The sequence below is a fragment of the Callorhinus ursinus genome, unplaced genomic scaffold (genome assembly GCF_003265705.2).
Source record: "Callorhinus ursinus isolate GAN/ISIS: 27379988/994484 unplaced genomic scaffold, GSC_fseal_2.0 scaffold67, whole genome shotgun sequence".
NCBI classification, from domain to species: domain Eukaryota; kingdom Metazoa; phylum Chordata; class Mammalia; order Carnivora; family Otariidae; genus Callorhinus; species Callorhinus ursinus.
The window spans coordinates 6,401,246-6,689,603 of NW_027397129.1; the positions used below are offsets into that span (position 1 = coordinate 6,401,246).

Sequence of the window (288,358 nt, forward strand, 5' to 3'; positions counted from 1 at the left end):
ACACACAGACAGATGCACACACACACGCGTGGTATAGAAAGCTCCATGTCATATTTTAGGGCTAAGAGTTCCTCTTCATATTATTTAATTAAGGAAGCATTTCTTCATCAAGTGAGAGACCTCAACCTGCACATAGCTTCACATTGGGAAAGTGTGATCCCCCTTAATGAGGCAGACCGTGAGTTCAAAAGAAAATACAAGGGACATCCTTAAAGAACCATTCAAATCATCTCATGTTTAGAAAGAAACAAGCCAGGGGCACCTGGGTGGCTCAGTTAAGTGATTGCTTTTGGCTGATCGTGGAGTCCCAGGATCCAGTCCCACATTAGGCTCCCCGCTCAGCAGGGAGTCTGCTTCTCCCTCTGACCCTCCCCCTGCCATGCTCTCTCTCTCTCATTCTCTCTCTCTCTCAAATAAATAAATAAAATCTTAAAAAAAAGAAAGAATGAAACAAGCCAAAATGACAAACAAACAAAACCAACCACATTAGTCTGTCATCTCATACAGGCCCAAGCCAGGCTGAAAGAGAGAAGGTGTAGTATCTGTCTCCTGCTGTAGATTTTTGCCCCTCCCCGAGTACTGGGCAGACTCCTTACATCATGCCTTGTACTGCCCTCAGATCAGCCCCACTGAAGCTAGCCCTGCCTCTTTTCTTATTACCACCCCTTCCTAAGCCCAGTCTCCCCAGCATAAGAAGTGACACCAAAGTTACTCTGACCTCCCAAGCCAGAGACCTTGCAGTAATTCTAATGTTCCCTGTCCTCCACTACAGTCTCTCACCAAATACTGCCAGTTTGTCCTCCTAAACCACCCCTCACTTATGCTTGTGATCTAAGCCCCAGCTGTCACAACGTCCTCCCTACTGAAGTCCCCAGGCTGTAGGCTGAAACTAAAGCAAATCCTTTTAGATACAGTTGACTTTTCACTTAAAGATTTTATGAACTCCATTCCCTTTGTAAGTCTGTAATAGCTACTTACTACATTAAGGATTAGGCCTACCTTGTGTTCAGATAGTCCTTCCTCAAAGCACCCTTAGCACCACCTCATATCATTTTTCTGCTCCCACTACGCTACCCACTCCTTTGCTTGTCTCAGTCGCATTAGCTTCATGCTCTATTTGTGCAGTCATCCCATCTCATTTACAGTTTTCTCTCACTAATTTGATGAAATTGTAAAAACCCACTTTTTTCTTACCTAAACATGAAACCTAAATCCTCTCTGCTTCAATATGTGCCTGTGTAAGTTAATATATAATTCAATGAACACATCATTTACATAAGAGTTTAACTTGCAAATTTTAGAAGAGGGCCCATACTCTTTCCCATTTTGCTCTGTCCAGAACCTAGCACAGTATCAAAAACATATAGGTGGTCTTCCAATTTTTTAATTTATTTATTTTTATTTAAATTCAATTAATTAACATATAATGTATTATTTGTTTCAGGGGTACAGGTCTGTGATTCATCAGTCTTACATAATACGCAGTGCTCATTACAACACATACCCTCCCCAATGTCCATCACCTAGTTACCCCATCCCCCCATCCCTCCAGCAACCCTCCGTTTGTTTTCTAAGATTAAGAGTCTCTTATGATTTGTCCCCCTCTCTGGTTTCGTCTTGTTTCATTTTTGGGGCCTCTTCCAATTTTTTTTATTTTTTTTTTATTGAAAGCAATGAGAAAGAAGGCCTTGAGTTCTAGCGAACTTTAGGGTGAAAGTTCCTATCTTACTTAAATCCATTTTTGTATTCTGTATCTTTTGACACAGTCCATTTCTACAAGTATGAAGAATTCTTCTAATCCCAGAATGATCAAAAGCATCAATGATTGCCCACAGCTCGATTATCTATTTCCATTATAATGCAGGCTTTTTGCATTTTCTTCTCAATTTTCAACGATTCCATGTATAAAAAAGAAAAAAAAGGCAAAAAGCCCATCTGCCGTGAAATCACAAGAAATATCATATTACCTTTCAGATTCTTTGGGGATCTAAATTCCAATCAAGAAAAGTCAGGTGAGGCAAAGCCATCCATTGCTCCCACTCAGCATAAGGGCACTATGCATTAGTGTGCTCAGCGCCTTCCTGCACACCTAAAATGGCTCTTTGGCAGGACTAGGGGCAAAGGAAATCTATTTTGAGTCTTTATATATAAGGCTCACTGTCTGGCTGAGTCCAAAACTGTCACTTTGGCTCCTCAAGTCTAACGCTGAAAGCTTACTGAGATAAATATGGACCTTCTCATTCAGGCTGTCAGGAAATGCGTGGATCTATTTTATTTATACCCTTAAAAAATGATTTCATTTTGGCTTTCCTTTTTTGAAGAAGTTTCATTCTGGGGCTTAATTTTGCTGACAACATGCTGTTCCCTAACAAGAAAGAAAAGTGGCTCCATATTAAAAACCAGGTATTACTGTACACACAAAAAAAATATGGTCTGTGGTTCGTTCCAAAGTCCTGCTCCTAAGTCTCCTCTGGTATCTTTAATTAATTCCCATGAAAGCTGCTTACCCAAGGACTGCATTGATCATTTATTTAGATTAATAGGCAACTCTGGCATTGTGTAACTTAATGAGTGAAGAGTCACTTGTACGCTTACTGTTTTGATATTTGAGTTCCATTTGCCTACCTTTTCTTCCATTCACTTATTTGAATCTCAGACCTATTGTCCTTGCTAAAAGGGCTCAGAAAGAGGCCGATTGAACCAAAGGAAATAGACTAAGCCACAATAAATCCTTCAACCAAAACAAACAAACAAACAAAAAAAAGAGCAATTCCACAGTGCTGAGATGATGTTAGCCTAACAAGTGATATGAATATACTGTCTATATTTATCCTTCCTTGCTGATGCTATCATTTGCCATTCTGAATTTTCCACTGACAGCAATATTTCTCCTGGTCTTACTTACAGAGATGTTGGCTACTAAAACACAATTCAGGCTCATACCCGTATCAGTCATCAGTGAGTGAGCCAAGAACAAGAAACTTGCCAAAGGTAGGAGATTTAGGGTACAGGCCCTAGCTATGGTTAAGTTGCTGAAGTAGAGAGGAGAAAGCAACAATGTGACTAGCTACAAATAGAACACTGGGATTTGAGCTTATTTATTTTGCAAAGGGGTCCATATGGCATGCCAGCTCACAAATTTACTGTGTCCACTAAAATCCATTCCTTGTGGCGGGGGTTGCCGCTCACAGCCATGTCGCTCTAGCCATGTGTATCTATCTGGTGCACCACTGTGATGTAAATCCCCGTGTTCCCAATAATAGCTTTTGATGTTTTGGTTATGCTAAATCATATCACGTTTAGATCAGAATGGTTTGTGGTTGACCTTTTACATTTCCTGTTCCTCCAAACTACTTATCTCTTTGAGAGTATCTTTCTACTAATACATGTCAATCTAGGGTAATTGTTTCACTAACATGATCTACAAGATATGAAGAACCCAACATTCTACTCTGCTAGACACGGTGGCATGGCAGGGAGAAAATAAGTTATTTTCTTTATTGTCTAGTCATTTACAATACATTTGGCCTGATAAGATCTATACCTTCTAAACAGTTAAGAAAGTATGAGACAGAGCTTTTCAGAAGAATTTAAGAAGGAGAGCAAGAATTCTACGTATGCTCTCAGAGAACTTCTCTCTTTCAAAAGCCAACAGTGAATCAGAATCAACCTACCAATTTTGCTGAGAGATACCACAAATCCCTGATTTCCCAAAGATATTTGTTTTCTGTCTCCTTAAGATCAAGTTCAGCGACATATAACAGAAAATCCCAAAATGACATGATTTAAACAAAGTAGAAGTAGGCAGTCCAGGCAGTCCAGTCAATTGACCCTTGCACCTATCTTTCTTTTATTAATTGGACAGAAAGAGACACAGCGAGAGAGGGAACACAAGCAGGGGGAGTGGGAGAGGGAGAAGCAGGCTTCCCGCAGAGCAGGGAGCCTGATGCGGGTCTCGACCCCAGGACCCTGAGATCACGACCCGAGCCGAAGGCAGACGCCTAACGACTGAGCCACCCAGGAGCCCCTGCACCTATCTTTCTGCTCCACCATCCTCAGTATGCAGTTTCCATTCTCAAGGTCATTTCATGATCTGAGCTAACTCCAGTTCTAGCCATCATGTTCATATTCCAGACTGGCATCACAGAGAAGCTGAGCAGGACAAAAGGCCACCCTCTATCTTTAGGGAGACTTTAACTTACATGTTATAAGCCAGAACTTAGCCACATGGCCAAACGTAGCTTCAAAGGAGATTGGTAATCGTCTTTGATCTGGGCGCCTTACCACACCAAATGAAATCATGATTCTGTTACTGAGAAAGAGAAGTTATGCTGGGGGAGGCAACTGCCAATGCTGGCCACACCTAGTTATTTGTTATAGGTTCTAGAATCTATATTATTTTAAAGTCATCCCTTTTGTATTCAGTTGCTGTCTTTCAAAATCTCTGAATGTAAATATACTACTTGAAAAGTGGTAAAACTTTAACAAATTAAGACCCATTTTTATATGATCACAAACCAGTTTATATGATGAACTTTTTTCTCTGAAGAAGGTGACCATAAGTAAAGAAAATAAAAAACACTAATGAGAAAACAAATAAAAGATATGTTAAGGGAAAGTAACCACAGGACTCTGTGAAGTCAAGGCACTACAGGTTGAAAGGCTGAGGGTAGGAAGAGCCAAAACCAATTTTGCTCACTTCACAGTTTTGCTGAGGACTAACCCCACATGTCTAGGTTGATACAATGGTATGAAATTGCTATAGTCTGTAGATCATGCCCAAAGATAGTGGGTCACAAAGCAAATAATTTCATTAACTACTATCTTTTGTAAGGCTTTTATTCGTTTTTCATTTCTGTCAGCAAAGAGGGGAGGTGGTCCTAAAAGATTTAGAATTGGTTGGAAAAAGGACAGAAGAAAAACTTTCAAATAACTATAGCTCTTCTACTGGAATCAAAGTAGAGCACCATTTTGAAGAAAAGTATGGGGACAGTTTTTTCTTTTCAAAAACCATTATGAGTTTTTGGAGTAAGACCTTTACAAAATGAATATTATTCATCAAAGAGGTTTTGTCTTGACAGACTTAAATTGACTAGAGAAAGTTCATCTTCTACATTAGGGGGAATCAAAATGTGTCTAGTAGAGCAAATTTCATGACACATCATACACAGAGCAGATGTGAGAATCCGAGGCCAGAGAAAACAAGTTTTATTTTACTGTCACCCAGGGAAATTTCCCTTTTCTTTCAAGTAGCCAATAATCCACACTTATTTTTCTAAATCTTCATTTTGTGCACTATTAATGGATCCCATCCATCATCCTTAGGAATAGAGCTTTGGAGATATAAAAGGCTGTAACCAATTTATAGACCAATCCCAGGAGTATAAACCTTTATATTCAGAGAAACTTGGATGACTATTTAAGCCACCAGAGGAAAAAAAAATTTATTAGTTTGAAACTTATTTACAGTCTTTGGGCCAACCAACACAAACTGATTCCCTACAGCACATTCATTGTGGGTATTCAATAAATATTAACCAACATTCCCCAGCGTTTTGATTCAGTATTATATTTAGGCATCTTAAGAATGAAGCCCACTTCAAATACTGAGAGATTTCTTCACAGAAATTCCACTTGTCTTGATACTGGGTTCAATTTTTTTCTAAAACTTGTTTTTCTAGTGTCTACGTTTTATTAATGAACTAATCCTTCCCTCTGAGTTTATAAAAGGTTTTACAGAAAACACTGAGAAATGTTTTCATCTGAGAGTATTGCTACCATAGTCTCAGATATTTTGACTTTGGGGGATTGAGAGAAGGGGAGGGAAAGTTGATTTGTTTTAGCTTTTCCTCAAAGCCCTCAAATGCTTGCCCTTCCAGTTTCTGTTTAGATAATAATTAAATGGTCTATAGGAACTGAGAATAAAAAACACCTTGAAACATAGAAAATTGAAATTTATCTTTCATCAAGCATTCAGGTATTTCCCTCCAGGTGTCTAATTTCACATGCCAAAGCATGTTGTTTTAAAAACTAGAATGATTCAACATCTCATAACTTTTTGTACATATTTCTCTACATTTCACACCTTATTCCAAAATGCTCAATGGGAATACATGTTACTCACAAAAGAAGGGCTATTTTTCATTTTATAGAGTAGGAAGTCTAGGAGACCATATTTTTCAGACATAAAGTTTATAGAATTAAAAGTTTCATTCTGTGTCATCTGAAAAATGAGCAATCCTACTCCGAAGGTCACATTCCTACCCCATGCAGAAGTAGCCCTTGTCTCCTATTATCCAACCCCCAGGAGAAGATTTCTATACTAAAATAGAGAAAAAGACCTCAGACTTCTTTGTTATACAAAGCCTGAGATCAATAGACTTACTGTGCTCCCTACTGGCAAAATTGAGAGCTACAGCCAGCATCAAAAATTTATTCGACAAAAGCCTTACAGAACTAGGAATTTTAAATTTGTTTATGATGCCCAGAAACAGGATATCTTGCCATTTGAGTTCAAAAATTACCAAAAAAAGACTATTCATTAGCCTGAGAGCAGAAGTAAAGTGAAGTCAGAGCACCTCCTGGTTAAGCTGAATATGAATTCATATGCTAATGCCATTTCACATTATTGTCAGTGTTACTAGCTATTCACTAGGCTTTGATCAAACCATATCTAAACATAGCCTGATCCAGTGGTTCTCAAACTTTAGTCTGCATCAGAAGCTCCCAGGGTGCCTATTTAAAAATGTACAGTCTTAGATCCAAGGCCCAGAAATTCTGATTCTGCAGGTTTGTGATGAAACTCTGGGATGTGCATTTTATCAGTTTTTCCCTTCCCTGGTGATTCTGCTGTAAATAGCTCAAGGAATACATTTTTAATAACATTGACATATTCTTTGCAAAACACCTTAATAGTGTGGTCAGAATAATTAGTGAGTTACATGTCAACAACACCACCATCCAAAATATGATCTCCCTGATGGGACTGAAGGAATGCCACCCCATTCCTTGCTCTCACACATACTAGCTCCTGAGAACATTTTTAATTAATAATAACAACAATAATAATGGACATTTATTGTTTTCTTCTTCCCCACCACAAAATGCTTTTCTTTTACAGGTTTTCCCTGCTATCCAAAAGTAGAGGATTCCTATGAAATCCTTCATAAGCCCAAATGACATAAAGAAAAGAAATTTGTTTATATGGAAAAATTTTTGAGTATTCCCAGACCCCAAAAAGTAACTTTTTATAGGCTTTTCTGATACCTTAAGACACATCTTGCTAATGGATGCACAGCATAAATGGAGATAAAACACCGATGCTCACAGACACAGTTTGACGCTATGGCAACTTGATGCTGAGATGCTAAGTGAATTTCTTTCAGTTAGTGAAAACAAGTAGCAATATAGCTCTTTCTTAAAAGCAAAGGGGCATAATGTGAACTTTTTAAAAGCAGGGGAGGGACGCCTGGGTGGCTCAGTTGGTTGAGCATCAGACTCTTGGTTTCTGCTCAGGTCATGATCTTGGGGTCTTGAGATCAAGTCCTATGTCAGACTCACCCTCAGTGCAAATCTGCTTGGGATTCTTTCCCTCTTCCTCTCCCTCCCTTTCTTCCTCTCCCTCCCCCTCTACCCTTCTCCACCCTCTGGTGCACATAAACATGCGCAAGCGCTCTCTCTCTCTCTCTCTCTCTCTCTCTCTCTCTTTAAAATAAATAAATATTTTTTAAAAAGCAGGAGATACCTGTATTAACTAACTTAATCTTCATTAATCCTATGGATGAGTTAGGAACAATTATCATTCTTATTTTACAAATGAAGAAACTGAGACATTGCCCAAGGTCACACACTTTGTAAGTGACAGAGCCAAGATATGAAGGCAGGCAGTTTGGCTCCAAAGCCAATGCATTTAATTGCTATGTTATACTAACCGTCTACATTTAAAAGGGAAAATACTAGCTTTTTTTTCTTTGTTATGATATGACTTTTAGTTTGCTCATTAAGATACAAAATTAAAAAATTATTGTAAGGGGAAAAAAGATTTGGTATAGCCCTTTATCAGAAGCTTACTTGATCAAGTTCAATTTAGTATGTGGTCATGATAATACCCACTATAATGCTTTTATAATCTTACCGTGTTCCCAGCTAATTCACTGCCTCACTTAAGAGATTTGAAAACTGAAACATTAAGCAAAATTTCCAAGGTCACCACAGAGCTGATGGTGATACATAATAAAACCTGCTCACCTTCCTCTGTACCCCCAGTTCCTGCATGCTCCCCTCTCAGCTCCTCTACACACTGGCCTGATTTGAATAGTACGGTATCTATAGCCTGGGAATGGTCATGTGTAGAAGATGTAAAAGAACAAATTGTGTATTAAGCAGACTTGGTTGGCATGGCTTTTGGAAAGCATGCTAACGCCTAAAAGACAATAAACAGAATTGAAGACATCAGCCTAGACAAGAGATATGTTTTCTTTAGAGTTGTCATAATAAATCTCTCTCTGAACTTTACCTGACATTTAGGTGTAGCAGGTCTTCAAATGCAGACCTTTGATTTTTTTCCCTTTCTTAACCTCACTTGAAACATCACTATTTCCTTCTCTATACCCCTCTTATAAAATACTTTTAAAGGATCCTGGACATAATAGTATTCTGCTCATGCCCTGTAAAAACAATTTGTGAGATTAAAGCATGTGCAATTCTTTCTAGTTGCAACTGTAAAGAGAAAGAAGTCACCAGTAGCTGGTTATATTCATGGGCAACTGTAAGTTCCACTTAGAGCTTACCAGGGCCTGAGAGCAACTTATAAGAAGAAGCTGCATTCACCATCCTAAGTCATCATCATACTAAATTCCAGGGTGTAGGACTCCATTTTTTCCAGCAGTCACCATGAGTCTTAATAGTATGAAGTTATCAAAATTCATGAAATAATGGTAACAGCGGATTTTGATTGATGGCTTTATCCCCAGACCGCTTTTGTGAACCACTGGAAAAGTCATTTCAATAATAAGACATGCTCTGTGATGCCACTCCATCTGCAACTGCTTTTTCCTCTCCTCTTCCTTTACTATAAATAACAAAGGACCTTTCAAACTGTATGTGTGAGGTAAGCAAATAGTCAGCCTTATGCTAAGCTGCTTAATCATATTCATAGCATTAAAACCAAGTAAAAAAATAAATAAATGAATCAATGGAATGAAATACCATTCCTTAACTACTGAATTAGCAAAAATGAAGAAGATTCTCAGTGTTGAGATGTATATGTGAAAAAAAGGCACTCTGATAGAGTAGTAAAGACAGTGTAATTGATGCAGCTATTTTGAGGGCAATTTGGCAATATCAATCAAGATTAGAGCTGCACATACTCTTTGAATAGCTATACTTCAGATGGAAATCTAACCTAAAGATATATACTTGCAATATATAAAAAGATAATTCAAATGGTATTATTGTATTGATTGTGCTGAAAAAAACCTCAATGATTCAGTGATAGGGCATGGTTAAATAAATTATGTCATATCCCCACTCCGGAACAATAAAAAAAAAAAAATCTCCATGACCGGATTTAGAAAACTCTCCAAGAGGCATTGTTAAATTGGATAAAAGTAGGCTAAGAAGCAGCTTGTATAATAAAAATAATAGCTAACCAGGCAGAACTTCTGGAATGGCAGGGTAAGGACTTCTGTAAATCCACTCCTCCACTAAAGCAATGCAAATTCTGGCAAAATATTAAAAACCAATTTTTGCAGAAATATGGAAATTCATCAAAGCCTGAAACAATCTGAGGAGCATTTAGTCAAGAAAAACTACTTAATCTCCATTAAGAACACTTTACGGCATTTTTAACTTGGTCTACTCCCATGTCCCTCTCCCCAGTTCCATAACTGCCTTGAAAAACAGTAGCCCCATGATGGGTATTAAGGAGGGCACGTATTGCATGGAGAACTGGGTGTTATATGCAAACAATGAATCATGGAACACTACATCAAAAACTAATGAAGTAATGTATGGTGACATAACATAATAAAATTAAATTAAATTAAAAAAAAAAAGAAAAACAGCATACTCACAACCATAGTAGCTGTAAAGAAAACAACAACAGCATTACAACCACCAGAGGGAACAGACTGAGTTTAGAGCTCCTCAAAAAGTCCCATCTCCAGAACACTGTCATTATTTAACCTGTCTCATACCTCCCTAGAATGCCCCATTCATAGAGTGTTTTCATTATTGGACCTGACTTGGAGCTTGCTCTATGAGAAATACCTTATCTGTAAAGCATTTATTGAAAACAATAAGCAGCATGTGATGCAGAGTTGCCAAATTATACTATCATCTAAAATGCCCTGTTTTCAACAAAAATTATAAGACTCAAAGAAATAGGAAAATGTGGCCCATATCCGGGGTGGGGGGTAAGATATTCAGTAGAAACTGTTCCTAAAGAAAGCTCAGACATTGGACTTACTAGACAAAGACTTCTAAGGAGCTTTCATAAATATGTTTAAAGAACTAAGGAAAACCATGTCTAAAAAATTAAAGAAAAAGTATGACAATGATACCTCACCACATACAGAATATCAATGAAAAGAAAGATGTTTTTTAGAACATCCAAATAGAAATTCTGGAGTTGAAAAATACAATAACTGAAATGAAAAATTTACTATAGAAGTGTTCAACAGAAGATTTGAGCTGACAGAAGAAAGAATCAGAGAACCCAAAATAGGTCAATTAAAATTAGCTTGTCTGAGTAACAGAAAGTAAAAAGAATAAAGAAAAATAAACAGAGCCTCACAGACCTATGAGACACCATCAAGCATACTCACATACATATAATGGAAGTTCCAGAAAGGTGAGGGGGCAAAGAAGGGGGCAGAAAGAACATTTAAAGAAATAATGACCCAAAACTCCCCACATTCCAGGAAAAGCTTTAATCTACACATCCAAAAAACTCCAAGTTAGGAAAAGCTAAGGATATATACAACCAGACACATTGTAGTCAAACTGTTGAAGGACAAAGACAAAAGATTTTTGAAAGCAGCAGGAAAGAAACAACTCATCATGTACAGGGATCATCTATAAGATTAATAGTGGATTTCTGAACAGAAATTGTGGAAGCCAGAATGCAGTGGAAGCACATATTGAAAATATTGTCAACCAAGAACTCTGTATTTGACAAAACTATTTCTCAAAAATGAAGGAAAGATGAAGACATTTCCAATGAACAAAAAAATGAGTTTTTACTAGCAGACCTGCCATATAAGAAATACTCATGGGTGTCCTTCAGTCTGAAATAAAAGGCCTAGGCACAAGGAAATAAAAAGCACCAATGAAAGTAACTATGTAGGTTAATATAAAAGATAATATACATGAAACTAATGTAACATTGTATGTCAACTATGCTTCAATAAAAAAATATAGTATAAATGTATTGTTTGTAATTTTTGTCCTCTCCTACCTTATTTAAAATATAATTTCATAGAGAAATAATTATAAAACTGTGTCGGTGGAACTAAAGATGTATGAAAGAATAATTTCTATAACAATAATAGCTCAAAGGAATGGAAACAGAATGGAGGTATATTGGAACAAAGAGTCTGTATAGAATTGAATTTAAATTAATATTACTCTGAACTAGATTGCTTTAAAATGATCGTTGTAATCCCCAGGGCTACCACTAAGACAATAACTTGAAAAATACATGGTAAAAGAAACAACAATATAATTTAAATGATACACTTGAAAATACCTATTTATCACAAAAGAAGGAAGTAATGGCAGAGAAGTACAAAAAGACATGAGACATACAGAAAACAAATAACAAAATGGCAGAAGTCAGTCCTTCCTTATCAGAAATTAAATTAAATGTAAATGAAATAAATTCCCCAATTAAAAGACAGAAATTGACAGAATGGATAAAATCAAACGTGATTCATCTATAGTCTATCTACAGGAGACACACCTTTTATTTAAAGATCCACATAGGTTAAACATAAAAGGATGGGGAAAGATATATAAATAGTATATGCAAAATATATGCAAACCAAAAGAAGACTGGAATAGCTATTATCAATAGCACAAAAAAAATAACCTTCAAGACAAAATTATTAGAATCAAAGAGGGAGGGATGCCTGGATGGCTCAGTCAGTTAAGCGTCCGCCTTCGGCTCAGGTCATGATCCCAGGGTCCTGGGATCGAGTCCCGCATCGGGCTCCCTGCTCAGCAGGAAGCCTGCTTCTCCCTCTGCCTGCTGCTCTCCCTGCTTGTGCTCTCCCTCTCTCTCTCTCACAAGTAAATAAATAAAATCTTTTTAAAAAAGAATCAAAGAGGGAGATTCTATAATGATAAAAGGGTTGAAACAGTGGAAAGAGATAATTTTTAAATTACACACAACTAAGAAAAGAGCCTCAAAACACATAAATGTAAAATTGACATAATTGAAGGGAGAAACAGGCAATGCAATAATAATAGTTGGATACTTTAATATCCCACATTCAAAAATGGATAGAAAAACTAGGCAGAAGATCAACAAGAATGTAGAAGACATGAACAACACTACCAACCAAATCAGCATAACAGAAATCCATGGAACACTGTACTTAACAGCAGTAGAGTACATATTTCTTTTCAAGTGTACATTATTAAAATCAAGAATGAAAGAGCAGACATCACTACCAACCTTAGAGAAATAAAAGTATTTAAGGGAATACCATGAACAATTGTATGCATCAAAGTAGATAACCTACAAGAAACAGACAAATTTCTAGAAAGACACAAGGTACCAAAACTAATTCAAAAAGAAATAGAAATCTAAACAGTTTATAAAAAAGTAAAGAGATTGAATTAGTAATCAATACACCTTCCACAAAGAAAAACCCAGGTTCAGATGGTTTCACTGGTTAATTCTATCAAACATTTGAAGAATTAAAACCAATCCTTCACAAACTCATAGGATGGAGTACTTCACAACTAATTCTAGCCAGTATTATCCAAATTAGACAAAGACATCACAAGAAAGCTACAGACCAGTATTCCTTATGAATATAAGCATAAAAATCAACAAAACCCAGCAAACCTAATTGAGCAATATATAGGAAAGTTTATATACCATGACCACTTGGGATTTAAGGTTGGTTCAATTTATAAAAATCAATCAATGTAAGATACCATTCCAGTTGAAAAAAAGACAAAAACCACATTATAATCTCAATAAACACAGAAAAAGCATTTGACAAAATACAATACCCTTTCATGATAAAAACATTCAACAAACTAGAAATAGAAGGTAATTTCTTAACCTGATAAAAGGCATTTACAGGGCGCCTGGGTGGCTCAGTTGGTTAAGCGACTGCCTTCAGCTCAGGTCATGGTCCTGGAGTCCTGGGATCGAGTCCCGCATCGGGCTCCCTGCTCAGCAGGGAGTCTGCTTCTCCCTCTGACCCTCTTCCCTCTCGTGCTCTCTATCTCTCATTTTCTCTCTCTCTCAAATAAATAAATAAAATCTTTAAAAAAAAAGGCATTCACAAAAACCCACAGGTAACATCATTCTCAATTGTAAAAGATTGAAAGCTCTCCACTAAGACAAGAATATCTGTCCTCATCATTTTTATTCAACATTGGATTAGACATTCTAGACAGGGAAATTAGGCAAGAAAATGAAATAAAAGATATTCAGACCAGAAAGGCTTAGGTACAACTATCTCTATTTGCATATGACACAATCTTGTATATAGAAAATCTTAAGAAATCCACAAAACAAAACAAAAAGTAGTACACAAAAGCCACAGGATATAAGCTCAATATAGAAAATCAATTGCATTTCTGTACAAAAGCAGTAAACAATCCAAAACTCAAATTAAGGATGCAATTTCATTTACAATAGCATCAAAAGAACGAAATACTTAGAAATAACTTTAACAAACAAAGCAAAAAGCCTGTACACTAATAATTACAAAACTTTACTGAGGGAAGTTAAAGGAGATATAAATAAATGGACAAGCATTCCATGTTATTGGATCGGAAGACTCAGTATTGTTAAGATAGTAATTCTCCCCAAATTGATCTATAGATTCAACACAATCCCTGATGAAATTCCAGCAGGCCGTTTGCAGAAACTGATAGAGAGATCTCAAAGTTCTATGGAAATGCAAGAAATCCAGGATAGTTAAAACAATCTTGAAAAAAAGAAAAAAGTTGGAGGACCCTCCCTTCCCAATTTCAAAAATGACCATAAAGCTATATTTATCAAGAAAGATAATGCAGTACTGGCATAGGGAGAGTCATAATGATCAAGGGGACAGAATTAGCAGTTCAGAAACAAATCCTAATACTTAAAGTCAACTAATTTTTGACAAAGGTATCCAGGCGATTCACTGGGGGAAAAGAATGTTCACTAAATGGTGCTGGGATAACTGGATACGCACATGTAAAAAGATGATCTTAGATCCTTACCTCACACCATACACAAAAATTTACTATAATTTTTCACACTTGCATATAAGAGCTAAAAACATATAACACTTTTGGAAGAAAATAGAGGATCTATGGGACCTTAGGTTAGGCTAAGATATGACACCAAAAGCATGGTCCATAAAAGAAAAAAAAATGGATAAATTAGACTTCATCAAAATTCAATTGTTTTTTTACTTTGGAAGATACCATTAAGATAATGAAAGACAGGGGCGCCTGGGTGGCTCAGTCGTTGGGTGTCTGCCTTCGGCTCAGGTCATGATCCCGGGGTCTTGGGTTCGAGGCCCACATCGGGCTCCCTGCTCTGCAGGAAGCCTGCTTCTCCCTCTCCCACTGCCCCCTGCTTGTGTTCCCTCTCTCGCTGTGTCTCTCTCTGTTAAATAAATAAAAATCTTTAAAAAAAAAAACAAAAACAAACAAAAAAACCTTACCTTAAAAAAAAAAGATAATGAAAGACAAACAAAATTAGGAGAAAATATTAACTAAGCACATACCTCATAAAGGTCTTGTATCCAGAATACACAAAGAACTCATATAAGTTAATAAAAAATAACCAAGCTTCTTTTTTTTTTATTTATTTATTTGAGAGAGAATGAGAGAGAGAGAGCATGAGAGGAGGGAGGGTCAGAGGGAGAAGCAGACTCCCTGCTGAGCAGGGAGCCCGATGTGGGACTCGATCCCGGGACTCCAGGATCATGACCTGAGCCGAAGGCAGTCGCTTAACCAACTGAGCCACCCAGGCGCCCTAACCAAGCTTCTTGAATGGACAAAAGACATGAGCAGACTTTCCACCAAAGATTTACAAATGGCTAATAAGCACATGAAAATATGTTTAATATCATCAGTCATTAGGGAAATATGAATTAAAACCACAATGAGATACCATTTTGTGCTCAACAGAGTGAGTGCAAGTAAGACAGACAATTCCAAATGTCAGTGGGAATATAAAGAAATGGGGAGCACCTGAGTGGCTCAGTCGTTAAGTCATGATCTTCTGCTCAGGTCATGATCCCAGATCCTGGGATCGAGCCCCGCATGGGGCTCCCTGTTCCGCGGGAAGCCTGCTTCTCCCTCTCCCACTCCCCCTGCTTGTGTTCCCTCTCTCGCTGTCTCTCTGTCAAATAAACAAATAAAATCTTAAAAAAAAATTAAAGAATATAGAGAAACGGAAACCTTTATCAGATGCTGTTGGGAATGTAAATGGGCACTTTGAAAACAGTTTGGCAGTTCATCAAAATGTTAAACATAAAATTACCATACATCCCAGCAACTCCACTCCTAGGTACCTATTCAAGAGAAATGAAACCCATGTCCACATAATGACTTGCATAGAAATACTCACTGAAGCATTATTCAGAATTGGAAACAACCAAAATGTCCACAAACTGGCAAATAGGGAGATAAATATGGTATATTCATAAAATGGAATGCTATGCAGCAATAAAAAGAAATGAACTACTGATATCATGGATGAACCTCCAAAACATTTCATAAAGTGAAAGAAGACGGGTCGCCTGGGTGGCTCTGTCGGTTAAGCGTCTGCCTTTGGCTCAGGTCATGATCTCTGGGTCCTGGGATAGAGCCCCACATCAGGCCCCACATCAGGCTCCCGGCTCAGCGGGGGGTCTGCTTCTCCCTCTCCCTCTCCCCCCTGCTCAAGCTCTCTCTGTCTCTGAATAAATAAAATCTTTTTTTAAAAAAAAGTAAAAGAAGCCAAGCACAAGAGCCCACATATTATATGATTCCATTTATATTAGCTGCCTGGGGTTAGGGGTGGGAACAGGGATTAACTATAAATAAGCATGAGGGACCTCATTGTGGGGATGAAATGTTCTAAAATAGATTCAAATCATTGAATTGTATACTTGAAATGGAGGGACTTTCTGATAGCCAAAATATATCGCAATAATGTTATTTTTAAAATTATAGCTAACATATATATAGCACTTAGTATGTACCATGCATTCTGTTGTGTTTAGCATGTAGCACCTCATTTAATCTTTATAACACCCCTATAAAGTAGGCAATATTTATCCCTCTTTCATGAATTAAGAAAGCGAGGCACAGAGAGATGAGGTAACTTGCTGAAGAGCACACAGCCCATAATTAGTAGAGATGGGATCCAAGCCCAGATGGTCTGGCTCCACAATCTATGATCTTAACTAAGGCTTCCACTTGTGGGAGAGAAAAAAAAAAGACGCAGATATGCTTGTGTACGGCAATACGTGGAAAGATTCACAAGGAACTTTTACCAGTAATTCCCTCTGGGAACTAGGAATGAGGGTGGGCAGGAGAGGGAGACAAATTTATTACTTTATACCACTTTGAACTCTGAATTTTTTAAGCATTTTATAATTCATGCATTCATTTTGTAGATAAGACACATCATTTTTAAATAAAAACATTGGTTATCTTTGATGTGTCAGATTTTTACATTTTTAATTTTTCCTAAACTTTTTGCTATTTTCTAAGTTCTTCAGGCTGTATCTTCAGGCCAAGTTCTCAAATAATTACCATGACATATTTTCTGTTACATTTCGTTCTGCCAGTGTCAGAGCCCCAGGATGGGGTTGAGGCCAAGAAGGGTAGGGATGGGGGCTGAGGAAGACTTGATGCCAGCAGGGCCTGTGTTGCTTGCTCCCCTGCCGGGGCCACGCTGTGACTGGGCTGGATTCAAGACTGTGCTGAGCTGTGGTGGGCAGCTCTGAAATACACAGATGCCCTGGCCACACCCTGGGGTCTGGCCGCCTCAGAAATCGCTGCTATCCTGTAGGGGATCGATCATCTACATGCACGTACACGTGTGCACACGAACTCATTGAAAAGCAGGGGTTTGGACTTGTGCCTCCAGGATGAGAGTGATTCTGCTTCAAGCATATGTGTGTGTCTGTGTGGCAGAGGTTGGGGTTTTTGGGTGGTTTTCCACGCGGGATTTAAAGATATTCACAAGGGAATACAGTATGACAACAGCTAAGTGTTGAGGAGTATCTTTCCTAACATAGCAAGTATTTGCTTGTAAACTTGAGGAAGCATTCACTGCGTGACAAGATGCTTAAAAGAAAATGGACAGGGTTGGGGCACTTGGGTGGGTCCTGGGTCCAGGTCCTGGGATTGAGCCCTGCATGGGGGGGCTCTGATCTCAGCGGGGAGTCTACGTCTCCCTCTGCCTGCCGCTTCCCACCCCCCCCCAACTCATGCTCTCTGTCTCATAAAGAAATAAAATCTTAAAAAAAAAAAAGAAAGAAAGAAAACGGATAGGGTTAATGTTTACACTGTGATTAACTCTTTGTAAGCATTTCTTTTGTTTAGTAATGTTGTGGGGGCAGGGAGTAACAGCAGGATATGTTTTAAGATTGTATTTATTTCTTTGAGAGAAAGAGAGGGAGCAGAGTAGCAGGGAAGGACAAGAGGGAGAGGGAGAAGCAGGTTTCCCCGCTGAGCAGGGAGCCAGGATGGGACTGGATCCCAGGACCCCGAGATCATGACCTGAGCCAAAGGCAGAGGCTTAACTGACTGAGTCACCCAGGTGCCCCACAACAGGGTTGTTGTTGTTTTTTTTTAATATGTACTTGTAATTGAATACTAACACTTTACAAAAGCATATTGTGAGAAAATGGGATACTCTTTTTCATGAAAGCTTCCTTTTTAAAAATTTCGTACTCAGTAAAGACTAATTAAAAGATATTTGAAGAAGAATCTTCTTTTTTTTCATACTTTTCTTCTCTGGCTGTGGGCTAGCATGACATAATTCCCCAGAGCCTTTTTGCTATTGAGACACAGAAAAATCCAATGAAAGAAGCATGGGGCTTCAGAGTCCAACAGATTGAAGTTCAAATCCCAGATCTACTACTAGCTATGTGATCTTGGGCAGGTTATTCAACCTAATCTTCAGCTTTTTTGTGGGGTTTTTTTTTCTGAAAAGATGGGATAGCACCACCTCCCCACACAGCTTCATTAACTGCCGCACCTCACACAGTGTCTGGCAATTAGTAAGTGTTCAACAAACATTAGTTCTCTTACCTCCCCTGAGTAGGAGGGAAAAAAGCCTTGGCGCAAACAGTCTACTTTCTCTTATATGTTAATTTTCCTGCTACCGCAGTACATGACAGAGTGATGATGTGGGGATGCCGTCCCTCATCTCTCCAAATCTCTTATACTATACCCCAGGTGTGTTTCCCTATGTACACAATGTAGCTACTCTGCCTTTCCAGCAATGATTCTGAGAAGTTGTATCACCCACTTAGATGCTATAGCCTCTCATTTGTGAACTGATCATCCATATCCAGGCAAGCACCAGAACAGTTTGGTTTGTTTTGAGGATGTCGCTACTAGGCACCTTTCCCAGAAGAGGTGGTGAGAAACTTGTGGGAAAAGTCTTTACAAGTTACTACTTCAGTTGTCTTTATTTTTAAAAGAAAAATCTTGAGCATATGGTAATGAGACCACCGCCAGATCCCATATGACAGTCTTACCTAAAGAATTTACATTCACAGGATAAATGTAGGGGATGAAGCCAGTGATAAGGAACTCTTAGAGCAACTGACCTATTTCCCCCAAGTTCCACAAACTGTGTTATTCCTGAGGAAGGAGCCAGTTCAGATGAGGGCCTACTATGCACGGACTAGATGTTATAGGAGAAATTTTTGACTTTGAAAAGTGTTCAGCATGCTAAGCTTTTGGGCATTGGAGCAGGGAGGAGGATACAAGCAACCCCCTATGACCAACACACAACTAAAGTGTACAACCAGAGAGCAAGAGGTTAGGCCTTGATGATCATCTACATTTCATTCCTCCAAGGTCAGGGGCACCTGAGTGGCTCAGTCGGTTAAGTGTCTGCCTTCGGCTCAGGTCATGATCCCGGGGCCCTGGGATCCAGCCCTACATCAGGCTCCCTGCTCAGCGGGAAGTCTGCTTCTCCCTCTCCCTCTGCTCCTTCTCTCTCTCTCTCAAATACACAAATAAAATCTTAAAAAAAATAATTCCTCCAAGGTCAGCATAATCTAAGTGCAGAAAAAGCCAAGTGCAAGCCTTTGGGGGAAGCCACACTTGAAAAGTAGGAGGAAATTAAAACAGTAAATTAAACTAGAAAGAGCCATAAAAGGGAAAGAAAGCAGGATATCACAAGGTCAAAACAAAAAACAAAACAAGAATCTTCAGTGGCATCAAAAGTAACAATGAATTCAAAAAAGAGAAGCAGCAAAAAGTGATTTGACCAGGAGGAAGTTAGCTGCGGTTTCTGAGGTTAAGTGGTTTCTGACTGAGCAGGTGGTTTCTATTACATAAACGATGGTTTATATGGAATGAGCTATTTAGATCAACAGCTTATTTCTCACAGAACATTAAAGAGCCATTATAGTTAGATTCACTCACTCATTCATTTATTTCATTAGCATTTGCTGTGCTTTTACAGTGCCTAATTCTGCTAAGCTCCGTGGGGTAAGGGGACCTAATAGAAAAGCCATAATTAAATCATAATGGCTTCTCTCTCACAAGGAATCTGGGTGAAGTTTTAGACCTACGACTTCAAAATGAGAGTCTCAGTAACTGTTTCATTGTATGTATTCTTTTCTGATATATTAGTCTTTTGTTTCCCTTTTTGAATTAAAAAGGTTTGGTTTGCCACATCACAGGCCAAGTGTCAACGTCGGACAGCAAGCTTAAAGAAAACCGAAATCTCAATGTATCTTATGTATGCAGTGAGGAAAGGCAGGAATGGTATTTATACGTTGTGTTAGGCTTTCCTTTTTTTTTCGTTTTTTCTTTTTTTTTTTACAAATACAAAAGCCCACACAGAATAGTCCAAAGGAACCAAAGTTTCCACAGTTTCACAAAAAAAAGCATCCATTGCTTTCCCTCTCATAATTTAATCAGTTTGGTTGGCCGCATCACGGGCAAAGTACCAACTTGGATTCTCACAGGAGGTTAAAAACATCAAGTCTCAAAGACGCCTGTGTGAGCTCTGAGGGAACACAGAAATGGCATTTATACCTTGTATTAGGTATTTGTTTCCATAAGTTTGATGCCTACCACATAAACCACCCCCCCACACACACAGGAATAGGCCAAAGCTGCCAAGCTTTCCACACGTTCAGAAAATATACCTGTGGAGTCTGCTTCTCAAGGTGGAGTTCAGAGCCTCTTTGCAGTAAGTAACATGGTGCCTGGAAGTGAGACAACCCACAGGATGCCTTTGGCACATCGAAAGTGGAGGTGAATTTTACAGTCCGGTGTGCACATGCACACATTAGCTATAAGGGACTTTTGTAACTGGCCAGCCAAAATAACGAACCTTAAAAATAAATATGCCAACCCACCCACAGCGTGATGTGTGGTGTTTTTTTCTTCCTACATTCCATATTTTCTGGGTTTTTTTTTTCCTTTTAACAATGGGGAAAAATTGGGGCGCCTGGGTGGCTCAGTGTGTTAAGCATCTGCCTTCGGCTCAGGTCATGATCCCAGGATCCTGGGATTGAGCCCCGCATCGCGCTGCCTGCTCAGCGGGGAGTCTGCTTCTCCCTCTCCCCTGCTCGTGCTCTCTCTCTCACTCTCTCTCAAATAAATAAAAATAAAATCTAAAAAAAAAAAAAAAAACCTACTTAATGACAACTTTATCAGGCTCTTCTAGTCCATCCTAGTGAAATGTACCTACTTAACACTGCTTGGATTATCCTTTAGTTTATCCTTTAAATTAGCTTCACTAATTCCAATAGCCAAAATATGATCTATATATTTGGAAAGCCACTATTTTCCAACTGTTTTATCACTCTATCTTAAGAGTCAGACCTGTCAAATGTTTTAATGTAGAATATTCTTTCTGCAGTAACCCAAGGCATATATATATATAGACATGTACCCACAAGTCACTATGAATCCTAACTTGTATATTTTGCCCACTTTATAACTGTGATTGACTCCCCCTTACCATCAGATTCAAGGACTGTGTGGATGTGTGGCAGAGAAGAGTTAGGTTCTACTGATGGATGTGTAAAGAAACCCAAAACCAAGGAAAAAATTCCCCCATCCCAGCTCAAATTTTAATTATTCATTTCCTTATTACCCCAAAGGTACAGGTTATATCTCTCCCCATCCAACTTCTAATGTAAACTAGACAATCAAAATAGTCCCAGTTCCAGGAGAATGCTAAGCATATGCTATTTCATAATATGGAATGAAATCCTTTCACAGGGAATAGTTTTTATAAACAAAGACTTTTTAAAAAATGAAACCAAGTCAAGACCTCAGTTTTACATTTCCTATCTAAAACTGCACCTTCAAGTAGAAATGTGGGGCTTAGCTTTCTCAGTGGAAAACAACCATCCCGGCAGATTTTCTACAAGTTAAACATGATGATTTTAGAGGAAAACAACATTTATTGTGTGAAAGATTTATATTTAATCAAAGGCACAAACCAAAACTAAGATTATTATAGTTGACCATGATATTGACAATTAAGTCACATCAACCTGATAAACAAATAGCAGCTAACACTAATGAAGATGAATTGCTTTCAATTCCTAAGGAAAATACAGTAATTCTGACACCATTAAGTAATAATCAGAACCTTTCAAATATAAATTTGAGAGCAAAACAGAGACTAATGAAAATATCTTAACTTGATGCAAATTACACAATAATTTTAACTCGTCTGGGAAGAGGCCAGTTCGGAAGGGTCAATTTTCTATCACACTACATCATGAGTCAGCAAATTCACAGCAGTCACTTTGTAACACTACATCAAAATAGCAGATTCACAATGCGATTTTGAAAAATAAAAGTCAAGAGGAACACGGTATTGCATCATTTACAATTTACTAGCTTTTCCAGTGTTTCACAGTGATACAGGGGTTTCAATGATCTAACATCAATGGGACAAAAGGTGGACTTAAACTGAACACGTCTTGATTGAATCAGACTACTGCTGTAAGTTTTTGGTCTATTGTAAGCGGTAGTAGGAAGTCTTCCAACCAGGCAATTTCATAGCTCACAGGGGGGGAATGTAAATGTCCTAAAAGTAAAGAAAAAAAAAAGTTAATCGACTTGTAACCCAAATTTCCATATCTGTTTGCGCTCGCACACATGAGCATCTACTCCTGTGTTCCCCTTCAGCGGCCCAATTAAACCGTGAAGGGCACCCTAGGGGATTAATTCAGCCAGCCATAGTTCTCATGGTTCGCCATTCAAATACTGAAGTTATTGAAACACTTATCTTCCCCAAATCTGTCTCCAGGTTAAGCTAGATGTGTTTACCGCTCTACGCAGAGTTCACCAGAGGAGTGTGGTAAATGAAGACTAGGGAAAATGCCAGTATTGGGAGCGGAGTGTACGTGCCAGGGAACCTCACTTGTAAGGTCACTATAGGGATTCTCTATTTCTCTTCAGTCTAGGTCCAAGTTTGTTAGAAAGGGGACCACTTAGGATCTTCAGATTGATGTGTAGGTAAACCCCCAAAGGCTCTTTTTTTTTTTTTACAAATACAAAAACCCACACAGAATAGTCCAAAGGAACCAAAGTTTCCACAGTTTCACAAAAAAAGCATCCATTGCTTTTGCCTCTCATAATTTAATCAGTTTGGTTGGCCACATCACTGGCAAAGTACCAACTTGGATTCTCGCAGGAGGTTAAAACGCCTTGCATTGAGAGAACTGATCTAGCTGTGCAGGGCTAACACAGTACCAACCGGATCTGAATGCACCACTCGACAAGACCTTGGCAAACTCAGTCCATCCATCACATGAACAGGCTGAAGTAAACACCGATAGAGAGCTGAGGATTAAAATGAACATACCTTAAACTTGAAGAGGAATAGGCCCGTGGTTTGCTGTTTACACTATCTCATACTGGTTATTTGTTATGGCGCGAGAGAGACAATAGGCTAGAAAGATTCCAATCAGCTAGAAATAAAATACAAACAAAAATTAAACACACACACACAAGAGCTTAAAGTACTCAGGATACAGGTTTATTTTCCTTTCACTTCGAATTCACTAATAATTTCCTTAAGTTTCTCTCGGCAGTTATGTTTGATACTCTGCAGCTCCTGGATCACATTCAAAGAATATAAGGGAAGTTTTACTGCTACTATGACCTGGAGTTTCACAACTGTCACTGACAAAATTATCACTCAAGAAAAATTCTAAATAAGTTTGGGGGAAACTTATCAGTTAACCTGTCAGCTATCAGAACAAAAAGGACATGGCTGAGGCTATGCATCTCATCACGTACAATCTCCATCTATGAAGGCAGAGATTTTCTTGGAAGATCTAGGGCAGTGCTGCAACGATAGATTTGTTCTGTACTCCCCAGGCTGTCCAGTAAGCTAGCCACTAGCCACATGTGGCTTTTGAGCACTTCAAATGCGGCTTGAATTTTTTATTTTATTTAATAATTAGAACCTTCCGAAGGTGCTAGTGGCCATTTTATTAGACAGTGCAGACTCAGACATAGCTAGGCCTGCTGCTTGAGAAATATGTTAAGATTAGACTTCCAAAACCAATTGCATAGGTCAAAATGAAGTATGTCCCTTCTTTTAGTTTTATCGCCACGATGTTCAATATAGGACAAACCCCCATTACCTAAGAAAAATTGTTTAGAGCCACAGTTCAAACTTTTCATGCTACGGTGAGAGGCAGCACAACTCAGAAAATAGAATTTGACCCACAACGTAGCACGTCCCCAACATGACAGGCACATATTGAATGTGGGGTCGTATGATCTAAGTTTTTGTAGGTCAGAACTTATATGGATCTCACCAGGCAGCTGCAGCCCAGGAAAGAAAAAATCTGGACAATGTTTTAGAATCTTGACTGCACAGTAAAACAAGGTTCCCATCTATGTCGTGTTTTAATTAATGAACTAGGATGCTGGAGAGTTGCCGTACCCTAGGGCACCAGGTTTGTACTACTACGAGTTAATTCTAAGCTTTGCTTTCTGTAGTTTCAAGGCATGCTAGGCCATGGTAGAAAAAGAGCAGGTAAACAGGGAATAAAAATCTGGAGAAGTCTAATTGTGAAAATAGTGTGGGAAAACATAAGATCCAAGACATCAAAGAATTGGAATGAAAATAGCAGAACATCCCCTCCCAAATAAAACAAAGCTAAATAGACCCAACACAAATGACTGACTACATATGTTTCACATACAAAATAAAAACAGCCGGGAATTTGTGAAAATGTGACTTCTCTGGAAATGCCCTGAGGCCTTCAGATTGGAAATTTTCTAGCTTACCACTGAACAAGAGCGAGGAGACATTCCTAACAACAAGGACTTACCTGGAAGCAAGCAACTCCAAAAGAAATTCCGGCAACCACTCCCATTTCTGACTCTATAATGGTCATCACCTTTATAAAACAACCCTAATGGGAGAGGAAAAACAATTTTAAGTACAACACAAGCAATAATGAACACTTGGATCATCCATCTCTGCCAAAAGATGAGCTTTAGCTACCTCAGCCTCTGATTATCATTTTATTCAAATTCACTCTTTCATATAACATATCCTATCTCCTTTCAAGCACAATGCTCTAACAGGAGTTTGAAGAACAGAAGTTCCACCTTTTAGATTATGCATTTAAAAGTGTTATTTGCTAGTTGTGTGAACTCAAGTCACAAACTGTCTGAGCTTCAGTTTCTTCATGTATTCAATGAGAATAATACCTGCCCCACCTATTTTAGATTATAGCTATTGTGAGGAAAAATTAAAAACTGAGTCAACTCTGTATTCAGTTAATATTTTCAAATAAAAAAAAATTTAAAGGCTCCTTACTTCATTGTTTACTTTATCTGCATCTCTCTGTGGAGAACAATTTTCAAGTTTGCAGCAACTCTTGGGAAATCCTTTTTCTGAGTAATAATTAGTATCCTTCCAATCTCTATAGTCGGTGACACCACAACAATGCAACTGAAAAAAAATCCAACAAAACCATTTATAGTTCACATCACAGCTCTGTAGTCAAACACTTAGCCTATTATTTTAGATTGCAATTTGTGTTCAAAACACAAGCATTATACTCAACGATCTCTATCCTAATATTTTAATGTGGCTGTTCTCAATTGGCCTTATAATTCAAGAGATAAGCACTCTTTTTCGAAATACCAAGTGTAAGCCTTTTGGACTGGCCTTATTTTCCTGCTACAGCTGGTACTAACAGTACTTGGTCCGTGATGTATGTGAGGAGTGAAGAGGTGTACATGTGAGGAGAATGATTAGGAAAAAATGGAGATATGTCACTTAGTATCATCTCACACTTCTTTTCCAGGGACATATCTTTCCAGGGACATATTTTCTCCTGATCTAAGATTGTAATGAGAATATCATACAAGTGGACAACATCTAGTAGCCAGAGGCCTATCCTCTTCTCTAAAGGGATAAGGATGTGTTCCCCTCTTGAATAGCCACCACCCCATGACCATTTACCTTATTTTGAATCTTGTCTACTGCATCGCTTCTATAATCTCCCGTAGAGTTATACTGCTTTAAAATTTTCTCATAATTATTCTTAAAACTGTTCTTAATCTACAGCAGAGAAACACAATGCTAGTAAATAAAGATTCTAGAAAGTTCTTTGGGTTTCTAGGCCAAATAAAAAAATCCCCCACATCTGACTAAAGGTCATTATCTTTGACAGCAGCAACACGTATGGTAATTAACTTCTATGGTCCAATCCCGTCTTCTCTGAGCTACAGTTTAGCTGAGAGGATTACTAAGCAAAACATTACAATAAAAGATGATAACTGCTCAAGTTCAAAGTGCTATGGGACCTTTCATTCAAGTGGCAGCTCTGTACTGCTGTATCCCTCCCCCAATTTTTCTCTATTTTAAATTAAGTACAAATTTGATGCCTACAGGATTCTTAAGCTACAAAACCTTACTTTGGGAGACTGCACTACCACTTTGTAAAACACTCTCATTGAGGAGCCTTCACTACTCACTGAAGGATTTCCCAACTCCAGTTTTAACAGTGGAACCCCAATTTCTCTTTCAATAAAGTTTTGATGATTTGCCTTAAGTATATCCAATTTTTTTAAACACGTGGCATAAGGAAGAACACAGTTGTGTTATCAATTTTGTGCCTTAAATATTTTCCTCTATCAGTAAGGTTATAAATTGTACTATCTCCACTTTAACAGGTACTTGTACACAGAAAAAGAACTGGAAATACATGTAATTATGGGTACCTGTAATTTTCTTCTGGTAACAGTCTACAATTTTCTAAATTTTTTTTTATATTAAACGTGGGCTAGAATTTTTACAAGAAAGCCACTATTGTCAGCTACAGTTTGAAAAGAAAGTTTTAGAAGTGATTTCTGAACTATTAACTGTTTTTATCTCTGGGAGGATAAATTTTAACATATTAAGGTTCCCAAATTCAGGCTTACCTCATGTCTGAAAACAAATCCTACGATGGCAGCGACCAGTTCAACCAAAAAAATGAGAGTCAGAAACATTGCATACTGTGGGATAGAAAGAAAGTCCAAGTCAGCATAAATAAGATACAATGCAGCTGCAAGGGGAGTCAAAAAAAATAGTCTGCTCAATCAGTTCAGCATGCTTTTATTAAAAAGGACAGGAAAAACAACAAAAGTGGGAATTGGTAGCAGAAATGTTACTCTGGGAAGAAAGAGGAGAAATCATAAAGGGCCGTGGCCGGTTTCAAGAAACAAAGCCAACAACATATAAGACTTTTCTAAAATCAAGAATCAATTCTAAGGAAAACAAGGACTCACCAGTTTTAACATCCATGCAGAAGCTCGGCAGGTAGCAAAACAGCCAAAGGTGCCCAACAGAATAATGACAGTACCAGTACCAATGAGCACGAAGGGGACATTGGTGGCCTTCTCATTCAAAAGGGAAAAATAATTCTCCAGGCTCACCTTGCCCCAAATACCAACGGCAAGAAGGATAACACCAGTGATCTATGTGGGAAGCCAGAGAACAGAACGTTATAGGCTGTATACTACAGCACCTTCAAACCACAAACCTATTGTTTAATAGGTGTGAGAATTGATTTAGCAGTCTGTGGCCAGAGCGCGGTGGCTGGGATATGGGAGACAAGGGGCAGGAAGGAGATCTGCACATAAGGACAGGCCTTAATAAATCCACCCTGGATCACTAGGTAGCCCAGGTAGCCAGGGCAAAACCAGGGGGTAGCTAGGGAAGGCATCCTAACAAAATTCTTAAATTTCATCTGTTTCTTTTTGTTGGGTTTTGTTTTGTTTTTGGTATAACCCGAAGTCCACGGCATATCTGTCCGAGGGACAACAACTTATTTAACTGCTTTACTCCCGCCATAGGAAGGAAACCTTCTGGAGGAGGGAAGAAAGTGTCTCTCTGAGTTCCAGAAACTTCCCCCTTCTCCCCACCCCAGTTCAGAGATGCCCACGTACAAAGGGATAGTACACAAAAGCAAGCCGAGGAGAGGTGGGCGGGAGTGCAGCCATTACCATACTTACCTGCGAAATACTCCCCTCTAACGAAGCGGTGAAAAGAAAGAGACTATTATGCGGGTGAGCCCTCAGAGGGGCGGGGCAAGCCTCGCCTCTCTCAACGGTCCGGGGACACCCTCTGAGAGGTCTGGGGTGTTCACTCCCCTCCTCGTCCCCCGCATCAGATTCGAACCCGAAGCCCGTCTGTGTCCCAGCACAGCCGATTGGCTGCCATCCTCCGGGACCCTGACCCCGGCGCCGGCAGGATGCCCGGGCTCGAGCCCCAGCAACTCTTCGCCCGCGTCGGGGTCCCAGCAGCTACAGCGGCCCAAACCCCCCCCCCGCCCCCCCCCCCCCCCCCCCCCCCCCGCGCCCCCCCCCCCCCGGGGCCCCCCCCCCCCCCACCCAAGCCCAGGATCTCCTCCCGTCCCCGGGCTCCTCCATCTCTCACCCAGAAGATGAAAGTGTAGATCAAGAGGACGCTCTTGAAGCAAGTAATGACTGGTTTGGTCTGTAGTCTCCGAGACGGGGACGCCATGACTAGCCCCAGACCCTGCCCCGCCGCACCGGGCACTCGGAGCGGAGCTAGAGAGACGCAGCGTCCCCGAGTCTCCCCGGAAACTGCCGGAAACTTACGAGCGTCTACAACTGAGAAAAGCCGGAAACACTGTACAATTTTCTAGAGGGTAAAGTCTTGGGAGGCTACCCGGAAAGTGACGACAATTTCCGAGCGCCCCCTGCTGCAGGTTACCGAGAAATGTATGCAACGGTTCTAGTGCCGGAAATTCCTTCGATCTTCAAGTGGAGCTTTCTTCATTTTTTCTCTGAATCTTTCCCCCCCCCCCCCCCATCTCTCCCCCGCCCTTATAACTTGATCATATTATTCTATCACCAGGAGCGCCAGCAGCGCTTTGAGATTCGGCCTCGCCGGCCCCTGGTGCCCTAGAGGGAAAGAAAGGAATGAAAAGAGGTTAAAAGTGACCGAAGCATATTTCATTACATGGCTCAATACTCCCAAGAAACATAGTTCCAAAGAGAAACAAAGCGGATTGCAAAGCGACACGTACAGTCATAGGGTTTTAGACACAAACTGAGGAAAAGTGAAATCTACCTGAGTGGGGGAATTAGGCTGATTTCTTTTTCTAGGAGGCTGAAACCTAAAGTCACATGGCTAAGAGCAAAGCCAAAACTAGAGATCGCTGTGCGTTTCAGTCCCCTCCTGTGTTAAACACAAGCTACAGACGGTATTGGGTTGTAGAGTGTCTGTCCATTCCCCTAAAATTCTCCCAATTGCTTAGATCTTCCTAGAACTTAAGACTATGTGTTCCTAAGGAGTTAAACTGCTTACGGAATGGGAATGAATCACGAAAAAGTTTTCTGTCCCATATGTCCTGAGGCAGCCCTGAGTCAATCTTAGGGGTAAAATGGAATAAAAAAACAGCCCTCTTCACGATCTCCTAAACCCTGGTGATAAAAGCTGAGGCGCTTTTTGTTTGGGGCTTAGCTTTAGGAAGGGTTAAATGTAAAGACAAGTCTTCGGATAGTTGAAAAGCCTAGAAAATTTGGATTATGCAAATCAGCAGAGCCTTAAAGGGTAAAGTTCTCTGATACATCTGTGAAATGGGATGTCTCTAATTCATAAAGGACTCATGTGCATGTGCTTTAGCTCAGCCCACAAGAATAAGTGCAGTTATTTGAGCTAGTAGATACAAAAACGGATTTATTCTATGCCTATTGTTACAGGGGAGAAAAGAAATGAGCCTAGGCATTATAGATACTTACTGTTTCCTGCTTTCTGACACCTTTTAGGCTTCAAGAGTGACCAAATGAGCCATTCAAATTGCCCTCAATTTGAATAGGTCATCTACTTTTCATAGGAACCTCAGAATAGGGAGGTCTTTTTTATCTAGTGAGGTTCAAAACACATTTACAAAATGAATTAAATACAAATGAATTAATGAAGTGCTATAGGCATCCTGGTCTCCCATTTTACTCAGGGACATTAGTTTGATCCCTAGCATTCATCTTTCTAGAAATTCAGGACAGGTGTAATCAGGGAGAAAAGAAAGATCACTACTTGGGTGTCAAGACTCAATTTTCTGTTTAGTGGAAAATATGCACTTTGTGAAACTTTCTCTGGACCTTCTTGCTCCCTCCATAAAAATATATCCCTATGAGAAAAAAATAGTTACTTCTAGGAAATCTGAGTTGATACCTAACACCAACAATACTATAGATCTGTATGCTCCTTTATCCATGTGGTGAGACACAGAGCATTGAAATGTCAACCAAAAACAAGGTAACTCTTAAGAAAAGTTTATCATTGGACATTCCTAGTGAATTGTGGATGGCATTTGAAGTATGGAAGTGTATTTTTTTCCTATTAAATCATGTATGTAGGTAGCTCCATGTTTCCATGTTCTGTATCATGAACGGGTTGGTCAATATTACAGCACAGAATATGTATTAAGGTCTGGTTTCTCAACTAAAGTGTAAGCTCTTCGAGGGCAAAGACTGAGTGTCCAGTGAGTGTGTGCTGTTTCTTGAAGACAGTATCCATTCCCTGTGCAGTCCATCGCATCATAATTGACACAAGCTCGACATCACAGTGGGTGTTTCCTGTATTGCTCTTGTATTGTATAGTGAAAGGAGAGGTGATACCCAAACTTTTTTTGCTTGAAACCTTGCTTTAAGCATATACCACAGAACCAGAAAAACAAGAACGTTCCATTGACTTGGTCACACAGAGCTTCCCTGTACCTCGAATATTGACCTGGGACCAGTTCCTCTAGCAAAATGCCAGATGTCCGAGGTCCAAGAGAGCAACTACTGGAGAATGAATATTGCACCAACAGTCTTTATACTAAAATTTTACCCTAAAACTTTAACATATAAACACATGGAGAGAGTGGGTAAATGATACAACTATACACCTACAAACACTGAAGAAACGTTATCAGGAAATATAGCAGATGTCAATTTTGAAAGTAACACACGTGCCATAACCACAAGAAATGAGGTTGAGGGAGGCTCCGAGTAAATGCAAAGCTTTCTCCCTAGGCTAAATAACTCTCTCTGAGGGGTTCTCATATTAAAATAAGTATCAAGGGAAGTCTTGCTAATTCTTCGTCATCTTAAATGGAACCTTCCTCTGAAGCTTAGGTTTCTACCATGGTCTGGAAGGGATTTTCGTTGTGAGCCCAAGAGCGAAGAAATATTTTTTTAGCTGAAGAGAAAACAAAATAGTCAAAGCAAAAGCCACATCTTATTTCCAAGAATGTGTTGATTTTCCGCCTCTCCCTTCCTCTGCCGCTACAACGCTGCTTTGTTTGGAGTGCCAAATTAAGCCAAAGGCTGACATGGAATTTAATATTCCTATGGCCACAACACCTTGCACCACCACCTCCCACCCTCCCATACCACTAAACCCAGAAGAGTTCACTTTACTTCAAACTTAGGCCTGGGTCTGGGCCCAAACCCAGACCAAAGGGGTATCCAATCCCATCTAAGGCAATGTAAATAGTAATTCTCTAGGTCATAAGATACATTTATTCTTTAAAGTATTAATATTGTAATACTTAATTGTGTTATTGATATTACATTCTATTATATATAGTAACTGTAGTACTGAGCATGGACTATGTAGCAACCACCGTTGCTAAGCACTTGGCAGGTGGTACCTCACGCATACATCACAGAAGCCCTCATTGTGAGGTCAAGACTGCTGCTGCCCTCATGTTACAGTTGAGGAAACAGGTTCAAAGAGGCTAACTTGCCTCTGATGAAACTTTGCCAACTTCTGTCTCTCTCACCAGAAACAGGGCCCACTCTGTGATGAGACATGGCTGCCACTGAATAAACAGCTGTCTTGGCTGGGAATTATCCAAGCAAAGACCGCTGTATTCAGACATTTAGCCACAAACAAGGGCTTTTAAAAGTCCCTGAAGCACAAGAACCTCAATGATCTCCCCAGTTCTGCCTTGTACTTGGGGTTTTTGTTGAGTTTTACTTCTGCCTTCATTCCAGTAGCCCAATCACCTAAGGAGTAACCTGCCCATCCCAGAGTGGCAAGGCAGAGAGTTCAATACTTTTTCTGGTCTAATCTATTTTCCTCCTTCTCTCTGACCACAAAGACACATGTTTGATGCTGAAAATTTAGGAAAAAGGAAAATGTTTTCCTTAAGTATTGTTGCTGTTTGTTTTACATTCGATATTTAGTAGGGATTTGTGTCCCTTCCCTATTAATCTCCTGTAACCTTCAAGATTAAGTTTAAATGTTGTTCTTTGGCATTTAAACTATGCCTCCCCCAGCAAATATGGTATCAGCTTATTTCCTACTGCTTTTCCAACATGAATTTTCTGTTCCACAGTAAACCAGTATGACTATCTCCCAATAAACAAGATCTGTCCCCTGCTCCCGTCCCAGTCTCCAACCTCACACAGAATTCCTACTCCCTACTTAAAGCACATCCCAACCCCAACTCAACTGAGAGCATTCCTCTGCCCCCTTTATCCATACCCCCCACCCCTGCCCACACACACCTCTTTGTCTAGTATCAGACCTCATCGTCTGACCGCTCACACTAACTCAGACCCTGAGTTAATTAGAAGGGTACCTGCTTTCTTTTCTCCTTACCTGCCTTACTCCTGCTATCTACATGTTCAGAAACTACTGAAGAGCCAGTCTGGCAGGCTCCTGCACCCCCTTTTATCCTCTCCCCAATGCCCTAGGACACAATGCTCAATTGATGAGCTCGTTTAGAGCTCAGCCAATCCCTGTTGACCTCCTTGGTCATAGCTGGTCTCTGAAACTAACCACTAAGTAGTGACTTGAGGTTTGATTAATTAAATTAAATAAACTGAATGTCTAAGCCATCCCAGTATCACACTGTCATAAACAAAACAATTAAGTTGAGCTGCTGGATAATGTCTTGGAACATTACTACTCCCTGTCTTAGGAACCAGTGAAAAAACTTCAACTATTTCACTCAGAATACATCTTATCTCTTATTCACATAATGTCCTTCCCATTTTCATTTTCTAATACGTTTTCTAGAATCCCTTCAATTACCTTTGGCTAAGTGCCCATCATAAAATTTAAAAGCACGTCCTGCTTATTTTCTTAAAGTCTCATATTTCAATTACAGCCATCAGATAAACATCATTTAAACAGATAATTTGAATATCACCATTTAAATAGATAATTCGTATGTACAGTTTTAAAACTTAGTTTCCCGAATAGGAATATCTTTATTCCTGTTGTCTCTTGTGTATTTTCATTACTCTTTTTCTGAAATTCTCTTCTGCGTCTAGTTTTCATTCACTTTTTTCCATCTACTCCTTTCAGATTCTCCATGAATCCTTTCCTCCTTTGCCAGCCCTGATCTTTCCTTCCTCAAAAAAGTTCATAATACACAGTTTGGGACACATAGAAATGAGAAGCTCTTAAATGATTATTAAAATTCACAATTTCATATCAATTTGCCTTATCCTAGAAAAGTTGTTTCTAGTTTAGTTTTGTTAAGCTTTGTTGAGATCTTATCTAGGCAAGTCAGTTTCCATATCTAATATTTCGTAAAACAATACCTTATTGGCCTGCTAAAGAACTTCATACTCAGTGTCTTGACATTGAAAATGGTACTGAACTTTAAGAACTTTACATGTGTATATATAGCTGTTGTCGGTCTCTTTGTGTGTCTTTGTCTTATCTTCCCAACTAAATCATACAGAGAGGTGGTTTATTTAACTTTATACCCCACAGTGTTTAATACAGTGTTATCCACAGATATTAGAGGCTGAAGAAATCTGTTTTTTTTTTAATTAGTCCCCCTTGTTTAGCGTAAGCTCTTCCTATTGCCCATCTCTGTGCTTCAGTGATGCTGTCCCTCTTATTTACCCCCTTACTTTATTCTCCCTATGATTTCCATATTTTCCCCCTTCCCTTTCTTCTTTAACTTCTCTCTGCCACCCCTCTGTCCTGCTCCTTCCAGCTCTGAGTGGGACAGGAGGCCTTATGCCGCATCTTCGGCCTAGCATGTGCTGGGCTCTGTGTTGGGTGCTGGGGAAATGATGAAGACTAAGGCAAGTCTGTTGCCCCCTAGGCTCTCACAGTCTAGGCAGGGACAGAGATGAGTCTGAGATGAACAAACTAGTAGAGTAGGGGACAGAAATTGTCATGGGTGTACAATGACATTAAGTGTGATAAACCTATAATTGAGACATGTACAAAGTGATGTGATAGAAAAGGCAGGCAAACCAGATCTGCCTGGGGTGGGCTGAGGGGAACTTCTCAGCAGCAAAGATGGATATAGTTTCAACAGTCCAGGAAAGGATGGAAAGGAATACAGGGTAGAGTAAATATATCTGTGCAAAGCCACCAAAGTATGAAAGGAAGAGCAAGAAGTTCAGTATGTCTAGAACAAGTCATGAGGTGAATGTGTAAAACTAGGCTGAGGATATAGATGGGGCCTGCTTGTGAAGGACATAGTATGCCCTGCTGAGAGCTCGGACTATACTCTTTGCCAAGAGGGGGGGCGGTAAAGAGATTTTTTTGTTTTGTTTTGTTTTGTTTTTTAAGAAAACAACTCTAGAAGAATATATTCCTCTGTGCTCTCTCTCACCTCTCTCTCCATCTCTCTCTCTCTCTTTCTCTCTCTCTCACACACACACTGAATAGATTTACTGTTTCTTAACACGTGAGTTTAGGGTAAACTTCTATATCTGATTTCAAAGGCCTCACAATCTGACCGTACTCGATTTATTCAATTTTGTTCCCTATCACTCTCTTGATCCCTCTAACCAGTTAGCCCATCCCCCTCTGACCTAACAATGAGCTCTTGTTTATGTCATTTCCCTTGCCTGAGAACAGACCATGGCCTACCTCTTCCCACAGAGCATTCACAGGGTCCTCACAGTTTATATCATAGCTTTTAGAATTTTATGTGGTCTTGTACTGTTTTTGAATTGTTTGTGTCCCTCTTATCTCCCCTCCTAAACATAAACCCTCTGGGACCTGGAGAGTAAGCTTCATTAGATGAAGGATCACACAGTTCATAATCACCTCTGTTCCCCCTTCTTAGCTTATAGTAGATGCCCAGTGAAGGCTAATTCCCTAAATGCACATGGTTGTAATCAAGAACATTTTTGTTGAGGGACGCCTGGGTACCTCAGTCAGTTAGGCAGCTGCTTTTGGCTCAGGTCATGATCTCAGGCTCCTGGGATCGAGCCCTGCATCGGGCTCCCTGCTCAGCGGAGAGCCTGCTTCTCTCTCTCCCTCTGCTCCCCCTTCTTGTGTGCTCACTCTCTCTCTGTCAAATAAATAAAATCTTTTTTAAAAAAGAACATTTTTGTTGAATGTCTGCCTCCTCCATTCCATGGAGGTAAGGATTTTTGTCTCTTTTGCTCACTGATGTTTCTCAAGTACCTAAAACAGTGTGTGGCATGTAATAGACACTCAATAAATATTGTTGAATTAATTATATGTTACGATGTCAGGGATTTTTGTCTTTGTCCACCCTCCTTAACACAGTAGAAGCATGATAAATTTATTGAATAAATGAGGCCAAGATCATGTCTTCAGTCTTATACCACTATCACACTGTTAGACACTCAATACATATTTCTGATTGGTGGATTGGACATGAAACAGGCTTGCTACTGAACTTTATATTAACAGAAGCACAATTCTTCCCTTTGTAACTGAGAAGGTGTTGCCAGTTTGCTTGCACACACAGGGAAGAAACCCTTTCTACAGCATCTAAACAAAATTCTTCCACAATCACTGGTTTTTCAAGGACAAAAATGTCCACTCTGAGAGGCAGGAGAGTGTAGGAAGCTGGTCCGTGCTATGTTAGAATACTCTCATTACCAGATACGAAAAAGAAAGCTTGCTTAGCGAAGCATAGCCTTCTGTCAGAGGTCACTGGGAAACAGCTTAGCCGCAGCTATAACCTTGCCATGCACAGATCATGGAGGTTTGCTTAAACAGCCTCCCACTAAAGCCTCTCTAAGCGTGCTTTCCCTCCACTCTTATTACAGGAAATCAGTCTTGATCCTTCAGGCAAAAAGTGCATGGTAATTTTTGTAAACAACGTAATCTTATCAGAAACTGAAGTCCATGGACGTTAGATCATCAGTGAGAGAGTTTCAAAGTGTGTTTGACCCTGTGTATATGGATGGCAAGGCGACTCTGAGTTGGGAAGTACGAAGGAATTACTGGGGAAATCTCTAGGGAATTTCAAAGTCGGCTACAATCTTCCCCCTTCGTTGGATTTTTCGAAATTCCTTTTCATTCGATCCTGATGTCATGCTGAGTCATAAGAAGAAGGGTTCTTCAGTACACCACATCTCTGGAGGCCCTTCAGGCAGCCTCTGTTAGTCATTACTATACTCATGGGATCTGGACCAGTGCCATTCATACTTTCCCCCTGTTCCGTGGCAGACGGACTATGGGCCTCTAATCCTTGCGTTCTTTCTCCCCTACTTCTCTAAAACCCTTCTCTGAGGGAGGAATAGCTTATAGCTTTGGGGATAATATAGCTTTAAGGAAACTTTTGGCAAATGCGGATGTCCTCACATCTGGGCAGTGTTAACAGAATCCTGGAGGCCCGGACAGACCAAGAGCCACTCGTTCTAGGAATGTTAAAATAGAAGTTTTTCCGACTGATGAGAGGAGCAGAGAGGAAGGAGAAAAAGGAGAAAGAAAGAGAGCACCAAAAAAAGTATAAAACAGGTAAGATCTGCTGCTTAACCCTCCACATTCTATTACCTCATTTCGCAGCCTTGGCGGGTAATGAGACCCAGGACATGAGCAACATGGCTGGTGGGGGAGGGGGTGTTCTTTTATGAAACTGGATCATATGCTGCTTGCCGTTTGAGCCATGACCTGGCTGTAGACACAGGTCCCCACTACCTTCCCGGCCTGCAGCAGAGGGTGGCTGACTCTGCGAGTCAGGTTTTCAGCCTCAGATCCGGGGAGGACGAGGGCAGGGAAGCAGTGACAGATGTAGAGGAGTGGGTCTGAATAGGACAGCCCCAGCTCCACAGCCAAGGAATTGCACTGAGGATGCATACGTGAGAGGGGGTGGTGATTAGTTTACCTAGCTGTTCGTTTTCCTGGATCTCTCTTTAACCTCCCTTTTCTTGTCCTTTTCTTCCCTCTTTCTACTTTTATCTCTTGCCTCAACCCTGGCAGATTGTCTTTTCTTTCTAGCTTGCCTCCCTCGCTTGTTCTCAGTTTTTTGTTTTTTTGTTTTTTGTTTTTTCCTATCCTGCTTCCTTGCCAGTCTCTGGACAAAATCTGAAGCCAAGTAGCAATGAATTGGAAAATGAACTTTTGCCATTCTTCGACTTCTCATGTCCCTTAAGGACTCTGGCCAGAATCTGCTATCTTTTTGTTTCTCCATTTCTGGGAGTGACTCCTCCCCTGAGCATGGCATTTCATTGAAAACATGTGGATGAATGGGTGCTTGCTGAAAAGTTCAGTGGCCAGTTTATACTAATGGGCAGCAAGTTTTAATACTGTCTTGTACAAAGTATTTGCTTACTGGGAACCACAAAACTCTCATCGCATTCGAGTGAGGACAGGACAGGAAGTGAGAGGGCAACTGAAGCTTGCTTACCCTCTCCTCACGTACCTCAATAGGTTCTTCCCAACCTCGCTGACTTCCTGCTGGCTCAGCAGAATAATACCAGAAGGTGAGGCTGGACTCGAAAGCCAGAAGCCACTACCAAACCACTAAGTCTCAAAACCCAAAGGCAAAAAAAGAGCCAGGCCATAGTTAAGGCCTGAGAGACTAGAGAAAGGAAACATCTAGTCTTGTCTAATACAAAGTTGAGTATAATAACATCTAATATATATTTATTGCTTCCCTATGTGCCAGGCAATAATCTCTTCTGTAAGATAGATACTATTATTATTCCCATTTTATAGGTGAGGAAACTGAGGCTCAGAGAAGTTAAGGAAGTTGTCCAAGACCCCATAGCTAATAAGGACAGAATTGGATGCATATACAGATCTGTCTAACTCCAGAGTTCAAGAGCTCTTAGTCCAGACATACTAATGCTTTCCCAGATTAGAGGTTAGGAAATACTAGTTAAATGGATGAAACCATCAACTGACAGCTTTTAGATCACAGGATTCTCTCTTGGCTCTATATGACTTTATGTTGGACCTCTCCTGATCTTGACTCTTCCATGTCCCTCTCTATAACTTGGACAGTGGAACATTTGCATCTGATCCCACCAGGGTTAATTGAGAATTGATTGTTTTATGTCATCCTCCTCCTGGGAGGAAAAGAAATCAGAAATAACAAATAGAGTCTTGTTACTCTTATAAAGCAGAAGATCCTTACAAAGGGGACAATATAACAAGCATTCAGTAATTTAAAAATTTCTCTTCTTCCTCACAGATCCTGCATTTCTGCTTCTTCTCACTTTTGGAAGTTCACTGATGGCTGATTTCTGAAAGATATTTTCCTTTTCCCTGGTACTTCTGGCCGCATATCTCTATTCTTATCTCCTTAACCTCCCCTCATCCCGACTCCTTTCAAGGATGGCCGGTCAACTAACCCAAAGAGGAGCTCTATCTCTCCTGCTCTTCCTCACCCCAGCAGTGACACCAACATGGTATGCAGGTAAGTTTTAGGACCTGTTGCTCATTATTTCCAAGGAAGGCAGGGCCTAGACTAAGTCTTGGAGAAGGGAGAGTTAGACTGCAACAAGAGACACTTAAATTAAATAAAGAAGAACTATTTGCAACAACAAAGATGGTTAATCATTGCAACTGGCTACTAAAGGAGGCTTTTGAGGCAAACCAGAGACATTTGAAAACAGGCTGCATCAGCACAAGCACGAGAGGGTTGGACAACATGGTTTTGAGGCCACTATCTCACCTGCTTCTGCACTCAGCTTCCTCTCTCTCTCCCTCCTTTCCCCCCACCCTTTCTCTCAGTCTCTCCCTCCCTCTCTCTCCCCTAGACCTTACTTATAGGACAAGATTTTTATAGTCCCTCTCTGCCAAAGATGTTAATGACAATACAGGTCACTTTCTCTTAAACAGGAACTCCCCAGTCTCTTCTGGCTTATTCCTTACTTCAGAAGGGATGGAGATTTCTGGATTCCTGAATGTGTCATCCTTTGCCCCTAGACACATAAGGAGCTGAAGAGAATAGACTCAGTGAGGAGAGGGAAAGGGGGAGGGAGAGAAATGAAGGAAGGTTAATGAGGTGGCAGACGGAGGTTTTTGTTGGGGCCCAACTGGCATTCCAAGTGCTAAGAATATTCTGTGGCCAGCAGTGTCTGCGCTCATGGGGGCTGGGAGGAGTAGGGGAAGGAGTCAGACCCAATCAATAGAGTTAGGAAAATATCCAGAGATGAGTAAATAACAAACTGCTTCCATCACAGCCACAGTCATTGCAGCTAAAATTTTCCACTTGCCCTTAGCTCCTGGTGGAGGCCTTTGGCAGTAGCTCTGTTTGTCTGGGACAGCTGCATCAAGCTTTCAACCAAATATGCAAACTTCTCCCCCTCTTTGGCTTAGCTTGGCTTTGTAGGGGGTGAGGCACAAGGGCTGACATTGAGATGAAGAAATTCAAGTCAAGCCCTTGGCGAGGTCTCTGAGAGCCCTACAAACCTATTCATTCTGCCTTCTGTTCTTAGGAGGCTACATGATGAGAGAAATTCAGAAATGTCTTGATAATCCTCCCCTACATCTCTAGCTCAGCTGTCTGAGCCTGCTCTACTCATTGCTTCATTCATTCATTCAACAGCTATTTATTGACCACTCTCTGTGCATCCAACATTGTTTATTCATGGCCATAGCTTTGTCCTCAAATAGGAATGACACAAGGGAAGCAGCCACATGTGGATTCAGGGCTAATCGGAGAAAAGATCCAGGAATCATCAGCAGGTGTTGGAAAGGGTTAAGAAAAGTAATAAAGTGAACAGTGGGTTATAAAGTGGGGATTGGCATATCTGTGCAGTTCGGGAAGTCAGACTGTATTTGTGATCGTAAGCCAAGCATTAGTGTGGATCTTAAAATAGTTTCCAACTATTAGTTACACTTCCAACCATACCTTTGGGAAGGACAGTGCTTAGAGGATCTGATGGTACAATTGAATTTGGAGGGACCACACAGTAATCTCTGACGGATACAAGGGAACAGAGGAATGCTGCCCAAACCTCTCTTCCCAGGTGCTGAAAGGGGGTAAGCAGATAGAACAATGTGGGGAGCATGCCCCTCTATTTTCTTATCTCTCATCTCAGTATCTTAACATCCGCAACATAAAATACCCCAAGACAGGCAAAGAGAGGGAAATGGAAAGGCTTAAAGTGGTAAGGTGACCTAAGCCCATTCCCATCCGATGCAAACTTGGCCCTGGTCCAGCTACCTCTGCACCCTGCTGTAGACTGTAATTATATGACTGAGTCTTCCCTTCAGCTTTCCCACATCTCCTGTAATTCTCGAATGCTAGAAGTTGCTTTGTGGCCTTTGAGCCTACACACAGAGGAAAAAAGCTGGATCGCAAGAAAGATTTTGCTTTTTTTTTTTTCCTCTGCTGGATACTGTCCAAAGCTTTCTCTTACTGCCCTCTTGAGCAGAGTATCTGAGTCTGTTATCAGGGGATCAAACCACCCTGGGCTGGGCTGGAAGGCCCACTCTGCTCCTTCCTTGCTGGGAGAACTTGGGCTATTCTCTTAACTTCTCTGAGCCTGTGTCTTCATCTGTATATCAGAGAGCAGTAGGAGTGTCTACCTCCCTGAAATGCTAGGGTGACATGGTACGATAACATATGTAATGGGCTGAACACAGAGTACAAGTACGTGCTGAGTGCTGTTAGCAGTGGTGTTGCTGCTGCTATCAAGCCATAGGCTTTTTGACACTCCTGTTTGCTCTTCTGGTAAACAGAGGCTTCCTCCCTGTGGGGCATTCCTTCGCAAGCAAACTCTGGAACAAGAGCGCTGGGGCGAATCCTTTAGGGAATCACACACACATCTGGTCTCCTGTTTACAGAAGCTGTAAGGCTCTGAGGCTAATACTAAACTGAAACAGCTGACAAGAATCCCATGCCCCCACAAAGAACCCTCCCATGTGGGAAGAGAGAGAGCAAGGGACAGGAGGCCTAAGGAGAAATGAAGGAAAGCCAAGAAAGGAACTGGACTGGGAAAACAGAAAATAATAATAATTATAATAAAGGGAAAGAAAAAAATGAACTCTTTCCTCTGGAATGAGGGCAAACCAATGAAGACATGATTTCATAAAGCAAACTTTCAGTTTGATTCATTCCCTTGTTCATCAGGTTGGAATGGTTTCCCAACACCCCCCACCCCCCAGTCTGGGCTTGTGGGGAATGGAGGAGCTTCATCATCTGGCCCTCTGCTCCACGCGTTAGTGCAGGGGGCCCTGTGCCTCCTCCCGGAGAGGAGGCAGACCAGCTTGTGGTCTGAGTGTTTACACACGCCAAAGGGCTCCTGCACTAAAGCCCAGCCCTGTCCTGAAAGCACACCCTCTCCTGGAAATGAGGAATTGTTTTCTGACTCCGGCATGGCTGGCTGCTCGATTCCTGTGCATGCATAAGGGCTCAGATAGGCTGGAAAGAGAGCTTCCGGAAACTTCACTCCGGAAAGGACTAAGTTGTATTCCAATTAGTTTGCATTCATGACTGATTTCCTGCCGTCTAGTGGAACACACTGTTTAGTCTCCCAGACAGCCACGGGCCTTCCTCTACCAGGGACTGGGCCACTTAACAGAATGGGGGCTGGATTGGGATTTTTCTCCTAGCTCAGCCGCTCCCTGCTAAAGCTTCTGCTGATTAGAGGAACAGGAAATTTCTCCAAAGGACTCTGCCTTCTTTTTCTTCCAAACCAGGACAAACTGCTCGAGACATGAAACTATGCTCATTCCCTCTTGCTTTTTGAACCCTTCCTCTGCTTTGGCATGCCACCCCTAGCAATGGCAACCAAATGGCAAAAGGGTGGTGCCGTGTGTGCTAGTGGGAGGTTGAGGAGTTGTTTCTCTCTGAGGACCATGAGCAGGCCTGTCACTAGTGGGAAGACTCTTACTCGACTAATTTTTTCCTCCTACCTGGGACAACAGTCCATCCTCAGAGCTTGGTCATCAGTATCTCACCAAGACTTTGTGTGCTGCATCAAGGAAAAGGGTCAGTTATAGCCCCCATTGGTGGGATGGATGGGTAGTCAAGAAGTTCATCTTTTTTCTTTTGAATGGAAGCTTCTTGTGCTACAAGTAAGTCACTCCCACCCCCACAATGCTGAGCTCACCTTCTACGCACCTGGGATGTTGAGATTTATGTACAATAGTTCTGCTGCCTTACAAGGCAAAAATTTTCCCACTAAATATCCACCTGGCTCCCTCCTACAAGGAGTGCCATGTCCTCAGGAAGGGACCAAGTTGGATAGGGGGAAAGTTTGGGAAGGACTTGAGTGAGAAATTAGTATGTCATCTTGGTATTATCTTTTTTGTTGTAGGTTCGGGCTACTACCCAGATGAAAGCTACAATGAAGTATATGCTGAAGAGGTCCCACGGGCTCCTGCCCTAGACTACCGAGGTAAACCTCCCTGTTTCTCAGGCTCAGAAAAGGGTCTTTTCTGGCTTAAGGCCTAGACCCTCCCTGAAGTATCCTCATCCAGCTTGGCTCATATGTACCAACACTTTTGCTCAGGGAATCAGGGGCTGTGATTGCCAATCATGAACTTGGTTACTGACTTGCTGTGTGACCTTACCTCTTTAGCACTAAGGCTACCCATCTATTATTAATCATTAAATATTGACTGAGTACCTGCTGTATGCCTAATCCTGTGCAGGGTAAGCCTGTGGATGATACAAAAGCTAAGGTAAGGTTTTGTCCTCCTCAAGGAGCTTACGTTCTGCTGGGGGCAGAGTGGGAGTGGGGGATGTGTGACAAGGCAATAAAATTAGCACACGTAGGGCAAGTGTGAAACTATGTGGTAGCAGTAAATGCAATAGAAGTTAAGAAAAAGAAGTCGGGGAAAGGATCATGAAAGACGATGTTTAGATTAGGCCTTGAATGATGGGTGGATTTTGAGAACTGGAGAAAGGAGAGGCGGGCATTCAGCAAAGCAGCTGGCCACAGATATAGAGGTAAGAACAAAGCAGTTAGAGGAAGGAGCTAAGAAGAAACCAGCCTGACTGGAGGAGATGAGATGTGGAGGAAGTAAGAGCAAATAAAGTTGAATATAAAGAGTGAGACAAAAATTAGGAAAGGCTCCATGATCTAGGGACCTCTCTTGGTCAGGCAGGAGAACTATCTGTGAAGAATACTGAATAGGGAGGGACTCCTACATTAGAAAGCAAGTTAGACCGGGTGATATCTAGTATCTCTTCCATTTCTAAGATTCTTTGTTTCTATGCTTTGCGAGCCGTGCAGAAAAGTTCAGCTGTTGTGTTAGGAGTTATAAGGAGCCATCATCATATGTCTTTGCACAGGGGGTGGCATGACAATGATAATTCCAGAATATCAACCTTGTTGTTGTCTACAGAAGTAGGGGTTCAGGAAAAGTAGAGCCTGGGTCAGGGAGACTCTTCATTACATGAATTAGTAATGGTAATGTTGGTCAGAGATGACTGAGGGTAGTGGCTAAGAAATGGAGAGGAAGGAAGAACCCCAGAGATGTTTCAAAGAAAGAGATGACAAGATTTGGTCCAGATGTGATGTACCAAGAGGCTAAGAAAAAACAGATATCTGAAAGCACCCAGTCTGAATACCTGGGAGAACTGAGAAAGACAAAGTTAGAAAAGAAAATTCGTTTGGGGAAGGTGCCCTACAGGCAGTGGGAAGTAGGAAGATGGAACTTAGATGGATGAGCTGTCTGAGAGACCAGAGGGCCAAAAGTCAGAGCCTTAGAGGACATCTACAGATGTGAGTAGGAGAAGAGAAGCCAACAAGGGAAAAAGAGATAGAAGTCAGCCATGTAGCCCTTTTGGCTCCCTGAGCAGCACCATGGCGGTCGGCAAGAACAAGTGCCTTATGAAAGGCGGCAAAAAGGGAGCCAAGAAGAAAGTGGTTGATCCATTTTCTAAGAAAGATTGGTATGATGTGAAAGCACCAGCTCTGTTCAATATAAGAAATATTGGAAAAACATTAGTCACAAGAACTCAAGGAACCAAAATCGCATCTGATGGCCTCAAGGGTCGGGTTTTTGAAGTGAACCTTGCTGATTTGCAGAATGATGAAGTTGCATTTAGAAAATTCAGCTAATTACTGAGGATGTTCAGGGCAAAAACTGCCTAATTTCCATGGCATGGATCTTACCCGTGACAAAATGTGCTCCATGGTCAAAAAATGGCAGACCATGATCGAAGTTCATGTTGATGTCAAGACTACCGATGGTTATTTGCTTCGTCTATTTTGTGTTGGTTTTACTAAAAAACGCAATAATCAGATTCGGAAGACCTCTTATGCTCAGCACCAACAGGTCCGTCAAATTCGGAAAAAGATGATGGAAATCATGACCCAAGAGGTGTAAACAAATGACTTGAAAGAAGTGGTCAATAAATTGATTCCAGACAGCATCGGAAAAGATATAGAAAGGGCTTGTCAGTCTATTTATCCACTTCATGATGTCTTCGTTAGAAAAGTAAAAATGCTGAAGAAGCCCAAGTTTGAATTGGGAAAGCTCATGGAGCTTCATGGTGAAGGTAGTAGTTCTGGAAAAGCTACTGGGGATGAGACCGGTGCTAAAGTTGAACAAGCTGATGGATATGAGCCACCAGTCCAAGAATCTGTTTAAAAGTCAGACATTTAATGGTGACAAATAAAAAAATCATATTTGTGATGTTTAAAAAAAAAAGAAGTCAGCCATGTAGAAGGAGATTTGGGTAGTAGTTATAGTATCACAGAAACCACGTGAGAAGAGAGTTTTAAGGAAGGGGAAAGAATGAGATATCTACTGTGTCAAATATTGCAGAGAAAAAATGAGGGTATTTCAAACATTATATTTGGCAAGAAGAAGGTAAATGGTGACTTTTGAGAAAATGGTTTCAATCGAGAAATGATCAGAGCTTTGGGTTTCTCTGTGGTCCTTTCTAGCTTACCTACCTTCTACCCACCTTCTTCTTGTTGCCAAATGGTCCACACCCACTGCCTCTTTGCCTTAGCTCCCACTAACTCCTGAACTCCCTAAGGTCTGTTTTCCACTCGCCCACAAATCCCCATGCTGAAACAACATTCTTTGAAGATCACAATTCTCTCCCAATGCCTAAATCATATGGCCCCTTCTGGAACTTCAATCTCTCTAGTCTCTCAGCAGCAATGAGCAAATCCCTCTCTTTTTACCACCCCCCACATACTTAGGCTCCATGGCATTTCACTATTCTGGTCATAGCTCAAGCCAAGAAAGGAGATGGGCTCTCTAGTGGTGACAAGAGACAATGAGGCATGGATGTGAACTTTATACAACCCTGACATGTCTCCTGAGCTCCCAGATAAGATCTCCAACTGCTCCTGGAAACTTCCATTTGGAGATATCTAAAACTAAATTCTTTCATCTTCCCTGAAAAAGGCTCAACCAGCTGACCTTCCTGCTTTTGATAATAATACCATCATTCTCCAAAAAAATGACTCAATGACATTTTTGTTTGTTTCAAGTTTTTATTTAAATTCCAGTAGTTGGGGCACCTGGGTGGCTCAGTCAGTTAAGCCTCCAACTCTTGATTTCGGCTCAGGTCATGAGATTAAGCCCCACATTGGGCTCCGCACTGGGCATGGAGCCTGCTTAAGATTCTCTCTCCCTCTCCCTCTGCCCCTCCCCACCTGCTCATGCTATCTCTCTCTCTCTCTCTCTCTCTCTAAAATAAAATAAAATAAAATAAAATAAAATAAAATAAAATAAAAAATTCCAGTTAGTTAACATATGATGTATTATTAGATCCAGGAGTAGAATTCAGTGATTCATCACTTACATACAACACCCAGTGCTCATCACAACAAGTGCCCTTCTTTTTTTTCTTTTTAAAGGTGTATTAATTTATTATTTTAGAGAGAGAGAGAGAACAAGTGGGAAGGACAAAGGGAGAGGGAGAGAGAATCTCAAGCAGACTCCAAACTGAGCACAGAGCCGGACAAGGGGCTAGATCCCTCAACCCTGAGATGATGACCTGAGCTGAAATCAAGAGTCAGGCACTTAACTAACTATGCCACCCAGGCGCCCCACAGCAAGTGCCCTTCTTACTACCCATCACCCATTTAACCCATTCCCCGCCCACCTCCTCTCTGGCAATTCTCAGTCTATTCTCTATAGTTAAGAATCTGTTTCTTGGTTTCCCTCTCTCTTTTTTTCTCCCATGATTGTTTGTTTCATTTCTTAAATTCCACATATGAGTGAAATCATGTGGTATCTGTCTGTCTCTGACTGAATTATTTCCCTTAGCATAATACACTCTAGTTCCATCCACATCATTGCAAATGACAAGATTTCATTCTTTTTTGATGGCTGATGAATATTCCAGTGTGTGTGTGTGTGTGTGTGTGTGTGTGTGTGTGTGTGTGTGTATGCCACAACTTCTTTATCCATTTGTCAGTCGATGGACATTTGGACTCTTTCCATAATTAATGCAGCTATAAACATCAGGATGCATGTGTCCTTTTGAATCACTATATTTGTATCCCTTGGGTAAATACCTCGTAGTATATTTTTAACTTTTTGAGGAACCTCCATGCTATTTTCCAGAGTGGCTGCGCCAGTTTGCATTCCTACCAATAGTGTAAGAGGGTTCCCCTTTCTCCATCAATGGCATTTTTAATAGCCCCTTTTCCTCATCACCTCTCACTAGTCATTCACCAAGAACTATCATTTCTTTATTACTCCATGGGATTAAAACTTTTATTACCTCACACATGGATAACGACAATTGCCTCCTAACTGGATTCTCTGACTCATGTTTTTCCCTTCCCGAAACCTAGTGGCCCACTGTGACCATTTCTTTTTTTCTTTTTTCTTAATCCACTTAGCTTGTGGTACCCACTGGGACCATTTCTAACAGAATTTGGTCTCAGTCTAGCTGTCCAGGCTGAGAATTCATTACCGCTTCTCTCCACATGAAATCTATGCTTTAGCCAGATGAGTAGAACTCTACTCTGGTCCCTCCTGGCTTTAGCCCACACTGAGCTTTCCCTCATCCATTTCCTCATTCCCTTCCATTCATTTATTCAATAAATATTTACTGAGTACCTACTATGTACTTCCTTTAAAATAAATATTTATTGTGTGGACCACTCATCTGGCATTCATCATGTACTGTCCCTTTGGTTTACTTTTTTGTTACCCTCAACAAAATAGTTACCTGTTAACAGAAGGAGCCATGTATGATACCCCTGCAGAGCTATGCAAAAAGTTGTGCTCAAGAAATGTTTACTGGCTGGTTGGCATCTGGGAACAGAAGCCAGATTGTAGGAAACTGTGAATGGGAGAAGTAGAAGGGAAAAGGCAACAGACGGGAGGTCTGGCAGCCCTATGATTAATATTAACCTGTGTCATTGGTTCTTTTTAAATGTTATAAAGCTCCTTAGAAAAATGTAAGTGACGTGGTGGCCTTTGGCCTTGGGGTCAAGTGTCTCATGGCTCTTTTTGGAACTTAGTCTCAGGACATAAAACTGAGTAAGGTTATCACTGTTGAGTGGGGATGGGGTGGCTGGGAAATACAACCTGAGAGCCCAGCCTCCCTTGTAAGGTCTTTGTGTTTTCACAATAGTTCTGCAATTGTAGTGCTTGAGACTCTCTGTTAAAAAAAAAAAAAAAAAAAGTCTGATAGGAATTTGAGAAACAAGGCAGAGGATCATAGGGGAAGGGAGGGAAAAATGAAACAAGATGAAACCAGAGAGGGAGACAAACCATAAGAGACTCTTAATCTCAGGAAACAAACTGAGGGTTGCTGGAGTGGAGGAGGGTGGGAGGGATGGGGTCACTGGGTGATGGACATTGGGGAGGGTATGTGCTATGGTGAGCGCTGTGAATTGTGTAAGATTGTTGAATCACAGATCTGTACCCCTGAAACAAATAATATATTATATGTTAATAAAAAAAGAGAGAGGAAAAATAAAGTCTGGTAGCAGCGTGTTGTTGCTTGAAGCAAAATGAGCTGGTGGCTCAAACCCAGACACTGATTTCAGAAATATCATTCCCAGGGCTAGATATATTTTACACATGCAATTTCATGTGATTCTCAGAACAGCCCTATGACACTGGTTCAGTATCCCCATTTTACAGATCAGGAAACTTAGCTCAGGGAAGGTAAATTCAGAAAGTTGCAGAGCTCAGAGGTGGCAGAGCAGGAATTTAGACCCAGTTCAGTCTGTTGGACTCTAAAGCCATGCTCCTCCCATCTCTTTCATCAAAAACGTAACCCATCATTTAAAAAAAATTAAAAAAAGAAAAAGTTAACTAGTAAAAACCAGATCATGATTTTTAGAGCAAGCTGACCATGTAGTTTGGTGCCATTTTGGCTAATCTTGAACTTTCTCTCATTCCCTTATCCTGACTCCTGGAGTGGAGTCAGAAACCCGTTGTCTGAGGTATGCCTCCAGTACTCTGGGGGCACCGCTTTTCCAGCATATTGCTTCAACCCTAGGCAAGCTGGTAACTCTGCCTGGGTTATCTGAAGATAATCACAGATGAGGCCCTTTCACCTCTGTTGTCAGCACTTTGTTCTCTTCTAATCCCCAAAAAGAGATAGGTGGACAGCTGCACAGAGAAGAGGACATGGGTCTGAATTTCAAGTCCCAGCCCCTCCACCTTCCAGCAATATCACCCTGGACAAACACATATTGTGTGCCAGTTGTTGTGCTGTGTATTTTATAAATGTTATTTCATTTAAATAAATTGCATGCTTGCTACGTAGTGGTATGGAAAGGTCTCTAAAACACATTGTTAAGTTTATTTTTAAAAACATTGGTGGGAACGGTAGCATAATATACTACTCTATGTGTTAAAAGAAAGGGGGTAGGGGTGCCTGGGTGGCTCAGTCGGTTAAGCGTCTGCCTTCGACTCAGGTCATGACCTCAGGGTCCTGGGTTTGAGCCCTGCGTTGGGCTCCCTGCTCAGCGGGGAGTCTGCTTCTCCCTCTCCTTCTGACACTCCCCCCACTCGTTCTCTCACTCTCAAATAAATAAGTAAAATCTTTTTTTAAAAAAAGAAGGGGGGTGGTAAAAAGAATCTAGAGCAAGATCTGCTTTATATGCATAAAGAAACAATTAACAGTGGTTCTTTACGGGGGGAGCTAAGTGGGGGTAGACATGGGAGCAGGGGGTGGGAAGGAGACTCTTGACCGTGTAACTTTTTATACTTTTTGTGTTTCAAATCATGTGGCTATATTACCTATTCAAAAAATGTAAATTTATACTTCCAAATAGCAGCCTAAGGCGCTGCAGCGGTAGATAGTGTGATTAGAAAAAGATAAGGGTTTTTTTTTTAATTTTTTATTGTTATGTTAATCACCATATATTACATCATTAGTTTTTGATAAGGGTTTTTTTTTTTAAGATTTTTATTTATTTATCAGAGAGAGAGAGACAGAGGCAGGCAGAGGGAGAAGCGGGCTCCTTGCTCAGCAAGGAGCCCGATGCGGGACTCGATCCCAGGACCCTGGGATCATGACCTGAGCCGAAGGCAGACGCTTAACCGACTGAGCCACCCAGGCATCCCAAGATAAGGGGTTTTAGAGCCAGACAAAGCTTGGGTTCAAATCCCAGCTCCGCCCCTTAGTTGCTGAAGGACTCCGGACAAGTTACTTCCCCATCTGCAATACAGAGATAAACACCTACCTATCTCACAGGGCTGTTGGGAACTGTATGAAATGATGGATGTGAAAATAAAAATATATACATATAAAGCACTGTGCCCAGCTCATGGTGGCTACTCAATAAATGGCTAACATACTTCCTACCAGACATTTTTGCCATGGAATTTTTAGCCACATCCTTAGTTTCAGTTTCCCAACAGCATTCTTTGGGTACAGTTGTTCAACCAATTGTAAATCTCCACAACTGTACTGTCACCTCTCCTGTACGTATGTCTTCATCTCATCCACATCAATGGCCTGAAAGGCATTGTCACGCGCCTCACTTCCATATAGTGTACCCACCATTTACCTTGCTCTACCAGTCTGGTGACCCCACCCAAAAAAGGAAATGAGGTCAGTCCGGAATTACTTGCTTTTCAAGGCACCTGGAGATAACCACTTCTCTTTCTAACTGCTCAGAAGCCTGTGTTTAAATATTCTAGAACCTGCTGCTCTCAGCGCTGTCAGCCTCACCAGGCTGTGGTTCCCAGAGGTTGCCTTCCTCCTTCCAGGGATCTAATGTCCAACATCGTGACCATAGTTAATAATACTGTGTTGTGTACTTGAAATTTGCAAGGAGACTACATCTTCTGGGTGGTCCCTACAAAAAAGAAAAAATGGTAACTATGTGAAATTATGGATGCGTTCATCAACTTGATTGCAGTAATCATTTCACAATGTATGTGTACATTAAAACAGCACATCGTACGTCTTAAATATATATGATTTTATTTGTCGATTGTACCCTTAATAAAGCTGGGGCGAAAACAAAATTGGAAGAGTGTTTTCGCTCGTTTCCTGCCTTCCAATGTGTTTTCTTTATGCTAAGATTCCTCTGGGCCAGCAAATTTGAACTTATTTGCAATAACGAGGCCCTCTCTTACCATCTCAGCGTTTATCCTGAACTTTATATCTCCCTTTCCTACGCTTGCTTGTTCCATTCATTCTAATCTGATGTGTATTTTCCTTGGCAGAATATAGGCGAGGAAGAGAATGGGAGCGATTGCTGGGGTCCCCGCCTCCCATGTAGAGTCGTTGAGTGGTGACATTATCATCAACAGCTCTGCAACTGTAGTGCTTAAGAGACTTTCTGTAATTTGGAGATGGTGTCCCCAGATGGCAGTCGTGTATCGCAGGCACAGGCTCAAAACTAACACTGGAAGCCACAAGCATGTTGTTGCTTAGAAGATAGTTTTCTCACTATCATCTGTCTTCATTCGCCAGCTGCCCTCAAGCAGAAGTTCCTAGCCTCTCTCTGTTCCTTTAGCTCCTGGTGTGCTTTTTTGTTTGTTTGTTTAAAGCCGCTCCTTTTTTGTCTCTTGGGATTTGGGAATTAAATGAGCTCTTCTGGGGCTTTAAGCCTTCCCAACCCCAAGCTAAAAGATCTGTGTCATCCTATGTATGCATCCCTGGGCATGCCTGCTTCTATGTGCTCCTTTAAAATCTGAACCTACTGGGGGCAACTGGGTGGCTCGGTCGTTAAGTGTCTGCCTTCGGCTCAGGTCATGATCCCAGGGTTCTGGGATCGAGCCCCACATCGGGCTCCCTGCTCCGTGGGAAGCCTGCTTCTCCCTCTCCCTCTCCCGCTCCCACTGCTTGTGCTCTCTTTCTCTGGCAAAATAAATAAAATCTTAAAAAAAAATCTGAACCCACTGAAGAGTCGTTTATTTTGCATAGCCAATGAGGCATCTTTCTAATGTCTTTATAATTTAAGGGCTTTATTATCTTTTGTGCTCAGTACTGAACTGGGATCTTTCATCCTTAAGCAGCCTTCTTTGGTATCACATTCCCTTCCTCTCTCTAGCTTATATATTTGTGTTAAATTTTTTTTTAGTCATTTTAAATTTACCTACTGTAAAATTCATTCTTTTTGGCATATAGTTCTATGAGTTGCGACAAATGCATATAGTCAGGTAACCACCACCACAGTTCCATCACCTCGAAAGCTTGCCCAGGGCTGCCCCTTTGAAGTTATCCCCAACCTTTTCTCCTGATCTCTGGCAACTCCTGATCAGTCCCTGTATTTTTGCCTAATCCAAAATGTCATATAAATGGACTCCTACAGTACGCGGACTTTTGAATCTGGCTTCTTTCACTTCACAAACCGCGATGGAGATTCATTCATCCTGTTGCGTGCATCAGCGCTTCCTTCTTTTGTATGGATAAACCAGTTAGTTTAACCATTCAGCCACAGGACATTTGAGTTGTTTCCAGCTTTTGTTAATTACGAATTGAGATATTTTAAACATTTGTATACAGTGTTTTGTATGAACACAGGTTTTTTTTTTTAAGATTTTATTTATTTATTTATTTATTTATTTGAGAGAGAGCGAGAGTGAGAGAGCACGAGCTGGGGGAGCAGCAGAGGGAGAGGGAGAAGCAGATTCCCCACTGAGCAGGGAGCCCGATGCGGGGCTTGATCCCAGGACCCCCCCCACACCCTGGGATCATGACCTGAGCTTAAGGCAGACGCTTAACCGACTGAGCCCCCCAGGCGCCCCCACAGGTTTTCATTTCACTTGGGTAAATACATAAAGTGGAATTGTAGGGGCTCACTGCAAGTGTGCATTCACCTTTATAAGAAACTACCAAAACATTTTCCAAAGTGGTGGTATCAGTTTGTATTTGCCCTTGCAGTGTATGAGAGTTCCAGTTTCTCTCCATCCTCACCAACATTTGATGTATTTTTTTTAAATTTAGACATCCTAATGGGTGTATAATGGTGTCTTGTGGTAGTTTTAGTTTTCATTTCTCTACGGACTAATGATGCTGAACATCTTTTCATGTACTTATTTGCTTATCAGTATATCTTCTTCAGTGACATGTCTGTTCATGTCTTTTGCCCATGTTCTAACTGGATTGTTTGCTTTTTTACTGTTAAGTTTTGAGAGCTTTTATATTCTAGCTACTCCCTCTAGTAAAAACCAGATCATGATTTTTAGAGCAAGCTGACCATGTCAGATATGTGGTTTGCAAAGATTTTCTCCCAGTTTGTGACTTTTCCTGTCTATTACAGTGCTTTTCACAGAACGAAAGTTTTTAGTTCTGACAAGGTTAAATTTTGTGGTGTTTTTCTTCTATGAATTGAGTTTTGGGTGTCATGTCTATAAGATGTCTTTGCCTAGTTCTAGATACCAGAGATTTTCTCCTATTTTTTTCTCGAAGTTTTATAATTTTATTTTTTACATTGAAGTCCACGATCCATTTTGAGTTAACTTTTGTATAAGTTATAAGACTTAGGCTGAAGTTTTGTTTTGTTTTTTTGTTTGCCTAAGGAAGTTCAATTACTCCAGCACCGTTTGTGCAAAAGGCTAGCTTTCCTCCATTGAATTGCTTTTGTGCCTTTGTCAAAAATCATTTTGACAGACAGACTTGTGTGGATCTATTTCTGGGCTCTCTATTCTGTTCCATTGATCTATGTGTCTGTCTTTTCACCAATACCACGCTGTCTTGATGACTGGACTTCTAGCTTACTTTTCTTCTATTGCTACAGTCCCCCGATGGTGTTATACATTAAATATCCAGGATGGAGAAGCCACATGCTACTCTCCGAGGGGAGGAAATTATCACAGCAGCCTGGGTACTCGTTGTGAGCTCTCCTGTGACCGGGGCTTTCGACTGATTGGACGAAGGTCGGTGCAATGCCTGCCAAGCCGCCGTTGGTCTGGAACTGCCTACTGCAGGCGTAAGTGGTGTGTGTGAATATACTGACATGTGTATATGGGAGAGGCCAGCCAGCCAGTCAGCCACTTGCGGGTATATGCTTGGAGGTGTCACTATGCCCTCTGTCAAGTGTAAATTGAGAATTTTCCACAGGTGCCCTGCAGGCCCTTTCCCCATCCTAACATTCTAGTTCATTTTCTCTCCCTGTGGTTATTGCCCAAGCAATATGGGCATTTAAGCAACAACCAGCCCTTCTGACTCAGAGGGTCCAGGAGTACATATAAAGTTTGGGCCTGGGGCCTAATGTGAACCTGGGCCTTTCTCTGGAGCTCTCAAGGATGTGTGTGGTCTCAGACTCTTTCCCACTGATGGTAAACTGCTGTACTTCCTGCCCCAAGGCCTTAGATGGTCTTGGCAGTGAAAGTATGAGACATCTGCTATTCTTCATTTTCTTCTGAAAGTCAGGAAGAATCCCTAAGGCTAGAATGTGGAAATACTAATACACACATTCTAAATCATGTCTCCCTCAGCTCCCAAATCCCTACCTCTTATTCAAGCTCTACAGCCTACCCACGTTTACCAGCTAAGCTTTGTCTATCCATATAGCCGTCACTCAATGCCATTTGTAGAACCGCCACATGTGGGGGACTCTGTATTGGTCTCGTCAGGAGCTCACTCAGTTCCTTAATTACTCCCAGGCTGCTTATCAACTAATGGGGTAGAAACACAAATGTGTGCACATGAATGCAGTGTAAGTGGATGCATGGCAGTGAGCATTTAGAGAGAAATGGCATTGGTCAGAGAAGATGCTGTGGAGGAAAGGGGAAGCTTGATAGCTGAAAAAAAGGAAGCCACCACACGCCTCTAGGCACTTATAAGTACTTTGGTTTAGGACTTAGACCCCATCATTTCCAAAATGAACTTGAATTGGGCTTACAAAATTAAAATGTCTATAAATGAACATAAAATCACTTAAAAGAATGGAGGCACACATATTTCCACGTGCTTGGAATGAGTTAATTACTTTGTTTGAACACGGATCTGGCTTTGTCCTTCCTCTTTAGAGAGAAAAGCACAAACACCTTGGACCATTTTCACTGTCATATTATACTAAGAAAATCATCTGAAAAGACAAACCTTTTTCCTTAGCCTTGATTTCAAGGAAGTCATTTTTCTATAGGTTTTTAAGTAGAGGATATTAGAAAACATAAAAGGCACTCATCTTCAATTCTGGTTTGGCCAAGAAGCCAAACGAACATAGCTTATCTAGAATTCTTTATTCAAAGCGCCAATAATCGAACATACACAAGGCTAGAACTTAGATAACCTAAAGTATAACCTGCCCACTTCTCTCAAGTCTCAGGTATCTCAAACTGGACTTTGGCACGCTCACAGTCAGGCTCACAATCAATTTATGGAAGCAGTCTCCACTTCCAGCACATGTGGTGTCTAAAGCCCATAGATTCCTCTTTAATCAAATACCACCGAGTCTGGCCCTCCAGGCACTGGTCTGACTTGTATTCTCACACAGATATAAGACGAGCCTGCTTCCACATGGAAGTGAGCCTCAGCTGAGGGGTACTGTGGTAACCCCAAAATTATACTCAAGGGGGAGCTTTGCATTTGCTAAAGAGCATCTAGGATTTGAGGAACAAGATCTGAAACAGCTGCTGAGGCCCTACGTGAGTCCAGAGGTTTATATGCATTGTTTCTTTTAATCTGCACAACAATCCTATGGAATATCCGCATTTTACTGATGAAAACACTGAGACACAGAGAGAGATGAGGTAATTTGTTCAGGTCACAGGACTAGGAAGAGGTGGAGCTGGGATCCAAACTTGGGTGTGATTCTGAAGTCCATGCACTTGGACAAGTAATTCACTTCTTGAAGACGGCCCCCGGCCTCCAAGAGCATTGCTGTGTTTTATAATGTGAAAATAAAAAGGCAATTGGACACAAGAATGTAAGGACAGTTTGGGGTAGGGTTTTCTGTATTTTCTGCTGGCTCTGATATGGTTCTTCTTGTGCTAGATGCCCAGGCATCACCTCCAGATAGTCCCACAGGCCACTGAGCTTGCCACTCACTTGGTTCTCTCTTAGAGATGCGATGCCACGCGCTGCCATTCATCACTAGTGGTACTTACACCTGCACAAACGGTGTGCTCCTTGACTCCCGCTGTGACTACAGTTGTGCCAGTGGCTACCACTTGGAAGGTGACCGCAGCCGAATCTGCATGGAAGATGGGCAATGGAGTGGAGGCGAGCCCGTATGTGTAGGTAAATGGTGGTCACTCCCATGTGTCCTGCTGCAAAGAGCCACCCTGGCATTATAGCCACAGAGGATGGGGAATTCTCACCACAGAAGGCATTCCTGCTCGCTATGAGGGTGGCACCCTGGGCACAAGCTCCACAAGCTCCACAGAGTGATCGCTTCCCCAGGAGCTGGGCTTCCTGAGCGTCTTGAGCCGAGGGAGCATCTCCTACCTACCCAGTAGTGTGGTATTGCTTCTATGGGTTCCCTCCAGGGAAGGTGGGGGGCCCATGAGTCAGCACTTGATTTCTGACCTTGGCAGACATAGATCCCCCCAAGATCCGTTGTCCCCACTCCCGTGAGAAGATTGCAGAGCCGGAGAAACTGACCGCTCGAGTATATTGGGACCCGCCCTTGGTGAAAGACTCTGCCGATGGGACTATCACCAGGTGAGTAATGGATTCCCCCTACACCTCCCAGCAGTTTCTCAGGCCACCCACACCGCACTGCACAGGCTGATGCCACAGTGATGTACCCCAGACCCCAGTTCGAAGAAGTCTCTTTCCTCAGTGGCTCTCTTACCCTGTCCCATGCAGGGTGACACTTCGGGGCCCTGAGCCTGGCTCTCACTTTCCCGAAGGAGAGCATGTGATTCGTTACACTGCCTACGATCGAGCCTATAACCGAGCCAGCTGCAAGTTCATTGTGAAAGTACAAGGTCAGAAAGAAGTCTTCCATCTCTACATTGTTCATTATTCCTGCTTTACCCTGACCCTCTACATGCCCACCACAACCCTGAAACAGATGCCCCTTTTATATTGGGAGAGGGGAAAAAACAAGTTCACTTACACAGGGTCATTCAGGGAGCTGCATTACATGTGTATACACACTTCAGAAACCCTGACTCCCCAACAAGACTTTCTCATTCTAAATCTTGATAAAATTCATGAAGATACTCTGTATTTGTTCCTTTTCTTAGTCTTCTAATTATCAAATCTAATCAGCCTTCATTCTCGGTCTTTGACCTCTGCTGAAATTGGTGGTGTTGGCTGCCTGACTCTTCCTCTTTGGGTTGTGTTGTATTGTTGTGATTTGGTTTTTTCATTATAAAAATAATTCATGCTCATCGTTGAACATTTTGGAAATAAATATACAAAGGGGAAAAAAATCTGTTACCCCATCATCCAGAGGCAATTATTGTTAATCTTTTGGTATTTTCCTTCCAGTCTTTTATCTACATAGACTTTTAAAAAATATATAGTTGAGATCATACTGAACACCCAATCTTAGATCCCCCTTTTTCACTTTCATTACAACACAAGTAGTTTTCTCATGCTTTTTAAAATTTCTTCAAAAGTCATTTTCAATGACAACATAATATCCTACTTCTAAGAACATATTTTGACTTGCTTAACACTTCTACCACTGATGGATATTTAAGTCTTCTCCAATTTATTTTTGATATTAAAATTAATTGTGTAAGGTGGTCATCTTTGTGCAGGGTGTCCACCGAGTCTGAAAACAAACTTTTTTTTTTTACAGATTGATAGTCTTTTTTATGATAATGTGTATACTCACCTGCACCTCCAGATTTTGTGAACACCGTTGTGTGCATTTCAGATTTAATTCCTTAGGAGGAAAATTCTGGCTCCACCCTTGGCCACTGAAAACACAGAGAAGCCATTCATTCTGATCATCCTGGGTCTCCTGGTCTAGAAAACACAGCCTGGGCACCCTCTTAACTTTTTGTCCCTAAAAGAGATACCATAGCCCCTAACTTGATCTCCTCCCTGACAGTGAGACGCTGCCCACCGCTAAAACCGCCACAGCATGGCTACCTCACCTGCACCTCGGCAGGGGACAACTATGGTGCCACCTGTGAATACCACTGTGATGGAGGTTATGAACGCCAAGGAACCCCCTCCCGGGTCTGCCAGTCCAGCCGCCAGTGGTCAGGATCACCACCCATCTGTGCCCGTGAGTGAAACCAGGGGCTGGGGAGAGTGGACGTACCAATCAGGGCTACTTTGGAGGATCTCTCCTGATATACGGCACAGTGGTCCCCTAGCACTGTGTATGATGTGGAAATAGGGGTTTCTGATATGTGTTTATTTTTAAGGGCTAATGTCCCCCCCCAATAGGGGACTCCTCCCCCAATCAGAAGGGTTCAAAATCTCCAAGTGTTCTTTCAGCATTTCCCCCCAAGGAAAGGCAGAAACAACCAAAAAGGGTTAACCTGAAAGACTGCAACTCCTCAAGGTGTTGTTACCTGTGCTGGGATGAAGGCTAAGGCCATACTCTGACTGACCGTATGCTCTTGCCCTAGCCATGAAGATTAATGTCAATGTCAACTCTGCCGCTGGCCTTCTGGATCAGTTCTATGAGAAACAGCGACTCCTCATCATCTCAGCTCCTGATCCCTCCAACCGATATTATAAAATGCAGATCTCTATGCTGCAGGTGAGACCCAGCCCCTAAGTAGGGCTTAGCTCCTTTACTTACCCCCTAAGCCCACCCCGTTACTCCCTTACCTCTTTCAAAGCAAACAGTTGTTCTTTCTGCAGCACAAACCCTAGTTCCTCAAACTTTTTGTGGGCAACATGTGATCATTTTTACTGTGGACAGATTTAGCACATTTTAAAAACTGCTATGTTTTTACTGAGCCCAGGAAGTCTGACTCCAAGATCTGTGCTCTTAACCACGATAGTAGCAGAAATGAAGGAAAAATTAGGGAATTGCATGACAATTTTTAACATACTAAGAGTTACCTAGCCAGAACCATTTGTGGGGGAGGGAGAGGTAGATAAGACACAATAGAAATACCCATTGGGTCTTATAAAAAGATTCTTGAAGAGAATTCAGGGGTTACTGACAGGACTAAGAGAAATGGCTCTGAGGAGCCTCAAGGGGCTAGATACCCAGGTAAGAGAAGATGCTCTTTAGGGGGATTTCTAAAGGTTAAATCTTAGAAGTTGGTAAGTCACTATTCAGAGGCCCATGATGGCAGCAGCTCTATCAAAGGGATGAACCTGGGTGTCCATATCAAAAAGGACCTCATTCCTCCAGCAATTTCCCACCCACCCCCCAAAAAGGGCAGACAAAGACAAAACCTCAGCTTGAACAGAAAGCAAGAACAAGAACAGGAAGCAGCCAGTAAGGACAGTGATTCTGAGGGTCAGGACTAGAGGAATAGCCCAAAGATTAAATAAGGGGTTGGGTGCCCCAGAGTGTTCACTCTTGCTTTAAATCTCGCTCCAGGTAACTGGCTAAGAAGCAACCCTGCAAGACAAAGAGCCAGGATAGGGTTACAGGGTATCCTGCCCAGGGTGAGGAAGGCAACAAAAGGTAACGAAAAGAGCACTGGCCCTACTTTGGAGAAATCCTGGAGATGAGGGAAGGCCCTGGCCATGTAGCCTAGTGGTAAGGAGATACACTTGAGCAGGCAGTATCAGCCCTCAGTTTGAATCCTGGCTCAGCATCTTACTGTCATGCCAACTCGAGCAAGTTACTTTGTCCCCTACAGAAGAGGAATGAAACCACCTACCTTGGTAGGGGGGTTGTAAAGATTCACTTATTCCTATAAAGCATTAGGTATGTGTGTTCAATAAACACTAGCCATTATAATAACGTCACCATAGCCATCTGTTAAGGACCCGTGTAGGTTAAAGCCAATGCAATACTAAACAAGGAGAGATTATGTTCCTGCAATCTATCAATTACATTTAGCTTTTCTACACTGCATGGTGTGATAGGTTTGGTACATTTCACTGGGATCAAAGAAATACCGTTAGGGCAAATGCTTCAAGAACAACAGAGGAAAGAGGTTGTTGAACCCCACGGTAGGATGGTTGGGGGAGAAGTCCCTCCTTTCCTACACTGCCTCAGCATGGCCCCGGGAAGAATCAGCTAAGTAGCCTTGGGTTTGAGTCTAAGAACCTGTTCCATCAAACCTTCTCTTCTCTCCCAGCAATGCACCTGTGGACTGGACCTGCGCCACGTGACCATCATTGAACTGGTGGGGCAGCCACCTCAGGAGGTGGGGCGCATCCGGGAGCAACAGCTATCAGCCAACATCATCGAGGAGCTCAGGTCCAGGCTGGAGGCCACAGGGAAGGGGGGAAAGCAATGCTGGGCAGAACATTGGCAACAGGAAGGTTGGGGGAGAATCAGCAGACACTACCGTCTTGAGGCATGCCTCATGTTCGAACTCTCTGGATGCATTAGGTAAAACCAGAGAGTGGTAGAATATCAAAATCAAATGGGCAGGGGGGAGAGTGTAAAAGACAGATGACCAGGCTCCACCCCAAACTACCTCTGGACTGTGCTTTTATTATTTTTTTGAATATTTTATTTATTTGACAGAGAGAGAGATAGTGAGAGAGCGAGCACAAGCAGGTTGAGTGGGAGAGGGAGAAGCAGGGAGCCCAACATGGGGCTCGATCCCAGGACCCTGGGATCATGACGTGAGCCGAAGGTAGACACTTAACAACTGAGCCACCCAGGCGCCCCAGGACTGTGCTTTTATAAGGCACCTCAGGTGACTCAGACCCAAACGTGACTCAGAGAAGCCTCTGATTCTGTTGCCTCATGGCCTCATCTCTTTGTCTTCAGTCTCCAAAGGAGCAAAAGGCATCTTTTAGGCACTAAAAATCTGAATCACACTCCTCTGGACCCTGGACAAAGAGAAGATTATAGGGGACAGGTTGTAGAAGTGGACTTTTCTCATTATCTATCCATTATCACCCCTCCGACGCCTGCACATACACTCACTGCCAATAGAGCTATCATTGCTCTCTGTTCTATAAACGATGCCTGCCTCTAGGGCTCAGTCTCAGTGGGGACAGAAAGATTCAGTCCCAGGTAGGGGAGAGCCTGGGAAACATGCAGAGGAAGGAGACTGCAAACTTGCATCTCCAGATAGAAGATTTGACCAGGTAATATTAATCAACGACAGGGCTGCCATGTACAGTTGTGCAGGTTATGCCCAGCCCAACTCCAGAAAACACTAGTCGCATCATAGTATGTACAACTGGTGCTCCCTGGAGTTATTCTGTGCAGCCCGCCTTGCTATATGTGATAGCCCTGCTTAAGGGGGCCTATGAGGGAAGCCTAGCCTGGTATCAACACAGTTGCTCCTTCTGGGGTAAGGAAGGGACAGCTTAGCAGAGTCAGACGCAAAAGGACAGCAAGACTAGGGTCTGAGCAGAGAAAAAACAAAGGGGCTCGAGATAGGTAGGAGAGGGGGTGGGGACAAGAGATCAGGTAGGGAAGGAATTAGTCCATGAGTAGAGCCATGAAATGTGAGAGTGTAGTAGAGCCTGGTGGGATGAAGCCCAGACAAGGTCTCACTCACACCTCATGGGCTTCTCTCTCTAGGCAATTTCAGCGTCTCACTCCCTCCTACTTCAACATGGTGTTGATTGACAAGCAGGGAATTGACCGAGAACGCTACATGGAACCTGTCACCCCCGAGGAAATCTTCACATTCATTGATGACTACCTACTGAGCAACCAGGAGCTGATCCAGCGCCGGGAGCAAAGGGACATGTGCGAGTGAACGTGAGCCAGGGCATGGATGGAGGTCAAGGGAAAAGCTCCCCTAGTCAGCTGAAGCTGGGGCCTGAGAAAGGGAGGAAATGATTCCCCACGGCTCTAGCAACAGGACTCTGAGGTGGGTGAGATTCACCAATCCTGGGACATTCCCAGGCCCCTTTGTAGGGCTGTGTAATAGTCTCCCTAAGCAAGTTTCTGCTTTAAGTAGCACTCGAGGAGCATACGAAGCTAGGCAGGGACTGGGGGCAGGTCCCGGACAATGGGCTGTGGGGTGAAAGTCTTCTTTTCGCAACCTGGGCCTCTGCGCTGCTCTCCAAAATCTTCCAGATAAGTAAATTCTCGATTCATTCACTAACCAGCTGTGGTTTCAATGGTTCCTCTACCCTGAGGTGACAGCAGAGGGCAGCACCGTCACAACAGACAACCAGGACAAGTAAGTAAGTTAAGTGTAGCTGGATTTTCCCCTACAGAGGAGCTCTATCATTGGAGGCTGTGGGAGGGAGCTTCAAGACCTTCTTGAGCTTGTCATTTGCCCTTTGAGGGGAATGAGTTACAAATGTTATGTTAACCATTGCTTCAACTAAGAGTAAGGAGAATGTGGCCATGGGAGGCCGCTTAGGAAGACGAATCAGGCCAGAGCAGAATGTTTTGTCCTGGCCCCTCCAGCTGGCTCATGGGCAACAATCTCTTCTTCCTGAGCCTGCAGTTCCATAGCAAAAGGCAGCCAGGGCTGTCCCTTCCTCAGGGAAGCCCTCAGCTCATGATCTAGGGCACCCGGAAACCATCACTCCAAGCCTCTGTAAAACTAGTAGAGAAGGAAAAAAAAAAAAAAGATCAATTCAGCCTCACGTCTTAACTTACTCAGATCGCTTTCAAGAGGTGAGCACAGAGCAGGCGGGAGCCGTTGCAGCACGGAGTCAAGCCTTAAGAGCCAGGCCTGAAAGTAAATTTGAGGCTGGGCCATTGTGAAATGGGGCAACACTGTACGGTGTGTCCGAGAACCTTCTTGTTGACACTCAGGGAACCCCGTGTCATGGTTAAGACTCGGCAGCCTTTCTCCTTCAGCTTTGCCTACGGGGTCCCCAATGGAAAATGAGAGGAGAGAAGAAAGCAGGTTGAGTGGTGAGGCTAAGCTAATGCTTGAGCACTTACCATGTACCGAGGGCCATTCTAAACATTCTATCAACTGACTCGGAAATCTTCACAAGAACCTCATAAGGCAGGTTCTGTTATTAGTCCCATTTCATGGAGGAGGGAACTGAGGCATAGACAGGTTAGGCAATTCCCCTGAGATCAGACAGCTAGTAAGTGACAGAGTTGGGATTTAAGCACCCGCAGTCTGGCTCCAGAGTCCATGTTCTTAAATATTACACTGTCCTGCCTCTACTTTCTCGACTTCTCATTTAAAGACAGCTGACTGCTCCAAGCAAAGACTAGGGTTTCACCTTCTCTATATAATCCTACTCAGACACAAGACTTGGGGGTGGACCCAGGAGGAAAGAGGGAACTGGGAAGCTCTCAGCCCAGGATGGGGTATAGATCAACTCTCCAAAGAAGAGGGATGGGGCATAGATCAATCACGAGCCCAGAACACAGGGGGGGTAGTAGTGAGTCAGAGAGAAGCTGTTCCCACTGCAGGCTTAGTGGAAAACTCATTTGTAAAATGCAAAAATAAGAAGTGAGGCAGTTGCTGAGTGGACCAAGACATGGAGCAAATGATCAAACTTGGAGCAAAAAAGTCCCCTTCTCCCTCTTCCCTCCCAGGAAATCCAAGAACTTAAAAGTCAAAAGACAAGTTATGGGCAGAAGACAAAATACAATGAGCTAATGTGGGAAATCTCTGGTCAGACAAGGTCTGTGGTTCCAAAGGCAAGGATTGCATGTTAGTCAGAATAAATGCCCTGCCTTGTCTTGATCACTTATACCTCAAGTGGCAAGCCAGGGCATGCTAGCAGGTCAAAGGCCCAAATGACAACATGAATGATAACTTGAACTGAGTCTCCACCTGGGCCTGACTCTCACATAGAAATGCTCCTCTAGCTTCGAAAAATTGAGAAGCTTTTGTTTTGTTTCATTTTACTGAGTAGTCAGGCAAGTCAGTCTTGCTTTCTTTAGGTAAAGTTTCACTGTAGTCTCTTTTGCCTTATGATTCAAGAAATTCCGGCTCCTAAAGTAGGGGGAGGGGGCCACAGCAGAATCAGGCTCACAGCCAGACAAGCCTCACCTCAACCTTGTACATATCTGTTTTTCTTTCTCTGCCTCCCATCTACCCCCATCCCCATCTCTGTCTGTCTCTTTCATATATATACACACACTTACACACTCGTGCGCAAACTATTGATTCAGTCAGCTGGTTAGGTAACCTCCGAAGCATTCTGATTATCCTACCTTGTAGACTAAACTTATTTCTTTGAGAGATTTTAGAATAAGGGAGTCATCCCTTCCTTTGACTCTTTGCCCACAACACATATAAAGCCCTTGCAGGAAATAGCATGATACAGTACAATCAGACCTTGATTCAAATCCCAACTCTGTTGTGCAACAGTGGACTTGACTTTCCTCATCTGTAAAAAGGGAAATTTTCCTACTTCATAAGGTGCTTGGAAGAAATTAAGGAAATAATATATAATGTGCCTAGCATAAAGCTTCGTACACAAAAAACATCTAATATATATTAATGTCTTTTTGCACAAGAGGTCAAGAATCACTTAGGCTCTCCCTAGAAACCCAGGTTTCTTAACCCAGGGCCTTATTTCTGAGATGCGTTGCTTAGTATCTGTGTTACTTATTTCTCAAAACTAAATAGTGATAGTAAGAGTGAAGGAAAAAGGCCCTACCTCCTAGAGATAGCAAAGGATCTAGAAAGAAACACAGGAGAGAACATCTTCCTTCCCCTGTGCTCATACATATACACACACAGCTCTCCTTCCAAGTGATAGGGGGCTACAAAACTAGAGAAGGAGTTCCCTTGATACTTGAGAGAGAAAGAAAAGTGGTGTCACTTTTAAGATGGATTCTTAGGTCTCTCCCTAGATACCAAACACAAAGGTCAATAGATCAGAGCTCAGCAGAGGCATCAGGCAGCAACGCAGGGAAAGGGAAATTTTCTTTGAATCAGTACAGTGTACAGTTAAGGAAGCGCATTTGTCACTTTGATTCTTCTCCTTCAAACCACTGAACAGCAGCAGCAGTAGGTGAGGACATCAGAGAGAAAAGCCTCAGCAGAACTAACAAATGCAAACACTTGACAAGTGAGAAAGCTTTATTGACGCACATTTCAAGGGTTGGAGAACAAAGAAGCGAGTTACAGGCCAGGATTCCAAATTATGCTTTCCATTACAATATCAATCCATACCAAACAAACCTTTTAAAAACACTCCTCCATTCAGGTCACCCATACAGTAGAAAGCACAGTAGCTGCCCTCGATCTAGGGGCCTCTTATAGGAGAAATCAGCAGACTCTACCAAAAGGGATTTCTTCTCTGGTATAGACTCCTTTCACAAACAACTTTGTGTAGATACACGTGCAAGGATAAAAAGGTCAGTTTGGTACAGTGAGTTTCAGAAAATGAAGCTCAGGTCACCAGACCCTTCTTAGAAAGGTCTCAACACATCACACCCACTTTACATCTAGGTCAAGTTTAGGAAACAATAGGAAAAACAGAAACTGAAGTTACCTCAAGAAGGAAGTCAGAATAACTAGGAGATTCTCTAAACACATTCTCTTAGAGTACTAACAGTGCCCAGTCTGGAGAAACACTGGGCCAGTTTATTTTTTTAAAGATTTTATTTATTTATTTGAGAGAGAGAGAGAGAGAGAGAGAGAGAAAACAAGCAGGGGGGAGGGGTAGAGGCAGAGGGAGAAGTAGACTCCCCACTGAGTAGGGAGCCTGATGGGGTACTCGATCCCAGGACCCCCCAGATCACGACCTGAGCCGAAGGCAGCAGCTTAACCAATTGAGCCACCCAGGCGCCCCAACACTGGGCCAGTTTAGACAGTACTTGGCTATTCTGGCTGGCATAATGGTATGTAGACCATACTCTGTGTGGTACCACACCGTGGACACAAATGCTAAGAAAGATGTGGCATATGAGGGGGAAGATGTCTTTTATTGGAGAAATGAGGAGTTCTCCAAGAACAGCTGTATCTGTATAAAATGCAAAGATCCAGCCCGGCCTGGGAGACATTTCACTCTCAGCCACTCTGGTCCTCTGAGACCACTGAGAAGCCATTTTGGGCATGTCCACAAGTCAGTCGCTACCTAATTAAAGTGTTTTTCTAAAGCAGCTCCATTACGAGGGTCCCCTAAAGGTCTAGTGAAGGTTTCTGGAGCTGGAAGGAACTTAGGAATTTTCTTAGCATTTCAAAGAAAACCATGAGACCCAAGCACTATGGAAACTACTTAAGAGCAAGAAGAGTTAAAAGCCAAGTTCCAGAAATGTATCAAGGTAAAAATGGAGTTAAAAACAGAAATTGGAAAGGAAGGGGGCAGACCTACTCACCTCTCTCCCATCTTCTTAGTAACCCAACCCTGCTTCCCAGAGCCTTGGCCTCAGCCCAGGCACACCTTGAAACACAGACCTGTGGGAATGCCAAAGATAGCCAGGGCTTCCTGGGGAAGGAGGAAATGGTTTGCAAGACAGGAGATAAAAAACATGTTTTAAAGAATTTTTAAGTTAATTAAACATCATAAAGACATAAGCATGGACTCTGGAAATATGCTAGATTATGCACAAATAAAAACATTTTGAACAGACCCTTAGTCTTGAACCTGCTTTAAAGAGGGGAACAAGTCTGCGTCACTCTAGCATAGTAAGAATTGTAGAAATACATGTTTATACACACACATACATAACACACACACGTACACACACACACACACACACACAAAATTATAAATCTTTGCTCTTGGTTTCTTCACTTCCTCCGACTTGCCCTGGACAGGGCTGGACCTGCAGAGAAGGACAAGGACTCATAAGCCCAGCTTCTGCTTGGCCATCGAGGAACGCAGATGCAGAGTCCCTTCTGCCCAAGACCCTGGGTACTGTCGCATCTTCTGCCACAGGCTCACTTCTTCCCCAGTCGAGTCCATCCAGTCCACCACGTCCCCATTACTGATCCCTGAGGAGAAACACCAGAGGAGGCTGAACAGGAAACCCACACCTCAGCCCCCCAGGAAAGATGGGTGATACGCCAGCGGCTAAACACCTTTTTTTCTCTAGCTGTAGACTCCAGGCCTGAGGTTCAGATTGTATGTGGCCTCATTCCTCCTGTCTTGTACATTCATCTTTTCAACAAACATTTATTGAGTGTCTACTGTGTACCGGGTACTCTTCGGGACTTGGAAGATACAGTGGTGAACAAAGCAAAAAAAAAAAAAAAAAAAAAAAAAAGTCCTACCTTACAGGCAGCTTATATTTGAATGGGAGAAACAGAACATCTACAAGGAAGTCAAGAATACTTCAGATAGCGAGATAAATGTCATGAAGTAAATAAACAGGGTGATCGGCAGGGCCTAGATCAGGGCCTCCTTTAGACGGAGTGGTCTGAGCGCCTCTCCAAGGAGATATCTGAGTCAAGCTCCGAAGGATGGGAAGGAGCCAGAGGTTAACAATAATTGCAAAGGTTCTGAAGTTGGAATGAGCTTGGTATATTTGGGGGGCAGAAAGAGTCATTGTGCTTGGAGCACAGGGAGAAAGTAGGAGAGTGATAGAGGGATGGATTATAAAGGAACAAAGGGACCAGAATCTATAGGGGTCTGTCAGAATGGTAAGAACTTGGGATTGTCTTCTAAGTACAAGAGTAAGCCACTGAAGGGTTTTAAGCGGGGGACTGATATGAACTGGCTTACATTTGTAAAAACCTCATTCTAGACACTTTGGGTTAAGTGCTTTGTATGACTTATTAACATACAAGTCATATTTAAGGCCACAGGTGTGCAGAGACTGCAGAGAGCAAAAAGGATTCAAGACTAAGCCTTGAAAAACACCAATACTTAGAGTTTGGGTAGAGAATGAGAAAGCCACAAAGACAAGTGCAGAATCAGTAGGAGCTAAGTATTTGAAGAAAAAGGGAGTGATCAGCTATGCTAAATCGCATGAAAATTCTAGTAAGATAAAAACAAAAGTTTACCATGAGCAACTGCTCAGTGAAGTGGTGAGACAGAAGCCAGATCACAGTGGACTGAGGACTAAAAGAGATGTGAGGAAGTAGAGACAATTCCTTTTAAGGAATTAGAAGGGGGACGTAGGGTCAAGAAAAGGTTAATTTCTGTTTCTTAAGATTGGCAATACCCGAGTGTATCTGTTTTCACCTCCAGTAGGGAGGTAGAGGGAATGAAAGTGATCAGAAAGGAGAGACAGGAGATTCCAGAAGTGAGGTTAAGAAGGTCAGGGTGTGATCCAGAACACTTGGAAAGAGCTTGGCCTTTGCTAAAAAGGCCCCTCTTTCATTATAACAGGATGGAAGATAGAAATTATCCGTACGGCTACAGGTAGGTTTTTAGATTTTTTTTTTTTTTTGATGCTGAGATGATGGCATTCGTGGCAATCAGGGTCCCATTTATGTGTGCGCATTAGCAGCACATGAGCTCAGCCTCCCCTAAGGTCTGCACAGAGTAGGCACTCAGTAAACAGTGACCAAACGTTAACCGAAAAGAAAAGACGACAACGCTTGCTATAGAGAAGCTCTGAAGGAAGGGATACGGGCAGATGGGGAGGGAAAAATACACAAGAGGCCTTTAAAAGAGTCAGGACAGGGGGAGAGGCTCTCACCAGTGCCAACACCCAGCCTGACCCCGCCCAGGAAGTCATTGCTGGCCAGGGGCTCCCGGTCCCACACTGTCAGTTCCAGGCACATGTGCTGTAGATCTTCCAGCCTCACACCATTGTAGACAAATGTGTGGTTGTAGTGGGGATTCAGGGTCTTCTTCATCACAGGAGTTTTACGCTTACTGGCCTTGTTCCTCATGGGAAGGAGGTATCTGGCAGAGGGTGGGGAGTGATCAACAAGCTACTCAAAGCTGGCAAATATCGACTGAAACTCCCCTGTCCCCCTACCGCAGGCCTAGACCAGGAAGGTAAGTCGCCATGCGGATGCTAGCACACACATACACTCCCTCCTTCGAATATGCCGAAGCAAAGTTCCCACTACCCCCACTGGATCATTCACCTGATTTCAATTCCTTTAACCTGGAGAGAAAATTAATATAGTGTCATTAGTAAACTGTTATCTATACTCTACCAAACAGGGGTTTTAAATATTTGATTCCATTTCTACTGGACAAGGTCCTCTTTCAAGAAAACCAATGGTCGTAACTCCAGGCCTAGCCACACATGATTTACTAGAGAACTTGAGTCAGCGGAGGTGGGGGGGTGATCTACCATTTGGGGAAAACTGGCGTTGCTTCAATATTGTGGGGAACAGGGTCCTGCACTCCTAAATCTGAACAGTCAGGGGACACGGCTTTTGATTCGGGATTCATTAAAAGCCGAAGTCTATAGCAAAGGAAAAGTCCAGCCTCTCTGTCTCCCACCCTCCTCTTTGGAAATCCACATTACAGCACCATCCAAACTGAGCTCAGACCAGGACAAAGGCGGAGGTTTTGTGGAGGTTTTGCTATTACCTACTTTCAGGAACAGAGTCGGTTGCGGGAGGTGGCGGGATATATAAGGATAATATCCATAGAGAAAGGTTAATTTGGTTTCCTCTCGTAGCTTCCTTGTCCTGGAACTGGTTAGTTTGGTGCTGGAGCCGGGGACTCACCCCTTGACAAAGCTGTCTGAAGTCCCTCCTGATTTGGCAGCCGTCAGATTCTTGGCTTCTTTGATCCACACCTGGAGCTCTCCCCCTTCCCCACCTTTACCTGCAAGGGAGGTCAGCCACAGCAAGTGAGCCCCTTCCCCCTTCAGATTTCACTTGACCTTTTCTACAGAGCACCTTCCATCCCTGGCTCCCGAAGGCAGCAAGCTCCATGACAATTGGACCACATTTGACTTCCACCCTCAGGATCTAACACAGTGCCTGACTCAATTAGTAAGGACAACAATAGCAATAAATGCTTTTTAGAAAACTGGCTATGTGCCTGATTCTACAGTAAGCATTTAATTGTCAAAGCAACCGTATAAGATATCTACTATTATTCCTATTTTATAGATGGGAAAGTGGAGGCTTAGAGAAGTAAAGTTGCCTGATATTTGTTGAATGATTTTTAAAAAGGGAACTCCCCTGCCTGTGTTCTTGATCCCATGCCCACTTCACAGGATTCATCAGGCATCATCAATTTCAACCACCACCTTCCATTTTTTTAAAGATTTTATTTATTTATTTGAGAGAGAGAGAGTGAGCAAGAGAGAGAGAGCACACAAGCCAGAGGGGAGAGGCAGAGGGAGAAGCAGACTCCCCGCTGAGCAGGGAGCCAGACGCAGGGCTCGGTCCCAGGACCCTGGGACCATGACCTGAGCCGAAGGCAGACGCTTAACCCGCTGAGCCACCCAGGCACACCCCTCCCTTTTCTTTAAAGATTTTATTTATTTATTTGAGAGAGAGTGTGTATGAGTGAGAGAGAGAGCACAAGCCAGGGAGAAGAGGCAGAGGGAGAACCCACCTCCCATTTTTAATATCTCTTCCTCTACTAGGCCTGTCTCCTCAGTCTAAATATACGCTAATCTCACCTCTTCTTTTAAAAATCCTTTAAAAAGGGGCGCCTGGGTGACTCAGTTGGTTAAGCATCTTCGGCTTAGGTCATGATCCTGGGGTCCTGGGATCGAGCCCCACATCAGGCTCCTGCTTATCAGGGAGTCTGCTTCTCCTTCTCCCTCTGCCCCTCCCCCTCACTTGTACTTTCTCTCTCCTTCTCTCTCAAATAAATAAAATCTTTTTTAAAAAGAAAAAAATCCTTTAAAAAGAAAATCTCCCTTTACCCTTATCTCTTTCTTTCACCATCAATTATCCTAAAAAAGAGTTCACACTCAGTACTTCCACTTCTTTGCTTCATTCGCTCGGCCTAGTTTCTGGTGAAATCTGGCTTCTGCTTCCACTAACCCACTGAAAATACAACCTAACGCCGATGAGCCATGTCTTCTCCATCCTCACCGGCTGACATCCCAGTAGTATTTCAACACTACTGACAACCTCTGCTCTTTTCTTCTCCAAGCCCTTTCCTAATAACCCTCTGCCTCACTAGCTTTTCATCCTCTCTTCATCCTTTAAAGTGTCGCTCTTCCCTACGGTTCTATCCTTGCTTCTCTTCTCTAGTCATCCCGCACACCCTTCTTGGGGGTCTTGTTCATCCCTATATCCTATATATTCGACCCTGCTACAGGTATCTTTCTAAGAACTTCGGCTTCCCATTGCACCAATGGATCTAATTCAACTCCTTACCATTATGTTCAAAGCCCTTTTCAGTCAGGCACCCACCTTATCAACAATTCCAGCTCCACCCCCACATACACAAACCATAATTCCAGTGCCACCAAAATAAGGAGTTCAGTGAACTCCTTACACACAACCTCACGTTTACCATGCTTTTTTAAAAACCTTGCTCATGCTATGTCTTCTGGAACTGCTCCTCTCACCCCAACCTCTTCCTTTTCTGCCTGGTAAAATCTGAAGTCCAGTTTCATCCTTACTTCCTCTTTAAAGTTCTCCCCAGGGCCGCCTGGGTGGCTCAGTCGGTTAAGCATCTGCCTTCGGCTCAGGTCATGATCCCAGGGTCCTGGGATCGAGCCCTGCATCAGGCTCCCTTCTCCCTCTCCTACTCTGCCTACTTATGTTCCCTCTCTCGCTGTGTGTCTCTCTCTGTCAAATAAATAAATAAAATCTTTTAAAAAATAAATAAATAAAAATAAAGTTCTCCTCAAATGTAACCAGAGAGAATTCATCACTCCTCTTTTAGCATAGGACTGTCATCCTTGCTACACTAAGCTTCTCAAGGGACATCAAATATGTCTTATTCATTTACATATCTATCACTAGTCACTAGCACAGTGCCCCGTATGTTCATTGACTCTTCCTCGACCTTTAACTTCCCATCCCTCACACTTCACCACCCCTTGCAACCACCCTTTCTCACCCCCCAAGTTTCTGTTCCAATCTGCCCTCTTAATAGCTTGCGATAGCTGGACCGAGACCAAGTCTGTTTAATGGCCTAAAAAAAAAAAAAAAAAAAGAGTCCCAACCCTAAGATATTCCCTTCTGGTTGAAAATGATACAGAAAAGCCTTACTTAGTAAAGGAATCTTCCCTAGAAGATGATCCAGGGAGCATCTCAATCTGGTTTTGCCAACAGTGCTGGCCACCAACTATACTATCTCACAGACACCCTGTACAGAAGCCTAAGGGCAAAATCCAGACACCCCCCCCCCAAAAAAACAACTCACTCTTTTTCCGGTCACCTCCAACAGGGAGTTTGGAGGCTGGGATGTATTTCAATGAAACCACCAACTCGCCTTTGTGTGATGGCAAGCCAGTCGGGGACTCAGCACTGATCTGAAACACAGGGAAACCCAACAGGTCAAGCGGGGCTTCTCAGGGGCTGTTGGGACCTTTCGCTGAGGAGACTCGAAAACTGACACCAAGAACAGCTTCACAACATAAGAGAATCCTCCTTATGAATACAATCCAGGGTCCCCAGGCCATGGCAGCCATGGGTTTCTAAGACAGTTCCTTCAGAAGGGGCTGCAGAAAAACCAACAAAGATTCTTCATCATGGTATCAGTTGCCAGGGAGTCTGTGTGGCAACTTCGCTGCAAGACCTTTGAGGGTATTTGGAATCTAGTAACTGTAGTGTAGTTGTCTGCAATGCCCACTAGATTCCAAATACACACACACACACACACACACACACACAGTCTTTTTCAAGAGAATAGTATGTGTTGCTTGTATGATTTTCAAAGATAAAAAGTATTTTTTTAAAGAGAGTTTGCAAAGATTTGAAAGCTAGGTGGAACTCTGTTGCAAGGAGTTGAGCATACCACAATTTCTAATTTTATATGTATTTACGTTACTTTTGATGAATGGCTGTCTCTAGCACTAGAACCTAAATGCCAGGAGGCCAGGAGTCACCCGAGTTTTGCTCAGCCTAGTAGGCCTGACACTTAGCCAAGTACCTGGCACATAGTAGGTGTTCCACAAATATTTATTGAATGAATGTCTGGAATGAGCAGCAAGTGGCATATTGTCCTTGGCTGTTGGTACCAGAATTGCTTCATTCTATTGGCTCTCTGGGCATGGTTCAGTTCTTTATGCTTCGGTATCCATAACATGAGCTGGTGCAGACTAGACGTGCCCTGTCACCCGCCTGTGTTCACAGAGGCTCCTCAGCATGGAGTATACCAATGCCAGGAAGGCATAATCCCCATTGGCTTGGAAAAATGTACCACATACCCAGATGCACAGTTTAGTGTATGGGAGAGATATAAAAGAATAGGGAGGTGGATGCCAGGAAGAGAAAGCTGAATGGGAGCAAGTGGATTGCTAGGGGGAAAAAAGAGATAGATCAGAGGCAATAATGTAGAGTGTTTTAAGTTAAAATAGATCTGTAATGCTGGAGTGGACTTTTTGTTGTTTATAAATGTCTACACAACTGATTCATTTCCAGATTGTGAATTTCAGGAGACTCTTAAAACTGGAGTTTAGCTTTCGCAAGAAATTGGTATATTTTTTCAGTAGCGTATTTCCATTCTAGCTCAAAATAATTGCAAAGAGCAAATGTCTCCATCTTAATGCAGTTTTTTTCTTTTCTTTTGATGTAAGACGCTTTTATTGGCAGTAGGTCATAATGGTTTATGGTGACATTTCCAATATCATTATATCAACCATAAGCCCCTGAGAGAATGACTCGTGTGCCAAATGCTTAAGAAATTCTACATTTCTGGGGCGCCTGGGTGGCTCAGTCAGTTAAGCATCTGCCCTTGGCCCAGGTCATGATCCTGGGATCCTGGGATGGAGCCTCATCAGGCTTCCTGCTCGGTGGGGAGTCTGCTTCTCCCTCTCCCCCTGCCCCTCCCCCAGCTTGTGCTCGCATGCGCGTGCTCTCTCTCAGATAAAATCTTTAAAAGAGAGAGAGATTCTACATTTCTAATAATATGCTATAGATTGGTGATCATTGCTTTCCTGCTTTTATTAGTCTTTTAAATAAAGGGCAGATTTAACATTGTTAATATTTTTTTATGGAAGGAAGTAGCTATCAAAATATTGCATGACTGACTCAACAAATTCCACCACCAGAAATTTCCCTTACGTTACATTCACATAAGAAGGCCAAGATATATTACAGCATAGTTTTAACAGCAAAAAAGCCAACGATTTATAATATAGGCACATGAAAGAATACTATACAGCAATGAAAATGAGATAGATATGTAAGTGATGGCAGAGAAAGATGTCCACAATAATGAATTGTTACATGAAAAAAATCAAGGTATATGTACACGATGAGTTTCATACAAGCCTATTTGTATAAAAAGGAACAAATATAAATCCCTATGTGCACATTCATGCTGCTTAATATAAAATCTCTATCAAGATATCCAAGTAGTTGATAAGGGTGGTTATTTCTAGGGATTGGAATGTACTTTTCTTTTTATATACTTCTATGTCATTGCAATTTCGAACCACGTGTACACAAATCCTCTTATTCTTAATTTTTTAAATAAGCAATACATGTAGACATGGTAAAAAAGTTCAGATGTTCTAAAAGGGCACACAGAGAAAACTAAATTGCCCTCTCACCTCAGTCTCTCTTCCCAGAGGCAGCCACTGCTACTGGATTCCTGGCTATCTCTCCAAAGATAGTCTATGCACCATGTACTATTTTTAGCATTGAAAAATGCTAGTGTATACATTAAAAACTAATGATATGTTGGCTAATTGAAAATAATAATAATAATAAAAAGAAAATGTTAGTGTAAAAAGTTTTTACCAAGGAACCTTGCCATTGAACAGTTCAGATCATCAAGAAATCCTAACTCCCTTTTAGCAATTTCATCTTAACCAGAATGACAGTAACCTACTGAATGTCCGTTAGGTACCAGGCATTGCTTGGCACTCTGCGGACAAGCCTGTGAAAGAGGAATATTATTATGATCTCCATTTTGTGGATGAATAAACTGAGATTCACAGAAGTTAAGTGACTTGCCTAAGTTATTTTAGAACAGGGGTGACATACCTAGCTGGCAAATAACAGAACCAGGACTCAAATCCAGGTCTGCACTCAGATCTCAGGTACTATTTTTGGAAACTGCTACCCTCTCACCTGAGGTACCATCACCAAAGTAAAATTTGCCCTGGCTTGTGTGACAAAGAGCACAATTAGAGCTCCATGAATTGTTTTACTTCCCATTTCTTCAGTGAAAAGATTAGCTCATAAAAGGAGTGATTAGGAGACACCCAAGAGGTTAGCTTGGAGAAGAGGCGCAAGTTAGGATGTTAGGGTATGCCTGGCCTCTGGAAGGTTATGAGGCAAAGACTAGCACACATATGAAAGACTTTTCAAAGGAAAACCGTGCTTCATCCTTTGCCTGGCCTACAAGGAGATGATAACACACTTCACGTGCAAGTGTGTCTGAAGTTACTGCCAAACTCAGAAACCCCAGCAGGGTGCCCTAGAACTCTAGATTACATTCAAAGACACTACCAAACTTGTACCAGCAGAGGTCCCTGCAGACCGTGCTACCTCAGATCCAAACTGTGTAAGGAGTTGTTAAAGCAGACTGACTACCTTTCCGTGTAAAGGGAGGCAATGATCCAGTTTCTTATCAAGCTTCCAGGAATCCATCTGAACCTCTGCCTCTCCAAGGAAAGTGTTTCTGCCAAAACGACCATGATGCCAAACTGAGAACTGCAAAGTCCTCTGGGCCAGAAGAGATTCTGGGATCTCATACTGCGAAAGAAAAGGAGAAGCCCAAGATGATTAATTCGTGGTAATTCCTCAGAAAAGATTATTCCAAACTCTGAGCAACCATACCCAAAGTCCATAATACTGAATACCAAATTACTTTGGTCCCTAAGTACTTTGAATTTCCTTAATCAAAGCCTTCACTTACCCCATTTCACACAAATCTACCACATTCTATGGTAGGACCTGGAAAAGTAATTTTTCCTTGACTGGGTAAAAGAACAATGGAATCTTCAAGACAGACTGCCACAGAAACTCCTGATCCCAAATGACTTTTTAAAAGGAGATTTGTGGGGGCACCTGGGTGGCTCAGTCGGTGAAGCGTCTGCCTTCGGCTCAGGCCATGAACCCAGGGTCCTGGGATCGAGCCCCGCGTTGGGCTCCCTGCTCAGCAGGGAGCCTGCTTCTCCCTCGGCCCCTCCCCCCACTCATGTGCGCGTACTCTCACTCTCTCTCTCAAATAAATGAAATCTTTTAAAAAGTAAAATAAAATGAGATTTGTGGTCACATGAATCTCCAGTTTCACAACAATGCGAGAAAGTCAGATCACTTTTGTTCTCTTCTCTGGGAGGTTAGTATGTGAACAGATGCCCACGGCATATCTTCAGATACAGACATGGCCACTGAAAACCATGTCACCCAGCCCTGCAGCAGAGGAATAGCTACAGCTTAGCACACAAGACAGAACGTGTTCTCCTTTTGGGATCTAGATACGTACTCTGAGGGTCTCATCATACAGTGGATTGGTGGTGTCCCGCTTGATGCTGGTTTTTCTTTTTCCTTGGCGGGACTTGTCAGGCAGAAGGTAAGTCTTCACGTATCTAGAAATCAAGGAGAGTATGGAGTCATTTATTGTTTTGTTTTGTTTTGTTTTTCCTCAAGCCCATTCTTTACTTCTCTGCTCTCCATATACAGATGCCATGATGAAATGAAAATGTCACAGCAAGCCCTCTCAGGCATGTCCTTCTAGCATGTTCCCAATCCTGGTCCCTTCCCCGTATCTCCCCTAGCCACTCTCAAATACACCTCCCTGTCTGCCCAGGAAGTGATAACGGAGATGCCCGGGGCCGAGCTCCCATCTCAGAGCACCAGTCAGATTCCAGAAGCACTCACGGGTTAGAGCGCTTCTTAGCTTCATCAGCGTAGGCCAGCTGGTGGCACTCCTTCACGTGGATGACCAGAGTCTGTGTTTGCTGCTCATACTTCAGGGAAAAGGCAATCTTGCCAGTCACAAAGATGTTGCCAAAGTCACCAGCTTCACTATAGATGCTCATCATGCTGCCAATTGTACTCTGCAGATAAAGCGCCCACAAACATCTGATAAAGGCACACCTCCCCTTCCCAAACTGCTCCCATCTTCCCTCATAATAAAGCCACAGTCATTGAACAAAACAAAATCTTCAGAAGCCCCTGCAGTAAGCGAGTGCTGCCAACAGTCTTGTTCCCAGAGGATGAGACAGCTAGTGGCACACTCACACCTGTTGAGGTTAATAACCAGTTCATGGCTCACCTATGCTCTTAGCTTCTCTTCTTTCCCCCTTTTTACAATGTTTAGTTTTAGTTTTCACCTAGTTTAGTTTCACCTACCCAGAAGGTAGACAAGGAGTACAGGTAAGATGAAACTATGTTTCTGGCATATGTTATATATGCTAACATGTTGGCTAGCAGGGGTCAGTTACTAATTAAAACAAAGTGCCTTAATTATCTGTGGGTTTCTTTTTTTATTTAAATTTTAGTTAACAGACAGTGCAATATTGGTGTCTGGAGTAGAATGCAGTGGCTCATCACTTATATACGACACCCAGTACTCAACATGACAAGTGCCCTCTTTAATACCCATCCCTGATCTAGCCCATCCCCCATCCACCTCCCTCCATCAACCCATAGTTTGTTCTCTATCCTTAAGAGTCTCTTAGGGCTTGTTTCCCTCTCTCCTTTTTTTTCTTTTCTCCCTTGCCATATGTTCATCTGTTTTGTTCCTTAAATTCCACACATGAGCGAGATCGTATGGTATTTGGTATTTGTCTTTCTCTGACTGACTTATTGGCACAATACACTCTAGCTCCATCCATGTCATCACAAATGGCGAGGTTTCATTTTTTGATAGCTGAGTAATATTCCATTGTGTGTCTGTCTGTGTGTGTGTGTCTGTGGGTTTCTTTTATCTGCCTTATCCCTATCAGCACCTATAGAAAAAAGTGTCAGGTAGCAATCAGCTCTGTAAGCCTGCCATTCTATTCCTGTGTGGGGGTGGGAACGAACCCCAATCACCTCAGTTCCTGACTCTCTGTCCCCTAAACACTAATTTTCATACTTCTGACAGAACTAGGCCCTAATTCTTTTCTTTTTAAGATTTTATTTATTTATTTGACAGAGAGAGACACAGCGAGAGAGGGAACACAAGCAGGGGGAGCGGCAGGCAGAGGGAGAAGCAGGCTCCCCGCAGAGCCGGGAGACCGATGCGGGACTCGATCCCAGGACCCTGGGATCATGACCTGAGCCGAAGGCAGACGCTTAACGACTGAGCCACCCAGGCGCCCCTAGGCCCTAATTCTTAAATGTGCCTTTAACTTCATGATTCTGATTGACATTGCTGCTCCTTAATCATACCCAGTTGTCAATTAACCCTGCCAGGGCCCCTGTCAGGACAATGCTCCTGAACGTGAGATCTGGAGTGGACTCTGATGAAGAAATATTATCTTGCTCACTTTGTGGCCTGTTAACCTTTTTAGAGGAGAAGTCATGGTTTACTGTTCACAAAGCTGTGATCAAGACTGGTTCTAGCCCAAACTGCCTAATTACCTGACTACTTCCAGGGCAGAGGTCAAGGAAAGTCACCTAGCTGTGCCCTAAGCAACTACTATCTAAACTGAGGATATGAACAGATAAATGCAGCTCACTTACCTGGAAAGAGTGACAAGGACGATTTCCCCAGGTCCTGACTCAGCTCTAGAGAGATACTTCCTTCATTCCTGGTACCCCAACATGTCTGTAGCCACAAAACTAATAGAACTTACCATGGAGGAACCACTTCGCATGCTGCTCCTGGCTAGCTTCTGGCGATGCAGCTTCACCAGGTGGTCAATGTCTTCTTCTTCCTCCTCCTCCTCCTGGAACAGTAAATATAGATTCAGAGTTAATAAAGTTAGAAAAAGTTCAAAGACGAATAAACTTCCTTGAGTGGGAGCCATAATTATCACTCAACTCTAAAGTGTCATGCGCACATGCATGCACATTATCCTCATTTTGTGTCTCCCATTTCAGGCTTCCAAACTATATTCCAACCATCTTTTTCCAATCTCAAAAGAACAAGATAAGAATATCTCTTTCCCATTCAACTGCCCCAACCCAACCAACGCTTTATATTTTAATCAAAATAGGTATTTATTGGGGCGCCTGGGTGGCTCAGTCATTAAGCCTCTGCCTTCGGCTCAGGTCATGATCCCAGGGTCCTGGGATCAAGCCCCGCATCGGGCTCCCTGCTCTGCGGGGAGCCTGCTTCTCCCTCTCCCACTACCCCCGCTTGTGCTCTCTCTCTCACTGTCTCTCTCTCTGTCAAATAAACAAAATCTTTTTAAAAAATAAGTATTTTTTGAACTCCCAACTATATATCAAGCAACATATTAGAAGATAAAAGAGACCGTGAAGACAGTCTTTTTTTTTTTTTTAAGTGATTCAGCAACCAGATTTACTTTAGAAATTTGGAGGAATTAAGATTCATGTTGCCTTTTCCTAAAGAATTAAACAGGTTGATTAGGAGTATCAAGTACTAAGGTCAACTCTAGATTTATAAAATTTCATATAGCGACCAATACAAGGGTACTTACCATATCTACACTGAGGCCTGGGACAGATTTGCTTCTGTCTCCCAAGGAGCCACTTTCATGTCCCACATCTTCCGGGCGAAGATCAATCACAGATTTAGTATATTCTGAATGGAAGAGCAATAACCCAAATCATAAGAGACCTACTCTTTTCCATACCAAGAGCACATCCAGGGCATGCAGGACTTCAATCTCAAAGGCCATGAAGGGAAACCTACCTGAAGGCCTGAGGATTTTTCTGGTGTTCTTCTTAAATATCATTTCACCCTCATCAACAGATATCACATTTTGACCCCCAGGCAGAGTTTCCTAGGAAGGAATAAGGGCAAGGAAATGGGAAAGGATTGTAGGGTGGCTGGAAGGATGGAGTAAGGAAAAAGAGCCTTAGGAAGAATAAGGCTCAGATTTTTGCTAAATTATAAAGTTAAAGGAAAGATTAATTTAATCTTAGGAATTTAATCCTAGGAAGTAGTACGAAACATATTTTCTCACATGTTTCAACCAAAATCTTCAATGCTCCCAAGTGAATCTGAACTGAAATTTGTTTAGTTGAATTCTTGATGCAAACTGCTCCTGAGAAGGGAGAAAGAAAGAGAGAAAAGAGAGAGAGACCCCAACTGACCAATAACTAAACCTTACCTTTTCCACTTGAGGTGCGGGGGCAGACATCTTCTTCCATTCTGGAAAGAGGCCAGATTTATCCAGAGAGTCTCTCCTGGAGGTAGATATAGAAGTTATAACAAAATCACCTCCTCACCTTCCCCGTCTATGGAAGCTCTATGGAAGGAGATCCACTGGCTTGGGGTCACTGTAGTAACCAAATCCAGAAGGTAAAACTTCACATCTGATTTACCTTGAAGGAATGCAGATAATCAGATAAGCAACTTTGCACAAACACACTCACTCCCCCATTCCTAAGGGACATCGGGGGCAGTTGCTACTGGTCCAAGAAGACTCCTCCAAGATGCAGCAGCCTGTGGAAGTTAGCATGCCCCAGAAGGCTGTGCTCGGAGCCAACAGCAGATGTACTACTGACAAGACTTGTGGTGAGATCAGAGAAAATACTTCATTTGACCTGCTGAGGACAGAAGGCAGACACACTGAAACTATAGGAGCCCTGCATCCTGAACTAGACAACAAAATGGAGACTTGGGATGAGCGGAGGTGCAGGGACTCATAGGGGTTTCACCTTGACAGGCTATCCGAGTCAGCTGTGTAGCTATCCAGACTCTCGCTCTCAGCCTCCAGCGCACTCTTTCCGCTTTTCGGCTTGGGCACCTCAAATGGCACACTAGAATAAAAACCAAGAGGCAATTATGTAGAGGAAGTGGGCTCTCCTGCTGGGAGTTGGGCCTCCTTCCAGCCCACTCACACTGGTAGCCTGAGTGATCTTTCTAAGATAAATATCTGAGTATACTTTGAAAACTGTTCAGCAGTTCCTCATTGCTGTTGGGATTGAGTTCAAACTCCTTACCATGGCAAGAAAACCTTTAGGATTTTGCCCCCTGCTCACTTCTCCAGACTCATCTCCACCTACCTTATACTTTACGTTTCCAGAATGATTAAGCTCTTTTGGTTCCTTGAATATGCCAAAGTTCTCCCTTTTACTCTTTTCTCTGCCTGGGATGTTCTTTTCACAATGACCATTTTCCTCACCTGGTTATATCAACTCCTTCTTCAGGACTCTCCTTCTATATTAATTCCTCTAGATCTCTATATGTCCCCACTCCAAGTCTGGATTAGTAACCTTCCTCTATGCTCTGAAAGCACCCTCATTTCTTGATAGCAGTCATCCCATATGTAATTATTTATGTCTTTTAAACAAATTATTTAATTTATCCAATAATTTTTTAAAATGACCTATTTAATGACTTTCTCCTCCATTAGACTAAGTTCTGTGAGATCAGTGACCACATATTTTATTCACTGCTGTGTTCCCAGTGCCTAGAAGAGAAACTGCCATACAGTGGGCACTCCTATATTTGTTGACTGAATCCCCTCAGTGGGGCTTAAAGTAGACACATAAATAAGAAGTATGTTTCAAAGACCATATTCAGAAGACCAGAATTCTTTCTCAGCTTTATGGATGACCCTGGGCATTCAAAACAGCAGTTCTCATTGCTAAAAGGAAGGACACCATTCCTGAGCCTCAAGGAATTTGTGAGAGCAGTAAGAACGAGGGAAAAATCATTCTTCCTCAAGAATCTCAACTAATTTCACTTGGCTGCCAGGACATGACACTCTGTGGTCCCCTGACCTTGCTGCAGCCCCCTTCTCGGGCTCCTTTGCTGGTCCTTCGTCTCCTAAACCTCCAATCTTTGGATTGTGTCCAGGCTTATTCCTTAGGCTGCTTCTCTTCACTATCTAGAATTATCCCTAAATGATCTCATCTAGCCTCATGGCTTTAAATATCCTCTATAAACCAATAACTCCTAAATTTAACTCTCACTCAAACGCCAGGCTTGTAGTTCCAACAGCCTACTTGACATTTCTGCTTGGATGTCTCAAACACAGCAAGTGCAAAACTAAGGCCCTAATCCTCCCCCAAACCTGTTCTTCTCTCAATTTCATCAAATGACAGCTTTCTCCTTTCATTGGTCTGGTCAAAAATCTTAACAGTTTCCCTTAACTCCCCTCATTCTCTCACAATACAAACCCAATCTGTTAGCAAATACTCTTGGCTTTGTCTTCAATTATATCGAGAATCTGACCAGTTCTCAGCCCCTCCACTGCCATTACTTTGGTCCAAACCACCATCATCCAGCTACTGGTCACAATGTGGTCACAATAGCCTCCTGACTGAACTCCCTACTTCTACCCTTGTCCCTACACAATCTATCCTCAATAGAACAGACAAAATGAGCTTTTAAAATATAAATCCAGGGGCTCCTTGCTCAGCAAGGAGCCTACTTCTCCCTCTGCCTGCCACTCCCCCCGCTTGTGCTCTCTCTGACAAAAAATAATAATAATAATAAATGAAATCTTTAAAATAAATAAATTTAAGGAATAAAATAAAATAAAATATAAATCCAGCATAGAATTACCATATGACCCAGCAATTCCACTTCTAGGTATATACCCAAGAGAACTGAAAATGTGTTCACACGAAAACTTGTACATGAGTGTTCAGACCAGCATTATTCACAATAGCCAACAGGTGGAAGCAGGCTAAATACTCACCAATGGATGAATGGATAAACAAAATGTGGTATATCTTATACAATGAAATATTACTGTCAATAAAAAGAAATCAAGTTCTGATCCATACTACAACATAGATGAACCTTGAAAACATTACGCTAAGTGAAAGAAGCAAGAAGTATTTTCTATGACTCCACTTGTATGAAATATTCAGAGTAGGCAAACCCACAGAGAGACAGAAAGCAGATTAGGGACTGGAAGAAATGGGGAGTGACTGCTTAAGAGGTACGGGGTTTCTTTCTGTAGTGATGGAAATGTTCTGAAGTTAGACCATGGCGATGGTTGCGCAGCATTCTCGAAGTACTAAAAGCCACTGAATGGCATGCCTTAAACTTGTGAAAATGATGAATTGTATGTTATGTGAATTTTACCTCAATTTAAAAATAGAAAAATTGTATCATGTCACTCGGAGTGAAAGACAGAGTCCTTACAAGGTGCCAACAAAGTCGTACATGATCTGCTTCTGATCCCTTCTCTGTCCTCACCTCCTACCACTTCTCCCCTTGCTCACTCAGTTCCAGAGTATTCAAACATGCCAAATACCAATTCACCTTAAGGTCTTTCTATCTTCTGCTTTCTCTGCCCACAATGCTCTTCCCCCAGATACTCTCAGGATTTGCTCCTTCATTTGCTTCATGTCTTTGCTCAGGTATCACCGTATTATCAAGACTTTCCCTGGCTATCCTAAGTAAAACAGCACACATGTTTTCCTGGCACTCCCTATCCTTTTAGCCTACTTCATTTTCTCCATAGCACTTGTCAACATCTGATTTGATATATGCATTTGATTACTGTCTGTGTCTCCCTATCCCCAAATCTAAGCTCCACAAGCAAGGGACTTTCTTGTATTTACCAGTGTATCCCATGGCCTAAAACAGTGCCTGGCAAATAGTAGGCATTCACAGATATTTGTTTAAAAAATGAATGAACTAATATATGAACAAAGAGCAAAGTAACCAGAAAAAAAAAGAACAAAATAACCAGAATCTATAATGTCTTAGGCAGTAAAGAATAAACTTTCCAAGTTATCACATGATGTTTGCAATAGCTTTATGAAAACAGACAGCGGGGGTTGAAATCCTGGGGCCTGCAAGAGTGAAACGGTGGTCATTTCTTGAGAGATATATTAGCTTTATTGTCCAAGGCAGAGCAGGGAAGTTGATTTCATTTTTACTTTTTTCCCCCCTTTGCTCCAAAGAATAAGGAACCCAAAGCAGAACCATTCCTCTAGAGAGGCAGTTTAACAATAGCCCATGGAGTGTGTTTTTTGCTTGTATTTTTTCCTTAAGATGAATACATACTAATCCAGAGCTGATACAAATAACCCTAGGGCAAAAAGGCAATTACTGACATCTGTGCAGTAAAAAATAGACTAAGAGATGGGAGTCCTGGCCTCTACCTATCTGTATGATCTCGGGGAAATCACTTATCTTGCTTTCTTTTCTGTAAAAACAAGAGGGCTGAATTTGATTACCTCTGAGGCTTCATAATTTTATGGCAAAGATCATTTATGGCCACTTAATCTGCTTCCATGTTTAGGATAAATAAGTCTTCTGGGTCCAATGAGACAAGAGGTCCTAGATAGCCAGAAGCAGTAGTTTTCAGAAATTGCATTCTGACCGATGATGTCAGATGTGTTAATCGGATTCAGGAAATAAAAGCCATTTTTATCCTTATCCAAAGGAAAAAGGGGCGGCCTCATCACCTAGAACAGATGAGTCACCCACCCGAAGCTGTGTGGATAAAATCACAGTACACACACACAATGAAACACCATACAGATAGCAAAAAGAATGAGATAGACCCTTGGTGCGGACACGGAAAGATGTCAATGTTATATTTTTCTAGAGTTGTTCCTTTTACACCTTGAGTTATAACTGACATAAATAAACTGCATGGGGTTAAGTGTGCAATTTGATGAGTTTTAGCATATACATACACTCATGAAACCACTACCTCAATTAAGTGAGTGAATACATCTATCACTCTCAAGGGTTTCCTCTTGCTCCTTCATAATCCATTCCTCCCTCCCTGCCTCTGTCCCTAGACAGAAAGTGCTGATCTGTGTTCTGCCACTAAAATGTGGGGTGCATTTTCTAGAATTTTATATAAATAGAATCATACAGTATGTCCTCTCTTTTGTTTGGCTTCTTTCACTCAACAGGATTATTTTGAGATTCACCCATGTTATTCCTTGTATCAATAGTTTATTCCTTTCGATTGCTGAGTAGTATTCCACTGTATAAGCCAACCACAATTTATCCCTTCACCTGTTAATAGACATTTGAGTTGTTTCCAGGTTTTGGCTATTACAAACAAAGCTGCCATGAACATTTATGTACAAGTCTTTGCATGGACATATGCTTTCGCTTCTCTTGAGTAAATTCCGAGAAATGGAATGGCTGAATCGCAAGGTAGTACACATTTAACTAAACTACTACTAAACTGGTTTTCAAAGGGGCTGCACTGTTGCACACTCCCACCAGCAGTGTATGAGAATTCCAGTTGCTCTACATCCTCACCAACAACTGGTATGGTCAGTTTTTACATTTTAGCCAGCTAGTGGGTATATGGTAGTATCTTATTATGATTTTAATTTGTATCTCCCTAATAAGTAAAGATGTTGAGCATCTTTTTATGTGCTTATTTGAAATCTGTATGTCGCCTTTGGCAAAATGTCTGTTCAAATATTTTGCCAATTTTCTATGGGATTATCTATATTAATTGAGTTTTTAAAATTCTTTCTCTTTCATTTTTTACCACTAAGTATGTATGTAGTATGGTCCTTTTTTAAAAAGAGATTAAAAATTTAAGAATCCAGGGTGCCTGGGTGGCTCAGTCAGGTGGACGTCTGCCTTTGGCTCAGGTCGTGATCCCAGGGTCCTGGGATCGAGTCCTGCATCAGGCTCCCTGCTCACCAGTGAGTCTGCTTCTCCCTCTCCCTCTGTGCCCTCTCTCTCTCTCTTACTCTCTCTCAAGTAAATAAATAATCTTTTTAAAAAATAAAAATTTAAGAATCCAATCTATATTTGTACATTTAGACAGTCTGGTAGTCCATACACCAAAACTAGTAATGCCTATTAACAATAATAGTCTGGGGCAGAAGCAGTGAGGTTACTGGGGACTCATTTTACATATTTCTATATTGCTTTTCAACAATCATATAAAACATGATTAAGTCACTTCCCTTTGGCTGAGGGAAGGGTGGGGGGAAAAAAACACAAATAAAAAGCCAAAAAATTCACCAGCAGCAACCAAACAAGGAATAAAGCCTCAGGTCATGAAGTTCAAAAAGTCATGGCTAAGAAAACAGAAGAAAAGATTTAGCACAGCAAAACTCTATCTGATATAGAGATGTGCAGCTGAAGTGAGTGAGTCAGCAGTCCTGGAACGAGTCTAGGGAAACAAAAGTTCTCAAGATTTGTAGCCCCAGGTACCACTGGAGGATCCCAACAGAGGTAGACACGACAGCTGGGGTATGTGATCTCTAGGGGAGCAAGGGTATGAGTTAGAGGATGCATCCAGAGCTGGACTGTGAGCCTGGACAATTAAGAGAATTTCAGCAGACCCAAACCCAAGACTCCCAAGCTGCCTTTTGCCCTTCCCCCCAGGTACCAAAAAAGAAGCATATCACAAGCAATATTCTATTCTTAAAGTACAGTTGGGGGTAGGGAAGAGATAAATTGTCTCAGGTTGAGGTGAGAGGCTTGTCAAGGAGGATTCACACACTGTATCAGAACAAATAAAAGATACAGGCAGAACTTCCTAGGTTAAACATGAGTAAAATGAGAAGAAATGGTCTGGCAGATATATAAATATGCCATGAGGTGGAGAGAAATAGAATCAACTTGCAATATAGGCAGAGAACTATTCTGGAGAAGAATATAACCCTAAGAAAATTAGTAGCTTTCTTGTGAGTACTCTATACTATATAGGAACTTAATAAGAATATAGATTAGATAAAGCATAAGAGCTCAAACAGGAAAGATGATAAAACAAAATTAGGGGCAAAGGAAGACTAAGAGCAAAGAACAAATTAAAACCTAATCAAGATAATTCATTCACTTTTTAAAAGATATTTATTTACTTACTTACTTGAGAGAGAGAAAATGGCACATGGGGTAGGGAGGAGCAGAGGCAGAGGGGGAAGGAGGGGTAAAGAATCTCAAGCACACTCTGCATTAAGCATGGAGCCCAATGTAGGGCTTGACCTCACGATCCTGAGATCATAAGCCTGAGATCATGAGCCTGAGATCATGATCTGAGCTGAAGCAAGAGTCAGGCGCTTAACCGACTGAGCTACCCAGGTGTCTCAAGATAATTCGTTCTAAAAGTACATTAGATATAGCAAAAAGAAAGGGAAGAGGGGGAATAACGAAAATGTCTGAAAGTCAAAGTAATAGCATAGAGGAAAGGGTTGGGTTAATCACAGTTCATTGCTTTTACCTTTCTTTTCTCTTGCATTTGATAGTTAAAGGACAGAAAAGGAGAATAAAGAAATAAGAAATCCGGGGCGCCCGGGTGGCTCAGTCGTTAAGCATCTGCCTTCGGCTTGGGTCATGATCCCAGGTCCTGGGATTGAGCCCCTCATCGTGCTCCCCGCTCTGCGGGAAGCCTGCTTCTCCCTCTCCCACTCCCCCTGCTTATGTTCTCTCTCTCGCTGTGTCTCTCTCTGTCAAATAAATAAATAAAATCTTTAAAAAAAAAAAAAGAAAGAAAGAAGAAATCCAATGTCCTCAGGGGCGCCTGGGTGGCTCAGTCATTAAGCATTTGCCTTCGGCTGGGGTCATGCTCCCAGAGTTCTGCAATCAAGTCCCGCATCAGGCTCCCTGCTCAGCGGGGAGTCTGTTTCTCCCTCTCCCTCTGCCGCTCCCCCTGCTTGTGCTCTCTGTCTCCCTGTCAAATAAATAAAAAAAAATTTTTACAAAAAAGAAATCCAATGTCCCTAAGGTGGGAAACTTAACTAATGAAACAGAAAAAAAGTTCAGAGGGTATGATACAGAAAAATTTTCCAGCAATGAAGAAAGGACTCATCAAGGGTACATATTAGGGGGAAATGATGCAGGATGATCACCACTGCGATATGTGCACACATGCACATGTGCACACATGTGCGTGCACACACACACACACTCAGTTACCTACAAGGGAGAAAAACAAAAGGCTAGCTGGCCTCAGACTTCATCACAGTCACATTCAGTGGCAGAAGACAATGGAGTAGTGTCTACAACATTCTGAGGGAAAAAAAGTATGACCCAAGAATACAATACCCAGCCAAGATATCATTCAAGTATAAAGTCACTAGGCAGACATTCTTAACATGAAAGAGCAAAATAAACATAGCTTCTGCAAGCCCTTCTTGAAGGAACTTCTCAGTGGTAAAATCCAAACAACCAAGAAATAAATGAAAGGAAAGAATTCAGAAATATAGAGGAGTCATGTTCCAAGGCCTGATTATAAGCTGACAATCCTTTTAAATATGAAATAAAACTAAACAAACAGATAAAACAGGCAGATGATTTATGGTTGCATAACAGAATGTAAATGTTATAAGTGCTAACAAAGTAAAAGTGATTTGAGTAATAAAAAATGGGAGTAGGGGAAAGCATTGGGAGAAAGTTTAAGAAAGCTAATCTCCTCCTCTTTCATAGCAGAGAGTCTACTGGTGATATTGAAACAAGTAGATTTTTTAAAATGACTAAATGATTGACCTAGCACTCCACTCCTAGGTATCTACCTAAAAGAAATGAAAATGTTATGTCCATACAAAAACTCATAATGAAAGTTCATAGCTGCATTACTTATAATAACCAAAAAGTGAAAATAATCCAAATGTCCATCAACAGATGAATGGAAAAATTAAATGTGGTATATACATATAACAGAATATTATCAGAATATATAATAGAATATTGTTTGGCAATAAAAAGAAATTAAGTCCTGGCACATGCTATAACGTGGATGAACCCTGAATACATTATGTTAAGTGACAGAAGACAGTCACAAAGGACCACATATTCTTTGATTCCATTTAAACGAAATGCCCAGAATAGGCAAATATATGGAGATAGAAAGTAGAGCAGTGAATGCTTAGGAGGGGTAGAAGGATAAGGAAGTTGGGGGAGTGATAGCTAAAGAGTATAGGGTTTCTTATTAAGGCGATGAAAAGTTCTAAAAATCAGTTGAGGTGATGGTTGCACAGTTCTGTGAACACACTAAAAACCACTGCATTATACACTATAAATGGGTGGGGCGCCTGGGTGGCTCAGTTGGTTAAGCCACTGCCTTCGGCTCAGGTCATGATCCTGGAGTCCCGGGATCGAGTCCCGCATCGGGCTCCCTGCTCAGCGGGGAGTCTGCTTCTCCCTCTGACCCTCTTCCCTTTCGTGCTCTCTGTCTCTCGTTCTCTCTCTCTCAAATAAATAAATAAAATCTTTAAAAAAAATAAAAAAAATAAAAAAATACACTATAAATGGGTGAATTGTATGGTATGTGAATTATATCTCAATAGGGCTGTTGCCAAAAAGACTCCAGGGAAAAAATGACTACTCAATGGTTTTTATGATTTTTTTTCTTAAACTTAGAAGGATGTTAATGACTAATATCTTTTATGGTAAAGAAACATTTGAAGATGAGCAATTCTTCAATTTTATTTCTTCTGTTTTATTCTGTTAAATTCAAGTAAAATTTCATAGCATGCTCTTAATGCATATATTATGATCCAATATCACACAGATTTTTCAGTCTATCCACCCACCCATCCTTCTATCTATATATACACACAAAAGATATCTGAAATAATTTTCACATGTGAATACTGGGCTAGTAGGAATTTGGGTGATTTGTGGCTTTCTTTCTTTACTGTTTCCTATACTGGTTAAGTTTTTAATAATGAATATGTGTTATTTTTATTCGTCTTTAAATTGTTCTTAACAGAACAGAGTAAGGGCACCTGGGTAGTCACCCAGTTAAGCCTCTGCCTTTGGCTCAGGTATGATCACAGGGTCCCGGGATTGAGTCCCGCACTCAGCGGGGAGTCTGCTTCTCCCTCTGCCTCTGCCCCTCCCCCCTGCTCATGCTCTCTCGCTCTCTCAAATAAATAAATAAAATGTTTTTAAAAAAAAGAACAGAGTAAATATGCCAAAATGTTAATATTTACATGTGGGTTGTAAGATAGTATTTTTTCCCTCTTTCTTTATTCCTTTCTGTACTTTCCAAATTTTCCTGTAATAAACAGCTATTATTTTATAAATAGAAGAAAGTTTAAAATAATGTTAAAATAAGTTAAAAGGATGTGTAGCATTTCTGTAAATGATTGCTAGTTCTTACCTGGGCTTCTTCTGTTGCTCCTGAATGATCTTTCTTCCCGGCCAGATATCATCCATCTGTGACTGATGAAGAAGGGGCTGTCCCAGCATCTCTCTTTTATTCACTTCAAGACAAACAAAAGCGTGGCAGAGTGGTGGTGATGAGGGGGAAAAGGGAAACACATCACACTTGCAGAAGGGATGGCAATATAATCTTTATATTCCCCCACAGAGCCCATGAAGTGAGGACACCACCAGTAAGACTATAACAGGACTCCACATCAGAGGATCTATCACTGAAGTCAAGCACCTCAAAAACAACAACAAACAAACAAACAACAACCACAACAAAACACTTCCAGACAGGGCCAGTACCTGCAGGCTTACGGCGCAGGGACATCCTAATTATCTCACTGCCTGTGTGATAAGCAAAGCGATTCACTTTCTGGTCATAAAACCAGTCTCCAGTTGCCTTCTTCAGCTCTCTAGGAAGGAATAAAAGAAAGTGACAGGTGAATTTTTTAAAAAAAAAATGGCTCCTGTCATTCAACTAACAAAGGCCAAGGAGGGAAATTCTCCCCACAGCTGGGACTTCCTTTTCTCTCTCTCCATAGGTGATACTCACATTTCCTTGGTGCACACCTTACACCTCCAGGTACCATTGCTTTCCTGGATGCGGCAGTCCCGACACACCAGGTGATTACAACCCCGACAAGTGTTGGTCTTGGGAGTCAAACGGCCCAGGCTCTCCTGGCACCGGGCACAGGTCCGATCGCTATAGTGTTGGCTGCCCCTCTTGGCCCCCTTCCTTTTTATCTCCAGTAGCTCATTCTTCAGTCGCCTGCCAAGACCCCAGAGAGAAGCACAAGCGCATTCACAATCTGCACAGGTTGGATGGCAAGTTGTTGAGGGGTAGAGACAGTAAGACTGGTTCTGTGGAAGCAACAACTTTAGAGAGCCCAACCTGACCCAGTGAGGAATTGTAAACCTGTACACAAGTTCCTCTGAAAGTCACATGGGAGGTATAAGGAAAGGTCCAGATAAAACTGATCAAAGGTCTGGGAACCTGCGCTTTTTCTGGAACGCTTACCTGATCCTTTTCTCATCTGCTTTCCGGAGCTCCTCATCTCGTTGTAGAACACTAAGGATCAAATCCCTCTCCACCTCAGACAGAAAGGAGAGGTCAAGTATCTCTGACATGATTTATCCTATTTTTTCTTCTACTCTCCTTTCTTCAAAGCAACCAGACCAGAAGAGCCACCAGAGTTGCCTGAAATAAGATAATAACTATTTTCACACAGATAATTTATTCCAGAGTAGGCCCACCGCCCTAGAGCCTCTTCATAGGCTACTTTCCCCTGAAACCAGGCTAAAAAAGACAATGTAGAAGTATCTGACCTTTACCATTCCTACTCCCACCCGAATCCTGCCCTGAAAATGAGGAGGCTTTGATTTTTCAAGAAGAAAAACTTATTCATGACTCTGGAAGAGGGTTGAATCTCTCAGCATAAGCATCTTAGTCTGGAAAAAGCATCTTAGTCTGGAATAAGCACAGAACAGCTAAGTCAAACTCTCCCAACACCAAGTGAATCCTCAATCATCCAGTTTTCAATACATGTTCCCAAGTCCCAAGTCTATTAATCCAAATAATCAGACGGCTGGTCTCTGTAGTGGAGGAGAAAAACCACATGGGGACTCCTGCCAGTTGAAGCCCATTTCTCCTTTCCTGACCAGCTTCCATGTTCTCAGGACTCAGTTAGCTTTATGCTACACTCCATAACTTCCATCACTTACTCTATCTCCCAAAGTTCTTATTGCTACCACTACCTGAAGAACATCTTCACCCATTGCACACACATTTGTTAAGCACCCACTCTGACAGGCATTGTGCAAAGTGCTAGGGATACAGAGATGAGTGAGACACGATTCCTGTCCTTAAGTTCACAGACTAGTAGGGGAGACAGATACAAATAAATACAGTACAATGCACAAAGTGCTATCAGAGGGATAATAAATTTAATGCTACAGGAACCTAAAGAAGGAAGTAATTAATTCTATCCTGCAGAGAGAGAGAAGAGAAAGACCTGTATACTTGGAAGGTTTTATAGAAGAGGTGGATTTTTCCTTATAAAACAGTATATTTTTGTTGGTGGGGGTGGAAATGCTAGGAAAGATAGGTTTGGGCTAAATTTTATAACTCTCATTCTTTATTTTTATTTTTTATTTTTTTAAATTTTATTATGTTATGTTAGTCACCATACATCATTAGTTTTTGATGTGGTGATCCACAATCCATTGTTTTCGTATAACACCCAGTGCTCCATGCAGTACATGCCCTCCTTAATACCCGTCACCGGGCTAACACATCCCCCCTCCCCCCTCCCCTCTAAAACCCTGTTTGTTTCTCAGAGTCCATAGTCTCTCATGGTTCATCTCCCCCTCCATTCCCCCCCCATTTTTCCCTTCCTTCTCCTAGTGTCCTCCATGCTCTTCCTTATGTTCCACAAATAAGTGAAACCATATGATAATTGACTTTCTGTGCTTGACTTATTTCACTTAGCATAATCTCCTCCAGTCCCAACCGTGTTGATGTAAAAGTTGGGTATTCATCCTTTCTGAGGGCTGAGTAATATTCCATTGTATATATGGACCACATCTTCTTTAACCATTCATCTGTTGAAGGGTGTCTCGGCTCTTTCCACAGTTTGGCTATTGCGGACATTGCTGCTATGAACATTGGGGTGCATATGGCCCTTCTTTTCACTACATCTGTGTCTTTGGGGTAAATACCCAGTAGTGCAGTTGCTGGGTCATAGGGTAGCTCTGTTTTTAAATTTTTGAGGAACCTCCACACTGTTTTCCAAAGTGGCTGTACCAACTTGCATTCTCACCAACAGTGTAAGAGGGTTCCCCTTTCTCCACAACCTCTCCAACATTTGTTATTTCTTTCCCTGTCCATTTTTGCCATTCTATCTGGTGTAAGGTGGTATCTCAATGTGGTTTTGATTTGAATTTCCCTGATGGCTAATGATGATGAACATTTTTTCATGCATCTGTTAGCCATTTGTATGTCTTCTCCAGAGAAGTGTCTTTTCATATCTTCTGCCCACTTTTTGACTTGATTATTTGTTTTTTGGGTGTTGAGTTTGAGAAGTTCTTTATAGATCTTGGATACCAGCCCTTTATCTGTAGTGTCATTTGCAAATATCTTCTCCCATTCTGTGGGTTGCCTCTTTGTTTTGTTGGCTGTTTCCTTTGCTGTGCAGAAGCTTTTTATCTTGATGAAGTCCCAAAAGTTCATTTTTGCTTTTGTTTCACTAGCTTTTGGAGATGTATCTTGAAAGAAGTTCCTGTGGGCGATGTCAAAGAGGTTACTGCCTATGTTCTCCTCTAGGATTCTGATGGATTCCTATCTCACATTGAGGTCTTTCATCCACTTTGAGTTCATCTTCCATGCCAGCGGACCTCAGAAGAAAGCTGGGGTAGCAATTCTTATATCAGACAAATTAGATTTTAAACTAAAGTCTGTAGTTAGAGACACAGAAGGACACTATATCATTCTTAAAGGGTCTATCCAACAAGAAGATCTAACAACTGTAAATATCTATGCCCCCAACATGGGAGCAGCCATCTACATAAGCCAACTGTTAACCAAAATAAAGAGTCATATTGATAACAATACATTAATTGTAGGAGACCTCAATACTCCACTCTCAGCAATGGACAGATCATCTAAGCAGAAAATCAACAAGGAAACAAGAGCTTTGAATGATACACTGGACCAGATGGACCTCATAGATATTTACAGAACATTCCACCCTAAAACAACAGAATACTCATTCTTCCCGAGTACACATGGAACTTTCTCCAGAATAGATCACATACTGGGTCACAGATCAGGTCTCAACCGATACCAAAAGACTGAGATTATTCCCTGCATAGTCTCAGACCACAATGCTTTAAAAGTGGAACTCAATCACAAGAAAAAACTTGGCAGAAATTCAAACACTTGGAAGCTAAAGACCACTCTGCTCAAGAATGTTTGGGTCAACCAGGAAATCAAAGAAGAACTTAAACAATTCATGGAAATCAATGAAAATGAAAACACATCGGTCCAAAACCTATGGGATACTGCAAAGGCGGTCCTAAGGGAGAAATACATAGCCTTCCAAGCCTCACTCAAAAAATAGAAAAATCCCTTGGGGCGCCTGGGTGGCTCAGTTGGTTAAGCGACTGCCTTCGGCTCAGGTCATGATCCTGGAGTCCCAGGATCGAGTCCCGCATCGGGCTCCCTGCTCAGCAAGGAGCCTGCTTCTCCCTCTAACCCTCCCCGTTCTCATGTACTCTTTCTCTCTCTCTCATTCTCACTCTCTCAAAATAAATAAATAAATCTTTAAAAAAATAGAAAAATCCCGAATTCACCAACTAACTCTACACCTTAAAGAACTAGAGAAAAAGCAACAAATGATGCCTAAGCCATGCATTAGAAAAGAAATAATTAAAATTAGAGCAGAAATCAATGAATTAGAAACCAGAAACACAGTAGATCAGATCAACAAAACTAGAAGTTGGTTCTTTGAAAGAATTAATAAGATCGATAAACCACTGGCCAGACTTATCCAAAAGAAAAGAGAAAGGACCCAAATTAATAAAATTATGAATGACAGGGGAGAGATCACGACTAACACCAAGGAAATAGAAACAATTATTAGAAATTATTATCAACAACTATATGCCAATAAACTGAGCAATCTGGATGAATTGGAGGCCTTCCTGGAAACCTATAAGCTGCCAAGACTGAAACAGGAAGAAATTGACAACCTAAATAGGACAATAATCAGTAATGAGTTTGAAGCAGTAATCAAAAACCTTCCAGAAAACAAGAGTCCAGGGCCTGATGGATTCCCTGGGGAATTCTACCAAACATTCAAAGAAGAAATAATACCTATTCTACTGAAGCTGCTTCAAAAAATAGCAACAGAAGGAAAATTTCCAAACTCATTCTATGAGGCCAGCATTACCTTCATCCCCAAACCAGGCAAAGACCCCATCAAAAAAGGAGAATTTCAGACCAATATCCCTCATGAATATGGATTCCAAAATCCTCAACAAAATCCTAGCTAATAGGATCCAACAATAAATTAAAAGGATCATCCACCACGACTAAGTGCGATTTATCCCTGGGATGCAAGGGTGGTTCACCATTCGCAAATCAATCAATGTGATAGAACACATTAATAAGAGGAGAGAGAAGAACCATATGGTCCTCTCAATTGATGCAGAAAAAGCATTTGACAAAATACAACATCCTTTCCTGATTAAAACTCTTCAGAGTATAGGGATAGAGGGAACATTTCTCAAGTTCATAAAATCCATCTATGAAAAACCCACAGCGAATATCATCCTCATTCTTTTTTTAAAAAAAGATTTTATTTATATTTTTGAGAGAGTGAGACATGAGCGGGGGCAGGGGTGAGAGGCAGAGGGAGAGGGAGAAACAGACTCCCCACCGAGCAGGGAGCCCAATGCGGGGCTCAATCCCAGGATCCTGGGATCCTAACCTGAGCCAAAAGCACAGGCTTAACCAACTGAGCCACCCAGGCGCCCCTATAACTCTCATTTTTAAAAATTAAGAATTTTTGAATTTATTACACAGACAATAGAAGTCCATCAAACATGTTTGTTGTTGCTTTGTTTTTGATGTTGGGAAATCACATGATTAAATCCATTTTACAGAGATCACTCTAGCTTTAGTACAAAAGATTAATTCAAAAGATAAATTGAAGTGCAGTTTGAAAATACACAACACATTGTAAAATATATACATTCCTTAGCCAAGCAATACCACTTCTAAGAATCTACCTATAGAAAAATTCATACAAATAAATGTGCATACGACAGTATATATACAAGAATATTACTGCAACATTATTTGTAAGAGCAAAACAAAAAAGTTCTTTAAACAAGATAATACTTCCATATAATGGCATACTATGCAACCATTAAAAAATGTGGTAGGTCTGTATGAAAATACATCTTGGAGTGGAAAAAAAAAGTAGTTGCTGGACTATACTGAATGATTTGTTTAGTAAAGTATTCATCTATACATTTGTATATGCAGGGGAAAAGATCTGGAAGAAAAACCATGATCACTGGTTTCTCTTGGGGAATAGAATTGGGAGGGGGCAACTTTCACTTTTTATTGTAAATGGTTATGATTTTTTTTACATAAAAAATCTCTTACTTTTAAATCCTAAAAAAAAAGAAAATCCAAAGGAGACAGGGGGATTATTGTAATAGTCCAGACAAAAGACAATCTAGGTTTATAAGTGCACCTCTAACCAACTTGGCAAGTCATTTTATTTCTGTCACCCTCTGGTTTCTCAGGTACAAAATGACCTATTTCACAAAGTTATCAAGAAAATGAAATAATATGTGTTAAAGGGCCAATCACAATGCTTGGAACCCATGTTTGGAATACACATACTTGCTGAATCTGCTACAGGGCAGGCGGAAACCATGGCAGCAAGACAAAGAACAGAGATTAAAGTTTGAGAAGCAGAAGTGACAGAATGGAGTGACTAAGAGGATGAAGAAGGCAAAGTCACAGATGCCTACCTTGCATGTCTGGATTTAACAACTGATGGATTAGTGATAATCCTAACAGTGGTAAGAGTTAGAAGAACCTAGGTGTGGAAGTAAAGCAAGAAGTTTCATTTTAGTCATACTGAGTTTGTTGCTACATACAGGATATCCCGGTAATTAGGCCCAGAAAGTAGCTGGAGGCACAGGGCTGGTCCTCAGGAAGAGGAACGGTATTTGAATGGACAGATTCGTAGTCATGGCAGTCAAAAAGCTCAGGGTAGACATAGTGAGAAAGGAAATGAGGATCCTATTTACCTTCTCTGTGCTCCCTTAAAATTAGACCATAAGCCCTTTTTCACTCTTTTTTTTTTTTTAACTAATTACCTACAGGACAATAAAGAGTGTAAACAATACAGCAGAGTTATAAGGTTCCTGAAACCTCGACAGTTCCTTGACTTGGTTATTTCCTGGTCTTTACTGAACTGTAAGATACTAAGCTTCTGGGGTGCCTGGGTGGCTCAGTCAGTTAAGCGTCTGCCTTCAGCTCAGGTCATGATCCCAGGGTCCTGGGATCGAGCCCCACATCCGGCTCCCTGTTCAGTGGGGAGGCTGCTTCTCCCTCTCCCTCTGCTGCTCCCCCTGCTTGTGCTCTCTCTCTCTGTGTCAAATGAATAAGTAAAATCTTGAAAAAATAAATAAAATAAAATATTGAACAGAGCAATCAAAAGCATTGTGCAAATGGATTCTCCTATGTGTGGTTAGGAGTGAAACACTGGCCAAAATATCAGCCTCTCATGAATAAAATAGGTATCACCAACTGCCTGGCAGCTAAAGACTAAGGATGGCACAGGCACACTGGGAATAAGAACAAAACCAGATTTGTGGAGTGGCAGCAGAGTTCTGTGATGAAACAGGCACATGGGCACAATAATGAGAAGAAGTAATATCAAGAGCCAGGGAGGTAAGAACATCATCGAGGAAATAAAGACAGCATCATAAGAAAATGGAACTGCTAATACTATATATCTTCCCTTTGTTTTTCACTCATGGACTTGATCCACCAGAACTGCCTCCTTCTAAAATCTTAAATTCAAGAATCCCCATTTTCTGACCATAGCTCACTCCCACTAAACCTGTTCTTCAACCTTATCAAGACCACAGTCTCTTGAGGCCACCTTTCATTTTTTTTCTTGGTCTACTTGCCTCCCGCTGATCTGTTTTCCTTTCCAACCCATCCTGGACTCCCAATGACTCAATATTTGAACCACTCTCACAAGTATCTCCCATATCCATGTATCTTCATCCCTCTGCTACAACTGCCCATCAAAATTGATACAAAATCTGTACCAATGTTACAGTCTTGCCTTGTATGCTCCTACACCCAAGTCCTACACAATGCTTGGTCTCCAACCTCACTGTCACCCATAAGTCTTTTTACCTGCCCTGAGTTCAGTTCCTTTATCTAGTCTATTCAGGTTCTATTTTTAAGCCTTCATTCATCTCATCTCACACTCCCACTTCCCTTTCCTCCAGGTCCTATCAGACATCCTTGTTTCACACTTGTAAAGAAAAGGTTTTAGAATCCATCACCCATGACTTCCTCAGCTCCCTGCCTCCTTTCTCCTATAACTTGTCAATCTGACTCCTTTCAGAAAAGCCATATCCCACCCCAACCCCTCCTTTGACCATGGGTTGCTATTTCAAACACTGACCCTGTTACCAGCCAGTTCGCTTGAGATGCAATCTTGCATAATCAGTAGCGGGGAGAAGAAAACAGGATAAGAAAAAAATTTCTGAGGCAAGGAGAAAAAGGAAAGCATAGAAAAAAAATGAGACAAACAGCAAGAAGAAGATGGTAAAAACTAATTCCAATATATCAATAAAGATATGAGTAAAACTCACCCATTAAAATGCAGAGGTTAACAGCTGGATAAAATTTCTAAAAATCCAGCTATGTGCCATTTTACAAGGGACACATCTAAAACATAAAGATGAGGGAAGATTGAAATAAAAAAGATGGGAAAAGATATACCAGGTAAATGCCAACCCAAAGAAAGTAGATGTAGTTATATTAACATCTAAAAAATAAAACTTTGGGACAATAAAAGCATTATAACACTTAAAGAAAATCAGTACTTAGAGTAAATAAACCTGTATGCACTAATTAAACACTTCCAAATATATAAAGATTAAATGTACTAGAAAGAAATTGAAAAATCAACCATCAAAATGGGAGATTAATATACCTCTTTCAGTTGTTGACAGTACAAGCTGATAAAAAAATTAGTAAATATATAGACAAGTTGAACAACAAAATAAGCTTGATTTAGTGGACATATGTAGAAATCTATATCCAATTGCAAAATCACATTCTTTTCAAGCACATATGGAACATCTCCCCGCCAAATTATCATGTACTAGGTTGTAATACAAGTCTCAGTAAATTTCAGGGAAACCATTCTCATACAGGTCATGGTCTCTGACCTCAGTGAAATTAAATATGAGGTCAATAACAAGACATCATTTTTAATCCCAAAACATTTGGGAAATTTAAAGACACTTCTGGATAACTCATAGGGTCAAACAAAATTACAACTGTACTAAATCTATCATTAATATCTTAAAAAGAAACCTACTGCCTGTTTTACCACCATTACCACTCCCATAACCATAGAATGTATTCTAGAAATTCAGAAAGAAAAATATGGAATAAAAACAACGCTTTTGTATGCAAAGAGTTTTATGGTAAATGATATAACACGTTTTGAAAAACCTAACTCAGAAAAATAATGGAGACACAAATAAAACCAGACAGATTTGAAGTTAGGAAACCTGTGACCTTTCATATTCTCCCAATTGATGAATCCTAGGGTTTAGTGGGGAAACCAAAGCCCAAAAATACTTGTTAAGGCTCTTCACTGAAATTCAGTCACAGATGTGTTGTCAAAAGAGCAAGGATTATCTACTGAGAAAACTACAGCTCAGATAACATGAGTGTCCAAACCCAAGCTCTGATGGACAATTTGTTCCATGTTAATCGTGGGGTGTCAAGACTCAGATTAAATATCTTTTTTTTAAAAAGATTTTATTTATTTATTTGACAGAGAGAGAGAGAACGTGTGCGTGCACGAGCACACAAGCAGGGGGAAGGGCAGAGGGAGAGGGAGAAGCAGATTCCCCGCTGAGCAGGAAGCATGACAGGGGACCCGATCCCAGGACCCCAGAATCATGACCTGAGCTGAAGGCAGACGCTTAACTGACTGGCAACCCAGGTGCCCCTCAGATTAATATCTTAATATAGCATCCTTGTGGGACCTCATACGCACAGGAAGTTATTTTAGAAAAGATGTTTATTTAGAAAATTATATACATTTACTGCTCAAAAGTCAGGATATTTTAATGAAAATACAAAAGCCAGAGGGAGCTGAAAAATCTATCAAAATGGAAGGTTAACATACTTCTCTCAATTATATATCCAAGCGGATATATCTAATTTATACCCTAAACCTATAGATTAGGAGATAATAATAATTAATAAGTGAACATTAACACTAACAGCTAGTTTTCAAGAAGGGGTGGGGAGAGCTTTCTCAAGTTATTTTAAATTCTGAAGCCCAATTATAAAAACAAAAAACTGGGCCAAATTGATAGGAAGCATGGAATAATGAATATAGTGGTGTAAGACAGACTTGGGTTCAAATCCTAGCTTTACTATTTATTAGTTATATGTCCTTGGATAAAGGCCCTATATATATATATATATATATATATAAGATTATCAAAAATGTAGAAATCCTTAGAAGAATAGTATTTACATTGAAAGTCATTGTTGGTGTTCCCAAAATGGAAATTGATGCAAATCAAAAAAACACCAAATAACGTCCCTGCACCGGGCAGCAAATAAACAAGTTTCACTGTGTTTAATTTGTTGGGCACCTTGGTCCCTCTCCCTCTCCCCAACATATAGTGCATGTTCAAACTAGAAACTTCTACCATACGTAACCTCCTTGGGGGCAGACACTGTATCTGGACTTCATGTCCCCAGAAACGTTTTTAGCACAGTGTCTGATACACAGTATAAATTCAGTAAATGTTTACCGAATGTCTTCACCCAGAAATCTATTTGTATTTATATGTTTAAACTTAACTCATGGGAATTGAAGAGCAGTCATAGAGCTGAGAGAACAGTGGTTTTGTTTTCCTGAAGCAGTATGGTGTCATGATTAAGAGCATAGACTCTGGAGCCAGACTGCCTGCATTTGAATCCCAACCTCACTATTCACTAGTTGTGTGACCCTGGGCAAGTTCCTACACCTCTCAGCACCTCCATATCCTCATTTGTAAAATGAAGATAATTACCTACCCTTTTGGGCTTGTTATAAAGATTAAATGAGTTTTTACAATATATAAAGTGCATGAAGTAATAACACAGAGAATGCTCTTTGTTAGCTATTTTTATTTTGTCAGGTTTCATATGTATATTCATGCCTTAAGACTTAACTGGGTCTTGAAAAATAACATTTACTTTCTTTTCAAGAATACAGATGAATTGTGAGTTAAAGTGCAACTAGACACCATTTAAAGTTTCAAGGACTGTTTTTCAAAGTGAGAAACCATGCTGACAATATTCAAGATGACAGAAGAATCTCAGAAAAACTGACCCACGCTCAAGGACAAACAGACTGAACTGGTATTAAAGTGTTCTTCTAAACATACAAGTAGTAATTATGTGATGGTTTTGCATATAAATTCTATTGGATTATCAGTTATGTCCCACCAAAGTGATATGGTAAGAGCATTTTGCTGTTTGGACCAAGGAAAATGGACAATTTGGGTAAAATATATACTTCACTGAACATGAAAAAGTGAACCAGAGTCTTTCAAAGGATATCAGTTTAAACCAAGAAGTTCTGAATTAAACTGCTGTTGTTAAGCAAATGATGCTGTTTTACACAGAAACTGATTAGTGATGTGAGAAGATTTACACTGCTACGTGTCAGATTCTGTATACTCTTGAACATAGATAATCAGAACTGATATGGCTATAACAAGAAATATGATGGTTCTACATTTTTGAAAGGTTAGATTTGAAACTGGGCTACAAACTATAATTGGTAATGAAAATTTGGGATTTTAGAATGTCAGTGGACTTCTAATTCTAGCTAAGACGGAGGAACAAAAAAATGGATTTCCACCTTGCCTGAAAGAAGCCACTGCCCCAAATGGATAAAATACATGAAACAGTGGTGTTTTCAAGACAATGAACATCAGGCAATGAAGAACTGTGATCCCTGAGAGATAATAAACAAACAGGGTGAGACCTCGGATTTTCCAGGCTCACTGTCTTGAGACACTTTCCAGACTATGGTGCACGGAACAGGAATGTAGGCAGAACCTGGTGAACTCCTTGAGCTGAGGTGACAGAACTGAGAGTCTGGGAAAGTTCATAGGACAGAATACCTGAGAGAGCTGCACATAGATCTTTGAGGAGCTGCCGAGGGTCTCCCTTGAGTATTCAGCACAGCACCAATCAGTGCATGGCATGCCTGTGATGAAATTACCCTAGGCCAAGGACAGAACCAACTGAAAGGATTCAAAGGAACAGTGTCTGTCACTCACATGGGGCCAGGAGTAATGCCTGTTCCACCAGCCAAATTGATTCACAGCGCATGGGGCAAGGTACACAGAATGGTCTTGGCTTCCATAATGGGAACTAATTAGCCCTAGACTGTGTACTGCTCTGGTCCTGCCTAACAAATCTAAACAAAACGGCCTGAAAGGATCAACCTGTTTCCAAGTAACTCAAGTGCATCCCAGAACAGAGCTCAAGCATATTTGTACTAATATAAAAATATGCAGCATCCAGCAAAGTAAAAATCGGAATATCTGGTACCCAATAAAAAAATTAACAGGCATTATTTGCAATGACAAGGATGAACCTAAAGGGTATTATGCTAAGTGAAATAAGTCAGACAGGGAAAGGCAAATACCCTATGATTTCATTTATATGTGGAATCTAAAAAATGAAACAAATGAACAGACAAATAACAGAAACAGAATCATAAATACTGAGAACTGGTGGTTGGCAGAAGGGAGGAGGGTGGGAGAATGGGTAAATGGGTGAAGGGGAGTAGGAGGTACAGGCTTCCTGTTATGGAATGATTAAGTCACAAGAGTGAAAGGTATAGCATAGGGAATACAGTCAATGGCAATTTAATAGTATTGTACCGTGACAGATGGTACCTACACTTGAGGTGAGCTCAACACAGCATAACATACAGAGTTATCAAATCACTACAGTGTAAACCTGAAATTAATATAACATTATGTGTCAACTATACTTCAATAAAAAAATTAACAGGCATGCAAAAAAAGCAGGAAAATACAGTCCATGATGAGGAGATAAATCAAAAACTAAGAACTGACAGAAAGGTTAGAATTAGCAAAAAAATAAAAAAGGTCATTAAAACAGTCATTTTAACTGTATTCCAATTTTTAAAAGTTAAATAAAGACATGGAAGATATTTTTTAAAAATACCCAAACCACACCTAGAGGTAAAAACGACAATGTCTGAGATGAAAAGTACACAGGATAGGATTAACAGCAGATTATACATTGTAGTAGAAAAGATTACTGAATTTGAAGACATTGCAATAGAAACTATCCAAATGAAACAGAAAGAAAAAAGACAAAAAAAAAAAAACAGGGAGCATTAATGAACTATAGAACAACTTTAAGCTGGTCAATGTACATGTAATTGGAGTCACCAAAGGAAATGAGGACACTGAAAAATTTTTTGAGGAAACAGTGGGCAAAATTTTTCTAAATTTGATGAACACTAGACAGTCAGATTGAAGAAACTCAAACTTCATGCAAAAGGAATATAAAGAAAATTACACCATATGGCACACCACAGTCAAATTTTTTAAAACCAGAGATAATGAGAATATTCTTCAAAGCTGGAGGCAGGGGGTACATGTTACACACAGAGAAACAAAGATAATGATGAAAGGAAATTTATCATTGGAAACCATGAAACGAGAAGACAGTGGAACATCTCTAAAATACCGAAAGGAAAAAAAAAACCTGTCAACCTAGAATTCCAAACCCAGTAAAATATCATCCAAAAACAGAGGTGAAATAAAGCCTTTTTCAAACATGCAAGAGTTGAAAGAATTAATTTCCAGTAGACCTGCATTATAAAAATTGTTAAAGTCTTCTGGGCAGAAGAAAAATACTCTAGATAGAAATATGGGTCTAGGGGCACCTGGGTGGCTCAGTCGGTTAAGCATCTGACTCTTGATTTTGGCTCAGGTTGTGATCTTGGGGTTGTGAGATCGAGCTCAGTGTCAGGCTCATGCACTGAGTGTGCAGCCTGCTTGAGATTCTTGATCTCCCTCTTCCTCTGCCCCTACCCCCCTCTAAAAAAAAGAAATATAGGTCTACAAAAGGGAATGAAGGGCACATGCAATGGCAAACTATGTGCGTAAAAAAATTTTTTTCTTATAGAATGAATGGGCAAAGAAGATATGGTGTGTGTGCATGCATACACACACACACACACACACACACACACACACATGCAGTGGACTATTACTCAGCCATAAAAAATGAGATCTTGCCATTTTCAATAACGTGGATGGATGTAGAAGATATTATGCTAGGTGAAATAAGTTAGAGAAAGGCACACACCATATGATTTCATTTACATGTGGAATCTATAAACAAAACAAATGAGCAAACAAACAAAAAGCAGAAACAGACCCATCAATGCATAAAATAAACTGATGGTTTCTAGAGGGGAGAGATGTGGGGGTATGGGCAAAATAGGTGAAGAGTAATGGGAGATACAGACTTCCAATTATGGAATGAATAAGTCACAGGAATAAAAGGTACAGTATAGGGAATATAGATGATGGTATTGTAATAGTATTATACGGTGACAGGTGGTAGCTATGATTATGAGCATAGCATAACATATAATCTTGTCAAATCACTATGTTGTACACCTGAAACTAATGTAAGTGTGTGTCCACTGTACTTCAATAAAAAAGTAATTGAATGTTAAAAGTAAACAATATATATAACAATATATTGTGAGGTGCAAAACATACATAGAACAAAGTTAGAAGACTTACACAACCTGATTTTAAGACTTATTATAAATCTACAATAATTGAGAGTGGTATTGGCATACAGATAGACAAACAGAGCAATAGAACAGAAGACTCCAGAAATAAAACCTTATGTTTATAGTCACTTGATTTTTGATAAAGGTACAAAAGAGTTCAGTGGAGAAATGATAGTCATTTCAACAAATGATGCTGGAAAAACAGGATATCCGTAAGCAAATTTTTCTTAAATGTGAAGATTTCTTAGGTATGACACTTAAAAACATGATCCAAAACTTGATAACTTAGACTTCGTTAAACTTAAAAACATCTGCTCTTTGAAAAATGCTGGTAAAAAAATAAAAAGACAAGCCATTTACTGGAAGAAAATATTTGCAAATAGTATATCTGATAAGGACTTGTATCCAGAATATGTAAAAACTCTCAAAATTATAATTTAAAAAAACCACACAACCCACATTTTTAAGTGGACAAAATGTGAACAAATACATCACCAAATAAAATATATGAGTAGCAAATACACTCATGAAAGTATGCTCAACATCATTAATCATTAAGGAAAATGCAAACAAAAATTACAATGAGGTACCACTACAGTTATTAGAATGGCTAAAATAAAAAATGTACTGAATGTTGACCAGAATCTGAAACAACTAGAGCTCTCATACACTGTAGTGGGAACATAAAATGGTACAGCCACATTGGAAAAGACTTTAGTAATTTCCCAAAGAGTTAAACATATATCTCCCATATGACCCAGCCTTTCTACTTTTAGGTATTTACCCAAGAAAAGCAAACACTTATGTCCATGCAAAGACTTGCATGTGAAAGCTAATAACAGCATTATTCATAATAGCCAAAAACTAGAAACAACACAAATGTCCATTAAGAGGTGAATGGATTTTTTTTTTAAAGTTGTCTATCCACACAATGGAACACTACTCAACAATAGAAAGGAATGAATTACTGCAATATGCAATTTGGATCAATCGCAAAATAATTATGCTGACTGAAAAAAAAATCAGACAAAAAAGAACACATGATTTCATTTATATAAAACTCCAGAAAATAAAAATTAATTTATAGTGGCAGAAAACAGAGCAGGAGTTGCTGGAGAAGGGTGTTACAGGACAGAGAAGAACAGGAAGTCAAGATTACAAAACGGCACAAGGAAACTTGAAGGTAATGAATGTTTACTATCTCAATTTTGGTGATGGTTTAATGGGTATATGAGATGTCAAAATTTATCAAATTCGATACTTTTTAAAATGTAGTTTATCATATGTAAATTATATGTCAATAAAGTTTGTTATTTAAAGTTTTAAAATTAAATATAACCATATCTTGTAATCAGAAGTTTTACCACCCCAGAATACCTATAAAATAGTAGGAGACTCTAAATGTATTCAAAAAGTAAAATGTTGTTTTATGTCAGAGGGGTTTTTTTTCTTCTAAGAGGTGTTTTATTATTTTTATTTATGCGCATCCCATTTTTGTATTGAAGTATAATTAACATACAGTGGTATATTAGCTTCACGCGTACAATATGATTCAACAATTCTATACATTACTCAGTGCTCATCAAGGTAAGTCTACTCTTAATCCCCTTTGTCTATTTCACTCTCCCCCCACCCACTTCCTCGCTGGGAACCACAGGTCTGTTCTTTGTATTTAAGAGTCTGTTTTTTTTTATCTTTCTTCTTTATTCATTATTCCACATGAGTGAACTTGTATGATATTTGTCTTTTTCTGACTTATTGCCTTTAGCATTATACCCTCTAGGTCCATCCATATCATTGCAAATGGCAACATCTCATCTTTTTTATGGCTGAGTAATATTCCATTATCTATCTACACACACACACACACACACACACACACACACACACACACTTCCATTTATCTATCAATGGACACTTGAGTTGCTTCCATATCTTGGCTATTGTACATAATGCTGCAGTTAACATAGGGGTGCATGTATCTTTTTCACAATTAGTGTTTTCATCTTCTTTGGGTAAATAACCAGTAGTAGAATTACTGGATCATACAGTAATTTTATTTTTAACTTCCTGAGGAACCTCCATACTGTTTTCCACAGAGGCTGCACCAATTTGCATTCCCACCAACAGCGCACAAGAGTTCTTTTTCCACATCCCCGCCAACACTTATTTTTTGGTTTTTTGGTTTTTTGTGTTTTTTTCAAAAATTTTATTTATTTATTTGAGAGAGCAAGAGAGAGAGCACAAGCGGGGGCGGGGGGCAGAAGGAGAGGGAGAAGCAGGCTCCCAGGGAGCCTTATGCAGGGCTCAATCCCAGGACACCGAGATCACAACCTGAGCCAAAGGCAGATGCTTAACCAACTGAGCCACCCAGGCACCCCTGTCTTTTTTATTTTAGCCATTCTGACAGGTGTAAGGTGATATCTCATTGTGATTTTGATTTGCATTTCCATGATGATTAGTGATACTGAGCACCTTTTCATGTGTCTGTTGACTACTTATATGTCTTCTTTGGAAAAATATCTATTCAGTTCCCCTGCCCATTTTTAATCAGATTATTTGGGAGGATTTTTTTGGTGTTGAGTTATGTAAGTTCTCTATATATTTTGGATATTAACCCTTTATCAGATATATCATTTGCAAATATCTTCTCCCATTCACTAGGCTGACTTTTTGATGGTTTCCTTCATTGTGCAAAATTATTTTTTATAAAGAATAATACACAGTAAATTTGAAATTGTTTCCATTATTATTTAATTTTGTTGCCTAAAACATGTGTTTTATCTTCTAATGCTTCCATGAAGAATTTCAGTGAGTTTTGAACCACTTGTTAAAAATATGAAAAGACAGTAGTAGAATTACTGGATGATATAGGGATTCTATTTTTAATTTTTTAGAAGATTTAATTTTTTGAGAGACAGAGAGAGAGCACAAGGAGGGGGAGGAGCAGAAGGAGAGGGAGAAGCATGCTCCCCACTGAGCAGGGAGCCCGATGTGGGTTTGATCCCGGGGCCCCGAGATCATGAACTGAGCTGAAGGCAGACGCTTAACTGACTGAGGCACCCAGGCGCCCCTATTTCAAATTTTTTAGGAAATTCCATAGTGTTTCCCACAGTGGCTGCACTGGAAAATGTATAAAATTGTTGAATCATTCATTATATTGTACACCTGAAACTAATATAACAATGTATGTTCATTATACTTGAATTAAAAAATGTGAAAAGACAGCATGCATGCTCAGAGCTGAGATGAAACAGCAACAAAATGTTTGCATAATTGTTTCCCAGAACTATGAGTATCATTATTTAGTAAGTGCATTCAACAATGGGCTTCTTTTATTTTTAGATTTATATGTTCTTTTCTTTTAAAAAAGATTTTATTTATTTATTTGATAGAGGGAGACACAGCGAGAGAGGGAACACCAGCAGAAGGAGTGGGAGAGGGAAAAGCAGGCTTCCGGCCGAGCGGGGAGCCCGACATGGGACTCGATCCCAGGACCCCGGGACCACGACCCGAGCCGAAGGCAGACGCCCATATATGTTCTGTGAGGTATCTTTTTTCAGCTCTGTCAGTCACTTGAATCAAGTATAAAAATAAATAGAACTTAGAATCAGACCTTCAAACAGCTGTATCAGAAACCAATATTTTGTTTAAATGAAGCACATTTAATATCAGTGTTCTCATCAAAATGAGAACAAAGGAAAAAAATGAGAGCAAAGGTTATTACACCATTAATATACTAAAATTAATTTTAAGGTGTTCATTTCATCTTGTACCTTTATTTCTATATTTATAGAAATGAATGTCTTATATAATATTAGTATAGTTAATATGCCATTTTTAAGTAAATATACATATATTAGGAGTGATCAAAATTTTTAGTGGTAAGGGAGAATTATCAAAAAAGTTGGGAAATGTTTTGCTTAAAGGAGGATGAAGGGGGGAAACCATTCTTACAAACTGCCATATGTTACTGTGATTCTGCTTGCATATATTTATGATGTATGTTAATTAGGAAAGAATAAATCATTCTGATGATTGTCATGCAGTTGCCCTGATGCAAGGAGGGCAGCATAATGAATAAGGATTTGTGCTGCCATAAAGCACATTCCAAAGTGAACTCTAGGGCGCATGGGTGGCTCAGATGGTTGAGCGTCTGCCTTCAGCTCAGGTCATAATCCCAGAGTCCTGGGATCAAGTCCCGCATCGGGCTCCCTGCTCCTTGGGAGCCTGCTTCTCCCTCTGCCCCTCTCTCTCTCTTCCCCTGTCTCTCATGAATAAATAAATAAATTTTTAAAAACAAAACAAAAAACAAAGTGAACTCTATTAACTAATTGTAACCAAGGCAATTACAGTATCTGAAGTGGATCAATCTTAAGCACTGTCAGAATGAATACTTATTATATGTGTGGGTTTCCAAAAAGTGAGTCAGGCATGGCCCTTAAAAGCTGGCAAAATCCATCCCCCTCTGGAAAAAAAAAAATACTATCTGAAAATCTAAAGGTAAAAGAGTAGATTTTAGAGCACAGAAAAGTGAGACCAAAACAGATTGTGATGTGGTAAGTCTGCACACTTCATTAAAAAAAAAAAAATTCCAGAAATGCAGATTTCCCTAAATCTCCTGGTTTGGATCTAGCCACCTATGCACAAAGGCACCAACTGGTAACATTTTTTGGTTGGTAACAGCTGAGTGAACATGCGACATTGCTTACAGTCAATAAAATGTTTACATTGGGATACTGTGTTGGTCATTTTATCACCTGTCCCTTTCAATTTTAGGGTGATGTCCCTCCAAGAAAATAACTCTAAATATTTTATTAAAATGTACCTGTTTTAGATATCTAAAGAGGCCATTCAAACAAACTTAAGGTAGATTCAAACTGCCAAGCTGCGAAATCCAGTTTCTCAATGTTTCCAAGTTTTCTTTGGATACAGACCCCTACTCCCATCCCCCCAAGCTCCTTCTGGCTCCTGGATTAAATAATGTAAATGTATCTGGCCCAAACATTCTTCTGTGAGACCTCCTTCTACTGTCCTGGTAGTTACCTTTGAACATCCGTGTGGTTTCAGGCCTTCAAAATCCCGCTTCATTCCCTGACCTGAAGCTCTATATTCTGCACTGTTTACAGAATACTCCCTAGTTAGGAGGGCCAACTACATGCTAAGTGCTATGCTAACTGGCTAAGGAGAAAGTCATGCATAGCCCCTGCCCAAAAGTAGTTCACAGCCTATTGAAAGAGATACTTAAATAGATAATCATAAAAGAACATGGTGATCCAAGAAATATATTCACAAGTTATAATGAGAATACCAATTTGGGACACCTACTCCAGCTTGGGGAAAGGGAACTAGAAAGAGATACCAGCCATAGCACATGAAATGGTCGTAAATAATGTGTACCAGCTGGTTAATCAAGTAGAGCCCACGGCATTTACAAAAGCATGGAGGCATAAAGCAAGATGGTATGAGCCAGCAATACAGCAATACTGGACAGTAAATTGTAAGGGAGGATGCGGAAGAGACAGGGTGGGAATCATATCATGCAAGGGGAAGAGTTTGATATACTATGCTCAGAAACATGGATAATTAGCCTTGACAACGGGAACCATTGAAGAGTTTCAGTTAAGGCAAAGACTTGCTAGAACACTCTGACAGTTATGCAGAATACAGATTTGAGAAGGCTGTAATAAAAATCCAGGGGGCAGATTATGAGAGCCCAAAGTAGAAGGCAGTGGTAGTGGAGATGGGAAGGGGCATATTGAAGACATAACACTCAGGTAAAACCTGCAGAACCTGTGAATGTTCTGTAAACAGAACAGCCTCTTCTCCTAGGAGGTTCTGATGTGCTAGATTTCTAACTAAGAGCAGTATTGCTTAGAATAGTGCCTATAAACACTGGATCTGGGGCCAGGCTGCCTGGCTTTCAGTCAGAGCTTCACTACTTTTTTAGCTGCAATACTTTGGTTGTTATTTGACCTCCCTGAGTCTCAGTTTCCCCTTTTGCAAAAGCAGTGATTAATAATAGGAGCTCCTGCCTAAGGCCGTGAGGATTCCAGTGTACATCATGAGTGAAAGGCATAGCATAGTGCCCAGTCTAGAATAAGCAGCCAATTTGGCAGCTGTTTAATTTTAATTATTATTAACCATATGCTTTGAAAAAGATATGAGCATATGGCTATTTTGACATCTTACTGTGATATTTGAGAAATCTAATCAGTAGTCTTTTCCAGATGGAAAGTCACCATACCTCTCTGCATGGAGGTAGGCTGACAACCATAAATATTAAGTAAATGTTAGTAATTGGATATGATCAGTTGAAAAGCTGTTTGTTTATACCCTGTTCCAGACGGGATTTAAAATGACTTAAAAAGATACATAAAACAAAATAGTATAATTTTTAAAATAGGACCAAAAGAAGAAAAGCAAGAGCCGTGATAAAGTAGAGGAGTCAGAATCAAAGCTCCAAACCCAAAGGGCAACTGAGGCTTCCCAATGGTCAACTGGAGTCTACACCCCCACAATCTCAGACAACATGCCCAGGCTTGCCTGCCCTGGGGTCCATTCTCAAAAATGTTACGGTAGCCAAGTTGTTAGTTATTTTCCCCTAACAATGAGAAATTTATAACTAGCTCTCGAGTTCCCAGGATTCTGATTTGGGGTTTGCACTAAGATTCTTTTGCCCCTTATGATCCTTCTCAAAACAGGTTCTATAAAAGTGGAATTTGTATACACTGAGGCATTAGCAGTTTCAGATAGCTTAAAGATATCCAACAACTGATGAAGATGAAGAAAGAGGAGGAGGAGGAGAAGAAATATAGGAGGAGAAGAAATAAAGGAGAAACTTATACTTTATAATGCTTAACTATGTACCAAGCACTTTTCTAAGCACTTCATATAGATGGAGTCATTTAGTCCTCATGATCATATTGTGAGGCAGATACTATATTATCCTGTTTTATAAAATGAGGAAAGGGAGGCACACATCCAGCAAATAACTTGCCCAAGGTCATACCTCCTATAAGTGACCATCTGATCTTTGAACCCAGGCAGCCTGGTTCCAGAGTCTGACCTCTTAACCACTATATGCTATACAGTCTCTTCTTTTTCTGATAATATTGCTAGTACATGGTAATATTTGGAAAGGGGGCATCTTACCCTCACTAACTGAAGTTTTTTAAAAGTCCTCAGCTAGTAACAGATGAACATTTGAGAAGCCCTCAGTCTGGCTTACTTTCTCAGTCCCCTGAGCTCCCCTCATCCAGGATATCCCTTCTAAAGGACAGTAAGAGCATATGGGGGAAGTAACTAAAATATAATCTCTTTTGTTAGTTCTTAGAATCACAGTTGGAGATAATTTCCCCCAAACTGAAACCACATGGTTACCTTTCAATGCCACCAAATTCTGTTCATAAATGGTTTGAAGACATTCCCACTTAAAATAATGCATACTTCTCTAAAGTAAGCCCCAAAGGGACGCTGGGTGTCTTATATATATTTCTCCTACAGAGTACTTTTTGGAATACATGGAAATGTGGTCTTATTTTCATGATTTCACACTTTTTTCTTGCTCCTCAGCAACTCCAGACATCTTAAACCTAGCACCAATCCTGGAAGGCAGATCTCCATAAACGTGGTACATAGAAGTAAGTATATATAAAAGATCATAAAAACGAGACCATGTGTCCAAATACCACCCTTGGCAACAGGAGAAATGCATATATATGTCAAATCCCATTTGGCTTTCCAGCTTGCAAGACCTACACTTAAAGCGACCTCTCACATAAGCCAGGCTCACAAGAGCCCCATGAGATTGATGGCGGGGGGGGGGGGGCGGGAATGGCCAGTTCATCCTCTTCTCTGCTAAAGTCCTTTTCCTTAACAGCCCAAAGGCTTAAAAAGATAAAAAAAATCCCCCACTAAAAAAAATATAATGTTCTAAAATCTAGGTCATTTGTATGCATAAAATATTTTTTTACATCTGGTAAGAGCTGACACACTCATTTTTCAGTAAGTCCCATGACTGTGCACAACACCATTATCTTTCCTTAGTCAACAAGCTTTTATAAACCATCACCCTTGCAGGGAAGACCCTCTTCCACCAGGGTCGCAGATCTTGGGGATTGCTAAACTGAACTCTAGCTAATCATCTAATTCTTTCTTGCAGGCCATGTCCCCTAAAAATCACCCATACAGTCCCCTTAGATGAGAAATCCTAATGGTTCGTGACTAATCCAGCCCATGTTCACACATAACTGTGATTTCATGCATTTGGTTTCTTTTTTAATTTTAGGGATGCTGTGATCTAGCTACGGTCACAGAAACCCTAAACATAATCAAATAACCTGTGGTTGAACTTAAATTTAACTGTATATGTAGCAGATAATTTTAAGATTTAAGGCCTATAAGACATAAAATAAATGCTAATTTTTTCAAATACAATATGAACATATCCATAAGTATATATACACAAAAGCGAAGGTACAAATTGGAGAATATAAAATAAAGGTAAAAATATGAACGTACTACAAGCCCTCTTTCCCTCCTAAACTGCTTAACTATAATTACTTAACACATTACATCAAATCCCTAGAACAAGATTGGTACATGCAATATCAACATCTGGTCTACAGCTAGAAGCCATGTAGATATTTTAAAAATTCTAAAGCATAAAAAAATTAAAATTGCTAAAATCTTCAAATTATGTATGTATATATTTGTTTTATCTTCAATTCTGACATAGCATATGAAAGTACCTTAAAAAGTTTTAAGAGGGGGGAGGTATAAATTTTCATAATTCAGTTAAGATAACTTACAATAAAGCAAGGCACTCAAAATGTCCAGCTGAACTTTCCTCACCCTGTATATGTAAATATTTGACTTGATCATTATTAGTTCTAAATCTAACTACACAATCAGCATATCAATGAGGATGCCCTTTTATAAAAATGAACAATCTCCCCCACTAGATAGCAAGCTGTATGAGAGAAGGGACTTTGTTTTGTTCATCTCTCTACCTTCAGTGCCCAGAGCATTGTCTGGCACATAATATGCATATAATACATATTTGTTGATTAAATGAGCTGGCATCGAAAATATCAAATATATTCAGATACACCTAAGAGCTTATCATCCAGGACTTCACTTTTGATATTATTAATTCAAATACCCTTTCTGCTTCTCCTCTCTCAGCTCCTACCTGTCTTCACTTCCTTTCCTAGGCAGTTTGAATTCTATTGTTTCAACTTCACTCTGTCAATATCCTCAATAACCCATTTTCATTGCAAATATCTGATAAAACATAACCCTACAAGAGCCCAACTGTTGTGCTTTATGCCTGCACTGGGGCTACTGAGATCTACTGTAAAAAAATCACAGTCTGCTAGGTTATTATCAATATGAATTCTTGGTCACCAAGCTCACCCCAACACTGCCTGACACTCCAACTATGCTTTCCTGTTCACCAGAATAACTATTTTAAACCTTCCCCAAGAACTGCAAATCTCCAACCCAAACCTTGCCCCACTTCAACCCCTGCTCTAAAGGATGACCTTTCCTCCTACATCACAGAAAAATATAAATGCCTTTAGACAAGTTCCTGCCACCAAATCTGTAAATCTATTTTCATCTAGATTCACTTTTTGTTCTTCCCACCTAGTAATGTACTTCCTCTTATTTAAGGGTAATCCCTCCACTTCATTCTGGATCCTCTTCTATTTGACATAAAAACTTCGCACTGTAAGGACTGTGCTCCATCAATTATCCCTTCCTTCCCATCAGCTTTTAAACATGTCTAAGTCCCTCCCAAACTTATATATATAATCCCTTCGGATGCCTGGGTGACTCAGCTGGTTAAGCGTCTGCCTTCAGCTCAGGTCATGATCTCAGGGTCCTGGGATCGAGTCCCGCATCAGGCTCTCTGCTCAGCGGGGAGTCTTCTTTCTCCCTCTCCCTCCTGCTCTCCCTGCTTGTGCTCTCTCTCTCTCTGACAAATAAATAAAATCTTAAAAAAAAATCCCTAGATCTCAACCTTTCCCCTACTACCACTCTCACTGCTCTTGAGAGCCAAATTTCTCTAAGGAGTTCTCCATATTCACTGCCTCCACCTCCTCATATCCCTAATCATTTCTCAACCTACCCAAGTCTAGCATTCCAGCCCACTCACCCCCTGAAATTGCTCTAAGGTCACCAGGAACCTCCTAAATCCAGTGGACAGTAGCCAGTCTTTATCTTCCTAGACCTCTCTGGATCTTTAGCACCACTTACCACTTTTCAGTGGAGCCATTCCATTTTGAAAAACTTATCCTACTGATATTCAAGTACATACACAAATATATATCATAAGGGTGCTTGGTGTTTGAATAAGCAAAATCGTTATACAACAATATAAACATATATCAATAAGAAACTGATTATGTTAGTTATGGTACATACATATTATGGAATACTATGCCACTGGTTTTGTTTCTTTTTTTTTTTCATTTTACATAGTTAACATATAGTGCAATATTGGTTTCTGGGGTAGAATGCAGTGATTCATCACTTACATACAACACCCAGTGCTCATCACAAGTGCCCTCCTTAACATTCATCACCCATCTAGCTCATCCCCCACCCAATTCCCTTCATCAGCCCTCAGTTTGTTCTCTATCTTAAGAGTCTCTTAAAATCTTTTTTAAAAGCCCCAATAATTTATTTTTGCTTTTGTTTCCCTTGCCTCCAGAGACATGTCTAGTTAGAAGTTGCTATGGCTGAGGTCAAAGAGGTTGCTGCACATGTTCTCCTCTAGGATTTTGATGGTTTCCTATCTCACATTTAGGTCTTTCATCCACTTAGAATTTGTTTTTGTGTATGGTATAAGAAAGTGGTCCAGTTTCATTCTTCTGCACTTTGCTGTCCAGTTTTCCCAACACCATTTGTTGAAGAGACTGTCTTTTTTCCATTGGATATTCTTTCCTGCCTTGTCAAAGATCAGTTGACCATATAGTTGTGGGTCCATTTCTGGGTTCTCTAGTCTGTTCCATTGATCTATGTGTCCGTTTTTGTGCCAGTATCATACTGTCTTGAAGACTACAGCTTTGTAATATAGGTAGAAATCTGGAATTGTGATGCCTCCAGTTTTGTTTTTCTTATTCAGAATTGCTTTGGCTATTCAGAGTCTTTTGTGGTTCCAGGCAAATTTTAGGATTGTTTGTTCTAGCTCTGTGAAAAATGCTGTTGGTATTTTGATAGGGATTGCATTAAATGTGTACATTGCTTTGGGAAGTGTAGACATTTTAACAATGTTTGCTCTTCCAATCCATAAGCATGGAATGCTCTTCCATTTCTTTGTGTCCTCTTCAATTTCTTTCATAAGTGTTCTACAGTTTTCAGAGCACAGATCTTTCACCTTTTTAGTTAGGTTTATTCCTAGATATCTTATGGTTTTTGGTGCAATTGCAAATGGGATCGATTCCTTGATTTCTTTTTCTGCTGCTTCATTATTGGTGTATAGAAATGCAACAGATTTCTGCTCATTGATTTTATATACTGCAACTTTGCTGAACTCATGTATTACTTCTAGCAAACTTTTATGGAGTCTTCCAGGGTTTCTACATAGAGTATCATGTTGTCTGCAAATAGTGAAAGTTTGATTTCTTCCTTGCCAATTTGGATGCCTTTTATTTCTTTTTGTTGTCTGATTGCTGAGGCTAAGATTTCTAGTACTACATTAAATAGTAATGGTGAGAGTGGACATCCTTGTCTTCTTCCTGACAGTAGGGGAAAGGCTCTCAATTTTTCCCCATTGAGAATATTAGCTGTGGGTCTTTTGTATATGGCCTTTATGATGTTGAGGTATGTTCCATTTAGCCCTACTTTGTTGAGGGTTTTCAAGAAAGGATGCTGGGTATTTGGTCAAATGCTTTTTCTGTATCTATTGACAGGATCATATGGTTCTTACCCTTTCTTTTATTAATGTGGTGTATCACGTTGACTGATTTGTGAATATCGAGCCACCCTCTACAGCCCAGGAATAAATCCCATGTGATCATGGTAAATAATTCTTTTAATGTACTGTTGAATTCAATTTGCTAGTATTTTATTGAGAATTTTTTTGCAACCATGTTCAACAGGGATATTGGCCTGTAATTCTCCTTTTTAGTGGGGTCTTTGTCTAGTTTTGGAATCAAGGTAATGCTGGCTTCATTGAATGAATTTGGAAGTTTTCCTTCCACTTCCATTTTTTGGAACAGTTTGAGAAAAATAGGCATTAACTCTCCTTTAAATGGCTGGTATAATTCCCCTAGGAGTCCATCCCAGGACTTTTATGTGTTGGGAGATTTTTTATTGCTGATTCAATTTCTTTGCTGGTTATGGGTCTCTTCAAATTTTTTATTTCTTCCTGTTTCAGCTTTGGCAGTTTGTTGGTTTCTGGGAATTTGTCCATTTCTTCCAGGTTGCCCAGTTTGTTGGCATATAATTTTTCATCGTTTTCTCTTATAATTGTGTTTCTCTGGTGTTGGTTGTGATCTCCCCCTTTCATTCATGGTTTTATTTATTTGGATCCTTTCTCTTTTCTTTTTGATAAGTCTGGTAGTGGTTCATCAATTTTATTAATTATTTTGAAGAACCAGCTCTTAGTTTGTTAATCCATTCTACTAGGTTTTTTTGTTTGTTTCTATATCATTTATTTCTGCTCTAATCTTTATTATTTCCATTCTTCTGCTGGCTTTAGGCTTTATTTGCTGTTCCTTTTCTAGCTCCTTTAGGTTTAAGCTTAGGTTGTGTATTGGAGACTTTTCCTGTTTCTTGAGGTAGGCCTGTATTGGTATATACTTCCCTCTTAGGACTGCCTTTGCTGTATCCCAAAATTTGGATGATCGTGTTTTCATTCATTTGCTTCCATGTATTTTTTAATTTCTTCTTTCACATCCTGGTTAACTGATTCATTCTTTAGTAGGATGTTCTTTAAATTCCATGTATTTGAGGTCTTCGCAAAGTTTTTCTTATTGTTGACTTCAAGTTTCAAAGCGCTGTGGTCTGAAAATATGCACACTATGATCTCAATCTTTTTGTTTGTGTTGAGGGCTGATTTGTGACCCAGTAAGTGATCTATTCTGAAGACTTTTCCACATACACTTGAAAAGAATGTGTATTCTGCTGCTTTAGGATGAAATGTTCTGAATATATCTGTTAAGTCCATTTGGCCCAGTGTGTCATTCAAAGTCATTGTTTCCTTGTCGATTTTCTGCATAGATGATCTATCCATTGCTGTAAGTGGGGTGTTAAAGTCCCCTACTGTTATTATATTATTATCAATGAGTTTCTTTGTTATTAGTTGATTTATATATTTGGGTACTCCCAAGTTGGGGGCATAAATATTTACAATTGTTAGATCTTCTTGATGGATAATCCCCTTAATTATGATATAATGCCCTTCTTCAACTCTTTTTACAGGCTTTGTTCTAAAATCTAGTTTGTCTGACATAAGTATGGCTACTCTGGCTTTCTTTTGACATCCATTAGAGTAACAGATGGTTCTCCATCCCCTCACTTTCAATCTGCAGGTGTCTTTAGGTCTAAAACGAGTCTCTTGGAGGCAGCATATAGATGGATCTTGTTTTTTGTCCATTTTGATACCCTATGTCTTTTGATTGGAGCATTTTGTCCATTTCCATTCAGAGTGATTATTGAAAGATATAAATTTAGTGCCTTGTATTACCCGTAAAGTTGGTGTTTCTGGTGATGTTCTCTGGTCCTTTCTAGTCTTTGCTGCTTTGCTGTTTTGTTTTTTTTTTTCTCCCCTCAAAGAGTTCCCCTTAAAATTTCTTGCAGGGCTGGTTTAGTGGTCATGAACTTCTTTAGTTTTTGTCTGTCTGGGAAACTCTATCTTTCCTTCTATTCCGAATGACAGCCTTGCTGGGTAAGAATTCTTGGCTGCCTATTTTTCCCATTCAGCACATCAAACATTTTCTGCACTCTCTTCTGGCCTGCCAAGTTTCTGCGGACGATCTGTCTTCCCTTGTAGGTTAAGGACTATTTTTCCCTTCCTGCTTTTAGGATTCCTTCCTTGTCTGTGTATTTTGTGAATTTGACTATGATATGCCTTGGCAATGGTTGGCTTTTGTTGAATTTAATGGGAGTTCTCTGTGCTTCTTGGATTTTGAGGTCTGTGTCCTTCCCCAGATTAGGGAAGTTTTCAGCTATAATTTTTTTTGAATAAACCATCTGCCCCCTTTTCTCTCTCTTCATCTTCTGGGACTCCTATGATATGAATGTTATTATGTTTTAAGAAGTTGCTGAGTTCCCTAAGTCTACTTTCTTGATCCATTACTTTTCTTTCCCTCTTCTTTTTTTATAAAGATTTTATTTATTTATTTGTGAGAGAGGTAACAAGAGAGAGCATGAACGGGGGGGAGAGGGAGAAGCAGATTCCCCACTGAGCAGGGAGCCCAACATGGGGCTCGATCCCATGACCCTGAGATCATGACCTGAGCTTAAGGCAGATGCTTAACCGACTTAGCCACCCAGGCACCCCTTTTTCCTTCTTTTCAGATTCGTTGTTTCCCATAATTTTATCTTCTCTATCACTGATGCACTCCTCTGATTGGTCCGCCCTCATTTTTATGGCCTCCACCTGGGATTGCATCTTGGGTATAGCATTTTTAATTTTGGCCTAACTAGATTTTAGTTCTTTTATTTCTGCAGCAAGGGATTCTCTAGTGTCTTCTATGCTTTATTCAAGCCCAGCTAGTATCCTTATAATCATTGTTTTAAATTCTAGTTCAGACATCTTACTTATATCTGTATTGATTCAATCCCTGGCTGTGAGTTCTACTTCCCATTCTTTCTTTTGGGGTGAATTTCTCTGTCTCATCATTTCGTCCAGAAAAGAAAAGAAGAAAAACAAAACAAAACAAAAAACAAGGAATAGGAAAACAAACACACAAAAAACAAAAAAACCTATATCCTGGGTGTGTTTTGGCCTGCTTGTTAATAAGAATCTCGATCCCAAAATAAATAAATAAATAATAATAAAATGAAAGTAAATAAAAAATAAAATTACATATGAAGTATATATAAATAAAATTTTTTAAAAATTAATAAAAATTTTAAAAAGGAAAAAAATTATAAAATAAATGAAAATAATAAAGAATAAAAGGAAACTAGATCCTGTTTTCCCTTAGAGCTAAAGCTTTGCAGTAGTCTATGATCAGTAAATTTGTTGCAAGCAAGTTGTTCGTGCTGGTCTTCTGGGGGAAGGGCTTGTTGTACTGATTCTCAGGTGGAATTGCACTAGTGGAAATGTACCTCCAGGATGCAGGGGTGGGGGACTTGCTGTAAGTACCTCCAGCCTCCACTAGGTGGCACTGTTTTGCTCCCTGAAGGCTTTCAGCGCCGACTGGTGGGATGAATATGGTGGTGCCCAGCTCTCTAGCCCTGGAGCTGAAAAGTTCTTGCCCCCCATCTTCAATGAGCCCTCAACAGAAGAGCAACCAATCACTCTTGTGTCCCTGATTTCTGTCAGAACCCTGCATTCACCCTGCCTGTGTCTGAGCTTTTTTATCTCAGGCAGGCCTGCGACTGAGTTTCAAAACTCCGAATTTTAGGGACTCCCATGGGGTGGACACACACTGTTCCTCTGGGGGAGTGTCTCACCATGCTTTTGCCATTTGCCAGCCTATTACAGGAAAGTAGTTACAGGACTTCACAGCAGTTCACAGTTTATGGCAAAACAGAACAGAAAGCCAGCACCACGGCTCAGCCAGCGTCCCTGCTCCTAAGCCTGGGAACAGTGCAGCACTTAAGCACTACCCAGTCTTCTTGCAACCCAGGGGATGCTCAGCCCACAGTGTCACACCTGGGATTCCACCCCACTTTGCCACCTGAGCGCCTTTAAGCCAGGCACATCCCCCACTGTAGGAGACGCCTAAAAGTTCAGATTTTGCGCTCTGCTGCTTATAATACTTTGCAGTAGCCTCCATAAGCAAGCTCCCTCTCCGCCACTGTATCCACAGCTACATCTCCCCCAATTCAATTCTCCGCATCTCCTACCTTCCAAAAGGTGGTCGCTTTTCTACTGGTAGACTTGCAGTTTTTGTTCTCTCAGACCTCCAATTTATTTCTTGGGTGTTCAGAATGATTTGATAATTATCTACCTGTATTTGAGGGATGAGACAGGCTTAGGGTCCCCCTAATCCTCTGTCATCTTAACTCCTCCTTCCACACATACATTTGAAAACACCAATGTTACTGCTAAAAAGAAAGAGATAGTTCTATTTTTACTGATATTGCAGGCTTGCCACAAATATTAAGTAAAAATCCATTGCAAAACATATACATTATGATTCCATTTGTATTTTTAACATATAAGTACAGACATGATGGATGGATGGATGGATGGATGGATGGGAAGAAGGAAATATTTTATACAGGCATGGAAATGTCTGGAAAGAGATACAAATTTAATATTGTTACCTCTGGGGAATGGAATGTGGAAGGAGAACAGAAGACTTATGTATTATTTTTGTTGAGCCAAGTAATAAAAATGTAGTCAGATCCCTAGTCACACCAAAGTTTCTAAAGTAGATAAGAAAGAAATTCAGAAGAAATCAAAAGGGAATGGCCAGAGACTGGGTAAAATACATTTTAGAGTTTCCAGAGCGAAGGGAGGAGAGAGAGAGAAGGGTGATTAATGGGTTCAAATATGGAAAAGAGATCTACTAAAAACAAGGAGAATTAAGTATGTTAACAGAAAATGAGCATGAACAGATAATTCTTGAAGGAAGAAGATCAATCAGATGGCCAATAGATGTAAAAAAGAAAAACTTTCACTCTTACTGGTAATGAAAATGTTTTCATGCATGCCTATCAATTCAGCAAAATTTTTAAAAGACAGTATCCACTTTTAAAAAGGGAAGAGGTAAGAGGTACTCTCATATTTTGCTGGCAAATGTAAATTGGTAAAACCTGTTAGAGAAAGCAATGCGACAATGTGATTTCTAAAAAATTAAACTTCATTGAACTTATCACAATTGTGATGAAATCACTACTTTTGTGATACATTAACACATACCTCTCCTGCTAAAGTAAGTTCCATGAAGAAAAGGCCATGGTCTTCTTCTCCACTATATCTAAAGTACTTCACCTAGAAACTGGCACATTGTAGGCCCTCAGTAAATCAACCCACACTCTCTGGTAAGTTGCAAACCATAGTTTAAGGACACTGATACTAAAGCTATTCTGATGCCTGAATTAATAGAGCTACAAACAACAAACAGTACAAGATGCCATGAAAATTTTCCATCTCTTAAGAATTACTCAAGTTCAAAGTAGTAGAATTAATCACAGATATGGGTTCCACAGGGTTCCACCATTTCAACTATTCCACCAGCACGCACTGTCCAATCTCCTGCCCTCTTATATTTCTGTCACAGCTACCCAGAAAAATCCCCAAACCAGATCATCGACACTCTTGTTTCTACACCTGGACTGATGAGTGCTGCTGGAGAGAATGGATACAGGATTCTGTGACTTGGGGTGGAGACAAATTCAAGTTATCCAAGCCTTTCTTGGCTCACTATGATGTGGCAATTTGGATGACAGGCCTCGAAAAGCTCCTCTTTTCATCCCTCTCAAATGCTATCCCAATCCCTCAGCCCTTGCTTCAGATGGGACCTTCCTCACAATCTTGCCCTTCCACAGTTCCTTTCTTCTCCAAAGCTTCCATCAATCCTGCCCCTTTCCCTCCTGTCTCAATGGAAGAGCAAACTCCCTTTCTCTAAGGCCAGTCTTTTCACCTTTTTCACTCTGGAGCCCCCACCCTTCTGCTTCCTCAGCAACTATGTATCATCAAGTTCTATGCCATCTCCATATAAATGGGCTCATCTCCTATATTTAAAACTAAAAAAAATTAACAAGATGGTCTTGTTCCTTGTGCTCAACTGTCTATAAGAAACCCCCTTTCCTTTCCATTGTAGCCAAGCCTCTTCAAAGTGTATATATCATATTCCTTATCAGGCCTTCTTCATGCTCACTCCCCAATCCTCTACAATCCCCCTTCTCTCCTGCTGCACTGATGCTGTCATTGACCTCCTAATTGCCAAATCTAATGAACATGTTTTTCAAAATGTTTTATAGTGTGTTTTATCTGATTATAAGAGGGGTACACAGCATGAACAAAGTTATGACATATGACAAGAACAAAAAACTTGCACTGTGCAACAGGCAATGAATAAATATCCCTCATAAACACAGTGCTCTTACAAACAAATTAAATATATAACCCAAAAGAAAAATGTGCAAAGGATCTTAAAGAGCAAGTCTCAGGAAAAATGCAAATAGCTAACACACGTGAAGAACTACCCAGCTTTACTAGTAATAAGAGAAACGCAAGTTAAATCAGTTAGATACTATTTTTCACCTATCAGACTGGCAAAAATTAGAAGGATTGTCCACCCTCAGCAAGGGCATGCAGAAAAGCACTCTCTGATGAGAGTGTAAACCTTCCTGGATGTCACTCTGACAAAAGCTGGGATCACATTTTTTAATGTAAGTATCCTCTGACCCAACAATTCTACTAGAAAGCTATCCTACAGAAATATTTGTGTGGGTATATCCATATCTACATCCATTGTGGGCACTCGGTAAAGATGTTTGTTGCAGCCTTGTGTTGCTTGGACTAGGGTAACAGGCGGAGATATGTGGCAGAATATATGACACAGCTGGAAGATCAGGTCAATAAGACTTGCTGATGAATTGGGATGTGGAGAGGTGAGAGAAGGGGAGGAATCAGGGAGACCCCAGGTTCTTGGCTTGAGCAACTAAATGGATGCTGGTGCCATTTTATTGAGATAGGGAAGGCTGAGGGAAAGGGCCAGAGACCTGAGAAGAATCAGGAGTCCTGTTTTGGCCATGTCACATTTGATATCTATTGGACATACATCCAAGTAGAGCTGTCAAATAGGCCATTGGATATATGAGGCTGCAGCTTAGAAGAAAGGCTTGGGTCAGACACACAAATGTGGGAATGGTGAGTGTATAGATAGATGGTATTTAAAGCCATGGGGCTGGAGGAGTGCTTCTAGGAAGATTTGGGATGGAAAAAAGTACATGGACTGAGCCCTAGGTCACTCCAATGTCCAGAGGTTGAGGAGATAAATTTAGTAGAAGAGGAGGCTGAGCAGAAGTTTTTCAATACAAACTTGAGTTTTAAAGAAGTTAACATACATCAGATGGCAGGAAATCCCATACTTACCACCATTTCAAGGGCCCAACTCCTTCCAAGCTTATCTTTTAAGGAATTCTAGGGGTTTTTTTCCTGTCTTTTTAAAATTCTATTTATTTATTTGAGAGGGAGAGAGTGAGAGAGAGCACGAGTGGGGCGAGGGTCAGAGGGAGAAGCAGACTCCCCGCTGAGCAGGGAGCCCGATGTGGGACTCGATCCCAGGACTCCAGGATCATGACCTGAGCTGAAGGCAGACACTTAACCGACTGAGCCACCCAGGCGCCCCCTTTTTTTTTCTTTCTGAATATTTCAAACCACATTGAAACACAATCATATTTTTTTCTTTTTTATTCCATAGTGGTTTCCTCACACCACGTAATTCTCCTCCTAGTATAAAACTAAACCAGTCAAGTACTAAACACAATAGCACTCAACAGTGGCTTTTCCATAAAGCTTATAATCCAATAACCCCCTGCCCAAAAAGCTAAGGAAAATGTGAGGCCAGAAGCCGAACTTGTGCCGCCTTAGATTCTTTTGGGCTCTTCATTTCCCTGTTACACAGCAACTTTCTCCAGCTTCTTACTGAGCCTGCCAAATGCCTGACAGGCCTGAAGAGCCTGACAATCCACATCCTCTCCTCTTAGTGCAAATCCCCCTTCCTACCAACAAGAAGCACGGCCTCTTTCCATTTTCACTTTAGAAGTTTCCATTCAGAGACCCGTGCCTTAAAAAGAGAGAGAGAGAGAAAGAGAGGAAGTACTTCCAACTAGGTCAAAGTTGGCATCAGAAATGCAATACAGTCTCAAAGCAAAACTCAGCAGAAGGAAAGCTGTATGGGAATTGAGCCTGGGGTAGGGTGACAGACTAGGGATACTTCCTTTCAGGTCCAGGAGAACACAAAAGAGTGCCAGTTCCTAGAGCGGTGATGTCATTCATTGATTCATTTCACAAATATTAGTTAGCCACCTATGATGTGCCAGGCTCTGTTATGGGTGCTGGGGTCTTCTACTGGTAAATAAAACAGAAATCCCTGCCCATATGTAACTTACATTACAGCGGGGCGGGGGAGGGATAGACAATAAGAAAGAAAAATGAAAAAAAATACACAATATGTTACATTAGAGTAATAAGGTAGGGAAGGGGCATATAGAATGTTCAGGGATGGGGTTGCGAGTTTAAATAGTGTGGTTAAAAAAATAAAATAAAATAAATAATAAATAAATAGTATGGTTAGGGAGGGCCTCGATGAAGTGACATTTAAGTACTAACTCCTAGCCTTCGGATTTCAAGGGCCTCAGGAAGCTGTTTTGTGGCCTTCAATTCTACTACCACCAGCCCTCAGGCCCTTAAATTAGGCCTGGTATCTCCAGCCTAGCACAAATATTTGTTAATCTCGCTCGTACCTAAGAGAAAGGGAGCTCCAAGATCCAGACCTTGCCCTTAAAAGAGGTTACAGCCTTCCAGGTGGAAAAACAACTAAGAGAGACGTCAAGGGCTTTCCTGGTAAACAAAGTGCTTTAGGACAGGATAGCTGGTAAATGTGGCTTGGGGTAAGGAATTGTGTGTTCACTAAGGTTGTCCCAAAGAAGAGGCCCTGAGAGCTCAATCTTGAGAGGTGAATAGGAGTCAATGGCAGGAGAATGGGTTTGGGAGTCCGGTTCGCTTTTCAGGAAAAATAAACAGTTGTAGCAAAGGCCCAGAGATGGGATCAGTGAGGATATTTTCTCTTCTGCTCTGTGGCGGCCAAAGATACTCCATCCAACCCACGATAAAACAAGCACACACTCACCCTCGGGCTCTCTGGGCTGGCTGCTGGGAAATCCTTATCACTTACCACACCCTCATCTCTTCCCTAGCCAGCCGGGAAGGAAGAAGTTGAGTCAGACACACATCCCTAGAATCCAGGGTTACCCTCTCTTAATTTTGGGACAATTACTACCAAGCTGAGAGCCCCAGAGGCTTTATTCAGCAGGGTACACTCAGGGCGGTGTGCTAACCATAATGATGTGGCAGTTGGCCCCCTGTGATGTGGTGAAGAGGGTAAGCTAATCAGTGAGGTAAGTGGTCCCAAGTCTCTGCAGCGCATCTGAAATGGAGTCAAGGACCAAAACTCATGTTTCAGCTTGGAAGGGAAAATTTTAATCACTTAGTCCTCCCTTGTGAGCTATTTATTCAGTGTTCCTAAAATCTAAGACAGCAGAAGTGGTGGGACAGGGGATAGGAACACAAGCTCTGCCCAGTTCAGCCCCTCATCAGTTGGGTGATTGGGGGCAAGGCGCTTAAGCTCTGAGTTTCCTTTCCATAAAAATATGGTTATAACTGTAGTGCCTACCACATAGAGTTATCATGAGGGTTATATGAGATAACTATGTAAAGAACTTATTATCATAGTACATGGCTCAATAGATCTTAACAACCGTTATTAGTAGCATTAACAGTGAGAGCTCAGAGAACATCAACCAGAATGCCACATACACTCACTGACCAATTATCCCAGGATAGGCCTCCAAGCTCCATTTCACTGCTCTGACCTAAAGTGAGGCATCTAAAATTGTGCTACCAGAAATGTTATCCCCTGCCAGAAGTCTCACAAGCCAAGCTGGTGGTCTTTTTCTACTTGGATTTCCAGCAGGCGTTAAAAAAACAAACTACAATTACAACAAAAAACTTCATCCAGGGGTCTCAACTTTGTTGCATTAAACATCGTCCTCTCCACAGCCCAGTGGAGTAAACACATGAGGTTATTAACACCTTAATATCAATGGGTTTATGAGGAGTGGGGGTGGGGAGCTGAAAGAACAGAAAAGAAGCCAGTTAAAAATAGAAGGTCCAGGATGCAATGAAGATTAATTTGTCACAAACGCACAAGGTCTAGGGTTAACCCTGCCAAAAGCAATATTCCGGAATGCTAGATCCTCTGGTCCTGAAGAAGCAGGGTACTTACTGGGGGAAGAAAATCTTGGTTAATGACAAACAGATCACCTATTCGTTCACCAGAATTATAACCAAACGTTTTCACCGCACAAAACAAAACAAACAAACAAAAAACACCCAACCATCTCATTCAACTTTGGGGGGCTGGAGGGACATGTTTTCTGGCTCTTTACAAACCATCACTGGGGATAAGAGCATTCTGTGCCCCTTCTGAAGGCTCTGGGGACCCTCTTCCAGGAGCAAACCTCCGGCGCCTGCTTGAAGGGTGGCAAGATAAAGCAATTCAACACCAGAGCACACAACTGGGTCCCCAGCCCCAAGTGGAGGGGGAGCCCACTGAGGCAGGACTCACAGCCAGCGGGCCTCCAGCCTTTACCTTTGGCTGACCTACGGAGGCCAGAGAAGCTGACGCCGCGAGGTCCGAGGTCCGGAAGCAGTGCGAGGCTGAGACCCCCGCGCGACGGCCAAGTGCAGAGAGAGAAGCCACCGAAAAGGTGACTCGACGTCTCTGAGAGTGCAGTTCCCGCTCGGAGCTCGGCCCCACCCGCCCCCAGGGCCAGCTCCGGAGGGGCTCCAGCTGGGGCTGGCGGGAAAAGCGGAGCCACTCTGTGTTGAGGCGAGACCCCGAGGAGGCAGAGCCCAGAGGGGTACAGAGCCCGTTAGCGACCAGTGGGCCAGGGAAGGGGCCAGAAGAGGCCCGAGGGCACGCAAACTGGTGGGCAGGGACCGCCCCAAGCAGACAGGAGTCAAAGCGTGGGGGCTGCGGTCCAGGGAGGCCGACAAGGGAGAGGGGACAGGCGGTCAGACAGGGAGAAGGAAAGACTGGGAGAGTGGATGCGGGGGTAGAGAAGGACGCGGGTCCCTGAGATAGGTGTGGGGGGCGCTTAGGGGCCCAGGGGGAGCCCGGGACCGAGGGCGAAGGGGCGGCCGCTGGCCGCGGACATACCTGTCACCTGCAACAGGTGCCGCGAGAGGGTGAGAGGTCCCAGTGCGGGATTCAAGGGAGGGTCTCCGGCTCCGAGAAGGCGGCAACCCTGCTCAGGCGGCCGGCCCTACTCACCCTCCCGGGAGGCGGAAAAAGCTGCAACTTTCCCTGGAGCGGGGAGGAGCTGGGCTCTTAAAGGGGCCGCACAGCTCTCCGGGCCCCTTAGTAGGGAGCCGCGCCACCCGAATGGGTGCTCTGAGAGCCAAAGACTTAAGTCACTGGAGGGATGCCCTCCCGGGTTAGGAAACGGAGCTTAAGGGCTGAGGATAGGGGTCTAAGACTGGACGTGGCCCCCTTTTCACTTCCATCTGTGGTCGCTCAGATGATAAATCTCCTGCCTCTTCCGCTTAGCGGAGCCAGAAGTGTGTACTTATAAGATGAAGACTCTAGGCCATATGATTTGGGAAGATAAAATAAGATACCATTCTGATCCTTTAACTTTCAGGCAAATAAAAGTGTCTGTCTAGGGGCGCCTGGGTGGAGCAGTCGTTAAGCATCTGCCTTCGGCTCAGGTCATGATGGGGGGGGGTCCTGGGATCGAGCCCCACATCGGGCTCCCTGCTCAGTGGGAAGCCTGCTTCTCCCTCTCCCACTCCCCCTGCTTGTGTTGCCTCTCTCGCTGTGTTTCTCTCTGTCAAATAAATAAATAAAATCTAAAAAAAAAGTGTCTAAAATAGAAACGTTTGGGGCAAAGGACATAGACTAAATTCACACACAGACACAAATGTTTAAAACATTGAACTCACTAATCAAGTAAGAACAATAATGAGATTCTTTGGCAAAGTTTTTGTTTGTTTTATTCACATTTGATGACAAAAACAAAGCTCTTTCATAATTGCTCGCAGGAGTGCATGCTGCTTAAAAACCCTTTTAGAAGGCATGTGACCAATATATATCATTAGGCTTTAAAATGTTTATATCTACCCAGTAATTGCAGATTCCTGTCCCCCTCTCTCCCTCCCTCCCTCTCCTTCCCTTCTTCTCATCAGCCATTAACCATGCTCAATTAAACATGCCCAAGTCTGCCATCTTAAAAAAAAAGTCCTCCCTACAAACTAGGTACTTCTCTAGATCCTCTTTATGGGCAAATCTATTGAAAATGTACTTTGCAAGTACATTTGCAATCTCTATTCTCTTCTTCTCACTTACCAATTTGGCGTCCTTCCCCAACACTCCACTGAAACTGTGCTCAACAAAATACCCAACCAATGAATGACCCCCATGTCAATAAATCTATGTAAATAAATAAAATAAAGGGGACATTTTTAATCATTATCTTGCTTGACATCTTCCCTACATTTAATGCTGTTAACTATTTCCTCCTACTTGAAAGTCTTCCTGTGGCATTTATAATGCCTTACTCTTGCCTTTCCTCCTACCCTTTTGCCCTCTCCTCAGAATCGCTTTGTAGACTCCATTTCTGCTATCTAACCTCTGAATGTCAGACATTCTCAGAGCTAGGTGGCAGAGCTAGGTGGCATATATTCTCTCCCTAAATGATCTCTTTCACTCACTTGGCTTTAATTACCATGTATATGGCCACAACTGTAATTTTATAGCTCTATCCAGACCTCTTCACTGAGCTCTGTGTTCTTGACATCTCCATTTGGATGTCTTGCAGAAACCTCAAATTCAACACATTCAAAGCTGAACACACCATATTTTCTCTTAAATTTGCTCCTCCTCCAGTGTTTCCTATCTCAGTAAATGATAGCATGCCACCCAAGGCAGAAACTTGACACCTAACATAGTACCTGGCACATAGTAGGCCCTCATTAGTATTTATATAATAAGTGAATGACTGTGTCCTCAGGAAAACAGATGTACACAAACTTTTTGTACTATGTTAATCCTAGTATTACTTAGAATAATAAGATACTAACCAAAAACCTAATGGTTCAATGGTTAAGTAAATTATAGTGTAGTCATAAAATGGAATATTATATAGCCAATAAAGCTGACATTTACACACAGCTCATGACAGGAAAATGCTCATGCTCTAATATTAATTGAAAGTAGGATACAACATTTAATATAAAATATGATCACAATTAATGAAATGGGTCCATACGCATGGGAAAAAGAACAAAATAAACAAAATATGCAAAATACTAGTACTGGTTGTCTCTATGTGGTAGAACTAAATGAATTTTTTGTTTTCCTCCTACTTTTCTGTATTTTTCACCTTTATTATAATGAGAACTGTATGGCTTTGATAATATAAATAATTATTTTTGAAAAATCTTGGAGGGGCACCTGGGTGGCTCGGTAGGTTAAGCGTCTGCCTTCCACTCAGTTCCTAATCTCAGGGTCCTGGGATTGAGCCCTGCCTCCCCTCAGGCTTCCGGCTCAGCAGGGAGCCTGCTTCTCCCTCTCTCTCTACCTGCTGCTCCCCCTGCTTGTGCTCTCTCTGTCAAATAAATAAATAAAAATTTTTAAAAAAATAAAAATAAAAAATCTTGGAAAAAATATCATTTTTTTAAATTTATTTGAGAGAGAGAGAAAGCACCCCCTGAGCGAGTGGGGGGAGGGGCAGAGGGAAAGAAATAGGGAAAGAGTCCCACAGAGTGGGGGGAGCCTGACTTGGGGCTCCATGTCACGACCCATGAAATCATGACCTAAGCCAAAACCAAGAGTCAGAGGCTTAACCGACTAACCGACTAAGCCACCCAGGCACCCTGAAAAAAAATCATTTTAATCCTAGCAGACAAAACAGTAAAATTTAGCTCCCAGGTTCAACCCAAAGTTTTCTTCCATGTTTTAGCCCTTCAGTACCCTGTGCACAGCCTGAAGTGTGATGACGCCACTTCAAAAGGAAATCCTTTTGTTCTGTCTAGCTTTGCCAACTCAGCCCTCAGGGCCCCTATGCTCAGCCCTAGGCTTTGCACGTGCTCCATCTCCCTAACCTGGCCAGTGGGAATGCAGACCAAGCACTTTTCTGCTCCTTTTTTGCTGGTGGTGCTTAGCAGAAGCTGGAAACACTCTCAGCCAGGAGGGACTCCAGAAGAAATTCAGTCCAATCCCCTCATTCCTCAGCAAAACTTCCAGATATTATTTTATGTTTTTATTTCTACCTCTGCAGTTTCTCACTCTCTAAGGTCCACCTCACTAAAGAGGATGTGAGGATCTGACTCTTATACTCTAAGACAGTCTCACTGAACCAAATGCAAATACACAGAGAAGGGTAAACATAAACAATGAACCAAAACAAAGTTAGGCAATGGCCTGTTTGCACAGACTCTGTACTGTCCATTTCCATTTGATCCTCCTTGCTTGTCACAAGGATTCTGTGCTCAAATTCTTATAACCAAATATCGTGAGGGATCCAATGCCAAGCAAACCCATGTTGTAGCACGTATCAGAATGTGTTTTTAAGGCTGAATAATACTCCATTGTATGAATACACCACATTTTGTTTATCTATTAATCAGTTGATGAGCATTTGAGTTGTTTCCATCTTTCAGCTATTTTGAAAAATGCTGCCATGAACATTGGTGTACAAGTATCTGTTTGAGTCTCTGCTTTCAATTCTTTTGGCATATACCTTCAAGTGGAATTACTATATTATGCAGTAATTCTATATTTAGCTTTCTAAGGAATTGCCAAACTGTTTTTCAACAGCAATGCACAAGGATTCCAATTCCTCCATAGCCTCACAAAAACTTGGTATTTTGGGGGGGGGTGTTTGTTTTTGTCTTTTTGTATAATAGCCATCCCTAATGAGTGTGAGGTAATATCTCATGTTGAAAATCAAAATGATTTACATATTCCCTAATGGCTTGTGATGCTGATCATCACTTCTTGTGTTTATTGGTCACTTGTATATTTTCTTTAGAGACATATATATTCAGGTCCTTGGCCCATTTTTGAATTGAATTTGTTGTTGTTGTTGAGTTGTGGGAGTTCTTTAGGTATTCTGGGTATTAATCCGTTATCAGATATATGCTTTGCAAATACTTTCTCCCATTCTGTGAGTTGTCTTTTCATTCTCTTGATAGTATCTTTTGATGTGCAAAACTTTTTAATTTCATTTTTTTTAACTTTTTAATTTTAATGAAGTTCATCTTACTTGTTATGTTGTTGTTGTCTGTGCTTTGGTGTCATAACCAAAAAAAAAAAAATCATCACCACATCCAATGTCTATATGTTTTCCTCTAATAGTTTTATAGTTTAAGCTCTATGTTTAGGTCTTTGATCCATTTTGAATTAATTTTCGTATATGTTGTAAAGTAAGGGTCCAATTTCACTCTTCTGTATATGGATATCCAGTTTCCCATCATCATTTGTTGGATAGACTGTCCTTTTCCCATTATCTTGTTATTTTTTTAAAGATTTATTTATTTAGGGGCGCCTGGGTGGCTCAGTCGCTAAGCGTCTGCCTTTGGCTCAGGTCATGATCCCAGGGTCCTGGGGTCGAGCCCCGCATTGGGCTCCCTGCTCAGCGGGAAGCCTGCTTCTCCCTCTCCCACTCCCCCTGCTTGTGTTCCCTCTCTCGCTGTCTGTCAGATAAATAAATAAAATCTTTAAAAAAGAGAGATTTATTTATTTATTTATTTGAGAAAGAGAGAGAGAACATGCGTGAGCAGGGGGAGGGGCAGGAGGGGGAGAGAGAGAATCCTCAAGCAGACTCCCCACTGAGTGTGGAGCCTGAGGGGCAGCTCAATCCCAGGACCCTGAGATCATGACCTAAGCAGAAATCAAGAGTCGGCCGCTTAACCAGCTGAGGCACCCAGGTGCCCCTTCCCGTTACCTTGTTATTTTAAATGATGAACATCAAAGGACATTTTCATAGTTTTGAAAAATAATGAATAATACTAAAATTGACTATATTTTTAGACTGCATACCATGAAATTTCAGTAAATACGTGATTATCACAAAATTCAGACATTGCACGGCAGTGCAAATATGAACTCATGGAATATTATCCGATGTATATAGTATGTAAGCTCCTGTCCCATAGTGAATGATTGGATTCAATGAGTTGTTCGATTTTGCCACATTGAGGGAGTTCTGGCTAGTGCAAACTAATAAGATGGCGATTTTCCTCCACCCCAAGGGAGAGGATGCCTCAGTATTGAGCAATTGCTCTTTTATAAAAGTGTTAAAGATTTCAATAATACATAAATATAGAGAGAGTAATATAATAAGGATATGCCCACTAGCCACTGCAACTGAAGCCTTCTGTAGACACATCTACCCTGAGGTTTTCACTGTTTCACTATTCACCAGATTTGATCTTGATCTTTTCCATGTATATCTTTACACATTTACTATGTATCTGTCTATCCTTAAATTATATATAGTACTTTACATAAATAGTATCACCCTGTATGTACCTCAAAAAAATCAGGCTTCCTGACAGAGCAAATTTAGTGCACTAGTGGTCTACAGTGAGTATATGGTATACAAAGTAGATTCAGTCTCCTATTCAGTCAAGATTAGGGTCTCTCCACTTCCACACTGTTGACATTTTGGACAAGATAATGTTTTGTTGTGGGGAGCTATCCTGTGCACTCTAGGATGTTTAACAGCATCTCTGGCCTCTACCTACTAGATGCCAGTAGTGACAACCGAAAATGTCTCCAGATATTGCCAAATGTCCTTATTTGACAACCACTGGCCAGATGTACTGAGCACCCATTATATGTGAAGCACTGTAGTAGGTGCTATGGGAAAAAAAGAAAATGAATAAACACTGAAAAAAAAAAAGTCCCTTCATTCAAAGAAATGTGTTGAGCATCTACTATGTGCAAAGTATACTGTGCTAGGCTGTAGGATTTTGGTGACCCTTTCCTCAAGGAGTTCACAGTATATTGTGTGGGGTGGAAGGAGGCAGAAAACCCATAAAATTATAATACAGTGTGGCAAGTACAAAGCTGGGGCGATGCACAGGAGTACTGAGGAAGGCTACTTATACCATCCTTGTGGGGAGTGGTCAGTGAAGGATCCTGGAAAAAGTAATAGCTTCTTTGAATCTTAAAGGATGAGTAAGACTAAGCTAGACCAAAAAGGAGTTGCAAGCATAATAGTATAAGCAAAAACTAAAAGGCTAGAAATACCAGGTCTATGCAAAAGAAGTAAGTACAAAGAAGTTGGTGTTGCTGGAGCATAAAGTATAAAGAAAAAATGATAATAGATGAGGCTAGAAAGATGGTGCATTAGTTTGCTAGACCTACTGTAATCAAGTAGCACAAAGTAAATGGCTTAAACAACAGAAACTTACTGCCTCAAAGTTTAGGAGGCTAGAAGTCTGAGATCAAGGTGCAGAATTAATTCTTTCTGAGGGCTGTAAGAATCTGTTGCATGCCTCTCTCCTAGCTTCTGGTGGTCTGTTGACAATCTTTCGAATTTCTTGGCTTGTAGAAGCATTACCCTGATCTCTGCCCTCATCTTCATGTGGCATTCTCCCTGTGTGTGTGTCCCTGTGCCCGTATTTCCCCTTTTTATAAAGATACCAGTCATATTACATCAGGGCCCACCCAAATGACTTCATCTTAATCAATTACATCTGCAATGGTCCTATTTCCAAATTATAATACATCCTGAGGTACTGGGGGTTAGGACTTCAACATACGAATTTGTGGGGAGGGGGGCCACACGATTTAACCCATAACAGATGGGTAGAGATTAGAATCTGTTAGCTTTATGAGTCATGTTAAGAAATCTGGACTTTATTCAGTGGTTAATTATAACCATTCAAGGAGCCCTGGAGTTCTCTACTCCATTATTATTGGTGACATCACTCAAATCATTCTTCATTCTTTTTATATGGCTGAATTATAGTCCACTGAATACTCCATATTTTGCTTATCCAGTCATCAGTCGATGGACATTTGGGTTCTTTCCCCATTTGGGCAATTATGAATAATGCTTATATAAACATTCATATATGAGATTTTTTTTGAACACATGTTTTCAAATCTCTTGCCTATGTACCTAGGAGTGGAATAGCTGAGTCATATGGTAACTCTATGTTTAACCTTTGAGGAATCACCAAAATGCTTTCCAAAGTGGCTGCACCACTTTACATTCCTACGAGCAATGCATGAGGGTTCCAATTTCTCCACATCCCCAAAGACACCTGTTAGTACTGGTCTCTTTTATTATAGACATCCCAGTGGGTGTGAAGCAGTATCTCATTGTAGTTTTGATTTGCATTTCCATAATAGGTAATGATGTTAACCATCTTTCCATGTGCTTACTAGCAATTAGTATATCTTCTCTGAAGAAATGTCTATTCGGATCCTTTGTCCATTTTTTCATTTGGTTATCTATCTTTTTATTACTGAGTTATAAAAGAGTTTTTTATACATTCCACTTATACTTTTGTAAAGAGAGAAGGGGGTAGGAGGAAAGGTGAAGAACATTCTTGGGGAAGTGGCATGGAGTTAGAAGCAGATGTTCACAGCAGATTTTGTTGTTTGATTCAAGAGGAGACTACAGGTCAATGGAAAATGTACTAAATTGTATTGAGGCTGGGTCCTTTGTGTTTATAGACAAAATTAAGTAAGTGCAGGACTGGTTTGCTCTTTGGAGGTTGATAATGCAGGGCTAAAAACTTTAAGACTTATTCAAAGATTTATTCTGAGTGGTTATTCATTTTAATAAAAGCTTCTCTGGGGGAAAAAACACCATTACTTACCAGGATATGAAAGCGAAAGACAGGGGTTCATTGTTACAAAATGTACTCACTGTATTTTAGCTTTATTTCCCCTTGACATTCTAGCAATGTTTGACACTATTGCCCACTCCTTCTTTGTTAAATTTTCCTCTCCTATGGTTTCTGGAACATCACAGCCTCCTGGTTCTCCTATCTCTCTGCTTATCTTTCTTAATCATCTCAAACCCCGTTTTCTCTGTCCACATCTTAACATTTAAGGCTTAAATATCACATTAATTTATTCAGAAGAAGTCTGAGAGCACTAACATTTATTATTGCCTCTGATATGCACTGTTTTAGTAGATGGAAATGCAGCAGTAAGCAAAAAAGATCGTGTGCACATGGAGCTTACATTCTAAGCCAAAGAAAAATAAGCAATAGCACTAATAGCAAACACCATAGCACTTATTATTACTCTAAATACTGTTTTAAGGTATGAATCTAAGATACACACGCACATTTAGTCCTCACAAAAATCCTATTATTATTCCCATTTTGCAAATAAAGAACCTGAGGCACAGAGAGATCAAATGGTTAAGTCAAGATCTGAAGTCAGACGGTATAGTACCGCCTCTCAGCAATAAACAAATATATCAAATAGGACTTGCTACGAGGTGGCCAAGCTGGTGTTTCAATTATCATTCTTTGCCATTCAACTCCAGTTTATATAGTAGAAGTCTAGAGATTAATTGGAGGAAGGAAAAGAGGATTTTTTGAAGGGAATTCATGGACGTAAAAGCACTATGGTTCCTCTCCTCGAGCCGAGTAAACACGTCCTAATTAAACCTTTCAAGAGGGGAGACTGGCATCTTACTTCCAGCCTGAAGGCTTACTGTGCTACAGAAATTTCTAGGCCCGCCTGTGTTGCCACTGAAGTAGAAAAGAGTTCATAAGAGAACCTCACCTATGTCCTGTGGTGTCTGAGAAGATAGAAACTTATGCTTGACTGTCACCTGAAGAAGTCTAAAGACAGAAGCCTGGTTGAAGTTTTTCACAGTGGCAGGGCAAAGAAAAGTATCTACACTTCCAAGGGACCATGTTTTCTACCGGCCACATAGTTTCCTCTGAGTGTAGCTGGTAACTCCAGCAGAAGAATGAGGATCTCATGAGAAGAAAGTTGTGTGGGAAAGCAGTCAGAGGATACATTGTTCCCATCATGGAATGGTTTGGGTAGAGGTCCCCAATAGGAGGATATGGAGTAAAGGAGTCTCTAAAGAAATCACAAAAGCACAGCACAATAAAAGCCAGTATTTGGACATCAACCTCACAAAGGGTATTGATAGCCAGATTACACCAGCTTCAGTGAATTAAGCCTCTCACTTTCCCTATAAGACTCACTCTCCCTACCCACCCCACTCTTCAACCCTAGTGGAGCCAGAAGCAGCAGAGCAAGTAGGGGAGGAGGTGCAGAAAGGAGAGTGAAAGAATAGTCACTTTTTTTCCACTAGAGAACTGTGGGATCTCTAATCAAGCTGCACTGGAGGTTGGGGGCTGGAGGAGAAGCTTTAAATTGAATGTGAGATGGAAATTTTTATTCTGAATGGTTGAACTTTTTAATGCCTGTGAATTAAACTGTTGTAAATATCTGGAAATAACCAAAAAGCAAATGGGTTACATACAGAACAAAGGATCGCGATTGTTATTAAAAAAACAAAAATAAAAATGCAGGGTAAAGCAATAGTGATGGGGTGATATTTTATACACTCAAGGAAAGACTCTTAGAGGACATGACACAAATGAAGAAGCAAGCCATGGGAATATCCTTGCCCCCATCTCTTTTCACACGTTCTCCTTAGATATTCATTCCCATGGCTTCAAATTCCCCTGGTGACTCTCAATCTTGTACCTCTACCCTAAACTTTCTCCTGATCTTCAGACACATATATTTAATGCCTACCAAATATCCCCACCTCAGTGATCACAACCACCTCAAATTCAACTTTTCCAAACTGAAACTTTATCTTCTTTCCAAATTTCTGTTGCCAGTGTTTTCCATCCCAGTGAATAGCACTGCAATCGACCTAGTAGCACAAGTCAGAAACTGTCCTGCTATCTAATTAGTCCCCAGATCTGTTGTTCTCACTGCCTAAATAGGTCTTGATTTCCATGCCACTGCCATTACTCAGGCCGTAATCACCTGGACTACAACAATAGCCTCCTAACTAGTCCCCCTACTTCCAATCTATTTTCCACACTGCTGCCAGAGTAATCGTCCCAAAATCCAAATTGGATCATGGAGAAACTCAGTGACTCCTGGTTGTTCTCAGAACTGAGCCTTTAACATGGCTTAGAGGACTTTCAAGATCTGCTTCTTATCTATCTTAATAAGCCTTCTCTTCCCACCACTCTTTGTTCTTGAGCGCTCTTCTCCCAGTCAATCTAAATGATTTGCATTTCCCGACAAACCCCAAATTCTTTTACATCTCTTCCATCCTCCCTTTATCTTCTCCATGCTAATACTTACTCATTCTTCAGCTCAAATGTGATCTCTTCTGGAAAGCCTTCCCTGCACTCTCTAGGATGGGTGCCCCTCCTCTAGCACTCATTCCAGTGTTCTCATTATTTAAGTGGCTGCTTCTCCCACTAAAATGTGAGCTCCTCAAAAGCAGGACATATGTCCTATGACTCTTTGTATCCATGAGGCCTGGCATATGAACTAGGTTCTCTTTCTAAATCTAGACTATTCCTCTGCCTAAACTCTTATTTCCCTCATTCTTCCTTGTCCTTTGAATTTCCGATCATTCCTAAAGATTTCATTTGTCTTCCCCGATAGGATGTTTGTATGCCAAACAGCTAGCTGATGTGTTTCTCCTAAGACTGGTAACAATGTTAACCCCCCTCCCCAGGGGACATTTGGCAACTTTTGGTTGTCACAACTCAGGGAAGGGATGTTACTCGCATCTAGTGGGTGGGTAGAGGCCAGGGATGCTGCTAAACACCCTATAGTGTGCAGGACACTCTCTCACAGCAAAGAAGTATCCAGCTGAAAACATCAATAGGGCTAAGGCTAAGAAAACCCTGCCTGAGGACAAGCAAAGCCCTTTGACTACGATGTACTTTCTAGCTTTGTTAACTCTTGCGCTGAATTACAGAGCTGCCTATGAAATTCAGTCCTGTCTTCTGGGGTCTAAGATAATGAGAAGGAGGAAAAAGAAGTCATAAAGATAAAGTTCTTGTGGGCTGGGGTTTCACTTGGTCTTGCTGGATGAGCAAAAGTACATTTGAATGTATGCTAAAACCCATATTTGGAAAAATGCTCATTTACGGGGAGATGGACCATTCTACAAATGGCCCCAAGGGCTTTAACTAAATTCAGAGAACGGTTTAGAGCCACTATTTTTGACTCAAGCTAAACACACTAGACAAACTTCTGTACAAGTGGAAAAGGAAAGAGAAATAAGCATTTGTTGAGCTATTTTTATAAAGTGCTTTATGTGCATGATCTCTTTTAATCTTCACAATAGCACTATAAATTAAGCAGTTTTATTATCTCCCTTCTACAGATGAGGAAGCTGTGGCTCAGAGAAATTAGGTAACATTAATTCTAAGTGAAAAAATACGTCCTTAAATCCAATGTCCTTCTATTATACCATGCTAAGATGATTCAGTGCTCAAGGCACATAAAAATCAAGTTCTCAAGGCAGAAGATATCTTCTAATACTTTCAACATTTTGTTTGTTTCTGTTAAACTTTAAAAGGAAAACAATATTCTGGCATCCACTTTAAAACCAGTTAGCCCTTTGTTTGATTCTTCATACTTGAGTAGGGCCCATCTTCCTTTGGTACATTTCCATTTGGAGGCACTATAGTCCAATAAGATCATGCCTGAGCTGGGAATCAAAAGACATGAACTCATAAAATTAATCATGTGTACCTGAAAAAATGAATATAGCATTTATCTCACTTGTCCTTGGTTTCTCATCTACAAAATGATAAAGTTTGATTATGATAACAATAGGCTATATGATAGATGTGATATATCCCACATATAGGCCTTTCTAATGTGCAACTTCAGGGTCCCTTCTCAGGCCCAGACCTAATTCCTAGCTAAAGGCTTCTGGGATTCGGTCTGCCTTTCCCTCTTTCCAAAAGTGCTGCGATCCTTTCTATCCCCTCGGAGATGTCCTCTCATCAATATTCTCCTTCCCCCATTCTGTAGAGTGGGACACAATCTCAATACTCCAGAAAACAATCACAAGAGTTCTTTTTATGTAGTCTTTTATATCATTACTAAACTAATCCTTCCCTTACAGGGAGTGACTATTGGATGGGCCAGAATCAGAAGAAAGCAAGGACTGTACAAGTTTGCTCTTGTTCTTAAGAACACCACTGAAGACTGTTCTAGTACCATATATAATGTTTCACAGGAAGAGTGGTTTAGTCTCCGCTTCCTTCTCCTAAAATTCTCTTTGTTGTTCTTCTTGCACTCTGTTTGACAATCTTGAGGCTCTTCTTAATATGTAGCCAAAGGTCTGTGAGAATGAAGCTTGACAAAAGTAGATTTCAATTAGATGTGCAGGGAGTTACTAGGAAGCTTCAGCAAATTTGTTGAATCCTGGCACTCATTTTGAGCAAACAAGTTTACTGAGAGTCCACCCTTCCCAGATACCTTTCTATTTGAAGCTCAGTAAACTTACGACTATCTCACCTCAACATTAACTGAAAAGGTGCAACAAAATTTCCAAAAGACACATATTCGACTAGCAGAGTTAAAGTGACCGTAGTCTTCTGTTTTTAAATAGGAAGTTTGGTTCTCTGTGTACTTTAAGTCTTACAATTGGCCTATGACAGATTTTTCACATGATATCTCTTTCTTTAGACCTTTTAAAAAGCAGATTCATGGGGCGCCTGGGTGGCTCAGTGGGCTAAGCCTCTGCCTTCAGCTCAGGTCATGATCCCAGGAATCTGGGATAGAGCCCCACATTGGGTTCCCTGCTCAGCAGGGAGCCTGCTTCTCCCTCCCCCTCTGCCCGTCCCCCTGCTTATGTTCTCTCTCTCTCTCTCTCTCAAATAAATAAATATTAAAAAAAAACAGATTCACAACAGGATCTGTTTAGAGTGAAACTAGGGGCTTGAAGAATAATAGAACAAGAAAGAAAGGGCAAGCAAGAGGGATGATATATAAATTCCATCCTTCTGTGGCTACTGCTAACTCTCCAGAGGAGGAAATTAGTAGAAAGCTGATGCTTCAGTTGCTCTGAAGTAGTGAGACAAATAGTCATAGGGCACATTACCCAGGAAGAAAATTTGTACATCAGCACCAATCAGCTAGCTCAGAGTAACTCCACTGTGCGTACATCTCTGCCTGTGTGGATTCTCCCTCTTTGCAGTCTACTTTATAGACCCAGCCTAATTTATAAACTTGATGACAAAAGAGTTGATTATCTGGGGTCAGCATAACACTGAGCAGTGGAAAAGGAAATTTAGGGGATAGGTACAAGATGTTCCACACATACGTAATAGTGTAATTTCTTTTGAAGAGACAGAGGAATCAAATAGCAGGGATTTTTGGCTCTTCGGATTCTGAGGGAAAACAAAATGACCTTGGCATCTAGAAAATAAGCTCTAGTTCTGAAGATTGAAGTTATTACCCACAATAAGATTAGATTCTGCCCTGTAGGAACACATTTGTGTTCTGCAGTTAATTTGGGATTAACCTTTTCAGGGCTGCTGAAGAATTAATTGGTTCTTAACCTCTCTCTCTCTCTCTCTCTCTCTCTCTGGGCAGGCTGCCTTAGGCTCTAGAGGTTTCCATGTGTTCCAAAGGAGCTTTGTACAGGGCAGCAAGCTGCAACTGTGGCTTATTTACCCATGCTTCTGGCTTATATTCCTCTGAGTGTGAGAACTGGAAAAAGCAGCCCCTCCCAGAGAGCACACAAGCCCAACCCAGCACAGCAGGACTTGGTGTGGGTGGGGTCCATCAAGTGCATCAAATATGACCGTCCAGAAAGGGGGTGAATTATGAAACCACTCCAGTCTGCTTCCTCCTCCACTGTGCTTCTCTTTTCTTCAATTGCCTCTGCCTTATACATACTACCACAGATGGGGGAAGTTGTAAAAATTCTAAAAGCCCAAGAATTCAAGCTAGCACTGCTTCAGGAATTGTGGATATTTTTAGGAAGTGTACAACTTAGTTTAAAAAGGTATTTTTCGAAATGTTATCAGTGGTTATTTCTGTAGAGTGGGATCACTGGAAATTTGATTTTCTCTTTGTGGTTTCCCAAATTTTCCATCAGGGCCATGTATTACTTGTATAGATTTTTTAAACTTCTTTTTTTTTTTTTAAAGTAATCTTCCTCTAGGAGTCATTTTTATTTCCCTGGTGCTCTATCTCCAAGCACTATAGAACAGCCCAGAAAGTGTACAGAAAAACACCCACGTGGGGAGTTTTCCACTTCCAGCATTATTGTTATTTAAACATGGAGATAAAGCCAAGGATGAAGATACAAACAGACTTTACCAGCAGGGCCCTGACAACAAAATAATTCACTCAGATGGTCCAGATTAATAGAGTTTGTGAAAAGACTATTTACAGTGAGTGGTCAGAGTCACAGGAAGAAACAGCAGATAGTGAAGTATGAGTGGGAAACCCTTACCATCCCTAGAGCCAAGGGGTCAGGGGAAGTAATAGAGTTACCAGAGCCCAGTGAGTGCCAGAACCATGGAAGAGGAGCCCAGTAGGTACTCCAGGAAGGCAGCTACTGCCAGAGACACAGAGCCAGAGCAGGGAGGGAGTGAGGGAGCAATATCCTGACCCCTCTCTCTTTCTACTATCTAATCTTTTACCATTTCTACCCCTTTACCAAACCCGACTACAAGCCAACATCCAAAAGAGCCAAGAATATACACACAGTCTGCAGGGATAAACCTCCTAGATCACAGAATGAGGCTAGCAAGAGTAGAAATTGGACAGGAACAGGAGCAAAGAACAATCTGCAAGGTCTACCCTTCTTTATCACTCAGAAGTAATTCCTGTCTTTTGTGCAAAGGAAGAACTCTCATCTCCAACACAGAGGAGACACAAAATCTATGCCACTGTATCATCATGAGGTGGTGTTGATTCAATTATATTCCTATCTGGAACCTAAATTATAACATTAGCCATCACCAGTACTTTTCATCAAGGAAGCAAGGAAAAGGAAGTAAGAAAAAGAGATAACTGATTAACATAAAATATGGATAGCCTTTACAGTCCTTTAAATAAATACCCTGGGGCAGTTGTTAGACAAGATAGTATTTAGCCTCCTCTAGATCCACATTCTCATGTGTTCCAAGTCCCTGAGGACAGTTAGATCCCAATATAGCACAAATTAGAGAAAGCCTATACCCCAACAGACTCATCAGACCTCACCAGCCTGTATTGGCAAGAGCACAGAAAGCATGTATGGAAGTGAGTTCTAAGTGTGTTGACCAAAAGGGAAGAAATATAAGACTTAATAGGGTGAAATTCATTGATGTGCTCACACCCAAAGTGTTGGCTCAAGCACTAAGGTGTGTGGTAGTGGTCTGTTAAATGGGCTGATCAAAGCCTAGACTCACTGATTCATTTAAAAATTTTTGTGTCCTTCCTAAATTTATAATCCTGTGGTTCTTAGAAAAAATGGTTTCTTTCACTTGTGTTTTTATGGAAGTTTCCAACATTGTTTTACTGTCATAGATTTTTAGATTAAAGATTTTTTCCCCCTCCAAAATGTACTGGAAGGAGTAGTAGAGTTGGGAAGTTTGTAACCATCATGATATGGACAGATATGGGCAAGAATCCTCAATAAATGTTAAAAACTAAAAAAAAAAAAAAAAACTAAAAAAAAAAAAAGCCTAGACTCAGAGATGGTCTGCAGTCATTGATGTCAAAATGCCTGAACTTCTCTGGCATCCTTTAGAAAGAGTCCAAAGGTTCAGGGAAATGGATATAATGGAATGGATCTACCCCTAACCATACCTCTTGGGAAGACACATATGATACTCCCCTCACCAAGGCATTTAAAGCATGCATTGTTTTCCTTCCTCTTCCCTCCCATTCCTGAGAAATTCCATCTGAAAACCATTAGCTGGGGGCAAAGCAAGGGAGGCATCTGGAGGGCAGGGCAGTTAGAGCCTGACTGAGGTAAGGAAGGTATGGCATAAGGTCATGGAGACCAAGTAGAGTATGGAGGGCACCTGTGCAGATATGGAGGAAGTCTAGCATGGAGTGTCAAAGCCAAAATATGGAGAAGAGAGAGTTCATGTAGAGGGGTGGCCAGATATAGGGTGCTGGCACACAAGTAAAGTTAGGAGAGTATCCATACTAGAGGTCAGTCTAGCATAGGGAGTCACAGCCAGGGCAGGGTGAGACGGGCATCCCCAAGGAGGGGTGGCCTGGCATGGGCTATCAGAGTCCAAGGACAAGGAGGAAATCATCCACGTGGAATGAAGGGGGTTGTGTGGTATGAGAAATGAAAGCTCTTTGCAGAGGGAGTAGCCTGATGACAGTGTCAAAGCCCAAGTAGAATGAGAAAGGTATCAGTGGGAGAAGTGACCTGGCATGGGATATCCCAGCTTAAGTGGGGTAAGGAGGGTATCCACAGTGGAGCACAGCTCAGCATGCAGTCAGAACTGGGCAGGATGAGGAAGGCATCCACACAGAGATGCAACTTGGCATGCAGTATCAGAGCCCACGTGGAGTAAGAAAGATGTCCATGATGGCAGGCAACCTCATACAGGATGTCAGATCTTGAACAAGGTGAAGAGTGCATCTATGAGAGTAAGGTGGCAATCTAAAGCAAGGTGTCAGAGCCTGAGCAGGGCAAGGAAGGCATACATGCCGGGGTAAGGCCTGGCATGAGGTGTCATATCCAAGAAGAGTGAGAAGAGTGTCCATGAAAGGAAGAGACTTCCTGGTGTGCGATGTGAGAGTCCACACAGAATAAGGACGATTTCCATACAGGTAAGGAAGCAGCCTAGAGAGGGGTGTTTGAGCTCAAAGAGAGTGAGGATGATATCTCCAGAAGAGCCTGCCTGATATGAGGTATCAGAGCCAAGGCAGTGTGAAAAATATATATATATATCCATGTGGGAAGAGGGACAGCCTGGCATTGAGGAGTCAGAACCTGAGTAAGGAATGAAAAGCATTTCTGCAGAGGGGTGGCCTGGCATGTAATGTCAAAATGTATGTGGAGTTAAGAGTACATTCACACAGTGGAGGAGGGGTGGGGTAGGCAGTGTGCAACATCAGAAACTTAGTGGGATGGAATGGTTATGCCCACAAAAACATAGCCTGGTATAGGATGTCAGTGGCCAAGAAGGATGAGGAGGGCATCCATGCAGAGAGGTGGCCTGACATCAGGTGTTGAAGCCAGAGTGGGGTTAGGAGGGTATCTCCATAGGAGAAGAGGTAATGGAAGAAATACAGATTAATTACATACATGTGGCCTAATGAAATTATTAAGGATAAATGAAGCCAGGTTTCTCACTGCCAGAGAAGAGAGTTACCAATATAGTAAGGGAAAAAAAAACTAGAATGAGTCTTGTGCTGTTGGGCTGGAATTGGAGGTATTGATGACAACTCATGGTTTTCAAATTAAAGGTAAGTGTAGGGTTGCCTGGCTGGATTAGGCGGTACAGCATGCAGCTCTTGTTCTTGGGGAGTTTGAGTTCGAGCCCCAAGTTGGGTATAGAAATAACTTAAAAATAAAATCTTAAGGAGGGCGTGTGATCTGATGAGCACTGGGTGTTATACGCAACTAATGAATCATTGAACACTACATCAAAAATTCATGATGTACTATATGTTGGCTAATTGAACTTAATAAAAAATGAATACAGAAAGAAAGAAAGAAAAAGAAAGAAAGAAAGAAAGAAAGAAAGAAAGAAAGAAAGAAAAAAAGAAAGAAAGAATATATATATAAATAAAGGGGTACCTGGGTGGCTCAGTCTGTTGAGTGTCTGGCTCTTGGTTTCAGCTCAGGTCATGATCTCAGAGTCATGAGATCAAGCCCCGCATCAGGCTCTGCACTCAGCATGGAGTCTGCTTAAGATTCTCTCTCCCACTTCCTCTGCTCTTCCCCATGCTCACGTGCAGTCTCTCTCTCTAAAAATAAATAAATAAATCTTTTAAAAAATAATTTAAAAATAAAAATAAATAAGTATAGATGTAAATGTGTATATGTATATATAGATTTAGATATATAGAATGCTAAAGATATAAATACACACACACACACACGTACACACCCCTCTACATATACTTCCTAGTTCTGTCTGCTGAGAGGACCTACAAGCAATGATCATACATAGTACTCAGATCTTATTTTCTAAATACCAGTTTCTGCTAAAAGAAATTAGAGCACCTTGAAGAAGTGGTTTATTACAGGGATGGACCAGGGAAATTATAAAATAAGCCTGGAACAACTTTTTGTGCCAGAAAGTAAGGAAATAAGAAAGTGCTCAGAGACTGATGGGGACATGTCAAAAGAACAAACAAGCCACCCTGAAGGAACTCCCACTGGCCAAATCAGTGACAATTTCAGCATCAGATTAATGACAGTAAAAGTTATTGGATAAGATAGGAAACCATGAGTTCATACTGATATAAATAAGTAAATAAACTTTAATTTTTTACATAGTTCCTAATTATCTCCTCACAAAATAATTATCAATTGCAAAAGATGAAAGGAGGGAAGTTTACAATGGAAAAGCCTGGCAGATACTACCTTAATCAAGTGTTCAAAGTGAACATCATTACTTAGTAATGGAACAAGTATAATCAGTCACCACCAATGTTGACTAGTCCAGAAATTACTTGATTATCTTGATATCCCAAAGTAATAGTCCATTGTATTGAACCCAGTGAGTAGGAAATAATATATAAATGTCTTAGTGAGACATATGTACTCTAGAGGATAGGGGATAAACCTTGAAGAAGTTCAAGCATCTGCCAATTGGTGAAGTTTCTAAGTGTCCAGTGGTATGGGGTATGTCTGTATATTCCTTATAAAATAGGATATAACCCCCTGCACTTATACATCTACCATAAAGAAGAGGGACAATGCTCAGTGAGTCTCTTTGAATTTTGAAGGTAATATTTACCATATTTGATTATGCTGCTCTGACCCATTTACCAGGAACTTTGTAAGGCTGCACTTTTGAATGAAGCTCAGGGCAAGAAACAGCTTTGAAGCAGGTCATGATTGCAGTGGAAGTTGATCTGGCCCTGGGGTCTTATTGGGTCCCAGCAGACCCAATACTATTCTAAATTTCATGTCTATATCAGGCAGAGAAGCACTATGAAACCTCTGGCAAATCCCAAAAGGAATCACTGTAAAGATCACTATGGCTTATGAGTAAGGCCATGCCCTCTTCTATTGCCAACTACTCTGCATTTAAAAAATAGCTACTGATTTACTATTGGGCCCTGGTAGAGACTGAACACCTGACCATAAGACACAAAGTGACTATACAAGTCACACTTGTCTTCATGAACTGAGTACTATCTGATCCACCAAACCATAAAATATCTCACACAAAGTAGTATTTTGTTAAAGATTGAAGTGAAGGAATGTCACATCCAGAATGAAATATGGGGAGTACTGTAGATCCACTCCAGAAGCAAGTATAACTGATGAAAATAATTTTAAAAGCCAACCATTTAAAGTCCCTGAAAATTGTCATAGGGTAAACAGCAAATGCAGAAACACTTCTTTAAGAAAACCTACTAAAACTCAGTAAGAAAACCAAGAATCTGTGGCAGTTCAGCCAAGACCCATTCCCTTCCTCCCCAGCCCCAGCTGAATTTAATGGGAGCTCCACTCCAGGAAGATGTGGCCAAAAAGAGAGGTCCCTCTCATCCTTTATTCCAAATCAAGGTTTACCATATTTCACTGGGAGAAACAAGCCAGCACTTTTCATCCCATTCCACTCGAAGCTGAAAAAGCTAAGTTCCTGGTGAATATGGCCAAGAAGTTGGGGCACCCTGCCTTTACCCAGCTCCTTCACAGGGCAGAGGTTCTACACCAGGCAGAGCAGGCCAGAATACTGGGGCCCCAATTGCCCTTGCTCCACCTTATTCTAAAAGTAAAGGCTCCATGTCATAAGAAGAAAATTGAGAAGACCAGAGGCTTCTGTACCCATACAGTCCCCAGAGAATAGCTCAGAGATATTTTTTCCTATGGGGAGAGGCAGCCCATAATAAAAGAGAGCTCCAAAGTTCTCCTCCTAGGAACTGACTTAATTTGAAACAGTATGTGGAGAAGTTCAAGATTAAGGGTGGTCTTGGAAACAATGGACATTTTGGTAGTAAGTAATTAAGAAAATGATAAATCCATGAAAGCAACAAGGTAAACTGTAGGCCAACAAATTTACCAGAAAGAACTAGGGAAATAGAAGGCTAAGACTAACCCTCCAAGGATCAGAACAAACTTCAAACATGTGCCTCAAAAACTATCCCTACAGAGGAGTCCAAATTTAATTGGATCAAACCGTAAGGCAATTTAAGCCCCAGGGCATTGTTTAAAACAATAGAGCAGTCAGTCAGGCAATAATGGAGTCCAACAACTGAGTGTGATACCAACAGAGGTAGACATCTTAACAGAAAGAACAGGGAGAGAGACATTCCAAGACAATGCTGCTGAAACACATGTTCAGGTCTGCACTATCCGAGAAGCAACATCAAAGGCTTCACATTGCATGGAAAATACACTGTATTAAAATAGTTTAGTCAAGATACTAAACAAATAAACAAGCAAACAACACCCAAGACAAACTAGAGGGATGGGAGAGGGACATTAATATCCAGACTTGCTACCACATATTGCCTAAAATATCTTATTTTCAACAAAAAATTATGAGACATGCAAAAAACAGGAGTGACTTGTGTACAAGAAAAAAAGCAGGCAAATAGAAAGTGTCTAAGAGAGTGACCAAGATGTTGGATTTAACAGAAAACAACTTCAAAGTAGCCATTATACATATGTTCAAATAAGTAAAAGGAAATCATGCTTAAAGAAATAAAGGAAGGTGGGACGCCTGGGTGGCTCAGTCAGTCAAGCGTCTACCTTCAGCTCAGGTCATTATCCCAGGGTCCTGGGATTGAGCCCCGCATCAGGCTCCCTGCTCAGCAGAGAGCCTGCTTCTCCCTCTTCCACTGCCTACCACTCTGCCTACTTGTGCTCTCTCTCTATCTCTCTGTCAAATAAATAAATAAAATCTTTAAAACAAAGAAATAAAGGAAGGTTTAATGACAATATCACATCCAATAGAGAATATCACTAAAGAGATAAAATTATAAAAAAGAACCAAATAGAAATTCTGAAGTTGAAAGTACAATAATGTAATTGAAAAATTCACTGGAGGGATTCAACAGTAGATTTGTATTGGAAGAAGAAAGAATCAGCAGACTTGAAGACTGGTTAATAGCAATTATATAATCTGAATAATAGAGAGAAAAGGAATAGAGCAAAATAAACTCAGGCCTCAGAGAAATGTGGGACTCCATGAAGCACACCAACATACACATAATGGGAGTAATGGGAGGAGATAAGAGGGAGAGAAGCAGAAAAAAATCAAGGAAATAATGGCTGAAAATGTCCCAAATTCGCTAAAAATGGAATTCTACATACCCAAGAATCTGTGAACTCCAATAGGATAAATGCAAAAAAAACTCACACCAAAATGCATTATGGTAAAAATGCCAACAGCAAAAGACAAGATGAAAGTCTTGACGGTAACAAGAGAAATCCAATTCATCACATACAAGGAAATCCCATATGAAACAATGAAGGTCAGAAGGCTGTGGAATTACATATTCAATGTGCTGAATGAAAAAAACCTGTCAACTAAGAATCATGTATCTTAAAAAATTTCCTTCAAATGGTGATAAAATAGTCCAAGATAATGAAAAACTGAGAAAATTCATTCCTAATAGATGTACCTTATAAGAATATTTAAGGAAGATCATCAAGCAGAAATCCAGTGACGCCAGACAGTAATTTAAAACTACTCAGAAAAAAAAATTACTGGTAAAGGCAATTATACAATTATAAAATATTGTATAATTGCCTATTTCTTCTCCTTTCTTTCTTAACTTACTTTAAAAAGCAATTATGTAAAACAATTTGTATATAATTGTATTGTTAAGTCTATTACATACAGTAATGTAATATATATGATAACAACAGCACACAGGAGTTGGTGGGAGAAAAGCTGTATGTATTGGAGTTATGAAGTGACACTCAACTATAACTCAATTCCATAAAAACATGTGAATACAATGAGAAATGGTCCATAAGAAGGTTAATACAAATTGTATAAATGTATACTTGCTCTCCTTTCTTTTCTTGGCTTCTTTAATAGATACAGAATCATACAAAATAGTAATTATAATAATGTGCTGTTGGTTTATGACATATAAATATAATTTTATAACAATGATGGCATAAAAAGGGGGAAAGAGGAAATAGAGCTATACAAGGCTAATATTTCTATACTCACCTGAATTGTTAATATAAATCTGAAATAGATTCTAATAGGTTAAGATGCACATGGTAAGTCCTAGAGCAACCACTAAGAAAAATAAATATAAAAAGATAATATAAATATAATAAAGTAAATGTATATTTAAATATCATATAAACATTAAAAAGAATATGAAGAAAAATCATTAAAATAATTAAAATCTTACAGTAAAAGTATTCATAGAATGCAAAAGAAAGCAGTAAAAGAGAAAAGTAACAAAAACACTGAGACTTGGAGAAGACAAAATTTCAAATGGCAGTATAAATCCAACTATATCAATAATAACATTAAATGTGAATGAATTAACAATCTAATTAAAAGGCAGAGATTGTCAGACTGGATTAAAAAATAGGTCCAACTACATGCTGTGCACTGGAAGCATACTTTAAATTCAAAGATACAAATAGCCTGAAAGTGAAAGGAAGGAAAAAGTTATACATGCAAACAGCAACCACAAGGAAGCTGAAGTGGCAATACTAATGTCAGAAACTATGAGTTTAAAACAAAAAAGTCACTAGAGGTAAAAATTTTATAATGATAAAATTATTAATCTATCAGAAGATATAAGTTATAAACTTATAGGCCTAATAAAAAAGGTCCCAAAATAAATTAAGCAAAAAATGACAGAAATGAATGGAGAAATGCCCAAATCAACAACAGAATTGCAGGCTTCAATACCTCACCACAAATAACAGACTTTAGACTTTCTAAACATAAACAGTATATAATAGTTGAAGGCTACAATACCCCACTTTCAACGATGGCTAGAACAACTAGACAGAAGATCACCAAGGAAACATAAGACTTGAACAACACTATAAATCAAATAGACCTAACAGGTATCTATATAACACTCCACCCAACTACAGTAGAATACATATTATTCTCATGTGCACTCAGGACATTTAGTAGGACAGACCATATACTAGGCCATGAAACAAGCCTCAATACATTTAAAAAGATTTAAGTCACACAGAGTATGTTCTATAAAAATCAAGTGAAATAATGAATCAATAAAAGAACAAATGTGGGAAATCTACAAATATGTGGAAATTAAACAGCACATCGCTAAATAAATGATGGATGAAAGAAGAAATTATGAGAAATTAGAAAATACTTTGAGTTGAACGAAATGAAGACACATCATACCAAAACTTATGGGATACAGCTAAAACAGTGCTTAGAGAGAAATTTGTAGTGTAAATGTCTACCCTAAAAAAAGAAGAAAAATCTCAAATCAATAATGTAACTATCCACCTTAAGACACTGGAAAAAGAAAACTCTAAACCAAAAACAAATAGAAGGAAAAATAATAAAGATTAGAGTGGGAAAAATGAAATAGAAAATAGAAAGTCAATATAGAAAATCAATGAAACCAAGTTTGTTTTTTGAAAAGATCAATAAAATTGACACACTTTGAACTAGAGTACCAAGGCAAAAAAATGAAAAGATTCAAATTACTAAAATCAGGAATTACGGATGTGAAATCAATGCTAATCTTACAGAAGTAAAAAGAATCATAAGAGAATATTATGAACAACTGTATGTCAAAAAAATTATATAACCTAGATGAAATGAATAAATTTCTAGAAAAATACAAACTACCAAAACTGACTCAAGAAGATCTAGAAAATCTGAATAGACCTATAACAAGAAAATACACTGAATCAGTAATCAAAAAACTACAGCCCTCCACACACACAAAAGCCCAAGTCCAGATAGCTTTCCAGTGAATCACCAAATACTTAAAGAAGAATTGGTATGACTTATTCACAAACCATTCCAAAAAATGAAAGAAGAGAGAACTCACATTGATACCAGTATTACTCTGATACCAAGGCCAGGCAACCACATCACATTAAAAAAAATTATAGACCAATATTCCTAATGAATATACATGCAAAACTCCTCAACAAAATACTAGCAAACTGAATCCAGCTAGATATAAAAAGGATTATACACTATGACCAAGTGGAATTTTATCCCAGGAATGCAATTAGTTTCACATCTGAAGATCAACGTAACACAAAATATCAATAGAATTAAGGACCAAAACTACATGATCAGCACAATTGATGCAGAAAAAGCATGTGACAAAATTTACCAGCCTTTCATAATAAAAATACTCAACAAACTAAGAGTAGAAGGTAATTTCCTCAGCCTGATAAAGAGCATCTATGAAAACCCCACAGCTAACATCATACTTAGGTGAAAGACTGCATGCTTTCCCCTAAAATAAGGAACAAAACAAGAATGTTGCTCTTGCTACTTCTACTTGACACTGTACTGAAGGTTCTAGCCAGGGCTATTAAGCTAGACAAAGAAACAAGTCATACAGTTTGAAATGAAGAAACAAAATATTCTATTTGTAGATGACATAATCTTATATACAGAAAACTCTAAATAATACACACACATACACACACACAAAACTATTTGAGCTAATAAATAAGTTCAGCAAGTTTTAAAGATACAAGAATAATACACAAAACTAAATTAAAGAAGATCTAAATAAATGAAAAGATATCTGTAGTAGGTAGAATAATAGCCCACGAGGATGTCCTCATCTTAATCTCCAAAGCCTGTGAATATATTACCTTACATAGAAAAAGGGACTTTACAGATGTGATTAAGGATCTTGAAATGAGAAGATTATCTTGGATATCTGGGTGGGCCTAATGTAACAGAGGTTTCTTTATAAGAGGGAGGCAAAAGTATGAGTTAGAGAGAAGGATTAAAACATGCTACACTACTGGCTTTCAAGACTCAGTTAAGGGCCATGAGCCATGAGGAATGGAGGTGGCTTCTAGAAGCTGGAAAAAGCAAGGAAATGTATTCCTCCCAGCTGATATTTTGATTTTCACTCAGTGAAACGAACCCATTTCAAACTTATGAACTGCAGAATTGTAAGATAATAAGTTTGTGTTGTTTTATGCCACAAATTTGTGGAAATTTGTTACACCAACAATAGGAAACCAATGCAACAACCCATGTTCATGGGATCAGAGGACTTAGTATTGTTAGTATGGCAACACATCCCAAATTGATTCCCAAATTCAATACAATTCCTATCAAAATCCAAGCTGCTTTCGGAGGGGAAGAATGAAGGGGGGGAATCAGAGGGGGAGATGAACCATGAGAGACCATGATCTCTGAAAAACAAACTGAGGGTTCTAGAGGGGAGGGGGGTGGGAGGATGGGTTGGCCTGGTGATGGATATTAAAGAGGGCATGTTCTGCATGGAGCACTGGGTGTTATACGCAAATAATTAATCATGGAACACTACATCAAAAACTAATGATGTAATGTATGGTGATTAATATAACATAATAAAAAAAAAGTTCCACTACCAGAAAAAAAATCCTAGCTGCTTTCTTTGGAGAAATTAACAAGCTGATTTTAAATTCATATAAAAATTCAAAGGGACTCAGAATAGTTAAATTAATTTTGAAAAGAAGAATAAAACTGAAGGATTCATATTTTCTGATTTTAAAACTCATTACAAACCTGTAGAATCAAGACACTTATTGTACTGGCACAAAGACAGACACATAGACCAGTGGATGTCAAGGAAATGTAATGGGAAAAGAATAAACATTTTAACCAATAATACTGGTACAATTGGATATCCACATGTTGTTCTGTATAGATAAATGTTTTTGTGATTTGTCCTGCATAACTGACCATCTGGACCTGCATATACAAGGACAGGCTAAAGAATGTTGTTTGTGAGACTCATGCTGTGTGAATAACCTTGCGAGCCTAATTGTTTAAAATATATTATCTGGTCTCCAGGTCAGAACTGGCCCTTCTGCTCTGTATGCCAAGAGCTACAAATCTTGTCTCACATTCCCTCCTGCTCCAGGCTGGGCTGGCCCCCTGAAATGGAATCTGGGAGGGGAAGCAGGCATACATAGCCCAGGCTCCTTGAAAATATGGAAACATGATAACATGGAAATGCAGCTCACTCCAAACTGCACATAGGTAAACAAATGTTTAATTTCAAACCCTGTTATTTGCCCTATAAATATAGTTCTCATGGGGATGATCAGTTGGAAGTCTCACCTGAGGGGAGGATGCTCCTCCTAGGCCTCTCAATAGGAACTCCAGCCTGGCTGTTTCCACGGGGCTTCCCCAGCTGATGAGGTTGGATGTTGTAAGTACCCAATTTGATGTAACTTTGCCTTATTCTTATTTATTGCCTACTATTACCTTCATCTATGTGTGGGTTCCTTTCCTCTTCCATTTCTGAGTTAGGTTTCTGTAATAATAATAATAGAGTTTTCTTTCCTTTTGAAACTCAAACACAACTGTTGTGAATCCTTTGTGCAGAACACATGCAAAACAATAAAGGTAGGCTCCTTACCTCACACTATTTATAAAAATTAACTCAAAATGAGGGAGAAGGAAGATGGTGGCAGAGTAGGAGGACCCTAGGCTCATCTTGCCCCATGAACACAACTAGATAACTATCAAATCATCCTAAATACCCAAGAAATCGACCAGAAGACTGACAGAACAAACTCCACAACTAAAGGGAGAGAGGAAGCCAAATTGAATAAGGTAGGAAGTGTGGGAACATGATTTAGGGGAGAAACCAGTCACAGGTGCTATGGAGGGGAGGGAACCCTAGTTGTAAAGAAGGGCAAGAGAGAGGAGCATACAAGGGAATGCACAAGGAGAATATTTCCCCAAAGCCATTGGCTTAGAAAACAAGAGAATCTGAATTTTATAAGTTCTTGCAACCAGTGGGACTTAAAGCTTGGAGTTTTAAAGGTGGGTTTGGCTGGGATACAGCCTGGAGAGCACTGCACTGCTCCCAGAGACAAGGAAAGCAAACAATCGGTGGGGGTGGGGGGGTGGGCAGACAGCATGGAAACAGCGATCTGAAGACCACCTCGGGCACACAATGGGGAGACTACTCCCTCTTCTTGGAGTGCATCACTGAGAGGCATCATTAATGGAGACACCTCTCCAGGAACAAAAGAGCTGGCTGGCACCATTTCCCTCCATAGCCCCTCAGCATAAACACAGTCACCTTCAGGAAGCAGCACAGCACCCACACTGATAGACTAACTTGCATACAATTAACCCAAACCCCCAGCACTCTGGTGGGACTGCCCTTCTCAGTCAAGCTTACCTCAGCCCCAGCATGACGGTTCCCTCCCCCAGAGGATCAGCACAAACCCCTGCTCACACCACATCATCCAACCAGAGAGTTCTGCAGGTCCTCAGTTCTGGTAGAGGTGGTGTCATGTCTCATTTCACAAGCAGACCAGAAAAAAACCTAGTTAAAACTCGCCAATTTCAGGCAAGGGACCAAACACTGCCCACAGCAGGCAAGGAGAAACTCTGCAGATGACTGGCTTGAAGATATACAGCAGCCAAAACACAGCAGCACAACATATGCAGGACACACCAGAGACACTTCCTAAAGCATTAGGCCCTGAACACTACATGACTGTTTCTTCATAAAGTCATTATTTTCAGGAGCAAGAGACATAACTGGCATTACTAACACAGAGAAGAAGCATAGACTTAGACAAAATGCCAAGATGGAGGAATTTATCCCAAATGAAAGAACAAGATAAGGCCACAGCCAGAGATCTAAGTGAAACAGATATAAGTAACATGCTTGATGGAGAAGTTAAAACAACAATCATAAGGATACTCACTGGGCTTCAGAAAAGAGTAGAAGACATTAGTGAGATCCAAACCACAGAGATAAAAACAGAATCAATGAGAGATGAAGAATGCAATAAACAAGGTTGGAAACAGGACTGATGCAATGAACAGCAGGCTGGAATAAGCAGCAGAACAAATTAGTGACCTAAAGGACAAAGTAATGGAAATTAATGAAGCTGAAATAAAAGAGAAAAAAAATTAATTGTAAGAATTATGCAACATGAGAGTAGACTTAGGAACTTAGGGATTCCATCAAATGTAATAACATTCATATTATAGGAGTTCCAGATGAAAAAGAGAGAGAAAAGGGGGCAAAATATTTACTTGAAGAAATAATAGTTGAAAACTTCTATTCTGGGGAATGAAACAGACATCCAGATCCAGGAGGCAAAAAGAGCTCCCATCAAAACCAACAAAAGCAGGGGCGACTGGGTGGCTCAGTCGGTTAAGTGTCTGCCTTCAGCTCAGGTCATGTTCTCAGGGTCCTGGGATCAAGCCCCACATCAGGTTCCCTGCTCAGCAGGGAGTCTGCTTCTCCCCCTCCCCTCCCACTTCCCCTACCCCTACCATTTGTTGAAGAGACTCTTCAACAAATGGAGTGCTCTCTCTCTATCTTACACTCTCTCTCTCTCTCAAATAAAAAAAAAAATCTTTTTTAAAAAAATCAACAAAAGCAAGCAAACACCAAGACATACTGCAATTAAATTTGCAAAATATAGTGATACAGACAAAATCTTAAAAGCAACAAGAGAAAAGAAGTCCTTAATTATAAGGGAAGACCCATAAGGCTAGCTGCAGATTACCCAACAGACCTAGCAAGCAAGAAGAGAGTGGTATGATATATTCAATGTGCTGAATGGGAAAAATCTGCAGCCAAGAATACTCTACCCAGCAAGGCTATCATTCACAATAGAAGGAAAGATAAAGAGTTTCCCAGACAAACAAAAACTAAAGGAGTTTTTGATCACTAAACCAGCTCTGAAAGAAATGTTAAAAGGGACTGTTTAAGTGGAAAGGAAACCAAAAGTGACAAATATAAGAAAGGATCAGAGAAAATCTCCAGAAACAATGACAAAACAAGTAATAAAATGACATTAAATTCATATCTATCAATAATAACTCTGAATGTAAATGGACTAAATGCTCCAATCAAAAGATATAGGGTGTCAGAACAGATAAAAAAAAAAAAAAAAAAACAAGACCCATCTATATGCTGCCTACAAGACTCATTGTAGACCTGAAGACACCTGTAGATTGAAAGTGAAGGGATGGAGAAATATTTATCATATAAATGAATGTCAAAAGAAAGCCAGAAGACCAATACTTATAGTGGACAAACTAGACTTTTTTTTAAAGATTTTATTTATTTATTTGACACAGAAGGAGAGAGAGAGAGAGATTACAAGTAGGCAGAGCAGCAGGCAGAGGGAGAGGGAGAAGCAGGCTCCCTGCTGAGCAGAGAGCCCAGTGGCAGGGCTCAATCCCAGGACACTGGGATCATGACCTGAGCCGAAGGCAGACGCTTAACCAACTGAGCCAGCCAGGTGCCCTGACAAATTAGACTTTAAAACAAAGACTGTAACAAGAGACAAGGAATGGCACTATATAATCATTAAGGGGACAATCAAACAAGAAGATTTAACTGTCAATATTTTTGTACACAATATGGGAGCACCAAATATATAAAACAATTAGTAACAAACATAAAAGAACCCATTGATAATAATACAATAATAGAAAGAGACTTTAACACCCCACTTACATTAATGACAGATCGTTCAAACAGAAAATCAAAAAAGAAAATAGTGGCTTTGAATGACACACTGAACCAGATGGATTTAACAGATATATTCAGAACAATCCATCCTAAAATAGCAGAATACACATTCCTTTCAAGCTCACAGGGAACATTCTCCAGAAGAGATCACATATTAGCCCACAAAAAAGACAACAAATTCAAAAAGAGTGAAGTCATACAATGAATCTTTTCTGACCACAAAACTATGAAACTGGAAGTCAATCACAAAAAAAGATCTGGGAAGACCACAAATATATGGAGGTTAATCAACATGCTACTAAAATATGAATGGGTCAACCGGGAAATAAAAGAAGGAATAAAAAAGTACATGGAAACAAATGAAAATGACAACACACCACAGTCCAAAACTTCTGGGATGCAGCAAAAGCAGTCCTAAGAGGGAAGTTTATAGCAATACAGTCCTACCTCAAGAAACAAGAAAAAAATCTCAGATAAACAACCTACCCTTACACCTAAAGAAGTTTGAAAAAGAACAACAAACAAAGCCTAAAGCCAGCAGAAGGAAGGAAATAATAAAGATTAGAACAGAAACAAATGATATAAAAACAAAGAAAACAATAGAAGAGATCAGCAAACCCAGAAGCTGATTCCTTGAAAAAATTAATAAAATTGAAAAACTTCTAGCCAGACTTATCAAAAAGAAATGAGAAGGGGAGTGCCTGGGTGGCTCAGTCATTAAGCATCTGCCTTCGGCTCAGGTCATGATCCCAGGGTCCTGGGATTGAGACCCGCATCGGGCTCTCTGCTCGGCGGAAAGCCTGTTTCTTCCTCTCCCACTCCGCCTGCTTGTGTTCCCTCTCTAACTGTCTCTGTCAAATACATAAATAAAATTTTTTTTAAAAAAAGAAATTAGAAGAGCCCCAAATAAATAAAATCACAGATGAGAGAGGATAAATAACAACTAACACCAGAAAAACACAAACAATTATAAGAGAATATTATGAAAAACTAGATGCCAACAAATTGGACAACCTAGAAGAAATGGATAAATTCCTAGAAACATATAAACTACCAAAACTGAAATAGGAAGAAATAGAAAACTTGTACAGATGGATAACCTGAAAAGAAATTGAACCAATAATCAAAAAACTCCCAACAAACAAAGTCCAGGGCCAGATGGCCTCACAGGCAAATTCTACTGAACATTTAAAAAAAAGTTAATAATCTGCTTCTCCCTCTGACCCTCTTCCCTCTCGTGCTCTCTGTCTCTCATTCTCCCTCTCTCTCTCAAATAAATAAATAAAATCTTTAAAAAAATAGAAAAGGAAGGAAAACTTCCAAATTCATTCTATGCTGCCAGCATCACCTCATATAGAAAGAGATAAAGACTCTACTGAAAAAGAGAACTACAGGCCAATATCCCTGATGAACACAAATGCAAAAATCCTCAATAAAATACTAGCAAACTGATTCCAAAAATACATTTAAAAAAATCATCCACCACAATCAAGTGGGATTTATTCCTGGGTTGCAATGGTGGTTTAATATTCACATATCAATCAACATGATATACCACATTAATAAAAGAAAGGATAAGAACGACCATATGATTGATTCAATGGAAGCAGAAAAAGCATTTGACAAAGTACAACATCCATTCATGATAAAAAACATCAACAAAGTAGGTTTAGAGGGAACATACCTTAACATAATAAAGGCCATATATAAAAAACCCACAGCTACTATCATCCTCCATAGGGAAAAACTGAGAGCTTTTCCTCCGCAGTCAGGAACAAGACAGTGAGGTCCACTCTCACCAGTATTATTTAACATTGTACTAGAAGTCCTAGTCACAGCAATCAGACAACACAAAGAAATAAAAAGCATCCAGATCAGCAAGGAAGAAGTCAAACTTTTTGCAGACTATTACAGATGACATGATACTCTGTATAAAAAACCCAAAGACTCCACCAAAAAACTGCTAGAACTGATAAATTCAGCAAAGGTGCAGAATACAAAATTAACATACAGAAATCTGTTGCACTTCTATACACCAATAATGAAGCAGCAGAAAGAGAAATTAAGAAATCAATCCCATTTACAACTGCACCAAAAACCATATGATACCTAGGAATAAACCTAATCAAAGAGGTAAAGGATCTATACTCTAGAAACTACAGAACACTTATGAAAGAAATTGAAGATGACACAAAGAAATGGAAAAACATTCCATGCTCATGGATTGGAGGAACAAATATTGTTAAAGTGTCTATACTACCCCAAGAAATGCAATCCCTATCCAATTACCAACAGCATTTTTCACAGAACTGGAATAAACATTGCTCAGATGTATGGGACAACAAAAGACCCCAAATAGCAAAAGTAACTTTGAAAAAGAAAAGCAAACCTGGAGGAATCACAATTCTGGACTTCACATTGTATTACCAAGCTGTAGTAATCAAAACAGTATGGTACTGGCACAAAAAATAGACATATAGATCAATAGAACAAAATAGAAAATCCAAAAATGAACCCCGCAATTATATGGTCCATTAATCTTTGACAAAACAGGAAAGAATATCCAATGGGAAAAAAGACAGTCTCTTCAACAAATGGTGTTGAGAAAACTGGACAGCAACATGTAAAAGAATGAGCCTGGACCACTTTCTCACACCATACACAGAAATAAATTCAAAATGGATTAAAGACCCAAATGTGAGACCAGAAACTATAAAAATCCCAGAAGAGGACCCAGGCATTAACTTCTTTGACTTCAGCCACAGCAACGTCTTTCCAGATAGGTCTCCTGAGGCAAGGGAAATAAAAACAACAATAATCTACTGGGACTACATCAAAATACAAAACTTCTGCACAGCAAAGGAGAGAATCAACAAAACTAAAAGGCAACCTGTGGAATGGGAGAAGATACCTTCAAATGAAATATCTGCTAAAGGGTTAGTATCCAAAATATATAAAGAACTTCTAAAACTCAACATACAAAAAACAAATAATCCAATTAAAAACAGGTGGAAGACATGAATAGACATTTCTCCAAAGAAGACATCCAGATGGCCAAGAGACAAAGGAAAAGATGCTCAACATCACTCATCATCAGGGAAATACAAATCAAAACTGCAATGAAAAATCACCTCACATCTGTCAGAAAGGCTAAAATCAACAGCCCTAGAAACAACAGCTGTTGGTGAGGATGTGGAGAAATGGGAACTCTTTTGCACAGTTGGTGGGAATGCAAAGTGGCATAGTCACTGTGGAAAACAGCTCAGAGTTTCCTCAAAGTTAAAAAAAGAACTGGGGTGCCTGGGTGGCTCAGTCTGTTGAGCATTCAACTCTTGATTTCAGGTCAAATCATGGTCTTGGGGTGTGGGATCAGTCCTTGCATCAGGCTCCATGCTCAACGTAGAGTCTGCTTGGGATTCTCTCTCTCCCTATGCCCCTCCCCTCACTTGCAATAAATAAATAAATAAACAAACAAATAAATAAATAAAATCTTTTTAAAAAGTTAAAAATAGAACTACCCTATCATCCAGCAATTGCACTACTAGGTATTTACCCAAAGAATACAAAAATACTAATTCAAAAGGATATATGCATCCCAATGGTTATAGCAGCATTATCTACAATAGTCAAATTATAGAAACAGCCCAGATGTCCAACCACTGATGAATGGATAAAGAAGAGGTAGTGTGTATATAGATAATGGAATATTACTCAGCCATAAAAAAGAATGAAATCTTGCCATTTGCAATGACATGGATGGAGCTAGAGAGTATTAGCTAAGCTAAATAAGTCAGTCAGAGAAAGACAAATACCATATGATTTCACTCATGTGGAGTCTAAGAAACAAAACAAACAAGCAAAGAGGAAAAAAGAAGAGAGAGGCAAATGAAGAAATAGACTTTTAAATATAGATAACAAACTGATGGTTACCAGAAGGGAGGTGGTGGGAGGGGTGGATGGGTTAAATAGATGATGGGGATTAAGGAGTACACTTGTGATTAGCACAGTGTGATGTATAGAAGTGTTGAATCACTATATTGTACACCTGAAACTAATATTACACGATATGTTGACTAACTGGAATTTGAATAAAAACTTAGAAAAATGAAAAAATATGCAAAAAAATTTCTATCTGTAAAAATCAAGGAAAACACATCATGTAGATTTAAATAATTTTAAACAATTAATGATGTAAAAATGAGGTACTTTGTTTCATATGTGTTAATTAGATGTTATAATCAAAGATTCATAATGTCAATTATATGAAGTGCTTTCATTAAAGAGTCTTCTGTTACTATTAAAAAAAGTAAACAGAGATGTCATTGCAAAAAAATTAACTCAAAATGAATCCAATATCTAAATATAAGAACTAAAACTTTAAGCTGTTAGAAAACAGATATAGTGGCACCTGCATGGCTCAGTCAGTTAAGCATCTGACTCTTGATTTCAGCTCAGATCATGATCTCAGGGTCATGAGATTAGGCCCCATATCAGGCTCTGTGCTCCATGTGGAGCCTCTTAAGATTCTCTCTCTCCACCCACCCCAGCTCGTGCTCTCTCTCTCTCTCTCTCTAAAAAAAATAAATAAAATAAATAAGAAATAAAATAAATAAATAAAAAACAGATATAAATCTTCATGACCTTGGATCATGTCATGGTCTCTTGGATTATGATACCACAAGCAACAAACAATAATGGATACATAATAATTTACCAAAATTTAAAACTTTGTGCCTCAAGGGATAATTTCAAGAAAGTGAAAAGACAATACATAGGAGAAAATATTTGCAAATCATATCTCTGATAAAAGACATGTATCTAGAATATATCAAGAACTCTTACAACTCAACAACAAAAAGACAAACATAACTTAAAAATAAGCACAAGATCTGATTAGACATTTCTACCAAAAGATATATAAATGCTCAACAAACACAGGAATAAATGCTCAATATCATTAGTCATTAGTAAAATTCCAATCAAAACCACAAAATGGAGTGCCTGAGTGGGTCAGTTGGTTAAGTGTCCAACTCTTGATCTCAGCTCTGATCTTGATATTAGGGTCATGAGTTCAAGCCCTGTGTTGGGCTCCAAGCTGGATGTGGAGACTACTTTAAAAAAAAAAAAAAGATGATACTACTTCACACCTACATATAATAACAAGTGCCAGTGAGGATATGGAGAAATTGGAACCCTCATACATAGCTGGTGGTTATATAAAATGGTGCAGCCACTTTGGAAAATAGTCTGACAGTTCCTCAAAAAGTTAAACACAGAGTTACTATGTGACTAGCAATTCCACTCCTGAATATATACACAAGATATTTGGAAACATGTTCACACAAAAACTTGTACATAAATGTTCATAGCAGCATTATTTCTAATAACTAGAAAGTAGGAAAAAACACAAATGTTTATCAACTGACAAATATATAAATAAAATGTGGTATACCCATACAATGGAGTATTACTCAGCAATAAAAAGGAATGAAAAATAAGTTGAGTAATGTCACTGAAAATGATGGTGGAGGGCGCTCTAGGGCTCTAACCCTTTCAGAAAATTAATAAGCTGGAAAAAACTGTCAGAATCAATTTTGCAAAACTCTGGAATCTAGTGAAAAACTTACAAGAACCAAAAGCATACTTAATGAAAAAATGATCTTTTGTATAGCAGTAACGGAGCACTGTGGCTTTTTTTTTTTAAGATTTTATTTATTTATTTGACAGAGAGAGACACAGCAAGAGAGGGAATACAAGCACAGGGAGTGAGGGAGGGAGAAGCAGGCTCCTGGCTGAGCAGGGACCCTGATGCAGGGCTCGATCCCAGGACCCTGGGAGCATGACCTGAGCCAAAGGCAAACGCTTAACGACTGAGACATCCAGGCACCCCGCAATGTGGCTTTTTAAATTGCTTACCTACCATCTCCCCACTCCCCAGTTTGAAAGCTATGAAAACAGCAGCCTATATTCCTGGCATAAGTTGCTAGTGCCAGAAAGAGCAATATAGCCATTATTTTCAAAGAATTATGGTTGTGTATTTCAACCTGTCTGGTGGCTTTCTCAAGTACTGGTACCAGGGATTTAGCTTTGTTTCTCCCAACTCAGAACATTCCCAGGGTTTGAGTGATGACTTATAGGTGGACTTTGTTGAAAGCATTTAATGGCAAAAATATTGGATGCAGCAGCCTATGGCAAGGAAGAAGAGTCAGGACAGGAAATAGGCAGTTCAAAAAGCCTGGGAAAGAATGTGGATGAAATACATGGGGGGTGGGGTGGTGAAGCTTTTTAAATCTGCTGTGTTAGGGCACCTGGATGGCTCAGTTGGTTAAGCCTCTGCCTTCAGCTCAGGTCATGATCCCAGGGTCCTGAGATGGAGTCCCCCATCAGGCTCCCTGCTCAGCCAGGAGCTGCTTCTCCCTCTCCCTCTGCCTCTCCCCCAGCTTGTGCTCTCTCTCTCTCGCATGCTCACTCTCTCTCTCAAATAAATAAATAAAATCTTTAAAAAAATAAAAAAATAAAGCTGTTGTGTATACAGAAGAATTGAGAAGTTGAAACAAGTTCAGAAAAGGCCTAAGAACACACAACCTCAGGCTGACCTTCAGGTTCCATGGAAGCAGGAATTGAAGACTAAAGAAGAGTTGTAAATAGTTCAGTTAAGCATTAAAGGAGTGCTCCAAAACAACAAATTTGCAAAGACTGGGAGAGCATTTTTTTCTTTTTAATTTTTTTTCTCTTTTCTTGGCTCCAGGCATTTAGGTGAAATCCTGTCAAAACACTAGCTGACCACCTAGCTATCAACACAAAGATTTCGGTGGCCACATAGGATAAAGAATAGTCATTAAAAATAGTTTAGAAGATAGCAGAAAGATGGCAGAATAGAAAGTCCCAGCCCTCAAACCCCCACAGAAACATTGATTTTAACAAACAACTATAGATGAGAATATCTTTATGGGAACCTAGGAGTCCAGTGGAGAAGTTTCAGCACCATGTTGGGGCAAAAACTCTGAGCATACACATTGAAGAGAGTAAAAAGAACAGTTTCACTTTATCCACATCACCCCTCCCTCAAGATGGCACAGTTAAGCGCCAAGAGAGACCCTCTTGGCCCTCAATTTCTCCCATAGGGGAAAGTAAGAGAAAAATGTGTACCCAACTTTCACAGCCTTGTGGGACACTCCCCAGGAGGCCCATTTTTTTCTCTCCCCACCCAGAACACTAATGGGATAATCACAGTTTAAGCATTTGGAGACAGCTAGGAGCAAGGAAAAGGAGTGAAAGCTCTCAGCAGCCAGTGTGGGAAACTCAACAACTGGCTGCAGATCCTACTAGCCAGCTCATGGACTCTACCAGGAGCCCCACTCACAAGCCCAATAGGGCTCACCTTCACACGGTACTCTCCCAATGGCTGACTCATACCCCTAGCACTCTGTACACATGCCCCCACCCCTGTGGTTAGGGGAAAGAATAATGCACTAGGTGAATGTCTTGAAATGTAAGTCCACAATAAAATCCAAAGGTAGAAGTTCCCAGTGTAAAGTATTCATCAGTGTCTGGTGAGAAACCCAGGAATTCATACCCATTCATTGGTTATCTTAAGTGACATGCAAAGGGGATGCCCTGGCCTCCTATCTGAGTCTTTCTCTTCTCAAGCCTGCACAAAGGTGGAAGTATGGTGGCCCTAGGGATCAAGTGGGACTTGGACACCACTTTGGAAACATACCACAGGAACAGGGCAGCCATTGTCTTTTAACACTTTTCATTTCAGGAGTACAGTCATGGAGCAAATAGCCACAGCTTCTTGGCAGCTCCTCCAATCGGAAACCAAGGTCTATTTCCCCCTCACCCCCATGCCTGAATCTGGGCAATCTGACCTGCTCTGACCAATAGGATGTGGCAGGAATTAGGCTGTGTACTTGGAGCCCTGGCCTCCAGAGACTTAAGGCTTCCCCCACTCCCACAACATTCTGTAGAGGCAGGCTAACCCCCTCCCTGGGGGGATGAAAGACCTTGTAGGTGTGGTATTTGAGTCCTATTGGTATTGTCAAAGAGGTCTGCAAGCCAAGGGCCGTTTGTGCCTAGGCACAGAATCACCAAGGTGGCCTTGAAGGCTATTCCAAAATGACTCCTCAAGGAGCAATTGGGGTGGAAAAATGGGTGGGGCATCTAACTGAAAGGAAGCCTGTGGCAAAGACATGTTAATTGGAGTTGGTTGAAATAGAATATATCAGCCAAGTAAGCATTTAAGGTAGGGTAGAGGCAGTTGGAGACCATACGACATGTCCAGCAATATCTGATTCATTCCCAATGTGTGGGTAGCCCTCTCAGCCCACTGGATAAAAATGTTGGTGATATTTGTGAAGCATCTTTCTGGTGTTGTGGAAGACACAATGGTGAAGTGTGGCCAAAGAGATCATAACTCTGTTAGAGGGAAACATGGTGAGGGCTTATGGTGGCCAGCAGAAGTCATAGTTAGGAATCCCCATGTAAACACACAAAAGCAGAAGGTCAAGGGGAGTAGGTGAGGGAAAAGAGTCTAATTGGGCAGTATTTATAGGCAAGGGAGCCTGCCACAATGAGGAAATATGATACAATGTTGTCCTGCATTTGGCAGGGGACATACTCATTGTCTGACAGACCTCTTATTCTAGGGTAGGGTCAGCAGGAAAGCACCAGGCAAATTCAGCAAAATAATATTCCAGTGAGTCATCCCCTGATTCCATCAGGGCAGTATATTTAGTCCACTGTTCCTGGAAAGTCTTAGTCTCCTTTATGGAGGTCCAAAGAGTTCACTGTAAACTGAAGTGTGGTGACATCTGGGCAAGCAGTGATATCTCCAATGTGATGACATGTCCCTGGAGTAGTGGTAGTATCTCTGGTGTAGGAGGCACAGGCATCTCCAACTGTGAACTCCTAGGCTGGGGTGATATAATCTGAGATGGTGTCCTCTCTAGCAATGAATCCATCTCATTTGGGAGTGAGGTCCCCTGGAGTGGTGGTCACCAAGGGACAGGGAATGTTCCCATGTGGCTATCCAGTTAGGGTATTGGTTATGAGCTGGGGGTACACTAGCCTGATATAACTTGGAGGCTTCCTCAAGAACTGAGCTACATATGTGATGCCTGTTGCTAGTGGAACAAATTGTTAAAAATTTCTTGGGCTCATCAGGGGCCCATTCAGCAACAGAATGGGTGGCCACCCTTTTATTCCCTGAAGAGTTAACACATAGAATAAAACCACATAAAGATTCTAGGCATATTTATATCCCAGGCTAAGAAAGATCTTATGGAGGCTATTTATGGAAGCTATTTAGGCATTCCTGGGATCAACCTATGAGGGCAGTGGACAAATCATGGAAGCACAGTCCCTGTAACCAGATGGGTTTTATGTATGGGCAATTGTAGATCCAGTTAGTGATATTTGATGTACCAAAATTGGGAGGGGGTGAAAAAGTTTCATCTAGACATAACTTCCAGAAAGTCAATTGCCTGTAAAGGGATTGGATCCCTTGTTGTCCAGTCTCAGTGACATGCTGCCCTGAGCCCTTCCAACAAAACTCTCTAATATTCCTCTCTTTTCTACCCTGTGGTACAATTGCAGGCTTGAAAGGCAGTGTTCTAGAATTGTATCCATATGATGGTTAGGCCCAAAGGCTCTACCAGTAACTCTTCACCTTCCCAATACTTCATCTCTTGACTGTGCACTTTGCAGGTCTTTGGTCCCATTGGCAGCGGATGGTCACCTTCTGTGGAGGACACACACACTCTGTTAAAACTGCACCCCCCACACCCATGCATGCTCTGTGGAGTGGCCCTGGCCACCCCTGGTCTCCATGGTGGCTATGCATCCCTTGTGGAAGAGGACCAGCATGCACAACTTGTGTGCACCCCACTCCCATCCACACACATTGCAAAGCAGCCCCAGCCAGCACACTCTTAGGAATGGTTGCATGTCCCCTGTCAGAGAGGATCACCTTGTAAAAAGTGCAAGCCCCACCCACTACTTTCAAGAGCAAGAGATGTAGCTGACTTTCCTAACACAGAGAAACAGTTAGGCAAAATGAGGAGAGAGAGAAATATGTCCCAAATGAAAAAATAAGACAAAAATCACAGCAAGAAACCTAAATGAAACAAAGATAAGTAACATGCCTGATAGAAAATTTAAACTAATGATCATAAAGATACTCATTGGACTGGATAAAAGAGTGGAGGACACAGTGAGACCTTTACCATAGAGATTAAAAAGGACCAATCAGAGATGAAAAACACAATAATTAAAGTTAAACATTCCATCCTAAAATAGCAGAATACACGTTCCTTTCAAGTGCACATGGAACATTCTCCAGAAGAGATCAAATATTAGCCCACAGGAGGCCTCAACAAATTCAAGAGGAATGAAGTCATACTACGCACCTTTTCTGACCATAACGCTATGAAACTAGAAGTGAATCACAAGAAAAAAATCTGCAAAGACCACAAATACATGGAGGTTAAACAACATGCTACTAAACAATGGGTGGGTCAACAAAGAAATAAAAGAAGAAATTAAAACGTACCTGGAGGGACACCTGGGTGGCTCAATTGGTTGAGCGTCTGCCTTCACCTCAAGTCATGATCCCAGGGTCCTGGGATGGTGTTCTGCGGCAGGCTCCTTGCTCAGTGGGGAGCCTGCTTTTTCCCCTGCCTGCTGCTTGCCGCTCCCTCTACCTGCTGTTCCCCCGGCTTGTGCCAGTGCTCTCTCTCTCTGACAAATAAATAAACAAAATCTTAAAAAAAAAAGTACATGGAAACAAATGAAAATGAAAACACAATGGTCCAAAACCTTTAGGATGCAACAAAAGCAGTCCTAAGATGGAAGTACATAGCAATACAGGCCTACCTCAAGAAGCAAGAAAAATCTCATATAAACAACCTAACCTTACACCTAAAGAAGCTTGAAAAAGAACAACAAACAGAACAGAAAACAAGCAGAAGGAAGGAAATAATAATGAGTAGAGCAGGAATAAATGATATAGAAACTAAAAAAAAAAAAAAGTTTAACAGATCAATAAAACCGGGAACTGGTTCTTTAAAAAATGAACTAATGAATTGTTGAACACTACATCAAAAACTAATGATGTACTATATGTTGGCTAATTGAACATAATAAAAATTTTAAAAATAAAATAAGAATTATCAAAAAAATTAAATAAATGAATGAATAAAATTGATAAACCTCTAGCCAGACTTATAAAGAAAAAAAGAGAAAGGACTCAAATAAATAAAATCAGAAATGAGAGAGAAATAACACCCAACACCAGAGAAACACAATTATAAGAGAATAGTATGAAGAACTAGATGCTAACAAATTGGACAACCTAGAAGAAAAGGACAAATTCCTAGAACCATATAAGCTACCAAAACTGAAACAGGAAGAAATAGAAAACTTGAACAGACTGATAACCTACAAAGAAATTGAATCAGTAATAAAAAGACTGCTAACAAACAAAAGTCCAGGACCAGATGGCTTCACAGGCAAATTCTACCAAATGTTTAAAGAAGAATTAATACCTATTCTTCTCAAACTATTCCAAAAAATAGAAAAGGAAGGAAAATTTCCAAATTCATTCTATGAAACCAGCATTACCCTGATACAAAAAAAAACAGATAAAGATTCTATTAAAAAAGAGAACTACAGGCTAATATCCCTGATGAAAAGAGATGTAAAAATCCTCAATAACATATTAGCAAACTGAATCCAATAATATATTTAAAAAAATCATTCACCATGATCAAGTGGGATTTATTCCTGGGTTGCCAGGGTGGTTCAATATTTGCCAATTAATCAACATGATACATCATATCAATAAGAGAAAGGATAAGAGCCATATGATCATTTCAGTAGATGCAGAAAAAGCATTTGACAAAGTAGAACATCCATTCATGATAAAAACCTTTAATAAAGTAGGTTTAGAGGGAACATACCTCAAAATAATAAAGGCCACATATGAAAAATCCACAGCTAACATCATCCTTAAAGGGGAAAACTGAGAGATTTCCCCTAAGGTCAGAAACAAGACAGGGATGTCCACTCTCACCACTTTTACTCAACATAGTACTGAAAGTCCTATCCACAGCAATCAGACAGCACAAAGAAATAAAAGGCATCCAAATCAGTAAGGAAGAAGTAAAACTTTCACTATCTGCAGAGGACATGATACAATATATAAAAAATCTGAAAAATTCCTCCAAAAAACTGCTAGAACTGATAAATTCAGTAGTTTCAGGACACAAAATCGATGTACAGAATCAGTTGCATTTCTAGACACCAATAATGAAACAGCAGAAAGAGAAATTAAAGAATAAATCACATTTACAACTGTACCAAAAACAATAAGAGGGGCGCCTAGGTGGCTCAGTCGTTAAGTGTCTGCCTTTGGCTCAGGTCATGGTCCCGGGGTCCCGGGATCAAGCCCCACACTGGGCTCCCTGCTTGGCCGGGAGCCTGCTTCTCCCTCTCCCACTCCCCCTGCTTGTGTTCCCTCTCTTGCTGTGTCTCTCTGTCAAATAAATAAAATCTTAAAAAAAAAAAACAACCAATAAGATACCTAGGAATAAACCTAACTAACATGGTAAAAGACCTATACTCTCAAAACTATAAAACACCGATGAAAGCCATTGAAGATGACATGAAGAAATGGAAAAACATTCCATGCTCATGGACTGGAAGAACATATATTGTTTCTTTTTTTTTTTAAAGATTTTATTTATTTTTTGACGGAGAAAGACACAGCGAGAGCAGGAACACAGCAGGGAGGACAGGGAGAAGCAGGCTTCCCACAGAGCAGGGAGCCCGATGCAGGGCTCGATCCCAGGACTCTGGGATCATGACCTGAGCCGAAGGCAGATGCTTAACCAACTGAGCCACCCGGGCGCCCTGAGCATATATTGTTAAAATGTCTATACTACCCCAAGAAATTTACACATCAAATGCAATCCCTATCAAAATACCAACAGCATTTTTCACAAAACTAGAACAACCAATGCTAAAATTTGTATGGAACCACAAATGAACTCAAATAGCCAAAGTAACCTTGAAAAAGAAAAGCAGAGCTTGGAGGCATCACAATTCTAGACTTCAAGTTATATTACAAAGCTATAGTAATCAAAACAGTATGGTACTGGCACAAAAAATAGACACAGATCAATAGAACAAAATAGAAAACCCAGATATATCCCCAAAACTATATGGTCCATTAATCTTTGACAAAACAGGAAAGAATATCCAATGGGAAAAAGACAGTCTCTTCAACAAATGGTGTTGGGAAAACTGGACAGCAACATGTAAAAGAATGAGCCTGGACCACTTTCTTACACCATACACAGAAATAAATTCAAAATGGATTAAATACTTAAATATGAGAAATGAAACCATAAAAATCCTAGAAGAGAACATAGGCAGTAATTTATCTGACCTCTGCCATAGCAACTTTTTTCCAGATAAGTCTGAGACAAAGGAAACAAAAGCAACAATAAACTGTTGGAACTTTATCAAAATAAAAAGCTTCTGCACAGCAAAGGAAACAATCAACAAAACTAAAAGGCAACCTATAGAATGGGAGAAGATATTTACAAATGACATATCTGCTAAAGGGTTAGTATCCAAAATCTATAAAGAACTTCTAAAACTCAACACCCCCAAAAACAAATAATCCAGTTAAAAAATGGGCAGAAGACATGAACAGACATTTCTCTAAAGAAGATGTACAAATGGCCAAGAGACACATGAAAGGATGATCATCATCACTACCATCAGGGAAATGCAAATCAAAACTACAATGAGATATCACATCACACCTGTCAGGATGGCTAAAATCAACAACACAAGAAACAACAGATATTGGTGAGGATGTGTAGAAAAAGGAACCCTCATGCACTGTTGGTGGGAATGCAAACTGGTGTAGCCACTGTGGAAAACAATATGGAGGTTCCTCATAAAGTTAAAAATAGAACTACCCTACCGTTCAGCAATCACACTACTGGGTATTTACCCAAAGAATATGAAAACACTTATCTAAAGCGATACATGCACCCTGACATTTATAGCGGCATTATTTACAGTAACCAAATTATGGAAGCATCCAAAGTGTCCATTAATTGATGAGTGGATAAAGAAGATATGGTGTATATATACAATGGAATATTATTCAGCCATAAAAACTAAAGAAAGCTTTCCATTGGAAATGACATGGATGCAGCTAGAGAGTATTATGCTAAGCAAAATAGGTCAAAGAAAGACAAATACCATATGATTTCACTCATATGTGGAATTTAAGAAACAAAACAAATGAACAAAGAGGAAAACAGAGAGAGAGAGAGAAACCAAGAAATGGACTCTTAATTATAGAGAATAAAGTAATCGCTACAGAGGGGGTTTGGGGGGGACAGAATGGGTTAAATAGGTGATGGCAATTAAGGAGTGCACTTGTCATGATGAGTACTGGGTGATGTATGGACTTGTTGAATCACTATATCATACACCTGAAACTAACACTTAATGTTAACTAACAGAATTTAAATAAAAACTTAAAAAATAGAACATAATTGGGGAAGACACAAATACATTAAAGATAATCAATGTTCATGGATTGGAAGAACTAATATTATTAAAATATGCATAACTACCCAAAGTGATCTTCAGTTTCAATTCAGTCACTATCAAAATCTCAATGACATTTTTTCACAGAAATGGTAAAAATAATCATAAAATTTGTTTAGAAGCAAAAAGATCCTAAACAGCAAAAGTAAAAAACAGAGGTGGAGGCATTGTACTTCCTGACTTCAAACTATATTACAAAGCCATAGTAATCAAAACAGTATGGTACTTGCATAAAAGTAGATGCATAGATTAATGGAGTAGAATAGAGATTCCAGTATAAACCAATGTATATATGGTCAACTAATCTTTGACAAGGGCTCTAAGACACACAGTTGGAAAATGATAGTCTCCTCAAGAAATTTTGCTGGGAAAACTGGATAATCACATGCAAAAGAATGAAACTGGACCCCTACCTTACACCACTTACTTAATTATATTGAAATGGATTAAAGATTTACATGTGAGACCTGAAATTATAAAACTCCTAGACAAAACATAGATAAAATGCTCTTGATACCAATGCCTTGGTAATGATTTTTTGTATATCACACCAAAAGCACAGGCAACAAAAGCAAAAATAAATAAGTGGGGCTATATCAATCTAAAAAGCTTTTGTAGAGCAAAGGAAATAACAAAATGAAAAGACATCATATGACTTGGAGAAAATGTTTATAAACCATATATCTGATAAGATGTTAATATCCAAAATATATAAGGATCTTATACAACTCCATAGCAAAAATGACAAGTACTCTGATTTAAAAAGGGCAATGGAGGGTGCTTGAGTGGCTCAGTTTGTTAAGCAACAGCCTTTGGCTCAGGTCATGATCCTGGAGTTGCAGGATCAAGGCTCCCTGCTCAGCAGGGAGTCTGCTTCTTCCTCTGACCTTCCTGTCTCTCATTCTCTCTCTCTTAAATAAATAAATAAAATATTTAAGGAAAAAATTTTTTAATAAAAAAAATAAAAAGGGCAATGGAAGAGCACCTGGGTGGCTCAGTTAGTTAAGTGTTAGACTCTTGATTTTGGCTCAGGTCATGATCTCTGGGTCATGAGTTCAAGCCCTGTGTGGGGCTCTCCACTCAGCGAGGATTCTGCTTGAGATTCTCTCTCCCTCTCCCTCTGCCCCTCCCCCTGTTCTCTCTCACTCGTGCTCTCTCTCTCTTTCTCAAATAAATAAAATATTTTTTTAAGAAAAGGGAGGCAATGGACCTGAATAGGCATTTTTCTATAGAAGACATACCAATGGTAAACAAGTACATGAAAAGGTGCTCAACATTACTAATCATCAGGGAAATGCAAATCAAAATCATAATGAAATATCACCTCATGCCTGTTAGGATGGCTTTTATCAAAAAGACAACAGATAACAGCTGTTGGTGGGGATATGGGAAATTAGATCACTTGTACACTGTTGGTGGAAATGTAAATTGGTACAGCCATTATGGATTCCTGAGAAAAGTAAAAATAGAACTACCATATGGTCTAGCAATCCCACTTCTGGGTATATATCCAAAGGAAATTAAATTAGTATCTTAAAGAGATATTTGCTCTTCCCTCTTCACTGTAGCATATTCTCAATAGTTAAGATATGGAAACAACTTAAGTGACCATCAGTGAATGAATGGATGAAGATGCAGTGCGCGTGCACGCGCGCACACACACACACACACACACACACTATGGAATATTATTTTTCCCTAAAAAGGAATGAAATACTGCCATTTGCTACAACATTGCTGAACCTAGAGGACCCTATGCTAACTGAAATTAGACAGCGCAAAAAAATGCTGTTTGGTCTCACTTACATATGGAATCTAATGGGAAAAAAACTTATAGAAACAGATAGTAGAAATGTAGTTACCAGGGGCTTAGGGGTGGTAGATGGAGTCATGCTTATTAAGGGGTACAACACTTCAGTTGTAAATGAAAATGTCCTGGGAATCTAATGTACATGTTATAATGTACATGATGACTACAGTCTATAAAACTGTATTGTGTACTTGAAATTTGCAAAGAGAGTAGACCTTAAGTGATATTACCATACATTAAAAAAGGTAACTATGTGATGTGATAGATGTGTTATTTAACCTGTTTTTGAAAATAATTTCACAAATTATATGTATGTCAAATCATCTCATTGTAAATTTTAACTATATACCATTTTATTTGTCAATTATACCTCAAAAAAAGCTGCTTCAAAACTTACGGGATTCTGAAAAAGCCATACTGAGAGAAGTTTATAGTGTTAAATGCTTACATTAAAAAAGTGGAAAGATCCCACATCAACAACTGAACTTTACTTGTCAAGGAACTAGAAAAAGAACAAACTAAGTCCAATGTTAGCAGAAGGAGGGAAATAAAGATCAGAGCAGAGATAAGTGAAATAGAGAATAGAAAAACATCAGTGAAACCAAGAGTTGGTTATTGAAAACATCAACAAAATTGACAAACCATTAACTAGACTAAGAAAAAAAGAGAAGATTCAAATAACTAAAATTAGAAATTTAAGAGGGGACATTAGAACTGATATCACAGCAATAAAAAGGATTATAAGAAACTCTGAACAATTACACACTAACAAATTGGATAACCTAGAAGAAATGGCTATATTCCTAGAAACATATACCAAAACTGAATCATGTAGAAATTTTTTAAAAATATGAATAGACATAACTAGTAAGTGGATTAGAGCAGTAATAAAAAGCCTTCCAGCAAAGAAAAGCTAAGGACCAGATGGCTTCACTGGGAATTCTACCAAACTTTTAAAGAAGAATTAATACCAATCTTCCTCAAATTCTTTCAAAGAATTGAAGAGGAGGGAACACTTTGAAACTCATTTTATGAGGCCAGCATTATTCTGATACTAAAACCAAACACAAGAAAACTATAGACCAGTATCTCTGATAAGTATTAATGTGAAAATGCTCAACAAAATTCTAATGAACCAAATTCAACAGCACATTAAAAAGATTATACAGCATGACCAAATGAGATTTATACCTGGAAGTCAATAGTGGTTCAACATATAAAAATCAATCAGTGTAATATACGCTATCAACAGAATGAAGGACAAAACCATATAATCATCTCAATTGATGCAGAAAAGGCATTTGAAAAAATTCAACACCTTTTCATGATGAAAACACCCAACAAACTAGGAATAGGAGGAAACTACCTCAATATAATAAAAGCCGTGAATGAAAAGCCTACAACTAACATTATACTCGGTGGTGAAACACAGAAAACTTTTCCTCTAAGATCTAAGCAATGATGTCCCCTCTTACCACTGCTATTAAAAATGGTACTGAGGGGTACCTGGGTGGCTCAGTCAATTAGGCGATCAACTCTTGATTTCAGCTCAGGTCATGATCTCAGGGTTGTGAGGTAGATCCCCGCATCAGGCTCCATGCTGGGAATGGATTCTCTCTGCCCCTCCCCTGCTCTCTCTTGCGCTCTCTCTTCCCACCCCCCCAAAAATAGTACTGAAAGTTCTAGACAGAATTAGGCAAGAAAAGAAATAAAAGACATCCAAATTGGAAAGAAAGAAGCAAAATGATCTCTGTTCACAGCTGACATGATCTTACATGTCAAAACGTTAATGATCCCACACACAAAAATTACCCTGTTAAAACCAATATATGATTTTAGCAAAGTTGCAGGATACAAAGTCAACAAACAAAAATGAGTTGTATTTCTATAACCTAATGATGACCAATTCAAAAAGGAAATTAAGCAATCTTACTTCTGGGTATATATCCAAAAGAATTAAAATCAGTATAATTAAGCAATCCTATTTCTGGGTATATATCCAAAAGATTAAAATCAGAATCTCAAAGAGATACTGCTCTTCCATGTTCATTGCCACATTATTCACAATAGCTAAGCTATGGAAACAACATAAGTATCTGTCAGTGGATGAATGGATAAAGAATACATGGCATATATATACCATAAATATTATGCAGTCTTTAAAAGAAAGAAATCTTGTCATTTGTGACAACATGGATGAACCTGGAGGACATTATACTAGGGGAAATAAGCCAGACAAAGACAAATATTGCATGATCTCACTTACATGTCAAATCTAAAAAGGTCAAACTCATAAAAACAGAGAGTAGAATGGTGGTTGCTAGGGACAAGGGGGTTGGGAGGAATGGGAAGACATCAGTCAAAGAGTACAAACTTTCAGCTAAGCAGGATACATTAGTTCTGAAGATCAAATGTACAACATGACTATTGGTTATAATACTGTATTGCTTACTTGAAATTTGCTAAGAGAGTAGATCTTGAGTGTTCTCGCAATGAACAAAAAAAGAAAAATGGTAACTATGTGAGGTAATTTATTTGTTAATTAGCTTGATTGTGATAATCATTTCACAATGTATATGTATATCAAAACACCATGTTGTATATGCTAATATATATAATTTCTCTTTGTTAATTATGCATCTATAAAGCTGAAAATAAGGTAGCCATATATCAAAACAGGCTCTAAATTAAGTTCATTTTTTTGGTTTTAACTTGATAATATATTTTATTTAACCCAATATACCCAAAATATTATTGTCAATATATAATTCATGTTTATTTTTAAAACATTAAGTTAAACAATAGTGCTAGATACCAAAGCCTTTGGGACCACTAAATTCTTATTTAAAGAAACAAATAGAAATCATAAAAACTAAAATCTATCTTCAATTTTTCTTCTAAGACAGCAAGATTTCAAAATCCAAAGAAAAATATGCATGAATTGATCAATGTGGAATGTCTATATCAACTAGTAAATGATGCTTAATAAATTACAGGTATAAAATGTATGGAAAATTCAGTTAAAATTTTTCAGATAATTTGAAGCCCAAGTAATAATTTGTTAGCAAATAATGCAAGCCTTGAACTCAAAGGCCATGTTAAAAGGCCTTTTTAAAAATTACATTTTAAAATTACTCACAGTGAAAAATATTTAAAGTTATAAATTGTATCCATGGATTTAGTAACTAAAAACATTTTTAGTGGTATCTTTCTATAGATATGATTGCAGACGTCCAGTTATCTAGAAGGCAGAAAATATCTTATTTCTAATTGTTCATTAAAGAAAACATTGACTTTATTTAATTCTAAATTGTTCCTAGGATTGTGAAAACTGTTTATTAATATATTAATTTTCAATATCCCAGAATATAGTTCTATTTTGCCTAAATATAAAAGTAACCAGAAAGGCAGGTAGTATTAATGAGCAGTCTATATCATCTTCTATTAAAGGGATGAAAGGTTTCTAACTAATATTTATAATATGTTGAAGCTGATAAGGAAACTAAATTATTGACACTCATTGAAAGAGTGAACACGTTTTTAAATAAATATCTAATATAGTCCTCTATCAAAATATGAGTAATTTTATTGAGTCTGTTAACAAATGCTTCGGTATTTAAAGATAAATGTTCATGAAACAAAAAATTGCAAATTGATTGTTACTACAATGTATCAAATTGTAACAAAAAGACAAGATGTTATATTAAGATATTTCAAGACAAGGGATGCCTGCGTGGCTCAGTCTGTTAAGCATCTGCCTTTGGTTCAGGGCATGATCCCAAGTCCCGCATCAGGCTCCTTGCTCAGCAGGGAGCCTGCTTCTCCCTCTGCCTACTTCTCCCTGCCTGCTGCTCCCCCGGCTTGTGCAGTCATTCTCTCTCTCTCTCTCTCTCTCTCTCTCACACACACACACACACACACAAATAAATAAATAAATAAAATATTTTTTAAAAAAGATATTGCAAGTCAATCGAAAACAGGCATACAGATTAGAAAGGAAGTAATAATACTAACTCTATTCACTGACATGGTTGTCTATATAGTTAGTCCTAAGGAATCTACAAAAAAACCAAACCCTCCAGGAAATAATAATTTCATTTAGTGAGGTCACAAGATACAAATTCAACACAAAAAAATCAATCATATTTTCATATTATTACTAACGAACAATTTGAAAACTGAAATTAAAAATAATACCATTTATAATAGCTTCAAATAAATACAAAGTATGTAGGTATAATTCTAACAAACTATATGCAGTATCTGTATGGTGGAAAGCACAAAATACTGATGAAAGAAATAAAGAAAAGCTAAATACATGGAGAGACATGTCATGTTCATGAATTCAAAGAGCCAACATTATAGCTAGGTCAATCTTCCAAAACTGATCTGTAAGTTTTAATGCAGTTACAATAAAGAGGGCACTTGTTATGATGAGTACTGGGTATTGTATGTTAGTGATGAATCACTGAATTTTACTCCAGAAACCAATATTGCACTGCATGTTAACTAACAAAATTTAAATTAAAAAAATACTCCAGCAGGACTCTTTGTAGCTATAGATAATCTTATCCTAAAATTTATACAGAAATGCAAAGGAACTAACATAGCCAAGACAGTTTTTAAAAAGAAAAATGAAGCTGGAGGAATTATGTGATTTATTTTATTTATTATAAAAACATGTAACATAAAAGTCACCATCTTAACCACTTTTAAGTGTACACTTCAGTGTGTAAATTTGTAATGTTAGTGCCTGACATTAAGCTTTTGATTGCCAAGGCATCCATTTTAAAGACATCTTTCTCAAGGAAACATATTGCCAGCTATACAACTAGATAAAGAACCAGGCTGCTCCACCCATGAAGTTCCCCTTTTAGAAAGCCCTGATTAACTTAGGTAACTGACCACTTGAGTGACCCTACATTTCCCTTCCCATACTTTAATTCCCAATCTTATGTTTTAAATTCACCAATACAGATTGAACCCATGAAACTCTCGGTACCCCACCCTCAACCTCAATAATTGGAGAGCCTCAGGTCCATGTTCTCTCTTTCTCACCTGCAACCTTGCTGTGTGGCCTCTGGTGCGCCATGTACTCTCCAGGACTTAATGAATAATGAACGTTTTTTCCAAGTTCCCTGATGGTTGTTCTGAGGTGCATCTTGCAATCATAATAAGAATCACAAGGGCTGGTCCAGCCACAACACTGACTCTGGTTGGGGAAAATGCCTGTGGAGCTCACCACAAGTAGTATGGGCCCAGGTGAGTGCCCCCAGGGATTCCTAACTGAGAGCATCACTATTGATAGGCTGAGACTGACACAAAACAGTCAGCCTAGTGGCAGGATTGCATGATTTCTCTTGTAATTAACTAAAGGGAATGCCCTTTAGCTGCAACTGACTTAATAACTGGTCAACCCAGGTGGGTAACACCATCTGGGAAGGTAGCACTGCTTACTGGCGGTCTGTCACACTGCTATGTGCTTTTCAATATTGCCTCAGCTGTGTGTTGCCTGCAGGATCCATCCTAAAATATCACTGCTGCCATAATAACTCAAGAATTTCCCCAGAGCAGCGTGATCACGGCCATATGGCCCAATGAGACAATTAGCCCACTTAATTGACTACTAACATGTGTGAGGGGCCTCCACGCCTCAAGGCCAAGAAGAGCTAAGGTGCGGGGAGGGGGGGGGCCTGCGGAGAATGGATCACAAAGCTATTGTCACTGCACAAGGAGAATATCAAGGCTAAAGGCATGAGGAAAGGATACTACCCTAGGTAAGGGGTAGGGAGATCTCTGCCTGTGACTGCTGAGTTGGTGGGTTCAGCAAGGACTATGTGTCGATCCAGATGAGTAAAATAGCCATGCAACAGGAGACTAGGGGCACCATGAAAAAGGAAAAGCATCAGAGACCTATCATCTCTGCATTGGCGCTTCAAATTCATGCTGTTGCTCTTCATCCCCTGACCTGCTGTGATATTGCGGGTCCAATCCCTGGGGTGATGTTGCTAAAAATTAATGGACAAATATAAAAGTCCTGAACATCTGGTGCCAGCATCTCCTAAGAACCCCAAGGAAATATACTAGCTCCTAGATAAATGCAAAACCCCTATAAAGATTCCTGGGCATTGCCTAGTGCCTTGGCATACCAACATGCCAAGGCTGTGGTATTATGCTCTGGAGGTGTCGGGACTTTTTCCAAAGACTCTGCATATTGTGGTAGTGAAGGTTAATTCTAGTCCTGAGGAGGTGGATTGGGACACCCTGGAAAGGGAAGTGGCTGCCTATGAAGAAAGCCCACAGGGGCAATATCCACAGATCTTTCTGGTAACACGTAAGTTTAAGGTAACAGGAGAGAATCGGAAAGTAGAAACTGAGATCAGAAACTATACCTTAACTGAAATTAAAACCTTTTTAAAAAGATTTCCTGCAGCAGGAAGGAGAGAAGGGAACTGATTAACTATTATGGGTTTTTAGAACAGCCTCTGAAGCTGCCAAAATGCTTGAACTGACTCGTATCTCTAAAGATCCTAAAATCCATAACCTTCTCAAAGATACATCTAGGCTCTATGTCCACTTCTTCTGGGACCACAGATCCTGAATTCCCTTGTCTTTCCTCTGAATGGAGCAGAACCAAGAAACATGCCTCATGAGGCTTCCCTGACACCAGGGGAAAAGCTGACAGGGTTATCAAGGCCTGTACTGAGGATGAAGAGGCAGAAGGGAATGCAAAGGCCCCTAAAGCCATGGACACCATGGCCCTTCCTCTCCTCACATGGATAATTATTGCCTGGCACCATGCCCGTTTTTCCATCACAGTAATCACTGCTAAAATTCACAATGAATGGAACGCATTAGATGACGTCAGTTTCTTGCTGCACAAAATTGGCATGGTCCAATGGATTATCCATTTCTGATGTGGTTTTGAAATATAGTTGAGGTTCAGTGGGGTGGAGTCCAGAGCCGATGACCAAGAAAGAATTCTTGAGATGTCTTTGGTGCAAAATGGTGGTTTATTAAAGCACAGGGACAGGACCCATGGACAGAAAGAGCTGCTGCTCCAGGGTTGTGAGGGGTGGCTGCTTATTTGCTATGGAGTTGGGGGAAGTAAGGAAAAAGGGAGGTTTCCAGAAAGTACTTTCATATGTTAAAGAAGACTCACAGGATACCAGAGTCCTTGCCATTGTCAAGTTAAGGTTGTTTACTCCTCTAGTAAGGCATTAACAGTAAGATAGTTGGGAGCTTCCTGGAGAAATGTTACATATATCCATGGGGATGGGGGTTGTCAGCTTCTGCTTTGTCCTCAGATTGCCTTCTGTTCCCTCATCAATTTCCATGACCAAAGTAACCCAAATTACCCCTCTTTATTTCTAACTCTGAAGAGGCCCATTTTGCACCAAAGGCATCTCAAGAATTCTTTCTTGGTCCTCAGCTCTGGGTCTCACCCCACGGAACCTCACCTATATTCCAAAACCACATCAATTTGAGTCTGAGTCCAGAGAATTATTTTTACGGGGTGGTCCCTCTAATTACAGGGTGGCACTATTACATTTTATTGGGCCATCCCAAACCATCTAAAAGGCACTGGAGGAATAAACTATTGGGACTTCTCAAGATAAAAAGCTTCTGCACAGCAAAGGAAACAAACAACAAAACTAAAAGGCAACCTTTGGAATGGGAGAAGATATTTGCAAATGACATATCTGATGAAGGGTTTGTATCCAAAATCTATAAAGAATTTACCAATCTCAACATCCAAAAAACAAATAATCCAGTTAAAAAATGGGCAGAAGATATGAATAGACATTTTTCCAAAGAAGACAAACAGATGGCTAACAGACATGAAAAGATACTCAACATCACTCATCATCAGGAAAATACAAATTAAAACCATGATGAGATACCACCTCACACCTGTCAGAATGGCTAAAATTAACAACACAGGAAACAACAGATGTCGAGGTTGTGGAGAAAGGGGAACCCTCTTACACCATTGGTGGAAATACAAACTGGTGCAGCCACTCTGGAAAACAGTATGGAAGGTTCCTCAAAAAATTAAAAATGGAACTGCCCCTGATCCAGCAATTGCACTACTAGGTACTTACCCAAAGGATACAAAAATATTGATTCAGGGGCATCTGGGTGGCTCAGTCGTTAAGCATCTGCCTTTGGCTCGGGTCATGATCCCGGGGTCCTGGGATCAAGCCCTGCATCGGCTCCCTGCTCAGCGGGAAGCCTGCTTCTCCCTCTCCCACTGCCTCTGCTTGTGTTCCCTCTCTCACTGTGTCTCTCTCTGTCAAATAAATAAATAAAATCTTTTAAAAAATACTGATTCAAAGAGATAATGTACCCCAATGTTTATAGCAGCATTATCAACAATAGCCAAATAATAGGAAGAGCCCAAATGTGCCCTGACTGATGAATGGATAAAGAAGAGATGGCATATATATATATATATATATACACACAATGGAACAACATTACTCAGCCAAGAAAAAGGATAAAATCTTGCCATTTGCAACAACATGGATGGAGGAAGAGTGTATTATGCTAAGCGAAATAAGTCAGTCAGAGAAAGACATACCATATGATTTCAATTATACATGGAATTTTTTTTAAGATTTAATTATTTGAGAGAGAGACAGCACGGGGGGGGGGAGTGGTAGAGAGAGATGAAGAGAGAGAATCTCAAGCAGACTCCCTGCTGAGCATGGAGCCCAAGGTGGGGCTCAATCCCACAACCCTGAGATCATGACCTGAGGTGAAATTGAGTCAGATGCTTAACTGACTGAGACACCAAGGTGCCCTTTATATGTGGAATTTAAGAAACAAAACAGATGAACATAGGGGGAAAAAGAGAGAGAGGCAAACCATAAAACAGACTCCTAACTATAGAGAACAAACTGAGGGTTGCTGGAGGGGAGGTGGGGGGAGATGGGTTAAATAGTAATGGGTATTAAGGAGAGCACTTGTTGTGCTGAGCAATGGGTATTGTATATAAGTGATGAATCATTAAATTCTACTCCTGAAACTAATATTACACTATAAGTTAACTAACTGGAATTTAAATAAAAACTTGAAACTAAAAAATATAAAAATAAAATTAAAATTAAAGATACTGGAGGGCATTGATATGGTTGCTAGACATGGGGAAGATCCCACCCAGATACCCAGATACTCCAACTCATGCCCCTCCACACATGCTGCCCCAGAAATTTCCCTTGAACAAATTTCCCTCCACAAAAAGGACCCCCCACTCCTCCCCAATAAACTATCACCTAATATTGCCCCTTATGGGAATACACAGGCAACTCTACTGGGAGTTACAAAAACTTGAGGTTCCTGGCCACTTAATCTCAGGACAGCCAGTCTCTAAACCCTGGGCCCTAAAACTAATATTCTCCAAGCTACAGCCCTGTTCTGCCTTCCATCCTCTTGCCACACAGCCATCCTCCAACCCTTGTGGCCTCAACCGAGTGCCACTACTCCCACTTCCCCCTTCCCTGACCTCCAAGACTGGCAGACATCTAACCCTGTACCCTAGGAAATTGATGGCTCCCTGGGGCTTGTCCCACTTTGTGGGGACAATCGCCTCTATAGCACTCTAGTAATCCATTGAGACAATAAAAATGCACAGTCCTGAGGTACCTGAGTGGCTCAGTCAGTTGAGTATCTGACTCTTGATTTCGGCTCAGGTCATGATCTCAGATTTGTGTGATTGAAACCTGAGTCAGGCTCCACGCTGGGCATGGGGCCTGCTTGGGATTCTCTCTCCCTCTCCCTCTGACCCTCTCCACCTCTCTAAAAAAAAAATGCACAGTCCTTTTTGGCCCTATTAGACACTGGGGCCCAAGTCACTGTCATTCCAGGCAATCCCACCAAATTCCCCAAATTCCCCAAATGCACCTACAGAGCATTGCTAGTGTACAAACCCATTCAGGTATAACTATTAGGACCATTCACCTTAACCGGCTTCCTCTGGTGGTGGGCCCCCTGGTTCTTTTTTTCCTATTATAGGCATGGAGGCATTTGACATAATGCCATGCTACATGGAACAAACCCAAGTTCTTGGCCTTCCTGGTTGGACTTGCCAAATGGATGCCAGCGACTCTCCCTCCTCAGGTCAAGATGGCAAACACTTCCCAATAACTGACTTAAAGATGACATTGAATGTCTATACCCTGTCATTAAAAATTTGCTTGAGACAGGAATCATTAAGCCCACAATCTCCCTTTTTGACAGCCCCATTTGGATGGTATTTAAGCCAGCCACTAATGAATGGCATCTCATAATTGGCTATTGAAACCTCCCCCTGTTAAGGCTCCAATTCCTATTATAGAATTGATTGGGGACATACAATGGCCCAAGTAGCATCCATGGGTCATTGGCCTTGCTAATATGTTATTTTCTATTCTCATTGCAGAGGAACTCTAAAACCAATTTCCTTTCACTTTTGAAGGGCCTCAATATATATTTATGTGGCTCCCAATAGGACATTTAAATAGCTCTGCAATTGCACATAACCTCTGATGCCAGGATTTAAATCCCTCACATTTAGAAAGGTACTGTTTTTTGGCATTGTATTATGCTGAGGAGTCCTTCTGAGGAAGTACAGGCAAATTTACACACCCTCACAGACTACCTACACCAACAATTGCCCTCAAAAGGTCCAAGGCCCAGCCTCATCTGTCAAGTTTCTGGGCATCATCTAGTCCTCTGAGGGCTGAGAAATTTCTCCAACAGTCAAACATCAATTATTCACCATTAAACCACCCACTACACTCAAAACAGGCACAACATATACTAGGACTTTTCATGTTCTGAGGCAACACATCCCTCATATCTCACTAATTCTTTGCCCTATATATGCAATCACATAAAAGTCTGCCACCTTCCATTGTGATGAAGCCCAACAGTGTGCTTTGGAAGCTGCCCAGTGGGCAGTTCAGAAAGCCTTACTTTTGGTCCCACCTGGCTCTACATTCCAAATCAGACCACACCTGACTATGCCTCCTGGAGTTTCTGGACCAAACAGGAATCTACCTGGCTTCCTATGGGGTTTTGAACTAACTGCCTACCTCCAGTGGCAGCCTGATACACTCCCCTTGAGTGCCAGCTTTTGTCATCCTGTTGGGCTCTTTTAGAAATTGAGGCCTTAACTGGCCCCCACTGGGTAACACCTCAGATCCAAGTTCCTATATTGTCCTGAGAAATGCCTCCCAGTGGAAGCTCAGCACGACCACTGATGCCTCCTTGATAAAATGGAAATGGTACCTTTAGGAGAGGGCTAAATCTGATGTCAAAGGTCTTGTCAAATAACAAGGAGATGTGGATTCCCGCATGGTCAGCCACTTGCTTGAAAACCTTGAGGAAGTGATAGTGGTACCCTGCTTCCTCTTCTTCTGGCTGCTTGGGGAACCCCTTGGGACCAACTCTCAGAGACAGACAGGGAGTCAGTATTGTTTACTGATGGTAGAACACACAACTTTGTACAACACCATACACAATGCAGCTTGCTGGAGGGCCACAGCATTCTACCTAGCCTTAGGCACCTCACTAGTTGAGGAGGGCACCCCAGGTTCAGCCCAGTTGGTGCAATTTGTAGCTGTTCACTTAGCCCTTAAGGAAGCAAAAAAGGCCTTTTCACAACTCCACATTTTCATAGACTCCTGGGTTGTCACTAGTGGCCTTGTGGTTTGGTCTGGCCAGTGGCTAAGGGACAATTTTCTCATAAAAAGCAAGCCCTTCTGGGGCACTCAGATATGGAAGTAATTAGCAGAGTCCCCAGTTTCTATTATTGTTACTCACATTTCTGCTTATACTGCACACTAGAAGCTGTTTTCAACAATATTTCAGAGGCCCTAAGACCTCCACAATCGGCCTGGTACAGACTCCTCAGGGTATTAACTTTTCCTACTAGCTCACAAAATGAGTCCACACAACCTCGGGTCATTGGGGAATTCAGCCTTAATAACTTGGGTTCAAGTGAGGGGACTCCCTCAATCCTCAGTGGTAGCCAAGGTTGTTGGTTTGCTCCCATACCAAACAATGTAGACTATCCAGAGGGGGATATACTCCAGGGGGAAACCAACCATACTTCTGTTTTAGCATATTGATTTCATCAGCCCACTGCTCCCTTCTACTGGGGGGTCCAGCTATGCCATTAAAATCATATATGGAAATGAGGAATTGTTGAGCACTACATCAAAAACTAATGATATGTTGGGAAATTGAAAATAATAATAAAAAAATCATCAATACTTACATGGGACTCCTCTTGGTGACCCCCACCCAGAATTTCTCTTCCAAACAGATAATATCTTCCTTACTAAATTTGTTCTTGCTCCCTTTGGATCACCAAACGTTATTGACTGTGACCACAGTACTCATTTTACCTCTCAAGAGATTCAACAGTGGTCTATCCAGCATAATATTCTTTGGAACATCAATCTAGACTATTGCTGCAAGGCAGCAGATCTCATTCAGCACTGTAACAGCCTTCTTTTTTTTTTTTTTTAGTATAGTTGACATATAATAGCATATTAGTTTCAGATGTACAACATAGTGACTCCAAAATTATGTAATTACAAAATGCTCACAATGATAAGTATAGTTACCATCTGTCACCATGCATAGTTATTACAATATGATTGACTCTATTCCCTATGCTATAGTTCCTATCCCTGTGACTTATCAATTTTATAACTGGAAGTTTGTACTTCTTAATCCCCTTCACTCATTTTACCTATCCCCCTTTCACCCCCAGCAACCACAAGTCTGCTCTCTGTATTTATGAGTCTATTTCTCTTTTGTTTGCTAATTTGTTTTGTTTTAAATTCCATATATACATGAAATCATATGGTATTTGTCTTTCTTTCTCTACTTATTTCACTTAGCATATTACCCTCTACATCCATCCATGTTGTCACTAATGGTAAGATTTCATTTTTTTTAAATGGCTGACTATTAGTCCATTGTGTATATATACCATATCTTCCTTATCCATTCATTTACCAATGGACACTTAGGTTGCTTCCATATCTTGGCTCTTGCAAATAACACTGCAATAAATATAGGGGTGCCTATATCTTTTAGAAGTAGTGTTTTTGTTTTCCTTGGGTAAATATCCAGAATGAAATTACTTGGTGGTAGGGTATTTCTGTTTTTAATTTTTTGAGGAACCTCCATTCTGTTGGCTGCAGCAATTTGCATTCCCACTAATAGTGCATGAGAGTTCCATTTTCTCCACATCCTTGCCAATGCTTGTTATTTCTTCTCTTTTTGATACCAGCCATTCTGACTCGTGTGGGGTAGTATCTCATTGTGGTTTTGATTTGCATTTTCATAATGATTAGTAATGTTGAGCATCTTTTCATGTGTTAGCCATCTGGATGTCTTCTTTGGAAATATATCTAGTCGGGCCCATTTTTAAATCAGATTACTTGTTTTGGCGTTGAGTTGTATGAGTTCCTTATATATTTTAGATACTAACAACATATCAGATATATCACATGTAAATATCTTCTCCCATTAAGTAGGTTGTCTTTTCAATTTGTTGATGGTTTCCTTCACTCTATAAAAGCTTTTAGTTTGATGTTCTCCCAATTGTTTCTGCTTTTGTTTCCTTTGCCTGAGGAGACATGTCTAGAGAAATGTTACTAAGACTGATGTCCAAGAGATTACTGCCTAGGTTTTCTTTTAGGAGTTCATGGTTTCAGGTCTTACAATTAGGTCTTTAATCCATTTTTAGTTTATTTTTGTGTATGGTGTAAGAAATCAGTCAAGTTTATTTTGCATATAGCTGTCCAGTTATCCCAGCACCATTTATGGGAGAAACTGTCTTTCCCCTGTTGTGTAGTATTTCCTTCTTTGTTGAAAAATTATTGACCATATAAGGGTGGGTTTATTTCTGGGCTCTATCTCCTGTGTATTTTTGGAGCCAAACCATACTGTTTTGATTACTATAGCTTTGCAGTATAGTTTGACATCTGGGATTGTGATGCCTGCAGCTTTGTTTTTCTTTTTAAAGATTCCTTTGGCTACTTGGGGTCTTTTGTGGTTCCATACAAATTTTTGGATTATTTGTTCTCGTTTTATGAAAAACACTATTGGTATTTTGATAGGTATTGTATTGAATCTATAGATTATTTTGGGGAGTATTGACATTTATTAGATTTTCCAATTCATGAGCATAGTATATCTTTCTATTTATTTGTGTCTCCTTCAATTTCTTTCATTAAGTTCTTATAATTTTTAGAGTACAGATCTTTGACCTCCTTGGTTAATTTTTTCCTAGGTCTTTCAGTTTTTTAATGTAATTGTAATAGGATTTTTTTCTTAATTTCTTTTTCTGCTAGTACATTATTAGTGTATAAAAACACAATAGATTTCTGTATATTAATTTTAAATCCAGCAATTTTACTGAATTCATTGACTACTTCTAATAGTTTTTTGGTGGAATCTTTTTTAAGTTTTTATTTTAATTCCAGTTAGTTAACATTAAGTGTTATATTATTTTCAGGTATACAATATGGTGATTCAACAATTCCATACATTACCCAATACTCATCACAACAAGTGCACTCCTTAATCCCCATCTCCTATTTAACCCATCACCCACCCACCTCCCCTCTGGTAACCATCACTATGTTCTCTATAATTAAGAGTCTGTTTCTTGGTTTCTCTCTTTTCCCCTTTGCTCATTTGTTTTATTTCTTAAATTCCACATATGGATGAAATCATATGATATTTGTCTTTCTCTAACTTGTTTCACTTACCATAATACTCTCTAGCTCCAATAATGTCATTGCAAAAGGCAAGATTTCATTCTTTTTTATGGCTGAATAATATTCCATTGTATATACATACCACATCTTTATCCATTCATCAATCAATGGACACTTGGGCTGTTTCCATAAATTGCCTATTGTAGATAATGCTGCTATAAACATTGGGGTGCATGTATCCTTTTGAATTAGTATTTTTGTATTCTTTGTGTAAATAACTAGTGGTTCAACTGCTTGATCATAGGGTAGTTCTACTTTTAACTTTTTGAGGAACCTCCATACTGTTTTTCAGAGTGGCTGCACCAGTTTGCATTCCCACCAACAGTGTTAGGAGGGTTACCTTTTCTCCACATCCTCATCCAACACCTGTTGTTTCTTGTGTTGCTGATTTTAGTCATTCTGACAGGTGTGAGCTGGTATCTCATTGTAGTTTTTTTTTGAAGAGAGAGAGAGAGAGAGAGAGCACATGTGAAGGGGAGGGGCAGAGGGAGATAGAGAATCTTAAGTAGGCTCCATGCCCAGTGCAGAACCAGATATGGGGCTTGATCCCACAACCCTGAGATCACGACCTGAGGCAAAATCAAGAGTCATACATTTAACCGACTAAGCCACCCAGGCACCCCTCTCATTGTGGTTTTGATTTGCATTTCCCTGATGATGAGTGATGTTGAGCATATTTTCCTTTTTCTCTTGGCGATCTGGATGTCATCTTTGGAAAAATGTCTATTCATATCCTCTGTCCATTTTCTAACTGGATTATTTTTTGGGGTGTTGAGTTTTAGAATAGATTTTGGATACTAACCCTTCATCGTATATGTCATTTGCAAATATCTTCTCCCATTCCACAGGTTGCCTTTTAGTTTTGTTGATTGTCTCCCTCGATGTGCAGAAGCTTTTTATTTTGATATAATTCCAACAGTTTATTGTTGCTTTTGCTTCCGTTGCCTCAGGAGACCAATCGGGAAAGAAGTTGCTATGGCTGAAGTCAAAGAAGTTACCGCCTGTGGTCTCTTCTAGGATTTTATGGTTTCAGTTCTCACATTTAGTTCTTTAATCCATTTTGACTTTATATCTGTGTATGGTGTAAGAAAGTGGTCTAGTCTCATTCTTTTGCATGTTGCTGTCCAGTTTTCCCAACACCACTTGTTGAAGAGACTGTCTTTTTCCCACTGGATATTCATTCCTGCTTTGTCAAAGATTAATGGACCATATAGTTACAGGTTCATTTCTAGGTTTTCTATTCTTTTGTATAGATCTATGTGTCTATTTCTGTGCCAGTATCATACTGTTTTGATTACTACAGCTTTGTAATATAATTTGTAGTCCCCCAGGTTTGCTTTTCTTTTGCAAAGTTGCTTTGGCTATTCAGGGTCTTTTATGGTCCCACACAAATTTTAGCATTGTTTGTTCTAGTTCTGTGAAAAATGCTGTTGGTATTTTGATAGGGATTGCATTCAATGTGTAGATTTCTTGGGGGTAGTATAGACATTTTAACAACATTTGTTCTTCCAATCCATGAGCATGGAATGTTTTTCCATTTCTTCATGTTGTCTTCAATGCCTTTCATCCGTGTTATTATAGTTTTCAGAGTATAGGCCTTTAACCTCTTTGGTTAGGTTTATTCCTAGGTATCTTGTTTTTGTATATGGGACTGACTCTTTAATTTCTCATTCTGAGGCTTCATTATTGGTGTCTAGAAATGCAACTGATTTCTGTACATTGATTTTGTATCCTGTGACTTTACTGAATTTGTGTATCAGTTCTAGCAATTTTTTGGTGGAGTATTTTGGGTTTCTTATATAGGGTACCATGTCATCGGCAAATAGTTTTACTTCTTCCTTGCTGATTTGGATGCTTTTTATTTCCTTTTGTTGTCTGATTGCTGTGTCTAGGGCTTCTAGTACTATGTTAAATAACACTGGTGAGAGTGGACATCTCTGTCTTGTTTCTGACTGTAGAGGAAAAGCTCTCAATTTTTGCATGGAGGATGATAGTAGGCATGGTTTTTTTGAATATGGCCTTTATTATTTTGAGGTATCCTCCCTCTATCCCTACTTTGTTGATGTATTTTTTTATCATGAATGGATGTTGTACTTTGTCAATGTTTTTTCTGCATCCATTGAAACAATCATATGGTTCTTATCCTTTCTTTTATTAATGTGGTGTATCATGTTGATTGATATGCAAATTTTGGACCACCCTGGCGACCCAAGAATAAATCCCACTTGAACGTGTTCAATGATTTTTTTTTAATGTATTGTTGGTTTCAGTTTGCTAGTATTTTGTTGAGGATTTTTGCATTTGTGTTCCTCAGGGATATTGGCCTGTATTTTTCTTTTTTAGTGGATTCTTTATCTCATTTTGGTATCTGGATAATGCTACCTTCATAGAATGAATTTGAAAGTTTTTCTTCCTTTTCTATTTTTTGGAATAGTTTGAGAAGAATGGGTACTAATTCTTCTTTATTTTTTTAATTAAATTCAATTATCCAACATATAGTACATCATTAGTTTCAGATGTAGTGTTCAATAATTTTATCAGTTGCATATAACACCCAGTGCTCATCACATCATGTGCCCTCCTTAATGCCCATCACCCAGTTACCCCATCACCCCACCCATCTCCCCTCCAGCAACCCTCAGTTTGTTTCCTATAGTTAAGAGTCTCTCATGGTTTTTCTCCCTCTCTGGTGACTTCCCATTCAGTTTTCCTTCCCTTCCCCTATGATCCTCTGTGCTGTTTCTTATATTCCACATATGATTGAAATCATATGATAATTGTCTTTCTCTGATTGACTTACTTCACTCAGCATAATACCCTCTAGTTCCATCCACATAGACGTAAATGGTAAGTATTCATCCTTTCTGATGGTTGAGCAATATTCCATTGTATATATATACCACATCTTCTTTATTCATTCATCTGTTGATGGACATCTCTGCTCCTTCCACAGTTTGGCTATTGTGGACATTGCTGCTATGAACATTGGGGTGCAGGTGCCCCTTTGGATCACTACATTTGTATCTTTGGGGTAAATACCTAGTGGTGCAATTCCTGGGTTGTAGGGTAGTTCTATTTTTAACTTCTTGAGGAACGTTCATACTGTTTTTCAGAATGGCTGCACCAGCTTGCATTCCCACCAACACTATAGGAGGGTTCCACTTTCTTCACATTCTCATCAATATTTGTTGTTCCCTGTCTTGTTAATTTTAGCCATTCTGACTGGTGGTATCTCATTGTGGTTTCGATTTTTATTTCCCTGATGCCAAATGATATGGAGCATTTCTTCATGTGTCAGCCATTTGGATGTCTTCTTTGGAGAAATATCTGTCCATGTCTTCTGGCCAAAAAATAGAAAGGGAAGGAAAACTTCAACAGCTTCAGAAGAATAGGTATTAGTTCTTAGATGGTTGGTAGAATTCCCCTGGGAAGCCATCTGGCCCTGGAATCTGGTTTGTTGGGAGAGTTTTGATTACTGCTTCAATTTCCTTGCTGGTTATGGGTGTTTTCAGGTTTTTCTATTTCTTCCTGATTTAGTTTTGGTATTAATTCTTCTTTAAATGTTTTGTAGACTTTGCCTGTGAAGCCATCTGGTCCTGGACTTTTGCTTGTTGGGGGATTTTTGATTACTGATTCAATTTCTTTGTAGTTTATCAGTCTGTTCAAGTTTTCTATTTCTTCCTGTTTCAGTTGTGGAAGCTTATATGTTTCTAGGAATTTGTCCATTTCTTCTAGGTTGTCCAATTTTTTGCCTCTAGTTTTTCATAATATTCTCCTGTAATTGTGTTTCTCTGGTGTTGGTTGTTATTTCTCCTCTCTCATCTGTGATTTTATTTATTTAGGGCTCTTCTCATTTCTTTTTGATAAGTCTGGCTAGAGGTTTTTCAATTTTATTAATTTTTTCAAGGAACCAGCTTCTGGTTTCATTGATCTGTTCTATTGTTTTCTTTGTTTTTGTATCATTTGTTTCTGCTCTAATCTTTATTATTTCCTTCCTTCTGCTGCCTTTCATTTGTTGTTCTTTTTCAAGCTTCTTTGGGTGTAAGGGTAGGTTGTTTATTTGAGATTCTTCTTGTTTCTTGAGTTAAGCCTGTAATGCTATATACTTCCCTCTTAGGACCACTTTTGCTGCATCCCAAAGGTTTTGGACTGTTTTGTGTTGTCATTTTCATTTGTCCATGTACTTCTTTATTCCTTCTTTTATTTCCTGGTTGACCCAGTCATTGTTTAGTAGCATGTTGTTTAACCTCCATATATTTGTGGTCTTTGCAGATTTTTTTCTTGTGTTTGATTTCCAGTTTCATAGTGTTGTGGTCAGAAGAGGTGCATGGTATGACTTCAATCTTTTATTGTGTTGAATCCTCTTTTGTGACATAATATGTGATCTATTTTGGAGAATGTTCCATGTGTACTTGAAAAGAATGTGTATTCTGCTGTTTTAGGATGGAATGTTTTGAATATATCTGTTAGGTCCATCTAGTCCAGTTTGTTATTCAAAGCCATTGTTTCTTTGTTGATTTTTTGTTTGGATGATCTGTCCATTGCTGTAAGAGGGGTGTTAAAGTCTCCTACTATTATTGCATTATTTTCAATGAGTTCCTTTATGTTTGTTACTAATTGTTTTATATATTTATGCTCCCATGTTGGGTGCATAAATATTTACAAGTCTTATACCTTCTTATTCAATTATCCCTTTTATAATTATATGCCACCCTCTTTGTCTCTTGTTACAGTCTTTGTTTTAAAGTCTTGTTTGTCTGATATAAGTATTGCTACTCCAACTTTCTTTTGACAGCCATTTGGGTGACAAATGGTTCTCTACCCCCTCACTTTCAATCTGCAGCTGTCTTTAGATCTAAAATGAGCCTCTTGTAGGCAGCATACAAATGGGTCTTGTTTTTTTCATCAATTCTGACACCCTATGTCCTTTCATTGGAGCATTTAGTCCATTTATATTCAAAGTAATTATTGATAGACATGTATTTATTACCATTTTATTATTTTCTTTGTCCTTGTTTCTAGAGGTTTTCTCTGATCCTTTCTTGTCTTTGTCACTCTTGGTCTCTCCTTTCCATGCAAAGAGTTTCCTTGAATATTTCTTGCAGGGCTGGTTATAGTAGTCACAAACTCATTTAGTTTTTGTTTGTCTGGGAAACTCCTTATGTCTCCTTCTATTCTGAATCATAGCCTTGTTGGATAGAGTACTTTTGGCTGCAGATTTTTCCATTTAGCACTTTGAATATATCATGCCACTCCCTTCTAGCTTGGAAAGTTTGTGTGGATAAATCCCCTGATAGCCTTATGGATTTTCCTTTTCAGTTAAGGACTTCTTTTGTCTTGATGTTTTTAAAATGTTTTCTTTATGAGTATATTTTGCCAATTTAAGTACAATGTGTCTTGGTGCAGATCTGCTTTTGTTGATTTTGCTAGGGGTTCTCTGTGCCTCCTGGATCTGGATTATCTTTTTCCTTCCCCAGATTAGGAAGTTTTGAGCTATTATTACTTCAAACAAATTTTCTGCCCCCTTTTCTGTCTCTTCTGGGACTCCTATAATATTGTTACTGTGTTTGAAGGAGTTACTGAGTTCCCTAAGTGTGTTCTCATTTTACCTAATTCCTTTTTCTCTCTTTTGTTCAGCTTGATTACTTTCCATTACTTTGTCTTCTAGGTCATTAATTCACCCCTCTGCTTTTGCCAGTTTACTGTTCATTCCATCAAGCGTATTTCTCATTTCATTTATTAAGCCCTTTATCTCTGCTATGTTATTCCTTATCTCTGTGTTAAGGTTCTCACTCATGTCTTCCACTCTTTTCTCAAGTCCAGTGAGTATCCTTATGATCATTGCTTTAAACACTCCATCAGGCCTGTTACTTATATCTGTTTTGCTTAGATCACATAGCTGAGGATTCTTGTCACTCACTCATACTCTTCCTTTCCCCATGGAAGAAACCATAAGCTTAAGCCACCTTAATGGAAGGGTGATGTAAGTGCAGGAAAACTTTTCCTCTTATCATTTACGAGGTGTCCAATCTCAGATTATTTTTGCTCCAATGATATGCTAAAACTTCTCCACTGGACTCCTGGGCTTCCATGAAGGCACTCTCATCTGTAGAGGATTGTGAAAATTTATGTTTTGAAGAGGAGGAAGATAGTATAAAACTTTTAGTCTGCCATTTTGCTGATGTCACTCTGAATCCAGTAAGTTTTTTTATTTCATGCTTTTGTTTTCATTTGTCTCAGATAGCTTTCTAAATTCTCTTGTAATTTCTTTGATTATTTGATTAAGAGTGAATAGTTTAACCTCCACACATTTGTAAATTTTTCTGTTTCTTGCTATTGATTTCTGATTTCATTCCATTGTGGTCAAGATTCTTTGTATGAATTCAATCTTCTTAAATTTGTTAAGAATTGTTTTGTGATGTAATGTGAATGGTTATGTGTGCTTGAGAAGAATATGTATTCTGCTGCTGTTAAATGAAATGTTCTATATACATCTGCAAGGTCAATTTGGTCTATGGCGTTGGTCCAGTCCTCTGTTTCCTTATTGATCTTCTGTCTGGTTGTTCTGTCAATAACTGAAATTGAAGTATGTAAGTCTCCTATTATTTTTGTACTGCTCTTTATTTCTCCTTTTGGTTTTGTCAATGTTCCCTTCATATATTTGGGAGCTCTAATATTAGGTGCACATATTTATAATCATTATATCCTCCTGGAGAATTGACCCTTTTATCTTTAATATAATATCCTTTTTTGTCTCATAACAATTATTATCTTAAAGTTTATTTTGTCTAATATAAGTATGGCCACCCTTGTTCTTTGTCTTCCTGTTTCCATGGAATATCCTTCCCATCCTTTCATTTTTAGTCTAAAATGAATGTCTTGTAGACAGCATCTGGTTGGACCTTTTTTGTCATCCATTCAGCCAATCCATGTCCTTTAATTGAGGTGTTTAATTAATTTACATTTAAAATAATTACTGATAGTGAAAAATTATTGCCATTTTGTTCATTTTCTGTATGTCTTATAGTATTTTGTCCCTTCTTTCATCTCTTGCTGTCTTCTTTTGTGTTCAGTGAATTTTTGTCATAACATGTTTTTTTTAAAGATTTTATTTATTTATTTGAGAGAAAGAATGAGAGAGAGAGAGAGAGCACATGAGAGGGGGGAGGGTCAGAGGGAGAAGCAGACTCCCTGACAAGCAGGGAGCCCGATGCGGGACTCGATCTTGGGACTCCAGGATCATGACCTGAGCCGAAGGCAGTCACTTAACCAACTGAGCCACCCAGGGGCCCTGTCATAATATGTTTTGATTCCCTTCTCATTTATCTTGTGGATATTCTATAGATATTTTGTTATTATTAGTACAATTACATAAAACATTTTAAAGTAATAACAATCTATTTTAAACCCAAAACAACTTAAATCCAATCACACAAAGAAACACTAATTTTTAAAATCTCTGTCCCTCCAACTTCATGTTATTGATTACACAAATTACCCTTTTATACCTTGTATCCATTAATATAAATTTACAACTACTTTTTATGCTTTTGTTTTTTAAATTGCATACTAGTTTTTTTATTGGGGGGGTTTCCAAGTTACGTTTATTCACTTATTTACGAACAAGAGCTGTGTTTTTACTTTATAGGAAATAAAATTTGGGGTTTTTTTTTATTGTTGTTAATCACCATACATTACATCATTAGTTTTTGATGTAGTGTTCCATGGTTCATTGTTTGCATATAACACCCAGTGCTCCATGCAGTACATGCCCTCTTTAATACCCATCACCAGGCTAACCCATTCCCCCACGCCCCTCCCCTCTAGAACCCTCAGTTTGTTTCTCAGAGTCCATAGTCTCTCATGGTTCATCACCCCCTCCAATTTACCCCCCTTCATTTTCCCCTTCCTGCTATCATCTTCTATTTTTTTCTTTCTAACGTATAATGTATTATTTGTTTCAGAGGTACAGATCTGTGATTCAACAGTCTTACACAATTCACAGTGCTCACCATAGCACATACCCTCCGCAATGTCTATTACCCAGCCACCCCAACCCTCCCACCCCCCACCACTTCAGCACCCCTTGGTTTGTTTCCTGAGATTAAGAATTCCTCATATCAGTGAGGTCATATGATACGTGCCTTTCTCTGATTGACTTATTTTGCTCAGCATAATACCCTCCAGTTCCATCCACATTGTTGCAAATGGCAAGATTTCATTCCTTTAGATGGCTGCATAATATTCCATTGTATATATATACCACCTCTTCTTTATCCATTCATCTGTCAATGGACATCTTGGCTCTTTCCACAGATTGGGTATTGTGGACATTGCTGCTATAAACATTGGGGTGCACGTACCCCTTCGGATCACTCCATTTGTATCTTTGGGGTAAATACCCAGTAGTGCAATTGCTGGGTCGTATGGTAGCTCTATTTTCAAATTTTGAGGAACCTCCATACTGTTTTCCAGAGTGGCTGCACCAGCTTGCATTCCCACCAACAGGGTAGGAGGGTTCCCCTTTCTCCACATCCCCGCCAACATCTATCGTTTCCTGCCTTGTTAATTTTAGCCATTCTGACTGGTGTGAGGTGATACCTCATTGAGGTTTTGATTTGGATTTCCCTGATGCCGAGAGATATTGAGCAATTTTTCATGTGTCTGTTGGCCATTTGTATGTCTTTTTGGAAAAATGTCTGTTCATGTGTTCTGCCCATTTCTTGATTGGATCATTTGTTCTTTGGGTGTTGAGTTTGATAAGTTCTTTATAGATTTTGGATACTAGGCCTTTATCTTATATGTCATTTGCAAATATCTTCTCCCATTCAGTTGGTTGTCTTTTGATTTTGTGGACTGTTTCTTTTGCTGTGCAAAAGCTTTTTATCTTGATGAAGTCCCAATAGTTCATTTTTGCCCTTGCTTCCCTTATCTTTGGCGATGTTTCTAGGAAGAAGTTGTTGTGGCTGAGGTCGAAAAGGTTGCTGCCTGTGTTCTCCTTTAGAATTTTGATGGACTCCTGTCTCACATTTAGGTCTTTCAACCATTTTGAGGCTATTTTTGTGTGTGGTGTAAGGAAATGGTCCAGTTTCATTCTTCTGCACGTAGCTGTCCAATTTTCCCAACACCATTTGTTGAAGAGACTGTCTTTTTTCCATTGGATATTCTTTCCTGCTTTGTCAAAGATGAGTTGACCATAGAGGTGAGGGTCCATTTCTGGGCTCTCTATTCTGTTCCATTGATCTATGTGTCTGTTTTTGTGCCAGTACCATACTGTCTTCATGATTACTGCTTTGTAATAGAGCTTGAAGTTCAGAATTGTGATGCCACCAGCTTCGCTTTTCTTTTTCAACATTCCTCTGGCTATTCGAGGTCTTTTCTGGTTCCATACAAATTTTAGGATTATTTTCTCCATTTCTTTGAAAAAGTTGATGGTATTTTGATAGGGATTTCATTGAATGTGTAGATTGCTCTAGGTAGCATTGACATCGTCACAGTATTTATTCTTCCAATCCATGAGCATGGAACGTTTTTCCATTTCTTTGTGTCTTCCTCAATTTCTTTCATGAGTATTTTATAGTTTTCTGAGTACAGATTCTTTGCCTCTTTGGTTAGATTTATTCCTAGGTATCTTATGGTTTTGGGTGCAATTGTAAATGGGATCGACTCCTTGATTTCTCTTTCTTCTGTATTGTTGTTGGTGTATAGGAATGCCACTGATTTCTGTGCATTGATTTTACATCCTGCCACTTCACTGAAGTGTATTCCTGTATAAGTTCTAGCAGTTTGGGGGTGGAGTCTTTTGGGCTTTCCACATAAAGTACCAATTATCTGCAAAGAGTGAGAGTTTGACTTCTTCTTTGCTGTTTCAGATGCCTTTTATTTCTTTTTGTTGTCTGATTGCTATGGCTAGGACTTCCGATACTATGTTTAAGAGCAATGGGACAGTGGGCATCCCTGCCATGTTCCTGACCTTAAGGGGAAAGCTCTCAGTTTTTCCCCATTGAGAATGATATTCGCTGTGGGTTTTTCATAGATAGCTTTCATGGTATTGAGGTATGTACCCTCTATCCCTATACTCTGAAGAGTTTTGATCAAGAGAGGATGCTATACTTTGTCAAATGCTTTTTCGGCATCTATTGAGAGGATCATATGGTTCTTGTTCTCTCTTTTATTAATGTATTGTATCACATTGATTGATTTGCGGATGTTGAGCCAAACTTGCAGCCCAGGGATAAATTCCACTTGGTCATGGTGAATAATCCTTTTAATGTACTGTTGGATCCTACTGGCTAGTATTTTGGTGAGAATTTTTGCATCCGGGGTGCCTGGGTGGCTCAGTCATTAAGTGTCTGCTTTCGGCTTGGGTTAGGATCCCAGAGTCCTGGGATCAAGCCCCGCATCGGGCTCCCTGCTCAGCGGGAAGCCTGCTTCTCCCTCTCCCACTCCCTCTGCTTGTGTTCCCTCTCTAGCTGCCTCTTGCTCTGTCAAATAAATAAAAAAAATCTTAAAAAAAATAAAAAATAATTTTTGCATCCATTTTCATCAAGGATATTGGTCTGTAATTCTCCTTTTTGATGGGGTCTTTGGTTTGGGGATCAAGGTAACGGTGGCCTCATAAAATGAGTTTTGAAGTTTTCCTTCCATTTCTATTTTTTGGAACACTTTCCGAAGAATAGGTATTAATTCTTCTTGAAATGTTTGGTAGAATTCCCCTGGGAAGCCATCTAGTCCTGGGCTTTTGTTTGTTGGGAGATTTTTGATGACTGCTTCAATTTCCTTAGTGGTTATAGGTCTGTTCAGGTTTTCTATTTCTTCCTGGTTCAGTTTTGGTAGCTTATACATCTCTAGGAATGTTTTGGTAGCTTATACATCTCTAGGAATGCATCAATTTCTTCCAGATTATCTAATTTGCTGCCATAGAGTTGCTCATAATATGTTCCTATAATTGTTTGTATTTCTTTGGTGTTGGTTGTGATCTCTCCTCTTTCATTCATGATTTTATTTATTTGGGTAATTTCTCTTTTCTTTTTGATACGTCTGGCCAGGGGGTTATCAATCTTGTTAATTCTTTCCAAGAACCAGCTCCTTGTTTCACTGATCTGTTCTACTGTTCTTTTGGTTTCTATTTCAGTGATTTCTGCTCTGATCTTTATTGTTTCTCTTCTCCTGCTGGGTTTAGGCTTTATTTGCTATTCCTTCTCCAGCTCCTTTAGGTGTAGGGTTAGGTTGTATATTTGAGACCATTCTTGTTTCTTGAGAAAGGCTTGTATTGCTATATAATTTCCTCTTAGGACTGCCTTTGCTGCATCCCAAAGATTTTGAACAGTTGTGTTTTCATTTTCATTTGTTTCCATGAATTTTTAAATTCTTCTTTAATTTCCTGGTTGACCTATTCATTCTTTAGTAGGATGCTTTTTAGCCTCCATCTATTTGAGTTCTTTCTGACTTTCCTCTTGTGATTGAGTTCTAGTTTCAAAGCATTGTGGTCTGAAAATATGCAGGGAATAATCCCAATCTTTTGGTACCAGTTGAGACCTGATGTGACCTAGGATGTGATCTATTCTGGAGAATGTTCCATGGGCACTAGAGAAGAATGTGTATTCTGTTGCTTTGGGATGGAATGTTCTGAAAATGTCTGTGAAGTCCATTTGGTCCAGTGTGTCATTTAAAGTCTTTATTTCCTTGTTGATCTTTTGCTTAGTTGATCTGTCCATTTCAGTGAGGGGGGTGTTAAAGTCCCCCACTATTATTGTATTGTTGTTGATGTGTTTCTTTGCTTTTGTTATTAATTGGCTTATATAGTTGCCTGCTCCCATGTTAGGGGCATAGAAATTTACAATTGTTAGATCTTCTTGTTGGATAGACCCTTTAGGTAGGATATAGTGTCCTTCCTCATCTCTTATTACAGTCTTTGGTTTAAAATCTAATTTGTCTGATAGAAGGATTGCCACCCCAGCTTTCTTTTGGTGTCCATTAGCATGGTAAGTGGTTTTCCACCCCCTCATTTTCAATCTGGGGGTGTCTTTGGGTCTAAAATGAGTCTCTTGCAGACAGCATATGGATGGGTCTTGTTTTTTTATCCAATCTGATAGCCTGTGTCTTTTGATTGGGGCATTTAGCCCATTTACATTCAGGGTAACTATGGAAAGATATGAATTTAGTGCCATTGTATTGCCTGTAAGGTGACTGTTACCGTATATTGTCTGTTTTCCTTTCTGGTCTATGTTACTTTTAGGCTTTCTCTTTGCTTAGAGGACCCCTTTCAATATTTCTTGTATTGCTGGTTTTGTGTTGCAAATTCCTTTAGTTTTTGTTTGTCCTGGAAGCTTTTCATCTCTCTTATTTTCAATGACAGCCTAGCTGGATATAGTATTCTTGGCTGCATATTTTTCTCATTTAGTGCTCTGAGTATATCATGCCAGTCCTTTCTGGCCTGCCAGGTCTCTGTGGATACTTATGCTGCCAACCTAATGTTTCTACTGTCGTAGGTTACAGACCTCTTTTCCTGAGCTGCTTTCAGGATTTTCTCTTTCTCTGAGATTCGTAAGTTTTACTTAGATGTCAGGGTGTTGACCTATTTTTTTTTATTTTGAGGGGGGTTCTCTGTGTCTCCTGGATTTTGAGGCCTGTTTCCTTCCCCAAATTAGGGAAGTTCTCTGCTACAATTTGCTCCAATATACCTTCTCTCTCTTTCTTCTCCTCTGGGATCCTAATTATTCTAATATTGTTTCATCTTATGGTATCACTTATCTCTCAAATTCTGCCCTTGTGATCCAGTAGTTGTTTATCTCTCTTTTTCTCAGCTTCTTTATTTTCCATCATTTGGTCTTCTATATCACTAATTCTCTCTTCTGCCTCATTTATCCTAGCAGTTAGAGCCTCCATTTTTGATTGCACCTCATTAATAGCCTTTTTGATTTCGACTTGGTTAGATTTTAGTTCTTTTATTTCTCCAGAAAGGGTTTCTCCAATATCTTCTATGCTTTTTTCAAGCCAAGCAAGTATCTTTAAAATCATCATTCTGAACTTTAGTTCTGACATCGTACTAATGTCCGTATTTATTAGGTCCTTGGCAGTCAGTACTGCCTCTTGTTCTTTTTTTTTTTTTTGAGGTGAGTTTTTCCGTCTTGTCATTTTGTCCAGAGGAGAAGAGATGAATGAGAGAACAAAATGCTAACAGGGTAACTATGACCCCAGAAAAATATACGCTAAACAAATCATAAGAGACCTGAAACTGGGGGAAAAGAAAGGGAAATAAAGAAAAAAAAAAGAAAAAGATAAAGATAAAAACAAAGAACAAAGAAAAAAATAGAATATGATCAAATATGATCAGGCTGGTGCATAGATCAGTGCCACAGATGAGATTTTGGGTGTATTTTGGTCTGTTAGAAGAAAGTGCCTCCCAAAATTTTAAAGAAAAAAAAAACTTATATATGTATAAAAATAAGGCTAAATACGATAAAGGGGTGGAATATGACTGTAAAGATGAAAATTATAAAAGATTTTATAAAAGGAATTGATAAGAAGTTGGTTGAAAAAAGAAAGAAGAGGAATAAAAAAAAAGGTAGAGAATGTGATCAGGCAGGAGACTAGAACAAAGCCATACACTAGAGATTTAGGGTATATTTTAGTCTGTTAGAAGAAACTGTATCCCAAAATTTTAAAGAAAGAACAACTTATATATATACCAAAAATAAGGTTAACTACTATGAAGGGATAGAATATGACTCTAAAAATGAAAAATTAAAAAGATTTTTTTTAAAAAAGCGATTGATAAGATGTTGGTTGAAAAAGGGAAAAGGAAAAATTAAAAAAAAAAGAAAAAGAAAGTTAAAAAAAATTAACTTTGAGAGACTAAAGAACCATGGGGAAAAAGCCATGAATTCTATGTGCAGTATTCCCCTAACGCTGGAGTTCTGCCATTCTCATTGAACGGTAAACTTGGTCTTGGCTTGCTGGCTGTTCTTGCTGATATTCTGGGGGAGGGGCCTGTTGCCATGGTTCCCAAATGTCTTTGCCGGAGGCGGAATTGCCCTGCCCTTGCTGGGTCCGGGCTAAGCAAGCTGCTCCAGTTTGCTCTCGGGAGGTTTTGTTCCCTGCAAGCTTTCGGTACAGCTTCGGAGGACGAGAGTGAAAATGGCGGCCTCCCAAGCTCCGCCCCAGAGGAGCCAAGAACTCGGGGCCCCGCTCCTCAGTGCACCCCCAGAGAAAAGCAGTCACTTCCATCTCCCCAGTATCCGGCCGTACTCTGTGCTCACCCGGCCTGTGACCGAGTGTTTCTATCTCTGGCACCCGACCCCGTGTGGAGTCTCCAAACCCAGCAGATCCCTGCGGTGCGCTCCCGCGCCGCTCCTCCCGGGGGAGGAAGGGGAGTCTCCCTGGATCTGCCGCTTTTTGGGTCCCTGCTGGAGGAGCAGTGGCCCGACTGTGCCGCGGATCACAGTTTATGGCCACCCCGAGCTGAGAGCCCGCGCCTCAGCTCCGTCTCTGCAGCCGCCTCCCCGCTCCGATACCTGGGAGCTCTGCCGCACTCAGGCACCCCCGGTCTTTCTGTGACCCCGAGGGTCCTGAGACCACACTGTCCTGAGAGGGTACCCCCAACCCCAGCTTAGCCACTGGAGTGACGTCCCTCAGCGGAGCTGACTTCTAAATGTTCCAAATTTGTGCTCCGCGACTCTATCACTTGCCAGAAACGGCCGACGGAGGCCCCCTCCCCCGCCGTCTATCCTCCCGAATATCGCCTCGGATTCACTTCTCCGCACGTCCTACCTTCCAGAAAGTGGTCACTTTTCTGTTCAGAGAGTTGTTGCTACTCTCTTCTTCGATCTCCTGTTGAGTTCGTAGGTGTTCAGAATGGTTTGATCCCTATTCAGCTGAATTCCTGAGACCAGACGAAATCCAGGTCTCCTACTCCTCCGCCATCTTGCTCCTCCCCCACTGCATACTAGTTTTTAAAGTGTGTGTACTTAGAATATTACCAGATTCTTTATGTATATATACACCTTTACAGGGAGTTTTATACTTTCATATGGGTTTGTATTGTTGTTTATCATTCTTTAACCTCAACTTGAAGGAATCCCTTTAGTATTCCTTCTAGGGCAGATGTAGTGGTAATAAATCCCCTCAGCTTTTATCTAATAAAATCTTAATTTCTTCTTTATTTCTGAAGGACAGTTTTGCCGGATATAGTGCTCTAAGATAGCAGGGTTTTTTTTCTTTCAGCACATTGAATATGCCATCCCACTTCCTTCTAGCCTGCAAGGTTTTTGCTGAGAAATATACTAATAATTTTAATAGGAGTTCACTTGGGGTTTTTTTTGTTTATTTTTGCTTTTTGTGGTTTTTTGTTTTTGAAATATTTGTTTTATTTTATTTTATTTTATGTTATGTTAGTCACCATACAGTACATCATTAGTTTTTGATGTAGTGTTCCATGATTCATTATATGTAATAAGTTGCTCTTGCTGCTTTCAAGATTCTTTTTGTCTGTGAATTTTGAGTGTGCTTAAATGTGTCCTCATGTACATCTCTTTATACTTATCCTAGTTGGAGTTTTATGAGGTTCTTGAATTCGTATGTTCATTTCTCCTCAGATTTGGAGAATTTTCAGTCATTAGTTCTTCAAATAGATTCTCTGTCCCTTTTTCTCTTTCTGGAACTTCCATAATGCATATGTTGTTCTTCTTGATGGTGTCTCTTAGACCCTGTTCAGTTTTTTTCATTCTTTTTTTTTTCTCCTCTCAGTAATTTTGAAGTCTTTCTTTGAATTCACTGATTCTTCTGACTGGTCAAGTCTACTGTTGAACCCCTCTAGTGACTTTTTCAGTTCAGTAATTGTATTTTTCAGTTCCTGAATTTTATGTTTCTTCTTCATAATTTCTTTTTCTCGATATTCTAATTTACTTGTGAATTTTCCCCCCAGATTTTTTTTGCACTCCTTTTAAATTCATTGAGAATCCATATTATGGCAGTTATTTTGAATTTGTTGCCTGGTAATTCATGTATCTGTTATTCTAGGGATAGCTTCAGGATATTTAATTTGTTCCTTTGATTGAGCCATGTTTCCCTGTTTCTTTGTATACCTTGTTATACCCTATTGGGTCTTCGGTATTTGAAAAATCAGCCACCTCTCCCAGTCTTTGTGGTCTGGTTTTGTATAGGGAAGACTTTCTCCAATCATGCAGCTAGAGATTCAGAAAAACTCCAAAGCTTTTTCTGGGAATACATTCCCTCTGGGCTTGTGTGTAAATTCCTAATGTAAGAGATTTGACAATTTCCATTCACAAGCTCCCTCGGGTGTCTGCGATACTGCAGGCCCTGTAATATTATACTAAGCTACAGTACTAGAGCACCATCTAGTGTCCTGTTGTGGTACTGCAGACGCTGGTGCCGTTTTCAAATGCTTCCAAACTGACGCCATTTTAGAGTCAAGGCAAGGCAAAAAAAAGTCTCTCAGGGAATTCCCCCAAAAGTCAGAACACTGCATATGTTTTCTACGCTTCTCTTTCCCTCCCAAGGGAAAAGTAGGGGTTTGGGAGTTTTCTCTCAATCATGCCTACTGTGCTGGGAGGAGGGGCTCTAGTGAGTGAGTATCACGAATTCTTCTACCAGGCTTTGATGCCGTGGGCTTCATGCTCACCTGGAGTCCTGGAACCTCTTAATTGGTATCTTGATTTCTTACAAAGGCAATTGTTCCGTGTATTGTGTTAAGTTGGTGTTTTTCGGGGGGAAGGAGGTTCTAGGGCTTCCTATTCTGCTATCTTGCTGATGACACTACTCAGGAGTCTATTCATTCTTTTTTAAAACAGATTTAGTGAGTTATAATTCACACGCCACACAATTTACCCTTTTAAAGCGTACAATTCAGTGGTTTTTACTATATTTACAGATATGGACAGCTAGCACCACAGTCAATTTTGGAACATTTTCATCACCTCAAAAAGGAACCCTGTACAATTTGGCTACCCTCATCTTTCCAAACCCTAAGCAACTACTAATCTTCTCTGCCTATAGATTTCCCTGTTCAGGATATTTTATATGAATTGAATCGTATGAAATCACAATCTTTTAAGACCGACTTGTTTTGCTTAACATAATGTTTTTAAGTTTCAACCATGTAGCAAATATCAATTAAGCATTACTTTTTATGAAGCTGAATAATATTCCATTGTGTGGTTACACTACATACACAAAAAAAATTACAAATATCTCTCAGGTAGTTTAAAAATACTCAACAAAATAACAAATCAAACCCAAAAATGTATAAAATAATTATATACCAGGACCAGTTTCTTCCAACTATGTAAGGTTTGTTCAATATTTAAATATCAATGTAGGGCGCCTGGGTGGCTCAGTTGGTTAAATAGCAATGTAATCCATTATATTAACAGGCTAAGGAAAACAGTATCAATTCTTGAGAAAACACTTAAAAGTGAATTTCAATAAAGCTATTTTTTAAAGTCATAGTAAACTAGGAATAGAAGGGAACTGTTATTTTGATGCATATTTTTATATCTATATTCATAAGGAATATTGTTCTGGACTTTTACATATTTTGTGAAGTGTTTGGCAACTTTTGGCATCAAGGTAATACTGGTCTCATAGAATAAAGCTGAAGCTGTTCCTTTGTTTTTCGAAGAGTTTATATAAAATTGATGTTAATTCTTCTTTAAATGAGTAAAATTCACCAATGAAGTGATATGGTCCTGGGGTTCATGTTACTGGAACATTTTATTGATATAATTTAGATACGATAAAATCCAAACTCATAAAGTGTGCATTTGTGAATTAGTATGTTTACAGAGTTGTGCAACTATTACCACAATTAATTTTAAAACATATTCATCTCCTTTAAAAGAAAGTCTGTACCATCTCTAAAGGCTAGTGAAACAAAAGCAAAAATGAACTTTTGGGACTTCATCAAGATAAAAAGCTTCTGTACAGCAAAGGAAACAGTCAACAAAACAAAGAGGCAACCCACAGAATGGGAGAAGATATTTGCAAATGACACTACAGATAGAGGGCTGGTATCCAAGGTCTATAAAGAACTCAAACTCAACACCCAAAAAACAAATAATCAAGTCAAAAAATGGGCAGAAGATATGAACAGACACTTCTCTGAAGAAGACATACAAATGGCTAACAGACACATGGAAAAAATGTTCATCATCATTAGCCATCAGGGAAATTCAAATCAAAACCGCACTGAGATACCACCTTACACCAGTTAGAAGGGCAAAAATTGACAAGGCAAGAAACAACAAATGTTGGAGGGGTTGTGGAGAAAGGGGAACCCTCTTTCACTGTTGGTGGGAATGCAAGTTGGTACAGCCACTTTGGAAAACAGTGTGGAGGTGTCTCAAAAAATTAAAAATAGAGCTACACTATGACCCAGCAATTGCACTCCTGGGTATTGACCCCAAAGACACAGATGTAGTGAAAAGAAGGGCCATATGGACCCCAATGTTCATAGCAGCAATGTCCGCAATAGCCAAACTGTGGAAAGAGCTGAGATGCCCTTCAACAGATGAATGGATAAAGAAGATGTGGTCCATATATACAATGGAATATTAGCCCTCAGAAAGGATGAATACCCAACTTTTACATCAACATGGATGGGACTGGAGGAGATTATGCTAAGTGAAATAAGTAAAGCAGAGAAAGTCAATTTTCATATGGTTTCACTTATTTGTGGAACATAAGGAATAGCATGGAGGCCATTAGGAGAAGGAAGGGAAAAATGAAGGGGGGGAATTGGAGGGAGAGATGAACCATGAGAGACTATGGACTCTGAGAAATAATCTGAGGGTTTTAGAAGGAAGGGGGCTGGGGGGATGGGTTAGCCTGGTGATGGGTATTAAGGAGGGCATGTACTGCATGGAGCACTGGGTGTTATACAAAAACAATGAATCCTGGATCACTGCATCAAAAACTAATGATGTATGGTGACTAACATAATAAAATAAAATTTTTTTAAAAAGTGTATACTGACTGGTATTCTCCTGCTCACCATGCTCCCCACTATATTCCTATGCAACCAATAATCTACTTTCTATGTTTTTGCCTATTATGGGCATTTCATAGAAATGAAATTATAAAATATATGGTCCTTTGTGACTGGCTTCTTTCATGTAGCATAATGTTGTTAATGTTCATGTTATATCATATATCAGTACTTCACTGCTTTGAATGTCTGAATAATATTCCATTGTATGGAAATGTCACATTTGTTTATCCATTAATTGACATTTTTGGCTATTATCAGGAATGTTTCTATGAACACTTATGTATAATTTTTTGTGTGAACATGTTTTCAGTCCTCTTGGGTATATACCTAGGAGTGGAATTCCTTTATGTTAACTCAATGCTTAACCTTTTGATGTTTTGTTTCATGTAGCAACTGCACCATTTTCCATTCCTACTAGCAATGTATGAGGATTCCAATTTATCCATGTCTTCATCATTCGTTATTGTCTTTTTTTTTTAAGTAGGCTCCACACCCCCATGGAGCCCAATACAGGGCTTGAACTCACAATCCTGAGATCAAGACCTGAGTTGAGATCAAGAGTCGGATGCTTACCCGACTGAGTAACCCAAGAGCCCCTATCTTTTTTATTATAGACATACTGCTGTGTGTGAAGTGGAATCTCATTGTTGTTTTGACTTGTATTCCTCTAACTGATGATGGTGAGCATCTTTTCGAGTGCTTATTGGTCATTTATATGTCTTCTTTGGAGAAATGTCTGCTCAAATCCTTTGTCCATTTTTCAGTTGGACTGTAGGCCCTTTTTTTAAGTGTAGGCTCCACACCCAGCATGGAGCCCAATGCAGAGCTTGAACTCACGACCCTGAGATCAAGACCTGAGCCAAAATCGAGTGCCGGACACTTAACTGACTAAGCCACCAGGTGCCCTGGGTTGTGTGTCTTTTTGGGTTGAAAGAACTCTTAAATGAATGTTAAGAGTTCACACATTCTAGATACTAGACCCTAATCAGACATATGATGCAAATATTTTCTCCTTTTTGTGGATTTTTCATTTTATTGAAAACAAATTTTTAATAAAATTTCATTATATTAGTGTCACTTGAAGCAAAGAAATTCTTTTAATTTTGGTAAAGCATAATTTATACTTTCTTTTGCTGTTTTTCCTTTAGGTATCATATCTAAAAAGCCATGACCTAATCTAAGTACAAGAAGATGTACACTTACGACTTTTTAAAATTTTTAATTCCAGTATAGTTAATATACAGTGTTATATTAGTTTCAGGTGTACAGTATAATGATTCAACGATTCCATACATCACCCAGTGCTCATCACAAGTGCACTCCTTAATCCCCACCACATATTTCACCATCAGGGGAATGTAAATCAAAACTACAATGAAATATCACATCATACCTGTCAGAACGGCTAAAATCAAAAACACAAGAAACAAATGTAGGTGAGGATGTGGAGAAAAAGGAAACCTCTTGCACTGTTGGTGGGAATGCAAACTGGTGCAGCCACTGTGGAAAACAGTATGAAGCTTCCTCAAAAAGTTAAAAATAAAACTACCCTACAATCCAGTAAATGCACTACTGGGTATTCACCCAAAAAATACAAAAACACCTATGCCTTCTTGTAATAATTTTACAGTTCCAGTTCTTACATACAGGTTTTTGATACAGTTAATTTGCATATATAGTGTGAGACAGGGGTATACCTTTCCCAGCAAGATTTGTTAACAAGACTGTTCTTTTTCCATTGACTTGTCTTGGCATCTTTATTGAAAATCAAAAGACATACTGGTTTATTTCTGGACTCTCAATTATACTCCACTGATCTATATAACTATCTTCATGACAGTATCACACTGCTCTGATTACTGTAGCTTTGTAGTAAATTATGAAACAGGGAAATGAGTCCTCCAACTTTGTTGCTCTTTTTCAAGATTCTTTTAGCTCTTATGGGTTCCTTGAATTTCCATATGAATTTTAAGATCAGATTGCCAATATTAGGGAAAAACAGGCATCTGAAATTTTGGTAGAGATTACATTGAATCTGTAGATCATTTTGGGTAAAGTTTTCAATCACCATCTTAACAATATTAAACCCTCCGATCTATAAACATAAATATTTTTCCATTTATTTAATTTCATCCAAAGTTTTGTAATTTTCAGTGTACAAGTCATGTATTTCCTTGGTTATTCCTAATACTTCTTTTTGATGCTATTGTAAATAAAATTATTTTAATTCATTTTTGGATTAATTGCTAGTATATAGAAATACAACTGAGTTTTATATTGATCTTGTATCCTGCAATGTTTCTGAACTCATTTATTAGTTCTAATAGTTTTGTGTGTATAGATTCCTTAGGATTTCTTATATAGAAAATTATGTCTTCTGAAAGTAAATATAGTTTTACTTCTTTCCTTCTGACATGGATGTTTTTATCCTTGTTTGTTTCAGATTTAATAAGGCATAACTGACAAATAAAAATTGTATATATTTAAGGTATACAATGTGATGTTTTGATAAATGTTTACATTGTGAAATGACCACTACAGTCAATTACCATATCCATGTGGTGAGAACACCTCTTGGCAAATCTCAAGTTTATAATACAGTATTTCTAACTAGTCATTATGCTATACATTAGATCTCTAGGACTTATCATACATAACTGAAACTTTGTACCAATAGAACCAATAGGACGGATGGATTGATATAGAGCCACAGATATAGATGAGGGGACTTACTATACAAATTAGCTCATGTGATTGTGGAGGCCAAGAAATCCCCAAATCTGCCATTTGCAAGCTGGAGAACTAGGAAAGCTGGTGGTGTAATGAATCCAAGGGCCTGAGAAATGAGGGGCCAATGGTTTAAGTTCCGGTCTGAGTCTAAAGGCCCAAGAGCCAGAAGTGTCAACCTACAAGGACAGAAGAAGGATGTTCCAACTCAAGCAAAGAGTAAATTTGCCCTTCCTCTGACTGTTCTATTCAGGCCCTCAATGGATTGGATGATGCCCACCCACATTAGTGAGGGTGGTCTTTACTCAGTCTACCAATTCAAATGTTAATTACTCTGGAAACATCCTCATAGACCCAGAAATAATGTTTTACCAACTGAGTATCCTGTAGCCCAGTCAAGATATATAAAAGTAACATAAGTCCACCATCTGTCAACCTGGCACCAATACATATCTCCTTAAACTAATCTCCAAATACAGACGGTAACAAGGTCATACATAATTCTACCTAACATGATACAGCTCTCCTGCATATAACTGAAAATGTATTAATCCCTTCTCCAGAAGATGAGGTAGTCCTTGAGTGGTGTCTACCCTTCTGATAACCTGTAACTTAAATACTATGATGTAAAGGTAGCAATACTTAAAAACTGATGTAAGGTCAATTCATGATAAGGGAATAAGAAACAAAGATATCTGCTTAATTTATGTGTATATATGTACACAAATGTATTTATGATAAAATGAGGAAATATTCAAGAGAATTACAGTTCTCATTTCTGTAACTGGTCATGTGGTTGTAGGTGGTATTTATAACTACCTTCTTCTAATACCCATTCTGTATTCCTTTTGTCTTCAATGAACACCTACCTCAGCTGGTCATTGTTCTTTATCTGGCACGGTGGTAACCCTTTCATTCCTGAAGGGTGTGGGCTGTTAGTAGTCCTGCCCGGATTGGTTTGTTGTAGTTTTCCATTGACTTTTTTTTACCTTTATTTTTTATGAAATATTTATTACCAATGTTTACAACAATATGCATACAGAATATAACGTAATCACAAAATTCAGAAGAAGACAGCAAAAAATCCCACACATCCACCAACTAGCCTTATTAAAATTTGACTTTTCCTTGTTTGCCTCAAATCCATTTTTTAACAAAAAAAAATTGCATATAAAAATGAAGCCCTGTGTGTTGATATCATTCCCCCCTCTATCCTTCCTCCCCAGAAGTAACCACTATTCTAGCCTGAATTTTTTTATCAGCTTCATATATATTTTAATACTTGTACTGTAGAATGACTACATCTATGAACAGTATATTAAAAGTTACCAGACTTACTATTGTTTCTCACATGATTTTAAACTTTATCTAAATATTGGGCTTTAAGTAACCTTCTTTAATTTGTGAGGTTTTATTAACATATAATGTATTATTTGTTTCAGGGGTACAGGTCTGTGATTCAGCAGTCTTACACAATACACAGCACTCACCACATTATATGCCCTCCTTAATGTCCATCACCCAGCCACTCCATCCTCCCACCCCCTTCCACTCCAGCAACCCTCAGTTCATTTCCTGAGATTAAGAGTCTCTTACGGTTTGTCTCCCTCTCTGGTTTCATTGTGTTTCATTTTTTCCTTTTCCCCTATGATCCTCTGCCTTCCATTGACTTTAATCACAAGGCACGGTAATATTAAGAGACATCCTAAGAGACCGACTGTATTCCAGACATACTTTTCCTAAATTCCATTGTGTAGCAGTAATCCAATTTCCCCTTGATAATCAGGAACAATCACCCCAGGCAATGCCATAACTCCTTTGCCTGTTGATTCAGAGGCATGAGGAGCCCAAAGTGGCTGGGGGTTGGGGGGGCTGTCTTAACTTCCAGCTCAATGGAATCATTGTCGTGTCTCCCAATAGAAGCTTTCCTCCCTCTGGCACTAAGACCTCTAGGCCATTAGAACATAATACCATAACAGGAAGCAAAAATTTTTATAATTGGTCACTATGATAATAGTGAGTGGTGCACTTTCATTTCTACCCCTTGATTCCTGGACCTGTGAATCCTGGCTATTGGAAAAAGAGCACTATATATTGGACACTTATTCAGAACATATACAATTTTCTGGAGAACCTTGCCCTGGGCCTGCAAGGTATTGCCACCTAGCTGGTACTATAACTAAATCTTAAAAAGGTCGTTCCATTGTTAAATTAAGCAGGCTGCTTCAAGATGATAGGGCATATAGTAAGACCACTGAATTCCTTAAGCATGAGCCTATCGTCATACTTCTTTTGCTGTGAAGTGAGTTCCTTGATCTGCAGGCAATGCTCTGTGTAATACCACAATGGTGGATAAGGCATTCCTTAAGTCCACAGATGATAGTTTTTGGAGGAAGCATGGCATGCAGGGTAGGCAAATCTGTATGTTTGTCCTAGTAAGGACAAATGCTGCCCCCTCCATGAAGGGAACAGTCTAATGTAATCAACCTGCCACTAGGTAGCTGGCTGATTATACCAGGGAATGATACCATATCAAGGGCTCAGTTTTGGTCTCTACTGTTGGCAGATGGCACACTCAGTGTTGGCCATAGCCATGTTGGGCTTGGTAAGTGAAAGTCCACATGGCTGAGCTTATGTATAACTACCATCCTGCCACCATGGCCACTTTGTTCATGAGTCCACTGGGCAATGACAGAAGTGGCTGGAAAACGAGGTGAATGGTACCCACAGAAGGGGCCATCCTACCCACTTGATCATTCAAATATTCCTCTCGTGAGGTAACCGAACCTTTGGTGAGCATTCACACAGGATAGAAATATCTTCACATCTTTTTCCCATTCAGAGAGGTCTATCCACATACCTCTTCCCCAAATTTCTTTGTCACCAATTTTTTAATCATCTACTTTCCAAGTCCCTGACCATTGGCCACAGCCCAAGAACTGGTATATAATCACACATCTGGTCATTTGTCTTTCCAACATAAGTGAACATTCAGAGGTGCTACCTGAACTTCTGCCCCCTAGAAGGATTTCCCTTTATCAGTGTCATTTAGGGATATCCCAGAGAGGGGCCACAGTGCTGCAGCTGTCCATTTTTGAGTGGTACCTGCAAACCATGTAGAACCATCTGTAAGCCAGGCCCAAGTCTTTTCTTCCTGCCACTTGATTGTAAGGAACTCCCGCATGGAGCAATAGATGGCAGGCTGGGAGGGAGAAGGCAGTATAGCAGGAGTGGGGACCATGGGCATTTGGGCCATTTCTTCATGTAACTTGTGTCTTTGGGGCCCATTTGGGCCTGATCACATATATACCACTTCCATTTGATGATGGAGTGTTGTTTTGCATGCCCAGCTTTAAGGCTTGCTGGGTCAGACAACATTCAGTTCATGAAAGGTAGCTCAGGTCACATGGTAACTTGGTGGTCCATGGTCAAGCCCATGGTCAGTCTCAGGCCCAGTAGCAGGCCAAGAGCAGTTTCTCAAAAGGATAGTTATTTCCAGATGATGGCAGGCTCTTGCTCCAAAATCCTAAAGGACTACACTGCGATTCACCCATAGAAGTCTACCAAAGTCTTCAAACACCATCTCTGTCACTAACACTTCAAGCACCATTAGATCTTCTGGATCATATGGCCCAAGTGCAGTACACCTTGCTCAGCAGCCTGGACTGCTGCAGAGCCTTCTCTCGTTCTGGATTTCAGTCAAAACTAGCAACTTTCCAGGTCACTCAGTAAACAGACTGGAGTAACACACCCAAATGAAGAATATGTTCCTTCCAAAATTCAAAGAGGCCCACTAGGCACTGTGCCTCTTTCTTGGTCGTAAAAGGGACCAGATACAATTTATCCTTCACCTTAGAGGTCTCAACGTTGGTGCCCCACACCCCTGGATCCCTAGAAATTTCAGATAGAAGACCCCTCAATTTTAGTTCAATTTATTTCCCACCCTCTGACACACAACTGTATCACCAGTAAGTCTGTATTAGTTACTAATTCTCACTCACTAGGTCCAATCAGCATAATGTCATCAATACAATAAAACAGTGTGACATCTTGTGGAAGGGAAAGGCAATCATATTCCCTGTAAACTAAATCACGACATAGAGCTAGACAGCTGATACACCCCTGAAGTAGGACAGTGAAGGTATATTACTGGTCTTGCCAGCTAAAAACAGACTGCTTCTGGTGGGCCTTGTGGACAGGTATGGAGAAAAAAAGTGCATCTGCCAAATCAATAGGTGCATACCATGTACCACATAATCTGTTAATCTGCTCAAGGAATAAAACCACATCTGGTACAGCACCTGCAACTGGAGTCACTACCTAATTAGGCTTAAAATAATCCATTGTCATTCTCCACCTGTCTTCCGCATAGATCGAATAGAAGAGTTGAAGGGGGATGTAGAAATCACCACTCCAGCATCTTTCAAATCCTCAGTGGTGGCACTGATCTCTGCAATCCCTCCAGGAATGTGGGTTTTTCTTAAACTTATTACTGAAGTATTTTTGATTTATTATTTTCCTAGGTAGAGGCTGTTCTAATGGCTTCTACTTGGCCTTTCCCACCATTAGTAGCCCTTACTCCACAGATCAGGAAAGCAATATGGGGATACTGCCAGCTGTTATGTGTGTTTATTCCAGTTATACATTCTCAAAATGAGAAAATAATCACAGAATGGGTTTGAGGGCCCACTGGACTCCCTGTGAGATAGACCTGAGCTAAAACTCCATTGATCACCTGACATCCATAAGCCCATACTCTTGACTGCAGGGTTGCAGAGATGTTTCAGGTCTCCTGGAATCAGTGTTAGTTCAAATCCACTGTCCAGTAGTCCTTGAAAGGCCTGATTATTTCCTTCATGCACAGTTACCTCGGTAAAAGCCTGTCCTTTTGTACAATACAGTAACAGTACAAATTCTCAAGTGTACTGGGGTCCTTCCTCAAGCGAACTGGCCTCCCCTTCATTCAAAGGGTTCTGGGCCTGCAAACTGTCTCAAATGTGGGAATTTATTGAGAAACTGTGACGCTTGGTTTTTAGGATTTGAGTTAGACTTTATTCACGTGACCTAAAACTTTTCTGTTTATACAGAACAAGTAAGAATCTAGTAGGTTCCCTATTTATTTCACTGTTTAGAAGACAGTAACTAGCCAGTGCCATAAGTGTGATCCATGGGGAGGTGCACTCTAATCCAAATTTATACATGCCTAAATCCAGGGAAATTGTGGGAATGTGTACTCAAAGTATGGGATAATGGTGGAAAGAACAAAGTTGGATCAGGCCAAATTTATTGATATGGACTCATGTTGGTTCGAGCCTTGGGAGTTCCATGGGTGAAATTTGGAACTGGCTCCCATATACCAGGGGCATGGAGACTGAAGCAGCAGACAGCCCTAGTTTGGCAGGAGGCAGTTTTAATAAGCAAGGGAACTTCCATATGAGGCTTGTCTTGGGTGGCTGCAAGAGGAGTAGATCTCTGTACCCATCCACTAGAATCTTAAAAGTTTATGTGGAGTTCTTAATGGGATTCAGTCACGTACACCGTCCAGATGGTCTCATCTCAAGGCTGCATCCTTGAAGTGGCATCTAGTGTGGGAATGGTGGGCAGAACATATATCCGAAGGACAGGGATGGGGGTAAGGAGCCTCTGATTGTCCAGGTACAGCTCATGGTAACATCTTTTTTCTACCAAGAGCACCGTGAGCCAAACCATTGATTTCTTAATGGTTCCATTTCTTAATTGGATCACTCAGACATTCACTTGTGTCCTCATGTGACTTAATAAAGATGATACATTAGCAGAGTTATCAGGTATGAACATACAACGTTGTTTTGATAATGGCATAGATGCCTCCTTGTGAGGCAGTAATAATGTCCCAAGACCATCCTATTTTGGAGGACAGTTTTTCTTATTACAGATATTTCAGTGTTCAATAGATAGGTTTGCTGTCTATCATTTAAGTCTTATTGGGTGAATTTAGTGAGGGCTTCCATGTGTGCTATAATGTCCTCCAGGCCAGTGGAGGGTATACAGACAGTGGCCAAATGATTGTATGGGTAGAAAACAGAATGTGCTCATCCACTGACTGGATCCTATAAGCAGAAATCTAAGGTTAAAAAGACAGATATTTAGTAGGAACTTGTATGGGAAGGTCTTCCCCTTCTATAAGAATTACACTTGGGGCCTGAACTTCAGATGTTAATGTGGGTGCAGCTTTAGGAATTTGACCTGGTTGTGCATACCATACATGTTGGCTGGGGGAGGCAGGATTGGCAGGTGTGATGAGATAGACTGGGGGTGGGATCTGCCAGAGCAGAATGCCCACCTTTACCCCTCTTTTAATGATGCATGTTCTATTGCAGGTATATTGTGTTTCAGTTGGTCTGGCTTGCAGCAGGGCAATGAATGGGATTGCAGTGGAGATTGAATGGTTCTCCATGAACCAGGGGTGCAAAGTAATTTACCCACCTGGTGGGATGTCCCCTTGCAAACTCCAGTAGTTAACACCTTTCCCAGGCATGGTGGGGCATGGTATTCTCAGCAGCATAGCACATTGATCCATGGTGAGAATCTGGGCAATGGGTGTCTTCTGTGATTCCATACCTTTATACACTTTCATGGTGTTGGGTATCTCAGAGGTGGGTTGATGGGATATATTCTCAACCCATCCCTTGGTAGGAAGGGAAGTTCTTACCATGGTAATGTGTTCCTTAATGCTATCTAGTCATATCTGATTCTATGCACATTTTTGAATATGGCATTCTAGTCAAAGCCCGGTAACGTAATCAATGTTTCCAATTGTGTCCTGTTATAAGGAGAACAGGTTCTCATTGAACTTATGGAAATAACTGTATCATCATGGATATAAGAATAATCACCAAGAGTTTCTGAATTCTGGAGAGATCAGGTGGGGAGAAAAAGAGAATTGTTTTATCATTATTGACGAAGGTGTTATGTTAGCAAATTGCTAATAGCCTAAGAGAAAAGAGAAAAAGTTTTATCTTAAATGTGTAAAGCACACACACACACACACACACACACACACAACTGTTTTAAACAAAAAGTCATAAAAATTATAATCATTCTCTAGTCCCATAGAATTCTTGATCTTGATCTTTTGTTAGCAGTTTAGTGAGTTCACTGGTTTTTTTCATTAGAGTTCTGTAATTCTTAGTTAAGTGGTATGATCTTAGTTATCAGAAACCTTTACTTGTCAGAGCCTTTTCCATGAATCTTCTTAAAGATGAAGTAGTTTTGCAGAAACATTTTTGCAAAGCATCAGAGTAAAACAATAACTGCAAATGACAAAAGACTTAAAAATGGCTGTGCATAAAAATCTGATGAGAGTTCATTATAATGCATTTGACAAGGGAACTTGATTATTTCTGTGACAACATTTAAAAAAAAAATTGATTTCTTTAATCTCTACACCCAATGTGGGGCTTGAACTCATGACCCCAAAATCAAGAGTTGCATGCTCTTCTGGCTGAGCCAGCCAGGTACTCCACTGTAACATCATTTCTAAAATAACTAGAATTATTATAGGAGGAGGTCATTGAGAGGGTGTGACTTCCAGTTGACCCACAAGCTGGACCTGGGCAGAGGCTCCTTACCTCCTCCCTATCGTGGGAATGTACATTCTGTCCACCATTCTCACAGTGGAAGCTGTTTTCAAGGATGCAGCCTTGAGAGAGCAATGTGTTGTTGAGCCCATCTGGAAGGAATATATGACTGAATCTAGTTAACTATATAAACTCATAAGGCTCTGGTGGTTGGATGCAGAGATTTATTCATCTTGTGGCTGCCCAGGACAAGTCTTATATGTAAGTTCCCTTGCTTATTAAAACTGCTACATACCAACCTGGAGTGGTCTTTCTTTGTTCTCTCCTAGCCCTCTGTGTATGGGGCCCATTTGTGAATGAACAGTTGGTCAGCCAGCCAGGAGACTGGATAAATGTGTCTTGGGAAAGGGGCATCTGGGGGGGAGAATCCTGAGTTGGCCATCAACCTCTGTGTGGGGAGGGGCAGCTTGTATGTTAGATGCTTGATCACTGCTTAAGTAGAGACCCCTGAAAATGCTGGTTGTTTTGATGCGCTTGTTTGAGAAACTGCATAGTGCACTGCAGCAAAGAAAGGAAATGGATGACTTCTATATTGAGCTGGTCTCTACTGTAGGCAGTTCAGCCCAATTAGACTGAAGCTCCAGTTAGAAAGTTGGCAGAAAGCCGAGTTAGAGAAGGATGTTATCCAGAGTTATCCACTACTCAGCTAACTTAGGGGCTAGCAGACAAGGTAGGTGGGAGAGCAGGATAAGAAGTGGAGACCTTTGCACAGCTAGGAGGACACAAACTGCCACGGCTTAAAGTTTGAGTGCTTGTGACAAAGCCTGATTGAGACATTAAGAGGTGGAATCACTGGGAAATTGAGAACAAAGTGGAGAATGTTGTGATTGACAATGAAACAGACGAAGTTTTAAAATACCAACTGCCACTGAAGCTTCCTTACCCAAAATTTAGTGTACAGTTTCCATAAGATTATTCATCAAGGGTAAATACAAATCTTAAAAGTCTTCTCCAATTAGTTAAAATCTTTATGCATCTGATTTCTTGGGTCCATCTCACAGGTCAACCAGTGGTCACATCCTCTCAATGACTTTCTCCAACAGCTCACTAAGCAGGGATTCTGCATGTAATGTAGCTTGGGAAATTAGGGCTTTAAATGGTTGGTTGGCTGAAATATGGACCAAAAGATGGCCCACCTTATGTGAATTGGAAATGTCCCATCTCCCTTGGTTTAATGTAGAGTTGAGAGGCTTAGAGAGATTGGACTGTTAGAGTGGATTTGTCATTTAAGATGTACTCATCCATACTGGGAGGGTCCAGAAGACACCTTTCACTAATACTTTGAGAAATAATTTTGTGAGTGGAACCCTAGCATCCCTAAAGAGCTCTGTGATTGCTCTTCTCTGTAGGCCAGACCTTACAGTGGGAACCACAGCCACTCAGTTGGAAAACCTAAAGGCAATGGGAGTAATTGGATCCTGGGATGGCAGGGGCCAAGTGGAGGCACTCAAGCACCAAAGGGAAGGTGGGTGTGGTTATTGTAATGGGCAATAGAGTCAAAGCAGCAGATTTTTCTGATTCATGCAGACTTATGGCACTGGCTAGTTACTGTGTTCTAAACAGTGAAATAAATAGGGAACCTACTAGATTCTTACTTGTTCTGTATAAACAGAAAAGTTTTAGGTCACGTGAATAAAGTCTAACTCAAATCCTAAAAACCAAGCGTCACAGTTTCTCAATAAATTCCCACATTTGAGACAGTTTGCAGGCCCAGAACCCTTTGAATGAAGGGGAGGCCAGTTCGCTTGAGGAAGGACCCCAGTACACTTTTGAGAATTTGTACTGTTACTGTATTGTACAAAAGGACAGGCTTTTATCGAGGTAACTGTGCATGAAGGAAATAATCAGGCCTTTCAAGGACTACTGGACAGTGGATCCCAGGACACTGGGATCATGACCTGAGCCAAAGGCAGAAGCTTAACCAACCGAGCCACCCAGGCGCCCCGAGGAATAGAAATTTAAGGATGTTTTCTGATTTGGTTCTGTTGTTTCTGGAATTGTCTCTCTAATCTGATTAGATTTAAAGACACTAATGACTATTTCCATTTGAAAGACAACACTGATAGTCCATGGTGGGAACTGTTCATAGAGATATGCTTCTCCCTCTCCCACTCCCCCTCCTTATTTTCCCTCTCTCACTGTGTCTCTGTCAAAAAATAAATAAAAATCTTTAAAAAAAAATTTCTATTCCTCTAGAACCACTATTGGTACCAAAATCTGTACTGGTCAAGATTCTCCCAGAAACAGAATAAAATGGATACAGATAATGACACAGGGAGAGAGACAGACAGAGAGGGAGGGAGAAAGGAAGAGAAAGAAGAGAAAAGAAGAGAGAAGAGAGATTTATTATAGGAATTGGATCACATAGTCATGGAGGCTGAGAAAACCTACTTTTGGATATACGCACCCCATCTTCATTGCAGCATTCCTTACAATAGCCAAGACATGAAAGCCACCTAAGTGTCCACCAATGGATAAATAAAGAAAATGTGGTAAATACAGAGCAATTCCTCCTGAAGGAGAACCAAGGGCTGAATGAACAGCAAAACAAAGGATAAAGGGACCACACAGAGAATGGCAGGAGAGATGGGGGCACAGACACGTTAACAATGAAAATCCCACCCCCGATGCTGCAGACTGCAGGGGAGAGGGTCGGTACTGTGGAAGCAGGAGCAGATTCAGTTGCCCTGGAACAAGAGACAAAGGATGCAATTTAAAAGGACAGGAGCAATGAAAAGGAACTAAGCCTCCTCCAAATGGTGTGGGGCCACTGGAACTCTCTTAGGTGGGAGCTAGCCAGTACCACCTTTTACATCCCCCCTCCACCTTTTAAGTGCAGACAGAAGCAGGGTCCAGGTGCCCTAGAGGGCCCACTGCCACAACAATCCCCACACTACTAGAATACACCAGCCCCAGACACCTTGGAATACAAGGAAAAAAAAAAAAGCTGTGGTTTCAAAGAACAACTGAGGGACGCCTAAGTGGCTCAGTCGGTTAAGCGTCTGCCTTCGGCTCAGGTCATGATCCTAGGGTCCTGAGATCGAGCCCCGTGTTGGGCTCCCTGTTCAGTGGGGAGTCTGCTTCTCCCTCTCCCTCTGCTGCTCCCCCTGCTTGTGTGTGCTAAGTAAATAAAATCTTTAAAAAATAATAAAAGAGCAACTGAAATATCAAGGAACAAGTCCTAAAACTCAAACAGCAGGGGAGCCACAGGAACTCTCTGAAATCAAAGGGACTGGTGGTACCAGTTTCCATTCCCCTCCACCTTCACAGTGAAGATAGGAACAAGGTCCAGGCACCCGAGCCACTTGCTGCCTCAACAAGCAGTGGCCCCTAGCCAGCACCAGCCCCAGCTTACCCCCAAGGTGGCCCCACTGCCTCAAACCACCCTGAGCACCAGCCATCCTACCAAGACCATCCCAGCAGGACACACACTGGGATGGACATTCCCAGATAGTGACCACCACAGCTACAGCCAACTGACCAAGGCAACACAAGTATAAAGAATCCTAGAACATCCCGGGCCCATACCTAATTCAGCTCCAGACAACCTGCCAGGTCAATCACTGTGTGAAGCACGATGAAACCTCCCAGCCCACACCCACCTCAGCTCCAGTTACCCACCAGGGCCCCCATTCATCGAACATCACAAAGCCTCCCAGGCTATAGCCACTTCAGCTCCAACCATCCTGCCAGTTGTCCCATGTACACAGTACCGTGAAACCACTCAGCCTGCACCCACACTTTGGATCTTGTGATCTTGCCAGTGTCCACTGTGCGGCACACCCCAGGACCCCATGGCCCATGCCTACTTCAGCTCCAGATGTCCTGTTAGGGCACCCACTGAGTGGAATGCCCCAGGATCTCCAGGCTGCACCCACTACAGCTCCAGTCACCCAGCCAAAGCAACCAAGTACACATAATCTATACAGGGGATGTCCCTACACAAGGCCACTCCTTCAATTCTAGAAGTAGCTAGTCTGCATAATTCATGGAAAACAACACAAAAACTCAGGGGCGCCTGGGTGGCTCAGATGGTTAAGCATCTGCCTTTGGCTCAGGTCATGATCCTGGGGTCCTGGGACTGAGCCCAGTCCCTGCTGAGAAGGGAGCCTGCTTCTCCCTCTACCTCTGCCTGCCACTCCCCCGGCTTGTACTCTCTAATAGAAAAGTTAAAAGAAAAAAGAAAAAAAACACAAAAAGTCAAACAAAATGAGGAGAGAAAGGAATATGTTCTAACTGATAGAACAAAATAAAACCTCAGAAAAAGAACTGAATGAAATGGAGATAAGCAATCTACCTGATAAAAAGTTCACAATAATGGCTATAAAGAAATTCACTGGACGTGAAAGAAGAGTAGATGAACTCGGTGAGAATTTCAAGAGAGAGAGAAAATATAAAAAGAACCATTCACACCTGAAAAATATAACTGAGATGAAAAATACACCAGAGGAAATCAATAGCAGATTAAAAGATAAGGGGGAACAAGGGGTGCCTGGGTGGTTCAGTTGGCTAAGTCTCTGCCTTCAGCTCAGGTCTTGATCTCAGGGTCTCAGGGATTGAGCCGCACATCAGGTTCTCCACTCAGTGGTGAGTCTGCTTCTCCCTCTCCCTCTGTGATCTCTCTCACTTTTGCTCTCTCTCAAATAAATAAATAAAATATTTAAAAAAAAATAAAAGATAAAGAGGAACAGATTAGTGATCTAGAGGCTGGGTAATGGAAACCACCCAAGCAACACTACAAAAAAAAAAAAAAATTTTTAAAAACAAGGATAGATTAAGGGACTTCTGGGAAACATCAAGCATACTAACATTCACATCACAGGGGTCCCAGAAGGAGAAGATAGAAAGGGGCAAAAAAACTTAACTTGAAGAAATAATAGCTAAAATTTCCCTAACCTAGGGAAGAATACAGACATCCATAACCCAGAAGCAGAGATGCTCAAATAAGATGAATCCAAGGAGATCCACACCAAGACATGTAATTATGAAAAATATCAAAACTAAAACATGAGGAGAAAATCTTGAAAAACTCAAGTGAAAAGAATACTTATATATAAGGAAATCCCACAAGGCTATCAACTGATTTTTCAGCAGAAAGTCTGCTGGTCAGAAGGGAGTAAAATAATATATTCAAAGTGCTGAAAAGAAAGAACCTACAACCCAGAATACTCTACCCAGCAAGGTTATCCTTAAGAATTGAAAGAGAGAGGGTGCCTGGGTGGCTCATTTGGTTACACGTCTGCCTTTGGCTCAGGTCATGATCCCAGGGTCCTAGGATCGAGTCCCACATCAGGCTCCCTGCTCAGCGGGGAGTCTGCTTCTCCCTCTCCTTCTACCCCTCCTCCCTGCTGGTGCTCTCTCACTCTCAAATAAAATCTTAAAAAAAAGAATTGAAAGAGAGATAAAGAGTTACCCAGAGAAACAAGGGTTAAAGGAGTTCATCACCACTAAACTTTCATTATAAAAACTGTTAAAAGGACTTCTTTAAGCAGAAAACAAAAGGCAATAATTAGAAGTAAAATTATGAAAGAAAAAAGATTCACAAGTAAAAGCATACATACAGTAAGGATGGTAGATCAATCAATTATAAAACTAGTATGAAGGGTAAAAGACAAAAGTAATAAAATCAATTATACCTAAAAAAATCAGTTAAGGGACTCACAAAATAAAAAGACGTAAAATATAATATCATATACATAAAATGTGGAGGGGGAGTAAAAAATGAAACAGACTCTTAACTATAGAAAACAAAGCTATGGTTACCAGAGAAGGATGGGGGATGGGTGAAATAGGTGATGGGGATTAAGGAGTGCACTTGTGATGAGCACCGGGTGATATATGGAATTTATGAATCACTATATTATACACCTGAAACTAATAAAATATGTATGTTAACTATCCTGGAATTAAAATTTTTAAAAATGAAGGTCATTTAAAATGTGTTCAAATTTAAAGAACCATCAACTTATTACAGAATACTATAAACTTAGGATATCATATATAAACCTCACTATAACCACAAACCAAAACCTATAATAGATATGCAAAAAACATAAAGGAATCCAAGTATAGCACTAAAGAAACTCACCAATCACAAGGGAAAAGAGTAAGAGAAGGTACAGAGAACAACAACAAAACATCCAGAAAAGAGTGAATAAAATGGCATAACTACATACCTATCAATAATTACTTTAAATGTAAATGGTCTAAGTACTCCACTAAAAAAAATATAGGGTTACTGAATGAAAAAAAAAAGCAAGATCCATCTATAAGAAGTCTAGAAAAGACTTCAAACTGAACAATACATATAGACTGAAAGTGAAAGGATGGAAAAACATAATTCTGTACAAATGGTAGTGGGGAAAAATTGTACAGGTAGCAACACTTAGATCAGACAAAACAGACTTTAAAACAAAGACTAAGAGGCGGGAAGATGGTGGAGTAGGAGGGCCCTAAGCTTGCCTCCTCCCACGGATACTAGATAACACTCATATCAGTGTAAATAACCCAGAAAATGACACAAAGACGAACAGAACAGATTCCACGACTAAAGACAGAGAAGAAGCCTCATAGAAAAAGGGAGGAAGGGAGGAGAAACGGTCTGGGAGTAAAACGGACTGTGGAAGTCCACAGTTGGAAGGGAGCTGGGGGCACAGAGAAGGGCAAGAAACAGAATATAACACTGTGGAGTACACTTGGGGAATTAGAGTCCCCATAATACAGTTTTGAAAGGAAGAGGGGCCAAATTTCATAAGTTGTTACAATGAGCGAGACTAAAGACCTGGAATTTTTTTTTAAGATTTTTTATTTATTTATTTGAGAGAGTGAGACAGACAGAGATAGCAACAGAGATCAAGAGCAAGTGGGGAGGAGAGGGAGAAGCAGGCTCCCCGCTGAGCAGGGAGCCCGATGTGGGACTCGATCCCGGGACTCCAGGATCATGACCTGAGCCAAAGGCAGTCGCTTAACCAACTGAGCCACCCAGGCGCCCAAATAAATAAAATCTTTAAAAAAAAAAGAAAGAAAGAAAGAAAACAACCCCATTTACAACTGCACCAAAAAGAATAAAGTACCTAGGAATAAATTTAACTAAGGAGGTAAAAGACCAGTACTCTGAGAATTATAAAACACTGATGTAAGGAATTGAAAAGAAGGGGTGCCTGGGTGGCTCAGTCATTAACAGTCTTCCTTCAGCTCAGGTCATGGTCCCAGGGTCCTGGGATCGAGCCCCACATCAGGCTCCCTGCTTGGCAGGAAGCCTGCTTCTCCCTCTCCCACTCCCCCAGCTTGTGTTCCTCCTCTCACTGTATCTCTCTCTGTCAAATAAATAAAATCTTAAAAAAAAAAAAAAAGAAACTGAAAAGAACACAAACAAAGGGAAAGATATACATGCTCATGGAGCAGAAGAATTAATACTGTTAAAATGTCCATACTACCCAAAGTAATCCTCAGATTCAATACAATCCCTATCAAAATATCAATAGTATTTTTCACAGAACTAGGAAAAATAATGGTGAAATTTATATGGAACCACAAGATGCCAAATAGCCAAAGCAATCTTGAGAAAGAACAAGAAAGTTGGAGGTATACAATGCCAGATTTCAAGATATACTACAAAGCTAAAATGATCAAAACAGTATGGCACTGGTACAAAACAGACATATAGATCAACAGAACAGGACAGAGAGCCCAGAAATAAACCCACACTTATATGGTTCAATCAATCTATGACAAATGAGGCAAGAATACATAATGCCAGAAAAGACAGTCTATCCAATAAATGGTGCTGGGAAAACTGGACAGCTACATGTAAAAGAATAAAACTAGACCACTTTCTTATGCAAAAATAAAGCCAAAATGAGTTAAAGACCTAAATGTGAAACCTGACACCATAAGACTCCAAAAAGAAAACTCCCAAAAGAAAATGTAGCAACATTTTTCTAACGCAAAAATAAAGCCAAAACGAATTAAAGACCTAAATGTGAAACCTGACACGATAAGACTCCAAAAAGAAAACTCCAAAAAGAAAATGTAGCAACATTTTTCTAGACAGTTCTCCTCAGGCAAGGGAAACAAAAGCAAAAATAAACTATTAGGACTACCCCAAAAAGAAAGCTTTTCCTACTGAAGATATTTGTAAATGACAGATCTGATAAGGGGTTAATATCCAAAATACATAGAGAACTTTATTCAAGTCATCATCAAAAAACCCCCAAACAATCCAATTTAAAAAATGGACAGAGGACCTGAATGGACATCTTCCCAAAGAAGACATTCAGATGGCCAACAGACACGTAAAAAGATGCTCCATATCACTAATCATCAGGGAAATGCAATCAAAACCACAATGAGATATCACTTACACCTGTTAGAATGGCTAGTATGAAAACAAGAAATAACAAATGTTTGCAAGGATGTGGAGAAAAGAGAACACTTGCACTACTGGTGGGAAGTAAATTGGTGCAACTACTGTGGAAAACAGTATAGAGGTTCCTCAAAATATTAAAAATAGAAATATCATATGAGGCAATAATTCCACTACTGGATATTTACCCAAAGAAAATGAGAACACTAATTCCAAAAGACATATATGCCCCTATGTTTATTGTAGCATTATTTACAATATTCAAGGTATGGAAGCAATCTGTGTCCGTCAATAGATGAATGGATAAAGGAGATGTAATACATACATATACACAACAGAATATTACTCAGCCATAAGAAAGAATGAGATCTTGCCATTTGCAACAACATGGATGGACCTAGAGGGTATTATGCTAAGTGAGAGACGTCAGGGAAGGCAAAAACCGTATAATTTCACTTATATGTGGAATGTAAAAAACAAATGCATGAAGAAAACAGAGACAGAACTGTAAGTACAAAGAACAAACTCATGTTTGCCAGAGGGGAGGAGTTTGGGGAGATGTGTGAAATAGGTGAAGAGGATTCAGAGTTACAAACTTCCAGTCATAAAACTGGTAAGTCACAGGAATGAAAAGTATAGCATTGGGAATATAGTCAGTAATACTGTAATAACATTGTATGGTGACAGATGGAGAGGGTAACTACACTTTATCACGTACAGAATTGTTTAATCACTGCTGTACACCTGAAACTAATACACTGTACATCAAATATGGTTCAAAAAAAGGGAAAGAAAATATGGTATATATGTACAATGGAATGTAATTCAGCCATAAAAAAAGAGGAAATCTTGTCACTTGGGACACCATGGATGGACCTTGAGGGCATTATGCTAAGTGAAGTAAGTCAGACCGAAGAAGACAAATACCATATGATCTCACTTACGTGTGGAATCTGGGGGAGGTGGAAACAAACTCATAGAGAACAGATTGGTGGTTGTCAGAGGTGGAGGTGGGCAGTGGACAAAATGGGTGAAGGGGGTCAAAAGGTGCAAACTTACAGTTTTAAAATAAGTAAGTCATTGGATATAATGTATAGCATGGTGACTACAGTTAACAATACTGTACTGTATATTTGAGAGTTGCTAAAAGAGTAGATCTTAAAAATTCTCACAAGGAAAAAAATACAATTACATGTGGTGATGATGTTAACTAGACTTAGTGTGATGATCATTTTGCAATTTATACAATTCAAGTGACTATGTTGTACACTTGAAACAATATTATGTCAATTATACCTCAAAAAAGAAATGGGTAGAAGTAGCCAAAGCCCACCAAAAATATTTACAAAAGACACAACTGATAAGCATTTTAACCCTGATTAAACAACAGGTCAAGGACCTAACAGACACCTCACTAAACATACACATACAGCACATGAGCATATGAAAGAAGCTCCACATCATATGTCACCAGGGAATTGCAAATTAAAACAACAAAGATATACCACTACATAGCTATTAGAATGGCCAAACTCTAGAACAGTGAGTGACAACATCAAATGCTGGTGAGAATGGGGAGCAACAAGAACTCTCTCATTCACTGCTAATGAGAATGCACAACAGTATATAGCCTCTTTGAAAGACAGTTGAATGGTTTCTTACAAAACCATGTATGTTTTTACCATATAACCTAGCAATCACATTCCTTGGTATTTACCTAGAGATAAAAACTTATGTTCATGCAAAAACCCACACAGATATTCACAGGAGCTTTATTCATAATTGCCAAAACTCTGGAAGCAACAAAGATGTCCTTCGGTAAGTGAATGGATAAACAAACTGTGGTACATCTAGATAACACAGTATTATTCATTGCTAAAAAGAAATGGGCTATCAAAGCCATGAAAAGACATGGAGGAACCTTAAATGCTTACTACTAAGCAAAAGAAGCCAATCTGAAAAGGTTACATGCTGTGTGACTCCAACTATATGACATTCTGGAAAAGGCAAAACTATGGAAACAATAAAAAAGATCAGTTAGAGGTTGCAGGCAGGGGTACTGAGCAAAAAGGATTTTTAGGGCAGTAGAAATACTCTGTATGATACTATAATGATGGACAGGTATAATTATACATTTTTCCAAACCCACAGAATTTACATCAAGAATGAACTCTAAGGTGAACTATGAGGTTTGGGTGACTATGGTGTGTCAATGTAGATTCATCAATTGCAACCAAAGTACCACTGTGGTGGGGGATGTTGAAAATGTGTTAGGCTATTTAAGTGCAGAGGCAGGGGGTATATAAGAAATCTCTGCACCTTTCTCTCAAATTTGCTGTGAACCTACAACTGCTCTAAAAAAATTAAGTCTTTTAAAAAAACCCACAGGATAGAAGAAAATATTAGCAAATAAGGGTCTAATATCTAGAATATATGAAAAGCTCTTACAATTCAACAATAAAATGACAACACAGGGGCACTTGGGTGGCTTAGTCAGTTAAGCGTCCAACTCTTGATTTCGGCTCAGGTCGTGAACTCGGGGTTGTGAGATCAAGCCCTGCATCAGGCTCCATGCTGAGTGCGGAGCCTGCTTAAGATTCTCTCTCTCCCTCTCCCTCTGCCCCTCCCGCCCTGCTCACACTCTCTCTCTCAAAAAAAAAAAAAAAAATGACAACCCAATCAACAAATGGGCAAAGGACTTAAATAAACATTTTCCAACAAAGATTTACATATCTCCAATAAGCACATGGAAAGGTGTTCAACAGCATTATTAGAGAAATGCAAAATAAATCCACAAGGAGATACCACTTTACACCCACTAGGCTGGCCACAATTAAAAAAAAAACAAAAAACAAACGAGTATTGGCAAAGATACAGAGAAAATGGAACCCTTGTATATATACTGTTTGTGGGACTGTAAAATGGTGCAGCCACTTTGGAAAGTGTGAGACTTTGTTAAAAAATTAAACACAGAATTACTGTAACACCCAGCAATTCTACTCCTAGGTATATGCCTAAAAGAATTAAAAACAGGAGTTCTAAAATGATCTAAAATGACTAATAATTGTATGTGCCTGTGATTACAGTAAATACTATTGAGTTATTTATTATTTCTTTTTAAAGATTTTATTTATTTGTCAGGGAGAGAGCACAAGCAGGGGGAGTGGCAGGCAGAGGGAGAAGCAGACTCCCCGCCGAGCAAGGAATCTGACGTGGGGCTCGATTCCAGGACCCTGGGATCATGACCTGAGCTGAAGGCAGATGCTTAACTGACTGAGCCACCCAGGCATTCCTGTTTGTTATTTTTTTTAAAGATTTACTTATTTATTTTAGAGATAGAGCCACCCAGGCACCCCTGAATTGTTTGTGTGAATTATGTAGAAATATCTGAAAATAGCTGCTATACACACATACACACACACACACATTCACACACAAATATGGAATGAAGTACTGATACATGCTACAACATAAATGAACCTTGAAGTCATTATGTTCATTCAGTTAAAGAAGCCAGTGACAAAAAACCACATGTTATATGATTCAATTTATATAAAATGTCCTTAATAGTCAAATATACAAAGACAAAATATGCTTTATTGGTTACCCAGGGCATGATGGAATGGGGAACTGGCGTGGTTAGACCTAAAAATTACAGGGTTTCTTTGTGATGTGATAAAAATATTTTGGGGTGCCTGGGTGGCTCATTCGGTTAAACATCTGCCTTTGGCTCAAGTCATGATCCCAGGGTCCTGGGATCGAGCCCTGCATCGGGCTCCCTGCTTGGTGGAGGGCCTGCTTCTCCCTCTCCCTCTGCCTGCCATTCTGCCTACTTGTGCTCTCTGTCAAATAAATGAATAAAAAAATATTTTAAAAATATTTTAAAATTGATGGTGGTGATAGTTCCACAATTCTGTGAATATACTAAAAGCAATTGAATTATATACTTTAAATGTGAATTACATCACAATAAACTCTTTTTTGTAAAAGAAAAAAAAAAGAACTGAAGCAGATTACTAGGAGACAAGGGGATTAGAACTTGGGTTGAGATAACAAGTTAAAGGCATCAACTATGGAAACTCATTCACACATGGAACCCTTGAGCCACAGGATTTACCTCCTCTCATCAACTAAAAGACAGAGGTAGCTACCCTGCTCATACAGTTCAGATCCAGGACTATGTGATCTACATGGACAGCATAGGATTTTACCAGCTGAATATGCAGGATCTGTGTCTTCCATAGTTGAGCATGCACTTGGATGAAGAATAGCAAAGAGGTTTTTTTTTAAAGATTTTATTTATTTGTTGGAGAGAGACAGCAAGAGAGAGAGAGCACAAGCAGGGGGAGTGGCAGGCAGAGGGAGAAGCAGGCTCCCTGCTGAGCAAGGAGCCCAATGCAGGGCTCAATCCCAGGACCCCGGGATCCTGACCTGAGCCAAAGGCAGACACTTAACCGACTGAGCCACACAGGTACCCCAAAATATTTTTATCACATCACAAAGAAACCCTGTAATTTTTAGGTCTAACCACTCCAATTCCCCAGGCGCCCCACAAAGTGAGTTTCTACATATCGAACCCACATTTGCCACTCTAGCTTGGCTACTGCCAGATTTCCTCACAGAAACCCTGGTAGCCTTACATTTCCACTGGTCATTGATAATTTGCTAAGGATAATGACAGTGCTTCTTCGCCTCTATTTCCCTGCTCCCATGAAGATGGAGATTCTTCCCCAGGAAAGATCCTATAATTTGGTGGACATGCAAAATGCCCCCAGTTCTGATACAACATTTAACAGGAAATGAATCAGCCTTCTTCAGAATTACCCTATCAGTGATGTGAAACAGTTTCAGCTACAAGAGGCATAAAAAAATGAAATGAGGAACAACAGCAGTACTATCAAATGGGACACAGCCATAGCAAAGCAAAAGAAAAAATGACTACCTAGATTTTCCCAATTCTTTTCCAGTTGCGTATCCTGAAAAGAAGAAAAAGAAATTCTTCCGCACTTCATTTTGTAGGAAATGAGGATGACTCATCTTTCACGAGTTTTCACTTCTACTTAACATTTCTCACATGATTTTCCTTTTATTTTAATGCAAGCAATACACATCTTTAAAGTTTTAAATTCCCAAAGTCCCATACTTTTATTTCTACCACTTTATTATCTTTCTGTATTGGTTCCAGACCTTGACTTCCTACCTCATCCCCTCCCCACACCCAAATTCATGCAAATAACTTCCTACATTGTTATCACTCAAATTCTGAGTAAAATCATCAATATAAGAGCAGTACTTTGTATAGTGAGATGATGAAGGCAAGCAATAGAGTTGATCTTGTTTTGTTTTTGGAGAGAAGGATATTTTCTGACTTTATTGTAGAAAGTCACTCCGAGTTGTCAAAAGATATACCTCCCCGGCACTCACCTGTTATTCTCAAAGTATATTTGGCACAAATCTGCTACTCCATCTATCTCTGGATTTTTTTCTCAGAGCAGCTATGAGGATTCCAATCACAGCCATGGAAGGTAGCACAGCATGAACTGGGAATGGCAATGTGAAACAGTCAATCTCTACAGAAAGATTAGCCACTGCATGATTATTATGGACCCCAAGTAGCCAACCATAAAAAAGGTTCCAAGTTCTAAGAATCAGAAATAGCAATTTCCTTGAGGGAATACCCAGCTTTGGACTGAGTCGGGAGTTAATTTCCTATAATCACAGCTAAGGGACTAAAGAAGGCCCAGTGAAACCGACTACCTCAGATTTAAGAAGTCCCCTTACTCAAATTTGTAGATGACTACAGTCCAGAGCTATTAAAGAGTGTTTATCTTCCTCCTGTTTATCAATAAGCAGATACTTAGTACTATCTTGACTGGGGTATTTACATACATGTTCTTTAGGAAGATGACAGCATTAATACAAATATTTAGAAGATATGTAGGAACATAATCAAATGTTAAACACTTTGAGTATTTATACCATACACATATCAAGGGCCAGTACATTCTAGGGGATAAACCGCAGTGTTCAAAAGGCAGTAGATAGGGAGGTATTAGCACTCCTTGTATTACTCCGGGTGGAGTTTGAAGTTATTTGAATCATAGTCTAGTGAAGAAAATGATGAGAAAAGAACATGTCATGCATGAAAATCATGGGAGAAGGTTCACAGGTATAAAAAATATGGCAATCTTATAGGGGGTGCTGACACTCAGGAGGAAGATTTTAGACATCGCCCATAGTGAAATAGGAAGACTCTTTAGGAGAAGAATCACATGATCAAAAGGAAGATAATTTCTTCTTAAAGGAATCACTTTAAAGAGCTCCCCTAACAGTTAAGGGGACACTAAATTTGCTAGGAAGATAATAAAAAATTTTAATTCTATTAACAAAAAGAGATTGGGGGGGTGCCTGGGTGGCTCAGTAGGTTAAGCGTCTGCCTTCAGCTCAGGTCACAGTCCCGGCGTCCTGGGATCAAGCCCCATGTCGGGCTCCCTGCTCAGCGAGGAGTCTGCTTCTCTCTCTCCCTCTGCGCCCCCTCCCCCGCTCTTGCTCACGTGCACTCTCTCTCTCAAATAAATTCTATAAAAAAAGAGATTTGATGTTCAGTTCACTTTAATATTTCATATTTGAACAACACGATTTTTTTTATTTTTGCTTCTTGCAAATTATTTTATTTTTTTTGATGTGGTGATCCACGATCCATTGTTTTCGTATAACACCCAGTGCTCCATGCAGTACATGCCCTCCTTAATACCCAGCACTGATTTTTTTATGGTCTTGAAGAAAAAGATTGATGAGTAGACTGAACCTGAATATGGGTCTGGGGAAGAGATAGCTACTTAAAGCCAAAGGTCCCTAGAACTGTCATCTGCATACAGACGCTCACGTGCTTCTCCAGTACGCGGCAGTGATGCCACTTGCAGCATCTTGGCGATGATCTCAAAGGAACACACTGGGTCACATCAAAAAGATTCCTAGGGAAAGAAATACAAGGGAAGCTGAGTAATGGAGGCATCAAACAAAAATGGTGAGGGTTCATAGTTGTTCGTGATATTATAGTAGCTAGTTCAGATGAGTACAGAAACGAGACTAGTGATGATAGCGAACATATGAATACTTACTGCGTGCCAGGCCCGGCAGAGCATGTGCTATTAGTTAATCCTCATCCCAACAACTTCATGAAGTAATTATACCCATATTACAGATGAGGAAATTGAGGTTCAAAGACACACAACTAAAAAGTGTCAGAGTTGGCATTTAAACCTAAGGTTTCTGACTCTTAGTTTATGCTATTACCTCCAATCGTAAACTATCATTCAGCAGAAAACTGGATTATGACCCTTCCGGCTTTCTCTTCTTCTTTGGTCTTGTTAACCACCTCCTACATATACACCCTTCCAAATGAGTTTCTATTGGCTACTACAATCTATTAGACCTTTCATATTCTGGAAGACATCTTGATTTACTAAAAGGAACCACAGCTCTTTGGATGACTGATTCTCCAACGGCTAAGGCAGGGAATATACAAAATAGGCATCCTGTAGTGTAAGAAAGTAAGGAAAGTGCACAAAAAACACAAGAGTGGGGGCATGCCAAAGGGACACGGGCACCAACATGAAAGAGCTTCCAGTGGACAAAGCTGAAATAATCTTTAAGTTTGTCAGTCTTTTTTTTTTTAAGATTTTATTTATTTTATTTGACAGAGAGAGACAGAGATAGTAACAGAGACAGAAAGAAAGAGCATGAGTGGGGAGGAGAGGGAGAAGCAGGCTCCCTGACGTGGGGCTCGATCCCAGGACCCTGGGATCATGACCTGAGCCGAAGGCAGACGCTTAACCGACTGAGCCACCCAGGCACCCCAAAGCTGAAACAATCTGAGAAACAAAATAAATAATTCTTCCTACAGAAGAATGGTAAATAATTTATGTAGTTTCTCACCCTCCAGGAAGTAGAACTTAATTTTCCCCAACCCTTCTTAACTGTGGTATATAAAGTGGAAAAAATAAGTTTACAGAGCAGAAACCTGGCAAACACTACCTTGGCCAGCTGATCAAGGCCTTGACATGACATGATAAAAATGGTCTTCCTCCCAAACACCCGTAACCCAGTCTAATCATGAGAAAAGCCATCAGACAAATTCCAACTGAGGCAGAGTCTACAAAATACCTGAGCGGTACTCCTCAATACCGTCAAGGTCATCAAAACAAAGAAATTCTGCAAAACTGCCACAGTCAACAGAAGCCAAAGGAGACATGACAACAATGTAATGTGGTATCCTAGACTGGGTCCTAGAATAGAAAAAAAAAATAGGTTAAAAATAAGAAAATCTGAATAAAGTATAGACTTTAGTTAACAATAATATATCGATATTGGTTCATTAATTGTAACAAATAGAGCACACTAACATGTTGATAAAAGGGACAACTGTGTAGGGCAGAGGGTGGGTGGATATGGGAAGTCTCTGTACTATCTTTGTACCTTTCTGGTAAATCTAAAATTATTCTAAAATACAAAGTTTAGTTTTTAAAAAATCACAAAACCTGGAGAAAGAAATACAGTCAAATCCCAGCCTTTATCCTTATTAACTGTGTAACCTTGTACAAGTCACTATCTGAGCTTTGATATCCCTGTTTATAAAATAGATACTCTGTTTTAGGGGACATCTGCAAGTTAGCAGACTAGGAAGCTCTGTCCAGGCCTTCCATCCCCGACCCACACTGACATTTAAAACAACAACAACAACAACTAGAGGAGACAGGGAAGATGACAGAGTAGGAGGATCCTGGGCTCACCTCCTCCAAGACACACTAAGGCAATGACTTCATGTAGTGCAACGCACTCTGAAAATTACCTGAACACTGGAAGAAGAACAGATCCTCCCAAAGCCAATGACATTACCAAAAAAAAAAAAAAAAAAAAAAAGGCCATATTGAGAAGAGTAGAAGGGGCAGAGACATAGCCAGGAATCAAATGCCTGGCATGGTGACCCACAAGCAGAAAGTATATCACAGGCATGGAGGTCCTCTCCTTTGAGGAGTGAGGGATCATGACCCAGACTGGGCACCCCCAGCCCTGGGGAACTACACCAAAAGGAAGAGCCTCCATTATGTCTGTCTTTGAAAATCAGCAGGACTCAAAACTGGAAGATTTGAAAATCAGCAGGGCTTGACTCCAGGAGAACCACGGGGCTTTAGGAAACTGAGACTTCGCTCTGCACCCTCTACACTCGGTCTGAGACTCAGCACGGAAGCAGCAGTTTGAAAAACACCTGTGTTATACATGAAGGAGATTTACTAATTTTAGGTATGTGCTGGAGACACAGGGATCTCCTGGAACTTTCCCCAGGGACGGGAGTGCTGTTGGGCAGCACCATTTTTCTTGCCCTCCTTCAGTCTAGCTGGCCCAGCGCTGGTGGACACCAGTTCTGATGCTCTCCATCCACTTTGCCAGCACTGCTTGCCCTGCCTCAGTCTTTGCCTGCCAGCCCACCCTGGCAGGAGCCCCTCCAAAGCAACTACTGCATTACCACGCCTGGCAGGCAGCCCAGCCTGGGACAGGCACCCCTACAAAGTGACTTGTGCCCTGGGGAGGAGGGTAGGATTCCTGCCCCATCCACCAGCATACCCACAGCCACTGTGGCCAGCCCACTCAGCCAGCTGTACCAAGAGATGGTTGCACCCAAGAGCAAGCCACCAGCATCTATAGCCCAGCCTCTCAGCCAGCTACAACGGGAACTAATTCCACCTACCAGCACCACCAGCATGCTCACGGCAGTCACACCAGTCATTGCTGACAACAGGGCTGAGGGCCAGCCACGCCCTCAGAGTGTACCAGACACAACAGGAGGACATATGAACCCACAGAAGGGACACTCCCACAGTGGCTGGTTCTGTTGACCAGGGAGCCTGCACTACTGGGCACCATAAAATGCCTTCTTCATAAGGCCACTAATTTCAGGACCAGAAAACATAGCTGACCTACCTAATTCAAAGAAACAAACACAGAGACTCAGACAAAATGAGGAGACAGAAGAATATGTTCTCAACAAAAGAATAACACAAAACTTCAGAAAAAGAACTAAATGAAATGGAGATCAGCAATCTATTTGATAAGGACTTCAGAGTAATGGTCATAAAGATATTCACCAGACTTGAGAGAAGAGTGGATGAACTAAGTGAAAACAGCAACAAAGAGACAGAAAATATGAAAAAGAACCAGTTAGAGCTGAAGGATAAAATAACTGAAGTGAAAAATATGCTAGAGAGGGTCGCCTGGGTGGCTCAGTCATTAAGCATCTGCCTTCAGCTCCGGTCATGATCCCAGGGTCCTGGGATCGAGCCCCGCATCAGGCTCCCTGCTCAGCCGGGGGCCTGCTTCTCCCTCTCCCACTCCCCCTGTTTGTGTTCCTGCTCTCGCTATCTCTCTCTCTCTCTGTCAAATAAATAAATAAAATCTTTAAAAAAAAGAAAAAATATGCTACAGAGAATCACGAGCAGATTAAAAAATATAGAAAAACAATCAAGCAATCTGGAAGACAGGGTAGCGGAAAGCATGCAAGCTGAAGAGCAAAAAGGAAAAAGATTTTTTATTTTTATTTTTTTAAAAGATTTTGTTTATCAGAGAGAATGAGAGAGAGAGAGAGAGAGAGAGAGCACGAGAGTGGGGAAGGTCAGAGGAAGAAGGAGACTCCCCGCTGAGCAGGGAGCCTGATGCGGGACTCAATCCCGAGACTCCAGGATCATGACCTGAGCCGAAGGCAGTCGCCCAACCGAGCCACCCAGGCGCCCCAGGAAAAAGATTTTTTAAAAAATGAGGATAGGTTAAGGGACCTCTGAGACAATATGAAGCATACTAACATTCACATTAGAGAGGTCCCAGAAGGAGAAGACAGAGAGAAGGGGGCAGAAAACTTATCTGAAAAAGTAATACCTAAAATTTCCCTAACCTGGGGAAGGAAAAAGACATCCAGGTCCAGCAAGCTCAGAGAGCCCCAAACAAGATGAACCCAAGGAGGTCCACATCAAGACACATAATAATTAAAATGTCAAAAAATTAAAAATAAGAGGAGACTCCTTAGGGGCACCTGGGTGACTCAGTCGGTTGGGTATCCACCTCTTGATCTCGGTCAGCTCAGGTCATGATCTCAGGGTTGTGAGATTGAGCCCCGTGTCGGCTCTGTGCTCAGCATAGAGTCTGCTCGGGATTCTCCCTCTCCTTCTCTCTTTCCCTTTCCTCTCTCTCTCTCAAATAAATAAATAAAGGGACTCTTTTAAAAACAAGAGAAAAGCAAATAGTTATGTACAAAGAAAATCCCATAACACTATAAGCTGATTTATTAGTAGAAAATCTGTAGGCCAGAAAGGAGCGGCATGTTATATTTAAAGCATTGAAAGGAAAATAGCTGCCACCAAGAATACTCAACCCACAAGGTTATCATTCAGAATTGAAGGAGAGATAGTTTCCCAGAAACAAAAGATAAAAGTACATCACCACTAAAACTGCCTTATAAGAAGTGTCAAAGGGAATTTTTGAAGTGGAAGAGAGAAAGCCATAACTGGAAGAAAATTATAAAAGGAAAAAAAATTCACTGGTAAAAGCAAACCAAGTAAAGGTAGTAAATCAAACACTTATAAAGCTCATATGAAGGTTAAAAGACAAAAGCAGTAAAAACAATTGTATCTACAAAAGTTAGCTAAGGGATGCACAAAATAAAAAGATGTAAAATATGACATCAAATGCATACAATATGGAGTGGGCGAAGTAAAAATGTAGTGTCTTTAGAATGTGTTTGAACTTGTGGCCATCAACTTAAGATAGATTGCTATATACATAGGATGTTATATATGAACCTCATAATAACCATAAACAAAAAACATATAATAGATACACAAAAAGTAAAGAGAAAGGAATTCAAGCAAAACACTAAAGAAAGTCAACAAATCACAAGTGAACAGAACAAGAGAAGATGAAAGGAAAAAAGAACTATAAACACAACCAGAGAACAATTAACAAAAATGGCGATAAGTACACACCTGTCAATAATTACTTTGAATGTTAATGGTCTTAAATGCTCCAATCAAAGACACAGGGTGAATTAATGGATAAAAAAACCCAAACCCATCTATATGCTGCCTACAAGAGACTCACTTCAAACCTAGATACATACAAACTGAAAGTGAAGGAATAGAAAAAGATATTCCACATAAACGGAGGCAAAAAAAAAAAAAGGCTAGGGTAGCAATACTGATATAAGACAAAACAGACTTCAAAGACCATAACAAGAGACAAAAAAGAGCATTACATGATAAAGGGATCAATTCAACAACAGGATATAACAATTATAAATATATATGTACCCAACAGAGGGGCACCTAAACATATAAAGCAAGTATTAACAGACCTAAAGGGAAGCATTAACAGTAATTCAATAAGAGAAGGGAACAGCCCACATACATGAATGGATCACCCAGAGAGAAAATCAATAAGGAAACCATGGCTTTGAACAACACTCTAGACCAGCTGGACTTAACAGATACATACATTCCATCCAAAAAGAGCAAAATACACATTCAAGTGCACATGGAACATTCCCCAGCATAAATCACATGTTAGGCAACAAAACAAGTCTCAATAAATTTATGAAGACTGAAATCATATCAAGTATCTTTTCAGACCACAATGGTATGAAACTAGAAAACAATTACCAAAAAAAAGGGAAAAACACAAACATGTGGAGGCTAAACATGGTACTAAACAACCAATGGGTCAACTACAAAATCAAAGAGGAAATCAAACATACATGGAGACAAATGAAAATGGAAACACAACGGTTCAAAATCTTTGGTACACAGACCGAGCAGTTTTAAGAGGGAAGTTTACAGTAATACAGGACTACCTCAATATGAAAAATCTCCAACAGTCTAGCCCTACACCTAACAGAACCAAAAAAAGTCCAAAGTTAGTAGAAAGAAGGAAAAAATAAAGATCAGAGAAAAATAGAGTTGATCCTTCAACAACATGGGTTTGAACTGTGCAGGGCCACCTACATAGAGATTGTGTTTATTCTTTTTCAAGATTTATTTATTTATTTATTTGACAGAGAGAGAGAGAGAGAGGAGAGAGAGAGAGAACAAACTGGGGGAGCGGCAGACAGAGCGAGAAGAGGAAGAAGGCTGCTCGCCAAGCAGAAGCTCAATGTGGGGCTCGATCCCAGGACCTGAGATCATGACCTGAGCTGAAGGCAGACGCTTAACTGACTGAGCCACCCAGGAGCCCCCAGATTTTGTTTTATGAATACAGTACTGTAAATGTATTTTCTCTTCCTTATAATTTTCTTAATAACATTTTCTCTTCTTTAGCTTACCTAAATATGAGAATAGAATACATAAATACAAAATATGTGCTGATCAATTGTTTATATTCTCAGTAAGGCTTCTAGTCAACAGCAGGCTATTTGTAGTTAAGTTATACAGGAGTCAAAAGTTGTATGCAGATTTTCGACTCTGCAGGGGTTGGGATACTGTTCAAGGATCAACTGTAAATGAATGCAGATCAATGAAATAGCCCAGAAAGAAACCCTCACAGTTATGTTCAAATGATTCTTTTAAAGATTTTATTTATTTATTTGAGAGAGAGAGAGAGAGAGCACAAGACGGGGGAGGGTCAGAGGGAGAAGCAGACTCCCTGCTAAGCAGGGAGCCCAATGTGGGACTCGATCCCAGGACTCCAGGATCATGACCTGAGCTGAAGGCAGTCGCTTAACCAACTGAGCCACCCAGACGCCCTCAAATGATTTTCAATAAGGGTGCCAAGACCATTCACTGGAGGGGGAAAAAGCAGTCTTTCCAACAAATGGTGCTGGGACAACTGGATATCCACATGCAAAAGGATAAAGTTGGAACCTTGCCTAAACCATATACAAAAATTATCTTGGGGTGCCTAGGTGGCTCAGTCAGTTAAGCAACTGACTTTGGCTCAGGTCATGATCCCAGGACCCAGGGATTGAGCCCCATGTCAGGCTCCCTGCTCAGCAGGGTGTCGGCTTCTCCCTCTCCCTCTGCCCCTCCCCCTGCTTGTGCACTCACGCTCTCTCTTAAATAAATAAAATCTTTTCAAAAAAATTATCTCAAATTATCAAAGACCTAAATGTAAGAGCTAAGCCTATGAAACTCTTATTAGAAAACATAGGAGAAAAGTTTCATGACACTGGATTTGACAAAGATTTCTTGGCTATAACACCAAATGTACAGGGAACAAATAAAAATTAGATAAGTTGGAATCCATCAAAATTAAAATCTTTTGTGCATCAAAGGACACGGTCAACAGAGAAAAGACTACCCACAGAATGGGAAAAATATTTGCAAATTATGCATCTGACGAGGGATTAGTATCCAGGATAAAAATAAGACTCCTAAAACAAAAACAATCCCATTAAAAAACTGAAAAGGACTTAAATAGACATTTCTCCAGAAAAGATATACAAGAGGCCAACAGCACATGGAAACATGTTCAACCTCACTCGTCACTAGGTATGAGATAACAGAAAATACATATATGGGTCTCTGCACCTGGTTCCCCATTTAGAACTCCCAAAACCCTTATAATGTCTAAGTGATAAGAGCACAAGGAGTGTCTCTTATTCTAATATTTGGTCTTTAACCCTGTACCTGATACAGGGCTCCTAAATACCTTGTTATTTCCTAAGTGATAACAGCATTAGGAGTATCTTTTGCCCTAATGAGGCAACTCTGGGTGGGTTCCTAGATGGGGGCTGGTCACCAAATAACTAAGCCATAATTAGATGTTGGAATTTTTCAGCCCCACCCTTCATGCTCCAGAGAGGGAAGTGAGGCTGGAAATGGAGTTAATGACTGATCTTGCCTAAGTGATAAAGCCTCCATAAAAATCCCAAAAATAGGTAGGGGATTCACAGAGCTTCCAGGTAGGTTAACACATCCAGGTACCAGTCAGGTGACACATCCCAACTCCAAAAGGACAGAAGCTCCTGCACTCAGGACCTTCCCAGAGCTCACCTTACATATCTCTTCATTTGGCTATTCACCTGTATCTTTTATCATATCCTTTAATAAACTGGTAAATGTTAGTAACTGTTTTCCTGAGGTCTGTGAGCTGCTGTAGCAAATTAACTGAATGAACCCAAGGTTATAGCCAATCAGTGAGAAGCACAGGTGACAACCTAAACTTACAATTGGCATCTGAAGTGGGGTAGGGGCAGTCTTGAGGATTGAACCCTTAACCTGTAGGATCTGACACTATCTCCAGGTGTCAGAATTTAGTTAAATTATAGGACACCCGGCTGGTGTTGCAGAGAACTGTTTGTTGTGGGAAAAAAATCTCCACATATTTGGTGCCCAGAAATGTCAAAAGTAAAGTGTTCTGCGTGAAAGTAAAGGAGGCACCCAGGAGAGGAGAACAGTACGTTTCCCAATATAGTAGTGAAATGCCAATCAAAACCACAATGGAGGGGTGCCTCGGTGGCTCGGTTGGGCATCTGCCTTTGGCTCAGATCATGATATCAGGGTCCTGGGATCAAGCCCAACATCAGGCTCCCTGTTCAGCAGGGAGTCTGCTTCTCCCTCTCCCTCTGTCCCTCCCCCCTGCTGGTGCTCTCTTGCTCTCTCAAATAAATAAATAAAATATTTAAACAAACACAATGGAATACCACTTCACACCCATTAGGGGGCTATTATTCCAAAAATAAAAAAGGAAATAACAAATGTTGGTAAGGATGAAATGGGAACCCCGTGCACTGCTGATGGGAATGTAAAATGATGCAGCCACTGTGGAAAAGGTATGGTGATTCCTCGAAAAATTATACATAGAATTACCACATGATCTAGCAATTACACTTCTGGAAAAGAATTTTGTGTAAAGAACACTTTACGCAAAAGAATTCAAAGCAGGAACTCAAACAGGTATCTGTACTCCCAGGTTCATAGCAACATTATTCACAATAGCCAAAAGGTGGAAGCAACCCAAGTGTCCATTAACAGACGAGTGGCTAACCAAATTTTCATGTGTACATACAATGGAATATTATTCAGCCTTACAAAGGAAGGAAATTCTAACACACGCTACAACATAGATGAAACTTGAAGGCACTATGCTAAGCAAAACAAACCAGTCACAAAAGTAAAAATAGAGTGTTAAGATTCCACTTATGTGAGGTACCTAAAGTAGTCAAATTCATAGACACAGAGAGTAACATCGTGGTTGCCAGGAGCTGGTGGGAGGGAATAATGGGGGATTAATGTTTAATGGACACGGAGTTCCTGTTTGGGAAAATAAAGAAGTTCTGGAGATGGATAGTGATGATGGTTGCACAATGTGAATATACTTAAAGCCACTGAACTATACACTTAAAAATGGTTAAAATGGTATATTTTGTTATGTATACTTTACTATAATAGAGAGCACACTAAAACAATCTCCCAAATGTTGTGAGACTGAAGATCTATGTAGAAAAGCTTTGTAATCTATACAGCCCTTCACAAATACTAGCTCTTTTTAATCATTATCACCCTGTTAACCCCAACCTGATACCATTATCCACATGTTCTGTCCAGCCATGTTCACCCAGCAGCACACTGCTGGAGTGTAAGTGTGGTACAGTGATATCCACCTTCGTTTTGCTAAACCCTGGATTCCACGTGTCACTGCAACAGTCTCCCAGAGTTCTGGTTCTGAAACAGAACAAGCCCCCCAAAAGACATAAGTTTTAGACAAGCCTGATTGGAGTCTCGAGAAAAAACTCAGAGACTTCCTCCTCTTACCCAGTTTTCCCCAATGCTTGGTTTGGAAGCAGTCCTCATTCAGTAGCAAGAGGTCACCATGCCATCGCCAAGAACAAGGAAAATCTTCCTCCAATTCAGCTGACCAACTAACTCCCTGGCCTGCTACCAAGCAATGTATCTCATAAGGCAGCCCTTGAGCAGGTGAACAATCGGGAACCTTCTGGATTCTAGGAAACAAATACAGGAAATGTATTCATTGAGCATGAATTGAGAATAAAAGTAGTCAGGTAAGAAATAAAAAATGAGGGGCACCTGGGTGGCTCAGTTGGTTGTCTGCCTTTGGCTCAGGTCATGATCCCAGAGTCCTGGGATCGGGCCCAACATCAGTCTCCCTGATCAGAGGGGAGTCTGCTTGTCCCTCTTCCTCTGCCCCTGTTCCCTCTCAAATAAATAAAATCTTTAAAAAAAAAAATAAATGAAAATGCTAAAATGAGAAGACCAGAATAACCAGTTTTAATGGACTGCACAATTCTCTATATTGTAGCCTCAGAGCTGAACCCTCAAATACTCAAAGTATAAATATTGCTGAACAGGTGTGATAATGCAGTAGTACAAAACTTAGGAATGATGTTTCATTTCATTCATTTCCTTCAGCTCTTCCTTTCAAAGCAAGCCAATTGGAACCTACATCCAGATACTGACCAGGATCAGTGTCAGCATTCAGGTGCTCTCTGAGAGCCCCAAGTTTCCTTAGCTATTACAGGTGCTGCTCATTGAGAATTTCTCCAAACATGGATAATGCTACAGTGCCATCTGGAATTTTCTTCATGCAATGATGTATATACAGGGGTTGCTGCCTTTGCAGATAGTCCCTGGAGACCAATGAGGGCTTTTATTCCATGGCTCTTTGAGGAACTTAAAATGTAGATCAAACATGAAGTAGTACTTACCACAGCCTTGGAAGTTTGACCTTCTACGGCCAAGCCTCTGTGCTCTCACAATCCTGAATGTCTTTGCTTGCTTCATTTATACCTTATCCAAGATTCTTAGTATCATCAACCAGACTAAATAAGAACTCGGGACTTTTCCACAAAACTTTCTGCCAGTGCCCCACAAATCTTGACTGTGGTTTCCCAAATTCTTTGATTCTCCACAACATACCCTTTCTCTTCTGTGCAATTCCCCCAAATAACACTTATTCTAAATATAGTCCCAGTTGTGTAGAAATGCATCTTTCCTAGTTTTCCCCCCACCTCTTCATACTGCACCTATGTTGTTATGTGAACTGAGGTTCAGTCATAACACCTACAACAACAGCATCAGACGCCCTATCTTCTGTCTTCATTTTGTTATAACCTATAGGCTAAAGATACGTATCACTCCAAGAGTGCTGCAGTGAAGGAAAACGACTCTGAGGGACAGGCACTGAGGCAGGAGTCACTAGCACGGGGCCTATAAATGAAACCCAAATATACAAAAGCTTAGGAAACATCCCCTGCACACACCTCCTCTTTTATAACCAGTAGAGTAGGGTTGGTTAATGAAGAGAACCAACAATCCATTCTCTACAAATGACTGATGACAGCACAACAAGCCCCTGGTTATAGATGCCTTGACCTATTCTTGGATGGTTCGTTGTTATAAGCCCACCGACCTAGGATCACCAAGTCAGATGCTCTAAGTTCTTTTCCAAAAATGTAATAAAATATGTTGAGTCACTCATATTCCCTGTTATACTGGGAGGCAATAGCTACAGCAGTTAAACATTCAGTCTCCGAGCCAAAGCAATCTGAGTTCAAATCATGCTTTAGCCGCTTAAGTACCAGCAGTCAATGATCTTTTCTGAGAACCCCGTAGCGACGCCCTCCGCCAGCTCGCTCCCTCACCACCAAACGCATGGAGCCCAGGGGCTACACAAGAACAGACACGGGTCTGTTCTCCCTTTACCTCCCCATCTCCTCGGCTATGGTGACGACTTGAATTTGAGCGCTCCGCATTCTCTCATTCCCTAGACTGCCGCGACTCTCTCTCATATTGCTTGGTACACTCCAGCTTTTACAAACAGGCACGCTGCTGGGGCGGGACCACGCACTTCCCTTCCCCAACAGGGCGGAACTAAAATGAAAGAGCCAAGGTTGTTAGCGAATGACCTCCCTGTTACCATGGTAAAGCGGCTGCCGCCATCTTTATTGTGATCGATGATTCCTCGTGTTGGTCTAAGAAAAAATGGAATAATAAGGAATCCTACAGACTAAAATCCTGCAAGTTAGTCTGTCGCCGCACTACCCTAGGTCGGAACGGAGTTCTCTTCCGGCCGCAGCCCAGCCCGGAGGGGTTAGCTCTTGGCGACCGAGCGTGTGACGGCTGCTAACGTAATGACGGCAGGGGAGGGGCCATGTGTACGCCCCGCCCAGATGCTTCCGGCTTACGCGCCGTGCAGAAGCGTGTTTAGCGCAGAGCTCACGCGCCGTACGGAAGTGTGCTCTGGCGCACCGGAAGCTGCCGGAAGAGAGCGATGGCGGGTTTGACTGTGAGAGACCCTGCGGTGGATCGTTCTCTGCGTTCGGTGTTCGGTGAGACGAATTCGTGGAGCCAAGCATCGGGGAGGGACAGAAAGAGACAGGGAGCAGCAAGGAATGCCCCCTGCACCTCTTGAATTGTTGCAGGAGCTGGTGATGGGTCGGGCTTGCAGCTCTACCTGCCTATCCTTTGGGGCGGCCAATCTAGTGGACTCGCGGGCAAAGTGATGCTCCCTTCCCCTGAGGTCTCAAAGCCTTTCCATGATGTGGCTGAGGAAGTTAAACTAGCGTTCAGCTTCTATGCGTTTCTCCTTTTATGAGCTTCAATTATTGTCTGGAATCGAGGGCGCATGGCAACTGTCCCGTACTACTTCTCACTCCCTATCCCAGAATACAGATTATATGCTGAGTGTATAGAACTGTATGTCCACTTCCCGCCCTCTCATAAGGACTTTGATTCTCTGCTTTTTACCGTAACATTTTAGTTCGATACTGGTAGCGGCCACCTGGAGTCTTAAAGTGGATTGTAAATGAATGAATGAACGAATGATTAAGATCTCGTCGAAGAAATTTTAAAGAGGATCAGGTCTATTCTGAGTAATCTTTTCAGATGAAATAAGTTTCTTTTAGGTATGTGTGGTGATTTTAAAGCACCTTTTGGAAAGGACATAACAAAACAGATTGGAATAATTTTTAAACATCCTCCACTACATTCATGGTTATTCTTGAGTATGTGTGTATGTGTGGAAATACGGACATAATGTGCCAATTTTTAAAATACCAAATACATTGGTATTTTTAGTAGTTATCGGTATGACTTGCAGATCTTCAGGTAAATACCAGTGCCAAAGTATTTATTTTCACCAAAGTTAAGGAAAATCATAACACTTGTCATATAAGTCTGAGAACTGATATTTAGAAGTGCCTACACCTTTTATATTTAGTCTTAGTGGTTTATTTGTTTTGTAATTAAAGTCAGCAGACAAGATTGAAATGTCTGAAATACCATGGAACTGGAATTGTAGGAACACTATTTTGAGGTAGTTGTTACATTTTCAATGATATAAGTTCTGATTCTGTTTATTTTCTCACAAGGGAAATAGGTTACAAACTCAAGAGTTTTAATATGTTGTCTATTTTCTTTCATAGTGGGGAACATTCCATATGAGGCTACCGAAGAGCAATTAAAGGACATCTTTTCTGAGGTTGGACCTGTTGTTAGTTTCAGGTGAGATTCTCCTTTGACTACTTGGGGTTTTCTTTAAGATCACAAATTTGGCCCTTAGTAATAATAGCGAGGTTTTTACTGGTGACTTTCACGTGCATCCTTCTGTTTGTAACAGCTTCATTCAGGTATAATTCACATACCGTAAAATTCACATTTATTTTTACTAAAAGATACTTTTTTTCATTTAAAAATGTTTAAAAAATATTTCAGTGAAGCAGTCAGTGATAACGTTATTTGTCTTACAGTGGACCACATTAGAACATGGCCATGTTAGCAGGAACACTATATGTGTGTAACATTTGTGCCTGATACTTGGTTCTGCTCTTCCAGGTTGGTATATGATAGGGAGACAGGAAAGCCAAAGGGTTATGGCTTCTGTGAATACCAAGACCAGGAGACAGCACTTAGTGCCATGCGAAACCTGAATGGGCGTGAGTTCAGCGGAAGAGCACTCCGAGTGGACAATGCTGCCAGTGAAAAGAACAAAGAAGAGCTCAAGAGTGAGTATGAACCTGATTTGTATGCAACGTGAATTAGTAAAGATGTAACAATGAAGATTTTTCCATTTGTGATATGTTTTAGCACCCGCTGAAATGGTCAGCCTCGTAGCTTCTTGACCCACTTTAGGCGCCTGCATTAGGGAAGTGTATATCTTTGAGAAACAAGGTAAAGTTGACTTTAGAAGTCCTTCAGTTGCGAAGGAGTTGGTTGACAGTTGAAGATGAATTCAGGCTCACCAAGCCATTAGTTGCACTACCTATGTCATTAGTTTACCACTGCTGTAACGGTTTGTCAGATCTGTAATTGGTGGGATTACTAAGGCATTCTGGCTTCTTTCACGAGGCAACAGATCAGGAATTCCATTTTGAAATTAGCATCTTTTTCTATTCTTTTGCTTTTAAAAATTAGCATCTTTATCTGTTGTTTCGCTTCTGAAATGACTTGTCAGAGGAAATCGATATGCCTCATCCCTAATTCAGGTTAACATTGTCCACCTATGTGATCCTAGTCCTAGCTTTCTTCTGAGAGCAGAAAATACACTCTTATCACTTTCCTCTGCAGAAATAAGAGACTTGCAAATCACTTACTTCTCAGTTCCAGAGAATTTAAAGTTACAACGGGTCCTGGAAAGGAAGCAGCCCTGGAAAGTAAATACTTGCAATGATTTAGCTCATAATTTTGCCTCCTTAACTTTTTGTACTTTCTTCCCGATCAGGCCTTGGCACTGGTGCCCCTGTCATTGAGTCACCTTATGGAGAGACCATCAGTCCTGAGGATGCCCCTGAGTCCATTAGCAAAGCAGTTGCCAGTCTTCCACCAGAGCAGATGTTTGAGCTGATGAAACAAATGAAGGTGGGAGGAGGCATTAGGTTAAGAACAAATCAAATCACATCAAATTTTCGAGGAGTTAATTGATCAAGTGAATGGAAATAATTCCCTGAGCTCAAATATAAGGTGTGCCTGTTGACTACCACTTTTTGCACCTTCAATATGCCATATGTGCACAGCATATTTTACATTTCGTACAAAGAGCTTTCCATTTTTTGTACACAGACACAACTATGCAATCTGGCTTTTTGTGGCCCATAGATATCAGATGTAGATATTCAAATGTGGCTTTTCTCCTAAATGGTGGTATTATGGTATTTGAAATGCCTCTTCCTTCTCTTGCCTGACATGACCAAAATTTTGTGTGCTATGCCAAAACCGATGATAGCTTAAAAAGCTTCTTGAATATCATATTTCTCAGGTGGGAATGGCTCTAAATCGCTGTTAATTTCTAAGTACTAAGTATTGAACCTGATGATGAATCTATTTATCTTCTCAGCTCTGTGTCCAGAATAGTCCCCAGGAAGCACGGAACATGTTGCTTCAGAACCCTCAGCTGGCTTATGCTTTGCTACAAGCACAGGTAGTGATGAGAATTGTGGATCCAGAGATTGCCCTGGTGAGTGCTTATTCTTTTATGGAAACGCCATGGGAAACCTTGAGTGGGGTAGGAACTGCCTGATTGCTTTGTTAAACAGACAGCTCACAGATTTGTCTTTTCGTTTTTTAGAAAATTCTGCATCGCCAGACAAATATTCCAACACTGATTGCAGGCAACCCTCAGCCAGTCCACAGTGCTGGGCCTGGCTCAGGATCCACTGTGTCAATGAACCAGCAGAATCCTCAGGCCCCTCAGGCTCAGTCTTTGGTAGGGCTTTATCTACTAATGTTTCTTTTACGTGTTTTGAATGCCATTTTCACATTAGGAAGATGATACTGAGAGAACAGTCAGGAGCTGAAGACGATAATTTCAATTCCCGGACATAAAAGCAATTTTCAGTTTGCAGAGTACATGGCATGTGTGCCAAGTTTGTGAAACAAAGAGATCCTTCCTGTGTGTCCTTTTATATAGGCTAATTTGATATTTATGTGCATGTGTGGTACTATGGTTGGCACTTTGTTATTCTATATCCATTATCTCATTTAGTACTTAGACTCTAATTGTATGAGGTTGGCACTCATACTATCTCTTTACCAGTGGTAAAAAGTAAAGCTTGCTTGCCAAGAATGACATAAAACTGAAGCCATAAGAAATCAGTACATTTGAAAACCGAAAAATTTCTGTATAGAGAAAAAGAAATAAACCCCAAAGACAAATGACAAATTGGGAAAAACTATTTGCCACACAAATGACGGACAACAAGCTGATTAAGAGTTCTTAGTCATGTTCAAGAATGTTTATTGCCACATTATAATAGTGAAACATTGAACCATCCTATATGTAAATCAGTGGAAGAATGGGGAAAATGTATATTTATTCAGTGAAATACTCTATAACAGTTAAATAAATTACACAGGTCACCATGAATGACTTTCAAAAACCTAATTCCATGTAGTAGTAAAGATGAACTAGGATACATGGTATTAACACAGATAACTCAAAAGTTAGAAAAGTGAAAATAAGTGACTGTGGAAGCCTTCCCAAAATATGGGATGTGTGTGTTTGCACATATCCCAAAAACATGTTGAATGAGTTGCAGATATGTTTAGTACATAATGATTTACATACAATTTCAAAACGTCTGTAAAAATTCTTAAGTGGTTGTCTTAAGGGGACACGGGATGCAATTGGGGAAGACCATAAGGCAGATTTCAAATATATGTAATATATTTATTTCCTAAACTGTATATTTATTTTATTTTCTGTGCTATTTATATATCTGGAATTTTTCATAAGAAAAGTGTTCGACCTCAAAATAAGGTAAACATAAACAGAAAGAACAGTAATCTACCATTTTTTACCATTCAGATTGGGAGAGGTAAAAAACTTGAAGTCAACCATAGGTGCCACATATGGCCTCACAACACAGATCAGACTTGTCAGTCTCTGCTTTTAGAATATGGTCCAATCTTAATTGTGTTCTATATAACCAGGCTCATCATGTGTATTGTCCAGAGGCATATACATACTCTGTTTTTTCTTTTGGTTAGGGTGGAATGCATGTCAATGGTGCACCTCCTCTGATGCAAGCTTCTATGCAGGCTGGAGTTCCAGCTCCAGGGCAGATACCAGCAGCTGTAACAGGACCTGGTCCTGGTTCCTTAGCTCCTGGAGGTATGTTTCATTTACAGTCTTCACCATTTTGGTATTTTGCTGAAATTTTGTTGTAGCAAATGTTATAATGTCACCAAATTATTATGTGGTAATGAGATCTTTATATAAAATTAATACACAGCTAAGAAGCATATATCCTAGGTGGAGGAAATAGTTGATCTCTTATATACAGAGAGCAGGGAAAAGGACCGCAAAATGGAAGAGTATGGTAAAACTTCCAAATTAATGAGGGGGAAATGGAGTGAATGGAAACTAGCCAACAAAGCCAGCAAATAGAGGGAAAAGAAAACAACATTGTGAAGTAATAATAAACATAGAGTAAGGAGGAAGGAATAAAATCTCATACAGTCGTTATTCTAAATGTGAATGGACTGAATTTTCCCACTAAAAGCCAGAGACTTAGATTAGGTTAAAAGGCACATTAAAAAAAAAAAAAAAAAACAGACACAAAATACAGAGTCACATTTGTTATTATATTTAACAGATATGAAATTGCATTTCACTAAATATAATCAGACCAAACAACAAAAGGAAAAAATTTTTAAAACTGTATATTTTGATTGAAAGTGTGTATATAGAAATTATTACTGAGTATTGCTATTATGCTGTAGCTTTTTATCATTCAGCAATCATAACTAAAAAAGTTATGAGTGAAATAGTGGTTCCCTATTATGAAACTGCTATATGAACACATGATATATATCCATATTTAAAGTTTTTTATGCAACATATTTGCCTCTTGTTAATTTATCTAATCTGGGTTAGATTGACTACAACACTACTCATAGAGCATAATTGAATCTAAATTGTTCTGTTTTGTAGAGAAACTGGTCTACAGAGCAAGTTGACAAGGAATAGAGGAAGGGATTTTATTTTATTTTATTTTATTTTTTTAAGATTTTATTTAGTTGACAGAGAGAGAGATAGTGAGAGCAGGAACACAAGCAGGGGGGGTGGGAGAGGGAGAAGCAGGCTTCCCGCCAAGCAGGGAGCCCGATGCGGGGCTCGATCCTAGGACCCTGGGATCATGATGTGAGCTGACGGCAGATGCTTGACAACTGAGCCACCCAGCACCCCTAGAGGAAGGGCTTTTAAAAGAAATTTAAGCAAACTCATGATTTTCATTTATCTATAGGGTAAATATCTTTCAATGAAAGAGACGGATTCTGTATTTTATACATTTTTGAGTTATGGATGCCTAACTTACCTTAAAATATCACGAGTTGAAAGGTGGCCCTACTACACATGACAAGTATGCAACCCATGATATGGGCAACTCATAACATGAGTTGAAAAACACCCAAAGTCGTCTGTATCCTGTTCAGTGACAGAAGTGCCCTGATCATGCACTTGAATGTGACAGGAGTGTCAAATTGCTGTAAAAATTTCTAAGTGTCTGCTCTCCATTTCTGTACTTAACTTCTCCTGAATTGTTAACATAGAGTGTGTGGATCAGCGTTGTCTGTGGACCACACTTTGAGTACCTTTGTAACTAATAGACAAATAAGTAAAGATATTGAGGAATAAAGTAGTGGAACCAATAAGCACGATTTATTATGGGAGATTTATGTCTTTTGACTGAAGAATACACTTTTGCCCCCAAATGACCATGGAACAGTAAAAAAAAAGAACACGTACTTGACCATAAAATAAAAACAAGTTTAAAAAGTAGAGATTTTACAGGCCACATTCTCTTATTATAAGCCAATAAAATTAGAAGTAATTTTATTGTAATAAAATTTACAGTGATAAGTTACTGAAAATAACCTTTACTTGGAAAAATAAGGAACATACACTAAGTAATCCTTGAATTAAAGAGAAAATAAAAAGGAGATTTATAAATTACCCAAAAGACAACAAAAAGTAGTGTGCCTTATACAAAAAATTATGGGAAATAGTGAAGGCAGTACTTAAAATGAATATCTTCAAATGCCTGTGTTATTAAAGAATAAAGGATCCCTAAGTACTAGTTTTAAAGAATTAGGAAAATAATTTTTTTAAAGAAACAGACCAAAAAGAGGAAATCAATAAATACAGAAGTTGAAAGTAAATGGGAAAGGAACTTAAATTACTGAATTTTCAAGTGGTATTTTTTGTGAGTTTGTAGCATTTTTATTTCTGAAGTTATTAAAATATCACTCAGATTTTTGAAATACCCTGTACAAAGCTCCATTGACAGTTGGTGAGAAGGGGAAACAACCTAGTAGAAAAGGCAGCAAGAAAATGAGTAGGCACTTAATAGAAGAGCAAATCCAAATGGCATCAAAAACAAATGCATTTGTAGTCATGGGATTGCAAATTAAATTACAATATATCACTTTACTTAAACCCATCAGACTAACCAAAGTCTCAAAGAGAGATGACACTATTGGTGGGGAAAGTGGGATCATAAATTGCCAGTGGAAATGTGAAGTGTTTCAGCCTTTTAAGAAAAAGTCTCACATTTAAAATTCAGGTACACTTTGACCCACCAATTCCACTTCCGGGAAGCTAGCCCCATACAAATAAAAGTGCCATCATGTGATAGTGTATAATATGAGAAATTATGCCCTTAAATCCTTCTGCCACTGCTTTCCTCAGATCCTAAATCTTTGTACTGTTTTAGTGAATGGTCTGAATAAATCAGAGAGTGGTTTGTGGTTAGAAGAGACCTTTCAAATTATGTAGACCTGTGTGTGATTCTCAAACTCTAATGTACAGTAGAATCACCTGATTAGCTTATTAAAGCGCAGATGCTGGTCCCCACCACCAGACTTTCTAATTCAGCAAGTCCGAGGTAGGGCCCTGGAATTTGCAGTTCTAACAATTCTTTGGTGGTACTGACACTTCTGGTCTGAGCAGCACATTCTGAGAACCACTGGTTTAGACCAACTCATTCACTTTACAGATGAGTAAGCATGGGCAAATGTTAACTTTATCAAATCACTTGTTCAAAATCAGTTACTTAGTAGTAGGGGTGGGGCTAGCACGGGTTCTTAATCCATGGCTCTTTGGTGCCTGGCATATTAAATGAAATAAGAGAATATGATGTGGGGGCGCCTGGGTGGCTCAGTTGGTTTAGCGTGTGCCTTCAGCTCAGGTCATGATTTCAGGGTCCTGGGATTGAGCCCCACGAGCCCTGCATGGGGCTCCCTGCTCAGGAGGGAGTCTGCCTCTCTCTCTCTCTCCCTCTGCCCCTCCCCACCGTTCGTGCACGCTCACTCTCTCTGAAATAAATAAAATCTTAAAAAAAGAATGTGATGTGTACTTGATCTTTTAGTTAAGTATTAATGAACAGCAAACAGTTCATCTTGTCTTTTCTCCCTACTTACAGCATATATATTTCCTTTGAAGAAAAGAGAATTATTGCTATGTAGAAAGGACGAGACAAGGACTTGTGGTACATAATTATTCTTTGTATAGCAGTCCTCCAATCCCAACTGGTTAGGGTAGAGCAGTGGTTCTCAACCCTATTAGACCCTGTGGCCTCTTTTTATTTTGTAGTGACTTTTTACATCCTGAAATGAAATGCACAGATATAACCTACTGAACATGAGTTCCCCCAAAAAATATAATGCCCTAACTATAATATAAAGAAGTTAAAAGGAAAGTAACCTATAGTAAAGAATATTTTTGATATGCATGTGTTCAGGCACAACTACACAAGAAACCAAAAGGTAGCAGTCAGATGCTTGCACCTATCTCATTGGTGTAAAAGCTACAGATGCAGACAAATACAGGTATGATGTTTTGGCAACTCAAATACCAGAGGGACTGTTGACATTAGTGTTGTGATTTTCTCAAATGGTGAAAACTTCGTAAAATTCTTAAAACAAAATGCAGTACCTGGAATTGACTCAGTAATTGTATTTCTGGAAAATTCAGTATATACATGTGTACAGCTGTAAATAGGGCAAAGAGCTTTTTTGTTTACAAATACGGCAGACTTAGGTTCTAAGTTCAGATGACTGTAAACAGATTTTCCTTTGTGTTAACATTCACCAAGACATTTGAAAATTTTGCAAGACAAGATAATTCTGGATTTTGGAGGACTATCTCAGACATTGCAAGGCATCTGGTATCCCTGTTGGCTTCTCATTAAATGCCAGCCATGCCCCATAAATCTTTTCACAACTAAAACCCACAAATTTACAAAATACCCTGTGAACAGTATTGCCTCCTCTGAGAGGAGTTTTGTGGGCAAGTGCCATCATTCTCCTATATCACAGAAATTCTGCCAAGGTTTTAGTGACCAGTGAGACTAAGTATTCTCATTTAACTCACTTTTCTGTCACTGAAGCCTAGAGTTTACTAACAAACTTTATCTTCTGTATAACTGCATTGTTTAGTGATAGTTATGATCTTTCTTTTTTTTTTTAATTTTTTATTGTTATGTTAATCACCATATATTACATCATTAGTTTTTGGTGCAGTGTTCCATGATTCATTGTTTGTTCATAACACCCAGTGTTCCATGCAGAACGTGCCCTCCTCAATACCCATCACCAGGATAACCCATCCCCCTCCCCCCCTCCCCTCTAGAACCCTCAGTTTGTTTTTCAGAGTCCATCATCTCTCATGGTTTGTCTCCCCCTCTGACATACTCCCCTTTTCTTCCTCTCCTGTTATCTTCTTCTTTTTCTTTTTTCTTAAAATATGTTGCATTATTTGTTTCAGAAGTACAGATCTGTGATTCAACAGTCTTGCACAATTCACAGCGCTCACCGTAGCACATACCCTCCCCAATGTCTATCACCCAGCCACCCCATCCCTCCCACCCCCAACCACTCCAGTAACACTCAGTTTGTTTCCTGAGATTAAGAATTCCTCATATCAGTGAGGTCATGTGATACATGTCTTTCTCTGATTGACTTATTTCACTCAGCATAACACTCTCCAGTTCCATCCACATCGTTGCAAATGGCAAGATCTCATTCCTTTTGATGGCTGCATAATATTCCATTGTGTATATATACCACATCTTCTTTATCCATTCATCTGTCGATGGGCATCTTGGCTCTTTCCACAGTTTGGCTATTGTGGACTATGATCTTTCTTTGTAGTTTTCTGCCTGGGAGGCAGAAGAAGGGAATTTGTTAACTCAGCCACTGTCCTAATTTTTTTCTACACTGTCCTAATTTGTGTTTTTCTTTCCTTCCCTTTATCTTCTAGGAGGAATGCAAGCCCAGGTTGGAATGCCAGGAAGTGGACCAGTGTCCATTGAACGGGGACAAGGTAAATAAATATTAATATCTGATTAATGTGGACTGGACTCGGAAATGTTGTATTTATCTGCACTGTCTTAATACGGCAGCCACTAACCACATGTGGCTATTCGAATATTAAATTAATTGAAATTAGGTAGAACTTAAAATTCAGTTTCTCATCACACTAGCCACATTCCAAGTGCTCGATGGCCACATGTGGTTGTGGCACCACATACTGGACAATGGCAGGTATAGAATATTTCCCTCATTGCAGAATATTCTGTTGGGGACAGCGCTAGTCTAGACTTTCCATCTAGTGACTCAGAGCCCAGCTCTACAAGAATCAAAGCAGTTGGATCCTTTGTTTCTGTTTAATTTATATCACCTTTTCATAATAGCCTAATGACACTACTGACATGTTCTCTGTCACCCTTGTGGATATTTGTTGACTGAGTAAGGAGCTTTAATAATGAGCATGTAACATGTAGAAGCCTAAATCTAAACCACAGAGAAAACTGGGAGGGGATCAGAGATCTGTGAAGCCTACTTGGTAAGGGTATGTTACTGTGGCAGTAACACTGGTTACCACAGCAAGAGCCACTCCAGAATCTCCAAATTATTTCCCTCTGTTGCTGGAGTTTGAAGAAACAGAAAATGGAGTCGTTTGGTTGAAAACAATGTTAGGAGGAGAGAGAGTGAGAAAACAGAAGCAACTAACAGTAAAACTGAGGGCGTACTATAGGCCAGGCACTTTAATTTTCATAGACAACTGTGTGAGTTAGGGGGCAGCACCTCAGGATTCAGATAAAGAGATGGAAGCTCAGAGTTTTAAGTTACTTATTCAAGGGCACACGGTAAGTAAATACTGCTGAGTAACGTGGACAGGACTTGGGGCACTCATCTCTTCCAGCTAGTAAGTGGCAGAGCAAGATTCTGAAGTCTCTAACTAAAATCTTCCTCTTTCTGAAAATCCACACCGCCTCTGTTAACTTCCGAAAACACTCCTCAGTGTCTTCCATTCTTATTCATGTTGTCATCGTGATGAGAAAGAACTGCTTTGGGCAGCACAGAGAAACTTAACTTACTTCTTCTTAGCACATGGCCTATAAGTGAAACCCATTTTTTAGAAGCAAAATATTAAGGTAGAGCCTGTGTACTATATTCCTCGTCTACGGTTTGTCCATTAGGGTTGGTTGCTGAAGTGACAGAATGGATCATCTGGTCAGATGGTTGACAGTGGGACAAGCTCTTGACCAAATGCCTCATCTAAGCAGCCTGTGCTTTTGTGCTGTTGTGCCCCCACGCCCTTGACCACTCTCAGTAGATGGTGTGTGCACCCACAGTATTTCTGCATTAGGGAGAAGGCATTGGGGTTCCAGTCATATTTTTCTTCTTCCCAAGCCATCAATCAATCAAACTTCAGCCGTTTAATATATATTTCCACAAGACCTCTTCTTTCCTGCTGTAGTTCTCTGGGTCAAAAGTTAGCAAAGGGAAATGACTTGAGTTCTGAAGGTGTATGAGGTGTGTCTTCTCGAAGAGATAAAGTGAGATGAGTTTTCTTTTATAGTTTTTGTTCAGTACCCAGCAGAGGAAGCAAGAATCTTTCCACTTGTACCCAGTTTTCTTTCTTTTCCTGGAAGCCATACTTACGCACCTTTATAATGGTAAAAGGAGATAGTGAGATTAGTTTAAGAAGACACTTCTTGCCTTCTGCCACCTCTGTGTAGTGTTGGTGCCCTTGTCATCTCATTAGTCTGTCTGCTGTTGTCATGGTGTTTGGTTATCACCAGGGACTCGTAGCAGTGGAGTATTTTTTGAGGAGTGATATTCTCTTTCTTTGTCTAAAGGTCATTCGCTGCATTTCCCGCAGAGATTTTTGTGCTTTAAAATATGGCAAAAAATAGTACGGTCCACTTCTGTTATGGGCCTCTTCAGAATAAATCTTGCATTCCAGATTCAGTACAATCTTTTTCATGTTTTGCTTATGAAACTATGTTTATGTTCTTTGCCTAACTAGAGGTTCAGAACCATACTTTTTATGTTTTGTTTCTTTTCTTGTAATGGTATAAGGAGATTTAGGTGGACTCATAGTAGCAGAGGTGAAAATGGAGAGTGGCTGAATAAAATCAGGGGCCCACCGGTTTCACCTTAGGAGGCAATCTCATTACAGCAGAACAGTTTCAGATCCCAAAGCAGCTGCTTATAGGAAGATTTTGTAGCCTGGGTCAGGCTCCTGAACTCTTGGCTTTTTAATTTACATGTGTAAATCTCCACCATCTGTATGTGTATGATTGTGTGTGTGTGTGTGTGTGTGTGTGTGTGTGTGTGTGTGTGTGTGCGCGCACGCATGCGTGCAAGCTATTTTAAGTGTCTGCTCTTTCTCCTTTTGAACTTACTGCTCACCTAGGAACCCTACAGCACTCGCCTGTGGGACCCGCCGGGCCTGCATCAATTGAGCGAGTTCAAGGTACCCATTGTATCTGCGGGTTTCCTTTTGCTTGTGTTCAGGGTGGGACGTTGAGAGGACAAGGGCTGCTTGGCAGTCATCCTCACGTTCGGAACCCAAAAGGGTAGTGTTTTGGGCTTTTGTTTTTAAATTTTTTCCTGTTGGGGCCACAAGCCTAAGATTGACCTCTTCACACAGGGCAGAGAACATGGATGATATGGGCATCTGTCCGAGGCTGTACTCCCTCCCTACTGGTGTCAGGAGGCTTGGATGGAATAGCAGTCTGTAAGGAGACAGCAGGTTCTTGCAGAGCCATGGCAGTGTTCACATATGCCAAGACCCTACCTCTCTTTTGTGACTCTGGTCCTTGAACTCAGATTGATTATAAGGAAAACCAGGAGCATAAGTTTCTTCAGGTTGCAGTGCTAGTCCTTGGCAGGTTGCTCCCCACTTTGTTTTTTATATAATTCCATCCATACCTCTGACATGGCATAGATGCTGCCTACACCCTGCTTCTGTTCTTGAGCTGCAAGAGGAGTCTGCCGTGGTGAGGTTTCACCCGCTCTCAGGTGTCTGAATTATGTTGTCAGTGGTATATAGAGTCATTTCTTGTTTCCTTCTGTGTCCTTCACAACAGTAACTCCCTGTTTGTTTCCCTGTCAGTGCCGATGCAGGACCCCAGAGCCGCTATGCAGCGTGGGCCCTTGCCTGCCAACGTCCCAACTCCTCGAGGTTTATTGGGAGACGCTCCAAATGACCCGCGTGGAGGCACTTTACTTTCTGTAACTGGAGAGGTAGAGCCTAGGTAAGCGCTTACATAGAAGGAAAAGACTGCAGGAATCCAAACTTTCCCTTGGTCTGAGAACACCGTCTTTCTGTACCTGTTTGCCTACTTCAGCAGATAAATAAGTATTCATGGCCGCTGTCCAAGACTAAGGATGCACTTCTCCTTGGACAGAACCGTATCTGTTGAGTATGTCATTTTGAATGAACCATGGCTACCCGAGTCTTTAGAAATTGGAAATTCTAGCACATATCCAAACGGGAAAAACTTCTGTTGCTTCTCGGTAGTAGCAATATCAATAGTAGCAATAATGATAAGATGATGATGATTGATATGAATGGGGATCATGCCTCTGACTCTGCTGTGAGTACTTTACTTAGATCATCTCATTAAATCCACACAACAGCCCTGTGAGATTGATACTATTATCAGTCCTATTTTACAGATGAAGAAACCGGGGCATAGAGAAGTTAAGTAAATGTGCCTAAGATCACATAGCTAATAAGGGATAAAGCCTAGATTTGAACCCATAGAGTAATCCACGTTCTTAAGCACTGTACTACATACTCGTTCTATACAATGGATATCCATTACCTCCTCCTTAATTATGAATGCCCTGAGCAAATATGAAATTCTAGAATATGTGCGTTTATATCTCCATAGCTTTTTTTTTTCTTTTTGGACCTGTTTGGTGTTTGTTCTCTTAGCATTTATAGGCTGATGTTTGCATCAGTTTTTTGATTTTTTTACTTACTGATCTTCTGGTTGACTCTTTTTTTGTTGTTTTGTTCTGTTTTAAAATGTAACATTTTTCTCCATCTCTAGAGGTTACCTGGGACCACCTCATCAGGGTCCACCCATGCACCATGTCCCAGGCCATGACAGCCGTGGCCCACCCCCACATGAGTTGAGGGGAGGGCCATTAGCTGAGCCCAGACCTCTAATGGCGGAGCCAAGAGGACCCATGCTAGATCAGAGGGGTCCACCCTTGGATGGCAGAGGTAAGGGGAGACCACATCACAAGGCCGACTGGTAGTTGTGGGCTGATAATAAACCCAACTGTCTTAGGTTCTAATCTGGGGTAAAGAAGGCTGGGGCAATGGGATTGGCAAACATTTTTAAGATTTATCTGCAGACCTGTAAAACTGGGAAGGGGAAAGCGGTCTCGTGTACAGTTGACCATTGAATAACACGTTTGAACTGCGCAGGTCCACTTATACGTGGTTTTTTTTATATATATAAATATAGTGCAGTACTGCTAAGTGTATTTTCTCTTTCTTAACGATTTTCTTAATAACATTCTCTTTTCTTTAGCTTACTTTATTGTAAGAATGCAGAACATAATACACATAGCATACAAAACAGGTGTCCATCAACTGTTTATGTTTTTGGTAAGGCTTCCAGTCAGCAGTAGGCTACTAGTAGTTAAGTTTTGGGGGAGTGCTCCAATCCTCGCCTTGTTCAAGGGTCCCCTGTAGTTGGGGGGAGACGTGACTGGAGGAATAGATTTCTTTCTTTGATTATTGTTTCTTTTTGCGGTAAAGATGAGTAGCTACACAATGGTTTTCTTACAACTTTACAGGCGGAAGAGATCCCCGAGGCATAGATGCACGAGGGATGGAGGCACGAGCCATGGAGGCTAGAGGATTAGATGCCAGAGGATTGGAGGCCCGTGCAATGGAAGCCCGCGCGATGGAGGCCCGCGCGATGGAGGCCCGTGCGATGGAGGCCCGCGCGATGGAGGCCCGTGCGATGGAAGTCAGAGGGATAGAGGCCAGAAGTATGGATACAAGGGGCCCGGTCCCTGGCCCTAGAGGCCCTATGCCTAGTGGAATCCAGGGTCCCAGTCCAATTAACATGGGGGCAGTTGGCCCCCAGGGATCCAGACAGGTATGTGCGATACTCACTTCTTGCTTCTACATGAAATGGTGATCTGTTCCGGAATTGACCGTTGAGCCTGACTATGACTGCTTTCTGATTTGGGCTATTTCTCAGCTTGTTAGAACAGGAAGATTAGAAAACTCCCTTCTTCTAGTTTCTCTGTCCCTTAAGGTGGTTATTTTCTGGCCACCAGGATTGTAGCAACCTTGTCCCACAGTTTAAGGAGTTCTTCCATTCAGAGCAAAGCCCCTGCAGATTTAGGAGACAGAGTGTGTATCGCTAGAATCTAGGCATGGATAATTTGAAAAGCCTCCCCCAAGCGATTCTAGCATACAGCTGTAAGAACTGCATTAGAGCATAGGAAGAGCTATTAGCAGTCATTTCGATAATCTTAGGTTTGCAGAAACCTATTTTAGTTTACTTTCATTGTGTAGCCTAAGTGAACAGTGGAATATGAAAGGCAGTTTTTACTAATGTTCACCTTAAAACCTATGGAACTGAATTCTTATCTCCTCTTTCTCCTTATTTGGCTCTCTCTAGCTAAGTGTTACGTGGCGATCTCTGATCATCTGTGTGTTGTCATCTCCTTCGCACACAGTTGGTTGTGGGGGATGGTATGTGTGTCTCTTCCCTGAATTTGTATGCGCTAGCCCCTTCGTCTCCCTCTCGCCCCTCCTTCCTCTATGTACTTCTTCTGTCTCTCTTCCCTCTTGCATATGTCTAAGTGTCTTGCTCCCCTGTGTGTGTGTGAGAGAGAGAGAGAGAGAGAGAGAGAGGGAGGGAGGGAGAGTGTCACTGGAATGGAACATGTCCGTCATCCAATTCTCTCATTTTATAGGTTTGGAAACTGAGATCCAAGAATTCAGGTGGCTTACCCAAATTCACACAACTAAAAAGTGACAGAGCAAGGAGTAGAACCCCCTGTTTTTTTCAGTGTACCACTCAATCCTGTTATCTGCACATCATGCATATGTATGTTTGTGTCTACCTCCCCCTCTTTAATAGGAAATATGAATATGTTGTTTTCTGGTACGTGTAAAAGAAAACTGTTCTCCTTTTTTCAAATTGTGCTTTTTAAAAATGTGTCTGTGGGCCTTGATGTTTATTCTGCCCTCTGGGATCAGTAGCCTTATAATAGAAATGGTTTTTATTCATTTATTCAGTCATTCAACAGATATTTATTGAGCACCTACTGTGTACCAGAGAGAGCTCTAGGTACTGAGGATATAGCAGTGTGAACAAAACAAAGTCCCTGCTCCCGTGGAGCTTGCATTCCAGCTGGGGAGACTGACAACAAATAACTACATGATGTCGTTATATAATTCTGTCAGTAGTTTTGTGGAGAAAGACATTGAAAATAATGTTTGGAAGACCATTTCTGGATAATGTGTTGCTGTTTTGTCTCTGCTAATGCTTGAACTCATTACTCTGTAATATTAGGTTTATATAGTTTTCATTAGTAGATTGTATAAAGCCTATTGGATCTGAGTGGAAAAAAATAAAGATTTTATCTTCAAACCTTTTTTATATTGTTTAAATTAATATGTTTACTCATATATAAGAGAGATAGTGAGACCCTTGCTTCCTCCCCTGTATCCGTCTCCCCTGTGACCCCCATCCCCTATAGATCATTGCTTTTATTCAATTTTGGGTGTATCTTTCTAACAAAGAGGAAGATATTAGAAAAAAATGTATCTGTCTTTCCTTTCTTTCACTGTTCTGTGCCTTGTTTTTTTTTTTAACTTTACAGTATATCCCTAATTCATAATTTTAAGTCAGATTTTAAAATTAACTCCAGTTCACCTAGTTGGAAATTTGTTAGTTAAAAGGCTTATTATTACTAGGGTGATTATATGACTTATCCAAACAGGGACATGTTTGGAGTGAGAGTGCTGTTAAATAGTTACTCTGGGGCAAAAGCATAAACTGGGACTATCTATCTTAGGCAAACCTTGGATGTGTGGTCACCTATATTGTGACTTGTCTGCCTAGAACGTGTTGGCACTCCCGGAAACTTTAAATGGCCATTATTGAATGGTTAGCTCATGATAATACGTCAAATTAGTATTAACCGTGCAGCTTCAAAAATGTTGTTCTCCTAGATGTTTCAGATCTGTAACATAACATTAAGGTTCAGACCGGTCTCTGGATTCAGTATTGATAAAGAACAGAAAGTGATAATGAAGTGTATTATGCTTCCTTCCCTTCTTAAACAAGATAATGAAAAATGATTTTAGCCATTTTTGATTACTCAAGGTCATCATTGAATGTGCCTATTATTGTATATGCTATAATAGAAAGTACAGTTATCTCCTGTTTGGTTTCTGGTCTCCTTCACCATCAGGCTGTTGCCTGGTTCTTCACATTGCTGTCATGGTATCTGCTCCTAACAGTGTATCCACATTTCTTTTTATGCTTTGCTGCTTCTGATCTACTGGGGAAGCAGGTAACTAAGTTTATTCACAGTTTGTTTCATAAGAGTACCTAAACTGGGTGAATGCCTGAGTGTGAACATAACAACATAGGGACCTTTAACAGTTATTCTTGGTGCTCTGAGGCCTTTTCTTTGGGTTCTGGTGGTCTTCCCAAAGATCAAACTCATTGAGGATCTTAAATAAGTATGATATAACTGCATTTTGTTCTTTTAACTTGAGTCAGTCCTATTTCTTGGTCTGTATCTAGCAGAAAGCATCTGCTGCATATTCTCTCTGGAAAGTTATAAAAAGCAAATGTTGGGCTAATAGCAGTCTTTTTCCCAGAGGCCTTCCCATCTTCTTTCTGCCTCTGCCATAATGATCGTCTCTGCCTTACTTGTGAGATAGGGCCTTTTGGGGCGAACTGCCTATGTCTGATTGAACTAGAGGTAGGCGGTATCTCTGTGAATGAAGCTTCCCCAGTGGACCAGCATACATTATCTCTAGAATATGCTGGCTTTCATTTCTGTTTCCACTGAGCCTTAGTTTCTAGGATGCTCTCAGTTTTCTCTGTGCTTATGCGGCTGGGTTTTGCTTGATTTGATGGTACTGTGATATTTGTTGATGATGCTAGAGCTGCCGTAAGCAAATGTGTCTAACTCGCTAGTTGATCTCTTGCTAAACCCTGCCTCCTGCCATTGCTAACAGTAGGAAATGATCTTCAGAGTCATTAATTTGCTTTTTTTTTTTACTCCTATCCATAATCAGATCATATCTTCCACATTGCTGTTATTGGATTCTGAATACTATATGAGAAGTTCTGGAAACTCTCCTCCTCCTCTCTCTTTGTGCACATAGGTCCCAGTCATGCAGGGAGCAGGCATGCAAGGGGCGAGCATTCAGGGTGGAGGTCAGCCTGGGGGCTTTAGTCCTGGCCAGAACCAAGTTACCCCACAGGATCATGAGAAGGTAAGCAATACTGTCTGTCTCCAGAGGCATACATCTTTTGGATTCCTCTTTTCGGTTACGATGTGGAGGTCCTGGGTCTTTAGCATTCGTTTGGAAGTGATGTTTACTCTTACAAGTTTTTATGATCTTGTTATCTGAATATCTGTGGGCCTGATCTTAAAATTCTTAAATGGATGTATGTAAATGGCAGCTTATCTTACATTTCAGACTCATCAGCCAATAACAGTTTTTTGTGCAGGCCAGATTGACCTGAAGCTCTAAGTCCCTTTTCTTCCCCTCCCCTTTCTGCTTTATCCCTAAAAACAATAGCAGATTTCCCATGAGTATATATATTTCTATATTTGACCATCATGGGGAGCTCATATCTGATGGAAAGACTAAAACTTGTGAAAAAGAGAGACTTTTAAAAGGGGATTAAAGGGGCACCTGGGTGGCTCAGTCGGTTAAGTGGTCAGGCGTCTGCGTTCGGCTCAGGTCATGATCTCAGGGTCCTGCTGGGATTGAGCCCCACATCAGCTTTGGGCTCCCTGCTCAGCGAAGAGTCTGTTTCTCCCTCTGCCTCTGCCCCCCTCCCCCCACTCATGCTCTTGTGCATGCTCACACTCTGTCTCTCTCTCTCTCAAATAAAGAAATAAAATAAAAAGTCTTTAAAACAGAATTACAAACTAAAGACTTCCCAAGGTCCACAGATAGCATGTTAGTCTGCAAGAACTTTGGGTTCATGCAGGTGTCTGTTTGATTTGAGTCTCCTAATCTTAGGTATGATTGTACCTGAGCTTTTCATTGTACCTTTTCTCACCAGCCGGTTTTGGTTTGATTTGGTTTGGGATGGGGTTTTTTTGCCTGCAGTATTCAGTGTGTGAGGTATCCTTCCTTTTTGGACAGAAGCTGGTGGTGGTTTTTTAGCTGCCATCATTAAAACTCATTCCCTTTCTTTTCTCTTCACAGGCTGCTTTGATCATGCAGGTTCTTCAGCTGACTGCAGACCAGATCGCCATGCTGCCTCCTGAGCAGAGGCAGAGTATCCTGATCTTAAAGGAACAAATACAGAAATCCACTGGAGCACCTTGAAAGGTGAGCAGACTTAACCTGCCTAAGTCGAACAAACTCCTTGTGCATTTGGGGTATTAGATACTTTCAGCCTTAACCAACAACATTCTCCTGATCTAAAGACTATCCGAGGCCCACGCTCCTCTTGGCTAGACTCTTCACCCTTCATTAGGTCAGCCTCTGTCAGGATAGGGAAAGGCAGCAGGGTATCTGTTCAGTTGTTGAGTTGGTTGTAATCTTTTTTAACCTTTCTTTCCTAATGGCAAAAGTAACATGATCACTTTTACAAAATGAATCAAATACAGAAATGGAGAAAAGTCGGGGTAAGAAGCTCTGCTTCCTTAATCTCCTTCCCTGGACAACCTCTAAATGTAGTTTGTTGTGCATCCTTCCAGGATCAGTTGTGTTATTTTACTCCAACTGTCCCATCAAAATGGAGAAAATACAAAGCATTTCAATAAAATGTATAAATATTTTGGTTTCCGGTATTTATTTAATATTAACTATTTTGATGTTAAACTATTAGAGCACATATTTCAGGGTAGTGACCGTCCACCATCACCATCAGTCCCTTTACATTTTAGAGGTTATTATATACTGCTGCCCTTTCTTTTTCTTCCTTATCTGTCAGATAAAACGGATCATAATCATGGAACCATCTGACTCCATGTATTGGCATTTCTTTTAAAAACCATTTTCTCCAACATCTTGTATTTCATAAATAATTGTTTTCTTGGGGCGCCTGGGTGGCTCAGTCAGTTAAGCATCTGCCTTCAGCTGAGATCATGATCTCAGGGTCCTGGGATTGAGCCCCGTGTTGGGCTACTTGCTCAGTGGGGAGCCTGCTTCTCCCCCTGCTTGTGCGCACACTCTCATTCTCGCTGTCAAATAAATAAATAAATAATCCTTTAGAAAAATAAATGTTTTCTTTTTTCTTTAAAGATTCTTTTAGTTTTAAATAATCTCTGTACCCAACTTGGGGCTCAACTTACAATGCTGAGATCAAGAGTCATATGCTCTACCAACTGAGCCAGCCAAGCACCCCAATAATTCTGTTTTCTAAAAACAGCTTAAAATTCACATTGTCCCAATGTCAGCTGGAATATCACATTTTGAATTTCTACTTGTTACCGCATCTGTATTATAATTTCATCCATATATTATCATATAATAGTGAACTCATTTACACTATTTAGCAGTCTTTACCAAATATATTGTGTTTTAATCCATATTTGCAAAGTTATTAAAACATCTAAACTGGAAATATGCTTCATATCTGTATTTAGACTTGTTTTCTTAATTTATTTTATTTTACTTATTTATTTCACAGGGGGTGGGGGAGAGCACAAGCAGGTGGAGCTGCAGGCTCCCCGCTGAGCAGGGAGCCCAATGAGGGGCTCGATCCCAGGACCCTGGGAGCATGACCTAAGCTAAAGGCAGACACTTAACTGACTGAGCCACCCAGGCATCCCTGTATTTAGACTTTAAATGACTGAACTATAATGAGAAGCTATCATAGATGGATAGCTAGCCAGACTTTTGGTATGACCACTACTTTACCTTTTTAGTCCAGATGCCCAAGGCCATTTTTTTTTAGTAAAAGTATAGACTATTATATTCAGAGGAATAGATTAAAAACTGTTCCCCTCTTTTACTTTTTCTGATTTATTTATGTCAGAGAAGGTATTCCCTACAATATGGGGAAATTACTGTTTTTAGATAGTGGAGACAGAAATGTTTCTGAAAGTTCTTTCATTACATATTCTAGCTTATAAGATATTTCAAAGCCTTGCACATACACCACAGGGCAAAGGTTTTTGTTTGTTTTACATTTTATTTTGAAATAAATTCACAGAAGGTTGGAAAAATAGTACAAAGAGCCTCGTGTACCCTCCCCCTGACTTCCCCCAATGATAACATCTTGAGAAGCTGTTATGCAATACCTTTTTGGTTTGTAGTACAAAACCAGGAAACTGACATTGGTACATTACTGTTAACTAGACTACAGACCTTATTCCATTTTCACCATTTTTTAAACCTACATTCCGTTTTCACCATTTTTTAAACCTACATTCATGTGAGTGAGATGTGCTGTGTGCAGGTAGTTCTATGCAGTTTTACGTGGGCAAGGTTTTAATGTGTATCTGCTGTTACCCGTGCATACTATAGCCAAAATGTTGGCTCTCTGTTCATCCTGTACCTTGCTAGTTGTGATCCATTTCTGCTATCACTTGTGATAGGCCTCTATACTATTACCGTTAGATCAGTGGTTCTCGACCAGAGGCAGTTTTGCTCCCTGTAGGACATTTGGAAATGTCTGGAGACATTTTTCATTGTCACAGCTTTCGGGATATGGTATACTACTGGCATTCAGTGGGTAGAGACCAGAGATGCTTCTTAAACATCCTATAATCGTAGGATATCTCCCCTCCTCCGCATAACAAAGAGTTATCTGTCTCCAAATGTCAGTAATGCTGAGGTTGAGAAACCTTGCTATAAGAGGTGATTACTTTGGGGATCCTGGAGGCAGACACCTTAGGAATCTCTCCCTGGTGATTTGCTCTTTTGCATAGCCTCCCTCCCCTGCTTTGAAATTTTTTTCTCCTGATGTTTGGGAAAGAGAATTTTGTCTCCATTTCTAATGGCTTTCTCCCAACTTTTCCTTACAGGTTTTCAAAAATACCTGGCAACAAATCGGGAAATTAATTCCATAACTTTGTTGAAATGTTACAAAAAGATGACTTCTGCATCCTAACCCTTGAATGACTCAAATTGGTGCCAGGTGGAGGATTCCCATCACCTTCTCTCAGAACAAAATCAGTTCATTCTGTTGTCTTAGTTTGTATATTTTCTGTGACTTGAAATAAACTTTGAACACAATTTTAGTATACTGCAAATTGATATACACCTTTTTGCTTTTAAAAGGCTGAACACCAAGGGTGAAACCTTAGATGTGTTTTCAACCCTTACCGCAGTATTGTACTTTAATGTTATATTGCCATAGTTCTGTTTTTCCTTTAAGTTAACCACTTATTCTTCTTGGTGATATTTGAGAATTTCTCAGAAGCAATGTTTTCTGGAACTTAGTTTTTGCTTTGTTCGCTTCCAGCAGGAATAATAAGATTTGCCCTTTGAGAACTTGCTAGAACTTCTGAGTTTACTGGGAGAAAATAGCCCCTGCTTAGAGCTATTAAATGGTCAGAAGGCCAACAAAGCAAAGAGCCTAGCAGAGCAGTGTATTTGGTTTAGGAAAAGCTAATGATCAAAATGCACTTTTTTTTTTTATCAATAGGTTTATTCACATGCATATTTCAGAGCTAAGACAAAAATGTTGTATTGGCACTGGTTCAAGTGTGTCAGCAACACAGGAGACTGTTAACATTTACCTGTCTGTTCTAAAACTCTGCAGTCTTGGTAGTCAACCTTAAAAGTTAAAGAAGCCACTAACTTTTCACATGTTCAAGATGAAGTAAAAACTAAATAGAAATCAAAGGAACAAAATACATTTCATTCTGCCTTCTAGGTAATCACTAACTTATAGCCTTCCCCCGTAACCAAATTTATTCTGGGAAATTAAAACATAGAAAACCCTAAAACTTCTACATTCTTCTCATTTATTTTAAGAGGACCAAATGTAGATCACAAGCAGTCAGATTGCCCATTAGGCCTGCCCCTGTCTGCTTCCTTACAGATAGATGTGACAGTAATTAGTGCCACTCGCTCTGACCTATGGCTCCTCCTGCCTAGTATTCTCTCTCTCATAGTGGCATTAAGGAGGAACATGATTTCTCTCCCATCAGGCCAACCTCAAGAGGTTAAGAGATGCCTTAATAATTAGTAAAGTTCCACTGGAACTATTCTTTGAACCTATTTATATTCTCAGAATCCTACCCTCTGGGTGAGGATTATGGTCAAGTGAATTAAAAGCCTGCCATAGGCTTAGAGAATGTAATAGCATATTGCTTACATGTCAAGCAAAATAATGCAATGATAATCAACTTTATGAGAGACATTGAAATTGAGGGATTTTCTATTCTGATATGTAAACATTTACTACGAAAAAAATTCGCTGAATAAGCTACTTCATATTACAACCTAGGAAGAAAAACGCCCAAAACAGCTGAGGAGCTTTCTGGGTATCCTGCTCATTCCCAATTCAGGCTTGGATGTTGATTATACATAGGATTTATTATCATTACCTTTTCTGCCTACTTCCATGAATATTCTAGGCCTTAACATGTTGATTTTAGCAGTAGTCCTATCTCAAAGTATTGATATAGTTAGACATTGAAAACTGAAAGTGAAGCCTTTCTCATTAGGAACTCATTATGTAAGTTTCAAGGAACACTAAGATTCCAAATCAAAATCAACGAAGATCAAATTATGTGGTCAGCAGTTGTCTAAGAGGAGCCAAATCATCCAGGTTCCATTGTGCATTTTCCTAAAGCCTTATTAAATTTCATTTAGATTGTTGAAATCCAGGAAATCAGCAACAGCAGGGATATTCCAATCTGTTCTACAGAAACATCCATTACTATTTTTTCTGATGTCCAATTAAATGAAACACAATTAGCTGCCGTGAGTTCATGACACCTTTGTTTTGTTCAGACTAGTTACTGAAAATGGATCTTACCAATCCTTCAAGTCATTCAGGTTTTTGGATAATTAGAAACAACCATCTATTCATTTTTGGTCACTTAATGGTAGAGAAATAGGTGCTATAATGCTAATTTAGTAGAAACATTCTTACAAATTTAATCAGTTGACTTGTTTTGGGGCACAATGAAGTATGGGTTTTTTTCCCCTCTTTTTTAAGGCCCCCCCCCCGTCTTCTTCGCTTCTACTGATCACTGTGATTACTAACATCCCAGAGCCAGGTGGATGGGAGAAATAAAAAGCATTTTAATAGGAGATAAGACATTTTGCTTATGTCATTAGGTGAATGATTCCTTAATAAATAGGGAAGAGCCGGAAAAATGGTATAAAAGTTTTAAATTATCTTTTTTAAAAATGAAACGTTCGTAAACCACCTTAGTAAAAATGATGATTAAAGAGCCCCTGTTGACTGTCATCTTAAGATGGAGTTCGAGTTTTTGCAGTTATTTCCAACAGAACCATGTAAGCTAATGATAATATATCTGACTTTCAATTATAATTTCAATTATAATTAGCATCGTTTCAAGATTTTCTTTCCCAAATGGGGAACCTAGATTAAGTAATAAGATTCATTCATTAAGCAAAGAGGAAAATCCTTCATTTCTTGACAAGCAAAAATAAGTAAAGCAGAAATTGCTATTCACACTGGATAAGACCATGTTTTAAATAACAGTAAGAATGTACATAGTGTTATATAGGGATGGGGTTCTTGGTGATTTTATGTTCATTGTTTTATTATTTATGCTTATGATTATGTTTTGTCATTAATTCTTCAATAAATTTTTTATTTAAAAAAAAATCACCCTATTTACAAATCTTCTTTGAAGGTGAGAGGGAGGGGAAAATATGACCGAAGGCTGGGAGATTCCAAGTAACACTTGGAATCAACAATATCACCTGGGGTCAAGTCGTTTAGCTGTCAACCACCTCGGCTCTCAGGCCTTGTTGCAGTCATGGCATTTCAGAAGGATTTACAGTTCTTTTCCCAAGAAAGGATCCATGGCCTTTGCAATTATCGTGGCCTCGTGAAGATCAGTGACATCCAAGTTGAACCCAATCAAAAAAGAGAGGCCAGGGAGTCAGAAACAGAGGCATGTTACTGTCCTTTAAGGGCTGCCCAAACTTGATTAGACCAAGTAAGTTGTTGGGAGATTCAGAGGAGAGACTAAAATGCAGAGTAGCATCCTCGGTCTTGTAGTTCAGAAGTTTTCTTTGTTGAAGTAGAATTGAACCTTCCTGGGATCCAGACTGGAGTATTGGTGACAGCGTTTGCTCAGGCTCTTTGCCAGGGTCTGAGGACCACATAGGAAGACTCCCACCACAGACCTGCAGGAATCGAACAATTGAAAGGGCTAGAATCCAGTGAAAGGGGCTATGTCAGTGAGGCTGGAGAACCTGCCTCCGCTAGACCTCTACTACTCCCAACAGCCTTGCCTATTCAGCTGTTGACTCCCTCACATTCTTCATGGTAGTTTTCTCACCTTTTCTGCCCGCAAGCCCCCAACGCACTCTCAGCCCTTGTCACACTCTCCGCGGGCAGCCTTGCCTGTTCTGTGAAGAACAGAAGCTCGGGAGACAACGGTGCAGGGTAGAAGTGAAGTGCTAGACCCTGGAGCCCAGCTATCTGGGTTGAAATACCAGCTCTGACACTTAACTCCAGCTGGGTGACTTCAGGCAAGTTTCTTTAACCTCTCTGTTTCAGGTTTCCCCCCTGTAAGACGGGGATCAAAATAGGCCCCACCTCACTGGGTTGTTTTGGGGTTTTAAACGAAAATGTATGTAAAGCAATTCGAAAAATGCCTGGCACATAGCAAGTTAGAGCCATCCACTGTGCATCTATCCCCACTCCAAAATTTCTCACACTGAAGAGGTGGTGAGCCTTCTTGCCAAGGATAATCTTTCTAACTGTGCTATGGGTCTTTTCCTTGAGGCGCCCCTCAAATCTACTTTTTAATCTCTAGATTTGCCTGTTCTGAACATTTCATATAAATGGAATCATAGAGGGGCGCCTGGGGGGCTCAGTCGTTAAGCATCTGCCTTCGGCTCAGGTCATGATCCCAGGGTCCTGGGATTGAGCCCCGCGTCGGGCTCCCTGCTCAGCGTGGAGCCTGCTTCTCTCTCTCCCATTTCCCCTGCTTGTGCTCTCTGGTGCTCTCTCTCTCTCTCAAATAAATTTTATTTATTTATTTGAGAGAGAGAGAGAGAGAGAATGAGAGATACAGAGCATGAGAGGGAAGAGGGTCAGAGGGAGAAGCAGACTCCCTGCCGAGCAGGAGCCTGATGTGGGACTTGATCCCAGGACCCTGGGATCATGACCTGAGCCAAAGGCAGATGCTTAACCAACTGAGCCACCCAGGCGCCCATAAATAAAATCTTTTAAAAAATGAAATAAAATAAATGGAGCCATACACTAGATGGCCTTTGGGGTCTGGTTCTTGAACTTAACATCCTATTTTTAAGGTTCATCTGTGTCATAGCATGTGTCAGTATTCCATTCCTTTTTTTACAGCTGAATAAGATCCCACCATGTGGATATACCATATGTTGTTTATCCCTTCATCTGCTGATGGATACTTGAGTTATTTCCACTTTTTGGCTATTCTGCATGCATTCATGTACAAGTTTTTGTGTGGAGAGCAAAGGCTGTTTTCAATTCTCCTGGGTATATACTTAGGAGCGAAATTGCTGGGTCAGGTGGTAACTCTATGTTTATCATTCTGAGGAAATGCCAGAGTTTTCCCAAAGTGCCACACTGTTTCACATTCCCACAAGCAATGTGGGAGGAACTCTCCTACAATTTCTCCACTTGTTCGCCAACTCTTATTGCCCATCTTTTTTTTTTTTAAGATTTATTTATTGGGGCGCCTGGGTGGCTCAGTCGTTAAGCGTCTGCCTTTGGCTCAGGGCATGATCCCAGGTTCCTGGCATGGAGCCCCGCATCGGGCTCCCTGCTCTGCGGGAAGCCTGCTTCTCCCTCTCCCACTCCCCCTGCTTGTGTTCCCTCTCTCGTTGTGTCTCTCTCTGTCAAATAAATAAATAAAATCTGTTGTTAAAAAAGATTTATTTATTTTTTATTTATTTGAGAGAGAGAGCTCAGGCAGGGTGAGGGGCAGAGGAAGAAGCAGAGTCCCTGCTGAGCAGGGAGCCTGATGTGGGGCTCGATCCCAGGACCCTGAAATCAAGACCTGAGCTGAAGACAGAAGCTTAACCAACTGACTGAGCCACCCAGGCACCCTTTATTGCCCATCTTTTATCATGGCCACCCTAGCCCTCTCCCCATTTTTGCATATTTACTTTATTCCTATCCACTGGCTCCTGTTCTGTCTATAAGTATGCTTAGATCATTGTTAAATTAAATAAGCATTTTCTGGACCCTGCCACTCCTCCAGCATTGTTGACCACACTTCTCTAATATTTCCTCCCCTGGCTTCTGTGACACCATCTCTCCACATTCTCCTACTTCCTCCTTGGCTCATTTTTCTCCCTTCCCACACAATGTAAGCATTCCTCACTCTGTCCTCTGCCACCCTCTCTCCTGGCAATCTCATCCATTCTCACAACTTCAGCTATGGTCAGCTCAACACAATAATTAACATAATCTCTTTCGTTTAAATGCTGCTTCACTGTTTACACAGCATTTTTCATGTATGTATTGCTTAATGTTTACAACAATTCTGCAAGTGAGTAGAGAGGGCATTTACTAATATAACCCCCATTTCATAGATAAGAAATCAGAAGATCAGAGGACTTTCTAGCTCAAGGTCCCAGAAATGGAAAGTGTCAGAACTAGCATTAGGACCCAGGATCATCTGAATCCAAGTGACTAAGTGTTCTCACCACTGCCTTCATGAAGCCTGCCCTGATCACCCCACATGGGCATAGACTTTCCTTCCCTCCATGTCTACGTACTTGTTTCATAGAGAGCATCATTCTGTTTTGAGTTGACTGTATGCACCTCTTATTAAAATGTGTGCTCCTTGAGGGCAAGAACCATATTCTATTTCTCTTTCAACCTCCAAAACTTCTAGAATAGTGAGTGCTGAGCTTATAGAAGGTAAACCAATAATGTCTGTGGAATTGAACTGATCTTCAGCTGCCAACTTGTTCCAGGAACTTATCTAATGATCAGCTCAATCTCCTTCCCCTTGAAATGGCTGATTCCATGGCACCAGGTTTTCCTATATGCTCTAGCATATCTCAAAACTCTTCAGGAAGACAGAGGTCAGGTTATCAGTTAACTAGATAATACACTCCAAACCTTTCTTACTTTAAGTAGGGATTATTAAAGGCCAAAAACAATGCATTTGAATTTTTCCAGTTTTCCATTTTTATTTGGTAATACTGATCGGAACTGAGTCCCCTTGCCTCACTGTTTGAATGGGGAATGTAGGGGCAGAAAACATCTTCTCATCCATTACAAGGTCATAACCCTTATTTGGCTAAAACCCCGGATGAAATTTTGTTCAGCTTGAAGCGAGAAGCTAAGAATGGTGCAAATAGTTTCTGCCCCCAGAGTGTTCAACATGCTGTAATAGCTTTCCTAAACCCTAACTCTGCAAACTCAACTAACTAGAGGAGAATACACTTACCTGGGGTGGGCATTAGCTATTGTAGAAAACTCATTGTCCCACATGGGTCTCCCAAAGGAGGTTTTCTGTTTCAGACCTGTCAGGATGTCAGTGGCCTTGTCAAAGTTTAATGCAGCGTGACCGGCCTGGATTCAAAGAAATAAAAGTTAGAAAAAGCAGATCCTGACAGCTGTCTCTTCCTTCAGCCACTTTTAAACTTGGGGGTGGGGCGAGGGCAGGTAAGAAATCATTATTTCCAATCAGCACACACGACCTTGTCTGACATTGATCTTGCATCTAACATGGGAATTAGTGTTTCAATCAATTGTTTGAACTCACTATGTTGCTGTCCCATCCGGTGAGGAAGAGACGGTAGTTTAGAAAATCCACTTTGCCTAATTCCTCCATCTCACGTTCCAGAGAAGCCAACAGGTCATTGAACCAGGCAAAGGCACCTGTCTCCCTACAGATCCAGTAGAAATAGATCTGGAACCAGCAAGAGAGAACATAGCCTTATTCAAGTGCCTTTGTGGTGACATGACTATTATATATACTCTATATTTGTTGGTCAAGTCTACGGGTGACCTGAAAAATCAGTTGTTCAGAGCAGCATGAACGTCCAGAGTTCTCACGACTTCCCTTAAGAGAAAAGACTTCCAACATCATCTATGGTTCAAGGTGATTTTATTTATTTTTTATTTTTTTAAAGATTTTATTTATTTATTTGACAGAGAGAGAGAGAGAGAGAGACAGTGAGAGAGGGTACACAAGCATGGGGAGGGGGAGAGGGAGAAGCAGGCTTCCCGCAGAGCAGGGAGCCCGATGCGGGGCTCGATCCCAGCACCCTGGGATCGTGACCTGAGCCGAAGGCAGACGCTTAACGACTGAGCCACACAGGCGCTCCGGTTCAAGGTGATTTTAAACTCCAAATTGAGGGCACCTGGGTGGCTCAGTTGGTTAAGCGACTGCCTTCGGCTCAGGTCATGATCCTGGAGTCCTGGGATTGAGTCCCGCATCGGGCTCCCTGCTCAGCAGGGAGTCTGCTTCTCCCTCTGACCCTCTTCCCTCTCGTGCTCTCTATCTCTCATTCTCTCTCTCTCTCAAATAAAAAAATAAAAAAAATCTTTAAAAAAATAAACTCCAAATTGAAAATGAAGACCCTGTTCCTATGATGAATCTTACAGAAATGAATGCCTTGGCAGAGAGAGGAGATCACTCACTCGTAGCTCCAGGGATCAGTTGTGAAGAGCTTAAGCCATGAAAGCAATGGACTTGTCAGTCCCAGACCAGATGGAAAGAAGTATGAGGGAGTTACCGTTTGTGTTTTAAGGTTGTGATCTGCATGCTGAAATTTGTACCAGATGGATTTTAAGATGGAAGCAAAGGGGGTGACCCCAATTCCTGCTCCGACCAACACAGCCACTTCATACTGGAAGACATCTTCACTGACAGTGCCAAAGGGACCATCCACCTCAATCCTGGCAGCAGACAGAAGACAGTGGGCAAGGGAAGTCTCACCTCCAGCCCCTCAAACATCCCTCCCAGGACATAGCTGTCTCCATGGTTCGTGTAGTGCCTGTTTATCTTAATCATATTCGATTGCACCAGATTTAAGGTGCAACAAGGAATTGCTTTCTCCTTTCTGCCTGTCTGCCTCTGCTCTGGGTCTCGGCTGCTCTCAAGGACCCACCTGGGAATTTGTGACTGCTGCCGCTCAAAAGCCCTGATGACATTTTCTGTCCAGTCCCCCGCTGCTCTGATATGAATAGAGAAGAAGTCTTCCTCTGGAGCAGAGGTCAGAGTAAAGGGATGCCACTCCAAATAAGAGATGGAGGGACAATTAACAAAAATATACTGTCCCACTTCCATGCTGAAGCCACGCTTGTTCATCTGCAATTCCAGAACTTTGGATGGGTGCATGACAACCTGCGAATGAAGCACAGAGGCCAAAGGAGGCAAACTCAAATGGTGACAAGGGACAGGCAGATGAACTAAATCAGTAAAGTGGGAGGGCTGGCGACGGTGGTGAACTGCGAGCAGAAGTCCTTTCGAAAGGGGGCACTAGTGACTTTGCCCAGATGGTGGGTGCACTATGGAACCGCAACTCAGCGTTATCAGGTTGCCTGACTCTTCAGTAGAAGATAGAAGGGCCATTTTTCTTTTACTGTGAAAGCCTCCCTCCGGATGTTTAAATGTCAGCAACCAATTCAACTTTCCAAGCAGTCAGCGTGTGGGCCAACCGAAGGATGTCTGTGGACTGGCCCAGGCCACCTGTTTGCAGCCTCTGACGAAGACCCATGCTGGTGATTTCTGCCAAAACTTTTCCCCGTAGTTCCGTCCAGCACTGGGGGAACTAAAGTATGTTGCCTCCAGCTCTTTTTTATTCCCTTCAGAGTGACAACATTACAATCTATTCCTATAATCAGGAAGAAAAGAACTCTTATGATAGCTAGAAGAAAGTACATATTCTTTTAAAAAAAAAACATTTTTTAAGATTTATTTACTTATTTTAATGGGGGAGGGCAGAGGGAGAGAGAGTCCTCAAGCAGACTTGGCCCTGAGTGTGGAGCCCGACGCAGGGCTCCATCCCACAACCCTGAGATCAGGACCTGAGCCGAAACCAGAAGTCAAACGCTTAACCAACTTCATCACCCACGTGCCCCAAGTGCATATTCTTTTTTTTTTAAGATTGTATTTATTTATTTATTTATTTATTTGAGAGAGAGACAGACAGATAGTGACAGAGATAGTGAGAGAGAGCACAAGCCGGGAGGAGAGGGAGAAGCAGGCTCCCTGCTGAGCAGGGAGCCCAACATGGATCTGGATCCCAGGACCCTGGGATCGTGACCTGAGCCAAAGGCAGACGCTTAACCGACTGAGACACCCAGGTGCCCCAAAGTGCATATTCTTTTTTAAAGTTTTTTTTTAAAGTAATCTCTACACCCCATGTGGAACTTGAACTCATGACCCCAACATCAAGAGTCACACGTTCCTCCCACTGAGTCAGCCAGGATCCCCAGAAAGTGCATATTCTTTACCTTGGTAATCACAACCTTCTGCTGCGAGCGGTAAAATCGGAGAATCCTTTCAAAGATATAAAGAACCCCTGGTACAAGGATCCACTTCCAAGACTGCACAGAGAAACAATAAAGACTGAGGTTACATATTAATCTCCTGCTGAGGATTTATATGTGTAGCAGTTCATTTCTTCATTCAATAATATTTATTAAGTTCTCTGATGTGTATCATTATTAAGCCACTAATTTCACCAAATCTCACAGATGGAAATGGGAAGGAATAAATTATAATGGTTTTGTTTGCTAATCTGTTACTCATAAAGCAGATCATTTCCTGAAGTTTTACAAGTCTCACTAGGAAGCAAAGAAAAGCACAAAAATAAAATATGTGGTAATTATACATATAATGTATATTATATATAGTCTTAAATTATATATAAATTTTAATTTTAAGACTCCAAGACAGTCTTCCAGTACAATTTGTCCAAACTGAAAAACCAAGAGAGAAGCAGATGATTAAAAGCAAAACAAACTAACAAAGAAGGGAAAGCGCATGGCTGACACTATTGGTTAACACTATATAAAACTTGGTATTTATCCATCACATCTTTTCTCAAGTGCTCAAAACACCTAACATAGTACTATACTTTTTATCTTCTCTACATTCTTTTTTAAAGCAGCCTTCCTATCCCTGAGATCCTCTCAAAGGTAGCAGGTTGCTTCAACATGCACAGGAGCTACTAAAAATGTATTTCCTAGCAATGCTAAGTCATGTCCTTTCTTGCCAAATTGCTTCAGCGTGAAACATCAGAACTGTGTGGAATGAGGTTTCTTATGCTGTTTCAAGCAAACAACTTCCTTGGGTATCTCCAGGGAGGAAAGGGGCAGAGATGCGGCAGGTGAACTTGAGAGCGGGTATTATACAATTTGATGCTTCTCCTGATTTGAAAAAAAATTCTCCATGTCGTCAGAGAAAACACACAAAAAATACATTTAAGAAATGGCTAATAACAATGTGGCAAAAAAATTTTTGACCTCAGAAGTAATCAGAGAAATGAATATTAAACCAAAATAGCACTTTAGCCTCTCAGATTGGAAAACAACATTAAACAATAATGCCCACCATTAACTGGGATGCAGGGAGATGGGCACATTCACATGTGCAGTCAGTGGAGGGACAAATTATTAGCATCTTCCCAGAGAGCAATTTGGTAATACATCCCAACAGCCTTAAAAGCATTCCTTCTATTTGACCCAGAAATTTCACTTCTAGGAAATGGAGCATAAAGATATAATTAAGGTGTGCACAAAGTATACGAGTATAGGAATGGCCCTATTATTTACTGAGAAAAAAATGACAAAAATGGCATACCACACAGATTTTTTTGCCAATACCCAACTGTCTTTTTTTAATTTTTATTTTTATTTCATTTTTTGTATTGAGATATAATTGACATATAGCATTACATTAGTTTCAGGTGTACGCCACAATGATTCAATATTTGTATATATTGCAAAATGATCACAATAAGTATAGTTAATATCCGTCACCATACATCATTGCAAAAACTTTTTCTTCTGCTGAGAACTTTTAATATCTACTATCTTAGCACATTTCAAATGTGCAATACAGTATTATTAACTACAGTTGCCATGCTGTACATGACATACCCATGACTTATTTATTTTATAACTGGAAGTTTGTACCTTTTGACCACCTTCACTCATTTTGCCCACTCCCCACCCCCTGCCTCTGGAAACCACCAATATGTTCTCTGTATCTATGAGTTAGGTTCATTAAAGTAAGATTCTACATACAGTGAGATCATACAGTATTTGTCTTTTTCCATCTGACTTATTTCACTTTGCATAATGCCCTCAAGGTCATTAAAAATGATCACATTAAAAAATTGACAAAAATGGTATACCATAGAGCTTTTTAAAAACAAATGTTTCCCTTTCGGCCGGAACCGCCATCTTCCAGTAATTTGCCAAAATGACCAACACAAAGGGAAAGAGGAGAGGTACCTGCTATATGTTCTCTAGACCTTTTAGAAAACATGGAGTTGTTCCTTTGGCCACATACATGTGAATCTATAAGAAAGGTGATATTGTGGACATCAAGGGAATGGGCACTGTTCAAAAAGGAATGCCCCACAAATGTTACCATGGCAAAACTGGAAGAGTCTACAATGTTACTCAGCATGCTGTTGGCATTGATGTAAACAAACAAGTTAAGGGCAAGATTCTTGCCAAGAGAATTAATGTACGCATTGAGCATATTAAACACTCAAAGAGCCGAGACAGCTTCCTGAAGCGTGTGAAGGAAAATGATCAGAAAAAGAAGGAAGCCAAAGAGAAAGGTACTTGGGTTCACCTGAAGCGCCAGCCTGCCCCACCCAGAGAAGCACACTTTGTGAGAACTAATGGAAAGGAGCCTGAACTGCTGGAACCCATTCCCTATGAATTCATGGCATGATAAATGTAAAGAAAATAAAAGACCTCAAGACTGTAAAAAAAAAAAAAAATGTTTCAGTGAAGCCACAGAAAGAGAAATTAAGAAAGCAACACCATTTACTATTACACCAAAAATAATAAAATAACTAAGAATAAAATTAACCAAAGAGGTGAAAGACTGTACTCTGAAAACCATAAAGCATTGATAAAAGAAATTGAAGACGACACAAAGAAATGGAAAGATATTCCATGCTCATGGATTGGAAGACAAATACTGTTAAAATGTGTGTATGACCCATAGGAAATCTGCAGATTTAATGCAATCCTTATCAAAATACCAACAGCATTTTTCACAGAACTAGAACAATCCTAAAATTTATGTGGAACCACAGAAGACCCCAAACAGTCAAAGCAATCTTGAAAAAGAAAAACAAAACTGGATGTATCACAATTCCAGTCTTCAATTCCAGATATATGTTAGAAAGCTGTAGTAATCAAAACAGTATTAAAAATAAATAAATAAATAAATAAATAAATAAATAAATAAATAAAACAGTATGGTACTGGCACAAAAATAGACACATAGATTAATGGAACAGAATTTTAAAACCCAGAAATGAACCCACAACTGTATCATCAATTAATCTTCAACAAGGTAGGAAAGAACATCCAATGGGAAAAAGACTGTCTCTCTGACAAATGGTGTTGGGAAAACTGGACAACAACATGCGAAAGAATGAAACTGGACCACTTTCTTATACCATCCATGAAATAAACTCAAAAATGGATAAAAGACCTAAATGAAACCATACAAATCCTAGAATAGACCATAGGCAGTAATTTCTCTGACTTCGGCTATAGCAACATTTCTCTAGATATGTCTTCTGAGGTAAGGGAAATAAAAGTAAAAATAAACTATCAGGACTACATCAAAATAAAAAGCTTCTGCACAGCAAAGGAAACAATCATCAAAACTAAAAGGCAGCCTCCAGAATGGGAGAAAGTATTTGCTAATGACATGTCTGATGAAGGGTTAGTATCCAAAGTATACTAAGAACTCATCAAACTCAACACCCAAAAACCAAATAGTGCAGTTAAAAAATGGGCAGAAGACAGAATAGACATTTTTCCAAAGAAGACACATAGATGGCCAACAGACACATGAAAAGTTGCTCAACATCACTCATCATCAGAGAAATGCAAATCAAAACTACAATGAGACATCACCTTAGACCAGTTAGAATGGCCAAAATTAACAACACAGGAAACAACAGATGTTGGCAAGGATGCAGAGTAAAGGGATGGATCCCTCTTGCACTGTTGGTGGGAATGCAAATTGGTGCAGCCACTCTGGAAAACAGTATGGAGGTTCCTCAGAAAGTTAAAAATAGAACTACCTTATGATCCAGCAATTGCACTACTAGGTATTTACCCAAAGGATACAGAAATACTAATTCAAAGGGATATGTGCACCCTGATGTTTATAACAGTATCATCCACAATAGCCAAATTATGGAAAGAGCCCAGATGTCCATCAACTGATGAATGGATAAAGAAGAAGTGGTATATATGTATATATATATATATATGAATATTAGTCAGCCATAAAAAAGAATGAAATCTTGCCATTTGCAATGATGTGGATGGAGCTAGAGAGCATTATGCTAAGCGAAATAAGTCAGTCACAGAAAGACAAATACCATATGATTTCACTCACATGTACAATTTAAGAAACAAAGCAAATGAGCATAGCGAAAAGAAGAGAGAGAGAGGTAAACCAAGAAACAGACTCTTAACTATAAGAACAAACTGATGGTTACCAGAGGGGAGGTGGATGGGGGGATGGGTGAAATGGACAATGGGGATCAAGGAGTGCACTTGTGATGAGCACCAGGTGTTGTATGGAAGTGTTGAATCACTAAATTCTACACTTGAAACTAATATTACACTGTACATTAAATAACTAGAATTTAAATAAAAACTTAAAAATTTACATAGAATACATTTTAATATATATTTTTTCAATTTTATTTTATTTTATTTTCTGACTTCAAGGTTTTTTTAAATCTTATTGAGGGAATTTTTTGCTAATCCTCCGGTATTAGAAAAAAATTCCCAGATGGTCTTAGGATGCTTTTATGATTTCTTTCCTTTCTTTAACATTTAAATCCCTGATCCATGCATTCCTGATTCATATTTTAGTGCAAAGTGTGGAATCAAGATTCAGCTTTTCTTCCTGGATGGACAAACCTATTGTCCTAAAAAATTGTTGAATGATATATATATTTTCTCAACTGATTTGAAATGCCAACTTTAGGGGATTTTTAAAAGATATTATTCCCATTTTTGATGAGGATCAAGACACTGCTCTTAATTCTGCAACTGATTTAAAGACTTTAATCACCCCCAGAGCACTCTGAGACACCACAAGTCGACCTTTCCCTTCCATTTATTCCTCCATCTAACATATTTTATGAGCATGTAAAAGTAAACCATGATATCCACAATAATTACCCCAAGGCACACTTTGAGTTCCCTGGAACCCAGTTTCTTGGTTGTCCACTATTTAATAATAATTTCCAAGCATGTTCTTATAACACAAAAGAAAACTGACTTCGAGAATGCTTGAAAAAAAAAAAGTTGAACTCATAGAAACAGAGACTAGGAAGGTGAGTAACCAGGGTCTGGGATGGGAGGTGGGGAAGTGATGGAAAAATGCTGGTCAAAGGATATGTGACTTCATTCATAGGATGAATAAGCTCTCTGGATCTAACGTAAAGCATGGTGACTACAGTTGATAATACTGTATAGCATACTTGAAATTTGCTCGAAGAGTAGATCTTAAGCATTCTCACCCCACACACACAAAATGGTAACTGTGAGGTGATGGATGTGTTAATTAATCTCATTATGGTGATCATTTCACAAAGTATGCATGTGTCACTCACCACATTGTATGCTTCAAATATATACAATTTTATTTGTCAAGTGTACTTCAATAAAGCTGGGGAGAAAAGAATGCATTTCTTCCCCCCAATAAAATTGACTGGATTTCAGTGGTTAAGAGCGCAGTCTTTAGAATCTGAGAAGCCTGGGCTTGAATTCCAGTTCCACTGGTTACTTACTGTGAGAGCCTGACAGTTGAATTTCTTTGAATCCTAGTCCTATTGTCTCACAATGGAGACCAAAAAATACCTACCTCATCGATTATTGCTATGTATAAAAGAGACAATCCATATTACACAGGAAACCTGTCCCATGGTAAATACTATTAATAATGTGAGAGGTATCATTATTACTTTTAGATAGGGTCTCACAACATGCAATAACCATTAGTCCTTCCTCTTCAGGATCCCCTGCTAATGGTAATTCCCTGGCCTATTGCCAGGGATAATGGAGTTCCTTGCTGGAAGGAGCCTTGTGAATATATCCTCCATTGTATTCAGCACAGCACTGAACTAGTAACAGGAACAATAATAAGAGTAATAATAACAACAATAGCAATAACAGCTTCTAACTTGAGTCTATCCTTGTCTCTGGGGTTCTTACCTCAGTGGGGAGCCCTTCAAATTGGGGATGCTTGCAGTGGGAGTCATGATCATCCCAGTGCTTGAAAGATTCTGCACACCTGTGAGGATGACTCTCATTCAGGCTCTCTTCTGTTTGACCCCGGACAATTCCACTGAGACAGACAAAGAAGGACAATTGGAAGCAAAGAATTATGCAGGGTCAGGGGCTAGGGCATGAGAATGAGGGTTCGAGGACCTTACCCAGTGCCATGAATCCCTAAACCAATGAAGTAGATGATAAAAATATGGTGTGTGTACCAGAAGACCTCAAAATAACTCCTCTGGATGAACTCCATAGCTGAAGTCACCATGAGAACCAGAGCTATTGTGATGATCACTCCAGTGAGACCAGCAATGCTGGTAAATGTCACATACTCCACTGTCTACAAAAGGAGAAATTTCAGCCTGACACAATGGGTGCCAAACATACCATGCCCTTCCATACTCGTGACCAGATGGCCGATGCTTTGCCATTGAGTCAACTCACCATGTTTGGGGACTGGATAGGATTTAGCCAAGAACCTTCCCCTTTCTCTTGATGAGATAGGGTGGAGAGAATGGAGGCAAGGGATCCATCTGTGGCCTGTTGGCTTCTGCTGTAGTGTTCAAAGTTGAACAGATGTGCAATGATGTGAATAGCTAAATGGAAAGATGATGGGGCACATATTGAATGGAGCACTGGGTGTTATAAGCAAACAATGAATCATGGATCACTACATCAAAAACTAATGATGTACTGTAGGTGACTAACATAACATAATAAAATTAAATTAAATTAAAAAAATAAAAATAAATAAAATACAGTTATATCAACAACAACAAAAAAAGAAAGACAACGGGGAATTGAAAGGTGTCTCAGAAACCTCACTGTAGGCATGCCCCACTAGCAAAGGAGAATCCGATGGATAGTGTCTAGCAGAATGCTCAGTCCATGGAAGGTGCCTGATAAATCTTGATTGCAGAGAGAACCAAGATTTTTTGTATTCTCATTCTGTTCCCAAATGAATCGAATATAAGTTCCATGAAAATAGGCCTACAGGGGTGGCCAGGTGGCTCAGTCAGTTAAGGGTCTGCTTTCGGCTCAGGTCCTGGGATCAAGCCCCGCATCAGCCTCCTTGCTCAGCCTGCTCCCCCTGTTTGTGCTCTCTCACTCTCTGTCAAATAAATAAATAAAATCTTTAAAAAAAAAAGAGAGAGAAAGAAAGAAAGAAAATAGGCCTACAATAGTGCCTGGCAAACAGTGCCAGGTGTTCGATAAATACTTTTTGAATGTCTAAATGCAGAGATGAATGAAACTATATTCTGAATGCTCATGAGCTTGCAGTTTTGTGGTTTGCCTCGGTTACCTGTGTGTAGGCAGATCATATATGCTACCAGCTTGTGGAAGGTGAGGTTGTGATCCAGTTGCTTTCTCAGGGTGCACCTGCAGAACTACAGATGGAAAGTGATCAAGGTCCAGTGTCTCCGGGTAGTTTATAAAATTCAGCAACCCATAACCAACATGTCTTAAACAAAGCATACCAATACCCACCCCCCACACCAATACTTGCCTACCCCCTTGGCTACCAAAGGAGATCCCTGGCTTCCATTCCTAGGGGTTTGAAGGTATTGGGCTGTCCCACTGAGGAGTTCAGGGTCTCTTATCTTTAATGTGAAAGTTGACCTAGGAGTGGTTGGGACTCACTGAGCAGGTGCCCCTCAGGAAGGACAGCAGATTTCGACACACAGGAAACAAGATCAGCATGCTGTTAAAATTCAGGCAGCGAGCAGAGGCTCGGGCCCAGGCCAATGCCGACTAGAGCAGAAGAGAGAAGAGACCATCAGCTGCTTCATCGCATCATCTAGGAGGTGAGCACATCCCAGTCCACTTGTCTGAAACCTGGAAAAGGGCAGGGTGGCATCTTCCTCACCCCTTCCTCAGTAGCCAGCACACTAGGTCCAGGTTCTCCGCAAAATGACAGAACATTTGCTGAACTTACCAGTGAGTTGAGAAATTCTCATGACAAGTGGCTTGGAAATATTTGACTACACATCTAACAATATGAAAGAGAACAGGATTCAATAATTTCACATTAACACATACATTCTATCGATGTAATACTTTGCAACGAGTATTTTAGCCTAATACACTCAATTATTGGGGCACCTGGGTGGCTCAGTTGGTTAAGCGTCTGCCTTCGGCTCAGGTCATGATCTCAGGGTCCTGGGATGGAGCACCTGTGTCGGGCTCCCTGCTCAGCAGGGAGCCTGCTTTTCCCTCTGCCTCTGCCCCGTCCCTGCTCATGCTCCCTCTCACTCTCTCTCTCACAAACAAATAAAATCTTTAAAAAATACACTCAATTATTATTTCATTGTTTGTCATTTGTAAAACAATCTTGAAGATTATATGTTTTTATTTGCATTTTAAATAAAGCTTATATATTTAAAGTGTAATTACAGATGGTGACTCTCTCTTTCCTGTATTTTCTAACGTTGCAATTATAAGCATGTAATAACCACGCAAACAAACAATAAAAAAATTAATCATTTATATTTAAGATGCCTTTAATGATTGAATACAGCTTAGGCAAAACTAGTGAACCCCTCAGAGCAAACATTTTAAACTCGGGCAAAGATTTGAGAAAGGAGAGCTTCTGAGAACAGAATTTCAAACTGATTTCCTTGGGTGGCCAGGCAGCATACACCAAGATCAGTCTGATCCAGCAGCAGAAGTTGCCAGAAAAGGAGACAAGGAATCAGCGCTTCAAGGAAGTATTTAGCCCCCAAACGGGCTTGATGAGGTATAGGCTGGACAGACCACACTCAACTCCATGGTAGTCAAGTCCAACTTCTCTCCTCGACTCTGTGCAACTGGCCTCTGAGTCAGCTCCCTGTACTTGGGACTGCAAGCTATGGAGTGTGCCAATGTCACAACAGCTGTGGAGGTGGTGACAGCAACCAGGCAATTCGTGTCGCACATTAGCTGACTGGCCAGTCTCACATGTGTGCCCATCAGCGACTTGCCGAAAGGAAGAGTATGGGTTAGAGTTAACGATTTCTCCTTTTTTTTTTTTCTAACTCTCTCTTTTTTTTCTTTTTTTTCCCCCTAAATTTTTCTAATAATCTTTTCAGCACAAAAACTCTTTTTCATGCGACACCTAAACCCAGGGCAATGTGACATCAAGCCAAGTCAAGATCCACCTAACATCCGTAATGGCTTCCTGTGTTCAGCAGCACAGGGAACAGGAGCTGCCCTACTGTTTCCCATTGCTGGCTCTTCCATATGACCTGTGTTTTCTCCCTCTGCTGAGTCACACTCCGACTGTTTTTCAGAGAGATATCCTGTTCCATTTCTGAGTAAATTTTCTCTGCTCATCTCAAAGATCCTGCCTTTCCACACTGGAGAGCAAATAAACAATTGGAATGCTTATTTGAGACACAGAGGTTTCTTAAAGCTAAAATTGGCAAGTGAGTGGAAAATATAGGACTACACTTTCATAGTTCCATATTCTGGAGGGGCTATCTGTATGGGATCAATTCTTTTTAGAGGGAATCTTTTCTCCCCCCATTGCAGCACACCAAAATATCCCAATTTACATGCACTTTTCGATATCAACACCACCTGATGTTCAAATTCAACTGCTTTTATCATTAATGTCTCACAAACTGCTTATTCCGTTACTTATTCGCTCTGCTTCATAGTGAATCAAATAACTCTCTGTATTTTCTTAGAGGAAGCACAAATTCAAGAAATAACTACAGAATGATTAAATAAATTATGCCACATCAATGCCATGGGCGGTTAGTTTCTTAAAAGGATGAGAGCTACACGCAGGGGAGTAGGAGTGGTAAACGTTTAAGAACCAGCTTTCAGGGGAAGAGGGGAGATTGGTTTCCAGCCTTTGCCAACTTATCTGATGTCAATACCCCCACCGTGGCAGATTTCAAGATACCAATTTGATGTCATTGAACACCCCTGAATATAGGACTGGGAAGAGATGCGCATAAGTGGCTATTGCAAGCTGATATGAGCTAGTTCCAGCACATCACTAGTTACATACTCACATGGAAAGCTATCTGAAATACATTAAGTGTAAGAAGCAATTTCCAGCCAATATCTACGATGTGATCCTTTTTTGGTGAAAACAAAACAAAACAAAACTCAAAAAAAAACCCAAACAAAACAAAACAACAGCAAAAAAAAAAAAAAAAAACTCTTTGCTACTTTATGTGTTTATCCAAATTCATAGAATGGTGCATACACCAGAAAAAAAGAGCGAATTTTACTGTATACAGGAAATTAAAAAGTAAGACTAGCACCTACCTCAAAAACAAAACCTGTATGTCTGATGCATTCGTGAGCTTAAGTCAGTGCATCTACACAAACACACACACAAATTATTAACAGTGGTTATCTCTGGGGAATGGGTGGGAGGGCAATTTTCACATTTTTACTTATACACTTCTGTATCATTTGCTATCACGGAAAGTAGCATTATTTATCATTAAGTGTTTTTAAAAAACAAAGAGAATGACATGTCCACAAGATATCAGCATGATTCATTTTTCTGCTGCTGACTTTTTGGTCATAAAGCAATTAAAGCTCTTAATAACTAGTCACATTTATTGCATCATTCTCTTACCAAAAAGCTGTTTTTAAAATAAATTAACACTTCCTTTGGAGTTTAGAGTTTCCAAAGAAGGATCAAGGACCAACATTTAAAATGGAAAACAGCAGGGTGAAATAAGCCATGAAAAGAACATTCAAATTGGTTGTGATCTCAACATGGATCTTTTGATTATAGAGAGAAAAGAAGGATTTTTTTAAAAGGACAAGGTGTCTTTAAACATGTACATCGGATGGGTCTTTGTGGAAAGCCAATGATCTAATCAAGATGAAAGTGATTTAACCAAATCCCTTCCCTGCTACTGGAAAACTCACTAGAGTTAGCAGTTAGATTTGCTTTTCTAATCAGATAGTGGCCATACTGATGAGCCTGTGAGAGAATCATTCTCACCTCCATGCTTCTAACTCTGGTCACCTCCACATTGACGTACCCTATCTGGCCCCCACCCTCCCTCTTCTGTTCTTACCTACCGCTTCCACAGCCTTCTCCATCCTATTATTCTCACCCAACCACTGCCTTTCTTCAGACCTTGAGTTCTGCTGCGCCACTCACCCCACAGACCCTCTAAATATCCCTCTTGTTTGATGGAGAGGTGTTCTGTGAGATCAGTCCACAGCGGTGGCTTTCAAGTTGTTTGTTTACTTGTTATAAACCAAACTCTTTCTGGAAATCATAAGCAGGAGTCCATAAGACCGATAAAGGCTGAGGGGCACCTGGATGGCTCAGTAGGTTAGGTGTCTGCCTTCAGCTCTGGTCATGATCTCTGGGTCCTGGGATCGAGTCCCATGTCAGGCTCCCTGCTCAGCTTCTCCCTCTGCCCCTCCGTCCCACTCGTGCATACGCA

General features: G+C 40.2%; 6 protein-coding genes and 1 pseudogene across 31 annotated transcripts in view; 3 read left to right on the forward strand and 4 right to left on the reverse strand.

The window, feature by feature from the left end:
* Nucleotides 1–22,261: 22,261 nt before the first annotated feature.
* TSPAN6 (tetraspanin 6) lies at nt 22,262–32,603 on the reverse strand. Of its 3 annotated transcripts, XM_025868191.2 has the most exons (10): nt 32,528–32,603; nt 28,343–28,833; nt 27,919–27,935; nt 27,193–27,381; nt 26,845–26,919; nt 25,883–25,981; nt 25,232–25,366; nt 24,738–24,821; nt 23,255–23,360; nt 22,262–22,474 (listed from the first exon to the last, which is right to left on the reverse strand). In XM_025868191.2, the coding sequence occupies exons 4-9, from the start codon at nt 27,202–27,204 to the stop codon at nt 23,292–23,294; spliced, it is 474 nt and encodes a 157-aa protein (XP_025723976.2). In that variant the 5' UTR covers nt 27,205–27,381; nt 27,919–27,935; nt 28,343–28,833; nt 32,528–32,603; the 3' UTR covers nt 22,262–22,474; nt 23,255–23,291. The 3 variants fall into 3 exon arrangements, with proteins under 3 accessions (XP_025723976.2, XP_073742008.1, XP_073742009.1); XM_073885907.1 differs by lacking the exon at nt 27,919–27,935; XM_073885908.1 differs by lacking the exons at nt 27,193–27,381; nt 27,919–27,935.
* Nucleotides 32,604–36,146: 3,543 nt separating this feature from the next.
* On the forward strand, nt 36,147–64,579 carry SRPX2 (sushi repeat containing protein X-linked 2). 2 transcript variants are annotated; one of them, XM_025876294.2, is made up of 11 exons: nt 36,148–36,622; nt 38,301–38,525; nt 42,379–42,459; nt 53,200–53,391; nt 55,470–55,646; nt 55,943–56,069; nt 56,217–56,338; nt 57,418–57,597; nt 57,947–58,080; nt 59,588–59,709; nt 60,997–64,579. In XM_025876294.2, the coding sequence occupies exons 2-11, from the start codon at nt 38,444–38,446 to the stop codon at nt 61,175–61,177; spliced, it is 1,398 nt and encodes a 465-aa protein (XP_025732079.2). In that variant the 5' UTR covers nt 36,148–36,622; nt 38,301–38,443; the 3' UTR covers nt 61,178–64,579. The 2 variants fall into 2 exon arrangements, with proteins under 2 accessions (XP_073742003.1, XP_025732079.2); XM_073885902.1 differs by lacking the exon at nt 38,301–38,525 and having other exon boundaries at nt 36,147–36,622.
* On the forward strand, nt 43,873–44,707 carry LOC112827689 (small ribosomal subunit protein eS1-like; annotated as a pseudogene).
* A 398-nt stretch (nt 64,580–64,977) lies between the features above and the next one.
* On the reverse strand, nt 64,978–144,820 carry SYTL4 (synaptotagmin like 4). Of its 5 annotated transcripts, XM_073885899.1 has the most exons (18): nt 127,204–127,323; nt 120,152–120,255; nt 90,493–90,672; nt 90,028–90,243; nt 89,778–89,887; nt 89,425–89,527; nt 80,084–80,185; nt 79,534–79,609; nt 79,113–79,203; nt 78,898–79,001; nt 78,088–78,180; nt 76,184–76,362; nt 75,789–75,891; nt 74,894–75,055; nt 71,553–71,661; nt 68,939–69,038; nt 67,948–68,156; nt 64,978–66,295 (listed from the first exon to the last, which is right to left on the reverse strand). In XM_073885899.1, exons 3-18 carry the CDS (start codon nt 90,600–90,602, stop codon nt 66,147–66,149), a joined length of 2,016 nt encoding a protein of 671 aa, XP_073742000.1. In that variant the 5' UTR covers nt 90,603–90,672; nt 120,152–120,255; nt 127,204–127,323; the 3' UTR covers nt 64,978–66,146. The 5 variants fall into 5 exon arrangements, 4 of the variants coding, with proteins under 4 accessions (XP_073742000.1, XP_073742001.1, XP_025732004.1 ...); XM_073885900.1 differs by lacking the exons at nt 120,152–120,255; nt 127,204–127,323 and adding an exon at nt 144,800–144,820; XM_025876219.2 differs by lacking the exon at nt 120,152–120,255 and having other exon boundaries at nt 127,204–127,343.
* An 87,563-nt stretch (nt 144,821–232,383) lies between these two features.
* LOC112827149 (tRNA wybutosine-synthesizing protein 2 homolog) lies at nt 232,384–244,913 on the reverse strand. 16 transcript variants are annotated; one of them, XR_012376140.1, is made up of 6 exons: nt 244,718–244,913; nt 242,869–243,013; nt 242,596–242,783; nt 242,366–242,505; nt 233,969–234,090; nt 232,384–232,776 (listed from the first exon to the last, which is right to left on the reverse strand). XR_012376140.1 is itself a non-coding variant. In XM_073885903.1 (6 exons), exons 1-6 carry the CDS (start codon nt 244,587–244,589, stop codon nt 232,765–232,767), a joined length of 600 nt encoding a protein of 199 aa, XP_073742004.1. In that variant the 5' UTR covers nt 244,590–244,707; the 3' UTR covers nt 232,384–232,764. The 16 variants fall into 16 exon arrangements, 4 of the variants coding, with proteins under 4 accessions (XP_073742004.1, XP_073742007.1, XP_073742005.1 ...); XR_012376139.1 differs by lacking the exons at nt 242,869–243,013; nt 244,718–244,913 and adding exons at nt 243,507–243,588; nt 244,504–244,707; XR_012376138.1 differs by lacking the exon at nt 244,718–244,913 and adding an exon at nt 243,507–244,497.
* Nucleotides 244,914–245,046: 133 nt separating this feature from the next.
* On the forward strand, nt 245,047–267,525 carry CSTF2 (cleavage stimulation factor subunit 2). Of its 3 annotated transcripts, XM_073885898.1 has the most exons (15): nt 245,047–245,129; nt 246,225–246,303; nt 246,634–246,803; nt 247,520–247,656; nt 248,132–248,251; nt 248,363–248,500; nt 249,784–249,907; nt 255,059–255,121; nt 257,504–257,563; nt 258,206–258,347; nt 259,152–259,327; nt 259,909–260,216; nt 263,480–263,590; nt 264,539–264,664; nt 267,310–267,525. In XM_073885898.1, exons 1-14 carry the CDS (start codon nt 245,072–245,074, stop codon nt 264,659–264,661), a joined length of 1,809 nt encoding a protein of 602 aa, XP_073741999.1. In that variant the 5' UTR covers nt 245,047–245,071; the 3' UTR covers nt 264,662–264,664; nt 267,310–267,525. The 3 variants fall into 3 exon arrangements, with proteins under 3 accessions (XP_073741999.1, XP_025731030.1, XP_073741998.1); XM_025875245.2 differs by lacking the exon at nt 257,504–257,563; XM_073885897.1 differs by lacking the exons at nt 257,504–257,563; nt 263,480–263,590; nt 264,539–264,664; nt 267,310–267,525 and adding an exon at nt 261,046–261,703.
* Nucleotides 267,526–269,904: 2,379 nt separating this feature from the next.
* The window catches only part of NOX1 (NADPH oxidase 1), a 24,737-nt gene continuing 6,283 nt past the window's right edge, over nt 269,905–288,358 (reverse strand). Inside the window, exons 3-13 of one of the 2 annotated variants that reach the window (XM_025875313.2) lie at nt 284,592–284,702; nt 284,254–284,338; nt 283,395–283,546; nt 283,109–283,290; nt 282,888–283,020; nt 276,903–276,995; nt 275,555–275,790; nt 275,180–275,342; nt 274,204–274,350; nt 273,886–274,010; nt 269,905–270,622 (exon numbers count right to left, since the gene is read on the reverse strand). In XM_025875313.2, the coding sequence (XP_025731098.1) occupies nt 270,496–270,622; nt 273,886–274,010; nt 274,204–274,350; nt 275,180–275,342; nt 275,555–275,790; nt 276,903–276,995; nt 282,888–283,020; nt 283,109–283,290; nt 283,395–283,546; nt 284,254–284,338; nt 284,592–284,702 (1,554 nt within the window). In that variant the 3' untranslated portion in view covers nt 269,905–270,495. The remainder of the gene's footprint in view (nt 270,623–273,885; nt 274,011–274,203; nt 274,351–275,179; nt 275,343–275,554; nt 275,791–276,902; nt 276,996–282,887; nt 283,021–283,108; nt 283,291–283,394; nt 283,547–284,253; nt 284,339–284,591; nt 284,703–288,358) is intronic. The other variant, XM_025875445.2, reaches the window with a different exon arrangement.

What these genes read in the sequence shown, in the direction of transcription:
- TSPAN6 (XM_073885907.1), bottom strand. Translation starts at nt 28,429, where the DNA reads ATGGCGTCCCCGTCTCGGAGACTACAGACCAAACCAGTCATTACTTGC. An exon ending in CAGATAAAGTAAACAATGAA is followed by an intron (nt 24,822 to 25,231) that starts GTAAGGAGCCTT and finishes CTCTCCCATTAG; the next exon opens with GGTTGTTTTATAAAGGTGAT. An exon ending in TTGGAGTTGCTTGCTTCCAG is followed by an intron (nt 23,361 to 24,737) that starts GTAAGTCCTTGT and finishes TTTTATTTCTAG; the next exon opens with CTGATTGGAATCTTTCTAGC.
- SYTL4 (XM_073885900.1), bottom strand. Translation starts at nt 90,602, where the DNA reads ATGTCAGAGATACTTGACCTCTCCTTTCTGTCTGAGGTGGAGAGGGAT. An exon ending in AAGGTGTGCACCAAGGAAAT is followed by an intron (nt 89,888 to 90,027) that starts GTGAGTATCACC and finishes ATTCCTTCCTAG; the next exon opens with AGAGCTGAAGAAGGCAACTG. An exon ending in GACTCGGATAGCCTGTCAAG is followed by an intron (nt 79,610 to 80,083) that starts GTGAAACCCCTA and finishes ATCTACCTCCAG; the next exon opens with GAGAGACTCTCTGGATAAAT.
- LOC112827149 (XM_073885903.1), bottom strand. Translation starts at nt 244,589, where the DNA reads ATGAGAGAGAGTCGCGGCAGTCTAGGGAATGAGAGAATGCGGAGCGCT. An exon ending in ATAGCCGAGGAGATGGGGAG is followed by an intron (nt 242,784 to 244,503) that starts GTAAAGGGAGAA and finishes TTTGTTTCCTAG; the next exon opens with AATCCAGAAGGTTCCCGATT. An exon ending in GACAGAACATGTGGATAATG is followed by an intron (nt 242,046 to 242,365) that starts GTATCAGGTTGG and finishes CCCTCCCACCAG; the next exon opens with CTCCTGGCAACCACGATGTT.
- CSTF2 (XM_073885898.1), top strand. Translation starts at nt 245,072, where the DNA reads ATGGCGGGTTTGACTGTGAGAGACCCTGCGGTGGATCGTTCTCTGCGT. An exon ending in AGCTGATGAAACAAATGAAG is followed by an intron (nt 247,657 to 248,131) that starts GTGGGAGGAGGC and finishes TTATCTTCTCAG; the next exon opens with CTCTGTGTCCAGAATAGTCC. An exon ending in TCCACCCTTGGATGGCAGAG is followed by an intron (nt 259,328 to 259,908) that starts GTAAGGGGAGAC and finishes ACAACTTTACAG; the next exon opens with GCGGAAGAGATCCCCGAGGC.
- SRPX2 (XM_025876294.2), top strand. Translation starts at nt 38,444, where the DNA reads ATGGCCGGTCAACTAACCCAAAGAGGAGCTCTATCTCTCCTGCTCTTC. An exon ending in GCCGATGGGACTATCACCAG is followed by an intron (nt 56,070 to 56,216) that starts GTGAGTAATGGA and finishes TGTCCCATGCAG; the next exon opens with GGTGACACTTCGGGGCCCTG. An exon ending in GTTCATTGTGAAAGTACAAG is followed by an intron (nt 56,339 to 57,417) that starts GTCAGAAAGAAG and finishes CCTCCCTGACAG; the next exon opens with TGAGACGCTGCCCACCGCTA.